The following is a 288,358-nucleotide window of genomic DNA, read 5'->3' as shown; positions in this document are numbered from 1 at the left end:
TGGAGGGGGCAAAGGGGAATGTATCAGACCTGGAAGACTTAGTTAGTAGCCACCTTTCAGTGTGGTTTGGGAGAGACCAAGCAGTTCCCCCAAACTCTTTCCTCACCAAAAGAGTTCTTATCCTGGAGTCTGTGAACTTTTTTTTTAATATCTTGATACTTGAATTTCAATATAATTGGTTTCCTTTGTAATCCAAGGTATACTATTTTATGCATTTTAAACCACTCTTCTGACAAGTGATTTATAGGCTTTATCAGACTGCCAAAGGGGTCCCTGAAAGTAAGAAGGTTAAGAATCCCTGCCCTGTAACCTTTCCCAATACCTAACGTTCTACTTTCTTTCCAATGTATAGTTATAAAGACCTACTTAGAGCAATGAGAGGTTAAGTGACTTGCTCCAGATTCAGTATGTGTCAGAATTGGGTCTTGTACCCCCAGGCCTCCTGGCTCTAAGGACAGCTGCACAGCCACTCTGACCTGCTGCCTGCCTTCTTCCTGCAACCTGAGATCATATGTGACAATCCACTGATTTTATGCTTATTATTTGGAAGAGGAAAAGTAACTAACCAGGATTGAAGCCTTAATATAATGAATTGCAACAGAAATGAATAGGAGAGAAAACCTCTATAGGATCCCCAAATAAGCATGATTTCATTTTTCTTCCTTTCACAATGCTTTAGAACTAAAACTCTTAGCTCTGATGAGGAAGGCACAGACAAAGTCTCCCCAGCCTGATTGTATTCCTGGATTGGCTCCAGGGGTGAAAGCCTCAGTAGTGAGACTCAATTTACAATCTGCTCCCCTGAATCTGTTCCCCATGCCAGGGTTTTTGCTCCCACTTCTTTTCTTTCTTTTTTTTTTCTTTTTAGCAGCTCCCATTCACTCTGTTTCCATCAAGATCTCCGAGCCTGGTTTGCTAAGGGCACTACTTGCTTGAGGCCTCATCTTCTTCCACTGCTTTACATGGGACTCAGAGATAAACAACAAAATCTGCTATTTGCCCTGCCTGCTCTTTGTCAGAAGCCTCTATGGCTTTATGTGGCAAAGGACCTCACGGCAAACTCCATTTCTTCACCATGTCTCTAGCATTATTTCTACATCAATCCCCCACTATACTGTGAGCACACAACTTCATAGGAAATAGACCTCTTGTTCTCTATAGGCCCAGGTATCCTGGGAAACGTGGTCCTTTTCTGCCTCAGTCATGCCTTTTACACTATAACAAAAGTCTAAGGACATGATAACCTTCTCCTCTTGCCTTAGCATGGAATAAACAGTGCTCATCAGTCTTTGCTTAGGAGCCATTCCACTCCTTCCCCAGTTTTAAAATGCTCCAAATCCTGAAAGACTTAATCTTAAATAAGACATTTGTATATTTAGACTTGGATACATCGAATATTTTAGACAGGTAGCCTAACATACAGTAGGAAGAATACTTGACAGTGATCCAGGAAAGCTGGGCTCTGGTCAATATCCTGCTCCTCATTAGATGTTTGACATGGACAGGTCACTCAATCTCCCTGAACTCAGTCTATTCAAATACAAAATGAAAATATCAGAGAAGGGCCTATTATTCAATGACTCTCAAATCTCAAAGTCGCAAACCCTAATTAGGAAATTATATTATAGATCATCTGGTCTAATTACTTCACTTCCAGATGGTTGCAGACTATTGCAATAGCCTGCTGGTTGGCTTTCTCACCTCTTGTCCGTCCCCGCCTCAGCCATCAAATCACAGGTCTAATTCACCTCCCTATTCAACAAACTCCAGTGACTCCCTTTCACTTTGAGGATCACATATAAAATCCTGTTGACATTCCGGTTATGACCCAGCCCTTTCCTATCTTTCCAGTTTCTTTTTATACTCCTTATACCACCATCTCCTCTACATACTCTAAGAGCCAGTGACACTGACCTCCTTGCTGTTCCTTGGACAAGACAAGCCTTCTCCTAACCTGAGGCATTTTCACTGGCTGTCCTCCATGCCTGCAATTCTCTCCCTTCTCAGCTCTGCCTCTTGACTTCCCCTGCTTCCTTCAAGTCTCAGCTAAAATCTCACTTTCCATGGGAAGCCTTTCCTGATTCACTTTAATTATGGTGCTCCCTCTCTGTTGATAATTTCCAGTTTATTCTGTCTATGATTTATTTGTACATAGCCGTCTGCATGTTGTCTCTCCTGTTAGATTGTGAACTCCTTGTGGTCAGGCACTGTCTTTAGTACCTGGTACATAATAATAAGCACTTAATATATGTTTGTGAATTGACCCCCTTGTTTTATTTATGAGAAGACTGAGGCCCAGAAAGAGGAAGTGATTTGTCCAGAGTTGCACAACCAATAAGTAAAAAGAGCCAAGAGATTCAAATCTAAGTCTTCTGGCACCAGGTCTTGTGCTCTTCCCATTCTGCCATGATGCCTCTATGTGAATGGAAACCAATCCATGTTGAGCTATAGGGATGTTTTCTCACAGATAGTGCTCATTGCCCAATCAGGTTAGAACTCCATTCCTGTGCAACCTGAGAAAACTTAGCTTTTTCAAATCCTTTGGCCTGACACTCTTAAAAAATACATTCTCCTTTGCAATCATCATAAAATAAAAGCACTAAGAGGTGTGCAGGGTAAACTGGGAGAAAGCCGTAAGAAATTCGAATCATGTGTTCATTTTATCTTCTCCAAGGTCTCTAGGCAATTTTTATACCAGAAGGAGATTCAAATTGTAATAAATGTTACATAAACATTTACATCAGTCCTGGTTTAATTTTGAAAAGTAGGGCTCAGAGGAGCCTTTTTTTTCCTCAATTGAGGGCTCCTCCATTCTTCTTTTTTCTTCCTTCTTTCCTACCTTTATCTTTCAGTTCCCCTGTCTCTCTCTCTTTCTTTTTGTCTCCCTCTCTTTAATCAATAAACATTTATTACTAAAAGCTTACCATGTTCCAGGCACTGTGTTAAGCATGGTAATCTTTATCTTTTGCTCTCTCTCTCTCTCTCTCTCTCTCTCTCTCTCTCTCTCTCTCTTTGTCTCTCTGTTTCTGTCTCTCTCTGTCTCTCTGTCTCTATCTCTGCCTCTGTCTCTTCTCTTTCTCTTCTCCCTCTCCTCCTGCCCTTCCTATCTCTCTCTGTATTTCCTCTCTTTTCCTGTATCAAGCCAAGTCAACAAGCATTTATAAAATACCTACTATGTGCCAGGCATTATGTTAAGCACTATTTCTGTTCTCTTTCCCTCCATCACCTCTCTCTCCAAGACCTCTCCTTGCTCTGTGTCCCTCCTCACCCTTTTCCACCTCTGCTTTCTCTCCTTCTCTGATCTCTTTCTCAATTGTCTCCTTCTCTTTCCCTGTCTCTTTTCTTTCTAACAACGTATGTAGTTAGCTGGCAAGTTCTTTTTTCCATAGCATCTCCTAACCTGATTATTTCTTTTGCAGGCCATCCCCAAACTCCCTTCCTCAAAAAATGCTAGAAACACACAACATAGAGACAAGAATCACTGAAGGAGACAAACGTCTAAGTGGGAGAAAGACAGATATAAAGACAGACAGCAATATCAGCCCTTCAAGTCTACAGCAAATTACAAGGAATTTATTAGCGATTCCAAACCAGCAGGGTGCCAGCTAAATTTAATACAGATCTATATACAAAGAAAGTGCCTTGGATGCCATGATGAATATTTAATCATGCATGGATCAGGCAATTTTGCAAAAGTAATTAAAAGCAGGCTTTTGTTTATTGCTCAAAAATTATAGTGACCCTGCTGACCGGGAGTTACAGATACAGTGACATACTGAATATGCTACCTACTGGCATTATGTTATAAAAGAGGGATTAGGTACAGTCCCCCCACCTTCAGAAGCTAATAGCTTTATTAACACTATCAAAACAACTACTCAACATACCCATACAGAGGACCTCAGAGTAGAAAATAAAATGGAGATAAAAGGAGAAAGGCTGAGAAAATCTGGCAGAACAAAGCCTCTCTCTCCTCTATTCCACCATCCTAAAATAAGGAAATCATTATGAATCACCCCGGTCAATCCCACACAGACTCTCCTCTCCCTCCTACCTGGGAGTGATTGGGATGGGAACAGCTGCGTCTTACAGTCTAGATTGTTATTGGCAGTATATGACAAGAGTAACAATAATGTCAGCTTATATTTACATAATGTTTTACAGTTTACAAAGTCTGTCAGTCAATAAACAATTATTAGATATCTACCAGGTTGCAGGAGGTGCGCTAAACGCTGAGGATTCCAAAAGACAGTTCCTGACTTCAACGACCTTATCATCTAATGGAGGAGACAGTGAGCAAAGAAACTGCTTTCCTCCCAATTCTGTGAGGTGGGAAAGGCAACCATTGTTCCCATATCATACCTGAGATAACTCCCTAAGGGAAGAGATTGTGTCTCTGTCACTATTTTTTAATTAATTTATTTAACTTTTAACATTCATTTTCACAAAATTTTGGGTTCCAAATTTTCTCCCCAGTTGTCCCCTCCCCCCATCCCAAAACATCGAGCATTCTAATTGCCCCTATCACCAATCTGCCCTCTCTTCTATCATCCCTCCCTTCCCTTGTCCCCATCTTCTCTTTTGTCCTGTAGGGCCAGATAACTTTTGATACCCCTTTACCTGTATTTCTTATTTCCTAGTAGCAAGAACAGTACTCAACAGATGTTCCTAAAACTTTGAGTTCCAACTTCTTTACCTCCCTCCCTCCCCACTCATTCCCTTTGGAAGGCAAACAATTCAACATAGGCCATATCTGTGTAGTTTTGCAAATGACTTCCATAATAGTCGTGTTGTGTAAGACTAACTATATTTCCCTTCATCCTATCCTGCCCCCCATTGTTTCTATTCTCTTTTTTGATCCTGTCCCTCCCCAAGAGTGCTGACTTCAAGTTGCTGCCTCCTCCCATTGCCCTCCATTCCATCATCCCCCCACCCTGCTTATCCCCTTATCCCCCACTTTCCTGTATTGTAAGATAGTTTTTCATACCAAAATGAGTGTGCATTTTATTCCTTCCTTTAGTGGAATGTGATGAGAGTAAACTTCATGTTTTTCTCTCACCTCCCCTCTTTTTCCCTCCACTAAAAAGTCTTTTGCTTGCCTCTTTTATGAGAGATAATTTGCCCCATTCCATTTCTCCCTTTCTCCTCCCAATATATTTCTCTCTCACTGCTTGATTTCATTTTTTTAAGATATGATCCCATCCTATTCAATTCACTCTGTGCTCTCTGTCTCTATGTGTGTGTGCGTGTGTGTGTGCATGTGTGTGTGTGTAATCAGTTCAACTTTAGTAAGTCCCTTATGACTTCTCTTTGCTGTTTACCTTTTCATGCTTCTCTTCATTCTTGTATTTGAAAGTCAAATTTTCTTTTCAGCTCTGGTCTTTTCATCAAGAATGCTTGAAAGTCCTCTATTTCATTAAAAGACCATTTTTTTCCCCTGAAGTATTATAGTCAGTTTTTCTGGGTAGGTGATTCTTGGTTTTAGTCTTAGTTCCTTTGGCTTCTGGAATATCATATTCCACACCCTTCGATCCTTTAATGTAGAAAGCTGCTAGATCTTGTGTTATCCTGATTGTATTTCCACAATACTTGAATTGTTTCTTTCTAGATGCTTGAAAATTTTTCTCCTTGACAGGGAACTCTGGAATTTGGCCACAATGTTCCTAGGAGTTTCTCTTTTTGGATCTCTTTCAGGCAGTGATATGTGGATTCCTTGAATACTTATTTTGTCCTCTGGTTGTAGAATATCAGGGCAGTTTTCCTTGATAATTTCATGAAAGATGATGTCTAGCCTCTTTTTTTGATCATGGCTTTCAGGTAGGCCCATAATTTTTAAATTGCCTCTCCTGGATCTATTTTCCAGGTCAGTTGTTTTTCCAATGAGATATTTCACATTATCTTCCATTTTTTCATTCTTTTGGTTTTGTTTTGTAATTTCTTGGTTTCTCATAAAGTCATTAGCCTCCATCTGTTCCATTCTAATTTTGAAAGAACTGTTTTCTTCAGTAAGCTTTTGAACCTCCTTTTCCATTTGGTTAATTCTGCTTTTGAAAGCATTCTTCTCCTCATTGGCTTTTTGAACCTCTTTTGCCAATTGAGTTAGCCTATTTTTCAAGGTGTTATTTTCTTCAGCATTTTTTTGGGTCTCCTTTGGCAAGGTGTTGACCTGCTTTTCACATTTTTCTTTCATCTCTCTCATTTCTCTTCCCAGTTTTTCCTCCACCTCTCTTACTTGATTTTCAAAATCCTTTTTGAGCTCTTCCATGGCCTGAGCCCATTGAATATTTATTCTGGATGTTTGGGATACAGAAGCCTTGACTTCTGTGTCTTTCTCTGATGGTAAGCATTGTTCTTCCTCATCAGAAAGGAAGGGAGGAAATATCTGTTCACCAAGAAAGTAACCTTCTATAGTTTTATTTTTTTTCCCTTTTCTGGGCATTTTCCCAGCCAGTGACTTGACTTCTGAGTTTTCTTTCCACCCCCACCACCCTCCAGATCCGCCCAGCCAGCGCTTGGGGTCTGAGATTCAAATGCTGCTTCCCAGCCTCAGGGCTTTGGGCAGGGGAGGGGCTGCTATTCAGTGTGAGATTAAGTTCAGGTGCTCAGGTGGGGGCAGGGCCACCACAGGGGACTCAGTTCCCTCAGGGGGTTTATGTGGAGACCTTCAACAATGAATCCAATCTCCTGCCTGCTTGGGGAGCCCCTGTCCGCTGCTGCCTCCACTGCTGCCTCCTGAAGGGGCCCAAGCCATGGAGACACCCCGCTCCCCTCCTGGCGAGCCAAAAAGACTCTCTCACTCACCCTTGGCACCTGTAGGTGGAGGGACTTGTGAGGCCACTGGAGATTCTGTCCCTAAAGCCTGCTGGGATCTGCTCCTCTCGGTGCTGGGCGGCCAAGGCAGAGCTGGGCTCCACTCCGGGTCCGGTGAGTGACGGACCTTTGGTGTTGGTTTTTCAGGTCTCTCTGGAACAGAAATCTCATCAGCTCCATTGTTCTGTGGCTTATGCTGCTCCAGAATTTGTTGGGAGTTCTTCTTTATAGATATTTTATGGGCTGTGTGTTCGGAGGTAGCATATGTGTATTTTTCTACTCCGCCATCTTGGTTCCTCCCCCCTCTGTGTCACTTTTTGTCTCTCTGTCTCTATCTCTATCTCTTTCTGTCTCTCTATCTCTGTATGTCTCTGTCTGTCTGTCTCCCCCTTCTTTCTCCCTTTGACCAGTCTGTCTCTGCTGCTATTTCATTACATCTCTTCTGATAGCTATTATCTTTTTGCTTAGACACCTAGGAAAGAGAAAGATGCCAGCTTCCCTTTGAGATCTCCCAAAAGAAAGAAAACACAAAGAAGACTGGCCCTGCTCTATGCACAGGCTTGCTAAGGAGATCATGAACTCAGTACTGCCCCTGACCCATCCCTCTGAAGAGGTCAAAGAACTGACCAATGGGGAACAGGGGGAGGGGAGATGAAACCGGATAAGTAAGGACTGCCCATTGCCTCTTTAATATATTCCTGGAGTTATAGCTCAGCAGCCATTTAACTACTTTCCATCACCACACAATGCAAACTTCTGACTGACTCTCATCAACCAGTAAGCATTTCTTGAGTACCTACTGTGTGTTAGAAACTGCTTGGCACTAGTAAAATAAGTATAAGGCTCATGGCCAACAAGTAGAAGTCAGAGGATATCTGCTCCAATTTTGACGTGTAAGTGTTGGGAGGAGAGGAGGGAGAGAGAGGGACCTTTTATCATGAATGCTGGGAATCAGGTTCATCCGACGCTTCTATTAGCTTGTTGGAATGCCAACTCAGCATGCTCTAAACTGGGGAGGGGGACTAAGTTCAATCATTTTATGCTTAAGAAGGAAGTATGTCATAGATTTGCTTTCCTACTTCTGTCTAAAATGTTTAAAATAAACCACGTTTTGCCTCCCTGAAGGGGTAAGGTTCCATTACATGGAAAAAAATCACTTACACAGAACACTTCAATCTTTGTGACAATTCCAGATAAATGAGGCATTACTGTATCATGACTTACTAGTATTTTATTTCTCTGCTGACTTCATGGCCAATCTTAAGCAAGGTTTTCCAGTTCCTTTTCAAAGAGCAAAGTCTCACAATCTATGAGAATATAAGCTGTAGGAAATCTTCCCTCCCATCTACTTTCCTAAAAGGACTATCTCAGGGGTGGGCAACCTGCAGCCTGTAGGACCACATGTAGCCTTGAGGACAAAGGTGTCTCTTCCCTGGATCCCTTGAACTAGGCCAACCCAAGGTCTGATTAAAGAGGATGTTGCTTTCTTTATATGTGGTACCAACCATAGCCACCGACAAATTGTGCCACCTGGGGAATTTTCTCTGCTCCATCTAACTTTTAATCTACTTACTTTCCTGAGTTTCTCTAACCATTAGTGAGCCAGAGAGTTTATGAATAGTAATTTGTAACAATCCCAAGAGCCTCTTTCATAAGAAATCAGTTTATTCTCTTGTCAGCAAACCAAGATGGTACAGTCTGTGCATACCCCCAAGAGGCAAGCCTTTCACTCATAAGACTTGCTTAATTGGAAGAAAACCGTATTTCCTCCTAAATTGGTTGGGCATTGCATATCATTATCACTGGCCAAACCAATGGGCTTGCCTTGTGAGTCCACAAGAGAGATAACCAGGCCTCTCTTTCCCAGAAGACATCCTTTCTCTCTCAGAGACAAAGTTGACTAATAATTGACTTATGTAACTTTGTCCTACTTTCCTGTATCCCTCTCCTTTTCTTCCAACTCTAAATTTTTATCCATCCTTTTTTATTTCTAACATTTATTTCTTTTAAATTATCCCTTTAAAGAACTATAACAAAACAATGAGAAACACTCCAGCATAGAGCCTACAGAGAGACTGGAAGACCTTTGCACATTCTGCCTCTTGGATTGGGTGTGATATGGCATAGAGAGGTGAATTGTTATCTAAAAGGCCATAAACAGAGCAGTCCAGTATGTCTCAAGGTACAGAATTTTGAATACATTGTCAGATATGGTTACTGTGTTTGTTCTGCTTTACTTTCTTTGTTAAAATGGAGGTTTTATTAGGTGATGAAGATAGGAGGTATATGTGGAAATGAGCTTGATGCAAAGAAAACAGCATCAATATTTTTAAAAATTAAATTAGTTTGGTCAAGTTGCCCTTGTTGAAGATGCCTGGTCATCTTTCTGACACATACTAACTACTCCATCTTGGACAAAGCCCCCAGATAGTCATCATAAGGTAGGAGGTAAAGACAAACAGAGGCCTGGGGAAAATCTTAATTTAGAAAGGCCAAGGTCATCCCCTGAATCCTGAACTAGTTATCTTGACTTTTTTCTTGTCACTGGACTTCAATAACTCTGGAGGAGAGAGTGAGGCTGATGATTTTGCACAGTTCTGCTCGCTTAAATCCAATTCATCACACAAGTCAAGACATCACCCTCATGATGTCTTTGGTCCTCAAAGATGGAACGTGCCATCCATGATCAGAGAAAGAACTTTGGGGTCTGAATGCAGATCAAAGCATACAGTTTTCTTTTTTTGTTTGTTTTTTATTTTTTCTTACTCATGGTTTTTCCCTTTGGTTCTGATTCTTCTTTCACAAAATGGCTAATGTGTAAATATGAAAAAAACTATAACAAAACAATGAGCGACAGCATAAAATAGAGGAGAAGGAGGGAGAGACAGAGAGGGGAGAGACAGAGAGAGGAGAGACAGAGAGAGGGAAAGAGAGGAAGAGGGAGGGAGGGAGAGAGACAGAGACAGAGAGGGAGAGAGACAGAGAGACAGGGAGACAGAGAGAGAGAGAAACACAGAGAGAGAGATAGAGAGAGAAAGAGAGAGAAAGAGAGAGAGAGAGAGAGACAGAGAGAGAGAGAGAGAGAGATTGGAAGAACTTTGCACATTCTGCCTCTTGGATTGTCCATATGGACAAACGGCACTGAGTATAAATGTCTTGTGCCTACCATGCAGATTCACCCTAGTAGCTGTAGCTGGGACATAAGGCAGCATAGCATGGTGGATGGAGCACTAATTAAGTGATTTAGCTAGTTAGGCAGTCAGTGTGTGTCAGAAGGAGGACTTGAACCAAGAACTTCCTGACTCTAAAGCCAACATACTACATATTATACTGCATTGCATTTCATATGCCCCAGAAAATCCATCTTTTCATCACTTTGGCAATTCTTAAATTTGGGGGATTTGGGTGTTTGAATAGATACTGGAGGGTGATTAGGACTGATTTAGTGTCCAAGGGGAAATCCCAGAAGAACATGATAATATGATTGAAATGAACCACCTCCCTATGGACCCCAAGTGGTGTTTTTTGTTTTTTTTTTTTGTAGGCAAGCTGGGTTAAGTGACTTGCCCAGGACCACATAGCTAGTAAGTGTCTAAAGCTAGATTTTAACTCAGGTCCACTGACTCCTGGGTTGGTGCTCTGTCCACTGAGTCATCTAACTTCCCTGGGACCCCAAGTCTTGAAACACCAAATCAGTCACAACTATCTTGGAAGGAACCAGAGAGGTCACCTCATCTAATCCATACATGAAGGAGAACCCCTTCCCTCAGCACATCTTCAGCGAGTGGTGATCCAGCCTTTGCTTCAAGACCTCTAGTGAGAAGGAACCAGCTATTTCCAGAAATAACCGTTCTACTTTTGGTCAACTCTAATTTTAGTAGATTTTTTCTTATAATGAGCCAAAATCTGCTTCTGCTGCTTCCATCCACTTCTATTGGTTTTGCCCTCTGGGACTAAGTAGAATAAATCTAATTCTTTTTCTACATTAAAGACATTCAAATACTTAAACACAATTACCATGGCTCCTAACCTAAGCTTTCTCTTCTCCAGCCGAAACATCCCAGGCCTTCAAATGATTCTTGGGTGGCATGGTTTTGAGGTCATTTACTATGCTGATAGGGGTAGCTAGGTGGCAAAGTAGATAGATCACAGGGCTTGGAATCAGGAAGACTCATCTTCCTGAGTTCAAATCTGGCCTCAGACACTTACTAGCTATGTGACCCTGGGCAAAACACTTACCCCTATTTGCCTCAGTTTCCTTATTTTTCAAATGAGCTAGGGGAGGAAATGGCAAACCACTCTAGTATCTTTGTCAAGGGAACCCTAAATGGAATCACAAAGCATTGGAAACAGGTCAGCAACACCATGCTTATTGCCGTCCTCTGGACATTCTCCACTTCACTGGTGCCCTTACTAAAATGTAGGATCTGAAATAGAATACTGTACTCTAGATGTGATCTGACCAAGAGTAGAGCAGAACTGACCTTTATTCCTGGACACTATGCCTCTCTGTGCATTCTAAGAACACACCTTGTTAGCATATAGCACACTGCTAAATGACACTGAACTTTAAGTACTAAACCCTCAGATCTTTCTCTTCGACAAAGTGAGGTGAAGTCATTTTTTCTGAACTCAGGTGCTGAATTTTACACTTATGTCTTTACAGTTTCATCTCACTGGAATCATCTCCACATCCGAGACTGTCAAGAGTTCCTTGGACCTTGACTCCCTCATTTGCTAGCAGCTATGTTCCTCCTGAAAATCTGATACTTGTGCATTCCTTCAAGTGACTGATTTTCAAAAATTGTTAAAAAGCACAAGCCAAGGGCATGTCCCTGGGGAAATCCATTAGACACCTCCCTCTAAGTTGACATTGACCTATTAATAACTATTCTTTGACTCTAATGTTTCAACCATTTTCTAATCTGTTCAACTGTACTATTGGCTAGCTCAAAGCTCTCCAGCTTTTCCACAAGAATAGCACAAAAGACTATCAGAATTTTGCTGAAATCTAGTTAAATGACATCCATTTCCCCCTGAGATATACATCTAATGATCATGTTAAAAAAGAAAATTATATTCATCTGTAATGACTTATTACTTATAAAACCATGCTGGTTCTATGTGACCACTTTTTTTCCTTTTCTAAATGTTCATTAACCATTCCTTTAATAATACATTCTAGGATTTTGTCAAGAATTAAAGGCAAACTCCCAGTCTATATAAAACCCTTATGTCATGGGCTTTGTTAACGATAAAAAAAGGTCCAGGTATTCCTTGGGGGGAGCTTCTCATTTCTCTGACTCATTGGCCCACCTGGATGATCCAGGAACTTTACTCTCTCACACCTTCCAAGGAGTGTTACCAATTTCCCTTCAAGCACACAGGCTCACAAGGCTCAAAGTATGAGCAGCTTTATTTCCAAGGAAATGGTGACAGCACTCATACCTGAGGCCATAGAAAGTAATGCTACCCACCAGGAAGCAACTCTGCATACAGCCTCAGTGACCTACAGTGCTAGGTAGATCCATAGATGGTGACAAACAAGTGGACTCAGTGGCCTACAGTACCAGAGAGGGTTCTAGTAGAAGGTGGTCGGGGCTTGTTCTTTTCTACAGGAGTTTGCCTCCACAGCCCTCTGTCCAATGTGCCACATCACTGCCTGGTAATCAGGACCTTTTATTCTTCCCAATGTATTTTTTGGCCCAGTTCTATCCCAATATTCTCTCCCTTCAGTGATATGCTAGCCATTTTCTGAGGTTTGGGCTGTTTACATGGCCAGTCCATTTGCCATTGCACAGCATGAGTCTGCTCTGGTTGTTGTTATTGAAGAATTCTTCTCTTCTGGAGATTTCTTCTGGTATTCTCAGATTTCTACAATAGTCCTTCATGGCATTGGTAACTTTTCGTGGCTTACTCATTTCTCCAGTTTCTGTGAGGATCTATGGAGATCTTTCATTGTGAGCATGTCCTTCCTTTCTGCTCTCTAATTTGTTGTTCTCCTACTTGTCCTGGCCCTCAGCTCACTGTTGTGATGTAATGAGTGGGAGCTGGGCTTGGATACAGCCTCCCACACAGCCATGCTTCCACAAGGTCCCCTTTGGCTGGTATCCTTAAACTTTCTTAGTTCATTTCTAGAGCTCATATCTCATAGATAAGGGTTTTCAGGGGCAATTGGAAACCCTTCCTCTTTAACCCCAAAAGTAGCATTCTCTCTCTGTCTCTGTCTCTCTCCTCTCTCTCTCTCTTTCTCTGTCTCTCTCTCTCTCTGTTTCCCTGTCTCTGTCTCTATCTCCTTATCTCTCTTCCTCTGTCTCTGAGTGTGTCTCTGTCTCTGTCTCCCTGTCTCTCTATTTCTATCTTTCTGTCTCTGTCTACCTCTTTCTCTCTGCATGTCTGTCTCTCTCTGTGTCTCTGTCTCATCTCTGTCATCTCTGTGTCTTTTTCTCTGTCTCTATGTGTCTCTGTCTCTCTCTGTGTCTCTGTCTCTGCATGGCTCTGTCTCTTTGTGTATATCTGCCTCTCTCTGTCATCTCTCTGTCTCTCTCACAGTAGTTTATTCCAGGTGACACCTCCTGTCATCCAGCACATGGTCAGTAAATACCCTGCTCATGTCAGGACTTCAGTTTGAATCTAGGAGCTTGAGGAAATACCTTGTTATCACTCTCATTGTCCTTTCATCCCTACCTTCTCCAATATTACTTTATTTATGGTAAACATTATAATTAAAATAGCATATTTTTATGTTATAATAAAAATAGGAGTTACATTCATGTAATAGAATACTGTAATGTCATTAAGGACAAGTATAAGCTATACAAAGAAATCAGGAAACGCTTTGTAAGGGCTGATAGAGACATAAGAAGTGATAACTGAGAAATCCTTGAGGTACTTTATGCATTTAAATTATGAGTAAATGACCACTGGACAGGTTTAATTGGTTGCACTAGTGTTCCGTGTTAGGACAGGATCTCAGAACTGGAAGGGAGCTCAGAGGTCATGTAGCCCAACTCATACTCAGGTAAATTTCCCTTACATGACCGTCCAGCCTCTCTGTTGAAAGGGATCCAACTATCTCCCCAGGTAACTCATTCCACTTTAGAATTGTTCTAGTTGTTGAAGATTTTTTCCTTTATGCCACACCCAAATCTACCTCTCTGTGACTTCCTTCCTTTCTTCCTTCCTTCTTTCTTTCTTCCATTGTTTTTTCAGTCATGTCTGACTCTTTGTTACCCTATTTGGGATTTTCTTGGCAGAGATACTGGAGTGTTTCCTTCTCCAGCTCATTTTACAGATGAGGAAACTATGGTAAATGGGGTTGAGTGACTTTCCCAGGGTCATGCAGCTAGTAAGTGTCTAAGATCAGTTCATCTTCCTGACTCCAGAACCGGTGCACTATTTACTATGCCACTTAGTTTCCAAGGCTACATCCCAGGATAATTGTCCCTGCTAGATGGGAAGACCTTGTAAATCCAGTGTTGCAAGCGGATGTCATGCTAAAAACTGAAGTGTTTTATGAATTTCCCTCTGAAGACCTCAGTGTGACCCTGAAGTCTCATCTCAGGGTAGGAGTGACCTTAGTTTTTCCAAGGCTATAGCATTCAAGCTATCTGGCAAAACCTATCATACTGAAAAGGCTTTGAGTCTGGACCTAGCAATTAACAGCATGCCTAATGTTCCAGGGCCCACTTAGCTAAATGCAGAGAGGCTCATTGCCAGAAAGCTGGCTGCTCCATGATGAATTTTGCAGCCATGGTAACTAATGACGTGAGAAGGGGTTGGGATCTGTGACAGTGAATGTAGTAATGGTATTGCAGAAATCACAGATCATTCATCTATTAATGAATGCTGGAACCCAGCTGAGCTAGATAGGAAACTGAAACTAAACTGAATGGTGAAGTCAGTCATACAAAGAAAAAAAAAAACAAAAACCTAACTTCATTTAATATAAATAAATGTAAACATAATAAATATAATTTATTAAATTATAATTACATATAAATGTGTTATATAATTATCTAAATTAAATTACATTTAAAATAATAAATAAGATATAAGCAAATTTAATATAACAGCACCACAGCACAGTGGAGGGAGAGAGGTGCTTACATGTAGAGATCTTCACATGCCGTGGTACCAAGAGCATAAGATCAAAGATCCAAAGTTGGAAGGGACATCAGAGATCATTCATTTCACTCCCTCTCCATTTTACGGATGAGGAAATTAAGGCCCAGCATGTTTCAGTGACTTGCCCAGGGTCATTCAGGTATGGTAAGTGCAGAAGGCAGGATTGGAAACCAGATCTTTTTGACTATCGATCCTGACATTTCATCTATCACACCACCTTGTGATAGCCCTGAGATATTTCATTCCAGTGAGATCAAATCTGGAATATTGTGTTCAATTCTATGGGGTATATTTTAGAAATGATATTAACTGGTTAGACCAGGATAGAGAGGAGCCTGGAAGTCATGTTGCTACAAGATAGGGAAGTGTGATAGTTGTCTTTGAGTATTTGAAGGGAAATCACATGTAAGAAAGATTAGGTTGGCTCTGTTTACTTCAGAGGAGACTGCAGAGAGGCATATTTTCATTCAATTTAAGAAAAAACTTCCTGCCCAAAAATAAAATGAGTTGCTTTGGAAGGTAGTAGGTTTCCTTTTACTGGTGATTTTCAAGCACAACCTGAATGATTTCTTATCAGGCATGTTAAACTTCCCTCAACCTCAATTTTCCCATCTGTAAAATGGGGCTAACAGCACTTACCTCACAAGATTGTTGTGAGAATCAATAAGACATGTACATTTCACCTGGCAAGCCTCAGGGCAGCAGGTAAATGGAAGCTATTGCATATTATTATGCTAAAGAGGGGATTGCTAATGATCTATGGTTTGCTTACGTCAAAGATCCCTTGGAACACCAGCATAGATTCTGTAATCTCTGAATCAGGTTATATGGCCTCTTGGGAACATAAGGTAGAGTGGGAAGAGCCATGGCTCTCGAAACAGGGAATTTGGGTTCCATCTAGCCTTTATTAATTACTAACTGTGACCTTGGACAAGTGACTTTCTCTCTCTCTCTCTCTCTCTCTCTCTCTCTCTCTCTCTCTCTCTCTCTCTCTCTCTCTCTCTCTCTCTCTCTTTCTGTACTTCAGGGTCCTCATTTGTAAAAGGAAAGAATCTGGCTAGAGGGCCTCCTAGGTCCCTTAGGCTCTCAATCAATGATCCATTAATATTGGCACACTACTACCTGCTAATTGATCCACCAGGTATCAAGGAGCATTTCAGACACTGATGGTATTTGGGGTCCTAAACTTGTAAGGGACACTTATCTCCTCGCTTACCTTTTTATTTTTTATTTTTTAAAATTATTTTATTCATTTTCAGTGTTCTACAATCACTTCCATATATCTTAGATTTTTCCCTTCCCATTCCCCTTCTTCCCTCCCTCCCTCCCCACTCCCTCCTCGAGACAGTGTGCCATCTTATATAGGTTCTGCACATACTTTCCTATTAAATACATTTTCACCTTAGTTATGTTGAATAGAAGAATTAAAATGAATGGGAGAAACCATAAAACAAAACAAAACATAATACAAAAGTAAATAGTCTGCTTCATTCTGTGATCTAATTCCATAGTTCTTTCTCTGAATGTGGAAGTCTTTTTGCCTCAAAAATCCACTTAGAATTTTTTAGGTCCTTGCTTTGCTATGAAGGACTAAGTCTACCAGAAAAATTCCTCACACACTGTGTTTGTTGCTGTGTATAATGTTCTCCTGGTTCTGCTCCTTTCACTCAGCATCAGTTCATGTAAGTCTTTCCAGGCCTCTCTGAAGTCTTCCTGTTCATAATTTCTTATAGCACAATGGTATGTCATTACATTCCTATACCACAACTTGTTCAGTCATTCCCCAATTGATGGGCATCCCCTTGATTTCCAGTTTTGGGCCACCACAAAGAGCTGCTATAAATATTTTGGTACATGTGGGACCTTTTCCCATTTTTATGATCTCTGGGGGATAAAGTCCTAGAAGAGATATTGTTAGGTCAAAGGGTATGCACATTTTTGTAGCTCTTTAGACATAGTTCCAAATTGTTCTCAATAATGATTGGATCAGCTCACAGCTCCATCAACAATGAATTAGTGTTCCAACTCTCCCACATCTTCTCCAACATTTATCATCTTCCTGTTTTGTCATGTTAGTCAATCTCCCACTTATCTTTTTAAATTAAGAAAACTGGCTCCTTTCGGGGGCAGGTCTGCTGATCAGTCATTTTCAGTGATGTCCTAGTCTTCCTGACCCCATTTGGGGTTTTCTTGGCAAAGATACTGGAGTGGTTTGCCATTTCCTTCTCCAGTTTATTTGACAAGATGAGAAAACTGAGGTAAACAGGGTGCAGTGACCCTATCCAGAATCCCACAGCTAGTAAGTGTCTGAGACTGGATTTGAACTCAGGAGAGGTCTTCCTGACTCTAGACCCAGTGCTCTATCCACTACACCATCTATCTGCCCTGGGGAAAGGCTAGGCTGGATAAATCACTTCTTCTGGTTCTCTTCCAAGAGTTCCCCCAGGACTGTTATCTCTGACCTGGTCAACAAGAAGATCCAGCCAGCTGGAACTGGGGGTCCCAGAACCAAGTTGTTCACACAATCTAACACCCTATGCAGAAGACAGCTTCTCTGCCTCGATAGCGTTAAACAGATGTCAATAATCCCACTAATAGAAAAGGCACTATGGTATGTCATGTAGCTAGGATAAGCCATGCATCTGGAAGTACTTAGGGGATGGAGAAAAGTGACCTTTCTTGAGTTCCGCGTAATACCTGAATTGTGCTACTCAACCAGTCAGTCAATTAACCCCAGCATTACCCGGAAGAAGGAGCTATGGGTTACATTTAGGCAAAGTATCTCATAATATTTCTTTACGCGGAATGAAAAGGGCTTGGTCTCCTGGGTCCCTAGTTTCAACTGAAATGGATATCCACTGAATGTGGCACTATATCTCTGGGCTACTGATTCTTTGAGGTATATCAGGTGTTCAAGAAGGACTAGCATCTCTGGTGTGAGGGTTGTCAAACCCTCTTCAGGGCTGCTCATCTACCTTTGGTGTCTACCTGACACTCAACTCTCACCTGTGGCTCCAAGAAGCTGCAGCATGCACAGTGGCCATTCCTCGGTGAACTGTATTGGCAAATGGGCCAAATCAGGTTGAGGATAACCAAGCGTTCTCAAACCCATTGGTGAGTTAGGGGGTGTCTACCTCAACCATGTGAAGACTTTATCTGGTGGAATGGGAAGATGAGAACAATTTGTTCCAATAGCCATGAAGGCAGATGAAGCAGGCAATGTGGAGCACTTAGAGCTTGGTTAGACCTCAAAGACACCAAGGTCATCCACTGCATCCTGATCCATTGCCAGTCATCTTAACTCTGTCATGCCACTGGGCTATGATGACTCTGAAGGAGAGAGTGAGGCTGACGACTTTGTGCAACTCTGTCTCACTTAAATTCAATTCACACAAGAATCAAAAGACATTACCCATCCTATTTCACTATTATGCCTCCAAGTCCTGTGGCTACAGGCAAGTGATGAAGCAGCAGGTGCAGATACACTGGGAGCTGTAGTCACAACCCTGCACACAGGTAGCCCAGGCCATAGAGTCATTTCTCAATGGAAGCAGCAGGGGGACAAAATTCTTGCTAGAGTCCTCCTTAATAGGCTGATCCTTCACCTGGAAGATGGTCATATACCTGAGAGAACCAGTGTGGCTTCAGAAAGGGCCAAGGAAAAGTTGATATGGTGTTTGCTGCCTGACAACTCCAGGAGAAATGCCAGGAGCAGAACAGAGATCTGTACATAATGTCTGTAGATCTGACCAAGGCCTTTGATACTGTTAGTCATGAGGGTTTATGGAAAATTATGTCAAAATTTAGTTGCCCAGAGAAGTTCATCACTATTGTACGTCAATTTCATGATGGCATGTTTGTCCAGGTTCTGGATAACAGACAAAGCTCTCATGCCTTCCCAGTCACCAATGGAGTGAAACAGGGCTGTGTGCTTGCTCCCATGTTTTTTAGAATGATGTTTTCAGTCATGTTGACAAATGCTTTCAATGAGTATGAACATGGCATCAAGGTCAACTACCATACTGATGGTAAGTTCTTCAGTTTGAAAAGGTTACAAGCCAAGACCAAAGTGGAGGGAATGTTGGTGCATAATTTTCTGTTTGCAGATGATTGTGCACTCAATACAGCCCCTGAAGCTGAGATGCAGCAATGTATGGATCAATTCTCTGCTGCCTGTGCTAATTTTAGCCTAATAATTAATACCAGCACCATGTCAGGAAACTGAATCACTTCCACTTTAACTGTCTTAGGAAGATTCTGAGGATCACCTGGCAGGATAAGGTACCAGACACTAAGGTCTTTGTTCGAGCTGAACTGACAAGTATTCAAACTATGCTTCAGAGAGCCCAACTCCAATGGGCTGGCCACATTGTTTGAATGCAAAATGTACGCTTGCCAAAAAGACTATTTTATGGAGACCTCACAAGGGGCAGGCCAGAAGAAATGACACAAGGACACTCTCAAGGTCTCTCTCAAGAACTTTGATATGACTGTGCAACATGGGAGATACTGACACAGGACCACTCAGCATGGCGTGCCCACATAAGAAAAGGTGCTATGCTCTTTGAGCAAAACAGAATTGAGACAGCATAAAATAAACACAGAATATTCAAATTTGGGATATCCACCCCAAATACTCACATGGACTATCTACTCCCAACCTGTGGTAGAGCATTTCGAGCTCGTATTGGTCTGATCAGCCACAATCGGACACACTGAAATTTCACTTTACAATAGTGATGTTATGTTGGTCCTCTTCGAAGATGAAGGACAACAACCACCCTGGTAAACCATCTTGACACACAGGCTAAACTAGGCTGAGGGAAAGGCCTCAAATCCATCAGTGAATTAGGGAGATGTCTACCCCAAGCACATGAAGATTTCCCCTGGCAGAATGGGCAGATGAGAATAATTTCTTCCAACAGCCATGAAGGGACTGTGGAGTCCTTAGAGCTTGGTCAGACATCAACGTTACCAAGGTCATCCACTGCACCCTGGGCCATCCCCAGTCAACCTGACTTTTCTCCTGTCACTGGGCTTCAATGACTCTAGAAGAAAGAGTGAGACTGATGACTGTGTAATTCTGTCCCACTTAAGAGCAGGGCAAGACATTACCCCCAGGATATCATTGGTCTTCTTCAAAAATGAAGGACAAACAACTGACTGTTTATGGGACAGAACTGAGTTTGTAATGTTTATAGAGGTTCCCAATTCACCATATCTGTGGATAATAGGAGTAATTGTCACAGCCTACCTGATGGCTCCTGTAGACCTATCTCTACTTATGTTCCCAAAGATGGCCCCCATAGCCCTTCATCTAGCAGATAAGCAGGATAAGCGGGGAGGGACTTCTCTGATTACCTTCATTACACTGGCATCTGAAATTCCCAGGGCTCTGTCATTTCAGTCTGGAGAATTAGAAATACAAATACAAGGGCCAAGAAGTAGTAGTAAGGGGGAATGGGAAATCTTCCAGTCTGATAAAGAAATGATCCTTCTCATTAAGGCCAACTTCTCCACTTGGGCACTTAAGATCTGAGGCTCTAGATCTGGAAGGGACCTGATCTAATCCATCTAATCCAACATCTTTATTTTATAGATAAGAAAACTGAGGTCTAAGGACGTACCTGTGGTAGCTGCAAAGGCAGTTAAATGGCTCAATGGAACAAGCACTGGACCTGGAGTCAACATATCCTGAGTTCAAATCTAATCTCTGACACTTCTAGCTCTATGACTCTGGGTAACTCCTTTCACCTCTATCTGCCTCAGTTCTCTCAACTGCAAAAGGGGATAAAAACAGGACCTACTTCAAGGGATTTTTTTTGTGTGTGAAGTTAGAATGAGATAATATTTACAAAGTGTTTGGCACAGTATCCAGCAAATAGTATTGTTATTCAATTGTTTCCAATAATTCATAACCCCATTTGGGGTTTTCTTGGCAAATATATTAGAATGGTTTGCCATTTCCTTCTCCAGGTCATTTTACAGATGAGAAAACTGAGGCAAACAGGGTTAAGTGACTTGCTCAGGGTCACACAGACTACTAAGTGTCTGAATTTGGATTTGAACTCAAGACTTCCTGACTCCAGGCCCAGCATTCTATCCACTGATCCATCTAGCTGCCTCAGGAACTACCCCTGCCAAATATGTCCTGGACTTCAGTTTCCTAATTTGTAAAATATAGGAGTTGGATTAGATGGCCTCTGAGATCCCTTCCTGGCAAACAGTAAGTGCTTTATAAATGCTTCTTCCCTTCCTCCCACCTTTCTCTAGTTGTTCAAAACCACACAGGTAGCAAGCATCAGAGGCGGAATGAGTCAGTGTTCATTCTATAGTAACCACATTGCTGTCTCCTGAAGTTTCAAAGAGTAAACTGAGTTTCCAGAGAACAATTTGCCTTAATAAACAGCTGACTGACTGACTAACTGACAAGTCATTAGCAGCTAGTTATCATCAGAACAGGGACTAGAACTCAGTTCTCCTGATTCCTCATCAGGACAAGTTAAAACACAATGGTGGACTTGAACAAGGCCTACCTCTTCCAAGAAGTCTTCCCTCATTACTCGGGTATGAAGGGCACTCTCTTTACTCTAGAACTCACAGTACTCACTACTGTCTGTATCACTCATTTAGTGGTAAATCAATTGACTTGTTTTGTGGGGTAATCAAGGAAGAGTCAGAGGGGCCCTTAGACTCTATACAATTCATTATGATGCCATGGGGAGAATATTGGATGTGCAGTCAGGAAAAATTAGGCTCAGAGTCAGCCTCAGATGCTTGCTAGCTGTGTGTGACCCAAGATAAGTCATCTGACTACTCTGAGTCTCAGTTTCCCTATGCATGAAATAGGGATAATTGCATCTACCTCACAGAATAGTTGGAAGGATCAAATGAGATAATGTATGTAAAGCGCTTGGCAAACATCAGATTGCTATGCAAATGTGAGCTATTATTTTGGTGCTTCTCATAACATTAGCGTGCTATGTAAATGTGAGCGACTATTTACCTCTCATATATTGCATTATATTGTGGGAAAGCTGGGCAAGGATGAATGTAATCTGAATCTCACAAAGAAAGCCTCTCAACTACCTTTCCCTTATTTTCTGGAATGTTCTCAATGCCCAGCTGGCTAAGAACATGGAGACTGGCTAGAAAGTAGGCTTTCCTGTCTGTTGGGGCAAAAGTGGAGCCTACATGTAATTGGCAATGAAATTGAAATGGAATTGAATTCAACATATAGAAAAATAGACACATATGGTATATATATATACTTATATATTATTCATATATAAGTATATATACTATAATAATCATATATTTATTATATAACAAATGTAATTATATATTATATTATCAAACATTTTATATATGTATATATATATCACTTAGCGCACTGAGCACTGGGAAAGATAGAAATTTAGGTCAAGACATAGTACCTGCTCTTATGAAGTTTATAGTCTAGCTGATAAGTTATACACAAAGATAATAGGAAAAAAATACACAATAAGGGTATGACAGAGTGAACACTAAATTGATGTGTAAGATCTGAGTCCCATCTGGAATGTCAGCAATGGAGCCTACCCACCACTAAATATAGCTGATAGAGCTCCCACAAAAGGACCGAGCCACTTCTCTCTTAGCCTGCTGGGGCAGGGGAAAGGGCACAGAGCAGAGGCCATGGAATAGGCCTAAAATCCAAGAGGCTTTCCCCTAGCAACAGAAATGGCCTTTGTCCTCAGAATACCGAGTCACCTGAGAGACAGAGGCCAAAGAATCTAGAAGGCTGGGAGAATTCTGTGTCCTGATCTCATTCAAAATAACCAGGAGCCTAGGGAGGCATCAGAATGAGGGAAACTAAGCCCGTAGCCCTGGCCAAAAGTCAACATTGTCCAAGGTCTCCATATGGTTGACCTTTTCATTCCCGTCCAGGCTGATCTCTCCACTACCCTGCTGAATGTAAATGGAGGTCTGTGAACAAAGGGAGATGCCAGACGCATTACACCAGAAGAGATTTCGTGGTTTGCAAGTAAAAGGGAGGGGGTTAGGAGAAGAAAAAAAAATTACAACCCCCTTACCGAGACTCAGCCTTAGCACAATTTTCATCATTTATAAAAATATCAAGATAAATGTGGTGTTATAGAAAAAGTATAGAGCTTGAAATCAGAGGGTTTGAAATCCATCCCTGCTACTTAGTATCTGGGGGTTGAACTAGATGACTTTTGAGGCTCATCAGCAAATCAAGACCCTGACTTTATAATGTCCCAGGGTATCTAATCACTTGACAGAGGGGAGTTTTATAGAATGTCTAAACAAAATGTATATAATAACCACTACCCACAGAAGATAGTGTGGGATTCACCCAACCTCCCTACTCTGCTACATTAATGACCCAGTAGTCTCCAAGGTCCCCTTCAGGTCTAAATTCTATTTCCTGTTATGTTTATTATTCCTTTTCAAAACAAAAGGATCGCTAAGATTCCTTTTGTTCTATGATTTTGACTATAATTCTGACCAGCCTTATCTAGGAACCTCAGAGCAGTGAGGCGGCACAGTGGATAGAGCACTGAGCTTGGAATCAAGAAGACTCCTCTTCCTGAATTCAAATCCAGACACTTACCAGCTGTGTGACCCTGGACAAGTCCCTTAACCTTGCTTACCTCAGTTTCCTCATCTGTAAAATGAGCTGGACAAGGAAATGCAAACCACTCCAGTATCTTTGCCAAGAAAACTTCAGATCAGGTCACAAAGAGTCAGACATGATTGAAACGACAATAACAACTTCCTTGACTCCTGGCCCAGCCCTCTATCCACTGTATCATATTAATAACAGATTCCATTCCACCACTACATATTCCACCCATATTCAGGTCCCTTTAACCTCTCAAGAGTTGGGGGGGGGGATTATATTTTAATAAAAAAATCTCTTCCTGTGTTCAGCTCATTTGGTGTGTTATTGAGAAACATTAAAAGGCCTTTTCTAATTGCTGAGCAGCATCGTTTTAACTCAAGAACTGGGCGACTACTTATGCTGGGCTGATGAGTGTAGGAACATCAGGGCATCTGGTATCTTTCCCAAAGGCTTCACACACTAGTGGGACTGTGAAGGCAGCTAGAGCTGCCTTCCTTTCCCACAGCTCATGGCAGTTTCATTTTCTCTCCCCACCCCCTACCCTCATTGTATACCTGGTCATCTCTCTCACCTGAGATGTGGTGCAGGCATCCAACTACAGCTCTGTCCTTTTATTCCTGGAACAGCCTGCTGGGCTTCACCACATGGAGGCATCATTACCTGATCATCAGAATTCCTCAAAAGGCAAACCATGATTGGGGTGAATGGTCTGGCTTGCTCATGACTGCCATTACTTTCCCCCCTTACCAATCTCATCCCATAATTCTTGACACTCCTGCTTGCTGCTTCCTCTGCCAATGGAAGAGTAAGTTCCTTCTTGAGTCACTGAGGTAGGCTAAGGCACAGAGAGACATTCTTTTCATTCTGGCTGTTCCTCTGACCCTTACCCTAAACTGTTCCATACCTAAGGACTTGTGATCTCCAAGTCTGTCATCTAGGTAACTACATCCATACACCAGCTATATCTGTATTAATTCAATGAGTTCTTTCACAAACTTTCCCTGACTACCTGTCATGTATAAGACACTGTCTTGGGCATTGTGAGGGATGTAAAGGAAAATTCAACGTGGTTCATGACCTGGAAATTTGAGTGATGAAACAGGGTATATATATACACACGTATACATACTCACATATATGTACATGCAAACATATATATGTCTGTATATATGTATGTATATACATACCTGCATAAGTACATGTGCATGTGTATGTATATGCACATATACATACACATACATATGTATATGCTTATGAAAAAATAACTCATAATTCAGGGTAGCATCTGGTAAGTGGTCCAGACAATAAGGATTAAAGGGTTAAGAGGAATGAGAGTCCAGTATAGGCTGGAATGGACAGAGAAGGCTCTATTGAGCTATTAAGCACCTAGTACATATAAGGCTCTGTGCCATGCACTGGAGATAGAAAGAAAATGAATGAGTTCCTGCCCTCTAGGAGCTTACAAAGATAAGTGAATATCTTTCTTGGAGAAAAAGAGAATACCAACCACTGGAGAGGTCAGAAAAGACTTCATGTAGAATGTGATCTGAACCTTGAATGAAACTAGTGATTCAGAATGGTTGAAGACAGGAGGGAGCTCACTCCGGGCATGAGGCTCAGCCTTGGCCAAATCCACAGTTACAGGGGATGGAATGCTGAATTTGGATAAGTTAGTAGGCTAGTTGTGTCAAAACACAGAGTATGTGAAGGGAAGTGATATGAAATAAGTCTGGAAAGGGAGGTTGGAGCCAGATTATGGAGGCCTTTCAATGCCAAGCTGAGAAGTTTGCATTTTATCTAAAAAGCAATAGGCAGTCAAGAGAGAGCTGAGAATTTGGATGTCTGCTGAAGCTAATGTCCAACTCTTCATGATCCCATTTGGGGTTTTCTTGGCAAAGATATTGGATATCCCATTTATTTTTTCAGCTAATATTACAGATGAGGAAACTGAGGCAAACAGGACTAAGTGACTTACCCAAAGTCACATAACTGTATATCCAGCACTTTATCCAGTATGTCACCTAGCTGCCATATGTAGCTACAATAAAACAGGTCAGTTGACAGTGGTAGCCAAAGAGCAGGAGCTCTAATTGTCAAGAAGGTAGCTAGGTAACCTAGCGAATAAAGTGCTAGATATACAGTCAGGAAGATCTGCATTTAAATCCTACTTCAGACATGTAGGCAGGACCCTGAAAAAAGTCACTTAACCTCTCTCTACCTCAGTTTCTTCAACTGTAAAATGGAAATGATAATGGAACCTATTTCACAGGATTTTTGTGAGGATCATATGAGACATGGATTTAAATGCTTTGCAAAACTTAAAGTACTATATACTCACTGTTATTATCACTATATTGATCCCAAAACAACAATTTACACCTCCAGTACTTTAACGTTTGCAAAACACTTTCCTAACAACAACTGTATGGTTAGACCCATTTTCTCTAATGTCCCTTTCAGCTCTAAGGCAAAGGTAAGCCATCAGGTGTTATCCTTATTTTATTGCCCTATAACTGACTTTCTGGAGACTTGCATACTTTCCCCTATGGACTATATTTCCCATGAAGCTTTGGAGTAGAGAGCATGTGAGGATCTCTGAGGGACAATTCACAGATGTCACTAAGTACCTGGTCTTTGAAGTTGAAGGTTAGAGAGACTGAGGAGAGGCAGAGCAAGAAGGTCACTGCCATGGACATGATCTTTTCTCTGGTCTCATAGGGATATGCTTTCTTTTACTTATCCTTTCCTTTAAGAAAATTATTTTATCTTCAGCAAGCATTTAGCAGAAAGCCAGGTTTCTTAGCTTGACACTCAAGACTTTCCATGATTTCATTCAAAACTATCCTTTAAGCATTATTTTTCACTGTTTTCCTATAAACACCCCAGGGTCCAAAGAAACTGAACCCTAATGAACACCATGCATGTGACTTTCACTCTCTTTGCCCAGAGTGTCACCGTCCCAAATTCCCACCACCACCACTCTTTAGTCAACGAGAGCATGAGTTGGACCTTCATTGTCCATTGTCACATGCATTCCTGACCAACGAAGCCAATGAGCAAGCAGCATGAAGATCTTGTAGAGGAAATAACTGAGGTCTCTGAAGTCATTTGAGCCATGGAAGGAAATTCCAGCTTCTAGCTACTATGTGCTATCACATGAGCAACTAAAAGCACCCTGTCCCTGCACCCTACAGGAGCTGAGAAGTTTGTGTTAACAAAGAACTTTCTATTCCTTTCATGTTCCTATAGAGGCCAATGAGAGTGAGACTCTGTCCTCGTTGTTCAAAAGACCTGGGTGCTGCTTTTGAGATACATATGTCTGTTATTCAACCTTTACTGCCCTTTTAAGTCAATTGATTTAAATAGCTTACTAGGGTAAAGACCCTTGCACAGATGCTTGGTTGACACATCTTTATGGGGAGGAAATAAAGAGACACAACAAGAGGTTGGGAAGATGGGAGAATTATCTGTGAATTGTTCCAGTCATAAAGAATGTGGGAAGGTGGAGGGGACAGGAAGGGCATGCAGCAGTGCAGGTGGGATGTTAAAATAAATGAGAATTACTGCTATCCATGGTCCTGATTACTTTTATATCAAATCAAACAACCTGCTACCACATTCATACTATTACATTCCAAATGTAGGGACTGGGGGGCACTCATGTTCAATAATTTATGATACAGTGGGAAAATCATTTGAATTGGAATCAGAATATTCACATTCCACCAGTGTTACTACCAGGGTGACCTTAGGACCTTACTGTGCTTTGGCTTTCTCAGATATAACAGGAATGGGCTGAACTTGATGGCTTTTCTAGCCTCTTTTAGTTCTAAATCTATGATCCTATGATCATACAGGTAGTAAGTGACAGAGACAGAATGCCTGTGAATATCCAGTGTTTATCCAGGCTCACTTATATCCATCCTTTTTAGTAATGAGATTTGTTATAATGGGATTCGGCCTGTAGTCAATTAACAAATATTTATTGAGCGCCTACCATGTGCAGAGAACCCTGGGAGGGTTATGAATATGTATGAGACAAAGTTCTTACCTTATAAGAAGTCTATTATCTAATTGGAGGGGGAAGAGATGTGCAATAATAGATAAAGCTATTATCAGGTAAGAACCAAGTGGGAGATTTCCTGCTCACAGAAATACAGAGTTTGAAGAAACCTCAGAGATCATCTAGCCTCACCCTACCTGATGAGGAATCTCCTCAACAACAACCCTGGAGGGAGATATTCAGCCTCCACTGATAAGGAACTCACTAAATCCAGAAGCAGACCCTTCCACTTTGGGACAAATGCAATTGATAGTGTTTTTTTTTCTTATATGGAGCCAAAATCTATACCCTGCACTTATTAACACTTGCTTTTCCAGCTAGGGCCCAGAAGACAGTCAAATCTCTCATCTATGTGCCAACCCTTCAAGCACCTAAAGACATCCATCGTGTTTCAGTTGAATTGGAGCTTAGGTAGGGGTGACTAGGTAGAGACTACTCACATAGAGGAGGGTAACTAGCATAGGGGGAGTTACTTAAGTAGAGATACTCATGAGTTTCTTCCAACTCTGAGATTGGGTGATTCTCGACTCTTTGCTGACTTATCTTTTTACTATGATCTAATAAAGGCTTCTGTTTTTCCTTCATCTTCTCCCTTAAACAATTCTTTTAATCTTCAGTAAGTGTTTAATGGAACACCAGGCTTCTGGTCCAAATTTCTTAGATTGATACTCAAGGTCTTCCATGGTTTCATCCCAAACTATTATCACTACCTTGCCATCACATATCCCATGAACCAAAGAAAATGAACTAGTCAATATCACAATCATGCCTTACACTCAAGTTTTGTGCCTTTGAATATACTGCCCTCTTTGCCTGGAATGCCACCCTCCCAAGTCCTACCTTCTCCTCAAAATCCTACCCTCATTTTAAGGCCAAGTTACCTGCATGACACCCTTTCTTTCCTGCCCTACTCTCAGCTTGAAGTAATCTCTCCTTCTAATTCCCATAGCATTTAGTCACTCTAAGGTATGAATGACTGTTATCATTTTCTTGCGTTCTTGTCATTTTGGCATTTTAACTTAAAACAGAGCAATGAAGCTCTTTTACCCCACACATTTAAAAAATGAGACTGATAGAAAACAGACTTGTTTGTTTTCCTCCACAAGTTTTGTGAAGGTAAGGACTGTTTCTTCTTGTCTATGTATACTCTAATGCACAGTGGAGTATTTTGCATTTATCTCAGTGAGAACTTGTTCTAATTTTTTTAAGTAAAGGAATGACTGAGCAACACTGATTCAGTTCACTGGGAAAAAAATATATAAAGTTCCTACTATGTACAAGTCACTATGCTAGGAGCTGGGGGTGTAAAGATGAAAAAAGGCCCAGACCCTGCCCTCAGAGAGTTTCTATTCTACTGGGAACAGGAAGAGGGGAAGAATACAACATGCCCACAAAGCCATTACCAGTGTCAGAACCGTAACTAGCAAATTTGGTATCCAAGGCAAACAGTGTGAAACACACCCTCAAATCAACTTTTAAAGACAAGTTCAGTAAATTTATATGGAACAGAGGAGAGAAAACTTCAAAACACTATGTGTAGGAAGAGGTGGAGACCACAGGACCTCTGAAGTCACTGCTGTGGAGGCCAATGACCAAAGGAAGGTGGATCAGGATATGACTAACACTGAAAGAAGCTTAGCTACAAAAGCATGCCATCTGGTACCTTTCTATTTTAACTAATTATTCTTACTACCTAGGTGCCAAGACCATTTTTTATGCCTCTAAAGGAGTTCAAGTACTATCAGTGCCCTCCAAATTTCAGTGTGCCCTGGGAGAAAGTTCTAGTCATCATGTTCTTGTTTTAGCTTTCTCCACTAGACATGGATACAACTCCCCTTTTCACTTCCTTTGCCTCTTCTCTTGTACTTTCACTTTTCTGCTCTGTCTTTTCTTTTTCCTCTCCCCACCCTACCCCCATACTCCATGCCTTCAATTTTAATACAACTCTAGGCCAAACCATTACATTGGCTAAGTTTTTCTCCCTTACCCTTCTTTCTCTTTGAGCATCTTTGGCCCCTGGATATCTCTATCCCTCCTCACCCCAAACCTGTTCTCAGCAAAGAACTTGATAAACTCCTTCACAATAAGATATGGCTATAGATAGGGATGTGGAAGAAGGAGAAGGAGAAGAAGAAGGAGAAGGAGAAGGAGAAGGAGGAGAAGAAGAAGAAGAAAAGAAGAAGAAGAAGGAGAAGAAGAAGAAGATGAAGAAGAAAAAGGAGGAAGAAGAGGAGGAGAAGGAGAGGAAGATGATGATGATGATGAAGAAGAAGAAAATATGGATATATGAACATAGCCTTCTTGCATTAGCCCTCCTGAGGGAATACGAATTTTAATAAACAAATCCTTAAGTCAAAAGGATAAATATGGACTAAATTTCAGGCATTGACAAGCTGAGTGTAGTGGGAGAGGAGTTGAAGATGAGGAGTCCCTTCCAGCTTCCCTCAAATCATAAGCAACTGCCTATGGCTGTAGCTAGCTTAGTTTTCCTGAGCCCAGAGGGGCAAAAGTTTTCCAATTTTTAGTCTATTGACTTTCATTTTTTCTCTTTCATCACAGCTCATGAGAGGAGGCACCTCTCTCTCTAGGTGAGCAATGCCTACCCTACTTTTCTTTTATATGGCCCTTCTTCCTTGCTCCTTACTCTTCCCTTCCCCTCCAATTCAAAGTTTTAACTAAAAAGTTCCTATTTTGATTTTCCCATAGCCTTGGGAAAGCTATTCCCATAGCTATGGTTTGGTAAGTAGTTATTCTACTTTTTTTAAGATGGAGGTCATAAAATCAAAAGTTCAAAGAACTAGGGCTATAAGGGACCTCAGAAGTCCTCCAGTCCAACCCCCCTCATTTTATAGAGGAGGAAAATGAGGCCAGCAAGTTTAAATAACTTTCCAAGATCAATCAATCAAGTATTCATTAAGCATCTACTTTGTTCTAGACACTAGGGACTCAAGAACAAAATTAAAATTCCTGTTTTTAAGAAGCTTATGACAGAAATGAGCAGAACCAGGAAAACACTGTACACAGGTTCGGCAACATTGTGTGATGATCGACTATGAATGACTCAGCTCTTCTCAGTAACACAATGATCCAAGACAATTCCAAAGGACTCATGAATGGAAATGCGATCCACATCCAGACAAAGAACTGATGGACTCTGAATGCAGATAGAAGCATGCTTTTTCACTTACTTTATTCCTTGTCGTGTTTTTTTCCCTTTTGATCTGTTTCTTCTTTCACGACTGTGACTAATATGGAAATATGTTTAACATGATAGCACATGTATAACCTATATTAAATTGCCTGCCATTTTAGGAAGAGGAGAGGGAGGGAGAAAAAAATTTGGAACTCAAAATCTTGCTAAAATGAATGCTAAAAATTGTCGTGACATGAAATTGGAAAAAAATAAAATACTATTAAAAAAGAAAAGAAAGAAGCTTATGGCAAGTCCATATGTAAATATATAGACATCATCAGGTGGATTTCTAGTCACATAATTTCAGTCTGCATCCAAGATGAGATCCAAAATGCCACTTGGAAGACATTGCACCTGGGCCATACTGACTGAAATGAGCAAGGTCATACTTAAAAATAAGTCAGACTTGTTTGCTAAAGACAGGGAATCTATACTCCTTCAGTACTCACAGAGGAGGTGACCACTATTATTTGTTATTGTTCGGTTGTTTTCAGTCAAAGATACTGAAGTGGTTTGCCATTTCCTTCTCCAGTTCATTTGACAGATGAGGAAACTGAGGCAAACAGGGGTAAGTGTTTTGCCAAGGGTCACATGACCAGTAAGTGCCTAAGGCCAGATTTGAATGCAGGAAGCTGAATCTTCCTGCTGCCCCATATGGTGCCAGCCATAGCATTGCTTCTTTTTATATATGCTTGTACATACCACTAGCCCAGACAGGTAACCGCATCACATCAATCACCTGGCACAAATCAGCTGCTTTCCCTAGATAGGAAAAAATGAATAAATGAAAAAGCATTTATTAAGCTTCTATTGTGTGCCAGGCTTTGTGCGCGGCACTGGAGATACAAATACAAAAGTGGAACAGTCTGTACTCTTAAAAAGATTACATTCTGATCTTGGAGAAATCACACATATGAGAAAGTGATGACTAGGGAAGGGAATTTTGGTCTAAGAGGCACAGGGATTGTGAGTGAGGCCACAGTGCAGTTGACATACTATCATCTCTGGTACCATTAACACCAGTAGTTCTGATTTGACTATTGTTACCTGAGGCTGACTAGATATAGCATGTTACATCTCACTCCATCACTCACTCACCAATGAGAGTCAGCTCAGTCTCAGGGCAAAGTTCCGAAGTTCATCAGTTGATCTGAAGGGAGGAGCAGGAAGCAGAATAGTCTTTGGAGGTCAGCTCTAGAGAGGTGGCTATTCCAGGTGGGAAGAGGGGAGCAACAGCAGGGCAGATGGCCAGATGTCTGGACAGACTCTGGATGAACTGGAGATCTCATGTGGCCATCTACAGAACAATATACTCTCCTACCACAAGCCAGCTTACCATGCCTCAACTGACCTCAACCATAAGGTTCATCTTCTCTGAAATGGCCACCAGGGCAAATGATGCTCTGTGGGGAATTGTGCAACCTCTGCTCCTGGAGACAAATTGTCAGTATTGTAGCCTGGAAGTCTTGGAATCACTAGATCTAGAGCTAACAGATTAACTACTTGAATCTCTTCACTTTACAGATAAGAAAAAGGAGTCCATTTAAATGATTGTCAAGGTCAAATAAGTAGTAAGTTACAGAGCAGGCTTTGCAAACCAAATCTGAAGACTCCAGATCTTTCTCCCACACCATGCTATCTGTTCTCCTGTGCTCAGTTCTATTTTTCTCTGTCTATTCTATCAGTCCCTTCTGACCAGTCTGGAAATCCTGGTACCACACTGACATCTTATGGACTGCCGACAGTCTGGCTTCTAAAGGACTGAGACACAGACCATAAGTGCCACCATCTCTCTTGGCACAACCCTCATTTTATTACCAGGAGGATGGGTAGGAGGGGCAGAATGATTAGAGGGAACAGTGATTGAGGTCAAGCCCAACATAGGGATCACAGCAAAGCTCTACTCTCCCAGTCCCAGGATCTGATGCTTTCTTCGCTCAGGAAGCCAGATCAATGAATAAATGGGAAGAAAGAATCTTCTAAAAGAGGGGAACATTTTAGGAAGAACATTGACAAACTGGAAAGAGGCCGGAAGAAAGAGACCAAGACACTGAGCAAACTAGAGACCCTACAACATAAGGAACAAGTGAAGGAACTAGGAATGTTTAGCCCAGAAAAAGGACTGAAAAGGTGCATGATAGCTGACTTCAAATTTTCATGTGGAAGAGGAACTGGGCATTTTCTGTTTAGCACCAAGAGACAGAAATAGAAGTGATGGGTAAAAGAAGAAAGGTAAAGTCTCACCTTAGGGGAAGTTGGTGGGTGCAATGGAAGGAGCACTGGACCTGAAGTCAAGAAGACCTACATTCAATTCTGGCCTTGAAACCCCTCTAACTGTGTGATGCTAGGCAAGTCATTTCATCTGTTTGCCTCAGTTTCCTCAACTGTAAAATGGGATAGTAATAACATCCACATTCCAAGATTGTTGTGAGAAATCAGATTTATTTGTAAAGCACTTATCACAGTTCCTGACACATAGGAGAAAGTTTACTAAGTATTTATTTTTTTTCCTTTCTCCCATGTAAGAAAATCTTCCGGGGCAGAGCCAAGATGGCAGAGTAGAAAGACACACATATGCTAGCTCTGAACTCACAGCCCATAAAATATCTGTAAAAAAGAACTCCCAACAAATTCTGGTGCAGCAGAAGCCACAGAACTATGGAGCAGACAAGATTTCTGTTCCAGAGGGACCTGAAAACCTCACGCGAAAAGTCTGTCACACCCCGGACCCAGAGCCGAGCCCAGCCCTGCGTTGGCCGCATGGCACTGAGAGGTGCAGATCCAAGCAGGCTTCAGGGATGGAATCTCCAGCAGCTGCGCAGGTCCTTCCACCCACGGGCCCCAAAGGTTGGTGAGAGGGTCTTCTGGGTTTGCCGAGAGGGGAGTGGGGTGCCCCCATAACTCAGGCCCCCTCAGGAGGCAGCAGCAGAGGCAGCAGCAGACAAGGGCTCCCCAAGCAGGCAGGAGCCCAGATCCATTGTTGAAAGTCTCCGCATAAACCCCCTGAGGGAACTGAGCCCATGAGGCGGCCCTGCCCTGACTTGAGCACCTAAACTTAATCTCACACTGAATAGCAGCCCTGCCCCTGCCCAAAGCCCTGAGGCTGGGAAGCAGCATTTGAATCTCAGACCCCAAGCCTGGCTGGGTGGATCTGGAGGCTGGTGGGTGTGGAAAGAAAACTCAGAAGTCAAGTCACTGGCTGGGAAAATGCCCAGAAAAGGGAAAAAAAATAAGACTATAGAAGGTTACTTTCTTGGTGAACAGGTATTTCCTCCCTTCCTTTCTGATGAGGAAGTACATCAGGGAAAGACAAAGAAGTCAAGGCTTCTGTATCCCAGCCCACTCAATGGGCTCAGGCCATGGAAGAGCTCAAAAAGGATTTTGAAAATCAAGTTAGAGAGGTGGAGGAAAAATTGGGAAGAGAAATGAGAGAGATGAAAGAAAAGCATGAAAAGCAGGTCAACACCTTGCTAAAGGAGACCCAAAAAAATGCTGAAGAAAATAACACCTTGAAAAATAGGCTAACTCAATTGGCAAAAGAGGTTCAAAAAGCCAATGAGGAGAAGAATGCTTTCAAAAGCAAAATTAGCCAAATGGAAAACAAGATTCAAAAGCTCACTGAAGAAAATAGTTCTTTCAAAATTAGAATGGAACAGATGGAGGCTAATGACTTTATGAGAAACCAAGAAATCACAAAACAAAACCAAAAGAATGAAAAAATGGAAGATAATGTGAAATATCTCATTGGAAAAACAACTGACCTGGAAAATAGATCCAGGAGAGGCAATTTAAAAATTATGGGCCTACCTGAAAGCCATGATCAAAAAAAGAGCCTAGACATCATCTTTCATGAAATTATCAAGGAAAACTGCCCTGATATTCTACAACCAGAGGGCAAAATAAATATTGAAAGAATCCACCGATCACCACCTGAAAAAGATCCAAAAAGAGAAACTCCTAGGAATATTGTGGCCAAATTCCAGAATTCCCAGGTCAAAGAGAAAATATTGCAAGCAGCTAGAAAGAAACAATTCAAGTACTGTGGAAATGCAATCAGGATAACACAAGACCTAGCAGCTTCTACATTAAGAGATCAAAGGGCGTAGAATAGGATATTCCAGAAGTCAAAGGAACCAGGACTAAAACCAAGAATCACCTATCCACCAAAACTGAGTATAACACTTCAGGGGAAAAATTGGTCTTTCAATGAAATAGAGGACTTTCAAGCATTCTTGATGAAAAGACCAGAGCTGAAAAGAAAATTTGACTTTCAAACACAAGAATGAAGAGAAGCATGAAAAGTTTGATATACTAGAAAAACAGTAACAAATCAGAAGACCATGAAGGGATCCAGTCCCTCCTATGAAACTTACTAATCACATGACCTGAAACAAGTTATTTTTCTTCTCTAAACTGTAAAACAAAGGTGCTGTACTAGTTAAGTTATAAGAGCTCTTCTAAATGGTCAACTCCCACTAAGATATTACCACCCCTAGTTTACTAAAGGGGAAGCTGAGACAAAAAATCCCCACAACTGCACCCACTAAAATGAAATGTTGGAACAGCTTTGGCTCTTCAAATATAGAAAAAAAAAACACAACAAAGATTGACTTAGAAGGGGGAAAAAGGAGCCAGAGTACCTCTTTACAACTGGCAAAGAACACGATGCTCTTCTTTTTCAGATGGCTCCTCAGGAAGGAATAAAGCACACTGATCTTTTGGTGCAGCTCACAAACGACATAGTTCTGGTCCAAAGTGGCTAGGATAAATATAAAAATCTAGACCTAAAGAACAATCTTTATTCCATTGCAATGGTTCTTTAGCATCTTTAAACAAAATCCTAAAAGAAATAAATCTCTTTGCTCCTCAAAAAAAAAAAAAGAAAAGAAAAGAAAGAAAATCTTCCTTATAGAGACGTCCAACATTGGGAAAGGATTGCCTTAGAAGGTAAAGGGTCTCCTTTCACTGCAGGGCTTCATAAAGAGGCTAGACTACCACTGGATGGAAATATGGTAGAGGGTACTTTTGGTCAGATACGAGATGTACTGGGTAACCTCTGAGAAATGTTCCAGCTCAGTTTCCATGATTTTGTGATCAGAAACTTTCACCTGATTTCCCTGGTATCCACTTTCAGCTTCCTTCATGCGGGCCTTAGTGCTCCAACTCGATTATGGAGATGCATTTGTCCTGTGCCCTGCTCTTCCTCAGACAGCTCACAAAAGTATGGGCACAGACTACAGACACAGTGGTCACCAATGGGGACAGACTTGGAAATTCTCCAGCTGCAGTCCCAACTCATCATCAAACCAGTTATGAACACCTTGCTCCTGTGATTCCCTAGGACCAGATACAGACCCAGTGATCTTTAGTGGGCACAGACTTATGGAGGAGCCCAGAGAACTCCCATCAAAAAGAACTCCTCCTTCAAAAAATATGATGACTGACATTCTAAAAATTAGATTCCTTAGAATTAGCAGGGTTTTTAAAAAAATCTAAACCCCTGCCTTTTCCCCGCTAACCTGTGGCCTGTTGTCTAAAATTCCTTTACTGGAGGAACAGAACCTTTTATCCCTCCATTAGAAAGAAGAGGAGGTTTAAAATGCAAATTCCCCTGGAAAGGGAAACCAAGTGTCTTAAATTCATACAAAAGTATAAAAGACATATCACAGCTTCTCCTGAGACAAAAAATAGAGGATGCCTAAAAGAGACTATTAGAGCAGGTGAGGAGAATCAATCTAAGTACAAAGAGAAACATTGCCCTATTCACAATTTAGCCTAGAACAGGCCCTGCTCCAGTCTCTAGGAGTGAAATCCCCTTCCCACTTCCCTCCTACTTTAACAGGATCAAATGAGATCATGTATATAAAGCACTTTGCTACCCTTAAAGTGCTTATTAACTACTGCTAGTTATAATCACTGGTGTTCTCTGCACAGTTTCTACGCTGGCCAAGCAAGCCTGCTTCCTCCCTCCTCCCCTGACCAAGTCATACCCACAACCTTCCTTCTGATCTTTCACTCAACCCACTCCTGCCTCATCCATAGCTTCCACAGTCACCTGTTCAGCTCCTCTTTGACATTCAGTCCAAAGCCCATCTCTGCCCGGAAGCCTTCCCCAACTAGCCAGAGACGATATTTCATAGCACTCAATCTGGCTGGGGCATACTTTAGAGAGTACGTGTTTAGGATATTTATGATCAATAGACCGGCTGATACTAACAGAGAACCTGTAACCTGTGCAAAGTGTCATCCTTCGCTGAGAAGACTCAGGGACATTGGTCTCTTTTCTGTTCCTCAAACAAGACACTCCATCTCCCTACCGTGGACATTTTCAATCACTGTTCTCCATTCCTGGAATTCTCTTCCTCCATCTCAGCCTCCTTATTTCCCAAGATTCCTTTAAGTCTTAGCTAAAGTCTCACCTTCTGCAAGAAATCTTTCGTACTCTTCCTTAGTCCTCATACCTTCCGAGATTATCTGCAATATATCCCGTATACAGGGCAGCTAGACAGTGCAGTAGATATGGAGCCCAGCCTGGAGTCAAAAAGACTTATCTGTCTGAGTTCAAGTCCAGCCTCCGACACTTACTCATTGTGTGACCCTGGACAAGTCACTTAACTCTGTTTGCCTCAGTTTTCTTATCTGTCAAAAGAGCTGGAGAAGGAAATGGCAAACCACTCTGGTATCTCTGCCAAGAAAACTCCAAATGGGGTCATGAAGAGTCCAATGCAACTGAACAACAAAATCTGATATTATCTCCAATATTTTCTGTGTATATCTTGTTTGTACATAGTTGTTTGCATTTTTCCTTCCCCCCCATTAGATTGTGAGTTCCTTGGAGAGCAGGAACTTTTCTTTTTCTTTGCATTCTTAGCACTTAACATATGTGCAGATCCCTATATGAAATAGCCATGTGTAGTTACTAAAAAAAGGGGGAGGGAGGGCACAGTTATGTGGTACATTGGATACACCAGTGGCCCTGGAGTCAGGAGGACCTGAGATAGCCCAGTGCCTGGTACATAGAAGGTGCTTAATAAATGCTTACAGACATGACTTGAAAGCATGTAAAAATTAGAGAACAATGGGAGATAATGCATAATGTGGTGCTAAATGTGTGCTTGTAAGGATTTTTTCTGGGGCCCAGATGGCCTGGCTGTTAACCAAAGAGTAAGTCAAATTTTACTTCAGGCCCAGACAGAATTTCATCCCATTTATCATCCCAGAAGGACACCAGGGACATCAGCCCTGCTGTCTGCCTCCCATTTACTATCCTACCTCCCATCACCACTATTCACTTTCCACTTCTTGCTCAGGAAATAATAATCAAATCAAAATTACCCCTGCTCCTAGAAAGGTCATGATAACCAACTACTCTACTCAATCCCTATCGAACTCTGCTCTCCCCTTCCACAGAGACTTGTGGAATCCTTGTTCTATTTTTAGGAATCTACCCTTCAAATTAGACCTTTTCCTCTCGTGATTCTGAGAGACACTAGGTGGCACAATGGATAGAGTGCCCAGCCTGGAGTCAGGAAGACTCACCTTCCTGAGTTCAAGTCTGGCCTCAGACACTTACTAGCTATGTGACCCTGTTCAACTCTGTTTGCTTCAATCTCCTCCTCTGTCAAATGAGCTGGAGAAGGAAATGGCAAACACTGCAATATCTTTGGCAAGAAAACTCTAAATGGGGTCATGGAGAGTCAGATATGACTGAAAAAGTCTTGTGTTCCTTATAGCTTCTTGCAGTCACAGAAACCTGGCTCTCCCTTAAAGATCCTCATCTATTTTTCAGCCTTCATTCTTCTAAACCTATTTATAGTCCTTGACACTAATAATCACTCTCTCCTTCAGAATTATGTCTCCTCCCTTTTCATGACCCTGACTCTTCCAGTTTTTTCTCTCTGTAGGATCATCCTTCATCTCCTATCCCCTCTGTCCAGGTACACCCCAGGCTTCTGACCTGAGCCCTGTCCTCTTACCTCTACACACTGTCCCAGTGATTTTATGTGCTCAGTTGGATTCAACAATCATTTCCATGCAAATTATTCTGAAATCTAAATTTCCAGCCCCCATGTTATCTTGGTCAAAAATTCTTTTCCTTCATCTCTCATTGCTTGCTAGACATCTCCAATTGGATGTTCCATAAGTATCTCAAACTCAACATGTCCAAAACAGAACTCATGATCTTTCCCTCTAAACCTCCTGTTTCCTCTTTATATAGAGGTTACCATCCTTTTTCTGGTCACCCAGGCTCACAATCAAAAACTTGTCTTTGGCTCTTCACTCTCAATCATGACACCCCTCACCCTACATCTAACTGAAGTTGCTGACTTATCCAGTCCATCTCCTTGACATCTCTCAATTCTGTTCTCGTCTAGATATTCAAAACGTAACCACCTTAGTCTAGGTCTGGACTCCTGCCAGAATCACCTTCCCGTATCCAGTCCCTCCTCTCTCCAATCCATCCTCCACTCACAGCTGCCAAATTGTTGTCCTTCAAGCATAAGCTTGACCATGTCACTCTGCTGCTGAAGAAGCTTCAGTGACTCCTGACTGTCTTTAAAATAAAATACAAAATTATCCATTTAGCATTTCAGACCCTTCACACTTTGGCTCCAGCCTGTCTTTCCAGGCTAATTGCACATGAATTCCCCTCATGTACTCTACACTCCAGCCAAACTGGCCTATTTCTGTTCCCCTCCAACACATTCCATCTGAGCCTTAGCACAGGCTGCCTGTTCTCCATGCCTGCAATGTTCTCTTCCTCAATACTTTGTATCTGAACTCCAATCTCCCTTCAAGGCTCAACCTCAAACCTCAAAAGACCTTCCTTCATTCCCCTGGCTTCCCTCTCTGATCTCTGGGTATTTTTTATTTGTTTGTTTGCATCTTGTACTTACTTATATGTGTTGTATCCCCTTGGTCTAAGGATACTAAACCCAGGCTCCATGAACTTGTTTTGTTTTTTTTTTTTAATTATGATAACTGCCTTAGCAGTCCTACATATTTTATTTTATGCATTTAAAAGCATTCTCAAAAGGGTTCATAGGCTTCACCTAATGGTCAAAGGAGCCTATGACAGGCACAAAAAATGTTAAGAATACCTGCATAGAAAATCAATTCCTCAAGGCCAAAGATTCTCATTTTTTGTCTGTTTCCCCAGTGCCTAACAGGATGCTCTGTAAATAGTAAGTGCTAAATAAGTGGTTGTTGACTGTTTGATAAACTGATTTAAAACCTACCTCTCCTGGTTCTTATGAGGATATAATTTGATAACAGACACTGTAGTACAGTGCTTTGGAAATTGTAAAGTGCTGCTGAAATTCCTAGGATTATTATTACTATTAGCCCCATCTCCATCTCCTTCCCTAGCTCTGACAAGCTACATCCACAATAATGACTGTTTTGTTGCCTCTCCCCTCCTTTTGACTCATGCCTGCATTCACACTGTGTGGTCAGCCACTGTGTCTCTCCCATTAAGCCATAAATGTTTTGGAACCAAAAGCCAGTTCAGTTCCATGGCAGAGACATCAGAGGGATTCCCAAAACATTTCATCTCAGCGGGAGCCAAAGTGCCTTTCAGATGAGAAAGCAGGGGATGTTCTTTTAACCCTAGGAATGTTTAAAGGCCATGATCCCCGCGGCATCTTAGCTTTCCATTGGTGGCCAACTGCCCCCCCTCACCCCAACACTAAGTCAACAGACAGAGAAGAGTTAAGTGAGGCTGCTGCTCTTGACTGAGAAGCACTGAGGCTGCTCCCAGGCTGGCTGCTTGCTGCTGCTGCTGCTGCTGTTGCAGGATAGCCAGGGGTTGCAGCCACTTTGTTTCCTGCTTGCTTCACAGGTTAGTATGCACCAAACCATGCTTGGGTGGCTGGCTGCCTGTTAGGACAAAAACTCTTGGCAGATATCAGAGCAGCATGTGTGTGTCCTCTGCAGAGTCCAGAGGTGATGACTGCTTCTGGCAGGTTGATTGATTCATTAGCACAACCTGCCCTACCATCATTCTGGTGGCCACCAAACAATCCATCATTCAATGAGTATTCCCTGAATGACTTCTAGCCACTCAGCCCCTTGCTAGGCAATATAAAAGACAGGACAGAAGAAGACATAGTCCCTGCCCTTAGGAAGGTTCTAGTCAAGTCAGGAGAGATTAGAGTAATACATACAGAATGCCAGTGGCAATCGGACACAACAGAAACATCCCTGCACCATGAGGCAAGAGACTTGAGCTCATCAACCCCCTAGGACTCAGTTATCACCTTTATGCAGATGACTTTCAGATACATGTATTTATCCATCCCTAATCTCTCCTCCAGCCTCCAGTCTCACATCTTCAACTGATTTTCAGTTGAAGTCTACGTCCCAGAGACATCTTAAACTCAACACAATACTGTGCTCATTTCCTTCCTCCAGCAACTCAACTCCTTTCCAAACTTCCCTACTGATGTCAAGGGCACCACCATCCTCCCGGTCACCCAGGCTCCAAACCTAGGTCATTCTCAACTCCTTATTATTTGTCACCCCCACATCAATTATGTTGCCAAGGGCTTGTCAGTTTTTTCTGTTTTATCAATATCTCTTCCCCATCTGCCCTTCTCTTCTGTGACCCTGCCACCATTCTGATATAGACCTTTATCACATCATGCCTCCACAGCCTTCTGACTGGTCTTCCTGCCTTATCTCTCCCATTCCAATCCATCCTCAGCTAGCAGAAGTGCTATTCATAAATATCAGTTGTCTCAATACCTCCAGGGGCCCATGTAAAATCCCCTTTGGCTTTTAAAGTCATTCAAAACTTGTCCCCTTCCTACCTTTCCAGTGACCTTTACACTTCACCTCCTAGTTACTCGACAATGCAGTGACACTGACCTCCTTGTGGTTCTTTGGACAAGATGTCTCCCAACTCTGAGCATCTTTATTGGCTATCCTCCAAACCTGGGACTCTCTCCCTCCTCATCTCTCCCTTCTGGCTTCCCTGGCATCCTTCAGATCCCCATTATAATCCCACTTTCTGCAAGAAGACTTTCCCAAATCCTCTTCAGTCTATGACATTGTGTCCAATTTCTCTTGCTTGCATATGGTTGTTTACATTGTTTTCTCAATTAGGCTGAGTTGCTTGAGAACAGAGGGTATTTTTGCCTTTCCTTTTATCGTTGAGGAACCTGAGGTTAAGTGACTTGCCCAGGGTCACACAGCTAGTAAGTGTCTTGATTTGAGACTTGATTTGAACTCAGGTCTTCCTGACTCTATCCACTGTACCAGCTTTCTTATTATTATTATTTTTACAGCATCCATTGCAAAGTTCTTTTGTTGTTGTTCAATTCTTTCACTCATGCCCAACATTTTGTGACTCCATTTGGGGTTTTCTTGGGAAAGGTACTGGGGTGGTTTGCCATTTCCTTCTCCAGTTCATTTGACATATGAGGAAACTGAGGAAAATAGGGTGAAGTGCCTTGCCCAGGGTCAAATGGCTGGTAGGTGCCTGAGGCCAGTTTTGAACTCAGGAAAGTGAGTCTTCCTGACTTCAGGCCTGGTGCTCTGTGCATTATGGTGCCCCCTAGCTGCCCAAAGTTGTTTGGAGGGCACATTTTTATTCTTGCTCTAGGTATATTTCATGCTGCTTGCCTTGGCGGCCAATATCACTAGTTACAGCTCTGTTGAGTAGGCTGCTTGTGGGGGATCATGGGAGACCAGAGCTAAGACTTATACAAGCTGAGAAGCCTTAAATGAGGTCACTGTACCTGTGGCTATGAGAGTCACTGAAGTAGCGAATACATCCTAAAGTACTTGAGGATATGGACTGTATTTTTTACTTCTACATCAGCTCCTAAGGCACCTAGTGGAGATCCAAGCACAAAGTAGGGGTTCAGTGAATAGATTTTGGTTATATAGTCTTTAGAGTTCTGAGAATAGAGAAGGAAGCAGAAATGGTGGTAGGGTGGATAAGTGAGAAATAACAGAAGGGGATATAGACATCAGGAATGAGACCCACAGAGCATTTAGTACACAGTGGATCATTAGAACGTGTCAGTTCCTTTCCCATTCCAGCCTGCAAACAGAGTGGAACCTCACTGAATTTAACAACAACATCTCTTGTTGAAGAAATGTGATTTTATTACATATAACCTATGTACATATAACAAATGGGGAAGCTAGGTGATCCTAGGGAGGTTGTTGCAATGTGGCTTCCGATCTGGGCTGGTGATATGTACAAGCATGTATAAAATGAGCCATGCTATGGCTAGCACCATATGGAGCAGCTAAGTGCAGCAGTGGATACAGTGGATAGATAGGGGCTTGGAATAAGGAAGATTCAACTTCCTGAATCCAAAGCTAGCCTCAGACCCTCACTAACTGTGTGACCCTGGGCAAGTCATTTTACCCTGTTTTCCTCAGTTTCCTCATCTGTCAAATGAGCTGGAGAAGGAAAACTATTCCAGTACCTTTGTCAAGAAAACCCCAAATGGGGTCACAAAGAGTTGGACATGACTGAAACAACTGAACAACAACACATATAACAACTCAAGGCTAATAAAATGTTTGCCTAGTAGAAATCCTTAGGGGACCTACTTAAACGAATAGATAAGAGTGAGCTTTAATTTGGAAAATCAATTATTTTTGCATGTGAATGATACTTCTAAAGTCCTTGATAGTACCTGACTTGTGTGTTCTTTTAAGCTGTGTAAATATTCCCCCAATCATCTTATATTCACACTGTTTATCTGATTAGACTATTCATTCCTTGTAAATGACACAAAAGTTGAGCTTTAGCCCAGGCCCTATTCTAATTATTTTTTTTAAAAATTAGTGAAGTACTGAGCTCTGATTTAATAAGGATTGTATAACCTTTCCAAGGCACTTGGGACATAGTGAAAGAGAAAAGGAAGCAGAAAAGAGAGGAGAGTGGGATAGAGAAGACAGAATAGAAAGAAGACAAAACTTGAGCAAGAGAGAAAGAGAAGAGACAAAGATGGGTCAACTGTCTTCTTTTTATGAATCTGAGTAACCATCCCTCTTCTCTCTTCTTCCTCTCTTCTTGAATTGAGAGACCTTATTCCATGTGAGCAGGAAAAGGTATGAAGTGCTAAGTTCTTCCTGACACCCACCCAGGGATAACAGGAGAAGATTTGTAGAGACAGAGCTATTCACTGTAAGGCATCCTCCTCCTTGCTGAACCAATGCCTTAAGCATTGAATAACTGAACCCTTTTCTTTACTAGATGCAAGGCCATATACACACACACATGCACACACACATGCATACACATGCACACCTACATATACACACACACGTGCACACATACACACATATATATAAAATCAGGCATTCAATTAATACTGGTGGTTGGTGATGAGGAGGAAGATAAAGGAACAGAGGAGGAAGAGGATGGATCTGTTATTTTGATTTTCTTGCTTCATTGCCCATGAAAGAAACATCCTCCACTAACTGAGCCTGACTCAGGCAGATAGTCTAGGCATTAATGAGTTTGCCATGCTTGGACTACAGTGAGAAATTCCTAGCTCAGCATAAACAAACACATTAGAAATATATTCAATAAAAACGGAATTGATGGCAATTATGCTAGAAAAAATGATGCACACCATTTTTCCTAACAAAATGATGGAAATGGATCAACAATCAATGCCTATCCTAGGCCCAGTAGAGCCTACTGTGTGTTATCTAAAAGGAGCAGAAGAGTCAGAGTTCTCTTGGGACCACCAGGAAAACGGCAAGAGGGAGAGAGAAAGAGAGGGAGAGGGAGGGAGGGAGAGACAGAGACAGAGAGAGGGAGGGAGAGAGAGGAAGAGGGAGAGAGAGAGGGAGAGAGAGGAAGAGGGAGGGAGGGAGAGAGACAGAGGGAGGGAGGGAGAGAGACAGAGGGAGGAGAGAGAGAGAGAGAGAGAGAGAGAGAGAGAGAGAGAGAGAGAGAGAGAGAGAGAGAGAGAGAGAGAGAGAGAGAGAATATTGTGTACTACTAGTCTAGCAAAAAAGAGGAAAGCATAGCCAAGAGAAAGACCTCAGAAGACCTGTTTCTAAAAGACCTGCCTACTACTTTTAGTCAGGTCAAATCATATGCTAGGTTGTGGGCATGCTCTTTAGCAAGTCCAGAGAATATGAGACAATACCTTCTCTTCTTCATTTCAAGTTCTACCAGATCTGAAGGTCAGAGGAGGTAGTGTATCATTTTCCAAGGGATAAGTCAGTTTTCAAAAGGGTGTCCTGCCCTATTCATAATAGAAAGCTACCTCCTCATTCCAGGTAACATGACTTGCTAGGCCAAGCAAGCAGGCCCCTAATAAGGCCAAAGTAGGAAAAATAAAATTTCATGTGTAACCATGGTAGCACACCATCCTTCAAGATATGAGCCCTAGGATACAATTTTGGGTCTATATATCAAAAAAATTGCTCTGGCCCTCACCCAGGAAAACCCTGAGGAACTCAGTGCATTTTAGGAATTTATTTTGCTTTCCATAAAAAGAGAAATTTGCCACAAATTTTTCTAATTGTTTTCAGACCTGGCTTATAGACAAGTTGGGAGAAAGGATATGTTCAGTGTTGTACAGCTCCAGTACATGAATAAATACATATAGGATGTGGAAAGATCACTGGATTTTTGGGATCAGAGAATTTGGTTCAAATCCCAACCTTGCTACTTGCTGTTTGTGTTGCCTTGGACAGGCCACTTCATTTGTCAGGGCTTGGGTGAACTAAATGACCTCAAACGTCCTTCTAGCTCTTGGCCAACTTTCTGACCTGTCCCTCTCTCTCTCTTCCTTGGAGTCTGAGTCTGACCATCCTGCATCAAAATGTGAGTCAAGCGAATTGAAGAATCTGAGCTAATATTTGGGGTTTTCCTCAGTGGTATGAAGCCTATATTTGAAAATTCCTTCAAACCATAACAAAACTGAAGACATGTGCTTGGGTTTTCTGGCTGGACAAGATGGCAGTGGATAGAATGGGAGAAAAGAGTCCAGCTGGAGAAGAAGACATCTCTGTCAGGAGCCTGTATCCAAAAAGGATGAGGCAAGAAGTCATTCTTGGCCATTCCCAGTTTCATTACAAGAGATCAGAAACACCCACTATCCAGATAGAAAGACTGAAATAAAAGAGGGGAACAAAAATCAATTTAGACCAGATTCTAGGTTTAACTGTGTTTCCTCCACAGGAAATGAAATAGCCAATCAACAATATCCTTTATGGTATGAACTCTGGAGGATACAATAAGAAGGACTGTTGGACTTAGGATCCGAGGATCTGAGTTCAAATCCTGACTCTGTCACTTACTACCTAGGTGACTGTGGGCAAGTCACTTAGTTTGTCTGGGCCTGGGTTTTCTCATCTATAAAATCTGTAAAATGGGAGCAAATAATGATTTCTAACATGCCTTCTAGAACTGACCACAATCACAGATATAAGCCATAGTCTTTGCCCTCAGGAAGTTTAGAATTCAGTCATATCTGAGAGCTGATTTGGTACTCCTCCCAGAGAATTTGGATTGTAAAAAAGGAACCTGAGAAGGGATGTGCTTAATCCAAAGAAATGAATTATTGATGATGGAATTTTGGACATCAGTTGGAGAAATGTTTTGGGGACTGGAGAAGAAGGTTGGCAGACGAGGCATCCCAAATATCCTTCACGTCATGTCTTCTATCCCACGTAAAGCAGCAAGATGAAGCTTTTTTCTCTTTGGTTTTTTACTCTTTGGTTACTCTTTTTCATGACAAACATTTCTTAATCATGGCTGGATTAAGCTGAACTGGTCAGGGCTGGACAGGCTGCTGTTTTGGGAAGGGAGAGAGAGTCATCAGACCATGGAGAAGGACGTGATTTGTATTATTCTACACACCTTGAAACCCATCCAAGTTAAGCTTCATCTCCAGGCTCCTTGCCTGGCATGTGCCTCCCCCGTCTCTTTTTAGCACCGTAGAGTGTTAGAGATGGAAGAAACCTAAAAGTTCATCCAACGCAAACCCTTCATGCTACAGCTGGGGCCTCAGAAAGGCCCAAGGTCACACAGACAACCAGCCTGGGCCAGGACCAAAAGCCAGGTTGCCTGACTTCCACGGCAACGCCCTTCCTACTTTACCCCTCTGCCTCTGCTTATTCCTACATTTTATTATTTATGTTGAGATACTGACTACAGTTTGCTGGCCTACCTAGGAAAAATTACTTAAAATCAATTTCTTATGGTCTGATAACTGATTTTCCATTTAAATGGCCTCCAAACAGATTTCAGTACCTGGATTGGCTTCTCAGATCTGGTATCAATCAGGAGAGAGTGAGAATGATCTTTCTATACCAAGAGGCCAGATTTCTTGGAATAAGATGTTGGGAGGAGAAGACAGTACACCTAGATAGGGAAATTTGGAGGATGGTAGGGTCATGTGAAGGATAAAACCATGGTGACCTTAGGGATGGAGTAAAAACTAGAAGACAGGAAGAAGAAATCAAATTAATTCTTTCTTAGTACTTCCAGGAACTAGAGAGGATATCCTGCAATAAACCAACATACAGTCAGTGAATTATTTATGTAATAAACCATAAAATCTAGTTCATGCTAACTGGATATGTGACCTTGAACAAGTGAGAGGATTTAGAGCTGCAAGAGATCATGTAGTAAATTTCATTCTCCCCTTTTTTTACAGAAGAGGAAACTGAGGTCAAGAGAGTATGTCAGTCAATCAACAAGCATTTTTTAAGCACCAGATGTTGTGCTAAGCACTAAGGAAACTAAGAAAGACAAAAATCAGTCCTTGAACTAAAGTAGCTCACATTCTAATGGGGAGACAACCTATAATAAATTAGGCACATACAAAATACATAGAGTATATATGGAAGGCAATCCAAGAGAGGAAGGCATTATTAGCTGGGGGAAAGGGAAAGACAAATTATTTCAAGGGAAAAGTGAGATTGGGCCTGGGTCTTAGATGATGGCCACAAAGGAGTGGGATTTAAACTGTAGAAGGTGGAATTGGATCTGAGTCTTGAAGGAAGCCAAGGATTTGCTCCAAGTCACAATGATAATAACAGGACTAGGAACTAAATAACAGAACAAGTTCCCCAGGTACTTCAGCTCTAAATCACTGCTCTTTGGATTATGTTACATTGTCTTCTTGGTTCACACCTCTCTGTACCTCAGTTTCTTCATCTGTAAAATGAAGATAAAACTCATGTCTTCTAAGGAAAGTTTATACAAATGTGTGTGGCCAGAAGTAGAGGCACACATCTGAGAGAGAGGATGATGGATAGCTTGAGCTCAGAATTTCTGAGCTGCGATAGTCTAAGATTGGGTGTCCATAGGAAGACCACCCAGAGCAGGAAGCCATCAGGTTGCCTAAGGAGGAACAATGTGACTTAGGTGAGAAATGGAGTAAGGCAAAGCTCCTTCCCAATCTGTGTTGGAAACAACCACGAATGGTCACTGCACTTTAGCCTAGGCAAGACAGGAAGGTTCAGACTCAAAATAATGATACTAAAGTATGTGTTAACTATTTTATTATTGTTTCCTGTACTTGGAATACCTTACTTACTTATCCACTCCTTTGCAACTGAACAAATGCTACCCATTCTTTAAGGCCAGGCCTCAGTCCCATTTTTCCCTTGAAATAATTTGTCTTAGATGACACAGCTGGTCTGTGGCCTAGCCAGGCCTCAGCTCCCAAGGCTGGGCCATTTTCCACTGCACTTTCTTGTGTCCTCACCTGCCAGTGACAAATTCCCAGCAGAGAGAGAAGCCATCTGGAGACCCAACTCTGGAGCCTACCAAGAGGCCAAAAATAATAATAATTACTCTTATTGCAGTGTGGTCCTAAAGTAAACAGGCAGGAGAAAAGGAGAAAAGGAGAGTATATAAGCAGTTAGGAGGCTGTTTTAGTGCCAGCTGGGGAGAAGCCCCAAGGGACCACGTGGTGTTTGTTTTACCAGCACTTAACGGTTGTCCTGAAGAAGCCGAGAACAAAGTGGAGGTGTTCTAGAGTCAATATTGTTCCAGGAAACAATGTCACTGAGGTTGTTCTCTCCTGATGTTGGAGGTAGAATAGGGCAGCCTCTGGGCTGAAGCTGATATGAGTTCCCCAGAATGCTTTTTTCCAGAGATGTGTGCCAGGGGAGATTAGGATCACAAAGCTCAACATGTTTATTCTTACTGAAGAGATTAGCAGCTTTGGGGGTATTTTTGGTCTCTGAAAAAAGGAAGGCTTGGGGGTTGAATCCAAGTCAGCCATAATGAAGCCAGGCCAGTCTCCGACTGGGCCTAGGGAATGAGGAAGCCAAAGCTGCCAGGAGGAAACCCTCTGGTCAAAACTAAGAATTTCATCATCCAGAGAACCATCCTGGACTTACTTTCTCCCTAGGATTCTCTTTGGAGACCTTCCTAAACCAAAGATTAAATCATAAAGTTAGAGCTAAAAAGGATATAAGAAGCCATCTGGTCCAACAACTGCTTCACCCCATTTTGCAGATGAGGAAATTGAGGCAGACAGTTTCAAAGATCAGATTTGAAACCACGTCCACCCAGAGTGCTTTCCACAATGCCTCATTCAAAGAAAGGGAGTCAAGTACCCAAAGCTTCCTCCAAACTGGCCTTGTTTGGGCCAACACCTCCTCTAGGTCTCTGCTTCTTCACCAAAGACAGAGAGCATCCTCACTTCCAATACGGATTTAAGGTCAACATAGTAAAACCTTAGAGACTGTTGAATGGCGGGCATGCTCTTGCTCTGGCTAACTGGGTTTTCTATCTGGAGCTGGAGGGGACATTAAAGATTATTTTGCTCAATTTCTTCATTTTACACATGAAGAAAATGTGAATAACACTTAAAGAGATGAGTCATTTAAATTCCTCTGGAGCCCAGAATCTTCTGTACAATAGCAAGTTGGCTTAGGTGATCTCTAAAGTCTTTTCAATATTTAAAATGACTTGCTCCAAGCCTCACAGTGACAGAGCAAGTCCTGACTTGAATAGACTCTCTCTGGCCTCTATATCTCCAACTATCTAAAGTAAGAGTAACTTCAACTACCTTTTTTGTTGCAAATTCTCATAAAATACCTTAAGATCATTTTCTTTTTTCAGTCTAAAAAGTCTAGGGGCCATGACTAAATCTTCCTTTGCTTACTGAGGCTCCCACAAAACCTTAGAATCATCTCTGTGAAAAAGGATCCTCATGGTCCAAAATCTGAGTAGATTGGGAGATCCAACCCTTAAGATACTACACAATGGCCCAGGATAAACCGTAAATTAAAGACATAGTCAAAACTAGAACTCTGGCCTCCATTTTCTCATCCAGAGAACCATGTTGCCTTCAACTTAATTTAATAAATATCTATTAAGTGCCTACTATGCACAGTGTATCACGGTAGGGGCCTAGGGATACAAATGTGAAAAATCATGTATTCTTTTCCCTCAAGGAGCTTTCAATCTGACAACAATAACAATTATTAATAAAAAGTATTGATGACAGCACTGAGATAGTGCTTTATGTTCCACAAAGTGCTTTTTTTAACATTATCTCATCTGATTCTCATAATAATCCAAATGTTCTTATTCCTAATTTACATGTGAACCTCATGGACTTACATCAGAGAAGTGAAGGATTTCAGTTTCTTCTCTGAAGCCACCTGATCAATCATGAAAGTGTGACACAGCCTTAAGGCCACTATCCTGACCTATGCTAGTGGGTTAGGACCCAGAGGGTGACTGTTACTTCTCCCATCAGAGTTCCAGCAATAGAAGTTACCCTGATATCATGAGTCAGGAGGCCCTACTGGGTTACTTTCCCGTTGATTATCAGATGACATCAAGTAGCCAAGTCAAACTGCATTAACTTTCGGAAACAGGTATTACTAAAGGTGTAAAGTAAGGCCAGTTGGTACAACCCCCTGCCCCCCCATGCACACACCTTGGTTATGCTCTCCCACAAGCATGTACAAAGTCTGAGGGAAAGTGGGCTCAAGCTCTGAGCAAATGTGGCAAAGAGGTTAACGCAGCTTTTGGAAGTATTTTTTTAAATTTTTTTTGGAAGTCTTTTTGCTGGAAATCCTTTTCTGCCTGTCTTGGGACCCTCATGTTCTTTCTTAGGCACAGAGTAGCTTCCTCCTGGACTCCTTATAGAGACCCCAAACTGCCTTTTCTGTCTGTATTTAATTTGTCCTTGGTTCCTGATTCAGATGCTGCCACTGACCGTTATCATTCAGGGGACACTTCCAGAGTCTGGATAAGAAAGCCAAAACTTCAGAGTTCACAAAGTCTCTGGTTAAGGGGAAAAAGGGTGGAGACAGAGGGTCTTCTTATCTCCTTTTCAGTGATGCCTTGTCATGGTCCTCAGGTGTGACCTTTGGACTGAGTGCAAATTTTACAGAACAAATCCTTTTATGAAGGGGATTTGTACTGTGAAGTTTGGATTCAGTCAAAGGGCCACACTTGAAAACTTAGAGGGCCACATGTGACTTCTAGAGGTCACAGATTCCTCACACCCCTGCTCTAGACTACAGACACTCCAGTGCTCAGGTTCTGAAACAGCTTGCTGGTTTATACAAAACTAATCAACCATATGTCTCTTCAGTCAAGCCCAATACACATCCTGTACTGTTGGTTTCACCTAATAACCTGAAGTGCTCCAATCCTTCCCCACTTGATTAACTGGGTTGCCAGCACCTAATCTAATGACTTTGATGGATTGATCTACTAAACATGTCTAGACTTTGTTCAACCCTATCCCACACTTCTGATTGATTGATTGATTCAACCTCTAAGTTCTGGCCCTCTGTAATTACTTAGAGGTTTGGAATACCTTGCCCCTTACAAAAGCCAGTAAGTAAATATATATTAATGTCACATACTAGGCACTCTGGTAGACTTTGTGACAAAAGTGAAACAATCCTAACCCTCAAGTTGCTGACATTCTTACAAGGAAGACAATATGTGCACATATAGGTATATAGAAAAGATCTAAAACTAAATATGAGATCATTTCAGGGACAGGAACTAACAGCTGGGGAAACCAGGAAAGAATTGAGGTAAAGATGATGTTTGAGCTAAGTAAGTCTTGATGGAAATTCGAGCTTTTATGAGACAGAGTCATGCAACCAAGCATGAGGGACGGTCCAGGCAACGGCGTAGAGGTGAGAGAATGTCATACGTGGGACAGTAAAGAGGTCAGCTTGGCTGGACCGAGAGTATTTCAGTGCTGGGGAAGGTAGGTTGGAGCCAGGCTAGAATGGGCTTTATATGTCAAACAGAGAAGTTTATATTTGATCCTAGAGGAAACAGGGAACCACTGGAGTTAATCAAGTAGGAGAGTGATGTGATCAGATCTGTACTTAAGTTTAACATATAACTGAAAAAGAAACTCTTCTGCAAAATATCACACAGGTATTCATTCAGACCATGCCTGAAGATCGTCAGTGAGGGAAATGCTACTATGAGACTGCTTTATAGCTGATGCTTTCAAGGACCCTTTCCCAACAAGTCAAAAACCTTAAGTGAATTTTTTTTACAATCCTAAGATTTTCTTTCACTCAATCCTTTCTACACAATGAGTCCTTACTATCATCTAATTCTCCAACATTCCCCACACTGATTCAGCTAGAAACACTCAATGGGTGAGGATCACTCAGTGAGTAAAAAGTCTATCCCTTGAGTAATTTGGATTACTCAAGGGGAAAAAATCTAGATATTGGCCTTTACCAAAGGCGAAGAGATCAGTAATGGTTTGACTGCAGCTCTAGGGATGGTTCTGGGTAGCCCTTTGGTCTCAGTCTTACCTCTGGGCCTTTCCCCATTCTCTACTCATTGCCACACTTAGAGAGGGCACCACACAACTTAGCATTGGATCACACATTGTCTTATATGATTCTATTTTGTGCAATGCTGCATGCCTTATTTCCTACATTTGACTATAAATGCTCTCTATGACACAGAGCAAGGACCATTTCCATTTAAAAGATAATTCAACAGACATTTCATTAAGCAACTACTATGTGCTAGCCACTATTCTAGGCACTGAGGATGCAAAGATAAAACAGTCCCTCTCCTCACAGGGCTTTTATTTTACTATCCTCTTCTTCTCCAGCAGAGGATTGTGTATAGAGTTCAATGAACATTTGCTTAATTAAAATGAATCACCACCAGTTGCTCTCTCTTCCCTAAGTCTATCATTCCCATCAGGAGGGCCAGCTAGGACAGCAAGGAGTGACTCCCATCTGAGGTCTTATAACGGGACAAGTTAGAGCCAACCCCTGCACATCTCTGGACACCACACTGAGAGTCTGCCTAGGTAAACTAGGGGCTTGTCAGTAGGGGTGGAACAAGATGGCGTTAAGAGGAAGGGTCTCGCCCTGGTTGACAACGTGGCAGTTCCGGGTATCGCATGAAAAAGCTATCCATATAAGGAAATCAGTTATGTGATAGGCTTGCAATGTATGCTTATGTAACCGAGGCTATGAAAGTGTGTGAGCTAGCTGGAATAAACGGAGTAAATCACTATCCTGTCTCCGTCTCATTCATTACTCACTAGATCAAGGTCTCTTGCTGGACAAGAGCTTTGGGGGACCCCAAAAATGGTCTAGGGTATCCCAACAAGGTCTCATGTTCAGCATTCTCCAAAATTACTGGTTCTATCAGGACTTCTTTTCCCCTGTGTGGTGGATTAACTTTGAACTCGCCCCAGCATCTACCCAAGAGAAACCTCTCTTTGGCTCACTTTGCCCCCTCAGCTTAACCATACTCTGATACTTTGATACTGATTTTTCCCATTCTTAGTTTGGTAAATAGCAAGAGAGTCTTATTTACTGAACTCCTATTGATTCTGTGTTGTAGATAGCAGTGTCAAGATGATAAAAGTTAATTACTTAGTATGTGGAAGGGAATTTGCCCAGAAGCTAGAATTCACTAATTCACTGGACCTTGTTGGTAATGTGTGTTCCTTCAAGCTTGTCAGACATCCAGATCTAACAGTCATGTTATATCGGAAAGAGTTGTGAACAGGGAAGCTGAGCCCTGGGCTTACTGCATCATGGGGGGTAAATCATTTAGCCACTCGAAGACTGTTTCTTCATCTACAAAAGAGAGATAATCATACCTGACCTATCTAACTCGCAGGGTTATTGCAAAAAGGCACCGTGGTGGGGAGGAAAAAGGAAAGGGCCATGTTCTGATTTTAGCAGTCATTTGTAAGATGTGTGACATCAGACAAGTCTCTTTGCCTCTCTGGACTTCAATTCACTAAAATGAGATGAACCTCAAGGTCCCTTCCCAATCTGAAGTTCTATCACTATAGAATTCAATGACAGAGGATCTGGGAAATCTCATGAAGGCTGTGGTCTTCACTGAGTTTGGAGTCAAAGAAACAGATCCCATCTTTGCCACTTAACACTTTTTTGACCTTGGACCATTCACTTAACTTCTCTACAGGCCTCAATTTCCTAATATATAAATTGAGAGAGCTGAAGTAATTGTCCTCTGAAGCCCCTCCCAAACCTCAGTCTGCTTCTATAACTGGAGGGTCGTATGCCGCTGTAAGAAGTCATTGGATTTATTTTTACATTTACATCCTGGACCTGTCGAGATTAGTACCAGTTCTGGAACTTAGAGAGGCTGAGAGACCTACCCAGAATCAAATGCATGTCAAAGGCAATATTCGAACCCAAGATTTCCTGATCCTGAGGCTGATGCTCTATCCATTGTGCTATACTGCCTCTCCTTGGATTATATGGGATGATAGGAAGAGTTTGATTTGTAATCAAACAACCAAGTATAGACTCCTGGCTCTTCTACTTACCCATCTATAAAGACACTGAACATGTCATTTTCACTCTGATCCCAGTAATATTATCTGTCAACTGAGAAGGTTAGACTATATGATCACCAACTTCCCCTCCAGAGGGTCCTATGATTAGTGTCTCAGATTAGCTAGCAGTAACCTAAGAGAGAGCAGAGGTCCCGAGACCATTGGTGTGGTGGAGGAAAGGAAGGCTCAGATGGTATCATTCCACCCAGGGAGGAGAATAACACTCAAATAAGGAATGATGAAAAAAAATCTTACCTATTTCACAACTTTTTCCACGGTAAAGATTCTTAAAAGCTCTCTCTCAGATTCATTCACCTTGACAAAACTAGAGGAAAACCTGAGTTTGAATCCTAGCTCAGACACCTCAACTAAATTCACCTTATTTGCATGACCTCCAGAAAGTCACCTAACCATTCTCTGCTTTATTTTCTTCATCTATAAAATGGGGGCAAACCTTGTAGGTTTAATGTAAGAATCAATTTTAACCTTGGGTAAATCACATAACCTCCCTTGATTTCCTCATCTGTAAAATAGGGATGTTAACAGGACTTGCTTCACTGGGTTGTTGTAAATATCAAAACTGGAAAATGTACATAAAAAGTTTTGGAAAGCTTAAAGCACTATGTAAATGTTAGCTATTATTAGTATCATCATCATCTTCAGAATTCTTAGTGTAACGTTTTGTTCTGTCTCCTTTTATTCTGGAGCTGTCCTGACCTAACTCCCAATTAGACAGCACCACCTGCTGTTCTTACATAGAAGCTGGACCTCATTTCAAATCTCAGGTATCTAACAAAGTTATTTTTTCCCTTTCATTACTGAAGTGGGAAGTTAATTCAAGATACCTGAGATTTCAGGGTTCATTTTTTTTCAATTTCATTTTTTTTAGATGAAGATATTGAAGTGTGCTGATTATAGTTCAAGATGACACAAAACTGGACAGATCCTGCTCAGTCGGGATCTTGGATGTCTGGAAGATGCATTGTAGAGACAAAGGCTCCTGGGTTCAAAGAATCAACCACACATGTATCGGGTGGTTCAACAAACCTTTTTAAAATGTTATTATGTGCCAAGCACTGAACCACAAATATAAAAAGAACAAAAATAAAAAAGAAACCCCGAAAACTACTTAATCATAATTACTAATCTTTGACCCATAGAGGAGAGAAGAAAATGTACCTCCCTCCCTCCTTTGCAAGGGTGAAGGGATCTGAGAGTGGGATAGTGTATTGAATGTCAGACTCAGTTGATGTATGGTTAAGATTTGCTGATTTCCTTTTTCTTCTTCCTTTTTTTTCTTACAAGAATAGCTCACTGTGTAGTGGAAGGAGAGAGATGTATTCAGAAATAAAGGTAGTGGAAAAACAAAATATATCAATAACTTTAAAAAAAAAGAAAGAGATCGATATTTCACAGTAATGTGGCAGAAAGAGTCCAGAACAAGATTGTGAGTTTGTTGTATTCGTCCTTCATTTTTGAAGAAGACCATGACATCAGAGAAATGTTGACATGACTTGCACTTGACTTTGTTTTGAGTGAGGGAGGGCTGTTCAAGGTTACCAGCCTCACTTTCTCCTCCTGAGTCATCTGGATCCAGTGACCAGATATTCATCAGGATGACTGGAGATGGCCCAGGATGTAATGGGAGACCTTGGTCTTTTTAGGCAAGGCCTTATCAGGTCCTCACTTAGAGGGAAGTAATGCCTATTCAGTGAATAGGCCTCTTTAAGAAGTAGTCAGAGAGGAGCCAAGATGGAGGAGGAGAAAGATACACATACTCTAGCTCTTCCCCCACAACTCATAAAATACCTGTAAAGAAAGACTCTCAACAAATTCTAGAGCAGCAGGAGCCATAGAACAACAGAGTGGAGATTTCCAGCCCAGGATGACCTGGAAGGCTGACAGGAAAAGTCTGTCCCACCAGATGTGGAGCAGAGCCCAGCCCAGCCTTCGCTGCATGGTGGGACGAGGACCTGAGCAGGCCTTGGGGGTGGAATCCTGGCCACAGCAGCCAGTTTACAGATCCCTCAACCCACAGGCACCAAAGGCAGCTTCAACGGTCAGTGAAAGGGCTTTTTCACCTCCATGACAAGGGAGCACAGTCCTCTCCTAGACCCGACCCCAAGCGGTGGCTAGGGCAGCAGCAGGGTAGCAGCCCTCAGCAGGCAGCAGCCGGTCTCCATTGTTCCATTGTTGAAGTGCTCAGCTTAAAGCCCCTGGGGGAATTGAGCAGCTGATCTAATCTCAGCCTTGAGTCTGGTCAGGGAATAAACTCTTCTATCTTGATTGTGCCACCTTGGAGGAACTGAGATCTTACAGGTCCCCAGAGTATATCCTACTCTTGACAAAGGACCAAAAAGTCAAGTAACTGGTTGGGAAAATGCCCAAAAAAGGGAAAAAATAAGACTATAGAAGGCTATTTTCTTGGTAAACAGATATTCTCTCCCATTCTTTCAGATGAGGAAGAACAATGTTTACCATCAAAGGAAGACATAATAGTCAAGGATGCTGCATCCAAAACCTCCAAAATAAATATGCAATGGTCCCAGGCCATGGAAGAGCTCAGAAAGGATTTTGAAAATCAAGTAAGAAAGATGGATAAAAAATTGGGAAGAGAAATGAGAGAGATGCAAAAAAATCATGAAAAATGAGTCAACAGCTTGCTAAAGGAGATTCAAAAAAATGCTGAAGAAAATAACACCTTTAAAAATCAGATAACTCAATTGGCAAAAGAGGTCCAAAAAGCCAATGAGGAGAAGAATGCTTTAAAAAGCAGAATTAACTAAATGGAAAAGGAGGTTCAAAAACTCACTGAAGAAAATAGTTCTTTCAAAATTAGAATGGAACAGATGGAGGCTAATGACTTTATGAGAAACCAAGAAATTACAAAAGAATGAAAAAATGGAAGATAATGTCAAATATCTCATTGGAAAAACAACTGACCTGGAAAATAGATCCAGAAGAGATAATTTAAAAATTAAGAAACTACTTGAAAGCCATGATCCAAAAAAGAGTCCAGATATCATCTATCATGAAATTATCAAGGAAAATTGCCCTGATATTCTAGAACCAGAGGGCAAAATAAATATTGAAAGAATCCACCAATCACCTCTTGAAAGAGATCCAAAAAGAGAAACACCTAGGAACATTGTAGCCAAATTCCAGAGTTCCCAGGTCAAGGAGAAAATACAAGCAACCAGAAAGAAACAATTCAAATATTGTGGAAATACAATCAGGATAACACAAGATCTAGCAGCTTCTAAAGGGATTAAAGGGCTTGGAATATGATATTCCAGAAGTCAAAGGAACTAGGATTAAAACCAAGAATCACCTACTCAGCAAAATTGAGTATAATACTTAAGGGGGAAAAATGGTCATTCAATGAAATAGAGGACTTTCAAGCATTCTTGATGAAAAGACCAGAGCTGAAAAGAAAATTTGACTTTCAAACACAAGAATCAAGAAAAGCATGAAAAGGTAAACAGGAAAGAGAAATCACAAGGGACTTACTAAAGTTGAACTATTTATATTCCTACATGGAAAGATAATATTTGTAACTCTTGAAACTTTTCTCAGTATCTGGATAGTTGGAGGGATTATACACACACACACACACACAGAGGGAGAAAGAGAGAGACAGAGACACAGAGAGCACAGGGTGAGTTGAATAGGAAGGGATCATATCTAAAAAAATTAAATTAAGGGGTGAGAGAGGAATATATTGGGAGGAGAAAGGGAGAAATGGAATGGGGTATATTATTTCTCATAAAAGAGGCAAGAAAAAGTTTTCCAATGGTGGGGAAAAGGGGGGAGATGAGAGGGGAAAAGTGAAGCTTACTCTCATCACATTTGGTTCAAGGAAGGAATAATATGCACACTCAATTTGGTATGAAAATCTATCTTACAATAATGGAAAGTAGGGGAGAAGGGGATAAGTAGGGTAGGGGAGGATGATGGAAGGGAGGGCAAATGAGAGAAGGGAGCAATTAGAAATAAACACTGTTGGGGAGAGACAAGGTCAAAAGAGAGAACAGAAGAAATGGGGAGCAGGATAGGATGGAGGGAAATATAATTAGTCTTACACAACATGACTATTTTGCAAGTCATTTGAAAAACTACACATATATAGCTTATATTGAATTGCTTGCCTTCTCAGTGGGGATGGGGAGGGAGGGAGGAAGGAAGAGAGGTTGAAACTCAAAGTTTTAGAAATAAATGTTAAGAATGGTTTTTGCCTACAACTAGGAAATAAGAAATACAGGTAATGGGGTATAGAAATTTACCTTGCCCTACAGGACAAGAAAGAAGATAGGGATAAGGGAGGGGAGGGGTGTTAGAAGGGAGGGTACATTGGTAGAAGGGGCAATCAGAATGCACAGTGTTTTGGGGGGGAGAGGAGAGATGGGGAAAAAATTTGGAACTCAAAATTTTGTGAAAATGAATGTTGAAAACTTAAAATTAATTAATTGATTAAAAATAAATTTTAAAAAAAGTAGTCAATGTCCCTTTTAGTGAGCAAAAGAAAAAATAACTAAATGAAGCTGGGAGGGAAAGAGAAGTGGAGCTTGCGCAGAGACCTATTGTTGTCCAACCTGTGGGCTTCAGAGTGCACCGGGCTTAAGGTTTGGGAAATGACAAAGAAAGAAGGAAAGGACATCTAGCCAGTAAATCCCAAAGGAAGGGGAGAGGGAGGGAGAAGGAAGAGGATAAACTGGGTCCCCACTCAGGCAGAACAAGAGAAATGATAATGAAGCACTCCCTTTAGGCTCACTCTTCAAACCCCCACTCACATTAGCAGGTCAGATCCCCAGAGGACAGATAACGGACTGCTCCTCCCCTCCCAATTCTAAGGGTAAGTCTGAGGGATTCTGGTTTCTAATACAATCGGTTACTAGTCCCATCTGGTTTACTATCCCCAATATCAATTAACCAGTTGACTTTTCTCCAATATCAATCAACTAGTTGATATCAATTATGCAAATCAATTTCACAAGAAAGAATTTACTGAGGCTTAGCAAAGATAAAAGTTTTTTGAAAATCCTCAGACCAATGATGCACTCTCTGCTCTGTACATGCAAAGTCTCTAAAGAGAATGGACTAAAACTTAAAACACAAATGTACATGTGTAAAATGTACACATGAATATACAAAAATACACACATAGAGATGACGTGGGGCCAAGAAATATCTCAAGACTCCTAACCCTAGCAAGTTAGCTTCTGGGTAAGATATTGCCAATGACTGAGTTCATTGTGGGTGACTCCTCAAAAGATATAATGTTTCAGTTGATAGGTCAATCCCTGGCTGGGCTGAGTCAAACTGGTCACTCATCTGGCTTAGCTCCCAATCAGAATCAGCAGCACCATATTCCCATTAGTGTTCTCTGCTTCTGATTGGTTGCTGAAAGAACCCCTGATAGACCTTCTTTGGACCTTTGGAAGCTCACAAGGTCATAACCTGGTCAATTCCATTTCCATATTTTCATCAATGATCAGGAAAGAATAAACAAAGAAGGAGAGGAGCCAGAGATGCTGTGTATTTATAGACATGTAGCAACTTGGTGGGAGATAAGGCAGCCTATCTCTTTCCCATCCAGTAGGTCACACAGTCTTCAATGGAAAGCTGTCAGAGAGTGGGAGGGTATTCCTTTGAACATTTTGCATGCATATCCAGTCCCCGCTCAGACTCTACTGGGTCATTCATCCTTCTAGCTCTTTCATCAACTAGAAGACATTTCATCATCACTTAGGACTAGTTTCTCAGTCACTTATGGTCAGAAACCATTTCTTCAATGTTCCACATGCTAGATCAGCAGAAGGCAGAAAATAGGACCCACACACTCACCAAGAAAAGCAAATCCTCACATATTCTTAAGACTGAGTCTTTCTTAGCCAGTTTCCCATTAGAATGATTGTGTCGCACTCTGCACTGGTCACAATACATCTTGAATATCATGTTCTGTTCTGGGCACTATGTTTTAGGACAGACATTGACAGATTAGAATGTTCCAAGAAGTGGGAGATCTAAGGTGTGAGAGGACTCAAAACAAGGTCCTAGAAGGCTTTACTAGAAGGAATTGTGAATATTGAGCCTCAGAAAGAGAAGACTTTGGGAATAAATGATTGCCCCTTCAAACTGTTGATGGGCACACAAATGAGACTAGGGCAGTGAAGGTGTAGAAAGCTAAGACCAATGGAAAAGAATCACAAGGCAGATGATTTTGGCTTCCACCTAAGGAGGAATTTCTGAGGAAGTGAAGTTTTCCAACAATGGAAAGGGATAGCTCATGACACAGGGGTTCCCCACCCCTGAGTTACTAAGTTCCCTTTCACTAATGGTGTTTAAGCAGAGCCAGAATGACCACTTGCTGGAGTGATTGAAAAGGTACTTATGTATCAGGCAGGGAAGTGGAGTAGGTGACCACCATGAGGTCGTAGAGACAAGACTTCTCTTTCCCTCACATACCCCCCCATACTCCCTTAGCCAAGCAATCCCACAAGAATAGGATTTTAAAGGGGATGGAGCCAAAATGGCAGAGTGAGAGCGACTACTCACCTAAGCTCTAAAACAAACTCCTTCAGATACTTCTAAAAAGAGAATCTGAACAAGTTTTAGAGTGGCAGAATCCAATAGGAGACAGAGTGTGGCAGATTTCCAACCCAGGACAGACTGGAAGGTGGAGGGGAAGGATCTGTTGCATGGGGCTGGAGGAACGCACAACACACAGGATGTAACAGTGCAGACCCTGCCATACCAAAGCCAAGCAGGAAGCCCTAGGCGATCTGAAGCAACAGCAGCACTGTGGAATCTCAAACATATTAGTCCAGATGGGAGTCCAGTGGAACTGAGTGAGAGAGAACTGAAGAACCCCAGGTAACTGCAGCAGCCACTCCTGAGACTATTAGACCGCAGATTAAATGTCTGTGTCACTTACTCGAACTTCCAGGAGCCAAGATGGTGGAGTGATCGGTAAATACTCTACCCCTCTCCTTGTTGACCTTGAAAAATTTAGAGAATATTTCCCCAGGAAAAATCCTGGAACAGTGGGATCAGCTGAAGGGGTAAACAGTCTCTTAACCTGTGAGGCTAGGAAAATCACAAAGGGAGGTCCCTCTTGCAGTGACTGAAAGGGACCAGCAAAATTGAACATAATATTTTAGGCAAGGAAATAGACATTCAATGAAATAAGGGATTTCCCGACCTTCCTGATGAAAAGGCCAGAGCTCAATAGAAAATTTGATCTTTGTATGTGTGGATCCTATATAGAATTGTATGCTGTCTTGGGGAGGGAGGGGGATGATGGGGGACTAGTAGGGGGGGAAAATCTAAGTTTTATGATAGTGATTGTAGAACATTAAAAATAAAAAAAGAAAATTTTGTCTTCAAGCACAAGTCTCAAGAGAGGCATAAAAAGGTAAACAGGGAGAAAAAAACTTGTTATTCCATATGGGCAAACTGTTTATATCCCTATAAGGGAAAATAATACTTGTTAATCTTGAGAACTGTATATTTATTATGATATATAAAAGGGATATACATAGATAGAGGGAGTGGGTATAAAGTAAATGATGTGATGATAAAAATGTGATTTAAGGGTAGAAAGGGATTGTAAAGGGAGATGTGAAAAGGAGGAGGCAGAAAAAGGAAAATTACATTAAGGAAGAGGCACAAAAATGTATTATAGTGAGGGAAAAAGGAGAGGGAGATGAGAATTGTTTGAGATTTACTCTCATCTGATTTGATCCAAGGAGGGAACAACAAACCCAGTTAAGTATAGGAATCTAACTAGCTCTATAGGCAGTAGGAGGGAAAAGGGGAAAGAAAAGGGAAGGAAGAAGTAGTAAGGGAAAAGGGGAGTAAAGGGGAGGGGAGCTGAAAGGAGGGAAGGAAGAGTGAGGGAGGTGGTGGTCAAAAAATTAAAACTCTGTTGTGGAGGGGAAGGGAGAAGGGAGAACTAAAAGCATAAATGGGGGAAAGAGAGTGGAGGGAAAGACACAGATCGTAATCATAACTGTGAATGTGAATGGGATGAACTCTCCCATAAAATGGAGATGAATAGCAGAATGGATTAAAAACCATAATTCAACAATACGTTGTTTACAAGAAACACATTTGAAATGGGGGGATACACATAGGGTAAAGAAAGGTAAAATGTTGGAGCAGAATACATTGGGCTTCAGTTGATGTAAAAATAGCAGGGGTAGCAATCCTAATCTCAGACAAAGGAAAAGCAGAAATAGATCTAATCAAAAGAGATAAGGAAGGAAACTATGTCCTGCTAAAAAGCACCATAGGCAACAAAACAATATTGTTACTAAACATATATGCTTCAAGTGCTATAACATCCAGAGTATTAAAGGAGATGTTGAGGGAGTTATAGGAAGAAATAGATATCAAAACTATACTAGTGAGAGACCTCAACCTCCCCCTCTCTGAACTTGATAAATCTAACCTCAAAATAAACAAGAAAGAAGTTAAGGAGGTGAATAAAACTCTGGATAAGGTAGATATGGTAGATCTCTGGAGAAAATTGAATGGGGATAGAAAGGAATATACCTTTTTCTCAGTGGTACATGGCACATATACAAAAACTGACCATGTACTAGGGCATAAAAACCTCACAATCCAGAGCAGAAAGGCAGAGATAGTCAATGCATCTTTCTCCAATTATAATGCAATAAAAATTATATATAATAAAAGGCCATGGAAAGATAAACCAAAAATTAATTGGAAACTAAACGATCTAATCCTAAAGAATGACTGAGTTAAACAACAAATCATAGAAACAATCAACAACTTCATTCAAGAGAATGATAATAATGAGACAACCTACCAATCTTATGGGATGCTGCAAAAGCAGTTTTTAGGGGAAATTTTATATCTTTGAATGTCTACATGTGTGTGTTCATCCTTCACTGCTGAAGAAGACCATGCCATCAGAGAAATAATGAAATAATGACTTGACTTGCACTTGACTTTGTTTTGAGTAAGGGAGGGCTGTGCAGGTCACCAGCCTCACTTCTCTTCCAGAGCCATCTGAATCCAGTGACCAGATATTCATCAGGATGACTGGAGAGGACCCAGGATGAGGCAACAGGGGTTAAGTGACTTACCCAAGGTCACACAGCTAGTGAATGTCAAGTGTCAGGTGAGCTGAACTCAAGTCCTCCTGACTCCTGAACTGGTGCTCTAGCCACTGCACCACCTAGATTCCCTATGCCTACATGAATAAAATAGAGAAAGAGGGGATCAATGAATTGGACATGCAGCTGAAAAAGCTAGAAAAAGAACAAATTGAAAATCCCCAAGTAAACACCAAAGGAGAGATTAATAAAGTTGAAATTAAGAAAACTATTGAACTAATAAATAAAACTAAGAGGTGGTTTTATGAAAAAACTAATAAAATTAATAAACCTTTGGTCAATTTGATTTAAAAAAAGAAAGAAGAAAACCAAATTACCAATATCAAAAATGTAGTAGGAGGGAAAAGGGGAAAGAAAAGGGAAGGAAGAAGTAGTAAGGGAAAAGGGGAGTAAAGGGGAGGGGAGCTGAAAGGAGGGAAGGAAGAGTGAGGGAGGTGGTGGTCAACAAGGGGGAAATTAAAACAATAATTAGAAATTACTTTGCCCAACTGTATGCCCATAAATTCGACAATCTAAATGAGATGGATGAATATTTTTAAAAATATAAATTGCCCAGATTAACAGAAGAAGAAGCTGAATACTTAAATAGCCCCATCTCAGAAAAAGAAACTGAACAAGCCATCAATGAGCTCCCTAGGAAAAAATCTCCAGGGCCAAGTAGATTTACAAGTGAATTCTATCAAACATTTAAAGAACAGTTAATTCCAATATTATATAGACTATTTGGCAAAATTGGTGAAGAAGAAGTCCTACCAAATTATTTTTATGATACAAAATATGGTTTTGATACCTAAACCAGGAAGAGTCAAAACAGAGAAAGAAAATTATAGATCAATTTCTCTAATGAATATAGATGCAAAACATTTTAAATAAGATATTAGCAAAAAGAATATAACAACTTATCATGAGAATAACACATTATGATCAAGTAGGATATATACCAGGAATGCAGAGCTGTTTCAATATTAGGAAAACTATCAGCATTATTGATCATATCAACAACAAAACTAACAGAAACCACATGATTATCTCAATAGTTGCAGAAAAAGCTTTTGACAAAATACAACACCCATTCCTATTGAAAATACTTGAGTACATAGGAATAAATGGAACTTTCCATAAAATAACAAGCAGTATCTAGCTAAAACCAATTATAAAAATATAATTGCAAGCATTATATGCAATGGGGACAAGCTAGATGCACTATCAGTAAGATCGGAGGTGAAACAAGGATGCCCATTATCACCACTGTTATTCAATATGGTACTAGAAATGTTAGCTGTAGCAATTAGACAAGATAAAGAAATTGAAGGAATAAGAATAAGCAAAGAAGAAACTAAGTTACCACTTTTTGCAAATGATATGATGATACACTTAGAAAATCCCAGAGATTCAAGCAAAAAACTATTTGAAATAATAAACAACTTTGGCAATGTTGCCAAAACAAACCCAGATAAATCATCTGCATTTCTATATATTACTAACAAAGTCCAACAGCAAGAGATAGAAAGAGAAATCCCATTTAAAACTAGGGTAGACACTATAAAATATCTGGGAGTCTACCTGACAAAACAACCCCAGGGACTATATGAACACAATTACAAAACACTTTTCTCACAAATAAAGTCAGATCTAAGTAAATGGAAAAACATCAGTTGTTCATGGGTAGGTTGAGCTAATATAATAAAAATGACAATTCAACCTAAATTAATTTACTTATTCAGTGCCATATCAATCAAACTACCAGATAATTATTTTCTAGAGCTAGAAAAAAATGATATCAAAATTCATCTGGAAAAAGAAAAGGTTCAAAATAGCAAGGGAGCTAATGAAAAGAAATGCTAGGGAAGGTGGCCTAGCCCTACCAGATCTCAAATTGTATTATAAAGCAGCAATCATCAAAACTACTTGGTACTGGCTAAAAAACAGAGGGGTAGATTAGTGGAATATGTTAGATACTCAAGACACAGCACCTATGTCTTGAATATAGAATCTACTGTTTGATAAACCCAGGGACCCCAGCTTCTGGGATAAGAACTCACTGTTAGACAAAAATTGCTGGGAAAACTGGACAGCAGTGTGGCAGAAACTGGGCATAGACCAATGCCTGACACTATACACAAAGATAAAGTCCAAATGGATACATGATCTAGGTATAAAGACTGATACTATAAACAAATTGGGGGAGCAAATAATAGTGTATTTGTCAGATTTATGGAGAATGGACAAATTTTTGACCAAACAAAAGATAGAGAACATTATGAAGTGCAAAATGGATAATTCTGATTACATTAAATTGAAAAGTTCTTGCACAAACAAACCCAATGCAACCAAAATTAGGAGAGAAGCAGATAACTGGGAAAGAATTTTTGCAACTAGTGTCTGTAATAAAGGCCTCATTTCTAAAATACATTGAGTACTAAGTCAAATTTACAAGAATACAAGTCATTCCCCAATTGATAAATGGTCAAAGAATATGAACAGGCAGTTTTCAGAGGAAGAAATTAAAGCTATCTATGGTCATGTGAAAAAATGTTCTAAATCACTATTGATTAGAGAAATGCAAATCAAAACAACTCTGAGGCACCACATTACACCTATCAGATTGACTAACACGACAAAACAGAAAGATGATAAATGTTGGAGAAGATGTGGGAGAGTTGGAACACTAATTCATTGTTGGTGGACCTATGAACTGATCCAACCATTTTGGAGAGCAATTTGGAACTATGTTCAAAGGGCTACAAAAATGTGCATACCCTTTGGCCCAGCAATATCTCTTCTAGGACTGTATCCCCAAGAGATCATAAAAATGGGAAAGGGTCTCACATGTTCAAAAATATTTATAGCAGCTCTCTTTGTGGTGGCCAAAAACTGGAAATCAAGAGGATACCCATCAATTGGGGAATGGCTGAACAAGTTGTGGTATATAAATGTAATGGAATACTATTGTGCTATAAGAAATGATGAACAGGAGGACTTCAGAGAGGCTGGAAGGACTTAAATGAACTGATGCTGAGTGAAAGGAGCAGAACTAGGAGAACTTTGTACATAGTAACAACCACAGTGTACAAGGAATTTTTCTGGTAGACTTAGGCCTTCACAGCAATGCAAGAACATAAAAAATTCCCAATGGACTCTTGAGATAAACCGCCTTCCACATCCAGAGAAAGAACTATGGAATTGGATCTCAGATTGAAGCAGACCATTTTCTCTTGTGTTATGTTTTGTTTTGTTTTATGGTTTCTCCCATTCATTTGAATTCTTCCATGCAACATGACTAAGGTGAAAATGTATTTAATAAGAATATGTGTGTAGAACCTATGTAAGATTGCACACTGTCTCGGGAAGAGAGTGGGGAAGGAGTGGGGAAGGAGGAAGAGGGAAGGAAAATAATCTAAGATATATGGAAGTGACTGTAGAGAACTGAAAACAAATAAAATAATTTAAAAAAGAATAATCATAAAAAAGAATAGGATTTTACTTCTGCTAATAGTAAAATGTAACAGGAAAACAAATTGTTCCCCAGAGAAAGAATCACTTCTTGATCATCATCATTACCTTGCACCATATCCTCATTTTACAAAGAGTAAATAGGTTGTAAGGACATAGGTAGCCTCACTAGCCAACTAAACATAAAAACAAGGAAACCTGAATATCTTGAGTCACCTGGTCAAAGTAAGGTTTGAGGTAGCAACCAAAAGCCCCCTTTCCTTCCAATGGGGAATAGGAATATCAAATTACCTGCAATTTCTCCAGGTATTTCTCCCAGTATGAATCAGCATCAGTCCCAGAATCTATGACTTGCTGCACATCAGTTACAGGTTTCCTAATATATGGTTATTTTTGAGGAATCCAGGTAGTACAGTGTGAGAATTCTGGACCTATAGTCGATAATATCTGAGTTCAAATCTGGCCTTAGACACTTGCTAGTTGTGTGACTAGGCGAGTCATTTATCTGCCTCAGTTTCCTAATCTATAAAATGGTGATAATAATAACTACCTCCCAGGGTCTTGGTGAGGAACAAATGGGGTATTTGTAAAATGCTTTGAAAACCTTAAAGTGGTATATAAATATATTAGCTCTCATTATTATCATTATAAAAACCCTAAAAAAGTTCAAGCCTTGCCAAAATGCTGTATACCCTTCCCTTGGGCATCCCAACGCACCTGACCTCTTTCCCTCCTGACTGCCCCTCACAGTGTGAGCATTTCGCCTCAGGAGAGTTTGCTTGCTTAATTTCCTTCTGCTAGTTCCCTCTGGCACTGTGTTGTGTCTGTCTTGCGGCACTCCCCTCCTTGTACTGTATCCCAGAATGCCTAGTCTTACTTATATTAAAAGAGAGAACCAGGGGAAACACATGGGACATGTAGAACATGGCAGCGGGATTCAAAACAGTTGAACCACTGGAGTATTATAGGAAATTTTTGAAAGAGAACTGCCATCCAGATGGAAGGGAGCTTGGGGAATTCAGGACCACTACTGTCCATATAGGTTCAATTACTACTGCAGACGGTTTTGCTTTAGTGAAGTTGGGAAATACCACGGTAATTTGTGACGCTAAAGCGGAGTTTGCAGCACCCCCCAGTAGATTCACTCAATAAAGATGATATTGTTCCAGATGTGGATCTACCACCTCTGCGTTCATCAAGATTTTGATCTGGACCTCCTGGGGAAGAGGTACAAGTGGCTAGTCAGCTCATTGCAGATGTGACCGAAAATTCAAAAGTAATACAGACAGAAGATTTGTGCATTTCTTATGGAAAGCTTGCAAAGGTTCTATATTGTTATCTCATTTGCCTTGACTATGATGGGAGCATTTTGGATGCCTGCACATTTGCACTGTTAGCAGTTTTAAGAAATTTCTATAAATGAAGAAACTGGCTTAGCTGAAGTTTATTTAAAAAAGAAAAGTCACTTGAATATTAGAACACATCGGATCGCCACATCATTTGCTATATTTGATGACACTTTACGTATAGTTGACCCTAAGGGATAAAAGGAACATTTGGCAACAGGAATCTTAACAGTCGCAATGGACGAGGAAAGCAAACTGTGCTGTCTACACAAACCAGGTGGAAGCGGGTCAACTGGAGCTAAACTTCAGGACTGTATGAGTCAGGCAGTTTCAAAACACAAAGAAGCAAAGAAATTGATGGATGAAGGAATTAAGAGTATGAAACCAAAATAAGCAGCCAGCGCATATTCTTCAAAATGGATTTGTAAAAATTGTATTTGTTACAGCTCTCACAAATCTTTTATACTAAATAAACAAATATCAATGCTCAGACACAGAACCAGAAAGAGATCAGAGATTTAGAGTCAGAAAAGACCCCACAGGCCATCTACTCTAAACCACAATCCCCTTATTTTACAGAGGAGGAAACTGAGGCCCATAGCGTTTAAGCCATTTGTCCAAGGTTACACAAGGAGAGCTGGGGTTCAAATCCTGGTCCTCTCACTTCAAATTCAGCACTTTTTCCATGCTACCATCCTGGCTCTATTCCATTTACTTCAAGATAGATTAGAGAGGGCTCACCAATAGAAAGTTTGGTAAACTCTGTTCCCTAAAGAAGCATTTTTCAGTCAGTGGGGGTGCATGACATCAAGACAGTGGTCTTGATGGCAGTGGGCTCCTTCTGAAGGCAGAGCAGGGTGGAGAAAGGTAGGCCAAGACTTGAGCCAAATAATGACAGAAGATACCCTAGTGAGCACACTGAAGGACTGAAGGACTGGTTAGGTCAAGGACAATACAGCAAGATGCCCTGAGTAGCTTTTCACTCTCCAGCTATTATAGAGAGTCAGAAGCAGGAAGGTTGTGGTTGTGTAACAAGTCAACAAGCCCCCAGAGGACATTAATCATGGTTGACATATATATGACATTTTAAGGATTACAAAGAGCTTTACATACACATTTCACCCTCACAATGGCTTAGCTGAGGTGTATTCGCTTATTATTCTCATTTTATAGATGAGGAAACTAAGGTCCAGGATCCCATGCATACTAAGATTTCAGAGGCAGGAATCAAACACACACCTTACTGGATTCAGATGCAGGACTCTATCCATGATGACACATTGCCTTCCCGACAAGAGCCTCAGCTCTCTGATCCCCAAGCTTTCAGTCAATGGAAAAGTAGAATCCTTATTCCTTTGCCAAAAAAAAAAAACAAACCAAAACAATCCCCAGAAAAGCTCCAAGATTCCACACTGAACAAACTCTGCAAATATGATGCTGTTGTGTTCAGAGGCACGTTTAGATCTTCCAGGAAAGTTAAATTGCAAACACCTGCTTTTTATAACCTCACTGAGACAAAGACACATAATTGAATTTCACGTTAACAATCACACTTTGCATTTAAGAGGGGTTTTAGTGCTAGAAGGGATCTTGGAGGTCCTCCAGTCTAATGTCCTCACTTTACAGATAAAGAAAACTGGGACTCAAGAAGATTAAATGATAAAGGTAGTCAGTGGCACAGATGAGATTTGAAGCCAGGAGTTTTGACTTCAAACCCATTACTCTTTCCACCATGCCATTCTCCTCACTGAATGTCCACATTCTCATTCACTAAGTTTTTACCCTCCCCCCAACTCTTCAAAGAAAGTGAGGCACACAGAGTATAAATTCTTTGAGGACAGAGACTTTGTGGGTTTCATTCAACACAATTCAGTCCCACAAAAGCTTAATTGCAGAGCTTCTGTGGTTTTCATACTTTTCTGAATGATGGCTCACACATGAGAAAAGGGATCAAAGACATCATGAAGAACATTGGATTGTGAGCCCCCCAAAAGCAAGGACTGTCTTTTTCACCTTCCTTTGCATCCCCAGTGCCTAGCACAGTGCATCCTGGCACATAGTAGGTGCTTAATAAATATTGATTGTATGCTCAGAAAAGGACGTGGGCTGGTCACATAAAAGGACTGAGGATAAGCATCCCTATTATTCCACAACTATCTGTGACATACTCACTAATATAGAAGACCTCAAAAGGCATCATGGGTCCCCTATGAAAGGTATATGGGAAAACATAGAAAAGAATGGCATAAAATGAGAAGGCATGGACAGGTTAAGATCTGGACTATTGGAGGTAGTGCTAACATGACTGAGATCACGGATCCATCAATAAACTGATGTACTCCTAGTACGTAAAATATGTAGAATAGTGCTTTGTACATTAATTATTCTTTTGTGAACGCCGTAGTCATATGTGAACGTCATAGTAGATGCTCCTCACACTAACACATATCACATCCCTTCTGTTTGAACCAAAAGTGATGAGCCCCACAACTCATCTGTTGATATGCTTCATCTAGGCTGTTACTTGAACAATATCGTCTATCACTGATTTTGTATTCAAGTTGTTATAGCTTGCAGCAGCTGTCTATGTTCGTCCTTTGTTTTTGAAGACCATGCCATCAGAGAAATGATGACATGACTTGCACTTGACCTTGTTTTGAGTGAGGGAGGACTGTGCAGGTCACCAGCCTCACTTTCTCCTCCTGAATCATCTGGATTTGGTGACCAGATATTCATCAGAGTGACTGGAGAAGACCCAGGATGCAATGGGAGACCTTGACCTATTCAAGTACTCACTTAGATTGAGGTAAGGGCTAGTGGACAGAGTGTTAGATTTGGCACCAGGAAGACCTGAGTTTAAATCCTGCCTCAGGGACTTACAACTGGGTGATCCTCAACAAGTCATTAAATCTACTTCTCAAACTGAGAGCACTCTTTGCCCCCACGGCTTCTCCATCTGATTGGCTGGTTCCACTCAGAACCAAGGAGGAGGCCTAGGCCACCATATCTTTACTCCTCTCCAGGCTGCTCTCCTGAATCTCTACAGGTATTTCTCTACCATGCTCCCACACTCTAGCACAATGCCCGAAGTGTAAATAGTTAATAAATGCCTGTTGACTGACAACCTCTCTGAGCCTCAGTTTTCTCATCTGGAAAATGGGAATAATGATAGCGTCTAACTCACACAGTTATTATGAGGAGTAAATGAGGTAATCTGTGTAAAGACTATACAAACATTAGCTATTATTATTATTTCCAGCTTGTTAGGATCTACCAAAACTCATGCTCCAAGAACCCAGAGTCACTCCCGTACCACAGGAAGTTTCAGAGGACTTTAAAAGTTGGCACATAGCAGACCTAACACATAACAGGTACTTAATAAATGTTTGTTCAAGTTCTACCTCTCATCATCCCTACTTGGCAGGTGGGGAAACTGAGTTCTGGGGAGGCTAAACAGCTTTCTCAAGATCACACAGCAAGTGAGTTGTAGGAGGTAGGGCTAGATCCCAAGTATTTTGTTGCCTAGTCCAAGACTCTTTGCTTTTTAGGAGATCTTAAAATGGGGTCTGTAAATCTGGTGTTTTTTTTAACATCTTGATAACTATTTCATTATTATTGATGACCTTTGTAATTATGTATGTGAGAAGGATTATAATTATAGGAATTTTATTCATTTATTTTCTTTCATTAAAAAATATTTTTCTGAGAAGGGGTCCATAGACATTTCAAGACTGTTAAAGGGGTCCATGACACACAGGAAGTTAAGAATATTTACCCTAGATTAGATCATATTGCCCTACTCACCCCTTCAGAGAAGAGAGGGAAAAGTTCCGGTGACTTCAGTCTGATACCTTGCTCCTGATTTGGGGCCTGACAAAATAGGAATAAAAATTGTAATCTCTTTTGGATTTATGAACTCTGAGGTCCTTCGGGAACGCAACTGGTCAAAACTCAGAACTAGGGGGAGAGGGAGAAGGTGACAGATCCCAGGCCAGATCCCCAGCAAAACAATGAAATTGACTTTCAACACCTCCCCTTTCCCACCCTCACTCTTTGCTCCATAGATCTCATACGGTACAGACAAAAAGAGATTTAGAAGCCTAAGGGAGAGAAAATCTTGAAAGATAAAGTCATAGAAACACAGGATTTAAAACCAGAAAGAGAAAGGTCTCCTCCATTTTTGCCCAATTTGCTCTTTTTCACAGAAGAAGAAACTGAGACCCAGAAGGGGAAATAACTTACCCAAACCACCGAGATAATAAGTAGCAGAGTCAGAATTCCTGTCCAGATCCTCTGATTTCACATCCAGTGTCTTTCCCATTAGGAGCTGGAACTAGGCCCTAAAGGATGGATAAAATTTGGATAGATGAAGGGGGAAACAGAGGGCATTCCAGAGAAGTGGAAGGACATGAGTGAAGGTAGGGAAGTGGAAGGGCAGATGGCATACCCTGGAGGACAGTAATGAAGCCAGCTGGACTGAAAATGTAGGGGTGATTGGAGGACCTCAAAAAAACGGTCAACGACCAGGAAGCATATGTAGGGTATATTTGTTAGTTGTGTGTGTGCATAAACAAAAGCAGAAGATTCGATCCTTTAAAGAGCACAAATGTCCTTTGCACAAGGAGCAATCACTTCTCACCCACTCTGAGCCAGGGTTAACCAGCCCTGTTTGGTTTGTTGACAGAGGGAAGAAAAAAAGTCATCAGTTTTTCATGACCCTCTGCAGGAAACAGAATGCCTCGGGGTGTCAACAGCTTCCAAGCAACGAAGACAAAATAAATATATATAGTCACCTCACACTGAAAGAGATTTCCTTTGTAAACACAGCAGCAGGGGGAAGGGATGAGGTAAGTAGAAGCAAATACCTTATAGTGGGAAAGAGAAAGGCATACGCATTTATTAAGCACCTACCATATACCAGCAGGCTTTGTTTTTTTTAACTTGGAACATTCAGAACAATTTATTGAAGTCCATCTCAAGCAAAATCTGCAATCAGTGGAAGGTCATTAAAAACCTCTCCAAATTAATCCTCACAGAAGCAGAAAAGCATCTAGATTCCCAGGTATTTGTAAAATAAAAACGGCACCATCTCAGCAAATGTAATGTACAAAAATTGTATGTTCTCACCATCACACACATTTAATTCAGTAAGAAGATTAAATATTACAAGCAATTCTGAATCCACTAGTCAACAGTAAGCTATCTATAAGGTTTAACCAAGCTTTACATGTTTCACACTTTGCAATAAAAACATAGGCCAAACAGCAAAATTCTCCAAATATTATATATCTCAAAGTCAATGCAGCCAACATCAAGTCATGTCATAAAACAGTAATGCCCCAGTGGACCATCCCCAGGGAAAGTTAATACTAATCTGTTAGTGTTAAAAGCTTCCATTCAAGTCACAGAAACTCATAAGAGATTAACTTCAGCTACTATTGATGGTTTCCTATTAAAGATTCAAGGGATTTCATTAAAAGTACATTTCACAGAATCTGCCAAGTTTGTCCCAGAGAAAATCTACACCAAACAAACCTACAATAATCATTATTACAAATAAAGATCACGTGGAAATGAAAACAGTCTTCTAGGTATCTGTGTTTATTATGCCACATCATTCAAAATGGGTACAAAAGGGCTTAAATTCTCATACCAATCCCAAAAATGTATAAACCCCTATGGAAAATAAATTTCATTACTGCCAAAAATTTGCAAATATTATCTTATTCTTCTCCTGACAACTCATTATCCCCATCTTACAACTGAGGAAGCTGGGGCAGACAGAAGTCAAGTGACTTGCTTAAGGTCACACAGCTATGAAATATCTGAGGTTAGATTTGAACTCAGGTCTTCCTGATTTCAAGTCCAGCACTCTATTCACAGTGCTACCTCACTGTCTGTGTCTGTGAAATCATTATAAAGGATGTAGGATGTGATAATGGTATAAAAGATTATTTTTTTTTTAGTTTAGTCTCCCCATTTTATTTTTTTTTTTATTTTGTAATGTTTAACAATCACTGCCATACAATTGTGATTTTATCCCCCCCACTTACCCCCCATTCCCCCCCTCCCTCCCCACGACTGCATACAATTCTGTATAGATTCTACATATATTTTCCTATTGAGTATATTTTCACTATGGTCATGCTATGTAGTCAGACTAAGATAAATGAAAGAAATCGTATAACAAATCAGAACATGATACACAAACACATACACATACACAAACATGATCTGCTACAATATGTGAGTGACTTCCATATTTCTCTCTCTGAGTGTGGCAGGCATTTTGCCTTGAGATCCTCCATTGGGATTTTTTTTTTTTTTTTGGTAAGAAGTTCTTGTGTTATTACAAAAATCTAAGTCTACCAGAAAAAACTCTCACACACTGTGGTTGTTGCTGTGCATAAAGTTCTCCTGGTTCTGCTCCTTTCACTCAGCATCAGGTCATATAAGTCCTTCCAGGCCTCTCTGAAGTCTTCTTGTTCATCATTTCTTATGGCACAATAGTACTCCATTACATTCATATACCATAATTTATTCAGCCATTCCCCAATTGATGGACATCCCCTTGACTTCCAGTTTTTGGCAACTACATAGAGTGCTGCTATAAATATTTTTGTACATGTGGGACCCTTTCCCATTTTTATGATCTCTTGGGGATATAGTCCTAGTAGCGATATTGCTGGGTCAAAGGGTATGCACATTTTTGTAGCCCTTTGGGCATAGTTCCAAATTGCTCTCCAGAATGGTTGGATGCACTTGCAGCTCCACCAACAATGAATTAGTGTTCCAACTTTCCCACATCCTCTCCAGCATTTATCATTTTCTTGTTCTGTCATGTTTGCCAATCTTATAGGTGTGATGTGGTACCTCAGAGTTGTTTTGATTTGCATCTCTCTAACCAATAGTGATTTAGAGCATTTTTTCATATGATTATAGATAACCTTAACCTCTTCCTCTGAAAATTGCCTGTTCATATCCTTTGACCATTTATCAATTGGGGAATGACTTGTATGATTATACATTTGGATCAGTTCTCTATATATTCTAGAAATGAGGCCTTTATCCCCGAGCTTAGCTGTAAAAATTCTTTCCCAATTTACTACATCCCTCCGGATTTTGGTTGCATTGGGTTTGGTTGTGCAAAAACTTCTCAGTTTAATGTAATCAAAGTTATCCATTTTGCATTTCATAATGCATTCTATCTCTCCTTTAGTAAAGAATTCTTCCCTTCTCCATAGATCTGATAAATACACTATTCCTTGCTTCTCCAGTTTATTCATGGTATCAATCTTTATACCTAAATCATGTACCCATTTGGACTTTATTCTTGTGTACGGTGTCAGGTATGGGTCTATGCCTAATTTCCGCCACACTGTTATCCAGTTTTCCCAGCAATTTTTGTCAAACAATGAGTTCTTATCCCAGAAGCTGGGGTCCTTGGGTTTATCAAACAGAAGGTTGCTATATTCCTTGCCTACTGCATCTTGAGTGCCAAGTCTATTCCACTTGTCTACCTCTCTGTTTCTTAGCCAATACCAAGTGGTTTTGATAATTGCTGCTTTACAGTACAGTTTGAGGTCTGGTAGCGCTAGGCCACCTTCCCAAGCATTTCTTTTCATTAGTCCCTTTGATATTCTGGACCTTTTGTTTTTCCAAATGAATTTTGATATTATTTTGTCCAGCTCTAGAAAGTAATTGTCTGATAGTTTAATTGGTATGGCACTAAATAAATATATTAATTTGGGTAGAATTGTCATTTTTATTATATTAGCACGGCCTATCCATGAGCAACTAATGTTTTTCCACTTACTTAAATCTGACTTTATTTGTGCAAAAAGTGTCTTGTAATTGTGTTCATATAATCCCTGGGTTTGTTTTGGCAGGTAGACTCCTAAGTATTTTATACTGTCTACCCTAACTTTAAATGGGATTTCTCTTTCTATCTCTTGCTGTTGGACTTTGTTGCTAATATATAGGAAGGCAGAAGATTTGTGTGGGTTTATTTTGTACCCTGCAACTTTGCCAAAGTTGTTTATTAATTCTAGTAATTTTTTACTTGAATCTCTGGGATTCTCTAGGTAAATCATCATATCATCTGCAAAGAGTGATAACTTAGTTTCTTCTTTGGCTATTTTAATTCCTTGGATATCTTTATCTTGTCTAATTGCTACAGCTAACATTTCTAGTACCATATTAAATAATAGTGGTGATAATGGACAACCTTGTTTCACCCCTGATCTTATTGGGAATGCATCTAGCTTATCCCCATTGCATATAATGCTTGCTGAAGGTTTTAGATAGATACTGCTTATTATTTTATGGAAAGTTCCCTTTATTCCTACGTTCTCCAATGTTTTTAGTAGGAATGGATGTTGTATTTTGTCAAAAGCTTTTTCTGCATCTATTGAGATAATCATGTGGTTTTTGTTAGCTTTGTTGTTGATGTGATCGATAATGCTAATAGTTTTCCTAATATTGAACCAGCCCTGTAGTCCTGGTATGAATCCTACCTGATCATAATGTATTAATCTCGTGATAAGATGCTGTATTCGTTTTGCTAGAATCTTATTTAAAATTTTTGCATCTATATTCATTAGGGAAATTCGTCTATAATTTTCTTTCTCTGTTTTGTCTCTTCCTGGTTTGGGTATCAAAACCATATTTGTATCATAGAAAGAATTTGGGAGGACTCCTTCTTCCCCAATTTTCAAGAATAGTGTATGTAGTATTGGAATTAACTGTTCTTTAAATGTTTGATAGAATTCACTTGTGAATCCATCTGGCCCTGGAGATTTTTTCCTAGGGAGTTCATTGATGGCTTGTTCAATTTCTTTTTCTGAGATGGGGTTGTTTAAGTATTCAACTTCCTCTTCTGTTAATCTGGGCAATTTGTATTTTTTAAAATATTCATCCATCTCGTTTAAATTATTGAATTTGTGGGCATAAAGTTGGGCAAAGTAGTTTCTAATTATTGTTTTAATTTCCTCCTCATTGGAGGTGAGTTCACCCCTTTCATTTTTAATATTGGTCATATGGTTTTCTTCTTTCTTTTTTTTAATCAGATTGACCAAAGGTTTATCAATTTTATTAGTTTTTTCATAAAACCAACTATTGGTTTTATTTATTAATTCAATAGTTTTCTTAATTTCAATTTTATTAATCTCTCCTTTGGTTTTCAGTATTTCTAATTTGGTATTTACTTGGGGATTTTCAATTTGTTCTTTTTCTAGCTTTTTCAACTGCAAGCCTAAGTCATTGATCTCCTCTTTCTCTATTTTATTTATGTAAGCATTCAGAGATATAAAATTTCCCCTAATAACTGCTTTTGCAGTATCCCATAAGTTTTGGTATGTTGTCTCACTATTGTCATTCTCTCGAATGAAATTGTTGATTGTTTCTATGATTTCTTCTTTAACCCAACCCTTCTTTAGAATTAGATTATTTAGTTTCCAATTGATTTTTGGTTTCTCTTTCCATGGCCTTTTATTACATGTAATTTTTAATGCATTATGATCTGAAAAGGATGCATTGATTATCTCTACCTTTCTGCACTGGATTGTGAGATTTTTATGTCCTAGTACATGGTCAATTTTTGTAAATGTTCCATGTACCTCTGAGAAAAAAGTATATTCCTTTCTATTCCCATTTAATTTTCTCCAAAGATCTATCATATCTACCTTATCCAGAGTTTTATTTACCTCCTTAACCTCTTTCTTGTTTATTTTGAGGTTGGATTTATCGAGTTCAGAGAGGGGGAGGTTGAGGTCCCCCACTAGTATAGTTTTGCTATCAATTTTTTCCTTCAACTCCCCCAACCTCTCCTCTAAGAATCTGGATGCTATACCACTTGGAGCATACATGTTTAGTAATGATATTGCTTCATTGTCTATGGTGCCTTTTAGCAGGATATAGTTTCCATCCTTATCCCTTTTGATTAGATCTATGTCTGCTTTTGCTTTGTCTGAGATTAGGATTGCTACTCCTGCCTTTCTTACATGAGCTGAAGCACAATATATTCTGCTCCATCCTTTGACCTTTATCCTATGTGTATCCCCCCGTTTCAAATGTGTTTCTTGTAAATAGCATATTGTTGGATTATGGCTTTTAATCCATTCTGCTATCCGTCTCCGTTTTATGGGAGAGTTCATTCCATTCACATTCACAGTTATGATTACAATCTGTGTATTTCCCTCCAACCTCTTTCCCACCATTTGTGCTTTTAGCTCTCCCATCTCCCTTCCCCTCCTCAATAGTATTCACTTTTCTCCCCCTCCTCCTGCAGCCTTCCCCTCCTTCTTTTGACCCCCCTCCCTTTTAGTCCCCTTTACTCTTATTGCTTCTTTCCTCCCTTTTAGCCACCCTCCCCTTTCTTCCCCCTTCCCCTCCTACTACCTATAGAGCTAGTTAGGCTTATCTACTTAAGATTATTGTTCCCTCCTTTGAACAAATCAGATGAGAGTACCTCTCAAACAATGCTCATCTCCCTCCCCTCCTTCCCTCTACTATAGTTTTGTACTTCTTCCTGTGATATAATTTGCCATTTTCTGCTTCCCCCTTTCCACACCTCCTATTACATTCCCTTCTCATACTTAAATCATATTTTTGACATGACATCATTTACTTTATGCCCGTTCCCTCTACATATATCCCTTTTATCATAATAGCTGCACAGTTCTCAAGATTAACAGGTATCATCTTCCCTTATAGGGAGGTAAACAGTTTGCCCTAATTGAGTAGCAAGTTTTTGTTTTTGTTTTTTCCCCTCTGTTTACCTTTTTATGATTCTCTGGAGACCTGCATTTGAAGATCAAATTGTCTATTGAGTTCTGGTGTTTTGGTCAGGAAGCTCTGGAAATCCCTTATTTCGTTGAATGACTTTCTCCTTGCCTGAAATGTTATGCTGAACTTTGCAGGGTAGTTGATCCTTGGTTGAAGTCCCAACTCCTTTGCCTTACGGAATATTGGGTTCCAATTCTTTCGATCTTTTAATGTAGAAGCTGCAAGGTCCTGTGTGATCCTGACTGTGTGTCCTTGATATTTGAATTGTTTCTTTCTGGCTGCTTGTAGTATTTTCTCCTTCACTTGATAGCTCTGGAATTTGGCAACGATATTTCTTGGGGTTTTGAGTTTGGGATCCCTTTCGGGAGGGGAACGGTGGATTCTTTCGATGACTATTTTGCCCTCTGAGTCTAGTACTTCTGGACAGTTTTCCTTGATGATTTCCTGGAAGATATTGTCCAGACTCTTTTCTTCATCATGGGTTTCTGGCAGGCCAATAATTCTTAGATTTTCTCTCCTGGATCTATTTTCCAGGTCAGTTGTTTTTCCAATTAAATATTTTACATTTTCTTCTATCTTTTCATTCTTTAGATTTTGTTTGACTGATTCTTGTTGCCTCATTGAGTCATTAGTTTCTACTTGCCCAATTCTAATCTTCATCGTAGTGTTTTCTTCAGTTAGCTTTTGCATCTCCTTTTCCATCTGACCAATTTTTCCCTTTAAGGAGCTATTTTCTCCATTTAATTTTTGTACTTCTTTTTCCATTCGACCAATTTTCCCAGTTAGGTTTTGGGTTTCCTTTTCCATCTGATCCATTTTCCCAATTAGGTTTTGGGTTTCCTTTTCCATTTGATTAGCTCTTCCTTTTAGGGAATTATTCTCTCCAGTTAATTTTTGAACTTCCTTTTCCATTTCTTCAATTTTCTTTTTCAGGGTGATGTTCTCATCAGTGAATTCTTTTTTTATAGTTTTAAAATCATTGGCCAGTTTTTCTTTTATATCCTTCTTCAGACGTTCCAGGTAATCTAGTTGTGCTTGCGAGAAATTCATAGTCCCATCTGAGGTTTCAGATGGAAGTACAGTCTCAGCTCTAACCTCTTTGGTGTTTGTGTTTTGGTCCTTATCCCCATAGAAAGATTCTATGGTTTTTTCACTTTTTGTCTGCTTTTTCCGATTCATGATGTTGGCTGAGTGTTGTAGCTTTTGGTTCTTTCAGTCAGAAGGTACAGATCTTTAAGTTGAGCTGATGTGTGTCTAGGCTAAAAGCAGGCTTTTGTTTTTTGTTTCCCTGATCAACCCTGGGGTTAGCTTGTTAGGTATGTGGGAGGGGTGGTCTGTCCTCAGGATATCTCCTCAGCTGACTTGAGGCAAAGGCAAGGTCAGGGGGTGATCCCAGCTTCCCTATTGTCTTCCCTTTTCCCCTGGGGGGCTGGGGCACGCCTAGAAGCTAACGCATGTTCCCGCCCCTCCTTGGGCTCGTCTCCCGGCTCTGAGGCTTGCCTGGGTCTCAGTGCCAATTTTCTCTGCCCTGGGTCGTCTGTCCCTCCAGCCGTCTCCGCTACCGTAGGAAGAATTCCCCTTTGCCACTTTTCCAGCCTCTGGTGTTATGAGACCACCCGCCCCCTTCTGCTGTTCCCGCTGATCCAGGATTAATCTGGGGAAGAATTTTATGGTTCCCTCACGGTCATCAGGGGGGAGGAGAGAGCACTTACTGATCACTCTGCCATCCCAGTTCCTGGAAGTTCAAGTAGTGACCCACCGAAGTCCGTCTTCAGGCTGAAGATTTCAAGGGCTGCTGCGCTGATGTCTGGCACTCAGCGGCTCTCACCGGCTCGGCCTGGCTTATCTCCTGCTCCGCTGGTCTCGCCCGCCACTCTCGGGCTCCTCTGGTCCCCTCCGCCCTGCCACGCTGACCGCGCTGCGCTGTGCGCCGGGGTCTTACCCCCGCGGAACAGATCCCTCCCGTGGACCCTCTGGTCCAGCCTGGGCTCCGAATCCGTCAAAGTCCGTCACCCACTGGATTCTACACCTCCAAAGTCTGGTCAGACTCTCCCCCCGGAGATATCCAGAGGAGTTTTTCCAGGAGCTTAGGTGAGTCGTTGCTTTCACTCCGCCATCTTCTAAAGGATTATTATTGAAGTAGAATGGAATACACACTGAACTTAGCATGGGGAGACTTGGATTGAATTTCTAGTTCTATTACTTACCACCTGTATGACTTTGGACAAGTAGCATTTAATCTAACCCAACAATTATCTCTTAAAAATAATAGATCTGAAGCTGGAAAGAATTTTAGAGGCTATCTATTTCAAGTTCTTCATTATACAGATGAGAAAACTGAGGCTTGGTGAATTTAAGTGTCTTGTCCATCATCACATAGCTCGTAAGCGTCAGAGGTAGCTAGATGATGCAGTGCAAAGTGTTGGCTTTAGAGTCAGGAAGACCTGAGTTCAGATTCAGCCTCAGACACTTACTAGCTGCATAACCTTAAGCAAGTCAGTCTGCTTCAGTTTCCCCATCTGTAAAATAAGGACAATATTAGCATTTACCTCCCAGGGTTAAGGTGAGGGTCATATGAGACAATATTTGTAAAGTGTATAGCACAATGCCTGGCACACAGTAGGGGCTCAAAAAATGCTTGTTTTCTTCCTTTAAATGAGGTCATATATGTAAAGTATTTTGCAAACTCTGAAGTACTATATAAAAGCTAGCAATTATACCCAAGGCCTCTAACTCCAGTCAGGGTTCATTCTCTCTGAATCTCAGTTTCCTTATGTATAAAATTATGGAGATAGATAGATGATCTCTAAGCATCATTTTAGCTCTAGGTCCTATGACACGAACTCAGAGCTTCTGACTGCAAGTCCAGTGCCCTTCCTATTCTCCCCTGTGACTAGGCATATGGTAGGTACCTGAACAAAGTCTGCAGCACTGTATCTGACCATCCTGCCTAGCATTGGTGTTGCCAGTCTCCTAAAGGTCATTGGGAGAAGAGAGAGAGACAGAGATAGAGAAAGAGAAGAAGGGGGGAGGGAGGGAGAAGGAAGGAAGGAAGGAAGGAAGGAAGGAAGGAAGGAAGGAAGGAAGGAAGGAAGGAAGGAAGGAAGGAAGGAAGGAAGGAAGGAAGGTAGGAAGGAAGGAAGGAGGGAGAAAGAAAAGAAAAAAAGAAAGAGGCACTGTGTTCCTTTTGGCACATATCTAAGAGGATAAGTTGATAGTAAAGAAGCTCTTTTAAATGAAACACCTACATTTAAAACAAAAATGCCAAGAGAAGTCTAACCAATACTGAGCACAAAGGTTGTTCTCAGGGCACCTTCCCCAGCTAAGAGCTAGCCTGACCCAGCTCAAACCATCTCCTCATGTTTATTTTAACATTTCCCACTGAATGGTGATGAAGAATAAAGAATAAGTCAACCTAGATCTTCACAATAAATGCCAAGCCTTGTTAGCAGAGTAAACCATGTGCTTAGCCCTGTCTTAAAAGAATCTTTGCCAAGTAAACAGAACAGAGGCTGCACTTGAGAGTAAATAGAGAGAAAATTCACTGGGACAGAGACTTCAGCTAGAACGTAGCTCCATTTGGCAGAGAATAAGGAGTTTGTCTTCCTGAAGGTGGAGGAGGAGGAATGATGCCATTTCTAGAATCAGAGAGTGTCACAGATGGAAGGTCTCTTAGAAGTCAATCAGTCTAAACCCCTGATTTTACTGATGAGGTAACCGAGCTGAGAAAGGTTAAGGGAGCTGCTGAAAGTCACATAATAAATCAGTGGAATTAGAACCCAGGTTTCTAAATACCTACTTCAGTTTTCTTTTCCCTGCACTATGGTGCCTCTTCCCTCCTTAAAGGTCATTTATTTTTAAAGGACAGCAAAACCCCTGACTCCTTCCAAAGAAAGAAATGTAGAGATCTCATTTACATGGCGGTGCTAGGAATGGCCTCACTAAAAAATGAGAGGTCAGCTGTCTTTCAAGGTCAACTTTTAACTATTATAGGTCCTGAGAGGGAAAATGGGGCTTACAGGAAAGGAAGGGAAATTGTCCAGTCTTTCCTTGGCACCTATAAGTCCTTTGCAGTTTTTGCACTCTTCCTGTGGGATGAAATAAAGACTGTTCTGTTATATGTATATACACATGCATGTATATACATATAGAAATATTTATATATATTAGGTGAGCCTGTGTGTATATACACATATGTATATGTAGGAAGGTACGTTTTGCTTGAGTATTCAAGTTCACAAGAGTAAGGGTCCTTTCTCATACATCTGTAGAGACACAGACCTAAGTAATATTCTGATGTTCCCAGAGGAACATGGGCAGCTAAGTGGTAGAGTGGGCAGAGTGCCAGGCCTGGAGTCAGTAGGACCTGAGTTCAAATCCGGCCTCAGACTAGCTATATGGCCCTGAATAAATCATTTAATCCTGTTTGCCTCACCTTCCTCATCAGTAAAGTGAGCTGGAATAGGACATAGCAAACCATTTCACTATCTTTGCCAGGAAAATCACAAATGGGTGACAAAGAGTCAGACACAAGTGAGGGAAAAACAGATGCTTCCCAGGAGATCATGGGTGAGGGTATGAACAAAGCAATGATTTGTGCAAAGTCTCAAAATTGAACCTGCTCCCTAAAAACCAAGATCTTGGTGTTTTAGGTTTAATAGATTACATAAGTATTCTCTCTCCTAGGAATATTTGCATTTTTAAAAAACTACAGGACAACAATGATCTTCAATCCAAAGGAATGAATGATGAATAGTAGACTTTTGCGATTCAGCAGGGGAGAGGTCGAAGGTAGGTAGCCTTCCCACCATCCCTCCCATACACTACATAAGCAGCTTCTTACTCTATCTGTATATTCCCTACTTTTCCTATATTTTATATTTAAAAGAATATAAGTTTCTTGAGAGTCAGGATTATCTTCTTTTTGTCTTTGTATGTCTAGTACTCATCCCAGTGAGTGGCACAAAGTAGGTGATTAATTAACTGCTTGATGAATGAATGTCGATGCTAAATCTACATCTAAGACAGCCTTTGTCCAACAGGGTCCTGGGTGCTGTTGGATGACAAAACCAACAAATCAAGCTAGTTTTGCTCTTTTGACAGCTACCACCTCTAAAAATTAATTTCTCCATGACTTTACTAATACTAGTTAGCATTTATATAGCATTTTAAGCTTTGCAAGGCACTTAACATAGGCTATCTCACTTGATCTTCACAACTTTATGAGTGAAGTGCTATTACAATTTCCATTTTACAGATGAAGAAACTGAGGCTAAGATTGGTTATGTGTCTTGCCTAGGGTCATACCCCTTACTCAACTACTAAGTACCTGAGGGTGGATTTGTACCCAGGACTTCTTGACTCCAAGTCAAATACTCTATCCAGTATACCACCTAGCTGCTTCTCATTCAAAAAGGTTATGACCAGTCTCTCTAGAGAAGCTCAATAAGTTTCAACATTTTGGCCAGAAAAACTGTGTATACCAGTGGTGCTAGCCTCTTTATGTGGCAAAGAAATTCAGGTCCACCTTTGTGATTGTAAATAAACTCAGAGTGCTTAAGAAGAAAAAAGATCTTTCATACAGCCTTCTTAAATTTTATTTTAAACATAAAATAGATTTGAGGATCTAAAGAGAAAAAGTTAATTGTGCAAACTGCATTACCTGGGAGATGAGAGCAAGTCAAACTGCTTCTCTTTTCCACTTGACTATGGGAGGAGTGAGTGTACAAACATGTCCTTCTCCTTGGATCTGCTCCTGGGTTACTGAATGGAATGACTATCACCCTTGTCCCAGGGCAGGAAGAGTACCGGTTATTTTGTGGGGAATGTCATCATTTTCTCCATATTTAGCTCAAAGTTGCACCCAGACAGCCTTCATACTAGACAGCTCCGAAGACTGGGACCAACTCCACACTTGCAAGCAAGAGATAGGGGCTGGTGTGTAGCGTATTGGACATGGAATCAAAAGACCTGAGTTCAAATCTACCTACATGAAAATGGTCATATTTAACCACTCTGAATTTCAGTACCTTCATCTGTAATATGGAGATAATAATAGCTGAAGCACTTTCTCTCAGGTTGTTGTGAGATGCAAATGAGATAAGGTTTATAAACCACTTGGCAAACTTGAAAATGCTACATAAACGTAAGCTGTTTTGTTATTATTATTCTCAACATACTTAAATCATTTATTTGGCCACTTCCCGGTCATTTCTAAATGGTGGTTTGTTTGTCGTTCTTCTTTCCACTAAAGCAAAACAATCTTTATTAGTGCCATGCAATGTGTATGAAAGCTGGATCCCACTCAGGTCTCCTGGACCCCCCTTCCTAAGCCACTCTGTATGCCAGCCCCCTTCTCAGTGAAGCATTCATTCTCCTACTGCTTTCTCTTTCATTCCTATTCCTAGGTTAAGCTCCTCCTCAGGGTGGGACATAGGCACAGTCTCCCTGGAGTTGCTGTTACCCTGATCACTGGAGAAGAAGCCCCCAGCAGAAGTGGATACATCTACTTCGATGACTCCATACACCGGAGAGGGCTGAGGGCCGTCCAAACTGGTGATGAACTGCTGTCGACCTGGCAGCATGGGCACAAATGTTTGGTGCAATATCATTGTTTCATTGTGCCCAATTCCTCCAACATGGAGAGCCTTCGGCCTCTGGAGTCCAGAGCTCTTGAGTAGGAAAACTACTTTGGTGAGAGTGGCAAGGAGCAGGTTCCTGAAGATAATCTGCACCTCTATCTCCTGGCCATCCTCCTCATCCTCTTCTCAGAACCTTGAACTCTGAACCTGGGCTCTCATAGGCAAGCTCTCACTTTATCTTGCCAGCAGCCATGTCACTTCCTGGCTATTTCCAAGCCATACCACTGAATATGGACCACCCTCTCTCTCACTTTCTAGCTTTCCTTTCTAGATTTTGTGTGTGTGTGTGTGTGTGTGTGTGTGTGTGTGCGCGCGCAAGTGTGTTGTCTTCCAATTAGAATATAAGTTCCCTGAGAGTAGAAACTGTCTTGCTTATGTTTGTATCCCCAACTCATAGACCAATGCCTGGCACAAAGTAAGCATGTAAAAAAAAATGTATTATCATCAGCACTGATGGCAGTGCAGGCTCTGACAGGACCTACCACGCTAGATAAATTCTCAGATCTAAAGTAGACCTTAAGAAATTGTCTAGTCCAGGGGTGGGAAACCTGTGGCCTCAAGACCACCTGTGGCCTTCTAGATTCTTGGGTGCAGCCTTTTGACTGAGTTCAAATTTTACAGAACACATCCCTTTATTAAGGGGATTTGGTCTATGAAGTTGGATTCAGTCAAAGGACTGCACTTGAAGACCTAGAGGGCCACATGTGGCCTTAAGGTTCCCCATCCCTACTCTAGTCCAACCCCCTTGTTTTACAGATGAGGAAACTGAGGCCCAGGGAGGGTAAGTAATTTGTCTAAGATAACACATAAAATAATTGACAGAGTCAGAATTTGAACTTGGTTTCTTTGACTCCAAATGTGGTGCTCTTTCCATTCTACCACATAACCTCCAGTGTAGGTCCAATGATGCACTGTATACTTATCATCCAAGAAACTGCCTTGCTAAGTTCAGAAAGGAACATCACTGGATGGTGAATTTTTCCAGCCATAGCAACTTTCCAAGACTACATACTAAGGCAAAGAAGAGATATGATCTACACAGGCAGAAGTGCTCCTGAACCCATTTAGAAAGCTCCTAGACCAAATAATGGTCCCAGATGAGTGCCTTTGGAAGGCATGATTTTGGCATGGACAGTCAGGTTCTGTTTCCACATAGATACAGTATGGAAGTCATTGGGCTCCAGAGAATTTTACACATGGAGCCCAAGAGAATCCTAGAATTGGAAAGAACTTCAGAGGTCATCTAGTCTGACCCAACACGAATCCCTGCCAGCAGGTCACCCCCACTCCTGTGTCCAGCCTGCTCTTGAAGACCTCCAGTGAAAGGGAACCCACTGCACCCCAAAGCAGCCCATGCTGTCTTGAGATAGTTCTGATCTCTCTTGAAGCTCTTACTGTTTCTCTTTCAGTACCTACTATTGATCCCATGTCAGCTCTTAAGCAATACTTCATACCTTCTTCCAACTCAGAGATTCATTATCTCTCACATCTATACGAGTGTCTGGGGGACATCCTGCGTTCATCCTGGGCTCACCTGACCCATCTCTCCAGACCCCGTAGACCACTAAGTCTGCCCCAACAGCTGAAGGACGGATCTAGAGACTCACTATTTCAGACTTGCCCCAGAAGGGCAGCCCAAAGCTGGAGTCACCCAGGAGAAAAGGAATTTGATGTAAAACTTCCTCCACCAAAGAGATTCGGGATTCTCAATTCAGCAGAGTGATGGAGCACATCAAAGAGCCCTTCCCGCGATGTTCGCGGAATCTCAGGTTCGGCAAGGGCCCTTGAGATCATGGACTGAAGCAGAACCAGAACGTCGTACACACCAACAGCCACAGCCTGCGAGGACCGACGGATGGACGTAGCCCTTCTCAGCCACGCCAGGACCTAAAACATCTCCGAAGGACCCAAGTCGGCAAAGTGCCATCCACAGCCAGAGACAGAACTGCGGGCTTGGAGCGCAGACCGTGCAGACCCAAGCGGACGGTTCTCTCTTCTGTTCCGTTTTCTTTCTCACGGGTTCTCCCGTTTGTTCTAATTCTTCTGTGCGACATGACTAATGTCAAAGTGTTTAATAGGAATGTGTGTGTCCGGCGGTATTGGACGGCCTGCTGTCTTGGGGGGGGGAGGGGGAATGTTGCAAACTGAAAATAAATCAAATACTTAAAAAATAAATAAAAGCACCTGCCACACGGCAAGCACCTGACTAATAAATGCTTGGTGTTACACCGAGAAAAGGGAAAAGGCCACGTGGTCCAGGGCACACCTGAGCAAGGTCACCTACAGCACCCGGGGACAAAGGACAGGACGGCGGCTCCAGGCAGAGTCCGAAGAGCGGGGTCAGGCCTCGCTTCTGGCACTGACACCTTCAGTCCACAGGGAGGGCACTCTGGCTTCCCCGCAGCTCCAGACAGGTCATCTCTGACCAGTGGACAGGACTTCCGATGAAGGGGGTGCATTCACCCCCAAGGTACGGTGGTCGTCTGGGGACTCTCAGCCGCTCCTGTACCACGGGTAACGCCTACGGGCCCCTTCTCAGACTGATGTTTTTAAATGCATAAAATAGAATACGTAGTTTTATCAAGTTAAAAAACCGTACTAAAATACAATTGTCCACATGCTTACCTAAGCTGATGGGCCCCGCGTTCAGACTCTGCTCTGATGGTTAGAGTGTGCCCCCGTATAACTTCATCCCCCCACTCCCTTCCTCCTCATTCTGTCCCCAGCCACAAGCAGTTTGAACGAATTTCCCAAAATATAAACCGGCCTAGAAATTCCCACCATGCCGTTCTCTTCCTGAATGTTTGAATCTGAAGGAATAACGGCCTCTTCCCCGGTGGGAATTCTGTGCGCTGTCCTAGGCGCTCTGGGGGCTGATCGTGAGGATTCTCTTTCACTTATACTTTAGAAAACCTTCCCGATGATCCCGTAGTTTAAGGGAGCCACGAGGGAGCCGCGTGGCTGGCGTGGGCCACGAAGGTGGGAGCCGAGGCCCGCTCCTGGGGGCGTGAGGGTTTGGGGTCACCTAGAGGGTTTAATCTGAGTTTGACCAGCACCGAGGAAAGGGAGCATGGCCGTGTATGAAGGAGGGGGAGGGGGAGGACGCGTAAGATCGTGAACTTCTGTGACACGCAGAATTCTTCTTAGTGTCTGATGAATTCAGAACGTCACCTTCAGGCCCTCCTGCTTCTGCTTCTCTCCCTAAACGTCCTAAAACAATCGTGCGGTGAACCCTTTCCTCCCAGCTCTTCCCAGGTGACAGGCACAGGGGCGCAGACCGGCTGAGGTAATCAATCTGCAATTAAGCTATATATATATACGTATATACAGTGTATATACATATACGCGGGCCGTGCTGGAAAACGCACGGCTCTTTATCGACAGGCGTACGACATTCTTCAGCCTGTCAGTTTATCCATCAGGTTTCACGAGCCTTTCAGTCACTTCTCCTCACAAAGAGGGGGCATCTTGTAGGCGGTCCTCAGAACGAAGCGTCTTTATTGCCTTTATCTTCACATAGCGGGACGTGGCCTCCAGGGCGCACGGGGCCCTCCGGGGCCTCAAGGGCGGCCCTCGGGCTGAGCCCTTCTGCTCAGGCCCCCCCTTCCCTTCTCGTTCATCCCCCTCGGGCCGGTCCGAGGTCACGGCCACCTCCGGTACCGCCCGTCGTCCCGCAGAGCGCTAACCTCTGACCCAGCCCCCGCCACGCCTCACGGCTCCCCCGCTGCCCACATCCCTGCCCACCCTCGCACACACGCAGGCCGGGCCCCGGCGGTCCAAGCCGCGTGCCCGTATACACTGCGGGGCCTGCGGCGCCCCGCCTCCTCCGCACCGCGTCAGGGGCCTTTCCCAACCCCTCCGGTTCGGACTGACCCTCGGGGCCCGCAGGCATGGCACTGGCCAACCCGGAGAGATGGTGGGAAGAGAGAAGGCACCGGAAGGAGAGCCGGAACTGCAGCGCCGCCGCCCCCACCCCCTCCCACCCCGCCCCGCCCCGGCCCGGCCCGGCCCGCAGGCCCCGCGGGGGCTCCTCCCTCCGGCCTGAGCCGGACGAGTGGTTCCGAGTCCCTCAGGGCTTTCCCCTGAAAAACTCTCCTCATTACGATTTGTGTCAGAAGACAGCAATGAGGAAGTACAGATGGAGAGACGGACGGGCAGGTTTTTTAAGGACCTAGGAAGGTAACCTAAGGCAAGATTAAGACTAAGAACGGCGGGGAACACCGCCTCCTAGCGGCTGCTCATGCGCAGGGCAAGGCGAGGGCCTGCCGCTGAGACAGGCTCTTGGGCCCTCGCGGGTCTCGGACCTTCAGGAGGCATCCGCCCCGCCCTTTCCGCCCGGAGCTGGGCGCTGATTGGCCGCGGGGCGCCGATCGGCCGTGAAGCCCCGCGGCACGCTCCGTCGGCGGTGCTTCTGCGCAGGCGTCGCGCCGCTTCGCCCCGCCCTGCCGTTTGCCTGCAAGGTGCTCGGTCCTTCCCGGGAAGCTAAGGTCGCGTTGGGGTGAGGCTCGGGCTCAGGCTCACTTCAGCCGGCGGCTAGCACCAGGCCGGGCAGCCCCAGACATGGCCTCCGTCTCGGAGCTCGCTTGCATCTACTCGGCCCTCATCCTGCACGACGATGAGGTCACGGTCACGGTGAGCCTCGGGGGTCGGGTCGGGCCCGGGAGCAGAGCGCGGCGCTTGAAATCTGAGGCTCTGGATTCAAGTCCCGACTGACCCCCGCCTGTGACCTGGCGCAGGCCACTCGCCTGGGCCTCAGTTCCCTTCAGTGTACGGGAGGGGTGGGGCTCGGGGTCTCCCTTTCCAAGTGCACGGCCGGGAGCGGCGAGGGCCCCCTCCCACCCGGGTCTCCGGCGCGTCGGGATCGGGCGCGCCCGGTGTTCGCGGGTAGCGCCTAGGGCAGCGTGCGGGCGCATCGCCGCCGTCGTCCCCATTTTACAGATGAGGAAACCGAGGCAGGGCGGAGTCACCGGCCGGGGGTGGCTGAGGCTGCGCTAGCAGGTGCAGCGGGAAGGAGCTCGCACGGCCCCGCCCCCGCACGGCCCCGCCCCCGCCTGGCCCCGCCCCCGCCTCCGCCCTCCCATCTCTCCTCAGTCCGCAGACAAGGGAGGCGGCCGGCCCGCGGAGCCCCGCCTCACGCCGCGCACGTGCTGTCAGCGGGTCGGTCCGGGAGCCCGGGGCCCCGCTGCGGGTCCGCTCGGAGCCGAGCGCCCCTGAATAGCCATGTGTTGCTTTGCTGCAGGAGGATAAGATCAACGCCCTCATTAAAGCGGCGGGCGTGAACGTGGAGCCCTTCTGGCCTGGTCTGTTCGCCAAGGTAAGGCCGCCCCGCGGCTGCCCTGGGTGCCAGGCTGGCCAAGCCCGCGGGAAGGCAGCCCTCCTGCCGGGCTTCCTCGCCCACCTTGGCCTTCCCCGAACCTCTCTGTTTTGTCGCCGCTTGTTGTCGCAGGCCCTGGCCAACATCGACATCGGGAGTCTCATCTGCAACGTGGGAGTGGGCGGAGCCGCCCCGGCCGCTGGCGCTGCCCCTGCGGGGGGCTCTGCCCCTGCTGCCGGCGCTGCCCCTGGTAAGCATCGGAACCGCAGCTTCATCAGTGGGTGGTTTTGTGGAGGGTCAGGGAGAGGCGCATACGGGCCAGGTATCTCCCAGGGTTTGGGACAGAGCTAGGGGACGTTGTGCTTCCGCCCCGGCCCAGGCAGCTGCAGACTGAGACTCGTGCCTGCTGGCTTCCCCTGCGTTGGAGGCGGCATTCAATTCAAATCCTCACACATCATCTTATTCCTTTTCAGCTGAGGAGAAGAAAGAGGAAGTTAAGAAAGAGGAATCCGAGGAATCAGACGACGACATGGGCTTTGGGCTTTTTGACTAATCTTGTAACTGCAAATAAAGAGTTGAAGACTGTGCTGTGGTCGGTCTCTGATAGCTCTTCGGGTGCATCAAGTCACGTTCCAGGCTCGTGGCACTGTAGGACTGGCCTCACAAACCTATTTACTCCTGCATCTCAATACAAATTTAAAGTCAAATCACTCTCTAATCCTAGAATCTGCATTTACCTGTGTGGCAGAAAGATCACAGAATTTGAGTGAGTGATGGGCAGTATAGTTCATAAATCAGTTTAGGAATCCTAATTTCAGTTATTTAGACTCAAGTAATTCAAATTAAATTATGTCAAAGCAAAATATGTGTTCGTCCTGCATTGCCAAAGGAGACCACGCTGTCAGAGAAATGATGACATGACTTGCGCTTGACTTTGTTTTGAGTGAGGGAGGGCTGTGCAAGGTCATCCATCAGCCTCCCTTCTCCAGAGCCATCTGAATCCAATGACCAATTCATCAGGATGACTGGCCCAAGGTCACACAGCTAGTGGGTGTCAAGTGTCTGAGGTGAGATTTGAGCTCAGGTCCTCCTGACTCCTGCACTGGTGCTCTATCCACTGCACCACCTAGCTGCCCCCTTTTTTTTTTTTTTGTCAAATCAAAATTATCTTGCTGGTTGGAAAGAATAAATTTCTCTTTTGTTCAAAAGCCTAATTTTAGCAATCAACTTCTGACTTCCAGTTAGTGACTTTCTCAATAGAGTCCATCTTCAATGTCTGCCCAATTTTTTTTATCCTGACCTGTGATTTCACTGAAAAAAACTTCCATAAATGTCGATACTCTTTTTTGGTTTCCTGGGACAATGAAGTTAAGTGACTTACCTAGGCTCACAGAACTGGTAGGTTAGGGTTAAAATAAAACCACTTGAACCCCAACATACTTAACCAAAGCTAGCAAGTGTGTACCACACTATTACTACAACACAGGTCTAAACTTTTGAATACCAGATTGGTAAGTTTAGACCTGTGTTCTCAGTGGTTCCCTATTACTTTTAGGACTTAAAAAAAAAACAAAAACTAGTGCCTAACATTTTAAATCTTCCACAATCTGGCTCCCTTCTACTTTTCCAGATTTTCATATTGTTTTCCTTGACACTCTAGTTAGTGACCTGCTAGTTATTTTGGGACATCAGCATTCCATGACTGCTTTTGCAACATCCAGTCATGCCTGTTATGCATTCTCTCTACCCCTCAGGATTCCCAGGCTTCCTTCAAAAATCACACCAGGTGTCACCTCCTTTGGATGGGAAGCCTTTCCTTATCCTCCCGAAATTACACTTGTGTGTATCCTTCACCGCTGCCAATGCTCCTTAAGAGGAGGGACTTGAGTTTTGTATTGCAGCATATGGATTCTGAATAATCTCCAAACCACAAATGGGCAATTTTTATTGGGGGGTCAAAGGCAAGTCAAGACAAAAGTAAATATATACTGGGTTACTCTCCTTCCTTCTAGACCATAAATTCGTAAATGTAGGGGACCTCAGAGGTGATGTTTAAGCAAAATTTGAACTCGAGCCACTGTTTTCTCCCTGTACTGGGTCATTTATGCTCCAGTTTTCTCCTAAAAACAAAATTTCAAATACAGGCAGGTTACCTGGTCCACTTTAAAACTAGGCTACAGTTCTGTTGTTGACTAAATTTTCCTCAATTCTTCACTCCCTATTTAAATCCTGAAAGCGAATGTACTGATTTATGCCAGTGGATATCACCCTTTTTACATATGTAGGTTGTAGAAGGGAGCAAAGCACCTATTACATTTGCCAAAGCAGCTGCTGGCCCCTGCAATATCAATTCCCCTGGTTATCAACTGGCTCTCTGACCTGCTGGACTAAGTCCTCTTCACTAATTACAATGTATTCATTTTAAGCTTTTGCTAAGTCCCTTAAAACAGGTAAAATGTCTAAAAGGCTGGTTTTCATAAGTAATCCTGTATTTTCTACCTTTTCCTAATGCTCTACAGCTGCCTAGGGCTTTCTGTCTTTTTAATAGCTCATCAGTAAGAGAAGATTCAGGCCTTGCAGGCCTTGGACCAGAAGAACTGAGATTTGTCCTGCGTTGCTCATGAGCTTTTTCATCTCATTACAAAGAGTAAGAACAAATTCAACAGGTCAGCCAGCTTCAATCACAGCTAAATCCAGGCCTTCTGCCTCCCATGCCCAGTGCTTTTCCATTACATGTTCAACACACATACTGTATTTTATATGACCAGTTCTCTAGCACAAAAATATTACATTTTTATAAATACTTCTAACATTTACAAAGCATTTTCCTCACAAACCTTTAGTATAGCAGCATAGCTGCAGTAGCAGACAGGCTCAAAGCAGTGACCTTCCTATGGTCACAGAGTTGAGTCTATCAAGTCCAGTCTTTTGACTTCATTTCTATTCAGCACCTGTGCACTAATCTTTTATTAATATAACCAATGTGTGGGTGCTTTCCCATCAGGGAGTTCTCAACACCAATGAAATCATAATTTAAAATAATCCAAATAATACAGAACTAGAAGACAGAAAAATTAAAAATGACAGCGTAACCAAGGTACTTAGAATCTTGACCAGCAAATGGTGTTGAGGTAGTGGAGGCCTACAACACGTATAAAATATATTACAAGTGAGCATCTGACCAGGCAAAGAAGTCCTCTAAGAAAACTTAAAGATCACTAAAAGGCTTCATTAGTCATTCAGCTGGGGCTTGAAATAACAATTTCCATCGGTGGAATAAGGAATAAGGAATACAGGAATAAGGAATGGTGCACACAAATGTGAAGATGGGAGAGGTGAGCAAGGAAATTAAATCAGACCTAAGGCACAAGACACTGAAAACACGAGCAGTTAAATTATTACAATAATCCAACAGATGTGATAAGGTTCTGAAAAAGGATAATGGAGTTGAGTAGACAAAACAATCATTCTCACAAGCATCTGAGGTATTAGTGAGTTACTTAGGCAGAAACATCCAGCGCAAAGTTATAGGTTTAAAGGTGAGTTTCCAGTGAAATTATCCTCTTGGGAGTTAGTTCCTCAAAGAATACATTCTTTATATAAATTTAACATCAAATGGGAAAGACATGATAGAGATAACTCAGATGAGATATAGCTACACAAATGAAACACAAAAATCAAGGACACAAAGACAACTGATTACCTTTGCTGAAATTGCATACATGAGAAAATAGAAGGCAAACTTTCTGAATGTCTCAGCAGTCAATACTAAATGGGTGTAGGGAAATCATGTAATCATTAATTAGTCAAAGTCAAGGGAAAACTCAATGGTTAATTTGAATTTTAAGCATTGATTTGCATTTACTAAAAGCACAAAGACAGGTAAGTAAAAACAGGAAAATATAGCCATTTTCTGAATTCAGCTATACTTAAAACTCCTATACATTATAATCTAAGCCCTACTTATCTGGATTTTATAAAATGCACCATGTCCATAACATTCCACGATTACAGATCATTTTTTAGTTGGTCAAATGGTGGTGGGAATCCTGGAGAGCTGCACATTATCAAAGACCCATTCGGGTATAAAATAATCCTATGCACACAGTAAAAGCAGAGAAAACTCTGCTGTAAGTAACTGGGGGCAAATGCTTGCATACTTCGGTACCCTAGTAATAGCTTCATTACCTAAAACCCACTAGCATAACTGAGCAACTGACTTAAGTGATAACTGAAAATGATCACTGTGCACTGTTGTCACTAACTGCAGAAGCAGTTTGAAATTCTGCTCTTCACTTATTTTACTGAAAGTCTTCCAAGCTTAGATAATTCATGACTGCACGATTCAGTTTTCTTTCCCTTTCTAGCTACATAGTCTTTCCAGGATTAGGGAATGAGGAAAAGCTGTACAATTAGCATCTAAGTTTAAACAAGCCAGTCCTTAGAATAGTACACTAAGAAGCAAAGTTAAAACAGCCAGAAGCATCATATGCAGACAGTGAAAACAGCAAATATTTACACAGAGCCTTCTGAGTGTTGAAGAGCACTTTATATTAACTCAATTGATCCTCACACCTATCTGTGAAGTTCAATTACCCTTACTGCAGTGATTCCTCGGGAGGGTCACATAGTAAATATCTGAGGAAAATTTTGAGCACAGGTCTTCCTGACTCCAAGTCTAGCTCTCTCTATAACCACTTAGATGCCACAGGGAAAATCTCCAGCCTGGCCCCATTCCCCAATCACTGTCCTGAGAAACAACCCTTATGAAAACGGGGGGGGGGGGGGGGGGGGGGGGGGGACTGGGTAAGGGCCATCTATCTTTGCTTGCCACCACCAAGACAAACAAGCCATCCTGGGAGAGCCAAAACACTATCATCCCCTCCCTGGATCAAGATCCCTGGTGGAGGCAAAGTCCAGGACACACTGTGCCCACAGCAGAGAACAGCAGCTGCTAAAGGCCCAGAAAAACAAGTTCTTGGCAAAGTCACTGCCAAAGGTTCAAAGTGAAAACTAGATATTATTCTTTTATCAATGGAAATGATAAAAGGTATTTAAATACCTTTCATTTTACCCAGTGCTGTCTACCTCTCCTACCTGACAGCACTTATGTATTCATTGCTGAGACCACCTAAAAATTAGCAAAGTAACTACACTTTAGTTGAGTTAAGCCTTTTATTTAATGTTACAAAAAATATTTAGTCAAACAGACCAAAGCCCATGTCATCATCGGACTCCTCGGATTCTTCTTTTTTTGCTTCCTCTTTCTTCTTCTCCTCAGCTAAAAAGGGACAAGAATCAAAATCATACATTTGAAAACTCAATAAACTTTAAACAGAAAAACAGCCATCAAATTAAATGAATTTCCAAATAACAGAGAATTCTATATTATTGCCTTAGATACAAAAATCATTTGAACTTCCCAAAGCCTAACTTCAAAGAGAAAAAGCCTGCCACAGCGATGTTTATTTACAAAAATAAGATCCATTTTGCTTCAAGGCCTCCACGCTGCAGGCTCCCCACTCCTGAACAAGTCTATCAACTGGCCCCAATAGGACCTAACCCAGCTTTTCAAACAAGCAAGAATACTTACCTGGGGCAGCTGTGCTAGCCGGAGCAGCCCCTCCAGCAGGAGCAGCCCCACCAGCTGCTGGGGCGGGTCCACCAACACCTACATTGCAGATGAGACTCGCAATGTTTACATTGGACAGGGCCTGAAACCAACATCCCATTATCACATACTAAGCCAGTTAAGTTTTCACCCCATAATCAACATCCCACGTTCAAGATGGTAAGTGAACCATCTGGGCAGCTTTTTGGATGATACTTTGCCATAATGAACCCCAGTCTTAATTTCTGACCCATCAGAGGTAGTTTGCTTACAAACTAATATTCCTATCACTTCTTGGAACTGGAAGTTACTTTCGAGGCCATCAGGCATTATGCCTGAGAGATGAAGCTCAGAGACTAAGTAACTCGCCCTATCTAATACTCTTCCATTTGTATAATTTTAGGTGTTCTGATGCGCTCAAGCACCCTAACAAAATCAGCACTGCAGGTCATGTGACCTCTGTTACAGAGAGGACCCAACGACATGCTTGTGATCACATTAACCAGGAGAGATAAAGAGTTCAAACTCAGGTCTTTCAGTATTCCTTCAGAGGCTACTTTGTGTCCACACAACCCACATGCCCAGAGCTGTCTTACCTTTGCAAACAATCCAGGCCAGAATGGCTCAACATTTACACCAGCTGCTTTAATGAGGGCATTTATTTTATCCTCCTGAAACGGAGAGAAAATGCAGCTGAAATTCATATTCTTACCATGACAATACACAAACTTCATACAGACTCCACAGAAGCAGTTGAGTATAAACTAGGTTAAAAAACACTGGAATGCTAATAGGACTAGTTTTATTGATTTTTCAAATATTAACTGCTAACCTTTCAAATTTTCCTTTACTAAGGAAAAGTAAATCTGCAAAAGACCAGAAACTGTAGCTTAGAGATAAAATGATAAAATGTGAAGTGGCCACTACAAATGATGGTGCTAAAATTTTTAAAGAAATTGAGATCTTGCATCCTATATTTGGAATGGATCTGATTCCATCAGAACAGGCACTCCATCCAGATCAAAGTCCCCACCAAATACTCAAGCTAAAACATCGCTGTCTGAAACATTTCACAGGGTTGCCCACACTCTCCCAGATACTCTAATTTGGGTTTCATGCCACTCTTCTCCTCCCTGGTTCATTTCTCACCCATCCGCACTACTTCCCCCACTCCCAGAAGTTCATCAAGGGGAAGACTAACACCCTACAAATCCCACCAACCTTGGTCCTCTACCTATTACCCACCCAGTCCCTCCGACTGAAGGGTGGAGCCAAGAATTTCCAAACCTCCATTTAAGTAACTCAGAGTTGAGAAAAATCTCATTTCTCACCCTAATAAACGCTCCCCGCCGGCCAATCCCAAGGGCACCCTTTCAGTCCCAAGGGCTTAATCATCATCTCGATGAGAGGCCTCCTAGGTCTATTCACAAGCTCAGTTTTAAGCTTCAGTATCTTCGGAAGCACAAATGCTACAAAGTTACCACAATACCATCTGACACTTCAATGATCGCATTCACAGTTCCGCGAGTGCTGAACAACAACCTTAACTTAAGAGGATGCGGCACGCTGTCTACACTGCACACGGGGCGGATCGGTAAATCCTCTGGGCGGCCCCTCAGCACTTCTGGGGGTGCTGTCAGAGCGGTTCTGTTTGCATCAAAAGCGGTTCCCTGAGTGACGTAATCTTTTCAGGTCGCTAAAGTGTTCAGCAACTCCGAAAACCGACTACAGAACAAAGTGTAAGTGAGGCTGCACTTTAACGAAACACACCAGTTACTTTAAAATGTTAGATAACCACTTTTCCCACTTTTCTCTTTTTCGGCAGCTTGCAGCGTTCAAACCTCTTTAGGTCTTAGATTAAACCTGCGCTAAAGGCTTTCGGGAGAGCTACGTGGGCCTTTCCTCGCTCAGGCCCCAGTCTGGGCTTCAGACTGGGTGTCCGAGCGGCGTGTCCAGCTCGGGAAGTCAAACAAAAGCCACCCCACGCCTTACCGCCCTCCCTCCCCACGCGGTCTCCAACCCCGCCTCCGCCTCAGGCCCGCTCCGACACCCACGCAGGGCCAGCAGCTCGTACTCGGCGTTTATCGTTGTGGGTGCGGACCGGCCCTGGAAACGCGGGCCGCGTGGCCCAGTCATCCGGGCAGGGGACAGCCGCGCACCGCGCGGGCGGCAGCCACGTGGACAGGCTCCCCCTCCCCAAGGGAGGGCCTCGCGCTCCAGCCCCGGTCGGTCCGGTCCGTCAGGCCGAGATGGCGGGGAGCCGCCCCTTCAGGCCCGGCCCCGCCACATGCCTCCTTCGAGGTTGCCCCCCGGCCCACGGGCCGCCCCGGCACTCACCGTGACCGTAACCTCGTCGTCGTGAAGGATGAGGGCAGAATAAATGCAGGCCAGCTCGGAGACGGCCATTTCGGCAGACGGACGAGGGGAGGGTTGTCTGTAACGGTGCTAGTCGCCGGCTGAAGCGAGGGGTCACTCCAACGCGGCCTTAGCTTCCGAAGAAGAACCGAGCACCTTACGGACAACCGAAGAGAAAGAACCGACGGCCGCCGCGGCGCCTTATATCCGTACCCTTTTGGCCAATCAGCGCGTGCGCCGAGAGGAAGTAGCTGGGCGGAGCTCTGAACGAGCGCGTACGGAGTCTTCCACTTCCGGTTCGCGCACGGCTCGCGGCTGGCTGGCTGGCTTTTAGAGCTCAGGGTCAGGCGGTTTGAGCTCCTTGTCCGGTGCGCGCGTGGAATACCCGCAGGAGGGGGTCGCTGGCCGGGGCAGTCTCCCGCGTTCCGGTACCAGTTCGACCCTTGGTTCTCCCCGCGGTCCGGGAGCCGCGCGCTCGCCACGCACAGACCCGGGGCTAGAAGGCTCCGTGGGGCCAGCACGCGCGGGTCCTGAGTCTGTGGCTGGTGTACGTGTACACGGGCGCGTGCGGGCGTGTTGCGTGTGTGTGTGTCTGTCTACATATATATATATACGTGTACACACACACGCGCTCACGCAGGCCCCTCTCCCCCAGGGGCAGCTGATTGTCACCGAAGCCTAGTAGAGAAGGAACGCTGGATCGGAGGGTGAGCCGGACCCCGCCCCGAGGCACCAGGCGGTGGCCGGACCCGACACCGGGCAGGGCCGCGCAGCCGCAGCCTCCCCTTCTCCTCTGGAGCCGCAGACGGGCTTTGAAGCTAGTTTTCTCCGGGCTCAGTCTGACCGCTGTAACGTAAGAAACGAGACCCACGACGGCCCGCCCCTTCCGGGAGGGGCGGGGACCCGCAGGGGAGCAGCGGCTGCGGAGGAAGCGGGGCCTCGTCCGAGAGTTCACGAGAGCCGGAGGGATTGGGGAAGCCTGGCCTGCAAACCCCAGGGGGCCCGGGGTGTCCCCCAGCTGGCCAGTTCCGCGCTCAGACGTGGGGGCGGTTTGTCCTTGAGTCATCAGGGAGGGGATGCCGTGACAGGCCCGGAGTCAGGAGGACCTGGGTTCGGATGTGGACTGGACGCCTCCAGCTGGCCTGACTGGCAGTATCTGCTTCTGTTTCCCCATCTAAGATGAAGCGGACAAGGAAACGGGCTAACAGAACCCCAGACACAACTGAAAAAAAAATAACTGAACAGTTGTGACGGAACAGTTGTGGCCTGAGTCAGAAGGACTTGGCTTCTCTGCGTGGTCACTGGCCCTCCTCTCAGCCCGTTTCCTCAGCTGTAAAATGGGGGCATCAGTAGGACCTCCACTAGGTAAAGCCCTTGGCACACCTGAAGATACTGTAGACAGCTGTTATCAAATAGGTTGGCCTAGATGGCATCTTGAGTTCCATTCCAGTTCTCTTGCTACAATCCTATAACCTAAACACATATGCCTATGATAAAACGTATGCTCCTTAAGGGTAGGGCCTATTCCTATATCCCTCCTACCTAGGCACACTGCCCCACACTTTTGGGCAGGAACTGTGATTTCACCCACATAGAGACTGTCCGGTGAAGAAACTCCCTCCATAATGCAGGTCACTCACTTGCCTTGCAGCAGTCATCGGACTGCTATGGACACCAAAAGGCTAAGGGACCTGGCTTCCATCAAGGGTGCTATCCAAGGAAGATAAACGGAAATCCTGCAGCAGCAACTTTCAGTTTGTGAACTATTAAAACGCAAGGCTCAATGAGCAATATCTGGGGAGTACAAAACAGTGCAAAAGTAACTGAGGAAGCTTAACCCTACACCCTAAATTTTGTTTTGCTTCCTTTTGCTGAAGTACTTTCAATAAATGTCTTCATTTTCTTAGAAAGCTAGTTTATTTGATTCAAGAAATTATTACACACACCAAATTATAAGTGCTCAGGTTATCCATGGCAAAACCATTACTAATGCAATAGCCACTTATTTCAGTCACTTCCTGTCTTCTAACAAGTATTAACTTAAAACTTATTTGCATTCTTTCATCATCAGCCTGGAACAAACAAGAAAAAGGGAGAAATAAGACTTTTGGGTTATGAGTACCACAGCTTTTCTCAGAGGCTATCACCGACCCAAGAGTTGGTTCTAATATAATTTTTGTCAGGCACTATCAACTAAAATATCGTCCAAGATTGGGTTACTTCCAGTGCCAGTCACAACTCCAAGTCTCAGTTTCTTCACTGAAAAGATGGGAAAACTTGCACTACTGCTTCAGTATTTCAACTGAAGTACTTACTGACACAAAAAGAAATAATACCCTTCACAAATGAATAATGATGACTTGTTGACTTTCTCACACAAAAACAACATAAAGAATGTTAGTCAGGCCTTTTGTTGCCCTGGACAAGCCTTTTTGCACATATATCACCTAGGAGCCCTTCTCTAGCTTCTTACCTGTAAGAGGAATGCGAGCCTGCTCTGCTTGAGCCTTTGCACAAGACATACACATACCACCCTCATCATAAAATTAAAGACGTATTACTAAATATTGGACTTCTAGTCAGGTTTGGTATCAGTTTAAATTTGCTATAACTGAATAAAGTCAGTCCTTTCTAAGCTTTAAATTCAGCTGTAAAAATGGAAAAGCATCAGCTTCAAAGGAAACTAGAGGCCTCTTCCCAAAATTCACAATTGCATTTGGTAAAAGCCAGGACAATCCAAACTGAAAGAACCATTGTGGTGCAAAGATTACTAATTCCTTTTGGCAATCAGATCAATCAATGGATGTGCTTCAGTGTCACAATGGTAAAATCCTATTGATAATTTTTTTTGCATTTACAAATAAGGAAAATGAGGGCTGCTTCATTGTGGATTACCCAAGGTAATAAAACAGGCAGAAGTGGTGGTACAAGTGTTATCCCCATTTTATAGATGAAGAAACTGAGGCTCAGAGTTAAAGGATTTCTAGTAATTTCTTAAAAGCTAATGATTTAATAATGACGATAACGAGCTAAGTGATTTGTTCAGAATCACAACTAGTAAGCATGAGCTGGTCTCCTGAGCCCAAGGCCTGTGGTCTTTGTTACAATACATACCACCAATGAAAGTTTCTACATAACAAAAACTTATTAAGGCTCAAACAAAATTCCTTTTTTGGAATGAACAGTCCCCTTGGTATTTATCAAAATATGATTTCAGCCTGATAATCTTAAGGTCAATATAATGAAAAATTTCTTCACGTTGATGGCTATCCAAAACTAAAATGGGCTATCTCATAAGGCAGAAAATCCTCCAAGACTCAGTCGTCTAGGAGAGGGGTCAGATGACCAAGAATTGTAGAAGGAATTTCAGTTCAAGTACACAGGATGGATTAGGTAAACTCAGAAGCCCTTCCAATTTTGAGTAGTGTGGGGGAGGAAATAAGCATTTAAATAGCAACTATTAAGTGCAAGGCATTGTGCTGAACGCTTTACAAATATTATCTCATTCCAGGCCAAGAAACTGATTCCTCTGCACTCATGTGTGTTAAAAACCATTTTCAAAAAAAATTCAAATTTATTCAAATAGAGTATATTCTTATTATATAATTTAGAAACACAAAGTGATACAAAATATTTTAAATGTGTTTGCTGATTATATTTTTCAAATTGTTCACAAAGATACATTATATGTATGTATGTATGTTTATTAACTGGTAATTCCACTTAATAAAATACCCTAAAAATTTTTTCTAATTTATAAAATACAGTTGCAATTTAAAACGAAAATGTCTTTTCATATTATACACTTCATATTTTTAGTGCTTTTTATCCTAGGTCATTTGTCATAGTCAGATGCCAGAAAACTGATTATACTGAAATTCAACACAATTCACTTTCCAATATGAATTCTGATATGAAAGTTTGAATTGTCAGCAAAACATGGTCTAAAGTGCATTTTTGTAGCTAAATAGCAGCATGTGTTTTATTTTTAACCTAAAAATGAGATCTAAGTTGGAAAAAGTCACTCTATAAAAGAACACATGAGCCAAATACACCACCCTCTTTCCCCAAGGCAAAGCCTTGCATGATTATCTATAAGAGTATACAAAAAATATACACAAAATAGCATAATCAGAAGTTAATATACAAACAAGGAAAGAGTTTTCTTTCTGAAATTCATAAGTACAGCAGGATGTATGGAGAATATGAATACATGTCTTTGGAGATAAGTGGGAAGTGTTGCTCTCATTGCCAGTGTATAGCATAGCCAACAGCTATGAGGTATGCAATGTTAAATAACGCAAGTTTTTGTTTTTACAAAATAGCACAGCTGTTTGATTCAAAAGAAATCAATAGCATGAAAAAAAATCCTTTATAAGAGAAGCTCAAATCACGGCTTTCTGCGCCTGAAAAATAAGAGTAACATTAGTTTGAATGTAATTATACAATATGATCTACTAAGTTTTTTGTAGAAAAAAACTACTGGCATAATCATACCAATATATTTAGGTAGATAGGTATTCTAATACCTCTTTCTATTATACCAGAACTTTTTACACTTGATAAAGCACACCACATTTATAAATATCCCTATTCTGTACTGCACTAAGGAAGCAGTGCTTCCTCAGTGCTCATTCTCTAGCACTTAAAAGTTTTAAACTGGTCACAATAGACTGTCAGAGGAGGAAGGGGGCTAGAGATGAAACTCTGAAATGCTGTTCAACTACAGTAATGTAATAAGAACAGAAAAAGAAAACCTTGGTACAGGGAGGGTCTCAGATTAGATGTACAGTTGTGTTTGTCCTTGCTATCGAAGAGGACCATGCCATCAGGGAAATGATGACATGACCTGCAGTTGACTTGCAGAGGCCAGATATTTATCAGGACAATAGCCCAAGATGCAATGGGAGACCCTGGTCCCTTAGGCTAAGGCCTTTTCAGTTACTCAGAATGAGGTAACATCCATTCAGTGAATAGGCTTCTTTAAGAAGTGAGTTTAAAGGATGGCTCCTTAAATTAGAAAAAAAGAAAAAAATCAAGCTGGGAGGGGAAGACCCTCAGGGTCTTGTACAGTATCTGAAATTTCATGAGTTAATAAAGGCAAAAGTACCTGAACAGACATGTACTTAGGCTACTCTATATTTGAGGCACCATCATAACTGGCCAAGTCCAACACATTTTAACATGTATTTTAAGTATTGCTATCTCCCATTATATTGATTGAAAAACACTCTAACAAAGTGCTTATCTATGTCAAGAACTAGAAGATAGAAAAAATAAAAAAGTAATTATGACTTTTTTGTCTAATATGTCTTAAATAATATGCTGTTACTGCATTAGCATTTTAGAGAAAAGTTACTATTTCAGGAAAGATTAGATGGGGAGAGAGGAGAGAGGAGATAGAGAGCTCAATGGATATAAATATATATTCTCAACCTAGATATAAATAAAAATATAGCTACATCTCAATCTAGATTGTCTGAGATGCATATAAACACAGTCACATAATCCTCAAATAAAAATACGTTTTAGCATATTATAATGGAAGTCCAAATCTTAGGATTAAAGGCTGTTAGGGTGAAATTTTTAATGTTCCTGTTAATTTATATGGTGGTAGTTTAATGAAGTGGAAAGACCACTGGATTAGGAATGCTAACGAAACCTAACTCCTGATCCAGATTAATAACTACTAACTGACCTTTGCCATGTTACTTCTCTTTGAGTCTGTTTCCTTCAAGATAAAATAGGGATAATGATATCTAACCCCTCCAGATAACAGGTGGTGAAAATTATCTGCCAGATTCAGCACTGTTCATTCCCATCTCATTCTTCCCTCTAGATATACCTTCCTTAACCTTCCTGACACCACACTCATAATTCTCTGCTCACTTCCCTAACTGCTATTACTCAGGCTCTTTTTTGACTTATCTTTTAACTGCCCTCTACACATGGGCATCACTAAAGGGTCTGTCCTTTGTCCCTCCCTCTTTTTTCTGTCTCTTAATGATCAAATTCATCCCAACAACTTCAATTATCACCATTATACCAGAAATCAACATTTCTGGTAATTTTCAGAGTGACCTATGCCCAGAGTTCCAGGCCTAGGACTACAATAGTCTGAAACTCCTAGCACAGTGCTCTTTCCACCAGCCCATAATTATCAGGGTCCTTTAACATAACATTCACAAATTTGCTTCTAAGCTAAAGAACTATGTACCATAAGTATAATAATAGTCTTAACCTTTATTATATTAAACAATATTTAGCTTATTTCACTCACAATCACATACTAGGCAGGGTGTCCCATATAAATGAAAGCACTTTTATTCTTGCATATTTCTATTCTTTCAATAAATCCTGAAATAAAAAATATGTATACATATTATTTATTTCATGTGGTTCCATTTATATAGGATACCCTGTATTTTAACAATTATTAAGTTTCCCCAATTAATACAGTATTGCAGCAATAACATTAACATATTAACAGAATCTCGCTGTAAAATTGTAAAACCTTGCCTCAATATTATTTCAGTTGACTGACCATTAGTAATTTGTTCCTCTTTGTTCAGTCATATCTTACTGGTCATGACCCCCATTTGGGATGTTCTTGGCAAAGATACTAGAGTGATTTGCCATTTCCTTTTCCAGCTCATTTTACAGATGCAGAAAATGAGGCAAACAGATTTAAGTGACTTGCTCAGAGTCACACAGTAAGTGTTTTAGGCCAGATCTGAACTCAGGAAGATGAGTCTTCCTGACTCCAAGCCTGGTACTCTATCCACTGTGCCACCTAACTCGCCTCCTATGGATCTAACCAAGGCCCAAAGCACAATTTTACCTAAAATTTTGCTTTAGAAAAACAATAACAAAGTCACAGAGCTTGTCAATGAAATTGTGAAATAACTTACTTAGGTTGTGCATGATGCTGATATCCTGGTCCAAGTTGAGATCCTGCCCTCATTTCCACAGCTACAGAACACTAATATGAAAAAGAGGAGAAGTTAAAAGTCAAAAGTTTCCACTAGTCACAAATAACTATAAAATATATTTCCATGTAAATACCAGAACAGGGCATTATTACCTCTTGGTCCCTTCCAAGCAACTACGCTTAAAGAGGCAGCCATGGAAGAATTATTTACAATTTACTTTTGATACAGCCACAGAATTTGAGAGTGGGAAAGGACAGTTTTCAAAGATCAGCACTCTCATTTTACTGAAGAAGAAACTGAGACCTAAAGAAGTTAAACAATTTGCCTAAGGCAAATAGTACTAGAACCAAAACAGGGCTCCTCACCAGAGATTCAGCACTTCTACCACATTCTGCCAAAAGCAACTCATTTACATATCCTCTCCCGGTTGGGTTACTTTGGGAAAAGAATAGAATTTCTCTCACATTCTCCTTACTCAGAGACCTCTTTTTATCCCCAGTTCTAGAAGCCCGTCCTAGTGTCCTGTGAGTGGAACAGAAGATCTTGTATAGGTTTGAAGAGATTCAAATCAGAAGAAGGCAACAGAAAATATTCTTTTAAGTTTGAGCATAACATCTACTTTATACAAAGTGCACAAGTGGCATGCTATCACGCTTGAAATTATTTAATTAGAACATAAGTTTGCAGAATTTAAGATGAGAAGCTTCTAATTACACTTGTTCTTTTCTTATCCAATAATTTTTATTGCTATCTTCTGATTTGCAATGCCCAAGGTATTATTAAAGTATTTCAGGATGGGTTATTTCTTGAAGCTTACCCGAGTTTCCACATCTGTCCACTCAGATTCAGTTGGTACAGCAACTTCTTGTGTCTGGGCACATGTGGAAGATCTTCGTTTCCGACTGCAAAGAAAAAAGGCAGAATAAAAATGTACGACGAGAATCACTATAACCTCAAAATAATATATTAGAAAATAAACACCCCTAAAACTCCACAAAATCATTCGACAACATGCTCCCCCTTCTGAACCAGTGCTGAGCACCTCTCCCACGGAGCGTCTCTTGGGACCACGCACTCACCCAGGTGGTGACTCTTGCTTTAAAGTCTCAATATCTGTGAACTGCACAGACTGCCCGCCGCCTCTTGTCTTAAAGACATCGCCCTGAAACAAGGAGAAAAGATGGCGATTATAGACTGAGCAGCGCAGCTGGCAAACTCACGCTTCCTACATTTCCAGTCACCTATTTTCAGCATTGTCTTAATTCATTCAAACTCATACCCACAAGACACAACTGTATCCGGAGTACCCACGAATCCAAAGATTTCAGGCTGTTTGGGTGACTATTTAAGGTACTTCAACCTAAGGTACTGAGCTCACTGCTCACAATTTCCCCCTCAAACCCTATCATACACTGTACTGAGGTTTGCTTAACCTACAATTAATTCAGAAGCTAAGCAGTGCTAAGAAGCAGCAAAAATTTTTAGGGTTTCAGGTCAAAATACCATTTTACTTCATTCTTTAGATGTGATCACCATATTAAATTATGTTACATCTGAGTTTACAGATGTAACTAAATGTGAAACATCACAATAGTTAACCCTATTTTCTTTCTTCATTGATTACCAATATTTCTTCAACAACCAAAGAAAAACTCTTTCAGTATTACAGACATTTTCGACCCAAGATGCTGAAAGGCTCAAAACAGCAACCAAAAGAAATCTCAATATTTTAATGTGCCTTTTAACTTAACTTTGCAGAATAAGTAAATGGAAGTTTTTTTCTGTTGTGGTGGTTTCTCCCCCTGAAAGTAGAAACTAAAATCAAATTACAGCAATTAGAGTGCAAATTAAGACTTAAAGAAACAAGATTCTAAGCCTGACTAAGGACTAGTTGACTAAGTCAACATAGAGGAAAACAACAGGCCTAGTCTTTACTTGCTATCTGCACAGCTAGGTCAGTACTTTCACTTTGATGTGCATCAGCAAAACCAATACAACAGAATAAAATGCTCCCCTTGTGTTGAGATCACATCTTCTTATGTATGTCAAAGCAATAGTCGGAAAAAGTGGGTGGAGGAGGGGGTTGCAAACATTTTTTAAAAATAATTCTCCCCCTGTGTAAATTCATTCTTTACCTTAATTAGTTTAGTTTCAATCTCCCCATCGGAGGCTAGTTCCTGGTGTGTCAGCATGTACTTCTCACACTTAGCTAGTGCCTTTTCATTTGCAACAGCTACTGTGATGGCATGGGGGACATGTGGCTGCATGATTGTTTCAGTTTGCACATTAGAGGCAGGCTTATGATCTACCCATCTGTCCCCTGCTGAGCGTGATCGTCTGTGGCGGAGACGAATTGGTGGTGCGTTCTGATCAGGTTAAAAGAGGAATCAAGAAACAAGCATAACCCAGAATTAATGTTCATTAAGGGTATTATTAGAAGTGCAGCAGGCTAGGTTATAGCAACTGAAAACACAACATCAAAATCAAAGCTCAAAATCATTTGAAAGCCAAAAGTGCTATTCAACTAATTTTAAATGGTTTCTTTGCAGTTAAATAAAATAACTAGACAAATTACTATAAGACATTCTACTAGTGAACTTCAATTTCAGCAAGCAAATAAGAGAAAGAATTTTGGGTTATATTGCTAGGCTTTTCTTCATTTTAAAGGCCTCATTTTCCATTTTGATGTTAGCTTTTACCCTGCATACTAACATACTTCGAGTCTACACACAAGACACTAATTTATAAAAGGTTTTTCTCAAAGCATAAGGGGCAAAGAAACTCTCTATACAAGCCCTAAAATTTCAGAGCAGTAGAAAAAAAAAGCGTAACTAATAAAATTAAACTAATACACTTAAATTGAATGTAACATGTTTAAATGGTTTTGGTCAAAGCTCTAATTTCAAAACAAATAGGATAAAATGTTTTGTCCAGACAGATTAAATGACTTTTCTCTATACAGCAATCCATTTATTCCATAAACTCAATGTAAAAAAAATTACTTCATGGATTCCCAAGAACATGAATAAGAGATGTAAAAGGGCTATATTAACATTATCACCTCTCCCCATCCCCCCCACACGCAGAGTTTGTATACTTTCTATCTTTCTGTGATCTCAGTTCTGGATTCTCAATTCATTTGGATCTAGCAAGGACTAATCCAAGTACGTTCTCTATGGAAAGAACATAATTCATGTTGTAGGAATTTAGATGTTTTCAATACACTTTCACGTTCACCTGTGTCCATTCAGTCAACATTATGGAGATCTTAAAACTCCTAAACAACACATCCTGATGTGATCTGGCTCAATACAATTCACCCTGAGTGGGCAGCTAGGTGGTACAGAGGATAGACTGCCAGGAAGACTCATCTTCCTGAGTTCATATCTGGCCTCAAGACACTTACTAGCCATATGAACCTGGGCAAGTCGCTTAACCCTCTTTGCCTCAGTTTGTTCATCTATAAAATGAGGTGAAGAAATGTCAAACCACTCTAGTATTTTTGTGTGACCCCAAAGGGGTCACAAAGAGTCAAACACAACTGAAACAAGTGAACAACAACAATTCACCCTACCATGGTTCCCAAATTAGAAAAAATAGTCTTGTCTTATTACAGGATTTTACTTTTGTACATTAAAGCTCATTTTTAGCAACAAGAAAATAATGTATCATCTACTAGGTGACAAAAACAAAGCTGGCTACTTCTTGATGAGTCACCAGAAAGATTACCACCGAAAAGAGGTCCATCCTTCTCAAAAACATTAACCATGAGAGTTTTAAAGATTGTCCCTTTATATTTCCAGTTATAATAGAAAGCAAAAATCAAATCCTGAATAAACTATAACAGACAATCTAGAGGTTCTGACGTCACTTTCCCCTTCTCAGAATTTGAGGAAAGTCATATGAAAGAGACAAGCATAGAATATTCAGCTAAAAAAAAAAAAAGCCTATGAAGAAATAACCAAAATACTATAATGGAAGTTATATATAATAATGGAATGAATGTTCAGATTATCTGGGAAAGTAGGAGAAGAAAGTTTCCAGAAAGAAATTCAGTGAATATTCAAAGAATATTCAGTGAATAAAGAAATTCAAATGAATATATGCCTAAACAGTCTTTACAATCTACTTTATATCAGGTAGTTAGAAAACGAATGTGCTCTTTCCTCGCAGCTCAAATATAAATTCATTCAACTTGAAAATGTAAAACATGTCTAAAAAACCAAGATCCACATGACAGCTTTATATTAACTATTCTGCTGCACTTCTAAATCTCTAAGATTCTGGTTTCAGTAATGAAAATATAAATATTCATCATATCCTCTTAAATATCTCCCAGCCAAAAAAGTTTCAATAGACTATAAATTATTTACAAATATTGAGCAGCCATAATCAAAACCTTGTTTTAAATAACTCTAAAATTTAGAATTTTAAGAGTTGATCACAAAGAGACCATACGCCAAGCTTTGCTACAAAAAAAGGATTAAGGCAAAATTTGTAAAAACAAATGTTCTCAATACACCAAGAAATCAAATGTTGTATTAGTAATTTTTTAAAAGAACAAAAAGCTAAAATTTCTAGACTTCATTAACACTGGGGAGTTTAAAACAACTACCAAATAAACTAAGATTTTACTAATTTAAATAAATATTAAATTAGTAAATGCAGAATAAATCCATTTCAATTAAAAAGAAATTTACCTTAATCCTTGTTATGAGCAAAAAGCATGAAAAAACCTCCACCATTGTCACGGACACAATGTATAGTAAATTTTTCAAGACAAACCATACTAAATTAGAATCGACATATTAACATTCAAAATTATAATACCAACCAAAAAGATCCCATAATCTTTTGTAAAATGGTTCCTTTTTTTTGAGGGGGAAAAGGGGTAGGGGGAGAGGGACATCTGGGAAGTCAAACAGAGGATACTGTACGTGAAGAAGAAAACTAAAATGAAAACTCAGTTCTCAACATTCAGAGTCACAAGTTGTGTGATGCTCATGAGCTCACTTTACCATGAGAGTTCAAAAAAGCCTTAGGACACCGATATGAACAACGGTCATAGAGTCAAACTGAGGAAAGCACATCCTTAGGCTTGATGAAGGAGTATCATAATTTTAAGTTAATATGAATGAGTAACATGAAATTAAAAGCAAAGAGATTGACTGTATTTACATGGTTAAAATTCTAGGCTTAAAGAATGATCATCTAAATCAGGGGTTCTTAACCTGGAGTCCATAAACTTGGATGAGAAAAAAAATTACCTCTTTATTCCAAAATATTTCTTTTGTAATCGTATGCATTTTTTTGTGCATTTGTAAACGTTCTTCTGAGACCCTCGTCCACAGGCTTCACAGACTTGCGAAGGGGTCCATGACACAAAAAAAGTTAAGAACCCCTGTTCTAAATTAAGTTAAAAGAAAATAACTACAGCTACAATACTTTAAGATATCGGCACCAACCCTGCAGCACTGCTCCTCTTCTACTGCTATCTCATGTTTATAGGAGGGAACCACCTCCCTGCCTCCAGGCCAGTACAGCCCTCGCCTTCTGTCTGACACGATACAGTGTTTATTTTGTCCTGGCTCCTGTAGCCTACGCCTTTCCAGAGATGTGACACTGAGAGGTGTGTTGTACGGAGGAATTTTCTGCTCCCATTCCGAAATACAGGAAGCTACAGAAATGCTGCTGCAAGAATTAGAGCGCCTATGAAGCTGTGGCTGGCTCATGAGTTGTTGGCCGTTGGAAATCTGAGCAATATAGTTAGCGGAAAGCTAAAAGAATTGAAGAAAAATTAATGAAATTCAATGAGCAATTACTGTAATATCATTCTATACATCTTCTAAATGTACTACTTAATGTTTTAGTGCACTTATTTATTTCTAATTTTTAAAGAAAAACTTGAAAGTCTAACTGGCATAGCCAGCCTTGGAATAAGGCACAACTGCCTTTGACGTATGCTAGCAATGTAACCATGCCTTTCAGTGACCCCATAAGTTAAAGATAAATTGTCAACCTATATCAATGAAGGGATTTTCCACCCTGGAGTTCCCTCAGAGTATGTGGGATCCAAAAGAAAAAAAATATGCATATAATTTGTGGAAGTTAGTGGATTATTGCTTAAGGAAGGGAAGTAGAAAAATAAATAACAAATAACATTCTAATAGAAAATTAAATCAAACAATGGAATTGCAAATTATACTTCTCAGTATTTGTTATTGTAAAACTATCAGTAACCTACAGGTATTGGAGATGGAGAAACTGATCTTTGAGATCTTTGAGAAATCTTTTCTCGATCTCGTTCCCGTGATGGTCTCTCTGGTTTATCATTCTTTGGTTCGGTAACAATAGCCTTGAGTTGCTTCAGTTTCTCATCTTTGACCCAAAGTTTATTCTGCATCTCTAGCTGTTTGGCAGCCACACGACGTTCCTAAAGATTAGCAATATAAATTTATATTCAGATTTAATAATAACAAAAATTAAACCTCTATTCAGTCAATCTCCTAAAAGTGACCTTTTTCCCTGTTCCTTCTGTGCAATTAATACCTAGCTGACATCTTGTCATAATTTGTTAATAACGTTGTGTTTTGTAGTAGTGGGGAGATAAGAAAAAGACTGATTTAGGTGTAAATACTACTGTTACCAGGACCTAACTCTATCCAAATGTAACATAATGTAAAACAGAAAAACTATCTGCAATCTCAACTCATAAAACTCTGAAAATGAAGCCTCCTACGCACACATTCTTTCTCCCACTTCATGGAAGTCTCTGTCACCATGCCTTGCAGCCTGGCCTCCAGTCTGCGTTTGTCAGAAAATTGGCGCTGAAGTTTTTGGCTTTGGTTTTCAAGTTCCTGTTGCAGATTGCGCTTATCTTCCTCATAGATTGTAGTAGTTTTCTCTAAAACCTCAATCTGGAAAGGCAAATTATTATTCTTCAATATAATTGGAATACAAACAATTGTACGTAGCTGAAAAATGAACTCCTCCTCCCCAATTTGCTCTAAGGAAAACTAAAAGTTACTTTTCCTTTAAACATTAATTTGACATGCTTATTGTATCTATCCAGACCTGGAAATGAGAAGACCAATCAAATCCTTCCCTCTCAGTCAAGCTGCCTGCTTTTAGAACAGAATTGCTTCTCCCTCAGCCAAAAGTCTACAGATAACTCTGGACGCTACGCTCAGAATGCCATGGAAATGATTAGTAAGGTAGAGCCCTTCTCCCTGAGGCATGAAGTAGATCTAGGAACATGTATAAGACTGGAGGAAGAAAACACATTTATAAAGCTGGCTCATAAGCAACAGAACTGAGAGAAACAGCTGTTTTACAAGATGAATACAGCAGCTACCAGGTTTTTGTCTTCCTCTGGGAATCCTGTTGTTGACTCAAAATGTTAACTGTATAAAAAATTATAGCAGCTCCCTTATGAAAGGTCTGAGAAGAGTTTTTCTCAAAACCATCTCCTAAGCCAAGTAGCTCAAGTGTTACTACCCTCATGTGACATTTGAGTAAACCAATGCTAGAAGACCCTCACTCATCATCAGACTGCTGAGAACTACAGTCAGGAGCTGGATCCAGGTCTGGAGATTCCCACTCTACCACGATGCCTCTGCTCTCCCTGTAAGTTAATTCAAGTTATTTCTCCATTTTGTTTTCTCTATTTCTCTTCCTCTTCATATGAAGAGACATGAGAAAATAATATCCATAGGATCACAAGATTTAGAGCTAGAAAAGAGTTCCTCAATTAGAAATCAGCTTCATCCAAACACTAACCATTTTCTGTTATGCCTATAATTTTAGTACCTTACAGACCTAGCCCAGGAATCAATAATATCTAGGTTTCAATCCTATGTCTAACACATAAACAATGGCTGTGTACCTGGGGGCAAATCATTTAACCTCTTGACACTCCCAGGAAATTCTCTAAAAACAATAAAAATCACAGAAGAGTTGCTAATCTGAACTGGTTGAAGTTCCTCACTAAAACTCAACAGGCCAATGAAATGAGAGGTCCATAAACTCCCTCACCCACACCCCAGCCCAAACCCCTAATACCACTAAAGTAACCCAACAACAAACCTTATATTCCAAAGTTTTAGTTTTCTTTTCCAGTCGTTCTATTTCAGCTTTCTGCCCTGAGATCACTTTTTCCTTTTCGTTTAGTTTTCCTTGAATATAATTTTCCTTATTTAAAACAGCATTATCAAAGTCTTGCAGCATAGTTCTAAAGGCAATCACTGTCAACAGAAAAGTTATGAGAGTAATTTTAATTCTGAAGCCCAAATACTTCAACTTTGTTCAGTAAAGATTATGAGTACACCTGCTAGTAAACAAATAATACCTCTAAAAATAAGTGATAAATATTATTATGAAAAATTTAGGCCAAAATTCAAGCAGAAGGCTTGAGATTTTAAATTACAATATGCTTCAGAAATGAAGACTTTGAAAGTCATGATACCTAGAACCAACTTTTAATACAAAAATTATCTCTAGATTTAATTTCTCTAAAGTTTACTATAATCACACCTTCCTCACTTTGAGTAATTCAATGACTCCAGAACATCACTCAGAGCCAGATTCAAGATCCATCAGGATTAAGGAAAGAATCAATAATGCAAACAATATGGGCACTACAACTTTTTGTTTCTTTGGGGCCTTCTTTTAAAATGCTAGTGTATCTCTGCAAATGACATGATATATACTTAGTGAACACTAGAGAATCAACATAAAAAACTATTAGAAATAATTAACAACTTTAGCAAAGTTGCAGGATATAAAATACACACATATAAATCATCACCATTTCTTTATATGACCAACAAAGCCCAACAGCAAGAGATAAAAAGAGAAATCCCATTTAAAATGACTGTAAACAATATACAATACTTGGGAGTCTACCCTGCCAAGACAAACCCAGGAACTATATGAACACAACTGCAAAATAGTTTTCACACAAATAAAGTCAGATTTAAACAACAGGAAAAATGTCAGTTGCTCATAGGTAGGCCAAGCCAGTGTAATGGACGTGACAATTCTGGGGTGAGCCAAGATGGCGGAGTACAAAGACACACACACACTAGCTCTTCCCCCACAGCCCATAAAATACCTGTAAAAAAACTACTCTCAACATATTCTAGAGCAGCAGAAGCCACAGAATGACAGAATAAAAAAGATTTCCAGCCAAAGATAACCTGGAAGGCCAACAGGAAAGGTCTATCCCACCAGAAGTTGAGCAGAGCACAGCCCTGGTCCTGCGGCACCATGAAAAACAGGACCTGAACAGGTCTCTGGAGCAGAATCCCCAGCAGGAAGGGTCTCAGATCCCTCAACCCACAAGCGCCAAAGAAAACTTCAAAGGTCAGTAAGAGGGCTTTCCAAACTGGGTGAGAGGGGAGCAGGGTCCTCCCTAGCACTGGCCCCAGGCACACAGCAGCATCCATCTGTGAAGCACTTGGCTTAAAGCCCCTGGGGGAACTGAGCAGTTGATCTGAATGTCAGCCCTGAGCACAGTCCTGGGGTAAGGAGGAGCACTAGGACCCTCCTCTTGACAATGCATACTGGCAGAGGAAGTCAAGGTATCTGCATCTAGGACCTCCAAAATGAATATGCAATGGGCTCAGGCCATGGAAGAGCTTGAAAAGCAAGTCAACAGCTTGCTAAAGGAGACCCCCAAAAAAATACTTAAGAAAATAACACCTTTAAAAATAGGCTAACTCAATTGGAAAAAGAGGTCCAAAAAGTCAATGAGGAGAAGAAGGCTTTAAAAAGCAGAATTAGCCAAATGGAAAAGGAGGTTCAAAAGCTCACTGAAGAAAACTGTTCTTTAAAAATGAGAGTGGAGCTGAGGGAAGCTAATGCCTATATGAGAAGCCAAGAAATTACAAAACAAAACCAAAAGTATTGAAAAAACAGAAGATAATGTGAAATATCTCATTAGAAAAACAACTGACCTTGGAAAATAGAATCCTCTATTCTATCTCCTCTATTTCTATCCTTGGAAAAAAACCTCTCTTGGAAAACAGATCTAGCACAGACAATTTAAAAATTATGGGACTACCTGAAAGCCATGATCAAAAAAAGAGCCTAGACATCATCTTTCATGAAATTATCAAGGAAAACTGCCCTGATATTCTGGAATCAGAGGGCAAAATAAATATTGAAAGAATCCACCGATCACCTCCTGAAAGAAATCTGAAAAGAGAAACTCCTAGGAACATTGTGGCCAAATTTCAGAGTTCCCAGGTGAAGGAGAAAATATTGCAAGCAGCTAGAAAGAAACAATTCGAGTATTGTGGAAATACCATCAGGATAACACAGGATCTGGCAGCTTCTACATTAAGGGATCGAAGGGCTTGGAATGGGGCATTTCAGAAGTCAAAGAACTGGGATTAAAACCAAGAATCACCTACCCAGCAAAACTGAGTATAATACTTTAAGGGAAAAAATGGTCATTCAATGATATAGAGGACTTTCAAACATTCTTGATGAAAAGACCAGAACTGAAGAGAAAATCTGACTTTCAAATACAAGAGTCAAGAGAAGCATGAAAAGACAAACAGGAAAGAGAAATCATAAAGGACTTTCTAAAGCTGACCTATTTATATTCCTACATGGAAAGATAATATTTGTAACTCTTGAGACTTTTCTCAGTATTTGGGTAGGTAGAGGGATTATACATACACATACACACACACACACACACACACAGCACAGGTTAAGTTTAATCAGAAGGGATGATATCTATAAAAAATAAAATTAAGGAGTGAGAGAGGAATATATTGGGAGGAGAAAGGGAAAAATGGAATGGGGCAAATTATCTCTCATAAAAGAGATAAGAAAAATCTTTTTGAATGGAGGAGAAAAGGGAGGAGGTGAGACAGAACAAGTGAAGCTTCCTCTCCTCACATTGGACTTAAGGAGGGAATAACACGCTCACTCAATTTGGTATGAAAATCTATCTTACACTACAGGAAAGGAGGGGAGAAGGGGACAAGTGGGATCAGGGGGATGATAGAAGAGAGGGAAAATGGGAGAAGGGAGTAACTAGAAGTAAACACTTCTGGGAAGGGACAAGGTCAAATGAGAGAATAAAGGAGGGAAATATAGCTACTCTTACACAACATGACTATTATAGGAGTCTTTTGCAAAACAACACATATATAGCCTGTATTGAATTGCTTGCCTTCTCAGTGGGAATGGGTAGGGAGAGAGGGAGGGAGAGAAGTTGGAATTCAAAGTACTAGAAATGAATGTTGAGAACTGTTATTGCATATAACTGTGAAATAAGAAATACAGGTAATGGGGTATAGAAATCTATCTTGCCCCACAAGAAAAGAGAGAAGATGGGGATAAGGGAAGGGCAGGGTGTGATAGAAGGGAGGGCACATTGAGGGAAGGGGTAATCAGAATGCAACGTGTTATGGGGTGGGGAGAGGGGAGAGATAGGGAGAAAAATCCAAACTCAAAATTTAGTGGAAATGAATGTCATAATCTAAAAATAAATAAATTAAAAAAAATAAATATGACAATTCTGCCTAAACTAATTTATTTATACAGTGCCATACCAATCAGACTACCAAAGATTATTTGATAGAGCTAGAAAAAAATAACAATAAAATACATCTGGAAGAACAAGAGGTCAAGAATATCAAAAGGAATTAATTTTAAAAATGAAAAGGAAGATAGCCTGACAATACCAAATCTCAAACTATATTATTAAGCAGTAATCATCAAAACTATCTGGTACCAGCCAAGAAATAGAGTGGTGAAAAAAAAAGAAAGAGAGTGGTGGATCAGTGGAATAGATTAGGTATACAAGACGGTCAATGACCACAGTAACCTATATGCAACAGGAACAGTAACCTAGTGTTTGATAAACCCAAAGACCCCAGCCTTTGACAAAAACTGCCAGGAAAACTGGAAAACTATAGGACACAAACTATGGATGGACCAACTATAGATAAATCTCACACTGTTTACCAAGATGAGGTCAAAATGGATGCATGATTTAGAAATAAAGGGTGACACTATAAGCCAATTAAAAGAGCAAGGAATTGTCTACCTGTCAGATCTACAAGGAAGGGAAGGATTCATGAACAAACAAGACACAGAAAATATTACAAAATGTAAAAGAGGTAATTCTGATTATATTAAAATTAAACGCTTTTGTGCAAAGAAAACCAATACAACCAAGAATATAAGGAAAGCAGAAAGCAGAGAAACAATCTTTATAGCAAGTATCTCTGATAAAGGCCTCATTTCTCAAATATATAGATGTAATGTTAATAGAATAGGACGATCTTCCCCATCCATTAATAGACCCAATTCATGGAGCCTGTGATCACATGAAGCCTGGGTCACATGGAGCTCAGATTGGGAGAAGCTTGCCCAAGAAGGAGAGCGAGAGCGAGAGAGAGAGAGAGTGTGAACAGGGGCAAAGAGTGAGAGCAGGCAGAGCAGAGAGAGAAAGAAGCAAGCTGTGAGCAGGTGAGGGAGGAATTTGTCTAGGGGAACTTGTTTTTGTGAAGAGGCCTGACAGAAAGAAGGTTTAAGATGTCAGCACCCCTGGATTAGCAATAAGTGCCCTGTTAAATCTTACCTCCTAGAATTCTAATGATGTCCCAAATAAATATTTTGGCTTGTGCCTTTGAGGAAGAGAGTTTATGTTTTGGGAATTTACCCTGGAAATATGCATGTATATTCATAGTGTGCTATGAGTATTACACTGGCGTTACAATAGAGAACTGAGTCAAACTGATAAGAATACAAGCCATTCCCCAACTGTTAAATGATCAAAAGATATGAACAGGCAGTTTTAAGATAAAAAAATCAAAGCTATCTATTGGCATATGAAGAAGTGCTCTAAATCACTTTTGATTAGAGAAATGCAAATTAAAACAACTCTGAGATACCACATCACACCTATCAGATTAGCAAATATGACAGAACAGGAAGATGATAAATTTTGGAGAGGATGTGGGAGAGTTGGAACACTAATACACTGTTGGTGGAACTGTGAGCTGATCCAACCATTCTGGAGAGCAATTTGGAACTATGCCCAAAGGGCTCCAAAAATGTGCATAGCCTTTGACCCAGCAATATCGCTTCTAGGACTGCATCCTCAAGAGATCATAGAAATGGGAAAGGGTCCCACATGTACAAAAATATTTATAGCAGCTCTCTTTGTGGTGGCCAAAAACTGGAAATCAAGATGGTGCCCATCAATTGGGGAATGGCTGAATAAAATGTGGTATATGAATGTAATGGAATACTATTGGGTTATAAGAAATGATGAACAGGAAGACTTCAGAAAGGCCTGGCAAGACTTATATGATCTGATGCTGAGTGAAAGGAGCAGAACCAGGAGAACTTTATGCACAGCAATGACAACAGTGTGTGAGTTTTTTCTGGTAGACTTGGAACTTCATTGCAACGCAAGGACTTAAAAAAAATTCCCAATGGTCTTTTAAGGCAAAATGCCTTCCAACACCAAAGAAAAATGGAATTCAATCACAAAATGTAGCAGATCATTTATTTGTGTGTGTGTGTGTGTGTGTGTGTGTGTGTGTGTGTGTATTGCATTTTGGTTTGTTGGATGATTTCTCTCAGTCATTTTAATTCTTTAACACAGCATGACTATAGTGAAAATGTATTTAATAGGAATGTATGTGTAGAACCTATACAAAATTGTATGCTGCCTTGGGAAGGAAGGGGAAAAGGAAGGGGGAGGGAGGGGAAAATAATAACCTAAGTTACATGGTAGTTATTATAGAACACTGAAAATAAATAAAATTAATTAATAAAAAAAGAAATGCAAATTAAAACAATTCTGAGGTACCACCTCACATCTATCATATTGGCTGATATAACAGAAAAGTAAAATGATAAAATGTTGAAGAGGATGTAGGAAAACTTGTACATTAATGCACTGTTGGTGAAGTTGTGAACTGATCTAATCATTTGACAGCAATTTGAAACTACGACCAAAGGGCAACCAAATTGTTCATACCTTTTGATTCAGCAAGTAACAGTAGGTCTATATCCGAAAGAGATAAAAAAGGGAAAGGGACCAACCTGTGCAAAACTATTTATAGCATCCCTTTTCTGGTGGTAAAATATTGGAAATTGAAGAAAAGCCTATCAATTGAGGAATGGCTAAACAAGTTGTGGTATATAAATGTAATGGAATACAATTGTGCAATAAAAAATGATGAACAGGCAGATTTCAGAAAACCCTGGAAAGACTTGTACAAATTTTTATATAGTGAAATAAGCAGAACCAGAAAAATCTTGCACACACTATCAGAAATACTGTGTGATGACCAACTATGAATGACTCAGCTCTTCTCAGCAACACAATGTACAATGACAAGTACAACGAAATCACAAAGGAAAATCCTATCCATCTCCAGATAAATAACTGATAGATTCTAAATACAGACTGAAGTATATTTTCTCACTTATTCTTTTTTGTGGTTTTTTTTGTTTTTAACTGTTTCTTCTTTCCCAACTATAACTAATATGGGAATACCTTTTACACAATAGTATTTGTATAATCTATATCAAATTGCCTACTATTTTCAGAAAAGGAGAGGGGAGAGAGGGAGAAAAATTTGGAACTCAAAATCTTGGAAAAACAAATGCTAAAAAAAAAAAACGGGTCATAGAAATAATAATATACTATCTAATTACAGTTTCCTGAAGTTCCATAGGGTGGCCATAATAAAGTTCTAAGAAACAATCCTTAATACAAATAAATTAATTAAATGCTAGTGTGATTAAATATTGTTTCACACAGAATTTTCTTATTCCTGACAGAACATATTTGTAATATTAATACTAAACGAATGATGAACTACACCTAGGAAAAATGCCATTCCAGCTAAATGTTATATTCTGCTACAAATCTCCCATCAATTACAAAACACATCAATTGAAATTACCTTGTTTATTTAACTCTTCTGTCATCATTTGTCGAACATGATGGCGTTTCTCTAAGACTTCAATCAACCTTGGAAGTGTTTGTTCATCATTGACATCGAGAATTTCACACGATGTTAAAGGTGGAAAACTCTGCAGAAGTATCTCTGTAACTGATTGTTCTGTATGAATGATTTTAAATAAAACAGTCATTAAAAAAGATAGCTACTTATTCAAGCTTCTTTCATTATCACATTTCAAAGCTTTAGAGTACAATCAGCTAATTTCCACAGGAATCATACCTTCTAGAAAATGTAAACTGTAAGAGCTCATAGACAAGCAAAACAACTGAATATAGGTTTTAGGTTCAATTTTTTCCCTAATGATGAAGTAAAATGTTGACTGATATATCTATATCTAATTAGAATTACATATTTTGTTTTAATTTAGGAAAAGGAAATGAATGCTATTACATGGACTTAGTAACTTTTGAAGGTATATTTAATAGGTATAATTACAAATCATACCATCACCAACTGGACCTCCTCGAAGCTCAAGTCGGCGTGTAAGTTCTTCCCTAAAGGCCTGGTTTCTGTAACGTCGGCCTGGAGTTAAACCACATATTGCCTTGTCTACTGGCCTTGCTACTTCAACTTCTTGGGTTACTTCTGCAAACCGCATCACTTGCTAGGATATAAAACAAATAAGAAATACAAATATTTGCTGCCTCAGATATTACTAATAAAGTAGCATTTTACAAGAGATTTTCCTAATCAAATAAGAGTTTTAATTTTATGTTTTCCTGTGGAGATCCAGAAACTTCTTAAGAATATGTCAATTAAAATTACCAAGCTTTCCTCATAATCTTCAGCCTTTGGATTCACACACACGATCATTCGTACTTTGCCTTCCCCATCAAAATAGTTCTTGAATAGATGGGTTAACTTGGAGTCTCTATATGGAACCATCTGTAAATACATTTAATGCCAAACTGATTTATCTACTAAGACAAATAAACCACACAAGTAAACTACACAATTACTTGAAAAAATCTCTTATTCACCTTGTTAGTCCCATACATTTGGTTTTCTCGAAGGACTTCCATGCATGTTCTTAGTGTCATTAGTGACTGATTAATATTGCCTAGGAGAAACACATAAATTTATAGCTCAAACATATTATAATACAAAACCTCTTCCTCATTTAAACAAAAACATTAGTGAAAGTTACAAAGCAGAAGATTTTATTCAATAAAAGGAAGAAATGATGAATAAAAGAGGCATCCAATGGTGGTACAGACCCTTCAATATATTACAAAGATGTAGTATGGCATCTGTAAGAGATGCTACAGAAAAGACTCCTTTCTGAATGGGATGTTGGATTAGATGATTTCTAAGGTCCTTTTTGACTACAAATTCTTTGAGTTTATGAAATAGATTTTCAATTGAGGTGTACATTATTTTTTTAAAGTAACAAAAAATTTATCTATAAAAGTATATGTCCATTTAAAACATCCATTATGATAGATATGAGATTTCCATCTCATTTTTATTATAATCAAAATTTAAACAACTCAGGACGAACAATTTTCAAACCAACAAATTCTACAATAGACATTTATGGTATCCTCCATTATGAAAGGGTAACAAAGTTTACATTATTTTACTGAAACTAATTAATTCTGAAAGAGATCAGTGTCTCTATAGTGGAACTATCAATAAAAAGATATTAAAAGCAAAGAAATAGTGTACTATCAACATTCACTTTTCAATCTCTTGATATGATGTGAACTTGAAAACAATTACAGTTTAACTAAAAACATTTCAACACTTTCTTCTACATAAATGTAAAGACTGGCATTGACAGTAATGTATTAATTAAACTTGGCTTACCAGCTTCACGTAATCTGTTGCCTTCTGCTTTTGTCCTATTGGTTCTTTCACTCCCAGCAAGATCAACTAATGACAACTGGCTTAAAGTGATTTGTTCTTTTTCCTGACAGAAAAAATATGGATTAATATTTATCAAACTATTTTTCATCATTGGTTTATAATGATTCTCTGTTTTAGACAGAGGCAACAGATCAATAAGGAAGCCATGGAACCTAGTGACCAGAACGTAATGCATAACAAGAGGCAGAAGGTTAAATATATATGAAAGTCTATGCTAAAAGCCTATAGTCAATATGGAGAGCATTTCCAAATTTATAATAAGTTGGCATGTGGAAGAGTCATGCTACTTTATTGTGTCATCTGATAACAGCACTGAAATAGTATATACTGACTAGATGATAGGAATATGAGAATCTATCATTTTGAACAGCTAAATACACTCCAAATATCTGAGATGAACATTAACATTTTTCTAATATTAAATGGTACTTAGAAGATCTGTAAAAAAAACAATTTCCAAGTTAAAGTGCTGAAATTTAAAATGAATCAACTCTCAAAAAATATCACCACCTATAAATTCTACAATAAGGCTTATCCTTATAGCTTTAGAATGAAGACACTGGAATCATATAAGAAATGACACCAAACAAGCAGTTTCACCTGCAATACATTATCTCCATCTGCATCCAATGGAGCCTGGGCTAATTTAATGATAAACACACTATGCGACCTACTGGATTCACGATTCAATTGAGTATTGGCTATGCGTCTCTTCTTCTGACCTATAACAGAAAAGTTAATCGTTAATTCTTAAATAGGACCTTTACAAGCTTTCATTTCATACTATTTCTGCTAAGTTAAGCCATATTTGATGTTTAAGTCTTAACAGCACTTTTAGTAGGGCGTGTTATATTAAGTTCTGGAAATGGTTATTACCTCTCCAGAAAACTTCAAAAGCTTCTTCTGTAGATTTTACTTCTACTTCTGTACATCCTGCAACGTACATGTTATGATTCTTATCCTCACGTAGCATTTTAGATTGTGGAGGTCTACAATAAAGAAAGTTATGTGAGACTTTCACTCGTAAGACTTCAAAACTGTCTAATGGTAAAAATTTATCTCATATAGAACATAGATAAGAAAAAAAGAATTTAACCATATTAATTATATTTCAGATGTCATAGAAAAAAAACAATTTGTTCTAACCCATAAGCTACAATTGACATTTAAGTAAACAAACATTACAGCCAAGTCACATGCAAAGGCTTAAACATCGATGTTTAGTACATCTCTAATTTTATAAGCAATAAGCAGTTAGAGATAAGCTTGGAATATCACAGCAACAGCAAGTCAGCATAGGAACCTACACAACCTACGCAATAAGCACCCTTACAAATGTGGTATGCCAACCATATGACTTCTTTTCTGGCATGCCAAAGGTGTGGAGGACCAGAAATACTGAACGTGACAAAGATCAGCATGTTCTTCCACAGTCAAATGGCAAAGGGGGGAGAACAGTAACAATTGGCCTGCATATTTATGAAAACTGGTCCAGGTGCTATCTTTGGCATACATGAAGCAAGTTGCTGATTCCTAAAGTATAAAGTGCACCATCTCCTTATCACGTACATAAAATCTGTGTTCCTCACAGGAGTGTTGCAACTGTTCCACCTACCAAAGGAATAAGGTATACGTTACTGTTTCTGCAGAAGCCATCCCACACCAATATTTTCAGCATTCTAATACGTAAGATGGGATGCTGAGCTCTTTTAAACAGATTTATTACAGCATTTACAAAGACTTTGGGTGCAATTTTTCAGTTTAACAGATCTAAAAAAGTGCAACACATTCACTTCCATTAAAAAAAAGCCTTGAAACAAATACCTCAAACTAGTACTGAGTCACTAATAAGAAACTTTTTTGAATTTCATCTTGAAAAATATAACTCAAAAAAAGAATCAAGTATAATGAAACAAGCAAAGCTGGAAAGGTGATGGAAATTTGGATTTTATAACATTTTAAATCTTTATTTTTCTTTAAAAGCACTTAATAATTCAAAGACAGTTGAAATGCACCTCAGAAATTAATTCATGTCCAAAGATTCTTATGAGAAGCTATGTTTAAAAATTAAATATAGTAGGAGCAAAAGAAAAAGATATCCTCAAAACAGTCATTCCCCAAACCTCAGAAGAATATTTGGGTTTGTCCCATGTAAATTAAAATTTAAAGAGATGAACTAACACATATAAGCTTTGAAGCATAACTAAGTGGCAAATACAGAGTAAGTTGCTTTCATTAAGTTGTTTCTAAGAATGTCACAGTTAAAAGTCTGTAAACCAACTAACGTAAAAAGATAAAATTCTCATTATAGTAGATTTTATTAATACTATTTTCCTAAACCTAATGATTTATCCAACTAGTGACCACTATCCTTATTAAAGGAAGATGTTTTAAGACATCAAAAAGGTACTTGAGACTACCACAATGTAAATGGAAATTAAAAAAAATTAAATACTGAACCTTGGCAGAAGGGGTGAGAAAATTCACCTACTTCCCTTCTTTTTCAAGCTGAGGGATTTAGAGTATGAAACACTGTATACAGTCAGATTCAGATGATATGGTTCTTAATTTTGCTGAAAAGTTTTTTTTCCCATTTTCTTTTTGAGAGGGATATATTGGAAATGAAAATGATTTTTTAAAAAGATAATTTTTTAAAATTGGGAATAAAAGAGTAAATATAAGCACAATTTATATTCTTTAATGTTCTAAGTACTCCTAATGAGGGCAGACATTAATGAAAAGCATAAGTTGAAGTGTCAACATGAGTACAATCAATTGCTAGATATTAGGCTGATATTATAACTGAAGCACACACACAATCAGTGTTATGTATGTATATAACATACACATATACACACATATATACATGCATATGTATTCACACTGGATTAAAAAATCCAACTTATCTTATGGATCTGCAATTAATGTTACTATCTAAAAATAAGTATGGACGAGGACTATAATTGACATCTACTTTCTGGGGGGTGACTTTACCTCTCTGAGTTTTTGTTTCCTCATTTTATAAATGACAATAAACAAGTCCTGCTTATACTACCTACCTCACTAGTTGTGAGGACAAAAAGAAAACACTAAACATAAAGTACTTTGTCAACCAAAAGCACTATATAACTTGGAACTATTATTATTCTGCAGATGCTTGAAACAAGTTTCAACCAAGCTGAACACAAACACAACAGGCTGAAAAACCGGTAACACCAACATCAAGTTCTTCCAAAGTCTAGCCAGAGTTCATGCATACTTTTGTTGAACAATTCGTTTGAGACGGTTTGCTGAGAAATACCCTCGGAATATGGTCTGGAGTGAAATTTGTGTTCTCAAGAGTTAACAGGGATAGGGACCGGAACTATGGTTTCACTGACGTAAGGGATTTCCAAGTGTAAAAACTTGTTCTCTCAAAGCAATTCCTCTGTAACTAGGAAATCTCTGAAGAGTTTCCAGGAGCACAGAGAGTCTTGCCTAGGTCTTCCTGGCTTCAAAGCTTGCTCTCTAAGCCACCACACCATGCTATCTCTTCAAGAGTAATGCTGAAGTTAAACATTGTGGCTATTGTATTTCTTGAACGAAATATCCCACCTGAGTATTGTTTGCGCATTACATTGTGAGATGCAACAATACAATTACACATCTAGGAATAAAACTAAGAAAGTTACTTACTTTGGTTTTACAGGATCAAATGGTACCTCCTCTAATAAATCGTATATATAGTTATTATAAATTTCAATGTAAGATACAAATACACCATAGACACTGTCTTCATCAATTTCTTCTGCTTTGCAAAATTCTTGCACATTTATCATATCTGCAAACTCTGGATCAATCTGTCGTCTGTAAAAAAAAAAAAAAAAGATTAAAAACAATGATTCTAATCCTCTACATCACAAAAAACAGGCTACTGTTTTTTCTGGATCAGAGCCACACAGCGCACATTTGGTCAAATATATAAATAAGAAATTACCTACTTAAATCCCACTACAACCAACATTCATATTAATGTTTGCACGTAGGATGGAATAAACCATGCCAGACCTCTGAGATACCAATTGATCTTCTGATCACAAATTTTATGTAGAAATTTACTTACTTGCTAGGAGTCTTTTGAGTGGGCATGGCCTCTCTTTTCTGCCGTTCTAATAAGGCATCAACTTCACACTGGATATCCATACTATTCCTATCATTGGACTTAAAAACCTGAGAATGACACATTAGAGTAATGACACATTACGCTAAGTACTCTAAGCAGAGTTAAAACTTAAGCTTTTAAAAAATGGTCAAAGAGTTTAGCTTTTATAAATAAATCATCCATTAACTGACCATTAAGGGTCTACTACACACAAAGTGCTCTAGTAGGCTGTGTGTGGATAATGTAGCAACCATTTTATAAAATAAGTCACTATGTTGTAGCCACTGCCTGGATACAATAAAACAATCACTTACATATCGTTTGGCTTGAAACGCTCCTATGCTATTAAATATCATGTCCAAACAACGAGGAAGAAGACCCCCTTCACCAGGAGAACCAGTCATTGTATGGGTTTTTCCACTTCCAGTAACACCATAGGTGAAAAGAAGACCTATAATATGAAAGGTCAAAATTATGGAAAAATTCTAAAAATATAAGATATAGCTTCCCTACTCAGAACTGATTAAGGTTTTGTAAATTCATAGAAAATAATGAAAACTGAGAGGCAGCATGAGTAAAAAAACTGATCTTGAAGTCAGGAGAATCTAGGTTCAAATCCTGCTTCTGACACATACTAACTGCATGATTCTAAGAAAGTCACTCAACCTCTTGGGTCAACAGGTAAACCACTCTGACTAGAAGCAGCAAAGAAGATGCTCCACTTGCACAAGCACATTAAGTTCTACACTGGGAGTTCCCTGTATCAATGAATCCAGAGAGTTAGGGAGAAAAAAAGAAGAAAAAGAAAAATGAGCTCAAAAAAACAACCTAGCTTATTTATATTGCTTTAACAGAATGAAGTTGAAGCTTCAAAGCAAATTTAGCCAGAAAAAATTTCAAATACCATACCATTTTTGCCATGAATGAGATCATCTACCAAAGGGTTAGCAACAACATCAAAGAGTTCCTTCTGAGTGGTAAGAGTGCCAAATACTTGTTTAAAAGAATATTGTGTCTGTGAAGGAAGAAAAAAAATAAGAATTGTACATGCTTAAGAATAACCATGTTACCAGGTTAGAAGACTAACAAATTTCAACAAAGTTGGAAACTTTCTTTGAACTTAACTTCTATAAACAAAGAAAAACTCAAATATTTCTAATAATTTTGAATTCTTTTTGTTAATTCACTTAAAATAAAAAGCAGTGTCATACTATAATGATGCTATAAGGGGCGAATATTTTCATCACTGTAACAAAAACATGAAAAATATTTTAATAATTCTCTATCAGAAATAAGCTCATACATTCATTATAAAATGAGAAAGTATAAAACATTTCATAGAATCAGCTTTTCCTTCTTCCTATTTAGAGTTCAAAAGAATCTATTAAAGATGGTATAGCACAACCCCAATGCTTTGACATTTCAAGGACAGAGATGGATGAATAAATAAAACATTACTAAGTGACTATTATGTGCAAAGGACTGTGATGAGCAAGAGTCTCTACTCTCAGGGGAGCTGACATTCTATATGGGAAACAACACATACAGAAAGTTTCAGCTACAAGACAGAAGGGAAGGTTCCGTGGTTCTTTGGGTGCAGCAATAAAAGATATGGTCACATCTCTTCTTTAAATGTAATTTCCACTGATAAAATCCTATCAGTTTCTGATGTAGAATCATTTGACAGTGCCAAGACTTAAGATAACAAGAACTTTTCTGGATATTCAATAGACGTGCCCTGCCCTTCAATAGCATCTGCAGGAACAGTCACCAGGCTCCATCTCCATAGAGTTTCTTTCCCAAAAGGATAGCTGTGTGTGGGTACTAGGTTGGAAGCACATTCCAAGGGCTCTTGGATTCAGGGTCCTAGGTTGTTTCCATCAAGGTCTAAGAGGAGCTAGTGGTCTCTCCCTCTGGTTGCTTTTATGTAGGCTTGTTTGCCTGCCTTCTGAGCGGCAGTTGATTGGTTAGTGAATATGGCTAACCTCTTCTGCACAGGAATTGTTTCCCTGGATGATGACCATGAGGGTTGACTGGGCTGAAATACCAATGATCTACTCAGAGTTCTTGTGCTTATCCACCTGTTATTGGTAGCAACTTAGTCAGCAGTTGTTGCACATGCTAAAAAGGTGGGTACCTTCTTCATGATAGCTTCTCCCTTCAATGATGGAGGGTCTGAGCTAGAAGCAGGTCTGGTAGTTTGGGGGAACACTTTAATTCCCAACGTATTTGGTTTCAGAATTCAAGGCTGTCTCCATCACGGTCTTTGGTGGTAGTGATTTGACTTGCTCAGCACATGCTGTCTACTGTCTCTCCCTCATGGTGCTCTGTTACTTCAACAAGTTGAAATCCAAATATAATTCATTTATGAGCACTTAAATAAAAATATTTATAAAAATGAAATTATTTTATTAAAGCATAGCTATGCTAATAAATCAAAGATAAATCAATACTTTATTAATATTATAAGCTTATTAATAATCCCTTTCTTTCATAGCTAATGTCTAATAACTATTTCCCCAAGCTTAATTTTGAGAATTAAAGGAATACACAATGGTACTGTAATCTTTTTTTTTTTTTATGAGATACTCCCAGTGTAGGAACTATTTCCATTAAATCAACTACAAGTCCAAGTCTTACACAAATTCTAAGGAGTTTTCTGAGACACATATTCTTCATCTTAATTAAAATTCATTCAAAAGTATAATTCACCTAAATGGTAAAGTTCATATTTATTATAATACTTTATAGTTTACAGACTGTTTGCCTTACCACTATGAGGTAGGTATTATTACCCTTTCACAGATAATGAAACTGAAGCTCTGAGGGAATAAGTAATTAGCCCAAATTCACTTAACATCAGAGGCAGAACTAAGACTAGGTTTCTCCTAGGTCCAGCACTCTTTTCCCCACAACACATTCTCCTAGTATAGAATGCCTAGAATAAAGATTCAAATGTTCAGCTTCAAAATGTAAAGCATAAAACTAACCCAGGAGAATCATAGGATTACAGATTTAGAGTTGGAAGGAACCTCAGAGACTTAGTCCAATCACCTCACTTTACAGAGGAGGAAACTGACAGTGGCAGAGGTGAAGTGATTGAAATGACACGTCCATGTCACACAATTAGTGTTTAGGAAAGCCAGGGTTCAAACCCATTTCCACTGACTTCAAATGCAGTACTTACTCCATTCCACTGCACCACATTGCAACTATATGACTCTATAATGATTTATGTATGTATTTTTATGATAAAAACCTAAAACCTGAATATCTACGATCACATTCATTCTTATATTTTTACACACACACACATACACACACACTTCTATCAGTTTACTACATGGCTAAATGAATTTTAACATCAAGAGTGAAAGGGCTGGTTGCTGACTGTAACCAACAAAAGTGGGGGAAAATCAGAAACAGTTCATGAAATGTTAATGAAAAACCAGCTCCTTCAGGTTTCCTTTCATGAATATAAACTAGTACCTCCTTATAGTCTCCATTTCTGTTTACTCTGTATCCTTCAGGAGTATGAAGCTGAACTGTAGTATCACTGATCACTTCAATGCAGCATTCCTGATTTGGAAAGCTCAGTGGGCGAACCCTGCAGTACACCTGAAATGAAAGAATACCCAAATTACTATTTATTTAAAACTAATCAAAACCACCTTAAGGAATGAAGTGTTAGTTCTTTATGAGGAACTAACTTTTTGCTTAGAGGCTTATCAATTTTTAAAAAGGGAACTTAAAATTATGAGATGGCAATGCAAACAACACATCACTTAGGATGAGAAAAGGTACGTACAAAAATAGAGCTACAACTTAAAACTTTTCAAAATTTTACATGTCTAAAGTTAAATTAAAATAGGTTTTCATAAAAAAAACTTAAAATAACACAATTAATAATCAACAATAGATAGACCTCTGAAGTGTACAGCAATTAAATTTGCAATTTAACAACTAATACAAATAAATTAAGCCTTACTTCTGTAAGGCTTAATATTTATTTTCAAATACTGGTAAAAGTTATTTATTACTTTCAGAGAATCTTTCTTCAACTCATGATTGAGTATAACTTTGAAGTAAACATCCTATATCATAGAAACTTCCATCAGCTGACATACTATGTGCAGAAGCCAACTTTAAACTCACAGGCCTACACTTGAAAGTAGAAAGGGAGCATTTGCAGTTTTAGGTAAGCACTGCTGTGAAAGGAACCATTACATACAAATAAGAACTCTAAGAAGAATTTAAGGATTAAGACTTTTTATCAATCAATAAGCATATATTAAGCATTTCCTACGTGACAGGCACTGCACTAAGTGCTGGGGATACAAAGAAAGATAAAACAAAGTTCCTGACGTCAAGAAGTTTTTATTCTACTGAATACCAGAACATGCAAAAAAAACCAAAACAAAACAACCAACTACGTATATATAAGACATCTACAACAGCAGTGTCAGTTCCGAATACAAATAGAAGCCGCTAAACCAAGACTAAGGATCCCTGCAGACTACATAATGACTTGAGTTTCAAAATGTAACTGTTACAATTTAAAATTAACTACCTCTATTTTACGGCATTTTTATTTATTTTGCTAAATATTTCCCAATTATGTTTTTTGGTGGTGTGCCTAGGGTCACATAACTAGTAAATATCAAGTGCCTGAGGCTGCATTTGAACTCAAGTCCTTGTCACTCGCTGCCCTTCCCAATTACACTTCATTCTGGTTGTGTTCTAAAGCAGCTTGCCATCCCTTTGACACCTCTATCTACACAGTGCAGATAAAAGTAAATCTCAGACGAGTCTGGTGGAACCGTGACTTGGATCTCAGGAAAGAGAACCAAAGGCAATGAGAAGAAGTTGCCAAAAGGCAGATTAAGGCTCCAAACAAGAAAAGCTTCCTAACAATTTGAACTATTCAAAAGCAGAATGGGCTGCTGGGGGACGAACCTCATCATTAGCTTGTTGAGAAGGTGGTAGAAGTAGGTGGTCTCTGAGGTCCCTTCTCACTCAGATTCTATGATTCTGGCATATTTTCTTATAAGCAGGAAGTCAAAACTTTGAAATTAATCATTGTACTGCACTCTTTTGAAATACAAAGAGTTTCCCCTCACTCTGTAATGCTGGCACATTTACGAGCCCAAGACAAAGGAGATCTTTAAAATGAAGCACTATTTTGAACTGAAAAACATAAACCTGCAAACTTTTCAATGAATACAGGCAGTTGGAAATATGGTTAATTAATAATTAGGACTCTGCAGTCAATTCTTATATCCTCTCCCATCCCTTCTTTTTCCTTGACCACAAACAGACTAAGTGAGGTTTCCACCTAATGCCTTTACTTACACGATTGCATTTGATCATGACCACTCAGTGATGCAGGTACTATAGGCAACAGTAATCTCATTTTACAGATAGAGAAATCTGAGAAACAGAGAATAAAACAATGTGCTCACAGTTGCACTTCTACTAAATTACTGAAGAGGATTCAAACCCAGACCTTTCCTGACTCCAAATGTAGTCCCCTTTTCACTATACTACATATGATCACAGCATAGTTAAAACCCTGGGTTCTAAAAGTCCATACCAACAGAACACAAGCACTGGCATGTTCTACAAAAATAAAGGGCTCAGAATACCCAGAGACAAACCGCATCTGCTACCTAAGAGCCAGAGTATCTAAGACTCATTAACAACAGGTTGGCCACAAAATGATGAATTCTTTGGCCACAGAAACCCTACTTCAATTAATTTGTTTGCACATTTTTTTTCTTACTCTTTTAAGTAGTAAAATACAGCATAAAAGAGCAGTTAAAAGAAATTAGATAAGGCGACCTTACCCCAACTGGATCTTTGAGACTTGATTGGGTTCCTTTCTTTAGAATTGGCTTCCTAGGAGTTTTACTTTTCCTGGTCATAAAAGAAATCAAAATCTTAGTGCAAAGTTAGCATACAAAAACAAATTCTTCCCTTTAATTTTCCTATTTTTATACAATCTTCCTTATTATTAATAATGATAATAATAATAAAAGAATATACAGTGATAATAAACTTTCATTCTTCAATCCATACATAATGGAATATTAACAAGGCACTATCACTGTCAAGATCATCAGTAGCTCTGTATGGTTTCAATTCTATGGAATCTCTTGCCTCTCTTGGGATAACCTAATCACCTGAAATCTCACCATCATGTAGACTAATTCAGTTTTTGACACTCAACACCTTCTTAATCCCCTAAGATCCCTTTCCCCTCTGATTGGAGAACTGGAGCTTTGGAGAAGGCTCAGAACTTTCCAGGTGACTCCATTTTTTATCGCTCTGCTAGGTTTCAACTCCACTCTGAGTACTACGTAGTTTTTTCCAACAAAAGTAAACAGTACAAAATGAAAATTTATGATTTTATATTGAATCCTCTCATTATATTGTGCTGTGTACTTAGAAATGTTTTTTCCCCCAAGTTCAAACGGAATAAAACTTTAAAAAAAACTTAATGCCTCCTGGTGCATCTCTTCACCCCTTTCTAGCACACTCACTCATACACACTTCTCAGCTTCCTTCTCTGTGTGGTCTTCTTTCCTTGGATTGTAAGCTCCTTGAGAGTAGGGACTGTCTTTCTTTTTCTTGTTTGTACTCCCAGTGATTAGCACAATGCCTAGCACACAGTAGGTGCTTAATGAATGGAATGTATGTTAACCATTACTACTGACTCTAAAAGAAGTTTTAAAAAACTAGACTCATAAGTTCATATTAAAATTAGCTTTCTTATTTGCTTGTGGTTAACATAAAATTTGCAGAGAATAATCCAAATGAAAATGTACATATAACTAAGAACTGAAGGTGAACGTTGTTTACTCTCATCTGAAAAAAGCCTCAAAGAACAGGAAAACTAAGTCTAATGTTATCAATCCAACAAGTCAATGTCCAGGGAAAAAAAAAACTCCACAGAAAATGGATAATTAATTTTTAACCAAAGAAATGATGTTTCAAGAAAAAAACCTGATTTTTTTCATGACTATGTGTTGAAATCAGAGTCATTCTTCAAAACCCCCTTTGACACCTCTGTCATGAAGCCACTCCTGATCAGTCTCTGTAGTGAAAAATCAAGGTCTCCTTCCTCCAAATCCCACTGATTCTTGTACCTCTCCTACGCATGGATCATATTTTATTGCACAGTTGCCTATATGTATGTTCTACCTCCCCTACATTTTCTTTCCTTGAGAGGAAAAAATTCATCTAATTCATCTTTGTGCCTCCCACAGTAACTAACAAAATACCATACATGCAAAAGGTGCTCACTAAATTTAACATTCAACATATACTTAGGTCCCTCCTATATGCAAATTCCTGTGCTTATCACCAAAATACAAAGTTCATACAAAACAAAGTCTCTGTCCCTCATGAAGCATATAGTCTAGTAGAGATAAAATATCAAAACAAAATTATCATATAGAATGTTACAACTAAGTACATGAGACTTATGAAACAAAGTATTTCCAAAGGAAATAATGTTATTAAAGCAGAAGGGAAGAGCAGTTCTCAAAGATGTTCATGGAGGAAGTGACATCAGAGTTGGTTTTTTAAAAGATGGGAAGAAATCCACAGGTAAGGAGGGGGTAGGTCATTCCTAGAGTAGGGAATAGAATGAACACAGCAGGAGAATGTAGGTGGGTACCCAGGAAAGAGGGAACTGAGCACACAGAAAGAAGCAATATGGGACAACGCTAAAAAAGTAAGGTGGCACTGGACTGTGGCAGCCCTTGAATGCCAAGCAAAGAAAACATCTTTGTTTACTAAGCAATAAGGAACAAGTAAAAAGTTATTGGAAAAGTTATTCTTGGCTATGATTGGGTTGGAGGAAGGAAAGTGCAGGCAGAAAGACTTTTAAGAAGACCACTGCAATAGTCTAGGTGAGTCGTAGGATTTTGTTGTTCAGTTATTTTTCAGTTGTGTGTCTGACTCTTCATGACCTCATATGGGTTTTTTTTTTTTTGGCAAAGATACTGGAGTGCTTTGCCATTCCCTTCTCCAGCTCATTTTATAGATGAGGAAACTGAGACAAACAGGGTTAAGTGACTTGTCCAAGGTTACATGGCTAGTAAGTGTATGAGACCAGATGTGAATTCAGGAAGATGAGTCTCCCTGAATCTAGCCCCTACATGCTACTCACTGCATCATGTAGCTGCCAGGGCAGTAGGATAAGAGTCGGGGCAAAAGGAATAAAGACATGAGAGATGTCAAAGAGGCAGAACTAACGTGATTTAATAGTGGATTAGAAGTAAAAAGTGAGAAAAGTAAAAAACAAGATTCTATATATGGGAAACAAGGTAGACGGCACTATTCTCAATTCCTTACTTTCCTTCCCCCCACATATTCAACAGTTACCCAATTTAGCAATTCCTGCCTCCTTGAGTCTTGGAATCTGACCACTTCTGTCTACTCACAAAGCTCCAAACTTAGTTCAGGCTCTTATCATCTCTTGCCTACATCACTTGGTTTTCCTGCCTTAAATCTCTTCCCATTCCAATCTACCCTGTAAACTGCTGACAAAATTATAACTTTCTTATTCCAACTCCAGGGGCTCCCAATTTCTTCAAGAAAACTGAATCTGAACTGTCTTAGGAAGATTCTGAAGACCACTCTGGCAAAATAAGGTATGGGACACTGAGGTTCTTTCTCAAGCTGAATTGCCAAGCATTCAAACTCTATTGCACAGAATGCAACTCCAATGGGCTGGTCACACTGTTCAAAAATTTAAGTTTGCCTAAAAGACTATTTTTTGGAGAACTTACACAAGGCAAATCCTCACACAGAGGTCAGAAGAAAAGATACAAGGTACTCTCAAGGTCTCTCTGAAGAACAAAGGAATCTATTATGAGACATGGGAGACACTGTACAGGATTGTCAAGCATGGCACGCTCACACCCAAGAAGATGCTGTGCTCATAAAGCACAGCAAAATTACAGCAGCTCAAAAGGAACATGAGATGTGCAATGTTCATGTGGACTATTTGTGCCTGACTGTGGTAGAGCTTCTGAGCTCCTACTGGTCTGATCAGCCACTGTCAGACATACTGCACCCTGACCCAGACATGGTAACGTCATTTTAGTCCTCTTTGAGCATGAAGGACAAGCACAAATCAATTTCTTTTAGGAGCACTCATAAACTTTAAAGCCCCTAGTAGAAACCTGATCCCAATTCATCTTTCCAGTCTCAGTGGACTTTACTTCCTCTCCTGAACTCCAGGACACAACTAAGCAAGCCTTCTCTCTGTTCCTCAAATGACAATTCCTATTCTATCTTTGTCCTTTGTATTCTATCCCTCACTTATGGAGTATCCTCAGTCATCTCTGCCTCACAGAATCTCCCTCCTTTCTTAATCTCATTATATTTATATAATTTATATATTTAACCTTATATTTAACCAATTTGTATATATTCTCCATCTTGATTCTATATATACTTGTTTCACTTTGAGACTATAAGTACCCTGTGAGTAAGAATTGTTTCATTCTTTGTACCAGTATCTCCAATGTATGGGAATAGTAGGTTCTTAATGAATTCTTTTTGATTGAAAGGAGCCAAGGACAGACACTTAAGAATTTCCAAAGCAAAGAGTCAAGGATGGATATGAGAAACCAACAAGAAAGTTACCAATAGAAGCATCTGGTCAACAATCAAAAGCTGCAGAGAGGTCAGTAAGGAAGAATGACTTTTAAAAACACTGAATTTTGCAAATAATTGGACAATGGTGTGCAGTTTCAGTAAAGTGGTAGGAAGAAGTCTGATGGCAATAGGTAAAATAGAGGGAGATTAATGGGTGAATGAATGCTCAGACCAAACACCATTATTTCCTTCCTACAAAAAGTTATGCTTCCTATTCAGATACCTATGCCCTAAACCATAAATTTCTTACTTGTTAACAGGTTTTCTTTTTTACTTCCATGTATTTTCAATGCATTTCACTACGTCTATAGTTTCTATCTCTTGGTCTAGAACTGTGAGTTCATCAATAGCAATCTACTAATTAGGAAAGTGGCCACTCTCCTTCATGAGCAGCTCATATATAAATTATAATTAGTTATAGAGAGTTACACATAGAGCTGCATTTCTATACAGAGATACAGAGATAATATTTGAAATATATTGCAAATAATATTTGCAAAGTGTTTAACACAGTACCTGTCACATTTCCTCCCCTTAAATAATATGGTCACACAGCTCATTCAGTGTCAGAGGTAGGACTTGACGTTTCTATCTTCAAGAATCTGTGATTTTAATGGTGTGGGAGCTAATTCTACAGATGCAGATCACAAACCTTTTACCCCTTAGTAAAGAGTTTACAGAGTTGCTCCAGTTAAAGAATGATAATAATCACCCTACAAATGAGCTTCTCTACTACTCTGATTCCCAGACAATTAAATGACAGTACATCATCTAACAGTACTCAATAATAGCCCATATTTAGCATTTTAAAGGCTTTTCTCAGAGCCAACACTGTGAAGCAGGAGTGGTAGCTGTTACCCTTTTACAGATGGTGAAACCTAAGGTGTACAGAGGCTCTGTCTTGTCCAAGGTCATACAGTATCTGGCAGAGACAGGTCTTAAAATACAGGTCCAGTTCTTCCTTCATTGCACCAGTCTACATCTCTAAGCAATACCAGGGTTATCCTTTTTAAGACCAGAACAAAAAAGACCTACATACAATACCCTCCCTCCAAGGACCTCTAAATTTAAAAAAAAAAAAAAAAAAGGCTGAAGTCTCTTTGCCAGGGGCAGGAGGGGGTTGAGGGAGGGAGAGGGTAAGGGGGTAAAGGAGTGATAGACGGGAACTACCAGTGTGAAATAACACGGTGTCCCCCAAATCGTAGCAGTTTCCCACAGCACTAAGTCTTATCAGAAAAAGTTAATGTATGGGTGGTTTTACTGCTGCTTCCCTCTCCCCCTTTTTAAAAGAGGGGCAGATGACTCACAGGGATGACTTCACTTAAGAAATCCAAGGTGAAGTAAAAACAAAAGATATGAATAAAAATGGGTGGCCTGGCCTCCCCTTCTCACAAGGGCGCGGAACCGGACCGGGAGAGGGGAGGGGGGCAGGGCAGCCGGCCTCCGTTACCTCCTCTGCTAAGTTTGCCTGAAGAAAGTTTGGGGACAGTGGGAAGGGGCGGGGCAAGCATGGGGAAGGCCTTCGGAGTCCAGGAGGACGCCAGGTCAGGTCTGGAGACAAGGGAGCGGAGGAGGGACGCATCCCATTCCTAGCCCCGAGGAAGGAGGGGGGCTGCCCCACGCACCCCAAGGCTTCGCCTTCCCTTCCCCAGGCTGTGCTCCCGGCGGGAGCCCGGGCGATGGCACTCGCGGGGATCGCCGTTCCGGGGCGAAAAGAGGGGGGTCTCGCCCCGGGGCCCGACCCCTGCCCCCGGGAGCCCCCTCCCCTCCCCTCCCCCAGCCCAGCGGCCAAGTCGCGCTATCCCGACGCGGACACTCACGCTGGCTTCATGGCCGCAGCGGGCGCTCTATCGGCGGCAGGCGGCGGAGAGAGCTCGGGGCCAGCTGGCGGGAAGGCTGGGGGGTCTCTGTCGCCGCGCTCGGGTCCCCGAGAGCTCCCTGACGCACAAGCCGAACGGTCGCTCTCTTCACCCTCGCCCAGCGAGGCAAACCGGACCGGGCGGGCGCGCGCCCCCGGCGCATTTCAAACGGACCAATCAGCGTCCACGGCGCCCCCCACGTGCTCCGGGGCGGGGCAAAGAGTGTGGCTTCGGGCGGGAAGCGTCCCCCCTCGAGGACGGAAGTGGGACTCGTTTCCAAGGAAACCAACAGCTGAGGGGCAAACTTCCCTTCCGGAAGGAAAACAGTGACCCGACTTCTGGTACTCGCGCCCCGCAATCCCAAACGCCCTGGGTGGCGGGTCTTGTCTGCCTACGTACTGAGCGGTGTGAGGCTACGCTGCGGCCTTCCTCATCTCCCCTCACGTGTCCGTCCCCTCCGCCATCCTCCCTCCGAGCCAGTGTCCAGCGCTGGACGATTCCCGAGTGCCAGGGAAAGCGAAAGCCAGGAGCTCCCAGGCTGCCGGTGGGCAGCGTGCCATCCGCTGTAGACAGACGTGGTAGAGACAGGACAAGCAGAAGCGGGGCCTTGGGGAGGCTGGGACGTGAGCGTGATAGGCCTGGGGGCAGCCAGAGCCTCGAGAGGGCTGCAGGTAATTCTGTCTGTCTGTCTGCGTCTCTCAGAGGATTTCAGGATGATGAGTTTCTGGAGACCAGGAAAGCAGCCTGGTAGCGTCAGGTTATTCGTTATTGAGAAAGAAAGAGAGAGACTGGGGGGGAGCATATTATGAAGAGCTCCAGATGCCGGGCGATTTTATGTATTTGTCTTCGAAGTGATCTGGAGGTGACACGGTCAGACTTGCGTTTTAAGAAAATCCCTCTGACCGTAGAAGGGAGGATGAACTGGAGTGGGGAGAGCCCACCCGCCGGCTATTACGATAATAGAGGTGTAGAGGGAGGAGTCTTCAGCAAGGTGGTGAAGAAACCTTTGCAACAATCAACATAACCAAGCAAAATCAATTAACTCGGTACGCCAGCAAAATTCTATGTCTCTTTTTGCCACCCTTGTGCTGGTTCATCACCCCTGTCCTGAAGTGGAAAACAAAGTTTCTTCATAGACCCTTTGGAGATGTGGTTGATCTTGGCTTTGATCAGGCTTAAGTCTTTCAACGGTGCTTTTCTTTACAATGTTGTTACTCTGTTGTTACAATGTTGCTCTTTTCTTATTCCCCAGTTATGATAGTGGTTTCATGCCCTTCTTCCTCCTTTTCACATTAGTAATATTCTGCTTTTACTCTTTCTTTCCTTCCAACCCTCAGAGCAAATCCATGTTATGCCCTACCCCCTACCCATATTCATCACCGTTTTACTCCCTCACACTCTTTAAAAAGATTAAGGTTATAAAGGGACACTCGTTTTGTCTTTCCATGTTAATAACATTGTTCAATTCCTTTCAAATAAACTTACATTTCCAGGTTTCTCTAGACTGTTAATATTTCAAAGTTATTAATCTGCTTACTCTGATCTTTTTAATCAGAAATACTTGAAAGTCTTCTGTTCCATTGCAGGTTCACTTTTTTTTTCTTTGTAGGATTATACTCAGATTTACCAAGTAATTTATTCTTGGTTGTAAACCCAGATTATTTGCCTTTTGGAACATTGTATTCCAAGATCCCTCCTATTTGTAGTAAAAGCTACCAGGTCTTATGTGATCCTGACTGTAGTTCATATTTTTTTTCTTTGATCTGGGAGCTTTTGGATTTTGACTGTGACATTCCTGAGACTTTCACTTTTGGGGTTTCTTTCAGAAGATGATTAGTAGGTTCTGTCTTTATTATGTCCCCTAGTTGTAACAGATCTGGGCAATTTTCATTTATAATTCTTTAAAGTATAATGTCCAGAATTGAAGAAATAAGCATAGGCAATGAGGAAACAAAACTGTCATTTTTTGTACATAATATGATGGTTTACCTAGAGAAACCTGGAGTCACCTTAAAAAGTAGTCAAAACAATGAACAATTTCAGCAAAGTTTCAGGATACAAAATAAAACCACACAAATCGTCAGCATTTCTGTGTATTACCAACAAAATCCTGCAGGAAGAGATAGAGAAATTTTATTAAAATAACAACAGACACTATAATATTTGGGAGTCTACCTGCCAAAACATACATAGGAACTATATGAACACAGTTTTGAAACTCTTTTCCGACAAAGACAGATCAGAGAAAAATTAATTGAATAGACTGAGCCAATATAATAAAAATGGCAATATTACTTATTCAATTCCATAATAATCAAAGAATTACTTTATAGAACTAGAAAAAAATAACAAAATTCATATGAAGGAATAAAAGGTTAAGAATATCAAGGGAATCCATGAAAAAAAAAGGTAAGGAAGGGGGACTAAGAGTACCAGATGTCAACTGTATTGCAAAGCTGTAATTGTCAGAAAAGTTGGGTACTCAATAAGAAATAGATTGATCGGTGAAACAGATTAGGTATCTAATATACAAAAGAAAATGAACACAGTAACATTGTGTTTGATAAACCCAGAGATCCCAGTTACAGGGAACAAGAGCTCTATTTGACAAAAACTGCTGGGAGAACAGGAAAGAAATCTAGCAGAAACTAGCATAGACTAACATCTCATACCATATACCATCATAAGCTCAAAGATGAGCTCATGATTTAGAAATAAAAAGTGCTAGCATAAAAAAATTAGTGTATCAGAGGGAAACTTTCCTGTCACATCTATGGATAAGGGAAGGAATACAAGGGTTTTCAGGAGGTAAAATGAATAATTTTGATTATCTAAAATTTAAAAGATTTTGCCCAAACAAAACCAGTGCAGCTAAAATTGTAAGAAGAACAAGAAACTGGAGAAATTATTTGCCATAAGTTTTTCTGACAAAGATCTCATTTCTAAAATGTATAGGGAACTGAGGCAAATGTGCAATAATAGGAACCATTCCCCAACTGATAAATGATCAACAGATATGAATAGGCAGTTTTCAAAGGAAGAAACCAAAGCCATCAATTGCCATATGAAACAATGCTGTAAATCACCAATAGAGATATGCAGATTAAGACAACTCTGAGGTACCATCTCATATGCATCATATTGGCTAAGATGACAAAAAAGAAAATAACATAAGGGAAAAACAAGTATACTAATGCAATTGGTAGAATTGTAAATCAGTCTAACCATTCTGGACAGCAATTGGGAATTGTGCCTAAAAGGCTATTGAACTGCATATCCTTTGCCCCAGCAAAGGTACAACTATTAAGGCTATTCACCTTGTGTTGTATTTGTCCTTCATTGCTGAAGAAAACCATGCCATCAGAGAAATGATGACATGAGTTGTACTTGACTTTGTTTTGAGTGAGGGAGGGCTGTGCAAGGTCACCAGCCACTTATCCTCCAGAGCCATCTGGATCCAGTGACCAGATATTTCTCAGGATGACTGGAGATGACCAAGGATGCACTAGGTGACCTTGGGCCCTTTAGGCCAAGGTCTTTGCAGGCACTCACTTAGGGTGAGGTAACGCCCATTCATTGAATAGTCCTGTTTAAGAAGTAGCCAGGTCATGGCCCCTTTAATAAGGTCAAGAAAAACAAAGACATCAGGGTGGGTGGGAAACAGCAACAATTACTATTGGTAATCACTCTAAAGCTAAGGAGGGTCCAGAAGAGCCCTTGGGCAGGGGCTCATTGTCATCCTAGCTTCAGAGTGTAGTAGATTTAAGGTTTTGGAAACGGAAAAGATGGGAAGGGAAGCTGAGTTACCCAGCTAGCTGGGTCCCTATTCAGCCAGCTGCATCTACTCACAGGATTGTGTTCGTCCTTCAATGCCGAAGAGGACCATACCCTCAGAGGAATGATGACATGACTAGCACTTGACTTTGTTTTGAGTGAGGGAGGGCTGTGCAGCTCACCAGCCTCACTTCTCTTCCAGGCTATCCACCAAAAAGAGCAAAGAAAGAGGAAAAAGATCCATATGTACAAAAATAAATTTTTAGTGGTAGCAAAGAATCTTAAGGTAGCAAAGAAACTTAAGGGATCCCCATTGGGCATGGCTAAACAAGTTATGGTATACGAATGTGACAAATACTATTGTGCTGTAAGACAGGATGAAAGAAATGATTTTAAAACCTTTATGAACTGCTGCAAAATGAAGTAAGCAATGCCAGGAGAACAACGACGTGAGCACCACAGTGACCTACCACAATTCCAAAGGACGCATGCTATTCACCTGCAGAGAGAGCGCTGATGGACTCAGAGTGCATTTTTTTCTTGCTTTTTTAGAGGGGAAGAGGGCATGGCTAATATGCAGTTTTGTCATGCATGACTACGTATATTTGTAATAAGTTTTGTTTTTCATGCTTTCTCATTGGGTGAGGGAGGGGGAAAAAGGAGGGAGAGAATTCAGAACTAAAAAAAATTAAGTCTCTTTACTTAAAAAATAATAAATTATAGTGTATAAGCTTTTATAAAAAAACTGTGGTTTTCATTAAATCCAGTAATTTTAAAATTACCTCCCCTTCATCCAGAGAAAGAACTATAGAGTCTGAATGAAGCATACTATTCTCTCTCTTTTTTTGTTTTTTTCTTTCTTGTGGTTTTTCCCTTTGGTTCTGATTCTTCCTTACAACATGACTAATGTGGAAATATGTTTAATATGATTGTACACTTCTAGCCTATATTAGATTATATGCCATCTTGGGGAGCAGAGAGGGGAGGGGAGGGAGAAAAAATTGAACTCAAAATCTTATTAAAAGTGAATGTTGAAAACTAAAATTAAATTTTTTAAAAAAGAAAAATAAATTATCTCCCCTGGATCTATTTTCCAGGTCAGTAGGCTTTTATTAACAAATATCTTGTATTTTACCTTTTTGATTTGGTTATAATAATTTTTGCCATCTCATGGAGTCACTGGTTTTTTGTTTTTTGGGGTTTTTTTGGTTTATTCTAGTTTCTATTTCTTAGATAAAGTTTACCACATTCTCGTCTAAGTTATTTAATACCTTTTCAATTCTTTCCTGCAGGAGAGATTTTATTTCACTTTTTATGTTTTCCTTCAAAATCCATTTCTTTTCCTTGGTGCCTCTGCTTGCAGCTGTTATAGTTACATGTTTTTTCATTTGGGGGAATCTCTAGATTTACAATAATTTTTGATATTGATTTCTCCTTTCTTTGATTTACTTATTTCTCCAGCTTTAGCTCTTGAATTAGGACAGTGACAGTCTCTAATGTGCTTTTGTGTGCAATGGTTTTGGGCTTATCCTCGGTCATCTGCATTCTACTGGTAACCACTTCTAAGGTTAAGAACTCCTGATCTTTAAGGTTCTGAGCGTTGGATTTTCAGGACCTTCTGTAGCATCTCAGAACAGAGTGTTAGAAGCCTCTGAGCCCCCTGGGCCTGGGGTGTTCTGGTCTCTGTTGTAGTGATGCCTTCTGGTTCCCAGCTTCCTATCCTGAGGCTTTTCTGACCACCCTGAGGCTTTACAGGGGGAGATTCTGCTCATACTGCCTCTAGACAGCATTCCTGGGAAACACTGTCCCAGGTCCATCTCTAGTGGCACTAGCAGATGCTGACTTAGCTGGTGGCCTGTCTTACCTATTGCCCTTGGGCTTCTAGCTGACCTCTTATGCCATTTGAGGTTGAAAGAATTACAGTCATTTCTTGTACTTCCTGACCATTATTTGATCTGAAGTGAACATTAGAGTCTTAATGGAGTAGATATGTCTAAACAAGGTTTACACAAAGGGAAAATATGTTTGATATATAGAAGATGGATGGCCATTTCAGACTGCAACAGTGGCACGTGTGCCTAAATTGAGCTAATAGACAAATTAAGTAGCTAAATAAAGCTTATCCAAATTCACCTCAGACTGACAGAGTAAGGCTGTATTGACATGTTTTTTCTATCTAGGAAAACCTCTGATACTGTATTTCTAAAAGGAAAACCCTCTTAACCAACATGAGTGAACTATCTGTCATCAACCTTCTTAAATAAATGTGTATTTATGAAGTGATAAAAAAAAATGACCAAAATCATGGGGAAAATGAATTGTTATAATAAATAAATTTTATTTTACATGTTTTTAGAAACAAGAAATCTATACAGGGAGCACAATTTGAAAAACATCTCTTATTTAGAAAGGGGGCTCAGTTGACCTTATCTTTTCATCCATAATGGATCTCTGGCAAGAAACCAACATTCAACTAGTTCATGTTTGTGGTCTAATCAGTAGACCAAACGTTATTCATATCAATTTTATAGCCACAGTCATTTAAGGTTCTCCAAATTATCATTATATTGTTATCAGTAAGCATCAGTTCATTTATTCAGAAAAGAGACATTGCATAGCTACTTAAGGAGTTACAGCCTTTTCTCAGGTACTGATTAAAAGTGATCAGTATGATCTGAACATAAATGACTTCTTCCAAACATAATCTACCTTAATTGCAATGTTAGGAAAATTGAGGATAACAAGATATACTCCTATTGGGTGTATCAGTAAACTGCTTGCCATTCCTTCAGCTTTCTAATGGTACTAAGACATAACTGCATATCATTTTATATGATACTGCTTATTATATCTGTATCCCCTCTACCTCTCTCCATAGAGAGAGGGGGATGGGAAAGGAGAGAGGAGAGAGGATGGGGCAGGGCGTTGTGGTAGAGTAAATAAATATAGAGCTGGCCCCCAAAATCAAGAAGTTCTAGGTGATCCAAGACTAGTCACTTAACCTTTCAAAGCTCTAACTGTAGGCAAGTCTGTTGATAAGTTACAGAGAAGGAACTGAACTTTATTTGTAGAAAGTTCCCTCATCTGTAAGTACTATATATATATCACTGAGCCCAAAGGTCCAGTTCTTATCCCTAAGGAAATGTAAGTGATATTTCTTGAACTTGTAAATAATTCTTAGTTTACTTTAGAAGAAAATTTCTAAAATTCATGTCTTATAAGTCATTTTGTATCTTTGACCATAAACTTTATGAAAAAATCTTATGCATTATACCTCTACCAAGATATAATATACCCAAACGTAGAAAGTTTTGAAAAAATTGGTTATTTATTCTGTCGATTTTAACAATTTATTCTGTCACATGCAAGTTGAAAGATAACTCACATCTACCCCATAAAAACCTAATAGTCCTCATTAATCATTTCTGATCCAATTCTTGAGCAAATTGTCATCACTGTGCAACCATACATAATAAAAATAACATTGCAGTCATCACCATGATGTCTTTTGCATAAATAGAAAAAAGCATTTAAAATTTGTATCACTGAACATATTCACCACAGATTTAAGATTACAGTAAGAGTGAGCTAAGCCAATAAAGGTCTAATATCTCTAATGTAAGAATATTCCAATAGCTCATCCTTCAGTGCAGACTACTATAAAGTACCAAAGAGTACGACCTACATAATTTTATTTTGCCAGTCTACTCTATCCACAGGAAGTAAACTGATAATATCATGAAATTATATTTCTTGATTATGCATCTATAATAAATTATTACCTGAATGAGTACACGATTATTCTAGGATCTTGATCAGTTTCATTTCAAATGAAATATTTAGGGTATTCATGAATGAGAAAAAATTATACTCTAATATGATCTGAAAGAGGAGAGTTTATAAGTGGGTCCATTATAAATTTATTGTCTCACAATTTCTATACTTTCTGCAGACACTTAACCCTAGTCCTATGAAAGCATTGTATTGAAACAAATAATGAATACAAAGAGTTTTAATCCTGTTTAGAAGTGGAAACCGTCTGAACCAAGATGGGAAAATCCTTATGAACTGAGATATTGAATACTAAACTGATGAATGCTGAAGATGTTCCCTATGGGCAGATTTTCATGTATTCTTTGGCATATCTTACATTCTCTTTCTTTGGCCTTTAGCATTCTTGGCACACTAACACTAATCCCTGCAGTATATTTAAAACTGAGGCAATATTCAACATAGGAAAGAGGAAGATCCTTTTTTTATTGAAAATAATCCTTCTCCCTTCCTATGATTTTCACATCAAAACTCTTTATCCTTCCCTAGTTGTTGCCCTTCTCCCCTTGGTGACAGCACCTTTGGAGAAACAATAGGCATAATTTCCATCACATTCCCTTAAGGTGCGTCTAAATAAGGCAATTCTGAGGCAAACAGAATTTATTGCTGACTAAGTAACACTGCCCTTCCTCCAATTCCTTGAGCCTCGGTTTTCTTATCTTTCACATGGGGAGAATATCCAGCGAATCCCCAGGAAATTAATAAATTCAAAGGCACTTTGAAAAGTTAAAAGCAATATATAAATGTGAAATGGCAATAGTGTTAACGTCTCCATGGAGCACCCAGTGAGATTTTAAATCTTGGTTCTGTGACAACCAAAAAACTTCCTACACATGTTGAGCTGCTAGGAAGATGTTAACCTACAAGGCCACTGTGGCTTACCTATTCCAGTGTTTGAATCTAAATTCAAGCTTTTTCCTCTAGGTGAGGAAGTACATGCTTGAATATTTGTTTCCTCATGGAGAATTTTGCCCTATCTCTCTAAGCCCTGGTCTTAAAATGAAGTGGCAGTGAAGGGAAGGGGAAAAAAAGAAAAGAGACCAGACAAGAAAACAAAGACTATTTGTGTAACCTGTTAGAGAAATTAAACAGACCTAGGAACAACTGAACTTATGATTTGGGGTTCAATATCAAACACTTTATTTAGATCTCAGTTTCCTCATCTATAAAATGAGAGGTTTAGACTAGATGATTTTTCTAAGGCACCTCCCAACTCTGACTTTCTAAAAGTCTATGGAATATGTACATATGTGTGTGTACATATATACATATATATATGATTATTTGATTCAGTGGAAAAAAACAACAATCACAGTTTAATATTTGGTCACCAAAAGTTCATTATTTTAAATACTGCATATCCATTAAATCTTGTATTCCTGCATCCCATTGGCAATAGGAAAACACTTCATAGGCTACAATAGTAAGCCATTTGTAGAGGATTCTAAGAATATACTTCTAAAATCCAGATCTGCTCACCAAGTATATTAGATAGGACCTGCTACTTTGAATACCAGATGGAATGCAGGGAAAAAGAACACTCTGCATCCATTTCCCTAGCAGAGAGAAGAAAGATAGTTAACCAATGGAGAAGGGAATGGAGTCTTTCAATGTTCTCCAGGTTTCATTCCCCCCTCAATCCCTACAATATCTAGTTCTCTTTTCTTTCTCTTTTTCTGCATCTTCCCAATGGTTTTTTTTTACCTTCATCTCTCTTTTAGAAGGACTGGAAGCATGGAAGTTAATGGAATTGTTGATGGATGATACTCAATGTGAATCTCACTGTAAAGTAAAGCGATTCTTCAAAAACTGTAGTGTAAAGGCAAATTAATGATATGCTTAGCCCTTAACATGTAGTACAAGTTGAAAAGTTGATCAAAATAAATTTAAACTTCATAAAATATTATTTATCTGTTCTTACAGAGACACGTTCTAACTTCTCTCCGTCTTTAACATATTACATAGAAAATCAGTGCAAATTGAGACATTTCCCCCACTTAAATACTCTCCCACACCAGCTTACTCACAAAAGCTGATTCACAAATCCAATATGAATATCATAGCATTTTATGAGAAGTATTGTGCCACTTTTCAGTGGTAACATAGTTAAAACAGAATCAGATTATTCTACATATTTAGAAAAGCTTATAGGCTGGATCATGTTTCCTTTTTTTGTAATTCTGGCTCTGGAGTCTGATACAGAGCAATTGAGAAATAAGCAATGTTAATGAAGCTGAAGATGACACACAGACATATTGCCCCAGCTGTCTGAGCGAAAGAGGGAGGTATTGAAGTAGCTAGAAGCCACTCTTTTCTCAATGTCATGTCCAGAAATATGGCTTCCATCTGTAAGTGTGTTCCCAAGATGACACACACATGAAATAGCTGGTGACTGTGACCTACAATAAAGAAACCAACAGAATTTCAGCAAGCAATGTTAATTTTCTAAAACGTCTTTAGCATCCCTGTTAGGCATTAACTCCATTTTCTAGATGGGGAATCCTGGGTCTTAGAACTTGGCCATAAACTACCTACTGAGAGCCAGGGCCAGATCCCTTGTATTTTGGAGCCAGTGCTTTAGTGCACAATACTTTTCAGCTCCAGAGTCAACCATTTTTTCTACTGGAATCTCATCCAAGGTCTTGGTATTTATTGGCCAGTCATTTCAGCATAATTGAAATGTGTTGAATTAGAAGTCCTTTTCATCTGATGACTTGCTGAATTATAGCTTAACTTACTTTGTTATTTTTAATGCACACCTCAGAAAAAAAGGAATAAAGAAAATGAAGAGATGCAATTGCCAAGGTACAGGTCCTATAACATGGATCATTAATTACATTAGACAAGAATATTTTAGGAATATAGCTTTAGTGTGAGGTTGCCAGTAAACCTTGGTTGGTGAAAGGAGGAAGGAGTATTAGAACAACAAACACAAAGAGAAAGAAGTTGTATGGATCCATTTTTAAAAGGGACAAGTAAACCAACTCTGTCCATTTAGTTCCTTGATAATTTTACTTCCTTTGTAAAGCCTTTCCCAGGTTATTCAGCAGAAGCAGAGACATAAATAGAGCTATGGTGAAAAGAGGAGTTGTGACCACTAACTTAGAAATCTAAGCCTTATTTTCAGTGCACAGAGAGAACTATAATTTCTAGATTAGGAACTACTTCACATCTAGTACTTCTAACCCATACCAGATCTACTAGTTCCTGTACCCAAGCAAGATGCCTGTTGAGAAAAGTTCCCCTGTGTCCCCCTAGTCTGGCCAATAAATGAATGTCCCTTGTTTAATAAGATCTGGGGGTTTTTCCTGAAACAATGGGTAATGATGATCATTGTGCTAGCAGAGCTGAACGGAGAAAGATGGTTTCATTCATCCTGACCATCCACTTGTTGGCTACAGTCCAATGCTATCACAGCTGTCACTAAGCTAGCATGAAAGAGGCAATCAATATTTGACATATCTGAAATATGACTATATTAGGATAAGTAGCTACACCTCTACAGGCCTAATAACAGTGACAATGTCAGCATTAACAATAATATTGTCTGTGTACAGCGAACGGCAACAAGCTGCTAAGTACTCTGGGGAAAGTAGCAGTAGAAAAGGAAATCCCATGTTTTCTAGATACGTTTCTTTACAGTATAAAAAGTTCTCAGATATTTCTTACTTTACATTGTTCAAATGGGAGAGGGAGGCTGTAAGAGGGGCAAAATTCTTTGCCAAGATCTTTTCTCTGTCCTTAGGTGAATTAATATATTGCTAATAAAATGTCCAAGAGTGGGCTTTTATGAGACAATGAGCTGTCTTCTCCTTTGGTCCCTTCCCACTTTCATAGAAAAGATGACTTTTTTACAATGATGGACTTTATCGTATGCTTCATCATTTTTCTTTTAGCAGTCCTTCACCCATTTTGTTCCTTTCTGATCTTTATACCAAAGGAGGAGGTTAACAAAAAAGTGAAGTAAAAGTAGAGGATGCATAGCCCAATGGAAAGTGCTGGATTCAGAGCCAGGAGGGTAGAGGTAAAGTCTTTTCTCTGTCTGTGACCTTGGGCAATTCACTTAGCCTCCGTTAGCCTTAGTTTCTTATTTGTAAAGTGAAGAAACTGGATTCAAAGGACCCTCCTAGCTCTAAATCTGGTATCCTGCATGATCCTGTGAGGGAAATCAGGAATTAGACAAATGGTGCTGATTGATCAAAGCTCTTGAATAAGGGAAAAGGGATGGTTGTTTTGACCAAGGTCATCTTTCTAGATTCACTTAAAACCAATAAAACCTACTATGTGGAAAAGGTATTGCCCACATAGTATTTGCTCACATAATATTTCTGTATTCTGTGTGGAACTTGGATCCTATCATATGGTGACCAAGGATGATCAAGATGTAGCTATAATAATCAGGGAGACAGCCAAGTGAAGCAGTGGATAGAGAGCCAGCCTGGAATTAAGAAGACCTGAGTTAAGTTTGGCCTCAGATACCAGCTGTGCAGTCCTGGACAAGTCACTTAACCCTGTTTTTGCCTCAGTTTCCTCATCTGTAAAATAAGCTGGAGAAGTAAATGACAAATCACTCCAGGGTCACCAAGAGTCGAACATGACTGAAACAACTGACCAAAAACAACAAATAATGAAAATACCTAGAGTCACATAACACTTGAAGAAATCGTTTTGTGACTGCTTTTCATGTTTAAGATTTATAAGGCAGTTTTCATCACAGAAACATCACAAGGTAGACTGTGTGAGTAGTACTAGCATCCCTATTTTCCAGATGAGGAAATTGGTTCAGAGTTTATTTCAACAATCCTTTTATTAAGTTCTTATTCAGTGTCAGGCGATATTTATATATAACTTTGCCTAAGTTGCATAGCTATTGTCACACTGGACTCAGTGCAAGATCTCTGGACTCTTAAAACCATGATTTGCTGCGCTGCCTCAGTGTTATCTAATTGTTTTTTCAGTCAAACCCTTGCTTTGAAAGCCCAGCCACCTCCCACACTATCCCACCTAATCCCTAGCGAGCTCAGTGAAACAACCATATGAGGAAGTAGCTCCCACAGGCTGGCGCTACACACACACACACACACACACACACACACACACACACACACACACACTCAACTTAGATCTATAATCAGTCATAATTTCCACTAATAATAACTAACATTTATGTAGCACTTACTATGTGCTAGGCACTTAAAATTATCTCATTTAATCTTCACAGCAGCTCTGGGAGACGTGTTATCATTATCTTCATTTTGCAGGTGAGGAAACTGAGGTAAACAGAGGTTAAGTGGCTTATCCAGACTCACAAATGTATTAAGTGTCTGAGGCTGGATTTGAACTTGGAGCTCCCTGACTCCAGGCTTAATGCTCTATCCACTGTATTACCTAGCCCCCTAGATTCCAAAGACCACCAAAGAGTACCTCTCCCCACTACCATGTACTCCCTTAGGATAGATGTCCTTCTGTGACTTTCGGGGTTGCCCACTTGTTATTCTTACCTTATATTAAAATATTTTCTGGAGAGAGGCAATGTCGCCTACTTGTGACCCCACCCTCTACACTGAAGACAACCCTGGCTACACACATCTTGTTCTGTGCCAGCTTTCAATATCTCTTAATCTTGTATTGTTGTCCAGAGACCTTAGGGACCAGCAAACTTGAATATCAATGCATGAAAAGTCTTCAGTCCTGAAGTGTTATTTCTCTTCCCTAATCACAACATACTTCTTAATGGACATGTGCATTAGCTTCTGGAATATTTCAGCCCTTCTCACAGAGTGGGGGAAAGTTAAAAATTCTTATTTCCCACTACTTACCAACATAGTCAAAGAGTCCAGGAGCAAGCCTCTCAGGTAAGTGTGCAGCATAGAGGAAACAAGCAAGGATGGCAATGACCGTGTGCTTTTGGTGATAGGGATTTGCTATCTCCCCAGAACTCTCTTCCGGTGATGTGAATAGCTGTAGGTATTTAAAAGAAATGTCATGCCTAGAGATTGTTCATAAAGTAAGATGAATGATTGGAGAACAGGCAGGGAGGGATGGGCCTTCACTTCTACCTGTGCCACAGACAAACAATAATTCTGGAATCTATATACACCAACATGCATACATACGTGTTCTGGACACCAGTATCATCATCTCATTGCATTTGTGACTCAACAATTGAAGCTAAGGAGATGTGTAGACAAACTGCTAAAACTGAGAGGGATTCTTATTCAAAATGAGCCCAAAGCAAAGATGGGTTTTTGTTGTGGTTTTTCTGTGTGGGGCAATCAAGGTTAAGTGACTTGCCCAGGGTCACAAAGCTAGTCAAGTGTCTGAGGTCCTCCTGACTCCAGAGCTGCTACTCTGTACACTGTGCTGCCTAGCTACCCTTTTCAGAATTTCAACAGCAGTTCATTTTTTGTTTCTAGGATAACCTTTCTCTTCAACACTTCTGTCACAACTTCAATTCAGTGTTCACAATGCTTAGTCAGCTTTTTTTCCAAAAGGCATGCAACAACTGCACTGGAAAGTTTGTGGATAGTGTCTTTACCAGTTTGGACTAGTGGTGAAAAACTAGCCAGGAAGCTGTTAACTCCCTCTTCAAGTTCTTGCTGGTGTGTCCTAGACTTCCCTAGGAACTCAGTCACCATCTTCAGTTGAGCATCAGGCAGTAACTATTCGGCATCTGCCAGCCACTGATTGAAGTCATTCAGGTCTCAATGGAAGTGTCTTTATTCTTCCACAGCTCTATCAAAATGACCTTTATGATCACTGTACCTTCTACTCAGACTGTCCTATTTTTCTTTCAACTGGGTCACCTCATTGGCATATTTTAGTGCAGCATGTATATATAAGAATATCTTCATTTAACTATTAAAATCTTGTATATTCTTCTATCCATATTACAAAGTAAAAGTAAATACTAGCTTACCCAGCTTCTGGAAGCAGAAAACTCTATCACTAGGTCTTTGAACACATCTTCATAAAGGTAACTTGTAAATACTTAAAGTGCTACTAAAACCATACTCAATTATGCTCAGTATTGTCCTAGACTAGGACAATAACAAATGTATTTTACTATATTCTAATTCGTTGAAAATTGGCAACATACATAGGGCATGATCTATAAAGCAAAAATATATTTGATTAACCACTGTACTCCTGACCATTCTGAATAAAGTTTACATTTTTCTCATAAATATATGTATAATCTTTATATCACACCTCAATTTTACACAAAATGATGTCCTATTTTGTTGTTGTTGTAATCTTATTTTCAGATAGAGTAGAAGCACTATGAGAACAGGCATTTTTTCATACTACTGCTGTTTCTCTTAGAGCACTGAGCATAATCCTGGGCAAATTGTCAGTTCCCTTTCTGCCCTGCCTATGTTTCCCTCTCTCAACAGCCTATTATACTCACCATATCAACTGCTTTCTATTAAATAAACCATTTATATTCCTGCCTTCAATGCTTTATTCATGTCGTTTCTCTTGCCTAGAATATCCTCCTCTTCTCTGCTTATCTAAAATAGCACTCACCCTTCAAGATCCAGTTCAAGTTCCAGCCATCCTAGTTCATGGGGATCTCTTTCTTCCATGAAATCATGCCCCACTGCCATTTATACTTTACTATATGGCACTCCGTTCATATGCTTGTATTGTTAAGTATCTTCTCAAGCACATCTCTTACCTGTCCAACTTAAAAATACAATGTTTGATACATCTGCTTCCTCTCCAATGCCTCGAACCTGTCAGCATCTCAGTAAATATTTGTTGATTGAATAAATCTTTTTAGGGGGCTTACATGAAAACATAACTGAGTCATCATACCCTGCAAATGATGGGGATGGTGTCCCAGGCATAGGGATATGCAAAGGCCAGGATACGTAATATCTTACAGAGCTGGGGCTTCTGGATTTCAAGGAACCTGGATCAAGTGACAAGAAAGGAAATGGAGAGAAAAGAAACATTTTCACGGAAAATGGCAAAATACATCAGGATCAGAGATATAAAGAAAAGAACTAATGCAGTTTCATATAAATGCTTCTATTTACATGCAAACTTTACCACCATCATTGTCAATGGCTGACAAAAGTGATTCCGTCTTAGTACTGGCATGAGAAAAAAATGTGTTCCAATCACTTGACAAGAAACAAATGAAACAAGACTGGAGGGGAGCCCAGCCAAGTCAGGGAAGGAGCGATGAGAGGGAAAAGACACACAGAGACTGTCATGTCATTCAATTTCCAAAAAGTCTTTTAAAATTCAAATAAGATATAAAGAACAATGACCATATGTTCACTAGCAGAGGGGAGTAGGAGAGGAGGTATGCACACAGCTGAGTGAAACAGGTCAGTTAACATTATTCTTTTGCCTTCCATATGTTTCTATGAAGGTTATGATGTATTGTCATTAATCAGAACCTCATCAGGCTAATACTATTAAGCTCAGTGGCTCAATTAGGCATTTAATTACTTTGGGAGGTTTTTGAAATATTGCATACATCTTTGGCCCAAATCTCAAGGAAATGGAATTAATATGAATCCATCGTTTCTTTCCCCCTCCACCCCCTCTAAATGTTAAGATAGATGGAACATTAAAGTGAATGATGATGATGACTAAAAGGGAAGGCAGACAATAGCATGGCATAGTCAACAATGCACACAGAACAAGCTAGATGACTGAAGCTTAAGTAGATGGCAGAGTGGAGTTTGTTGAGTTGATAGCACAAACTGAATTGACCATAGCAGGACATGGGGGCAGTGATGAGCAAAAATAAAATGGGTTGCTGCAGCAAGGCAAACACTGAAGTCTCTGTTGGTAAGCCTGTCTGCAGAGTTGACGTGCTGATCAGCGCTTATGGCAATCTCACAAATCAAATGAAGCTAATTGATTCAGAATGCGAGAGACAAATGGAAAACCAACACTTGGATATGATATATCTAATGTATCATATCAGTGCACTGTTGCTGCCTACAGAACTGAAAAGGCAACCTATCTGACTGATCGAAACAGGGTAAAACATAGACTCTTGAGATTCATTAAGTGCCTAACTAAAAACAAAGCCCTCTTGGTCCTCTTAACACTAGCCAAATTTTTCTAATTTTGTAGCCAAGATTTTCATCAATATTTAAGGTCCTGTTCCCACCCTCTCATTTTGTCCTTACATCTTACCACTTTTATTTCTCTTTACTGCCTAAAAGCCTCTCTTTTATCAAGTAAATTTGCATACAGTTCCTGGAGAAATGATTTTTACAACTCATGTTTATGTGTCTCTTTTGCAATTCTCAAAGTATTTTCAATGTATTCTTATTTAATCATCCCAACAGCCTTGTATTATTCCCATTTTACAAACCAGAAAAAATAAGAGCAGAGCAATTAATACTTATTCAAGTTTGTGTGTCCAGTAAGTGGCAGAGCTGAGAGTAGAGCCAAGGTTTTCTGACTTAGGCTTTTTACTGCATCAGATTTTGAGCTTGCAAAGACTCTAGAAGGCAGCTAGTCCAATCCCCTAAGAGAATGACTTGCCACAAATATGTACAAATGTTATGCTGCACAACCAGTGAATCTCCATTGTTAAATATGAGGCTTTTGCCAGTACATTATATCTTTATCCTACCAGTTGTGTAATGTTCCCAAAAGTCATCAAGTGCCTTAATGCAAAGTTTGAAAGGGGCTCCCCATCGGACTGGCTATGTTTAGCCAACAGCTCTCAATTGACCACCTAACAAGTTGTGGGTTTCACTGACAGAATTTCCACACTGATGAAGTTATAGGTTATGTAAGTATGGTAACTCATAGAATCACAGTATCCCAGAATTACAAGGGACTTCAAAGGTGATCGAGTCCAATTAATGCCTGAAAAAGAATTCTTGCCTTCTGCAATATACACCACAAATGTCTCACCATTGCTTTGAAAACCTCTGGTCAAGGGAAACTCACTAGCTCTCCAGAGAAGTTCCACTTTGGGATATCTAATTATGGGGAAGTTTTCCCTTATGTCAAACTTAAAACAGACTAATTACCGTTTCTACCTATTGCTCACAGATTCTTCCACCTGGGGCCAAGTGGGAAAAGAAAGAATCTCATCAATGTGATGGCCCTTTAAGTAGACCTTAACTTAAAAAAGCTAAAGTCTCCCACTGCATCCTGGGCCATCTCCAGTTGTCCTGATGGATATATACCAGTTGGCTCTGGAGGAGGAAGTGAGGCTGGTGACCTTGCACAGCCCTCCCTCCCTCAAATCAAAGTCACTTGCAAGTCATATCATCTCACTGATGTCATGGTCCTCTTCATGAACTAAGGACAAACCGGTAATGGGAATCAAAAATCTTCCCCACCCATTGATAGGCCTCAGGTGAGGCTATTAAGGGAGGCTTGATTGGGGGAGGCTTATTTTCTATGGGGCCCACACGTTTTGCTGATTGCTGGTGAGGCAGTGGGTCACAGGGGTCATGCATACATACATATACACTTTGAAGTGAGGTTTTGCTTTGGGGCTTAGTCTTTGGAAGAAAGTTCCTGTGCCAGATGAGACTCTGGGCAGCCATTTTAAGAAGCCCCCCCTGGATTTGAACACCCAGATGTTGGTGCTTCTCTCTCTGGTAATGATGTATGTATTGTCTATGGTCAGACAGTTGGAAGCCCTGTCTGTTGGTCTTTAGTTCTCTGTATTTTTCTCTGAAGCTCAGGGTGCTGACTTTCCCCATGAACTAAGTGAATGATACATGTGCTTGACTAAAGTGATTGTTGACCCCTCAAAAGTGTTTAAAACTTTTAGAAAAAGCAGATGTAAGAACCTGTATAGCAGACCCTCCTTTGTATGCCAGGGTCCTTACTGTTACAAAATCACATGAGAAGACAAATATTCTTTTCTCCAGACAGATGTCAAGTGACCTAGTGGATAGAGTGCTGGGCCTGGAGTCAGGAAGACCTGAGTTCAAATCCAGTCTCAGATACTATCAGTGTGGCCTTAGGCAAGTCATTTGACCTCTGCCTCAGTTTCTTCATCTGTAAAATGGAGATAATAGTAGCACCTACCTCTTAGAGTTGTTTTAAGAATCAAATATTTGTAAAGCATTCAGCACAGTGCCTGGCTTCACTTCCTCCTAAACATAATGTGGGATCATAGAAATCATATATTAGAACTAGATGGGACTTCAAGTGACCATCTAGTCCAATCGTAGCCCCCATACTAGTCTCAGGGTGCCAGGTCTTTCAAGTAAGTCTTGTATGACAGTATCTCAGGTTCCTTTACTGTCCCAGTCACCCTCTGTACAATTTTGCACTTACACCAATGTCTTTGCAAGAATGTGATGACCAGAATTTAACACAATACTCTAGCTGTGTGAGCCTGGCTAGAGCAGCCATGAACATTATGCCTCAATGCAGCCCATGATTGCCTTAGCTTTCTTGGTTACTGTACCACACTGCTGATTCATATTTAGCTCCAGTTTACTAGTGTTGGGGATGGAAGCTCAATTCCATGTGGACAGTCTCGGGCGGGTAAATGTGGGAACTTCTAAATCTTAGAGTTCTCATGAGGCCCCCCATGAAACACCAGGGAATCGAGGAGTGAGACCGAGCTTTCTTGTGTATTTCCGCCTCTTCCCGTGAGAAACGTGATGGGAGGAGCATCCCCGCCCTCGAGACTGTCCCGGATCTGGGCACACCTATTGTTATCTAACAGGCACGGTATTCAGGTGCAAACTACGCGGCCGGAGAGCTTAATTAGGGTCAGGAAAGCCTGAAAGCTCTCTTAGCTCGGGAGGGGCCCTGACAGGACAGAAGGCCCCTCTTCCCTTTTCCTCTCTTCGCTCTCCCCTCCCCCTCTCTCCCCACTTATACTTCTGCTTCCAATCTCTTACCGTAAGATCTTTGCCTCCTTGGGAGATTTCTCTCTCCCTCCTAAGGAAGAGCTCCCCCTGCACATGTAACCAGGACCCTGAATAAAGCCTAACCCTTGTTCAACTCCGAAAAGTCTCTTCTCTCATACGTTTATCCGGTTTGGCCAACCGAAGACCTGTGAGGTAAGGTAAGACTCGGGTAGCCCTCAGGCCTCTAGGCCTGGCATACTAGAACCCCAGATCTTCTTCAGATGTACTGACATATAACATGCTCTGTATATATATATATATATATATATATACACACACACACACACACACACACACACACACACACACATGCTCACACACATATATACACATGTGAATATGAAGTTTATTTTTGGAACCCAAGTTTAAGACTTTACATTGATCCCTATCTAAATTACATCTCTTTTTGATTTAGTCTCAATGTTCTAGGCTATCAAGATCATTTTGAATTCTGATTGCCATAAAATGTCTGCTCTGTGACCCTTCCAAATTTGGATTACTTGGGCATTTGAAAAGCACCTCATCTATCCCTTTATTCAAGTCATTGATCAAAATGTGAAATTGCTCAAGGCCATGCAGAGATCTCGCTGGGAGCATTCCATTAGGGACATCCAAGTTGACATTGAACCATCAATGACTACTCTTTGGGTATAGCCATTCAGTCAGTTTCAAAGCCAGTTTCAAGTTAGGCTGTGCTCTAGCCCACAGTTCTTCATCTTTTCCACACAAAAACTTGGTCAAATGCTTTGGTACGATCTCTAGATAAAATCTTAATATTCAACTCAATCTGTACTCAGTTTCCAAGCTCCCTTAGGACAGATCATCAGTCATCCACACCTGTTTATCCTGTGAAATTCAGCTATATCCTCCAAAAGTTCACCAGAGTATCTCCCAAGGTGCTAGAAGTCTCCCTTGCTAGAGATCTTCTCTTGACATCAGTAGGAGATCAGTGGAACACTGGCTGTCCACTTGTTATCCCTCACCCTTGCCATATGACCAGTCCAGTTCTTTTCCTATCATTCTTAGGTGCTTTTCACTTATTTGTTGATCAATTGACCATACATGTCCCTCGCAACATCCTTTATTCTTTTTCTCCAAAGGTCCCCATTAGTTGCATGTTGCAGGCTGTTCATATCCACTATGTAGCTTTCCATTGTCCTCCATGTAATACTCCTTTTTAATTCTTTTGAGACTTTTATATTTCATGCCTTTTATATTCTACTGCCATACAGCCACACAGATAGATGTTGGCTTTAAAAAAAGATGGGCCTTTTTTTTTAAATATTTTCTGAAGACAATCAAGTTTTATTCTTCCTGTTCAACTTTGAGCCCAACTTATCCATCTGTACTGTTTATTCCATATGTGTGTGTGTGTGTATGTACAAACTGATGGTTTATTTGTTCAAATGTATGTCATAATCTAGGCAACACACAATAAAAGGCAATAAAATCCAAGTGATAAAATTGCTCCACTTGCTCTTTCTTATGTGACCAGGTCTCAACCTTTTGAGAGGCTAAGAATGTCTTTTATAAGGCTCTCCAGTGTTCTTGGGCTTCATGCAACCAGCACATCATGTGCAAACAGGCAAAACTGAAGGACCTCACCATCCACAAAGAATCCCTCTTCAGCTTGGATTCATTGTTGGATCTCCTTGATCCCAGAAGCACATATGTTTGGCAAGCATATATCTCTCTGTTTTAGCCTTGCCTAATGTTTATGATCTGTGGATTGTTGAACAGGATTATTTCTGTTACGTCTTTCAAGTAATCTTGAATGATTTTAATGTTTAACATTTGTTTTTAAGACTGCATTTTTCTCTCCCAAATCAACAAAAAATAGGCAAATGGGATGTGGTATTATCTACAGCTTTCAGTCAATTATGAAATTGTAAAGCTACAGTCCATTGTTGAATATTGCTTGTGAAAGTTTTCTTGTTCTTTACGAATACTCTCCTTTACGAATATTCTCCTTGAGAATACATAAAATTTTGAATAGATAGTAGACTACTAGGCATATATAAGGCAGTAGCTGACATTTTCTTGATCACTTTAAAAATATATATATATACATATATAATCAAGGTGTGATGTTTTTTTCACACACTTCTGGTATCTCCTCCCCCACTTCAGATACTTTGTATGCTGACCCCTCAGCATTCTCACAATTGTGTCTCCTCCAGCACACTGTATAGACTTGGTCCAATACAGCAGTTTTTTACATCTTTATTCTCCTCAGTTATTTGTAACTCTCATAAGAGCATCTGCAACTGTAGTATTAAAGTTCAAGTGTGGTGGCTCTGGTGTCCTTAACAGTGAAAGCAGTTTTTTATAGTAGTCTTTACAAATCTTTTCCATTTTTATCCTATTCATTGCCCTGTTTTCATACTTAAAACACAGAGGATACTGGTAAAGTATAATTAAAGAATTCTCATGAACTAGAAACCTTTTCAGGGGTTACCAGACACTTTTATAGTATCTCTAATTTTGCAAGTGTTTTTTCCCCCAGCAATTGTGTGAAGAAATGTAAATACTGCATGCTGTTGCAACTTTACAGATGAAAAAAGTTGAAGCTCATAAAGGATGATTTTTCTAGGCTCACAGGGATAATAAATATTGGAGCAAGAGGTTAAGTGGCATAGAATCATAAATCTAGAGCTAAAAGGGGCCTCATTTTACAGATGAATAAACTGAGGCCCAGGGAAATTACATGATTTGCCTAAGGTCCTTCTTTACACTGTACAATGCTACCTACAGAACACAGACCTAGGTCTCTTCTATCTCCAAGATCACTGCTTTTTCTACTAATTAATGCCTGTTGTCTCCTGGGCAGCAATACTGCTTCTGTCATCCTGAAAAGGGATGGATGTCCTTCACTACCCCTTCATGTATAAGAAAATTTTAATCAGTTAATGTTTACAAAGTACCACAAGAGTCAGTCATGTGACTCAGAATGTGACTTACAGTGGAGTCCAATTGGATTACATTATTTTGAAATCTGGCTAGCATCAGATTCTGAAAGACTTTCTATTAGATTAGCTAGCCCATGGTAAATACATAAGGCTATATATAGCACAAAGAAGTCATGAATGTCAGAATTTGAGGAGATCTAGTTAATCTAGTTAATTCCACTCATTTTATAGATGAGAAAACTGGATGGCCTACCTTCCATTGTCCTGGTTAATGGGATTAGAACACAAATCTAATTCCTAGTTCAATACTTCTTTTATGATAGAATCTCAGACTTATTAGGGACCATCTAGTTCAATCTGTACCTAATTAGCAATTCCCTCTACAACATTCAGCATTCTTGCCCAGGGTCAGCTATTAAGTGTCTAAGGTTAGATTTGAGCTCATGAATAGGAGTCCTCTGACTCAGGTCTAGTGCTCTTTGCACTCTTTCCACTAGCTGCTCCTAAAATCTATGTCTTTCCACTGGACCCAGATGGCTCAGGAGGAGAGTGAGGCTGGTGACTTTGCACAGCCCTGCTTCACTTAAATCCAATTCACTTGCATTCCAAGACACTACCTTCCTGATATCATTAGTCCTCTTTGAGAACGAAGGACAAACAACAATTTAGACTTCACTTAAAGTGAAGGAAGGACCCCTTACCCAAAGTGGCAGCCTATTTGACTTTTGGACACAAATCTATTTTCCACCCTGTTCCACATGTCAGCCCTCCTGGAAAGGAGAGCTATCATATCTGTCCCCCCAAGCTTCTCTAAGCTAAATATCCACATTTCCTTGAGCTGATCCTGTTAAATTTTTTTTTCCATCATCCTGATCACCTACTGCCTCAGGTGGGACCCACCCATGACACCAGATCACTAAGTAGACTGAATGCAGGAAAATGGGCCATAAGGAGTCCCTGCTCCATAAGGGGACCTTCTACAATGGGAGAAGAATTCAAATGTTGATCATCTGCCCTGTCACACAAATCAATACACATGCTTCATTGCCTTCGGGCATAGTTAAGATCCACTTGAACCAACCTAATAACTAGAAATTTTGCTCTACATTTTCTCCTTGCCTTGCTATAACTCTTATTTCCAAGATGACAAAATCATAGAATCATAGTCAGAAAAAAGCTTTTATGTTATTTTCTGTGGTCCCTGCTCCTTCACTCCAGGGACAGGATGGTGACTTGGCCACTTACACAGAAAGAAAGAACTTTGGTGGCCATTCACAAAACTATGGATTTCCTGGGATTTTAATCAATATTTCACCCGTTGTGGAAGGTGGCCTCGATTAAGTGCTTCTGTAAAGGTGAGTAGAATCATGATCTTCAGCTGCAAAGCTGAACCTAAAAGGAAAGAAAAAGAGGAAAGAGACAGCAATAGAGGGAAGAAGGAGAGGTGGAACCTGGGCAGAGAAAAATACTTAACAACTACATTGCCAATCTCCAAGAGACCACTTCTCTTTCCCTGCTGAGGAGGTGGGGAGAAGTTAGGATGATCAAGGCAGGGCTGGGAGGGAGGTCTCACTTTACAACTTGTTTTGTCATCACAGAACATCAGATCCAAAAGAGACGTTAAGAATCATCTAGTTCTTGTACCTAAAGGACTATAAAACTGTGCATACCCTTTGATTTAGCAATACCACTACCCTATATCCCAAAGAGATCATAAAAATGAGAAAAGGACCCACATGCACAAAAATATTTATAGCAATTCTTTTTATGGTGGCAAAGAATTGGAAATTGAGGGGAAGCCCATCAGCTGCGGAATGGCTAAACTAGTTGTGGTATATGAATGTAATGAAATACTATTTTGCTATAAGAAATGATGAGCAGGCAAATTTCAGAAAAACCTGGAAAGCCTTACATGAATTGATTCTTAATGAAGTGAGCAGAACCAGGAGATCACTGTACACAGTTAAAGCAACATTGTGCGATGATCAACTTTGATAGATTTAGGTCTTCCCAGCAATGCAGTGATCCAAGACAATTCCAAGACTCATGATGAAATATGGTAACCACATCCTGAGAAAGAACTATGGAATCTGAATGCAGATCAAAGCACACTATTTTCTCTTTTTTTTCTCTTTCTTATGGCTTTTCCCTTTTATTCTGATTCTTCTTTCACAACATCACTGAGGTGAGAATATGTTTAACATGATTGTACACGTATAATTATCAAATTGCTTGGAGAGGAGGAACTAGGAGAAGGAGGAAAGAAGGGAGAAAAATTTGGAACTCAAAATTTTACAAAAATGAATGTTGAAAACTATCTTTACATGTCATTGGGGAAAAAATAAATTATTAAGGAAAAAAAAGAATCCCATAGTTCAACCTCCACATTTATAGAAGCAGCTGGGGCCCAAATCCCAGCAAAGTAGCAGGATATCTAAGGGCCATTTTCAGGACAGCAAAACAACTCTCTGCCCTTTAAGAGCCTGGTAATCTAAAAAAACCACAGAATTAAAAAAAAAACAACAACAACAAACAAAAGGATAGAGGAGTTCCAAAGAGTCAGTTTTACCTTTAAGAATCCCATTGTTAAATATGCTACAGGTAAAATTTTATGACAAGAAACACCAGGAGGCTATACACATCCATATCTTATTATAATGTTATTTTAGAATATGAAACCACACTTCCTGAAATATGTGGGCCACTAAATCTTAAAAAAAAAAACAACAACCCAAAACCTTTCTGTCCCATGGAGATCTTTGTTAATTACAGATAATGCTTCATTTTAACTAATACTATTCCAAGAAAGGGGTTCATATTTATTTCATGTTCCAACAGATAGCTCATAGGAAGGATGCTTTGTTGATCTCATTAGCAAGAATATACTACATAAAACAAATTCAGTTTTTTGTTTTTGTTTTAGTATCATCAAGTACCTCTGATTGAATAATGTGATTAAAGAAGATCTTCCCCACCCATCAATGGGCCTGAGAAGATTTGTAGGAAGGTCCACACCTTTTGTTAATGAGCCATTGATTCTCAAGGGTTGTGAGTCCCTTTAGATCTAAAAAGTGTATAAAGACTCTGAGGTTTTATTTTGGGGTTTAGTTTTTGGAAGAAGGTTTCTATGCCTGATGAGACTCTGGGAAGCCACTAAGCAGCTCAATGGCTTTGAAAACCCAGATGTTGGTGCTTCCTTCTCTGGTAACTATGTATATATGGTCAGACAGTTATCTGTTGATCTGTGATGTATGTCAGACACTTGGAAGCCTGTCTGTTGATTTTGATTTCTCTGCATTTTCTCTGAAGTTCAGGGTGCTGACTTTATCTCCTGAATTAAGTGAATGATACATGTGCTTGATTAAAGTGATTGTTGACCCCTCAAAAATTGCCTTTCCTTTTATAAATGTAGATCTAAGAACCTGTGAACACAGGTTCCTCTGTGTATGTTGGGGTGCTTACTGATACAAGTCCATGTAGTATTCATGCTCTAGGATATGCATCATAGTTTTAGAGTTGGAAGAGGCAGTAGAAATAATTTAATCCAATTCATTATATCAAAAGCAAACTAAGTCCTAGAGAAATCAAGAGACTTGCCCAAGGTCACATAGGTAGTAAGTACGTTAGCCAGGCTTCAAAATTAGATCCTCTGACTCCAAACCCAGCACCCTTCCCATCACCTTTCATGTCTTTTGAACTATCAGTGCTCCCTTATCTAAGTGAGAGGGAGAAAAGCTGAGCTTGATTACCAATTTTTATAGATGGATTTTTTTGGGGGGGAGTACATCTTTAAACAGAAATTCTTTGAATCTCTTTGACCCCCTTAAGCCCTAAAAACATCCAAATCACTCATTAAGATGAAATAACAAATACTCACAAGCACAAGATAATAGAGTTTAGTAAAGAAAAATGGTTAAGAGCAATGAATGCATACAGTTCCCCCACCAACTCCAGAGCTCTTCTTTTCAGCTGGTCATTTCCTACCAGAGAGATTAAATATTTGGCTCTGTTTTATTAGAGGAGCATAAATTTAAAATTGTTAAGGATGTCATCCAATTTCCTCAAATTTTGCAGATGAGGAAACTGAGGGCCCAAAGTGGCTCGGTGACTCAGTAGGTATCACATAGTGCTGAATCACAGAGCTAGGATTAGCCCTTAATGATATACACTGTAATAGATGACCTGTGGTTTTTTTTACTTGCTGATAAGTAAACTTTTCATAGTTTAATAATTTTCATTGCTTGCTTAAATTTAAATTTTTTATTCTTAAACGTAACAAATAAAATAATCTACACAGAGTAGAAAAAAAGGACTTCACATAAAATTGTAATTGTATACAATTTGCTTTTCTTTTAAAACATAATAAATTCAGCATGTAATTTTCAAAGCTGTTTGGTTTTAGTCTAATTCTTTCTGGCATTTGGTCTGGTCTCTTCTATATGTATTTTTAATTGCTTCAAATACACTTTTCTTTTTTGTTGGGGCATCAGGGTACCCTATCTCAGACCCTCACCACCGTTAAATTGAAAAGAAAAAAGAAATGGAAAACCTTGTAACATGTATGCATAGCTAAGCCAAAGAAATTCCCATATTAGCTATACCCAAAAATGTATGTCTTATTCTGGACCAGAGGGCCATCACTTCTTTGACAGGAGGTTGTTAGCGTGTTTCATCATTAGCTCTCTGAAATCATAATTGAACATTGAGAACTGATCAGAATTTTTAAGTCTTTCAAAGTTATTTCTCTTTACAAGGTTGTCATCCATCATAGAAGGTATTCTCCTGATGCTTCTCACTTCATTCTATATCAGTTCATACAGGTCTTCCCCAGATTTTCTGAAGGATTTTCATCCTATGATGTAATATTCCATTATCTTTATACTACCTTACTTGATGATCTCATTAGCTCCCATCAATTTAATTACCATCTCTCAGCTGATGATTCTCAAATCTACCCACTCTGCCCCACCTTCTCTGCTGACCTCCAGTCTTGTATCTCCAACTGTTTTTCAGACATCTTAAACTGGATGTCCAATAAATATCTTAAACTAAATATGTCCAAAATGTCTCCTAACTTCCCCCTTATTGTAGAGGACAACACCATCCTCCTACTCCTTCAGTCTTGCAACCTAGGAGTCATTCTCAACTCACGTCTCTCACCATCTGTCCCACATCCAATCTGTTACCAAAGACTGCTGATTTCATCTTTGTGAATCTCTTGAATATGGCCCCTTTTTGTATTCTAACACTGCTACCACTCTGGTGAAGGCCTTCATCCCCTCATCATCTCAGCGTGTTGGTGGGTCTATCTGCCTCAAGTATCTTCCCACTCTAAAACATTGTCCATTCAGCCACCAAAATGATTTTCCTAAAGCACAGGTCCAGTCATGCCACACACACACACACACACACACACACACACACACACACACACACACACACAGACACATGCGCGCGCGCACACACACACACTCTCCTTCAATAAACTCCAGTGGTTCTCTATTGCCTCCAGGATCAAATACAGAATCTTCTGTTTGACATTCAAAGCCCTTTATAACATAGCCCCCTCCTACCTTTGTAAGCTTCTCACACCTTACTTCCTGACGCATTCTTTGGGGCATTGGCTTTCTGATTATTCCATAAGTAAGACACTCCATATCTTGGCTCTAGGAATTTTCTCTAGCTGTCTTCCATGCCTGGCATGTTTTACCTCCTCAGTTCTACCTGTTGCCTTCCCTGACTTCCTGAAGTCTCAACTCCCTTTCTTTACAGGAAGCCTCTCCCAACCCCTCTTAATTCTAACACCTTCTCTCTGTTCATTATTTCCCATTTATCCTCTATATAGCTTGTTTGTATATATATTGTGAGCTCCTTGAGGGCAGGGACTATCTTTTGTCCCTCTTTTGTCCCTAGCACTTAGCACAGTGCCTGGCACATACTAAGTCCTTAATAAATGTTTATTGATTGATAGATTACATTCATTTACCATAATGTGTTCAGCCATTCCCCAACTGATGGGCACCCCTTCGTTTCTAGTTCTTTTCTATAATAAAAAGCTAGTATTTTTTGAGGTAAGTGGTACCACTAGTCAAAGGATAAGCACAGTTGAGTGACTTTGGGGGCATAGCTCCAAATTAATTTCTAGAATGACTGCACTATGTTATTATGCCATTTTCCCATAGCCCTTCCCACAAATGGAATTTTCCTGATATGAGATGGAACCTCAACAGTTGCATTTCTCTGTTAATGATTTAGAACATTTTTTATATTGATTTCTTCATAGCTTGGATTTCTTTCACTGAAAACTGGCAAGTTTTTAATCATTTGAAGGGGAAAAAATAATGGCACTATTTTTTATTCCCTTCAGGGAAGCTGAAGTTGTTTCTCTCAACTTTCTATTGACCATTCTACAAACAGAGAACTGAGAAATTGCAAGAAAGGAAGAGAAAGACCATATGAATAAAAAGTCTTTGACAAACATTAGATTCATAGAATATTAGAGCTAGAAGGCACCTCAGAGTCATCTAAGCCACCTCCCTCATTTTACAGAATAAGCTTTAGTGGGTCACTGGATCTCTCTGGGCCTCAGTTCTCTCATCTGTAAAATGAGGAAGGTGGCTCCATCGGTGCTGAACCTACTGACTCCTAATCCTCCTATTCTTTTCACCAATATACCCTCCAGGGACTTTACCTGATATTCTCTGTCTCAGAAAAAAAAAATGGAATGAAAACGTGAAGAAAGATGGAAAACAAAATATCGAAAGAATAATAGGAGACAGTGATAAACACAGAAAGGGAAGGAAAAGAAATGAAGAAGAAATAGGGACAGTCTAAAACAACAAAAATAAGCTCCTTGCTTGAATTCCAAGAATATTCATATCCTTGAAAGTTCACAAAATCATGGCTTTGCGGGCCTATTCTGCGCTCAGCATTTCCAAGTTCTCCTTTTCTGTCACCTTTGGCACAGTCCACTACTTTTCTGACTCAGTTTGGCCTCTTCTGTTGCTTAAGACAAAAAAGAAATAGAGCAACAAAGGTAAGCTGAGGCTGCTGGGAGCTAACATGGATCTGCCCAGTAAGTTAATAGAAATACACTATTCAATTTGACTTGGGGGTATTTACAGAAAACTCAAGCTCTCAAGAGGATTCCTGGGCTGGACACCAAAGCACCTTTGCCAAGCACTGTTTTTGAAAAGATATTAACATGTCAAACCAATCTCTCCTCAAAAAAAAAAAGTTCTGAAAACTGAAGGCCAGCTGACCCATTCCCAGTCAGAATGAAGGTGGAAATAATATAACCTGGTGGTTTGTTGGTGAATTATAAAAAGTCTACAAAACTTTTCTTATTTTTGGAAAATTAAAAATTCATTGTCATGCAATTTCATAGCATTCAGTCATTAACTTAAATAAATCAAATCTTCCCCCTACCTCTTTCCACCTCCATGAAGCATTCTTTGAATTCTGAGAATGATATAGAATGCTAAAGGGATCACGTAAATAACTTAGTTCAGTCTCTTCTTTTACAGATGAAGACACTGAAATCCAGTTTTATGGTCCAACCTAGGACTAGAAGCCAGCCTCTCAACTCCCAGTCTAGTATTGCTTGGATTACACTACACTGTCTGTGTCACTCATTTGATATTAATCATGCATTGCCTCAGTGACATTTTTTGCTGTTATTATCCTTATTAACTTTTTTTTGTATTTTTATTTCTTCAACTGAGCTGCAAGCTTCTTGAAGGCAGAGTATTTTTAAGAATGGGTTCCCATCTCTTTTAGCTAACCAGGACTTCTTTTTATTTTGTATACTTCTATTTATTTTTACACATCCTTAAGTGAGTACAACCTGTTTTCTCCAACAGAATGATTTGCTCTTCCTTAGGGGCAGTGATTTTATTTTTGGCCTTTTGATTCCCAACATTTAGCATACTCAGTGCCTGACATATGGTGGATTCTTAATAAATGCTTGGTGATTGATTTGACTGAGATCCTTGAGAAGATGGGGGGAGGAGAAAATACCTTAATAGGTTATTTTATTTATAGCCAGGATGGATCATCATTTTTTAACATTCCTTATTTCCTAAAAGACTTTTTTTGTGGGAGCACTGTGCACTCTAGGATGTTAAAGGGGGAAAAAAGAGGCTGACTAGGGATATTTTCAAGAGGACACAGCGACTTGTAAATCTTTACATAGCATCTTTACACAGAGAAATTAAGAGGGGATATTTAAGCCAAAAGATATTGACTTACAGAAGACAGAAACAATATTAGCTCAGGGCAGTAAGGAGGACACATATTGTGACACGAATCTCAAGGCTATCCAAAAATCAGAGTGCTTTTTCCAAAAACCAGTCCATCAAGTATACAAAAGTCACATACCTTCTGCCTAGTCCCAAAAAAGGTTTAACTTATTAATGATTTTATTAACATTAGTACCATTAGCCATTTTTTATCATGGGCCTACCTAGAGTCACAGAGGCATCTGTGCTAGAAACAGAACTTGAACCCAGCTCTTTTGACTCCAAGACCTACTCTTAGTATTATAGATCCTACCACCGATTTCTAGTGCTAAAAAGGTCCTGAAATGTCATCTACTTCAGTCCCATCATTTTATAGTGAAGAAACTGAGACCTAGAAAGGAAAAGTGATTTTTTTTTCCCCTAAGCTCACACAAGTGATAAATGACAGATCTGGGCTTTGAAATCTGATCTGGTGACCTCAAGTTCAGTTCAGGATGTCAAATAAAGCACTATTTCCACTGCATCAGACTTCCTCTTCATGGAAAACAAAATTTGGTGCTGGAATATTAAAAAAAATGTGACAAGAATTCCCCACTCCCTCACAATTTTATGTGGGGTCCTATATAGTAATATAGAGAATGGTACATAAATACTTAAGTGTCTGTGGGGAAATCCCCAAGTTACTCCAAATGGTAACTACACGTTAGAACCAGTCTGTGACTTAGTAAATGATTCCTAAAGAGTTACCTGAAGAATACCAGAGGTTTAGTGACTTGCCCAGGACCACGTATCTAGTAATTGTCAGAGGCAGGATTTGAAGGCAAGTTTTCATGATTCCAAGGCCAGTAAGCTACCTACTGTATGCCCTATACTGTCTGTACATGACATTACAGGCAAAAGGAAGGGTTCTTACATGGAGTTCCAGACTAGGTAGAGAACAGGGCAAGATGGGGCACTGGAAATCAATGGAAGTCTAATTCAACACGGATATCAGCCTGCCACGTTCAAGTTAAGTAGATCTGTTGTTTGACCTCACACCTATACTTCCCATCAAAGACTTAGACCTGGAAAGGTTTTCAGACATTTAACCCCTTTATTTTACAGATAAAGAAACTGAAGCCCAAAGAGGTTAAGTGTCTTCTTACTCAAGGTCATATAGGCAGTAAGTAGTGAAGATGAAATTTGAACTCGGCTCCTCCAACTCCAAATCCAGTGCATTACTCTGCCTTCCCACTGTAAGAGTCTTCCTGTGCCCCCTCCTCCAGGGCTCTAGCACAACAATTTAGGCATTCCACGAGTAAGACCCATTATCTGCTTCTCCTTTTTTGCTCTTCTTTCAAACCAGTTAATAGCTGTACAGCAGCCAATGCCCCCCCTCCCCCCCCCGCAAAGAAAAAGGATACCAACAATACCTGGAGTAGCAGGAAAGTCCGATGCTTAAAATGGTATTCAGCACCGCCAGGGACACAAAGTAGTGATGGAAGGTGGTACGCACCAAAATGGCAGGGAATGTGTATGCAGAATAGGCTATGGCAGAACCTGTTGATGCAAGTGGTAGGTACATAGATGAGTCTAGTGAAGGTTTTTGGAAAGTGAAAAATTCATATTATGCAATTTCATGGGAAAGTAGCACTCACTCATTAACTTAATCAAATCATCCCTCTACTTCTTTCCACTTTCATGAAGCACTGTTTGACTATGCCAGCCTATAGTGGTCTTTCCCTCCTCTGAACTCTGAGAATGATATAGAATGTTAAAGGAACCTTGGAAAAGGAGCCTAAATTCAGTGGGATCTGATTTCCTAGGATGATTGTTGTTCCCATCTCTCCTGCCTTTATACATGTTCTTTTCAAACTCCTAAAGTTCCTTTTCCCCCTCCTTCAAGTCCCAGGTCAAGTCCTATAGCACTCCTTGTCTGTACTATTCCTAAGTTGTTTCCCACACAATACCTTGTATTGCCAATCTTTCCATACACAACTTCTTTCCACCTCTCCTCTCACTCCCATTCTGCTTTACCAAAGATTCCTTGGGGGCAATGCCCTTTTCAAGTGTTTCTTTGAATTCCCCATAACACATGAGCAGCACATTGCCTTGCACACGTGTAATGACAAGTAAAATAGGATCTTTTGCTGTTTTTGTTTTGGTATAATCAAGAAGTAAAATGCCTCTATTTGAATATGACTAAGGAGAATCTTTCCCACTCATTGTCAGGTCTGGGAAGATTTGTAGGAAGGTCCATGCCTTTTGTTACTGGGGCATGGTTCTCAAGGGATGTGATGCCCTCTCACTCTAAAAAGTATATAAAAACTATGAGGGTGAGGTTTTACTTTGGGGCTTACTGACTGGAAGTGTTTGTTTGGCCAGACGAAGACTCTGAGAAGACACTTTAAGGAGCCCCCAGCTTTGAAAACCCAGATGTCATTGCTTCCCTTTCTAGTAACTATGGTCAAGACAGTTGGGAGAGGAAGCCATGTCTGCTGATCTTTAATTTCTCTGTATTTTCTTTGTAGTTCAGGGTACTGATTCCCCTGAGCCAGGTGAATGATATATATTTTTGGTTAAAGGATTGATACATATGCTTGATTAAAGTGATTGCTAACCCCTCGAAAGTTGCCTTTCCTTTTATGAATGCAGATCTAAGAAACTGTGTTGGTTCCTACAGGTACCCCTGTGTATGTTGGGGTCCTTACTGATACAACACAGTAGATAATACATCTAATTTTGATGTGTGTCCCACTTTTTCCCTGAAATTTATATTTCTACTTCAGACCACAGTGATCTCTTCTTCCTCCTGAATTCCCACAGTCCTTCCTTGTCCTCTGTACCATATAAATAGGCTTAGAATATGCTTTATTGTCCTTTATTTAACATATATGTGTCTTCTCTCCCTACCTAGTTTGTAAGTTCTTTCAGAGGATGGTCTCTGTGTTAGTCTATTTCACATTCCCCACAACACCCATAACAATGATAAACATGTAATAGGTGCTCAATACATGTTGATTGACTGTGTTGTTATTGATATGTTTGTTCAGTCATTTCAGTCCTGTCCAACTCTCTGTGTACCCATTAGGGTTTTTTTGGCAAAGATATGGCAATGGTTTGCCATTTCCTTCTCCAGCTCATTTTACAGATGAGGAAAGGCAAAGAGGCTTAAGTGACTTGCCCAGGGTCACACAGCTAGTAAGTGTCTGAGGCCAGATTTGAACTCAAGAAGATGAGTCTTCCTGATTCCAGGCCCAGAGCTCTAACCACTGTGCAACCTAGCTGCTGATTAACTGAAGCACAACATTATAAAGAACCATAAGATGACAGATAAGATCTAGAAAGTAACTTCAAAGTCAACTAGTCCAGAGGTTCTTAACTTGGGGTCCGTGAACCTGTTTTTAAAAATATTTTGAATTGTTGGTGTAGCTATGAACTGATCTAACCCTTCTGGAGAGCAATTTGGAACTCTGCCCAAAGGGCTACAAAAATGTGCATACCCTTTGACCCAGCAATACTGCTTCTAGGATTGTATCCCCAAGAGATCATAAAAATGGGAAAGGGTCCCACATGTACAAAAATGGTTATAGCAACTCTCTTTGTGGTGGCCAAAAACTGGAAATCAAGGGGATGCCCATCAATTGGGGAATGGCTCAATAAATTATGGTATATGAATGTAATGGATATAATGTAATTGTGCTATAAGAAATGATGAACGGGAAGACTTCAGAGAGGCCTGGAAGGACTTATATGAACTGATGCTGAGTGAAAGGAGCAGAACCAGGAGAACTTTGTACACAGCAACAACCACAGTGTGAGAGGTTTTCTGGTAGACTTAGAACTTCATTGCAATGCAGAGACTTAAAAAATTCCCAATGGTCTTTCAAGGCAAAATGCCTTCCACATCCAGAGAAAGAACCATGGAATTCAATCACAGAATATAGCAGATCATTTTTTTTTTATTAATTTTTAACATTTATTTTCACACAATTTTGGGTTACAAATTTTCTCCCCTTTTATCCCCTCCCCCCCCCAAACCCGAGCTTTCTAATTGCCCCTGTGACCTATCTGCTCTCTCCTCTATCCTCCCTCCCTGCCCTTGTCTCCGTCTTCTCTTTTGTCTTGTAGGACCAGATAGCTTTCTTGACCCCTTAACCTGTATTTCTTGTTACCCAGTGGTAAGAACATTACATTTTGTCCTAACACTTTGAGTTCTAACCTCCTTAGCTCCCTCCCTCTCCACCCCTTCCCCTTGAAAGACAGGCAATTCAATATAGGCCATATCTGTTTAGTTTTGCAAATGATTTCCATACTAGTTGTGTTGTATAGGACTAATTATATTTCCCTCCATCCTATCCTGTCCCCCTTTACTTCTATTTTCTTATGGTCCTTTCCCTCCCCATGAGTGTCGACCTCGTATTGCATTCTCCTCCCCATGCCCTCCCCTCCATCCTCCCCCCCACCCTGCTTGTGCCCCTGTCCCCCACTCTCCTGTATAATGAGATAGGTTTTCCTATCAAAATGAGTGTGCATTATATTCTTTCCTTTAGTGGAATGTGATGAGAGTAGACCTCATGTTTTTCTCTTGCCTCCCCTCTTTATCCCACCACTAATAAGTCTTTTGCTTGCCTCTTTTATGAGAGATAATTTGCCCCATATAACTTCTCCCTTTCTCCTCCCAATATTTCTCTCTCACTGCTTGATTTCATTTTTTTTTTAATATATGATCCCATCCTCTTCAATTCACTCTGTGCACTCTGTCTCTATGTATGTGTGCGTGTGTGCATGTGTGTGTGTGTGTACTCCCACCCAGTGCCCAGATACTGAAATGTTTCAAGAGTTATAAATATTGTCTTTCCATGTAGGAATGTAAACAGTTCAACTTTAGTAAGTCCCTTATGATTTCTCTTTGCTGTTCGCCTTTTCATGGTTCTCTTCATTCTTGTGTTAGAAAGTCAAATTTTCTTTCAAGCTCTGGTCTTTTCATCAGGAAAATTTGAAAGTCTTCTATTTCATTGAAAGACCATTTTTTCTCCTGAAGTATTATACTCAGTTTTGCTGGGTAGGTGATTCTTGGCTTCAGTCCTAGTTCTTTTGACTTCTGGAATATCCTATTCCATTCCCTTCTATCCCTCAATGTAGAGGGTGCCAGATCTTGTGCTATCCTGATTGTATTTCCACAATACTTGAATTGTTTCTTTCTAGCTGCTTGCAATATTTTCTCTTTCACCTGTGAATTCTGGAATTTGGCCACAATGCTCCTAGGAGTTTCTCTTTTTGGATCTCTTTCATATGGTGTTCTGCGGATTCCTTGAATATTTATTTTGCCTTCTGGTTCTAGAATCTCAGGGCAGTTTTCCTTGATAATTTCATGGAAGATGATGTCCAGGCTCTTCTTTTGATCATGGTTTTCAGGTAGTCCCAGAATTTTTACATTGTCTCTCCTGATTCTATTTTCTAGGTCAGTTGTTTTTCCAATAACATATTTCACATTATCTTCCATTTTTCGAATCTGCGCGGTATGTTCTGAGATATCTGTCTTTCTCGAAAAGTCCTTAGCGTCCATCCGTACCATTCCAGTTTTGAAAGATCTATTTTCTTCAGTGAGCTTTTGAATCTCCTTTTCCATTTGGTTAATTCTGCTTTTGAAAGCATTCTTCTCCTCATTGGCCCCTTGCACCTCCCTTGCCAGCTGAGTTAGGCTAGTTCTCAAGGTGCCAATTTCTTCAAGATTTTTTTGGTTCTCCTTTAGCAGGGAGCTGATCTGCTTTTCATGCTTCTCCCTCATCCCTCTCATTTCCCTTCCCAGTCTTTCCTCCACCTCTCTAACTTGATTTTCAAAATTCCTCTTGAGTTCTTCCATGGCCCGAGCCCATTGGGTGGGCTGGGACACAGAATCCTCGATTTCTGTGTCTTTGCCTGATGGCAAGCATTGTTCCTCCCCATCAGAAAGGAAGGGAGGAAATGTCTGTTCTCCAAGAAAGTACCCTTCAATAGTTTTATTTCTTTTCCCTTTTCTTGGCATTTTCTCCAACCAGTGGGCTGACCTCTGAATGTTCTCCTCACACCCACCTCGCCTCCTGATCCTTCCAGCCAGCGTTTGGGGACTGAGATTCAAATGCTGCTTCCCGCCTTAGGATTTTTGGCGGGCGCAGGGCTGCTTTTCAGTGTGAGAATTAAGTTCAGGTGGTCAGAGGCAGGGCCGCCTCTCAGGCATAGTTCCCTCTGGGGGTTTATGCACAGACCTTCCACAATGGATCCAGGCTCCTGCCCGTTTGGGGAGACCCAGTCCGCAGCCGCCTCTCAGCCCCCACCTCCCGGGGGGGCCCGAGCCTTGGGGGCACCCCACTCCCCTCTCAACCCGCCAAAGAGACTCTCTCACCCACCCCCGTCAGTCACCTGTTGGTGGGGGGGCCCGTGCTGCCGCTGAAGATCCCGCCTCCAGAGCCCTCTCAGATCTGTGCCTCTCGGAGCCGTGGCCGCCGCAGGTCCAGGCTGGGCTCCGCGTCTGCAGCGCGACGGACCTTTTGTGAGAGGTTTGCAGGTCCCTCTGTGGGTGGGGGGACCCGCGTGGCCGCTGGAGATCCCGTCCCCATAGCCCTCTCGGATCTCCTCCCCTCAGTGACGCGGCCGCGGCAGGGCCGCACTCTGCTCCCCGTCCCGGCGCCCAGTCCGCGGCGCGAAGGACCCCCCGCGAGAGGTCCGCAGGTCTCTCCGGAGCAGAAATCTCCCTCGCTCCAATACTCCGTGGTCTCTGGGTGCAGAATTCGCCCTGGCTTGGTCCCCTCTAGCCGTTCTGTGGTTTGTGTGTTCGGAGCTAGTGTATGTGCGTCTTTCTACTTCGCCATCTTGGCTCCACCCCCAGATCATTTTCTTTTGTATTACATTTTAGTTTGTTTTATGATTTCTCCCATTCATTTTAATTCTTCTATGCAACATGACTATGGTGAAAATGTATTTAATAGGAATGTATGTGTAGAACTTATATAAAATTGTATGCTGTCTCGGGGGGGGGGGGAAGAGAGGGAAAACAATCTAAATTATATGGTAGCGATTGTAGAACACTGAAAATAAATTAATTTAAAAAAAGAAAGAATATATGTGTGGAAACCATATTAGATGGCATGCCACTTCAGGGAGGAAGGAGAGAGGAAGGGGGAGAAAATTCAAGACTTATGGAAAGGATTGTTGAAAACTGAAAACAAATAAATTAAATTTAAAAAAAATAAAAGCATTTAACCAAAGTGTTAAAAATTTAAAAAATTTTTGATAACTGTATTTCAATACAGTTGATTCCTTTGTAATCCTCATAGGATTCATCAGGCTGCCATGGCACAAAAAAGATTAGTAACTCCTGGTCTTTATTTGACTGTTGAGGCAACATAGGCATGAGTGATATATGCCCAAGGTCATGCAGGTGGTAAGTAGCAAAGTAGGATTTGAACCCAGGTTCACTGATACCAAATTCAGCATTCTTTTCAGGGCACCAAAATAGGAAGGTTAGCTTTAGGCAGGTCCCTTAAAAGGAATGCAGAGGTTTTCACATATAGTTGGCAAATAACTTTGTGTAGATTCCTTCAACTGAAGCTTTTATTTCATTTTTACTTTACTTAGTTTTATTTTAGTATTCATTGATTTTATTTAAGACCGTTCTCTTTCTGACATTGTTATATCACATCCTGTTTATGGGAACGTGGGAACATAAACAGTAGGTGATTTTGCCAGGTTTCCTTCTCAGATTTAGGCTTTTAATTTTTTTTTTAAAAAAAGCTTTAGCGGAGGGCGGAGCCAAGATGGCGGAGTAGAAACACACAAATACACTAGCTCCGAACCCACAGCCCATGAAATATCTGTAGTAAAGAGCTGCCAATAAATTCAGGAGCAGGAAAAGCCACATAACAGCGGAGCGGATAAGATTTCTGTTCCAGAGGGACCTACAAACCTCTCGCAAAAGGTCTGTTGAACTGTGGACGTGGAGCCCAGCCCAGCCCTGCCCCAGCCTGGCACCGAGAGGGGCAGATCTGAGCGGACTTCAGGGACGGGATCTCCAGCAGCCGCGCGGGTCCCTCCACCCACAGGTGATGGGGGTCGGTGAGAAGGTCTCCTTGGTGGGTCGAGAGGGGAGTGGGGTGCCCCCATACTCAGGCCCCCTCGGGAGGCAACAGCGGAGGCGGGAGCAGACCGGGGCTCCCCAAGCAGGCAGGAGCCTGGCTCCATTGTTGAAGGTCTCTGCATAAACCCCCTGAGGGAACTGAGCCCGTGAGGCGGCCCTGCCCCCACCTGAGCACCTGAACATAATCTCACACTGAATAGCAGCCCTGCCCCCGCCCAAAGCCCTGAGGCTGGGAAGCAGCATTTGAGCCTCAGACCCCAAGCACTGGCTGGGAGGATCCGGAGGCGAGGTGGGTGTGAGGAGAATATTCAGAGCTCAAGTCACTGGCTGGGAAAATGCCCAGAAAAGGAAAAAAAACCAAGACTATAGAGGGTTACTTTCTTGGTGAGCAGGTTTCTCCTCCCCTCCCTTCTGATGAGGAAGAGCAGTGCTCACCATCAGGGAAAGACACAGAAGTCAGTGCTTCTACATCCCAGCCCACTCAATGGGATCAGTTCTGGGAAAAGGTCATGATGAGCTCAAAAAATTTTCAAAATTATGTTAGAGAGGTGGAGGAAAAACTGGGAAGAGCAATAAAAGACTTGCAAGCAAAGTATGAACAACAGATCAGCACCCTGCTAAAGGAGACCCAAAAAAATGCTGAAGAAAATAACACCCTGAAAAATAGGCTAACTCAATTGGCAAAGGAGGTTCAAGACGCCAATGAGGAGAAGAATGCTTTCAAAAGCAGAATTAGCCAAATGGAAAAGGAGATTCAAAAGCTCACTGAAGAAAATAGTTCTTTCAAAATTAGAATGGAACAGATGGAGGCTAATGACTTTATGAGAAACCAAGAAATCACAAAACAAAACCAAAAGAATGAAAAAATGGAAGATAATGTGAAATATCTCATTGGAAAAACAACTGACCTGGAAAATAGATCCAGGAGAGGCAATTTAAAAATTATGGGCCTACCTGAAAGCCATGATCAAAAAAAGAGCCTAGACATCATCTTTCATGAAATTATCAAGGAAAACTGCCCTGATATTCTAGAACCAGAGGGCAAAATAAATATTGAAAGAATCCACCGATCACCACCTGAAAAAGATCCAAAAAGAGAAACTCCTAGGAATATTGTGGCCAAATTCCAGAATTCCCTGGTCAAGGAGAAAATATTGCAAGCAGCTAGAAAGAAACAATTCAAGTATTGTGGAAATACAATCAGGATAACACAAGATCTAGCAGCTTCTACATTAAGGGATTGAAGGGCATGGAATAGGATATTCCAGAAGTCAAAGGAACCAGGACTAAAACCAAGAATCACCTACCCAGCAAAACTGAGTATAACACTTCAGGGGAAAAATTGGTCTTTCAATGAAATAGAGGACTTTCAAGCATTCTTGATGAAAAGACCAGAGCTGAAAAGAAAATTTGACTTTCAAACACAAGAATGAAGAGAAGCATGAAAAGGTAAACAGCAAAGAGAAATCATAAGGGACTTACTAAAGTTGAACTGTTTACATCCCTACATGGAAAAACAATATTAGTAACTCTTGAAACTATTCAGTATCTGGGTACTTGGTGGGATTACACACACACACATGCACACACGCACACACTCATAGAGACAGAGTGCTCAGAGTGAATTGAATAGGATGGGATCATATCTTAAAAAAAAATGAAATCAAGCAGTGAGAGAGAAATATATGGGAGGAGAAAGGGAGAAATGGAATGGGGCAAATTATCTCTCATAAAAGAGGCAAGCAAAAGATTTTTTTAGTTTGGGGAAAAAGAGGGGAGGTGAGAGAAAAATATGAAGTTTACTCTCATCACATTCCACTAAAGGAAGGAATAAAATGCACAGTCATTTTGGTATGAAAACCTATCTTACAATACAGGAAGGTGGGGGACAAGGGGATAAACAGGGTGGGGGGGACGATGGAAGGGAGGGCATGGGGGGGAGGGTACAATTTGAGGTCGACACTCACAGGGAGTGACAGGATCAAAAGAGAGAATAGAAGTAATTGGAAGCAGGATAGGATGGAGGGAAATGTAGTTAGTCTTATACAGCACAACTATTATGGAAGTCATTTGCAAAACTACACAGATTTGGCCTATATTGAATTGCTTGCCTTCCAAAGGGAGGGAGAGGGGAGGGAGGGAGGAAAAGAAGTTGGAACTCAAAGTTTTAGGAATAACTGTCAAGTACTGTTCTTGCCGCTAGGAAATAAGAAATACAGGTAAAGGGGTATAGAAAGTTATTTGGCCCAACAGGACAGAGGAGAGGATGGAGACAAGGGCAGAGAGGAATGATGGAGGAGAGAGCGGAGTGGTGATGGGGACAATTGGAATGCTCGGTGTTTTGGGGTGGGGGGAGGGGACAAGGGGGGAAAAAATTTGGAGCCCAAAAATTCTGTGAAAATGAATGTTAAAAGTGAAATTAATTAATTAATTAATTTAAAAAAAAAAAAAGCTTTAGCCCAGGTTCTATCCTGTATAGCAATGGGATCAAATCAAATAGAAACAAGGAATAAAAAATCATGTATTCACATCATCTTATGTTCTATTGCATTTTTATTTATTTTGTTAAATATTTTCCAATTACATTTTAATCTAGTTCACGCCATACCTGGGACTGTTAAGGGCAGCATTCTGTTTAACATCTCTGCTGTATAGGACAATTTGATTACTCTGAGCCAGCTGGGCTAAGATTTAAGTTTTTGGGGTTTTTTAGGACTTCAAATTCCTTAAAATCCTATATCCTGGAGTTGAAAGGATAACAGCTTTAGAACTAGAAGGGAATTTAGAGGTCATTTAGCCCAACCTTCTTTTTTTAACAATTGAAGAAACTAAGGCCCAGTGAAGGTAAGTGACCTTCACAAGGTCACATAGGCAATAAGGGACCTCAGGACAGCATCTATTTCATACCCTTGCCTTCAAGCAGCTTAGGCATCCTCACTTGCCAGTGGGGACAATGGAGGGGCTGTGCAAGGTTGACACAATTATAAGTTAGAGCTAGAAAGGCCCTTAGAGATCATCAAGTCTAATCCATCTCATTTACAGAGAAGAAAACTGAGGCCCAGAGAGTGTGACTTGCCCAAGATGACACTACAGTGGTGAGTAGTAAAACCAGGATTTAAAACCCAGGTCTTCTAACTCATCATTACCCCAAGTTGTGGAGTGACCAGAGACCCCCTGCTTCCACACACTCTTTCCAAAACACTCATGAAATTTCATCCTGTAATTCCTCATTCTATGGAAGAACATGAGATTCTCCTCCTATCTGGATGCTATTAGTAAATTTTAAGGGCTACATTCATTCATCACATTTTTTATCAAACACCTGTTATGAGCCATGAATGACATAAAATAGGAACTCAAAATTATTTACTGCTTTAAGCTTCGCAAAATGCTTTTCCTATGAACAACTCTTGCCAGGCAGGTAAAGTATGATCTCCATTTTACAGAGGAGGAAGCTGGGGTTGGGATGTGAAATCCTGAATCTAGACCTTCTGACTCCACCTCAATGCTCTTCTCACAGAATCCTTGTCCTTAAGCAACTCACAGTCTCTAATGGGGACAATAATTATCAGATGTGCTTCGTATTACACAAATAAACATAATGCAAAGTCGAGCACAAGTACATAAGGGAGGTAATAACCAGTAGTTATTCCAGGCTGCACCATAAAAAAAGAAATACAAAGGAGACAAAATAAGGTGTAGTGAACGTGACACTGGACCAAGAATTAAAAGGCTTAAACTCGAAACCTGGCAGTTCAAGGACAGGCAAAATGAAGATGATGACATGTCAGTGCTGGAGATGATGATGATAACTGATGACAAAGATGATCTATTCCTAATCCTAGCTGATATTTATATGCATTTTAAAGTGTGCCAATCACTTTACATATATTACCTCATTGTAATCTCCCAACTCTGGAGACAGAGGCTACAGGTATTAGCTATTTTATAGATGAGAAAACTAAGGCAGCTCTGACCTGTATGCACTCTGCCACCACCCTAGATGTGCAGCCCTTATACCAGTCATTCACCCCTTTGCGAAAACCTACAAGGTTCCTCATATATCAACTGGGAAGGTCTTGTGGTGAGGACCTGACAAGATAATGTACTGAAAAGTACTTTGTAAAGTATAATGGATTTAAAGGCACTTTGCAAAGGATAAATCAAGCATTAATGCAGTTGTAAGGTGTTATTCTCATTTCTGCCAAGACATTGGTGGGGGGCAAGCATTATCATACCCTTATTCTGGGAGAAGGGATTGAGGCTGAGTGAAGTTGAACAACGTGGCCCATCACAGGATAGGGGGGAAGCCACACTTACCCAAACTGAAGAGATTGACTGCACCATAATCCAGGAAGTAACATATGTGTCTGGCATTCTTGGACATGGAGCTGAAAGTATGGGCACAGCTGGAGGCAAAAGGGTAAATGAAGCTGGTAATCAGGTAGACAAGCAGGGGCCAGGAGTAGCTGTCATTCCAGAAATCAACCATGTATAGAGTGGCCATAAACTTCCACATGAAGTACCTGAAACACATGATAACTGTATTTCAATACAGTTGGTTCCCTCCTCCATGTTAAGTCAAAATTATATAAGGCAACCTTTCCAATTCCCTTTCCTTCGATTAGGACAAAAGGTGATATTTTTTTACAATGTGTTTTCCTCTGGTGACTAATCAAAGTACCATACTCTGGACGGAAAAGTGTGGTTGGCAAAGAAGGAGGGAAGGAGTCAGAAAAAAGAAGCAGTTTTTGGAACTTCAGCACCTCTGATACACAAAGTTAATATAAGAGAGATTCACATATACATTTTCACCATGATACTTGGACAAGGCCTTGGAAAACCTGTCTGGTTTTCTTTTTCCTCATCAATAACAGATGGAAGGTTAGAATGGATAATCTCAAAGTCCCTTCCAATTCTAAATCAATAATCATTGGATCCTAGGATCCAATACTGGCAAATAGCTAGGATGATCCAGTTTAACCCTTCTAGGCCTATTTCCTTATCCATGAAATGAAGGATTTAGACTGGATGATTGTTCTAGTTCAAGAATTTTTTTTCTATCCCTCCATTTCTAGAAACCCCCTTAAACTCTTCCTCAGAAGCTGTCTCTCATTTTCTTTAAAATTTCTAGAGAAAAAGATGTGACAGGCTTTTTTTGGTAATGATGTTTTAGAGGGTTTTACAGATCTTTATCTAGGAAATCTTTGTAACTGGCTTGGCTATGAACCCAATACACTACCCTATAGAAATTCATTATGTTTGTATTTACTCACATCTCCATTTTAAATGTGGGTCCCCTCAGTTTGGGGAGGGGAGACAACAGGCACATGTTTACACCCAGCTCTGATAAGTTTATAGGTTAGGGTTAGGTCACTGTGATTCAATTCCACCCCCTTACTCAAAGACAGCTCCTTTAATCACTTAAAACAGAGAAGTAGCATAGTGTGGAAATTATGAATCCAGATCCTGCCATACTAGCTATGTGACCCTGGGAGGTCATTTCCTCATCTGCACAATGGGTATAATAAAAGCACCTACTCCATAGGGTGGTTGTGTGTATACAAAATGAGAAATTAAAGTACTATGCCAACCCTTAAAGTTCCATGCACATGTTAGCTATTAAAGTTAGCCCCTATTATGAAAGGGAAAGAATATCTTTCATTTTACAGATGACAAAACTGAGCCCTAGAAAGCAGAAGTGAATTACTCTACGTCACTCAGGTAGTTAGCGGCACATCCTGCACCATTAACCAAGGTCATCAAGACTTGTCTCATGCTTTTTCTAAGATCGTCTACTGTCTCCACTTAAGGCAAATAAGGGAAGTATTTCTCTTTTCAAAACTCTGGTCCCTGAGTCTGTGAACATTCCCTCCTCTGTATCTTCTCCAACTATTTATACCCCTGCCTTCATCCTGCTCCCTGTAGTCAACATGCAAACTGACACAACTATATAACTATATAGCTTCCCGACAGAGCATGTAGCCCAGTGCCTTACACATAGTAAACATTTGCTGAACTGAACTACTGATCTATTTCACGAGGGTAGACTCATAAGCTTCAGTTAGCTTAGTTCAGGTTTAGAGTATTTAAAATTTCCTTCCAGGTACTTGTTATTGATATCTCCCATTCCATTCTACCAACATGGGGATTAATTTTTTTTTTTTTTTACTAGCAGTTCCCTATTCTCATATCCCCAGGTCTAAGCTGAGCTCTCTCAGCCCTTGTGTCCTTGGAAAAAGCAAAGTCACCAAACTTCCTAGCAGTTCACCAGACTCATAAGATCACAAATCTAGAGTTAGGACTTTAGGGATCATCTAATTCAATCCCCTATTTTACAAATGAGAAAACTGTGGGGTGGGGTAAGAGAGTTGAAATATCTTACCCAGAGATCAACACAAGAAGTAAAGTGGCAGAATCAAGATTTGAACCTAGGTCCTCAGAACTCCAAAGTCAACGTTCTTTCTACTATATAATAACACATAGAAGTAACATTTCAAAGTTTACAAAACACTTTTCTTGCAACATTCCAATGAGGTAAATAGCAAGTTTTATCATTGCCACTTTTTAGATATAGAGACTGAGATTCAGAGGGATGAAAGGAACATATTTTACAAGTTGAGAAAACTAAGTCCCAGAGAAGTGAAGTGTCTAATTTTCCCAAGGTCACACAAATAAACAATAAGGGATAGGCCCTCTGCTTCCAAGTTCAGTTCCCTACTACATCAGGTTGTTTCTCTTTTGGTTCATCCCTTTTGCCTTTAGGTCCAGAGAACTCTCTTGAGTGAGCTAGGCCAGTGTCGGCTCTGGTTCTGCTCATGGGAAGTCTCCGTACGAGATTCTTCTCTGTATATAGAGGTCTTGGCCCTCTTTCCTAGATCCCAGATGTTTCTTAGGTGTTATTCTCACTTGTCCATCCCTGCTCTTTCCTGAATTGCAAACACTTGGCAGGAAAGAGCCCCACGCTGAGAATCAGGATACCTCTCTACCTACCCCAAGTCTGCAACTAATAATTAGTCCATTATATAACAAATAATTAGTCAATTGCATAACAACTAATCAGTCAACTGTATAACCTTAACCAATAAGTACACTTCTCTGAGATTCAGTTTCCTCACCTATATAATGAGGGGATTGGAGCAGGTGGTTCCCTAGGCCTCTATCTAAGTCTAGTTCTATCACTATCTGTTGCCTCAGATCCCCTACCCTTTATAATTGACCCTTGGCAAAAACAAACAAACAGAAACATTCCAACCCTGTAAATTCCAGACTTTTTCTTTGGCACTCGCCTAACTTTCTGATGTGAACTATCCAGAGTTCCATTGCTATAAAGGCTTTGCTTAGAGTTAGTGATTATAATCCTTTCTGAAGTGTTAGTTATTTAATACACAACAGTTCACCAGAAGGTATGGGTATTGTTAAGAGGGAACTTTTTATGCCTAAAAAGCATCCAAGACCAACGAAATGAATATCTCAATGGTCCGGTATTCAAATCCTATATAAACCACTGCCTAAGGCCATTGACTGACACTGCTCCCTACTGGCAAATAAAAAAAATTCTTCTTCTTCCCCCCACCCCCACCCCATTTTCTCAAACTAATTTCTATTTCCAAAGAGCTGAGGATAAGGGTCTGAAAATACCAGGAGGGAAGCAAGTGTGTCCAGATGTTGAGGGTTTCATTGGTCATTTGGAAAAGGCTGAGGACACAGGCAGTGGCTGAACTCTGAGGATGACGATAGCCAAAAATTATCCCCCGTTCATGAAACACCTGCAGGGAGAAGAAAAGAATATTTCATTCTGTTCACTTATGGTTGAAATCTCAAGATGCTTTACACTGAAACCAGGAAATGATTTTCTTCCAAGCTGCGATCTGTGTGCCTATAAAGCCCTCTTCCCAGTCCCTGAGCTGACAAAGACATTGCCCTCTTTCTTCCCTTACTTCCCTCCTTCCCTCCCATCCTTCCCATTCCAAGAAGTATTCCTAGTCTTCTTGGAGATGTGGCAAGTCAAAGGACTTCCTCACATCCACTCACTTTGCAAATCACCTAAATGAACTTACCCTTTGCATGTACATAGCACAAACACTTGGACTTTCTAGCCCAGGTTTGTGTCCTTATTCTGTTATGCAGTCACCCTCGTGGCCCCATTTGTCATCATGAATATACGTATCTTGGTAGATAAGCCTCAGACAGCAGGTACCACGTGAGATTCTATCTAGGTAGTGAGTATTCCAGTTTAGTAATAAACATATCAGGGCACTTCACAAAGGCCTTTTGATGATGGTGGTGATGATGGAGGATGATGGCAGTGGTGGTGGTGATGATGAGCAACTTCAGGACAGGCTCAATCCCAATCACCATCTTCAATTAATTCAGCTTCAACTCTTGCTTTAAAAAAATAAATCAGCTCTCTCAACATAATTGAGAGTCACTTTTCCATTTTCCAAGGGTTGTGAGGAATGATAGAGTGGACATACGTAGTTAAAATTTATCTAAAAGTACTCAAATCATATCTGAACTCAACTTAAGGTCCTAGAAGAATTAGAGCCAGATGAAATGTCTATTTAATTCACCCTTCTGCTTGGAAATTATTTTGATTTTCCATGTAGGAGTTTTAGAAAAAATTAAGAATCTTAGAATCTCCTTATTTAGAAGGACCTCAGAGGTCATTTAATCCAACATCCTTGAGACTTGAATCCCCTCCATCACATTCAAAACAAGTAGTTTAGTGACAGAGAACTGACTCTTGCTTCCAGCCTCTTCTAGCTTTAGAGATCTCCAAGAAGTTTTTCCTTTATCTAGAACTAAAATCTCCCTCTGTGTAAACTAGTTCTCCCCTTTAGAGCCACATAGGGAAAAATGACAGATGACAGATCTGACACATGACAGATATCTAAAAACATATTTTCTATCCCAGGCTAAACATCTCCAATTCTTCCAACAAAGTGTCATGCAATATGGTTCTGGGTGTCTCACCACCCTGGATATATTCCAAGTCATTCATTTTCCTCTTACAATGTGGCTAACACCCTACCATCAGATTAGCAAAGATGACAAAAATGGAAAATGCCAATTATTGGAGGACTAGTTGGAGGATAGGTACACTGTTGGTGGATCTGCGAATTGGTCTGCCCATTGTAGAATATAATTCGGAACTATACCCCCCAAAGTCACTAAACTGTATATATCCCTTGACCCATCAATACTATTATTAAGCATGAATTCCAAAAAGAACAAAGACAAAGGACCCATATGCATAAGAATATTTGTAGTAGGACATTCTTTGTTAGCAAAGAACTGGAAACAAATAAGGCCCTCCCACTGGGATGTAATGGAATGTTATTGTGCTGCAGGAAAAAATGAGTACGATGGATTCAAAGACACATGGAAATACCTGTATGAATGTGTGCCCAGTGAAATAAGCAGAGGTAGAAGAACAACTTACTCAGTAAGATAATGAGAGGGGAAACAACTTTGAAAGACTGTGAGCTTTAATCAAAGAAACAACCAATTATGACATAAAAAAGACATAATGAAATAATACTTTCTAGAGGTGAAGGACTAGAAATAGGGTGGAGAACCAGTGACCAGGAGCTCTGTAGGACTTCAAGTGTGGCCCTTAGACTGAATCCAAATCAGTCCAAGGGCCACACTTGAGGATCTAGAGGGATACATGTGGCCTCAAGGCTGCAGGTTCCTCACCCCTGGTCACTAGAGGTAAAGAATTAGACATGTATTCTGAGATATATCTGATACATTGATTTATTTTGCATGACTATACCTCTCTGCTGCAAGTCTTCTACTTGGGACACTGGAGAAAGGGGGAAGAGAAGGTACATTTAGTAGATAGTTATAGACATGGAAAAAAGTATTAAACATTTTTTTTAAATATCCAGAAGGAAAAAAGTACAGAAGATGACACAAATAGAGCAATTTTGTTATACTTTGTTAAATTTCACATATTACATATTTTAAAAAAAAAGCTACATGTAACAGATCATAGTTTTTTATATAATCCCTTTTCTTGTTTTTTCTTCACATCTTGAGATGCTGATGTTTGTTGGTGATTGCTAAGCTCACAATAAAAAAGAAATTTTTTTTTAACGTGGCACCCTGACCTGAATACGCTACTCCAAATGTAGTCTGCCCAGTGCAGAGACCATCATCTCCCTTGAAAAGATTCACTTCTGGTCAAAATTAGATTAGCAAAGCTGGCAAAAGCAGAAAATTGTCATTGGTACAGGATGTGAGAGGTTAGGCATATTAATGCGCTGTTTGTGGATTTGTGGATTTGTTCAACCACTCTGGAAAACAATTTAGAGCTATAGCTAAAAAGCCATTCAGCTGCATATGCCCTCTGATCCAGAATATTATCAGGCATGTATCCCTAGATGGTCAAGGACAGAAAGGATCATTTGTATGAGATTATTTACAGCACTCGTAAACCAAACTTTCCCTCAAGGAAAGAGTAAGAGTCCTTTACACATTTGCATAGTAATTTCTGTTTCTTGAAGTGCTTTTACATCCATTCTCTCAACTTATCTAGTGATAAACTTATGAAACAGGCAGCACAGAGTTTACCATCCTTATCCGGAAGATCAGTAAACAGGCCCAGAAAAGTCAATAACTCTTCTAAGGGTGACTAACTGGACCGAGATCCCAGGTCTCTAAATTAATCCAGTATCAGGTACTGTGGACACCACTTGGGTTACCAAGACAATAACAACCAAAAGAGAGAGAATGAGAAAGAGAGAGAGAGAGAGACACACAGAGAGAGAGAGACAGAGACAGAGAGAGACACAGAGAGAGAGACAGAGACAGAGAATGAGAGGGGGAGAGAGAGACAGAGAGAGATAGAGACAGAGAGAGATAGAGACAGAGAAAGAATGAGAGGGGAAGAGGGAGAGAGGGGGAGAGAGACAGATAGAGACAGAGAGAGAATAAGAGAGAGAGAGAGAGAGCCAGCCCATCCCTGTTCTCAAAAGACTTCCTTATGTTCTCTTGCCCAGAGATTCGACAAGGAGAAGCACATCTTATATATCTGCTATGTGCCAGGTTCTATGCTGGGTACTGGTGACACAAAGCCAAATGAAAATAGTCCTTGTCCTCCAGTGATTTACATTCTGTAGAGCGCAGATGGGTAAACACAAAATATATATTCCCTGCAATTTGAGGTGGGAAAGCACGAGTCACCTAGGGACCAGACAGTCCCATTGTAGGGAGCAGCAGGTAACATTGTAATTCACATTGTGAAATCCACTGTTAACTTACTAAGTGACTTCATTTCTTTTCCAAATAGCTGCAATCTACTTATTTGCTCTTAAAAGAAACCTGAGCATTCTCTGTTTCTAAACAGTGCCAGGTGCCATCATAACAAAGCAGCTTATGTATGAATAAATGAATAGAAAAAAGAATGAAAAAAGCATTTATTGAGTGCTTACTATATGCATAGTCCCATGCTAACTGCTGGGGATATAATTATAAATGCAGGATAGTCTGTGCTCTGAAGGAACTGGTATTCTCATGGAGGAGACAATACATTTAGGAGGGTTTGGCTGCAGGGCCCTTAGAATGCAGCAGCATGGTAGATTTTCTTTAGCATCATTTCCATTCATAAAGCCATATCCACTGAACCATTTGATGGTGCAAAAGATTTTGGTGTGGAGCCTTTTTTTTCTTGGTTCTTCAGCAGCTGTGCCTGCCCAGGAGTAACAGCACCTGCAGAAGTAGTTGTCAGGTCAGGAGCTTGTAACCCCTGGATGATGACTTCAGGGGACCGGGCTGGAAGGAGAGTCAGTGGTTTGAGGGGTGCTGGTGATCCCAGGGCTCTGGGGCTCAGAGTTCTGGGATGCCTCCACCAGGATCTGAGAGGAGCTAATCACTGGCTTGAACCACTTGGCACATGTGGCTTCACATAAGGTCATCTTTGGTGGCAGTTGGCAAGCAGTTGGTGGTCAGCTGTAATGGGTGGCCCATTCTCCATGAGGTAGCTTTGCTGGATGAGGGCTACAGGTTGGTAGACCTGGGAAAAGCTGATATTCCCAGGGCTCTAGTCTTACCAAGATGAAATTAAATATGGATACAAATCAAACTGAGTGGGTGACATAAAAATGATTTTATGCTTACCCATGTAGCCCTCTTACACATGAAAAGTCCTCTTCCTAATTTGGCTACATTACAACTCATTTAACCTCTTATGGTTATGAACATAGGAACAGTGAAAAGACAAAAGCTTATGTCATTCAGACAGCACTTACTGAAGGGCACTTCTAACTGCTGTCTGAATGACACGCACTTTTGTCTTTTCCACAGCAATTCTCCCCTTGTCTGTGCTCATCATTCTATTACAACCATCCTTCCATCCCACCCAGTAGAAGTCATGGATCCTTCTCACCACCTATTCTCCACTCTTGAAAAGGGGTGGTGGGTCCTTCTTATAGTTCTCTGCTTTGTTTCCTGCTATTCAGCTTCCTTCCAGCAGACAGTGCTAGTTACTCCCTCTTTGGATCCAATCTCTTAAGCATCTGGACTATTCTGGTGATTAGTTTGAAGGTTTATCAGACATTGAGTGCCTTCAGTCTATTGAAAACTGCCAAAAGTGTGCACACAAAGGCATTCTTCAGGTGGCTGTGGTAGTATCACCTCTACTCTGGTAGAATTTTCTACTGTGGATCAGTTACAGTCTCTCCCAGAAGCCACCTACTCCAGTAAGCACCTCCCACTAAGTCCTGTGGAATCCAGGGAGACACTCCTGCATTCCTTCAGTTTGTCTTTCCTTCTCCTGCCTTTTTCCAAGCTAGCTAGGCTATTTTTGGGAGATATCAAAAGGAAAGGGAAAGAATCATAACCAGCACCTGTACTCGGAACAGGAACCTCTGACACACAAAGAGAAAGATGTCTCCATACATTTCAAATACTAGGAGACAGGTACCATGCAACTGATCTTATGACAACTCTTTTTCAAGTGTTCCCAGCATGATGGTCACCCTCTTTGGGACATATTCCAGCTTGCCAATGTCCTCATTCAGTTGTGGTGCCCAGATTTAAGCACAGTGTTATAGTATTTATCCTCTGGCTCTAATGGATACAGATATTGCAAAACCATATCACTGTTTCCATTTGATGTTATTGTCTGCCATCAGCCAGAGAAGCCATTTGCATCTGTAATGTGTAGCCCCACAGTGTAAATTGGAAAATTCAGGATTAGAATTTCCTGTCTATGGTATCCCATGGCCTCTAGTTTGCCCAAAACATATCAGAAGTATACATAAGTTTACAGCTAGGCAACAGCAGGTAACTGCAGCTTTCATAGGAGTTCTGACTCATTTTGTAATTGGCCCGTTGCCTTCAGTGCTTCCTACTCACATACCAACCCTAAAACTAAATTCCTCTCCATATTTTAGGAGTATTTCCAATATCATCTTACCTGGAATCAAATAGCTTGACCAGCTTTTAGGGAGAGAATTTGGCAGTTTGCCTCATCTAATCTGCCATCTTCATGGAGAGTTCATTTAGGAACTCATTTTTCCTAGAGAAAGCCATAAATCACTGGCAATCACTTTAGTAAAATCTCTGCTTGGATCCTTTTATAGTAAAATCAACATGAAAGTCAAGAACACATTCATTGCCCTCCATGAAATAGCCACAGCACTTCCTTATTGAGACCCAGTAGAAAGGGACACAGACACAGGATCTTTGTCACTGAGGGTAAGCACATGGAGTAATGGAAGTGCTTTTGTGTAGACTGGCTTTACGTACACAGCCGAGCAGATGAAAATGTCTCAAAACCAGAAGCCATCCAAGAATCTTTCATGGAGGTGTTTTCAAGCCAAGAAATCCACTAAATCCCTATAAACCTTTAAAAGGATAATTACAATTCATGATCTTAAGCAGAAAAGAGGCACTGCGGTACAGTAGAAATAGTGCCAGCTCTGAAATTGGCAGACCTGGATACAAATCCTGCCTCTGATGCTAACTACCTCTATCACCTTGGGTAAGTCACTTAATTTCCCCAAGCCTCAGTTTCTTCATCTGTAAAATGAGGGGACTGAACTAGATATTCTCTGAGGTTTCCTCAAGCTCTAAATCTATGATCTTTTATAGGCAGTCAAAGGTCTGTTTTATGATCCTTGATGTAAGATAGCCCTAGTGATCTCACTTCATCCTAGGAGTGTCTAAAGAACATAGGCTCATAGGTTTATGCCCTAGAAAGGACCTTAGAGATCATTCAGGTCAATCTTTTCATTTTCTCAACTCAGAGCAGGGGTGAGGAACCTACAGCCTCAAGGTCATATGTGGCCCTCCAGGTCCTCAAGTGCAGCACTTTGATTGAATCCAGAAGTTTGGATCAAAGGGCCACATGTGGCCTCAAGGTCTCAAGTTCCCCACCCCTGACTCAGACCTAGACAGCAATTAGGAAAAGACAGTGACACTACACCCATAGACAGTCCCTCACTTCAGAGGAAGCAAAAGAAAGCTTAATCATCCAAAGAAATCCTTCCCCATCCCGAGGCTGACACCCAGATTCCTCCAGTAGAGTTTCACCTCCTTAGCCTTATGCGTTGAGCCCAGTTACATCTTAAATACCGCCAGGATCTGGGGAAGTCCTACAGTTGTCATCAGTCATTTGCACCTCAGTATGGGGGAAGACCCAGGACAGGTTCCGATGGCAGGAAGAACAGAAGAAAATATGAGGTCACAGGGCAGCTGAAGGGAAAAGATGGGGAGGGAGCCACCAGAGGCAGAGGGAAGAAGAGGAGACAGCAGGAGAAAGCTCCACAGGCAGACTTCACTAGCTGCACAATTGCGCCAAGGGCCAGCCCTCAGCAAATCCGGTGCAGGGCCCCAACCTGACTCCCCCTCAATCTCATAACCCACCTTTCGGAATAAAGCACAGATCACTTACCTGAGGCACTTGGTCTATGCTGAACAACTTGGGCAGCTTCAGGCTCAGCATCCTGGGTTGGTACTAGCCTCTCCTCAGGACCCCCTGGTTAATGTTCTAGCATGATCCAGACCTTTCTTCCTTAGTCCCTTCCTCCAGTTTCTGGTTTCAAAGCCCCTTAATGCCTTCTTGCTAGGGAGAAAAAACAAGGGAAGACTATGAAAACCATCTATTCTTGTCTTTTACCTTTGTTTAAACTCCCATTGGTTTGTCTTGGCACCCAAATAATACAGTGGATAGAGCTCTGAGACTGGAGTCAAGATGAGCTGAGTTCAAATCCAGCCTTAGATACTTAATAGCTGGGTGACCCTGGGCAAGTCATTTAACCTCTGTCTGTCCCAGTTTCTCCAACTGTAAGATGAGGCTAATAATAGCACCTATCTCATAGGATTGTTGTCAGGATCAAAGGAGATAATATTTTAAAACATGTTAAAAATATTATCTTACACACAGCCTAGCACATGTAAATGTTATAATGGAATAAACCAAACAAATAGCTAAGCAGTTAACAAGTGACACATAATATGGTAGGAGGGTTGGGTTTGTTTTTGGTAATCTTTCTTGCTTTCTTTGATGCTGTCGTGACAGCTATTATAAATAATTTCAAGGAATTTTTGCTTTGTTCTGTTGCTTTAATATAATAAAATGAACACAAATGAGGATGCGAATTGAGATGTTCTTTCTTTTCTATAGCATAGTCCCCAACACATAGCAAGTACTTAAATAAATGCCTGTTGATAGATTGATGACATGGTTTCCATGCCTAAACTACTGCTATGCTATCCAAGAGAGGTATCACTAATGAGTTCTTAGTAGTGATTGGAGATAAAGGCCATGTACCATAGACAACTAAGCAACCTCTTCAAGGACAGACCCTAAAATCTCAGAATGGGAATAAGAAATGACATATGGGAGAGGCAGCAGTGACGAGTTGCTGTCCAACAGCCCAACTCTGCTAATTTCGCCATCCCTTTATGAGGCACTAAGGAAAATAAACAACGTTGCCTCACATGGAATTCTGCCACCCATTCCTAAACACAAACCATTGAACTTCCTCACCAATAATCCATTCTAGATCTTTACCTCCTTCCATGTCCCCACCCATAAAACCTTACCTGTCCTGCTATCTCATTCCCCTAAGGCTCTGCTCTTTCCCAGGTGACAAGCAACTAATCTGAAAAAGTAATCACTGATAATTATAAATGGATTCCCTGCCTGTATTAATACAGACCTAGAGATGCAATGCTTCAACCAAAAGGAATTCTAATGTTTGGAATCTTTGGCACTATTACAGACTGGAGGAAAAAATACTGTTTTGGAGTACATTCAGAGTATGGCCCTGCCACGTGAAGGCCCATCTACTCAGCCTCTATGTAGTTCAGACTGCATTCTTCCTCCCAGGAGATCTGAATATGAACACACATGAATCCAGGAATATGAAGACACCACTAGTGTGTACAAAAAGCAGTCAGAAAGGAAGAAATCAAGTCTATAAGAGAAAGATCACAACCTCATCACTCCAAAAGATGGAAGGTACTCTTACTCCTTGGGTCATTGCAACAATAACAATGCCATCTTCCCAGTCTTCTTCCATTTTACTCACTCTCTCTTTGAACCAGTCTTACTAAGCCAACTTCCCATTCTTCACATGCAGTTCTCCCATCTTCCATCCACATGCCTTTGTACTATCTGTCCTCCATGCCTAGAATGCCTTCCTGCCTTATTTCTTCCTCTAAGAATACCTGAATTCCTTCAAGACTCAATTTAATTCCACTTTCTACAGAAGTTCTTTCCTGCCCAACTCCACCCCACCTATTCTATTCCCCTGTAACATTACCTTCTAAAAATATATTTACTTATGTAACTGTTGTCTCTCCCAATAGAATGGAAACTCCTCACCATTACCCAAATAGATAAATGGGGAAAGGAAACAAACAGGCGGTTTTCAAAGGAAGAAATCCAAACTATTAATAGCCATAGGGAGAAAAACGATTCAAATCATTAATAACCAGAGAAATGCAAATGAAAGCAACTGTGAGGATGTACTTCACTCTTATCAGATTGACAAATATGACAAAAATGGAAAATGACAAGTGCTGGAAGGGATTCAGGGAAACAGGCACCACTGGTGATTCATTGGTCTGGTCTTTCTGGAAAGCAATTTAGAACCATACCCCAAAAGGCATTAAACTGTGAATATATGCTTGACCCAGAAATACCACTATTAGACATATGCCTCAAAAAGATCAAAGAAAGAAAGAAAGGACCTACATGTGCAAAATCATTGATAGTAGCTCTTTCTGTTATGGCAAAGAACTGAAACTAAGGGGCTGTCCATCCATTAGGAAATGACTAGACAAATTATGGTATATGAATGCAATATATTATTGTGCCATAAGAAATGATGAAAGAAACTGTTTCAGAGAAACCTGGGGAGATTTATGACACTTACATTAACAACTCTGCAAAGACAAACTACTTTGAAAGAACTTTGATCAATGCAATGATCAACTACATTTCCAGAGGAAATACATGACCTTTCTCTTGATAGAGAAGTGACGGACGTCAGATGTGGATTGAGATACGCAGCTGTGGACATGGTCAATATGGGATTTTGTTTGACTTTGCATGTTTGTTACAAAGGTTTGGTTTTTGCAGTGGAGGGCTTCAGGAAGGTGAAAGTAAAAAATTATTGTAAATGGGAATAAAATAAAAATTGTTTGTTTGTTTTTAAAGAATGTAAGCTCTTTTAGAGAGTGATCTGTTTTGACCGCTTTTTGTATCTCCAACACTTAACACACTGCCTGAGGCATGGTAAGTCTTTAATAAATGCTTTCTGACTGACTGATAAAAATGGACACTTTCAAGTTTGCAAGCACTTTACATACATGATCTCGTTTGAGGCCCTACAAAAACCCTATTAGGTCAACAAAGCAGTTATTTTTATCCCTACTTTACACATGAAGGTATGAGGCTTATTAAGGTGAACTGATTCAGTATCAGGTATCAGGCAGCTAGGAGGTCCAGTGGATAAAGCACTGGGTCTGGAGTCTCAGACATTTACAAGCTAGGTGACCCTGGACAAGTTATTTAACCTTGTTTGCCTCAGTTTACTCATCTTAAAAATGAGCTGGAGAAGGAAATGGCAAACCACTCTAGTATCCTTACCAAGACTATTCCAGATGGGGTCATGAAGAGTTGGAGATGACTGAGTAACAACATCAGAAAAGACGATCTTGGTCTAAATACCACTTCAGACACTCGGCAGCTTCGTGATCTCAGGCCAGTCATTTAACATCTCCAAGCCTCAGTGTCCCCATCTTTAAAGGGGAATAACAGCAACTGCCTCATAGGACTGTTGTGGAGATCAGAGATAGTACAAAGGAAATGCTTTATGACCCTTAAAGTGTCCTATGGGTGAACTATCATCAGAAACAGTGTTGTAGGAAAGCTCTGCTCAGAGCCACTCTTCTGGGAGTACCCTATTCCAATGAAACCAGAGCCCATTTCCTATCCCATGACATTCTCATTCTCCTTGTCTTCCCTCTGGCAGAGCAGGCAGGGCTATCAGGTCTGGTTCTGAGCATTACTTCCGTCTTCTCAGCTGTTTAGTGCTTGGAAGCATTAATTGTCAAGTAGGTAAAACACGGCCCCTCTGAAACTTGTCACACTGGATAGAAGGGCGGGCCCAGAGTCACACCCACAGACGCACACACCTCTTTTGTCCCCTGCAGGGTAGTTTGGGGTGTTCAAAGGCCATTTTTTTTTACAGATCAAAAATCTGAGGCCCAACGAGTTAATTAGGCATGGCTGGGTAGTGTCTGAGCTAGGTTCAGAACCCAAACAGCCCAATGTTCTTTCCAATACACACAAAACACACCTCATATGTAGAAACACACATTGGAGACAGGTCCTAAAGGAAAATGAACGGTACATGACAAAATCCTGAGGCAGCAGCAGGAGCAAAAAAGGCAGTAAAACACAGCAGGTGCAAGACAACTTATGCCTTAGAAGAAATCACTTTCTAGAAATCTGAGAGATTTGAAAGCTCAAGGCCCTGGGGAAAAAACCCTGAGGGTGTTTTATTATCAACTGATTAATCAATGAAGTGTTTATATCAACCTGTTCTTGCCTCCTAGCTTCTCCTCCCTCTTTAAAATGGGCCCAGGTTGCCCCAGAGAAAGGGGACTAGAAACAAGGAATGAGAAGAAAAGGAAGGAAGAGAAGGAGGAAGAGAGGCCCGTTTTTAAGCATGGTTGACTATTTCCTTTTAACACAAATGAAGTCAGTCTTTGTGATCACAGCCCCCAGGTGAACTTCTCTGAAGAATGTGGGTATGTGGGTGCCTTGCTGCCAAATGGGTGCTCAGGCCCCTGTTACCTTGGCAGTTAGAGAGTACAAGGGGACAGTGAGCAAAGGGCTCTCTGATCCTCAGGCCCCCCACCCCCAAGCTGCTAGGGCCTCCTCATTGAAAATGAATTGTATTTGTCTACAAACACACATACACAATAAAACACATATAAATTTTAAGATATGTTTATATATGTGTAAGTGTGCATATATAAAATGAGTATGGTATAGGTCTATATGTATATTGATAATATTTAATATAAATGTTAGACTTTAATAAGGGTCAAAGTTTGAATTAAGAAGAGCCTGGACCTAATAGTCTCCTTTGCTTAGAGGATGCCTTTTGATGGGCAAATGGGACTTCCTTATCAGACCCTTCTTCTAGCATCCTAGTGTGAAGAGAAAAGCACAAATACCTTGGGGTGTGACTTCAGCTTTGTCAAACTTTGTTAAGATAAACAGCTTCAAAGGCCTGTTTAGGAGAGGATATCTGTCATCTGGGTGATGGGACATTTCCTTATCTTAAATCACAGAGACATGCTATGGAAAGAAGATGCCCATAGCTTGGGATCATAAAACCCAACTGACACCACTTTGTTTGCAATGTGTTTATCTAAGAGAACTCCTTCCTCATGGCAAAATGTACTTAAGACAGTCAATTTCTGTACTAAGTCAGCCAGTTCTGATCCTGGCTCCATAGCGCTATGTAACTGTTGTCTTTATGGGGAATTGATTAATTAATTAAATCATAAAATGTATGCATTTAGCCTGTTGCCTTTTCTCTCTAACCAAGTTTTCAGGTCAACAGTTATGGCACCCAAACGTGGATTGGAACTGTGGAACCGAATGGACATTTCCTCATCTCGCCAACGCCAGGACTCCGGCGCCAATAGGAACCGTTTTTCCTAGAGTCCTGGGCCTTGACGGGGTCGGGGTAAGTCCTTCCATTCTCAGCTTCCAAAGGACTCAAAAATTCCCTTTAAAGATAACTGCAGGACAGAGACCACTCTGCGTGAAAACGCCTCTGTATTAATTAGGTCTCCTCTGAAGATGGATCTAGAGAAATCAGCTAGCTATGGGTCAGTCAAAAACTAGAAGTAGAAATCCGGCTGACAAGACCCCAGCTTCTTGTGTGTCAAGCCGTTACCAACCTGATGATCACAGGTATTACTAGCACTAGTGTTAATCAACTAAAGATAGCCCTAAATGATGTTGGCCACCACAGGGCTCTTTTGAACCGGTCTAAGTTACTTTATCTTACAACCAAATTAAGAAAGGCCAACAAAACAACTAGCCAGCAGCGAGAGTGTTTCATCCTGGGCTTGCTGATTTGGCTGAGCGAGAGCAAAAGACAGGTAGCCTCTTCCCTGTAGGGCTGGGAGCTGCTTCAGCACCTAGCTGTGTCCTGGCAAAAATCCTTTCTTCTTCAAGGGCTCCAGTCTGTCCTTCCCTTCACTCCCTCCACCCTATTCCTCACCCCTTTCTTCCCTCCCCTTCCCCTTGAAGGCCTCTGATCTGGGGAAACTGATAGCACTTAGATGCAATCTTTCCCCCTCGCCTTCCCCTACCTTAGACCTGAGGAAGGCAGCCTCTATTCAAGCCTCTGTTGCCTCCCTCCTCCCCATTCCCTCTCCCCGTTTTCCCGTAAGGGCTCTGGTCCTGAAGAGGACAGTTACAATCCACCTAAGAACTAGAGGCCTGAAACTATTCCCATGGGGCCTGTTCTTTTAAGACAGTCAGAAACTTTGGGGCATCAAGGCTCCCCACCCCTCCAACGACCACAGGGGTGCTCTGAGCAAAGGCTGTAGGATTCCCCTTTACTATCAGGTCTTGAATTCTTGCAACCTCATTGTCTCAGAATAATAATAGCCAATTCATGATGAGGATTTCTAGCAAGCTTCTAATTGCCTTCTCTCTCTGGGTTGTTTTTTATGAGCTCAGTTTGTATTTGTCCTGTTGTCAATCTGTCTGTCAGTATATGTCCCTGTCCGTATCGTGTGTGCTTTGAATGTCTATTATCTTGTAAGATTTAAATGCAAGCAGCCAGACTTTAGGGGCTACAGCTAGGGAAATAGACAAAATTTTAACACTTTTCTTTGTTATTCTGGTCTGGCCAACCTGGAATTACAATGGAAAGTTAGATCATCTGAGGTAAAATCATTTTAGCAGATTTGTACGTTGTGAGATTAATCATAAAACATTTCAGGAACCGATCATTTGAAATAAATAGGTAAAACTTGGAAATGCCACCTAGGTCCTAGACATTCCACCCACCCTGTCCCAGCACCTGCATATCACCTTAGGGGCTCAGTAAATTCTGCTGCTGTGGGAGGTTGGGGGAAACGTGGAAGAATCAGGCCTGTAATGAGCATTCTATAAACTCTGCCTACAAAAACCACCACTGGGACATCAGTTTCTCTGCTCTTGGTAAGCTTCACTTCTTTGTTCCAGTTGCAAAAAGTATTTTATCTCTGTTTGACCCATTTTCTGATTTGTAAAAATAATTGTGCTTGTTGTTATGTGATCAAAATGATAAAATGATTGTAAAATGCTTAATGTAATGACTGGTATATGTTACATACAACATTACTATCTTTCTAATGTAATTGTTACCTTTGAAGTGGTTTTAATTGCTAAAAGTAATAAGATCAATAATTTCTGGAAATGCAAATTATGCCATCTGCAGTTATTGTTGTGTTAAAACTGTATTTCTAGGATTGTATTTCTGAATTTCTCTTAGATTGTGAAAACTGAGTGACCACTGTAGTCTAGAAATAGTGTTAGACAAAGCAATTTTTAATTTGAATTTTGTTGAAACTAAAAGATGTTGGGAAAATTGTGTAACACCAGTTATGTTACTTTATTAGTCCTGCTAACTTTGTCTTATAATGTTTTGTAATGGCCATTTAGAAAACCAGGTATTTTCACCTTTTGTCTGTTAAAAAAGTCAAAGCTTAACAATTTGGCTATCTTCTATGAAGTTGTAGGATTATTAACTAAGTTATTTGGGATTATTGTTTTAATGCCAAAACCTAAAATTGTTAAGTGGTTCCTATGTATGGAAAGGAGGGAATGGAGTGAAAACTTTCTTTAGATTCCCTCTGCCCACTCAGAACAGTCCCACAGTGGAGTGAAAACTTTATTTAAATTCCTTCTGTTCATTCAGAGCAGTCCTCCCATTCCTGTGGGTAAGATCATCAGTCCTAGTAAAGGAATTTGGTTGGTTAATGCAAATTCTAAACAATGAATATTACTTGCATAGAAGGTGTAATAATAATTGGCTTTTACATCAGTAAAGTTTTAAATTTGAGAAGGAAAGATGTTAAATGGAATCCCTTAAGTGTGTGTATCCTGGTAAATCTTTATTGTTTATTGTAACTCCAAGAGAGTGGAGATAACTGTTATCTGACTGTAAGTGAGACTTGCTGTTTAAGGTATTTGGGACCATAACTATTTTTGGTTTAGAGTTTGAATCTGGGTATAGTTGTCTGCATTAAATCAGTATCTGAGACAAATGCCAAAAGCTACTCAGAGGGAATGTGATCCTGTACTGTTAACAGGTGAAGTTTGTATCTGGAAAGGAAACACCAAGGGGACAATTCTAGACTCATTCTAGGATGGGATCCCCCTGGCTCAGTTTCCCTATTATGTTCCTTTAAAAAGGAATGTTTCTCACCTGTCTATTCCTGAGTCTGGCTATGAAACAGATACTGCACCATTGGAGAATTTTACTGCCATCTGAATTCAAACAGAGTAAAGGATGCTTTATCTTGTCACATTTGGTATGTCACATGTCCCTGCTTTTTCCTTCTATAGCAAATTTCTGTGGTCAGTAACAAGTGACCAGCAAAACATGTGAGCCTTTTGTGTAATCTTACTAGGAAAGCTAACATTATTTTTATCTGAAATTAGAATATGTGCAGAAATTTTTGTAAACTACTTAAGACTCACCTTAAGATGTTCCCATTGTTAAAAAAAAAAAAGGATTTAAAAAGCAACAGTGTTTTTTTGTGAGTCAGTCTCTTACATCTAGGAATAATGCAATACTTAAGAATTCAGTTTGTTACAATACTTTGGAAATTCATATTACTTAAGAACATTTTTGTAACAATTCAACTTTAATGAATTCCAGTTTTAAGGGTTTATTTTTGCTTAAGAAAAAAAAGAGATATCAAGCATTTTAAAAGTTTCCAACTAGTTTCCTTCATAAATGTTTAGTGAATATCAAAATAAAGTTTCAACTGTTTTTAAGAAAGGGAAATACTTTTAGAAAAAAATGTTTTGAAAAATCATGTGTGATTCTTTGGAGGCCTACTAAAATTTCAAAAATATTATACTGTTAAATTAAACTGTTTTGATCTGAATTTGTAGTCATTCTATGGTCTAAGTCAGAGTTAAAATTTGCATGTGAATTTATTATATGTAAAAGATTTAATTCCTGAAGTATCTCATTCTTCCAGAGTGAGTATAATTAGGGAAGAATAACTTGTGAAACAAAGACATAATTCCATCAAATTATAAGTTTAGTCATTAACCTCTTTGCTTTGTTTAAGCTGGAATAGGATTCCGGTACAGTTATGCTAGTGAAAAATAATAACTTAGGAGCTATCTTGTCTTATGGTTAAAATGCAAAAGCAAATGGAATAATCTGGATAATAGGATTGAGAGACTTGGAAGGATAAATTAAGTTCTGATTGAAACTATGAAAGGTAGATAAGATTTGGGAATAAATATGGGTTATCTAAACCCCTCTTGCTCCTAGATAGTTATTCTGGACACTTTTGTGTCAGTTTCAGATGGTTTAAAGAGTGAGGAAGTATTTTCTCTGAAGGATACCTGCCAATATTGATTTGCTATATAAGACTGGGACTGCAATTTACTATTGTTTGAAGTTCTGATTACAGGAATACTTGTCTAAGTTGTCATAAAGCCAATTGACATGTGCTGCAGGCTAACGGTGGATGCATGGAAAGGTTTTGAAGACGACCTTGGACACGGCCTAGGTAGGATCTTCCTAACTCTATTTCCCAAATGTGCTACTTCCTTTCTGAAAAAGGAAATTCCCCACCTGATTACTTCGAAGCCCTGCTTTCAGCACCTGGTGACCTCACATGTCAGATAACAGCTTATTCCTGGAATCAACCAGAACTAAGGAAATCCTTTCCTTCTGTTAACATTGTCCCTCTCTTTTTCTTTTATAGCAAATCTTTGTAATTAAGAAGTTCTGTAAGTACAACTAAGTCTATCAAATAATAAATGGAAATTGGAGCATCTCTGAGTTACTAAAATGGGATGCAGGAATGAATAGCTTACAATTTTAACCTACATTTCTGGCCAAATAAAAATAAATATAATATAGAGATAATATCGAGGAAATGATTAGACAAAGCAATAAGAGCAAATTTTGAGGAAAAGTAATAGGATCAGACTGATTCCTCTAAGAATTATATACAGGAGTATATGATTGGCTTCTAAAGTTTATCATGCTTTTGATAATAAGATCTCAAATCTGGATTTTTGCACAAGATTGTATAAGATAGTGGTAAATTATTTCTTGTCTGTTAAAGTACCTGCCCAATAATTTAAAGGGCAGATGAGTTCATTTTATGGTTGAACTCTCACATTTTAAAAGATTCTTATTCCAGGTAGAAGATTTAGGTAAAAACAGAAACAGCAAATAAGATAAACTGAAATTTTCTGAAATTTCAAAAATGGAGAACAAATTTTAAGCAATTGTACTAATTTATACTGTCAGAAGTATCTGGGAACTTCTAGATTTGAACTAGAAAGGCAGAATTTTCTTTTTGAACTGTCCCAAGAATAAAACCTATTGTCAAAGAAAAGATATCTAGGTATCAGATAACTACATGAGAAATCTGGGATTCAAAAAGTTTTGTTTAAATGAAAATTAAGAATTGGTTACTGGGATACAAGGAACTTAATGTTAGTTAACATTGGTAGTTGTTTAGTTAGCACTGATTTGTATGGTTCATGTTTAAGTTTTCTTGTTTATATTGGTGATATGTAAATCTCCCTTTCAAAACTAGTCTATTGTGAGCCATCTGTACCTGACAATGTAAAAATGCAATTTTGTGAAGTGGAAAAAAAAAACTTTATTATGTTGTTTGAACCTAGCCCTGCGTGGTTGGGAAACTGAACTATTGCTAAGTGCTTACAGCCATGTTAACTATGTTGTATTGTTTCATCTCAACTATCAATCATATGTTTTGTGGAAGACCCTGTCAGGTTTTCCATGTAGACTCTTGGATCCATCTGTCACCTCCATTGCCCCTGCTCCTGTGTGGACCATGCCTTCCAAGTTTGAAAGGACCTGAAGAAGATGACATCAGACAGAGACAGCTTTCCTAAGACCTACATGAAGATTTAGTTTTTCATATCTTTGTTGGTCTACAGGCGAAGCCTTTGGCTTGCCTTTGACCAAAAGGAGGGAATGATAATATTTAACATAAATGTTAGACTTTAATAAGGGTCAAAGTTTGAATTAAGAAGAGCCTGGACCTAATGGTCTCCTTTGCTTAGAGGATGCCTTTTGATGGGCAAATGGGACTTCCTTATCAGACCCTTCTTCTAGCATCCTAGTGTGAAGAGAAAAACACAAATACCTTGGGGTGTGACTTCAGCTTTGTCAAACTTTGTTAAGATAAACAGCTTCAAAGGCCTGTTTAGGAGAGGATATCTGTCATCTGGGTGATGAGACTTTTCCCTTATCTTAAATCACAGAGACATGCTATGGAAAGAAGATGCCCATAGCTTGGGATCATAAAACCCAACTGACACCACTTTGTTTGCAATGTGTTTATCTAAGAGAACTCCTTCCTCATGGCAAAATGTACTTAAGACAGTCAATTTCTGTACTAAGTCAGCCAGTTCTGATCCTGGCTCCATAGCGCTATGTAACCGTTGTCTTTATGGGGAATTGATTAATTAATTAAATCATAAAATGTATGCATTTAGCCTGTTGCCTTTTCTCTCTCACCAAGTTTTCAGGTCAACAATATATACCCACAAAATAAAACACATACAAAAAATTTTAAATATGTTTGTGTGTATGTATATGTGTGTATGCGTACATATATAAAAGTGTGTACATATATGTGTATACACACGGTAAACATATATACAAAATTTAAATGTTTATATGTGTATAAGCATACATCTATAAAAAGCATATACTTTGTATACCCAGAAAATAAAGCATACATACACAAATTTAAAGTATGTTTCTATGTGTGTGCATTTATAAAGTTTGTACACACGTGTGTACAAGCAAGATAAAACATATGTACAAAAATGTAAATGCATGTGCATATGTGTGTATGTACATATATAGAAATGTATGTGGGGAGAGGAAGGGGAGAGGGAGAGAGGGAGAGAGGGAGAGAGGGAGAGAGAGGGGGAGAGAGAGAGAGAGAGAGGGAGGGAGGGAGGGAGAGAGAGAGAGGGAGAGAGAGAGAGGGGGAGAGAGAGGGGGAGAGAGGGAGAGAATGTAAGCTTCTTGAAGACAGGGTGACTTGCCCAGGGAGTAAACACAATAGGGACAGGATTTGAACCAAGTACTTCAGCTTTAAAATCACCATCTTTTCCACTGACCCAGGCTGACTTGCTTAGAGATGTTAAAAGATGCTCCTTTCCTTTGGTTAGGGTCAGTGGGTGTGGGGATCAGAGCTGGGCAGGGTTGGGTACAAATCACTGCATCACCTCCCCCCTCTACCATCTGGACACAGGTAAAATCAGGCTAAAGTAAACACTTAGGGCAGCCTCCCATAGGAGGAAAAGTCACAAAAAGCAACATTAAGCTTAGGGGTGGAGCTGCCCTGGGCGAGGCCTGCAGCAAGGCAGCCACAACATGCTAATCATCTGCAACTGGGCTTGTCTTCAGCACTAGCAGGTAGAGTCCCCTCCCTCCATTCCCTCTACTCCAGATACTCTTAACATCAGGCCCAAGAACTTGTTTTTAAACAAATTTTGATAACTCTTTCAATATAAGTGATTTCCTTGGATCGCTTGTATTTTTTCTTCATTTAAGAACATTTCCCCAAGAAAGGGTTCACAGGCTTCCCTGGGCTGCCACCGGGGTACAGATACAAAAATGGTGAAGAAATCCTGCTCATTTTATATATCAGGAGACTGAGTATTTGGGATGGTGACAGCTATAAAAATATTGTTCTCCAGTTTTTATGAATTGGTGTAATGTCTAGAAGATTATAAGCCGTGGTTCAGTCTGTGATAATGGTCCAGTTCTAGTACAATTTATCAGTAGACTTTTCTAGGGTATTTTGAGTCTGTATTTGCAGTATGAGAATTTGCCATGGGGCAGTCCATGAAAGACTTAGCTTCTGTTGTATAAGTTGTAACCACCATGTTGTGTAAAATATCTATCTGGTAGGTACTAAACTTTCTAGCTAGAAGGCTCATTCTTCATTTTTCAAAGAGGACTTATGACATTATGGGGTGATATCTTGACTTGCATGTGAACTGGATTTAAATGAGGCAGGTGAACAAAGTCCTCAGCTTCAGTCATTCTTTCAAAGTTATTGAAGTCCAGTGGCAAGACAAAAGTCAGCGACAATTGGTGATGGCCCAGGATACAGTGGATGGCCTTATCATCTTCCATGTCTTACCAAGCTCTAAGTGCTTCACAGCACCTGCTTCAGCTGCCCTAGTGGCCATCGGAAAAAATTGTTCTCATCCACCCATTCTACAAGGGAAGTCTTTACATGCTTGGGGTAGACATTCCCCTGAGTCAGGGATGGGTTTGAGGCCTATTGATTATCCTCAGTCTGATTTAGCTGTCTGCCAAAACGCTGGCACTTGGAGCAACAGATGAGAGTTGGGTGACAGGTGGACACCAAAGGTGGACAAGCAGTCCTGAAAAGGGCTCGACAAGCCTTCACACCAGAGGTTCTAGTGCTCCTGAACACCTGATACAGAGTGCATGAGAAAGAGTAATAAGAAACAAAGCTGGAAAGATAGCTTGGAATGAAATTATGAAGAGGTTTTAATTCTGGGATAAGGAGTATGTATTTTATCCCAAAGGAAATAGGGAGCCACTGAAAAATTTTGAACAGGAAAATGATATGGTCAGAATTGTGCCTTAGAATGATTCTTGTGACAATTATGCAAAGATATGATTGGAGAGGGGAGGTATTGGAATCAGAGAGACAGGTTAAGAGGCAGACAGAGGTGACAAGGTCTGAGCTAGTTTAATTACTGTCTGGTATCTGGTAATGCTCTTGACTCATGCCTCACACAATATTCCTCAGCACTGTTCTTTGAATGAGCTGCCATTTTGTCTCCTGGAGGCTGTGGTGGGAATTGTAGCCTTACAGTTTCTTCAGAAGGATACATCAGTAATTTCCTAAATATGTGTAGGAACTTCCTCCAACTACTCAGATAATCATCCATCTATAGTCATAAGTCTGAGGAAGGAGCCTTGGGCTGAGAGTTTATTTTGTCAATAACTACCCAGCTATAGCTGTATTATTCTGTAGATCTTCATCCAAACGCGTTTGACCTCTGGTTCGTAGGTTTCTTCCCAGGAGGATATGTACCTGCTCATTATACAAGGCTACTCCATCTCAATCCCCTTTCACCTATCTTTTTTTCTTTTTGATCAAGAATATTCTTCTAGAGTCATATTTTCTCTTCCCTTTCAAAGCCAAACTTCTAGAAAAGCTATCTTCACTTATTGCTGTTATTTTCTTGTTTCATGCTGAAATATGGCTTTTGACCCTAATGGTCTGGAACCTGTTTTACCAATTATCTCTGAACTGCTAAATCTTGACAACCCTCATCTTTCTTCAGCTCTTTGTAGCTTTTAACTCCATCCTCTCCTCATGAGTACTCTTTTCCCTTAGCTTCAGGGAAGACATATTTTTCTCCCAGTTCTCCTCCTACCTATCTGACCACTCCTTCTTAGTCTCTTTGGTTGCATCACCATCAATCTATTTCCTGCCCCCAAGAGTAGGTGTCCTCTGAAGCTCTCTTCTGGAGCCTCTTCTATTTTCTCTCTGCCACTTCTCTCTTGGTGATCTTATGAGCTCAAAAGTGATTAATGAACATCTCTACTCAATGACGTCCAAATCAATTTATCTGACTCTGATTTCTGTCCTGAAACCCAGTCCTACGTATCCAACTGCCCAACTATCTCAAGCTTGAGGGGTCTAAAATGGAACCCATTTTCTTTTTCTCTAAACCCACCCCTTCTTCAAACTTCCCTATTATTATTACTAAGAAAAAGAATAATTTTCCAATTGGTAAATCATCAAAAAGAAATCCAAATTTTCAACAGATACATATAAAAATGTTCCAAATTACTAATAATTAGAGAAATGAGAATCAAAGCTACTTTGAGGTTTCTCCTTTAGCAAAATTGGCAAACTAGATTGGCAAAATTACCAAAAAAGGGAATACATGTTGAAAGGGCTGCGGAAAAAAAAGGTACATTAATTCATGTTGGTGGAACTGTGAATTGATCCAACCAGTCTGGAAAATAATTGGAAAGTATGCTTCAAAAATTATTAAACTGTGTATTTCCTTTGACCCATTTGTATAACTACTGGGCCTGTACTTCAAAGACATAAAAAAAGGAAAAAAACATTCTTCATGTACAGAAAATATTAATAGCAACTCTTTTTGTTTTAGCAAAGAACTAGAAGCCAAGGGGGTACCCATTAATAAGGGAATGGTTTAACAAATTATGGTAAAAAAATGTAATGGGATACTATTGTGCTATAAGAAAATGATAAGATTTTCAGAGAAACCTAAGAAGGCATTTATGAAATGATGAAAAGTTAAGCAGGCAGAATCAGGAAAATAATTTATACTATAATGACATTGTAAAAATGAACAATTTTGAAAGGCTTAAGAACTTTTATCAACACAATGATCAACCATAATTACAGAAAACTTATTGGACATTCAATGAGTATAAATTTGGCAAAAAATATCTCCTTTCTCACTCTTTTCTTATTTAATGAAAACAGTTTAACTTAAAGTCAACAAAAATGAGACTAGCAAGGAATATTCACTGCTCTCAGGCTGTGGGTGGATGACTTGTGTGTGGGTTGGAAGGGACAGAGCAGTAATTCTTATTAGCTCCCCCATCCCATAAGTATCTGCTTTCTTCTTACCTTCTAGGCAGAAGCCCCAGTCCCACAGAGAAAGGACTAGGATTTTCCAATAAAGGTGGAATGGGTACTTATGGCAGTAGTATGACCCTATAACCAATCAATCTGACTACCATGCAGCTGTGTGAGAGGATCCATGCTTCCCCTTGTGGATTATGAAGGCCTGGAAATGCTTCCCAGATGTCAGACACCAGGGTACTGCTATTCCAAGAGTTTTTCTTATGTTGATTCTCTGCACTTTGTCCTGGACCTCCCTGTATCCCTCTCCCAGAATGAAGAAGATTCCTGGTATCTACTGCAAAAGCCTGCTAAAGCCCACCATTCTGGGGGACAGTTCTGAGGTGGGGCTGCAACCCAGTGTATTCCTCTTACTCCTGATCCTAGGTACGTAGTATGTGCCAGTCCAGAGAGCTTAAGATTCCCCTTTGCCTTTGGGGAGCACTGTGGAAGTGGAAAACATGGTAGAAGTGGAATCAAAGTTGAAATTCTACTTCAGTCACTTACTGTCTGTATGACTGGGCAAATCCCTCACGCTTTCTAGCCCTCAGTTTCAATTGTAAAATAAAGGAAGTTGGACTAGATGAACAAAGACCTTCCATCTCTAAATCTATGATCCTATGGGCCACCAAAGCAATTATTTATTTTATACAGCATTTTTACTGTATCTTTAAGATTTGTGTACTGTAAAATGGTAATAAATTAATAATTTTATTTGAATATAATGTGATATAAGAAAATTATTTGTGTGGGTTGCTTTATGAAAAGTGAGGGGTACATAATTTTTTTCTGTTGTTAAAAAAAGCGGATATCACTACATAAAGTTTGGAAACTACTATACTAATTGACCTCTCTACTTCCAGAGTCTCCCTTCTCCAAGCCATCCTCAGTACAGCTACCAAAATAATCTTCCTGAAAAGCCCAGCTCAAAACTCTTCAATGACCCCATGTTTGCTTCCAAGAGAAAGGCAAATTCCTTACCTTGACCTTTACAGCTCTCCACAATCTGGCTAAAGCCGAACTTTGCAGACTAATTTCACACTGATCCCTTCCATGTATACTGGATTGGCCTCTGACCCCATCACTTGATTGCACCTGCTGTTCCTAAGTTTACCAAGGCTCTTTAAAATGCTAATCCGTCACCCTTTTCTTGCTGTTTCTGAAACTCAAAATTTCATTTCCTGCCCCGATGGCTTTGCATAGGCTATCCCCGGCCCTGGAATGCATTCTCTCTCTGCCCAAACCTCCATAGAATCCACAGCTTCTCCCAGGGCAAAGCCTTTCCTTATGTCTCATCTTTCCCCCAGCTGTTTGTGCCTACTCTGTCCTCAAATTGTCCCGCATTTACTTATGGGTACACGTTATTGATTCCAACAGAATTCAAAGTCCTTGAATACAGAGTCTGCTTTTTATTTTTGTCTTGGCATGAACAGTATCTAACACAGTGTCTTACACATAGTATACATTTCAATCAACCAAACAAGAAGTATTTTTTAAGTATTTACCACAGGCCTCTTACTATTTGTATCTCTGGATAAAAATAGAAAAATGAAACAATCCCTGTCCTCAAGGAGCTTATATTATATCAGGGAAAACAATCTGCACACATGTAAATACTAATCAATATAAGCTCACATCTTTGGGAGGAGGTGCTAGCAGTTGGGGAGATTAGAAAAAACTTCATGTGAGGAAGGAGATGGCTGAGCTAAGCCTTAAAGGAGACTAGAGATGAGGAGGGAGTACATTCGAGGCAGGAGAGATAGGCTATGCAAATGCACGTAGATGGGGGATAGAATTTCATGTGTGAGGAACAGCAAGGGGAGTGATAAGCCTTAGAAAGCAAGGTGGATGGAACTAGTCTATGAAGGGCTTTCAGTTCTTAACAGGTGGTTTTGTATTTGCTCCTAAAGGTCATAAGGAGTCACTGAATTTATTGAGCCGGGAAATGATGTAGACAGACCTAAGATTTACAAATGTCACTTGGTATGGAAGATGGCTTGGAGACTTGAGTCAGTAAAGTCAGTAAACATTTATGAAGCACCTACCATGTGTCAGGCACTATGCTAAGTGCTGGGGATACAAAAGGAAGCAAAAGACAATCCCTGTCCTCAAGGATTCCACAATCTAATGGGGGGAGACAACATGCAAATACATATTGACAAACAAGATATATCCCATATAAATAGAAAATCACCAAGAGGCACAATCCTATAGAAAATAGATTTCACTTGGGACTTAAAAGAAGTCAGGTAAGATGGTAGGTGGAGATGAGGAGGCAGAACATTCCAGGCAGTGAGAATGATCAGAGAAAATGCTTGGAGCCAAGAGATGGAGAGTCTGGTTTATGGAATAGCTAGATCAGTGTCACTAGGCTGAAGAGTACACAGGAATACCTGTAAGAAGACTGGAGAGATAAGAGGGGGCTAGGTTATAAAGGGCTTTGAAAACCAAATAGAGGATTTGGTATTTGATTCTGAGTCTCTGGCATTTATTGAGTACAGGGAGGTGATGTGGTTGTAGCTGTGCTTTAGGAAAATCACTCTGGTGGCTGAGTAGAAGACAGGGTAGAGAGAGGCAGGAAGAATCAAGAGCAGGCTATTTACTACAGTGGTCCAGACATGAAGCAATGAGGCTCCGAATGGCAACAGTTTCAGAGGAGAGGAGGCATATTTGGGAGACACTACAAAGATGAAATCGATGAGACTTGACATCAGATTGCATATTGGAGTGAGAAAGAATGAGGAGTTGAGGGTGACATCCATGTTGCAAGCCTAAGGGACTGTTGCCTTCTACAGAAATAGGGAGGGTAGGAGAAGGGGAAAACTAATGAGTTCTGTTTTGGACATGTTCCATTTAAGATATCTACTAGGTATCAGTTTGAGATGTCTGAAAGGAAGATGGAGACATGAGAATGGAGGTCAGCAGAAAGGCTGGTCCAGGAGAGGTAGCCACAGACACGAACGGAAGCAGCGAGATGGATCAGCAGCCCAAGGCAAGAGGTGACCAAGAAAGAAGGGGGCCAGTGGCCACATTAGTAGAGAAACAAGGATGATTCTCAGGTTTTCAACCTGATAACTGGAAAGATGATTGTGCCCTTGACAGAAATAGGGAAATTCAGAAGACAGATGGGCTGGGGGAAAAGTTTTCTTTTGACCATGTTGAGTTTGAAACGCCCATGGAACAACCAGTCTTAAGGGTTTAATAGGCGGTTGCTAAAGTGGGACTGAGCTCAGGAGAAAGACTACGATTGGATAGATATGCAGTTAGGTGGTTCAGTGGATTGAGCACTGGGTCTGGAGTCAGAAAGACTCAAATCCTGCTCCAGACATGTACTGTGTGATCCTGGATAAGTCACTTAACCTCTGTTTACCTCCATTTTCTCTAAAACCTGGGATAATGACAATATCTACATCATAGAGTTGTTGTGAGGATCATTGTAAAGTACTTAGCGCAGTGCCTGGCACAGAGTAGGCAGTATATAAATTTTTATCCTCTTCCCCTTTCTTTCCCAAATATACACGTTTGGGAGTCATCTGCATAGAGATAGTAGCTGAACCAAGGAAGTTAATGAGGTCACTGAGAAATAGTTTGGAGCAGAGGTTCTTAGCTTTTCTTGTGTCATACATGTGAGTTGTTTTCCTGGTTCTGATCAGCTCACTCAGCATCAGCTCGTCTAAGTCCAGGTTTTTCTGAAGTCTACCTGCTCATCATTTCTTATAGAACAATAGTATTCCATTCCATTCATATACCATAACTTGTTCAGCCATTCCCCAGTTGATGGGCTGCTATAAATATTTTTGTACATGTGGGTCCCTTTCCCTGTTTTATGATCTCTTTGGGATACAGACCTAGCAGTGGAATTGTTGGGTCAAAGAATATACAGTTTTATAGTCCTTTGGGCATAGTTCTAAATTGCTCTCCAGAATGATGGGATCGGTTCACAACTCCACAAACCATGAATACTACAGAACAATGTTTTTAAAGGCATAGAATACAAAATAGAGGATTACAAAGGAAACCAATCTATTAAAATTTTAAAAAGTAATTTTTTCCAATCCAATTTTATAGATCCCTTGAAATCTATCCTTGGATGCTTTGAATGTCTTCCAATCCCGGGCTAAGATCCTCTGCCTCGGAGAGTTGACTGGGATGCTGAGAGATCAAGCCACTTATCCATGGTCACACAGCTAGTAGGTATTGGATTCAGGACTTGCACCAAGGTCTTTCTGATTCCAAGGTTGGTACTCTAGACACTATGCCCTGCTGCATTTGAATTTACACATAGGAGGTGCTTAATAAGTGCTGGCTGAATCTGAATTTTTCTAAAGGAAGTACTTTTTGATTCAATTTAATGTTTAATTGCCAAATGCCTACTATATGCTTCTCTCCATACTTGATGCTCTAAAAGATATAGAGGTTCCAAACTTATTTGGCCTACCACCCCCTTTTCCAAAAAAATTTACTCAGCATGCCCCCCTCAAGAAATCTACTTTCTTTAACCATTTAATGGTTTTGTTTTTAAATTCCATCATTTCAAAAAAATATGAAATATATTTTTTCAATGATGCATCTTAAATTTAATACTTTATTGTAAATTTGTGGGGGTTTTCCTTTATTGAAATTTTGATGATCCAATATTATCAGGTGACCATATGATATCATGCTGTAAACAAGTCATTCCAAGTACATATTCCTGCCAATATATTCTGGAATTTCCGACAATGCAGACAATGCTCGCCTGTCAACACTTGCTTGTCTACCTCTTGGTGGACTTGACCACATTTTGTGTGCTTATTTGGAAAATAATGTAATCACTACAACTTTAACTCTGTTACACAACATATGAAACATGTACAAACAGTTTTTCAAAATTTTCTTCTTTCCTATTCTTTTACCACCCTGTTACTTTTATTTAATGCCCCCCGATTGCACCCAAGTTACTACTATCCTCCCCACCCCTATCATTCCAGCAGCCCTCAGAGGATAGTATCACCCACTTTGGAAACCTATGAATTGTAGAATAATATTCAATTTTAATTCTTCTCTCAAGTTCATACTTTCAGTAGAGGGACAAAACATATATACATGAAAATTAGTTTCTTTTTTTTGAGAAAAACATGAAATATTATGTGCCCATGATAAGAAATAAAAGAGTTCTGAGATGGAGACATCAATTAGGCCATGAGTGTCAAGCAAAGACTTGGAGGAAGCAAAATGAGTTACGTGCTTGAAAGATTCAGTTCAAGCATTGATTAAGCCTGTATGAACATACAAAGATAGATGTAGCTCCTTATTGCCAAGGAAGCTGATGGGAAATCTAGTTGTGTTTCTTTTTTTTCCCACTTAAAGGAACAATTGAAGGATCATGGGAAGCAGAAGCCTTTAGAGATGGGGGAAACCTGAGAACTTTGGAGCCCTAGACATTGCAGGATGAGCAGAGGCTCACTAGGTATTCAACGGTCAGCCCATTGGAAAGAAAGGGCACTGCTACCCCAAACTTAATATAATCAAGTGCAGCTGAAGCCTTGTCTGAATCTGACCTGCTTAAGGAGTGATCTTCTGGAGCAGAATGTGCTACTGCTCTAGCACCTCATGAATTTATCCCCTCTCCTCTTTCTTCCCTCATCTACTTTGTGTCTGTGTCTCTCTAAAAACCCAAAACAGGGACTTCCTAAGTAAAACAGTTTTTTTTCCCCAAAGGGTTTACAATATAATTAAGGGATGAAACACAGACAAGTAACTATGATACATGATAGATATGATTTCAATAGGTTGGAGGGAGGGAAGATCACATGAAGAAGACTGAGTGACCAAAGGGAGGCTTGGTGTTTATGTGGGGGGAGGGGGGTGAGGTTGTAGGAGTGTGGGAGGCAGGGAAATAATGGAAGGAAGAAGAGGAAGTTGTCCTTGCTCTTGTCCTTACTTTAAAAGAGGAGTGTGATGCAAATTATCAAGTGAAGGTGGTTGGTAATGGGGATGTCAGAGAACTGAGAAGGCTATCCTTTGGAATCCTCTATGGTTCTATTCTAATAGTCAGAAAGGGTAAAGGCAGCTAAGTGGACGAGTAGATGGAGCATGAGACTTGAAGTCAGGAAGACCTGAGTTCAGATCTGACCCCATTCACTTACTAGCTGTGTGACCCTAAGCAAGGCACTTAACCACTGTTTGCCTCAATTTCCCCAACTGTAAAATGGGGATAATAACAGCACCGACATCTCAGGGTTGTTGTGACAATCAAAAGAGATATTTGTAAAGTTTTTACCGCAGTGCCTGGCACATAGTAAGACCTATTTAAATGGATAATTTACTTTCTTTCCCCTCCCCACCCCCCAAGATCCCTTCAAATATACATTTCTACTTACAGTAAACTGGACCACAGCGAGGTTACCTATGCTTGGATCTGCCTGACAATAAAAAGTTAGCTGTAGTGAACTCACTTAAATTCATAAGACCAATCCCTGTTAATCATTTATTCCTCAGACTTAATGTGAATGACAAACAGGGGAAGTGTTAAAGTATAATGTGGGTGGGTAGGCCATTCCACATAATTATTACCAAAACCAGCCCAAAGCACTTGGGAGTAGAGGAAAATGCCCTGGCAGAATTGGATCTTAGGACCTACATGTATCAGTGGGATTAGCCAGAGAGAAAGGGTTAGGATCATGGGGACAGGACAGGAAGAGGAAGCAGTAGCAGAACCCAGAAACACAGTTGAGTCCAAATGCCTTATTTTCCATGTGAAGTAACTCAGGCACAGAGAGGGTGACTTCCCAACATTAGTGACATGTAGCTAGTGACAGAGCAAGGACATGTAGCAGCCCCTATAGCCACTGCTCAGTGGAGATGACTTGTGCTGTAACACCTCTTGTGGCATGCCTGAAACTACTTATACGCATCAGAAAATTTTTTCTCATTCTCCTTCATAAGATAATATTTCCCCTGCTGTCTGAATAGGCATAAGTAACACATTTCAAAATATTTGAACACAGCAGCAGATTAAGAGCCCCATCACTGAAACGTGACATGGGAGTCATATTCTAGTATTACTAATAAGTGGTTAAAAAAAACTGAGTGGAGGCCAAATGCATTATTCAAAAACCTATGAAAAATGGAATCAGTGGTCACTGTAAATCACCTCTATTGAATATACAGTCAGATCCTGATTCTCAATCACAGCTGGGAAGTAGGTAAACAAAAGTCCTTTTACATCTTCACAGTCAGATCAAAATGTTAAAGCTGAAATGGAGCTTTTTAGCTCATCCTACCCAGCTCCCTCATTTTATAGATGAGGAATCTGAGTACTAGATGACTTGGCCAAAGGTGACACAAGTAGTAAGTGGTAGAGTTGGGGCTTAAACCTCCACCCACTGTCTCCAGACCCCAGGTTTTTTCTACTGTCCATAAACATCCATGGAAAGTGTGTCCTGATTTGGGGATGCTCAGGCTTCAGCAGAAAATTCCTCTCACTGGTAATTTACATCTTTGTGCATCCCAACCATGCAAAATTCCTGCACCAGGAACATCTGTTTTATATGCTGCCCCTGCCTAAAAGTCATACCATGAAACTCCAGTAACCAAAGCATTCATTTACCCAATGGTATCCTGGTAAATGTTTAACAACCAGCCCCTCCCTCACTAAAAAAGAAAACTATATTATGACACATTTTTATGTTTAATTTGTAATATTAATATTTTCTCCATTTCTTGTTGTCTAGATAATTAACAAAACAATCAAGCCCTGTTTTATCATCTTGACTGATTTCTGAGGTATAATGGCTCATACTGAAAATTTAACAATCAGTTGTTACCAACTGGTATGAGCTGGCTGTAGTACACTCCTACACTCCCCAAAAAGGTTGGTATTGATGGTGAAGCTTATTGGCAGTAGAGAAAGTAGAGTTATCTCTGTGTATTATGGAGACAGAATAGTATATTAGTATATTAGATTTGTAACTGAAGTCTCACCTCTATTTCTTATTGGCTTTTGTGGCCTTAGTTTCCTCCTCTATAAAATAAGAATTCTGGACTAGATCAGAGCTTCTTAATCTTTTTTTCTTGTCCTGAACCTCTCTGATAATCTACTGAAGCCTACAGACTTCCTTTCTCAGAATGCTATTAAATGCATAATATAAATAACAAAGAATTAGAAAGCAAACTCATTACATTGAAATAGTTATCAAAATGTTAAGAAAAAAAGAAAGTACGTAGACTCTAGGTTAAGAACCCCTGCATAAGATGGTCTGTGGTCTATTTATAGATGTGATCTATTTATAGATGGCATCCTCTCCCCTCTTCCAGAAGCAGGAGACAATCCACCACTGGGAGAAAAGGTTCTATGTCAAGTAGACTTTGAACAACAAAATATACATTGACTACTACAGTTTAATAATAAAAGCAGCAAAGTCCTCCCAAAAATATAGAAAAGAGATCAGGAGAATGTACTGTTATCATAAGATGGTGTCTGGGGTTTCTTTCAGTTCTAAGTCCAGTCTCCTGAGATTCATCTTCCTCAAGCTGTAGGTGCAAGTCAATCACAAACAAATCCCCAAATCACCTTTACCTTTGCTCCTTCCAGAGCAATTCTGGAATAAGTTAATCCACTATGCCCTAGGAAGGAGCAAAATAAGGAGAAGAAAGGACTTTGTGCTTTGTGCAAAAAATGAAAAAGGAAAACAAAAATTCCTGTCATAAGAAATCTTTCCCCAAACACTGTTCCCAAAACCTTGTGTGCTTAAGGTGTAGTTGGAGATTACACTTAACAGAGCGATCTCTGGCCCTTGGACTATTTGAGGCACAATCTCATCTCCTATTCTCTCAACACTCAAGAGATTTCAAGCAGGGCCTGGTTGTGATTTGAAGAGGCAAAATGTGGCGAATATGCCTCCTACTCTGACAACTAATACACCATCATTAAATATTCATTCATTCCTTCAGGTCTCAAAGGTTCTTTGATCTTCACAAGCACTCCATTAAAATGCAATTACCCCTAGGAGTGGGAGAACACCTAGTAGGGAGACCTAGCTGGAGCAAAATGAGGGAGAGTAACTAAGAAAAAGGAAAGATGTGCTGAAAGGAAGTCTGGGAACCCAAAGACAGTCTTTCTTGATTTCAGACTTTTCAGTGAGAATCACAGGATTATAGATTTAGAATCAGAAGGGACATCAGAGGGTCAACTGGTTCAGCTCCTTCATTTCACAGACACTAAACTGAGGCTCACCAGAGAAGCAAATTGACCTGGTCAGGGTCATCCAGGTAGTAACTATCACTACTGGTATTTGTACCGTGACTCAGAATTACTTTTCACTTTCAGTCCATAAACTGCATTTTATGGACTTTAATGAGACTGATTGTATGTGAAGCTCTTTTTATTCTTGAGATGACAAGTTGTAAGAGGAATAAAAGCAGAAGTTATTAAGCTTAAGAACTGTCAGCTTCTTAGACTCTCTACTATTTATAGATGGCATCCTCTCCCCTCATCCAGAAGCAGGAGACAATCCACCACTGGGAGAAAAGGTTCTATGTCAAGTAGACTTTGAACAACGAAATATACATTGACTACTACAGTTTAATAATAAAAGCAGCAAAGTCCTCCCAAAAATATAGAAAAGAGATCAGGAGCGTGTACTGTTATCATCCTGTTAATATATATGTTTATAAACAAAGTATAAATAATTTGGCACATATGATTTCATATGTGCTCATTTGCAATTCAACATTTATTGAGCACTTAGCATATGCAAGATACTGTGCTGACACTTAGAATACAAAGATTAAAGAAAACATTCCATGCCTTCAAGAAACTTGTACTGAAATCAGACTGGAGGGAGTGTACTACATGTACAAAGAAAAATATGATACAAGGTAAGGAGAGATGATGGAGAAGAAAAGATCCATACAAAGATGTTTATGGATATTTAAAGATGGACTTTTATCTGAAAGGAAGTAGGGAGGGAGGATGAGGGGAGGCTACTTGGAGAAGAGACCATCTGAACTGAACCTTGAGGGAAAAAAAAATAGTGAAAGGCCAAGATGACCAAGGAAGCCATATTAGGCATGGTATACAGCAGTGTGGATGGAAAGAATTGGGAAATGCTATGTGTTGAGTTCTTGAGATAGTTAGCAGTCCAGTTGGGCTAGAATATAGTGTTCATGAAGGGAAATAAGAAAGGAAATAACTGTGAAAAGGAGGTTTAGTACAGGATTATGGATGGCTTTAAATGCCAACCTAAAGAGTATATAGTCTATCCTAGAGGTGATAGAGAACCATTGAAAGTTTTTGGGCAGGGAAGGGCAATGGTCAGACATGTCCCTTAAGAAAATTACTTTGGTAGTTGTATAGAAAATAGGTAGGAAAGAGAAGAAATAGACAAGAAGCAAGGAGACCATTTGGATGGCAATCATAATAGTCTAGGTGAGAAGTAATAAAAATAATATCCTGGACTGGGTTGTCACTCACATGAGTAAAGAGAAGGGAGCTGACGTGACATATAATCATGAAGGGAGAATCAGCAGGACATGATAACTGATAGAGAAAGGGAATAAGAGAGAGGGAAGAGTCAAAGATGACTCTGAGGTTACACCCATTTGGGTGACTGGAACAATGATGGTATCCTTAAAAGAAATCAGGAATTTTAAAGGAAAGAAAGCGCTAGGAGGCAAGTTAATGGGCTCCATTTTGGATGCACTGAGTCTGAGGTGCTTCCAGGAAGAGTTCAGCTGGCAGCTGTTGATTCAGGGCTGGTGTTTAGAAAAGAAATTAGGGTGAGATATATAGAGATCAAAGTCAGTTGCTTGGACATGAAGGGGATAAGATCAGCAAGGAAGAGACTATTGGGAAAGAAAAAGGAAGATGGCTTAGAAAATAGTCTTGAAGGGCATCCAAAGCTTGGAGAAAGGAGATGGATGATGACTCAATAGAACCTATGCCCTTTGAAAGCAGGAGGAGTCTCACTTTTACTTTTGCATATGCCCAGTGCCTAGAACAGAGTAGGTATTTAAGAAATGCTTATTGGTTGGTTGACTGATGGATTAATTCAGCAAATTTGACTAAAATGGAGTAGTCATGGGGATAATAATAAGACCTATCTCCCAATAATGAGATAAAATGTGCAAAATGATAAAGTGTATAAAGTGTTCAGGGCACTATGTGCCTAGCACATAGTAGGTATTTAATAAATGCTGGTTCAGTTTAGAAGAGAGGAATGAAATGGAAATCAATAGAAGAGAGTTAATCCAGACAAAGGCTGTGGTCAACAGTGTTAAGAACTCCAGAAAGGACAAAGAACAATGAAACCTGGGAAAGGGTGATTGGATTGAGCAATGGAAGGAGGGAGAATTTTCAGTAGAAAGGTAGAGTTTACAGATAGATTGCTTGTAAAAAGCAGAAGAGTAAGTAGGTAATAAGGAAACAAAAACAAGGATTGTAGGCAATTTTGTCTAGGAGTTTCAGAAAGCACCAATACCTCGATCTAAGACACGGGTTGCTTTTTTGTTTTTGGTTTTTGAAGACAGCCAGTGACTTGAGCATGGCTGTAGGCAGTGTAGAAGGAACCAGTGGGGAGGAATGGATTGCAGAGCAGAGAAGCAGCTTGGCTTGGTGGGGAATGCTGTAGTTGTGATCACAAGACTCCAGTTTGAATTGGTCATTTACTAGCTTTGTGATCCTAGTCAAGTCAGTCAGTCAGTCAGTCAACAAAGATTTAAATGTTTCCCATGTCCCAAGCACTGTGCTATTAGTTGGGACAGAGAAAAAGGCAAAAACAAAGTTTTTGCCCTTAAGGAACTAATATTCCAGCAGAGGAGACAACGTGCAAACAACTATGTACATAATATGTACCTATGTACTATGTGTGTGTATGTATGTATATATGTATATACCATATTCTCAGTACAATGTGCAAGTCATTTCTTCACCTGTAAACTGGTAGCATTTTTCACGTCTGCTTCTCAGGATGGTTATGAAGAAATTTAGACCATTATATAAAGGTGAGATATTATAGTTACTATTACTATGAAAAAGATGAGGCACCTCCCAAAAGGGAGAGGGAAGGCTTGGTTAGCCTTGGCAAGGACTACCTGGTCCTTTGAGACAGAAGGAAAAGAGGAGAAAATGGATAGCAGAGACAATGAGGGAGTTCAGAACTTACAGGCTCAATTTTTTTTTTTCAGAAAAGGAGACAAGGTCATGAGCTGATAAAGGAAGATGGAAGGAAACAAGGATCTATTAAGCACCTACTGTGTGCCAGGCACTGAGCACTTTACAAAACACTTTACAAATATTACCTCATTTGAGCTTCACAACATTTCTGGGAAGCAGGTCTTATTTCCCCCATTTTATAAGCTGAGGAAACTGAGGCAGACAGTATGATTAGCCCTCAACTGTCTGAGGTCAAATTTGAACTTGGGTGTTCCTGACGCCAGTTGCACAGCTCAAGCTGCCCCTACAGCTGTAGGGAACAGTAGAGCTAGAAAGGATAGCCAATACATTGGCTTCTGGGAAAGGGCTGGTCAGTTTCATGAGCGATTGCTTCTTTACGATTTAGTATGACCCATTCATTTGAAGTCCCAGAGAGGTGACTTGACTTGTCTCCCTTAACTATTATTAAATGATTACTGAGGGACTGAGACTTGGATACAGGAAAACTGAGTCCTCATCCTGGATCATGATGGTTCTGGACTGCCTTATCCTTCAATTATTTTTGTCTATCATCTCCCCTATCCGTCTTTAAGCAGAGAAAGGACATGAGTAGATGCTTGACAAATATTTGTTTAATGAATGAAAAGGATGAATGATCAAATATTATACAGGCAGATAGATGGTTATTTTTTTTTTACCATGTTTATAAAGAGTCTGAAATAAGGAATCTCATCTCACTATTACCAGGGGAGAGATTGAAGTTGACAATCAACAAACATTTATTAACAAATTACTGTGCTATGTTCTGGGATACAAAGAGATCTAAAAAACAATCTCTGCTCTCAAGAACTTCACATTCTAATAGAGGAGACAACGTGTAAATAACTAGATATTTACAAGATACTGTATATACAGAGTAGATGGAAAGTAATCTCCATGGGGAAGCCATGGGCAGCTTGTATTTGTGTTTGTCCTTTGCTCTCAAAGAGGACCATGACATCAGGGAGATGATGACATGACTTTTAGTAGACTTTGATTTGAGTCAGGGAGGGCTGTGCAAGGTCACATAAGATTCAGCAACTGATTGAATATGTGAGATGAATGAGAAGTTGAGAATGATGCTAAAGTTGTGACTCCGGATGACTCAGACTATCACAGTAATTGGAAAAAAGGGTATAGGGCAGGGGTTTGAAATCTTTTTTTTTTTTTTTTTGGTATCATGGACTCCCTTTGGCAGTCTAGTAAAGCCTATACTTTCTCCTCCAGAGGCATCTGAATCCAGTGGCCAGATATTCATCAGAATGACTAGAGATGGCCCAGAATGCTATGGGAGACCAGGGGCAACTAGGAAAATAAGAAAATACCTCTTATAGAATGTGAGTTTTGAGCTGAGTCTTAAAGGAATCCAGGAAAACTAAGAGGAAGAAGTGAAGAGGAAGGTTATTCCAGGCAAGGGAGGCAGCCAGTGAAAAGGCACAGAGAGGGTGGTGTTACACAAGTTGGTCATGGTAGCTGGGTCTTTTATTGTGTGGAAGACACTGTACAGAGGAAGACTAGGAAGATAGGAAGGGCTTTTGAAAAGTTTTAAATGTCAATCAGAGGATTTTATATTCGATCCTCAAGGTAATAAGTAGCTGCTAGAGTTTACTGAGCAGGTAGGGGGAATGACCACAAGTTATCGGACTTGTGCTTTAGGAAACCACTCTGGCAGCTGTGTAGAGCATAGAATGGCCTGACAATGAACATCAAGAAAACATAGGTGCTCCATCAGCCACCACCACACCACCCATACATGGAACCATCAGTTACAGCAAATGGAGAAGTTTTGAATGCTGTGGACAAGTTCACCTACCTTAGTAGAGTACTTTCCAGGGATGTACACATTGATAAGGATCAGTGTTTGGGAGACTCCAAAGGAAAGCATGAAAGAAAAGAGGCATTAGACTGACTGCCAAACTGAAAGTCTACAGAGCTGTTATACTGACCTCATTGTTGTATGATGGTGAAACCCAGACAGTATACCAGTGCCATGCCGGGAAACTGAATTACTTCCATTTGAATTGTCTTAGGAAGATTCTGAAAATTAACTGGCAAGATAAGGTATCAGACACTGAGGTCCTTACTCAAACAAAACTGCCAAGCATTCAAACTCTGCTTCAGGGAGTGCAACTCCAATGGGCTGACTACAATGTTTGAATGCAAAAAAAGTATGCTTGCCAAAAAGACTATTTTATGGAGAACTCACACAGTGCAAGCATTCACATGGTGGTCAGAAGAAGTGATACAAGGACACTCTCAAGCTTTCTCTTAAGAACTTTGGAATTGATTGTGTGACGTGGGAGATAATGGCACAGGACCACTCAGCATAATATGCCCTCATCAGAGAAGGTGCTGCACTCTATGAGCAAAACAGAATTGAAACAGCTCAAAGGAAATGCAGGATGTGCAAATTTAGTTCCTATGTTCACGTGGACTGTCTGTACCCAATCTCTGGTAGTGCTTTCTGAGCTTAGATACATCATAACTTGACTCCAACATAGTAATGTCATTTTGGTGCTCTTTGAGGACAAAGGACAACAACCAACCAACCAGATGGGAAAGGAGAGAGATTTGAAACCAAGAGATTAATTTAGAAAACTATTGCATTAGTCCACGTAGGAGATGAGAATGGCTCTATTAGGGTCATATAGGATAGATATTGAGAATGTAGAAATGATAAGATTCAGCAACTTATTGAATATGTGAGGTGAATGAGAAATTGAGAATGATGCTAAAGTTGTGACTCTGGATGACTCAGACTATAACAGTAATTGGAAAAGTGGGAAGTAAAAAGGGTATAGGGCAGGGGTTTGAAAACTTTTTTTTTTTGGTATCATGGACTCCCTTTGGCCATCTAGTAAAGCCTTACAGAAACTTTGTCAGAATAATTGTTTGTTTCCTATATTCAAAACTAAGAGAAATGCTAAATTTCATTAAAGGTTAGTGAAAATGAAGATGTAATGTAATATTTTCCCCATACAAATTCACAGATGCCCCCAACCCCTACCCCTGAAATCTATCCATGGACCCCTCCCCTTGAACTCTAGGTTAAGAACCCTTGATTCATGGGGAAAGATAATGAATTTTGCTTTGGACTTGTTAATCTTGATATGCATATAGAACAAGATGTCTTGATGAGGAACTAGAGCTCGGGAGAGAGACTAGGACTGGATATATCGATCTGGATAAGGATGATAATTGAAGCTACAGGAGGTGACAAGGAGGTATAGAAGAAAAAGAGAAGAGGTGCCCTAGGACATAGTTAATAGTCATGACATGGATAAAGATTTGCAAAGGAGGCTGAGAAGGACTGGTCAGAGAAGTGGAAGGAGAACCAGTGTCAAAGAAGTCTTAACCAACTACTGTGGCAGAGCACATACTGGAACTGATAGAACATTATCAAAAACAATCATTAAGGGTGGGGTGAAGTCTCTTCAAGTTTAGAGTTGATTGAGGTCTTCTTTGATCTAACTCTGTTTCCCTTTTTTTTCCCCATTATGTCAACATGCTTTAAATGGGTTTTCATCACTAAAGCACAAGAAAATGGAAAAATAAAATAAAAGGCAATGATGGTGGGCATTGGAAGGAATATTTAATTTTAATGCTTCAAAGATCTGGGATCTCATCAATAAGGATACTCTTCCTGCCAGTTCTGATTGTGGCCTTGCTACAACTTACTCTTTGAGAGCTAGTGTAGCCAAAACAAATTCACCAGTCTGTTCGTAAGTCTCCATGAAGTTAGCAAGGCCAGTCCTGGGACAACTGATATATACCCCATCACTGGCTAGATGTTTATTCTCAAAGAAGAACATCTTTATGTAGCATGAAAATGGCATTTTAAAGTTAATTTCAAAGAACTGGGCTGATACAGTAAAAGTCCTCACCAAAGTGTGAAAGTGTATCCTGCCCATGTTTCCCTACAGAATCTGCCCCAAACACTATAATTGCTCATTGTGGGGAGTAGGCTAGAGAATCAATCAGAGATGAATAAATGAATTATAAGCAGTAGTGAAGGTCCAGGGGCAGCTAGTGCCAAGCTTGGGAGTTAAGAAGACTCATCTTCCTGAGTTCAAATATGGCCTCAGGCACTTACTAGCTGTGTCACCCTGGGCAAGTCACTTCACTCTGCCTCAGTTTCCTTATCTGTTGAATGAACTGGAAAAGGAAATGGTAAACCACTCCAATATCTTTGCCAAGACAACCCTGATGGGATAATGAAGAGTCAGATGTGACTGAGATGACTGAACACACACATACACACACACACACACACACATACAGTGAAGGTTCAATTGACATTAGATAATAAAAATTTGCTGTGGACACAGTCAGTACAATTTCTTCACTTCCTGCCACCTTGTTCAGTAGCTCAGGAGTAGCCAAAGAGACTACTATTGATGTTGGGTGATGGTGAACCGTGGTTTATGATCAGCAGGGTGTAGACTTCAAAAGAAAAAGGAGCAAAGAATGTCTAAATTGTGCATGCTTATTTGACTCTTTCTTTAATGTTGATGGTTATAACATTTAGATTTTTTTAATAGATTAGGAAAACTGGTTCTATCTTCTTACCACTTCTCTTCTAGTGTTGGAATTGCTATAGGGACAACTGAACAATGCCAGATATTCATCAGAATGACTAGAGATGGCTCTGATCAGAGCAGCTTAGAAAGAAAAGTTCTAGAAGATCATTTCTCCTCTGAAAGTAGAATTTGAAATTAACTTTAAAATGCCATTTTCATGCTACATAAGAAAGTCTGATTGGCAGCACCAGGCCAAACCTCTCTTTCCCTATCTGAGATAGCAGCCCTTCAGAGCTCTACTGGGGAAAATGCTAGACTGGAAGTCAAAAAAATCACAACTAGTGAATTTTATGGGACAGCTAGGTGGTGCAGTAGATAGAGTACCAGACCTGGAGTCAGGAAGACCTGAGTTCAAATCTGGCCTCAGACACCTACCAGCTGTGTGACCCTGAGCAAGTCACTTAACCCTGTCTACCTTAGTTACCCCATTTGTCAAATGAGCCAGAGAAGGAAATGACAAACCATTTCAGTATCTTTGCCAAGAAAACCCCAAGTGGGATCACAAAGGGTCTGAAAGGAATGAATAACAACTATGGCACATTTATAGAATTCTTTAAAGGCTGCTAAGTGCTTTACGTACATTATTCCATTTGACCTTTAAAAAAATCCCATGAGGTCATTACTATATCTCCACTTAAGGGATGAAGGAATTGAGGTTGAGAGTAACTTGCCACAGATGTATAACTGGTCAGTAGGCCAGTGGCAGGAGCTGAACCAAGGTCTCCCTTACTAAGCCAACCAGTTCTCTACCTGCTGCCTCAAATGACTTGACTTCCTGTTCTAGTTTTATCACCACTAGCTAGGTAGTGTTGGGCAAGTCACTTCCTCAGCTGTAAAATGAAGTTAAAAACACAATCATCCTGTCTCATTGGGGCATAGTAAGGAAAGCACTAGGTAAATAAATGGCAAAGTGCTAAAGAATTCACTCCATCTCTCACCTCTTCCAGGGCTTTCATGGACACATAGCGAATGCCCTTGGAGCAGTGAGCAAGGTTCTCACTTATTTACAATTATATGTTACGGATAGACAGCACATTTGTTGAAAATGGTATTCTCTAGGTGTTAGGCTGTCTACCTAATGGCCATCAGTCAGGAGAGGACAACCAGAAAATTGGTCTAAAGAAATGACTTGTTCAAGGTCACATAGAAAAGTCCAAAAGGGCAGGGACTAGAAGTTTGATCTTCTGACTCACAAGGCCTATCATTTTCTCCTAGCTTCCACATCTAGGAACATCCTGTCGTAACCTGGCCTTGGTTGACTTTTGAGAATGCCTTTGGAGGCTGGGTGCCAAGTTTATATTAAACCAAACTAGGCCAAGGCAGGGTGGAAGAAGGGATCAGTGGTAGAGCCAGTAAAATTTAAGCGCCTTAGGAGCAAGGACTAGTTTCTGTTTGGTTGTTCTGTCCTTGTATCCCCAAGCACTTAGCACAAGGCCTACTAAGTAAATACTTAAATGCTTGTTATTGAATAGAGAAAAACTAGCCAAACATTTAGCTTTTGATTAATAAAAAATTCCTGTATTCCTTTTCCTAATTTAATATTTTAGGCAAATTAAAGCAGTGGTAAGGTAGATAAGAACTAGGAATACTGAAAAAATAAGTGTTTGGGATTTGAGTTTGGGGTTTGGTAGGGGAGGTTTGGTACTTAGAAGAAAATCAAAATAAAAAATTAAGTATTTGCGGGTTACCTTTTCCAAACTGTGGGGCATGCTCCCTGATGAGAAGAAGAAGGAAGGCAGGAAAACAGCCAGCTAAACAATGGTCAAAATTATTGGCTATCATTACAACTCCTGCGTAAATACATCAGCTTTTTTTTAAAGTGAAAACCAAGTTAAAGTCAATAAAGGTAAGGCTAGCATAATGAATTCCCTCCAACCCCTTAGGGGAGAGAAGAACTGGGGAAGTACCACTGTCATGCCTGGGTTTTTGTGGAGGGAAGATTCCTCACCTCTCCCACATGGTTAAGCTCTAGCGGTTATGGTAGTGATGCACCATCATGCCAATCTGGGGTCTTCCACCAGCTTACCCAATGATGAGTGATGCTAGAGTCCATTCTATCCCCTCTGGGCTCTCCTGGGAATTTGTGATATGATACTGTCCAGCCATAGGCTCCAGTAATGACAGCTTGTATTCAGTCATAGACACCAAACATCTCATAAAGTGACTGTTGTTGTTGAGAATCTATGTGTCTATGATCCTCAAGCAGTGAATTTATCACAATTAATATTTTATGTTGATTTCTTTGTGTTGTTATAAACTAATAAATTTTACATTTTATTTGAATACAACATAAACTAAGAAAATTATCCACATAGATTATTTGATGGAAAGTGTGTGTGGAGTGCACTGTAATTTTTTGAAAATATAGAAACATGGGAAGGTCACTTTAGAAGACTTAGAAACCACTGGTCAACTTCCAGGGTGGACCAGAGGACCCTGTGCGAGGGGCCGAGGAGACACAAAGATGAATCCTGCAACCTGTCCCTTGTCATTCTGCAGCTTAGGAGGCAATTGGAGGAGACAAGATAAACATTGAAAGTTAAATAAAGATGGAAGAGCTGTGTCCAGGCAGTAAGAGAGCGATTGTCTAGTCGAGGACTTTGAACTAATAACTCAGGGAGCTACAAGTATATTTATTCCCTTGTAATCTTCAGGACTCCAAATAGAGCCAACAATCTATGGTGCTATGAGATTTTATGAGTCCTAACCAAGGTTTCTGGAATGCGTTTTGGTTTCCCAGAATCCCATAGTAAAATTTAGATACTTCTGGGAAAGGTCATGCCTCCATCAACAGCTAAACCTTAGAAGCTCTAGCTTGTAAGCTAAATCATAGAATAGGATGGTAGAGATCGTCGATCAAACCTTAGAATCAAGCTCAAGATCACTGCAGAAAGAAGAGATTTGATTCCACCTATCAAGCCTCTATTGGGTGCCTATAATGCTGGAAATACAAAGTCAAAATGCAAATCCAGCCCTTGCCCTCAAGATAGGTATGTGGGAGAACTGGGAGTGCAATCAAGGTCTTCTGCCTTCAGCTTCAGACCTAATCCAGTCTTCTCAATTCTGCAGTGAACACTTTAGCCAGGAGTCATGGATAGGTCAGATGAGAATAAAACACGGGATGCGGCTACTCTAGATATCTTGACACAGAGGCTTGGAAAGAGAGGAAGAAGGTCATAAAAGACATGTTTCATCTACTAACCCAGTCTATCCTTATTTAGACATTTCACAAGCATGACCTTGATCTCCCCTGACATTGGAGTCACCTCCAAGAGCTGGTAGAGGAGCTGGTAGGTGCTAAAGAGAATAGATCCGTGTCTGCGTTTTTAGGGAGGCAAGTGGTTTAATGGGAAGAGAGCTGAGTCTGAGTGGAAATTTCAGTTCTGCTTTTCAAAGGCTATGTAGTCTTTACCTTCTCTGGGTCTCAGTTTTGTCTATGTAAAAACTGAGAGGGTTGGGCTAGAATAGGTGTTCTTCACCTTTTTGTGTGTCATGGACCCCTTTGATGGTCTAGTTCATAGGCTTATGGACCCCCCCCCCTTTTAGAATGGTGGGTTTTTAAAATTCATAATTGAAATGATCCATTTCAGTTAAAGGTTAGTCAAAATAAAGATGTCAATTTGTTTCCATCCAAGTTTCCAGACCCCCTGGAATCTGTACATAAAGGAGTCCCAGATTAAGATTCTCCCCCCCACCCCTCCAGGACTAGGTAATCTCTTAACGCTTCTTCTAAGTTTCTTTACAGCTCTAGCCTCAGCTTCATCTTCCTCCATATTCTAGGAGTCAAGTCAATGGCATTCAAACCCCCAAGTTACTTTTACCTTTGCCCACTGGAGAGCAACTCTGGCAGAGCTGAATTCCCTTTGCCCCAGGAGGGAGGCAGGTTGGAGGAGGCAGGACTTGGAATTTAATGCAGAACATGAAAAGAAAAATAAAACTACACACACAGAATATTTTAAAAATATCATTTCAAAACACCAGAAGTCAAAATGCCTACCCTACTTTATCTAACTTTTCTGGTGTGTGTGTTCGTTCTTCACCGCCGAAGAAGACCACACCATCAGAGACATCGTGACATGACTTGCCCTTGACTTTGTTTTGAGTGAGGGAGGCCTGTGCAGGTCACCAGCCTCACTTCTCCTCCAGAGCCATCTGAGTCCAGTGACCAGATATTCATCAGGATGACTGGAGATGACCCAGGATGAGGCAACTGGGGTTAAGTAACTTGCCCGAGGTCACACAGCTAGTGAATGTCAAGTGTCTGAGGTGAGATTTGAATTCAGGTCCTCCTGACTCCTGCACTGGTGCTCTATCCCCTGCACCACCTAGCTGCCTCTAACTTGATTGGTATTTCTGTGCTCAATATAAACTCTCTGCACCAGAGTCAGCTAGGTGGCACAGTAGACAGAGCACCGGGTGTGCAGAAGGAAGCTTTGAATTCAAATCTGTACTCCGATACTAGCTGTGTGACCCCAGGCAAGTCATTTAATCTCTGTTGCCTCAGTTTTCTTGACTGTAAAATGGAAATAACAGGAACACCATCTCACAGAGTTGTTGTGAGGATCAAAGGAGATTTGTAAAGAGTTTAGCACATGGTAGGTGCTACAAAAGCATTGCCTCAATTTCCTCAACTGTAAAATGGAGACAACACTCACAGAGTTGCTGCCTGGCACATAGTAGGTCATATACATATACATACATACACATACATATGTGTAGTGTGTGTGTGTGTGTGTGTGTGTGTGTGTGTGTGTGTGTAAACCAGCTACTATGCCCTAACTTTACATTCCCACTTCTATAATGGAACACCTTTCCTTCTGAATGATACAGAAAGAAGACCGCCAGATTTGATATCCAAGAATCTAGGTTTGTACCTGCTACGTACCTGCTCCTGCCTACCTATTAGACCTGTGGTGATTCACTTAAACCTGAGATTCCTCATCCTTAAAAGCCAGGGGTAGGCCCAGGCTATCTCTAAGGTAAGGTCCCTTCTGGCTCTAAAACCCCAAACTTCCCTCACCTCCATCTTTCTGGTCCTACTTCCTCTGTAAGGCCTTCCCTAAGCCCCATACCCCCAGCCTGGCCCCAGTCTGCAGGGATCTTTTCCTACTCTGAACTTCCTAAGTCATGGGAGTGGTCATCCTTGTTCCCCATGGCCATCGTACCCCTATCACCCACCAAATGACTGGTCCTTATTCCTTATTCCTTTCTACATCCTTTGATATTAGCTTCAGGGTTTCTTTATTCCCAGGATATGTTTTGCCCTTCCTTTCACCCCCTTACACTGTCCAACCAGGAAAATGGAGCAATATTCCCAATCTCACCCATACCCATACAGGTTCTATCCCAGACCTCTTATCTCCTTCCCATGGGATCTTAGGTCCTGAGTACTAAGTTCTTCTTTCAGATCACAGGAGCATAGATAAGAGCTGTTAGGGGCCTTAGAGGCCATCAAGTCCAATCCCCAGAAAGAAGAGGAAACTGAGGCTTGGAGATTTCAAATGATCTGCACCAAGGTCACATGGCTCCTGACCCTGAGATCACTGCTCCAAGTGCAGTGCTGTACTTGCTATGACACCTAGCTGCCCACCCTGACCCTCCAACATCACCACTCAGCTGCATTCGTACCATGGACCAGAATCCATAGTAACAATTCTGGTCTCCTCCCTACAATCATAAACTCCGTGAGAGTAGAAACTGTTTCTTTTACTTTTTTCTTCTATAGTACTTTATGCAGGATCCCCCCAAAAATGACTGATTAATTAATCCCAGCATTGGAGGGGGTAGAGGCATGGGAGAAGGGAGAGAGGATTTGCCATCACTAAGCATGTATTACTAACTGAGATGGCTTAATAGACCTGATCTCAGATCCAGGAAGAGTTGGGTTGTAAGTGCTATGTCACACATTTTACTTCTCAGTATTCTAGGCCAGTGGTGTTCAGCTCAGATGGGATCCCTGTAGGTCACCTATTGACTTTAAAAAAAAATGAACATTATCTGTGATGTCCTTTCTGTAAGTCTGACAGTTCTGTTGTAGGCAACTCTCTAAGTCTATAAAATGAAATAAATGAATATGCAAAGGAATGAATAAATAAATAAAAGTGCAGACACACTTGGTAAAGGGAGTCTCCACTGGGAATTTCCTGTACCATTACAATCCAGTCCCTATTCTCTATGGCAGGAATTTTTAACCTGGGATCCAGCACCTTATGTTTAAAAAAAATTGGATAGCTATATCTAAATATAATCGGCTTCTTTTGTAATCATATGTATTCTATTTTATACATTTAAAACATTATTCTGAGAAAGAGTCCATAGGCTTCACCAGATACACTGAAGGTGAAGAACCTTCTTTATGTCATGGTCCATGGAGACCCTCCATTGAAGCCCGAAGTCACAGTCATTCTTCAAAACAGGAAACAGAGAAGCAAGAGTTTGTTTGTTACCCTTGCAAAGCCCTTTCCCTGTCCTGGAAAAATGCAACGTCCTTAGCATGTCTGTCTCTCGCCCAAACAGACATTTCTCCCCTTTGTTTTCCCTCCAAGGTCAGAAGCAGATCTCTGTGGATGAAGTTAATAAACAGCTAACTCTAGAGGAATAAACAAATGGAGGGAGCCCTGAGTCTGTTCAAATATCCAGCCCACCCCTTAACACTCCCCTCTGGAAATAATGTGGCCAAGCAGGGTGATCCAGGTTCTGGCAGGGATGGATACTCCTCTTCGCCCTTCCACTCCAGAGAGGAGGGGAAAAGGTCCTGTTGGCATGGAAGCCATCTAACATGGCTGCTGGATCACCGGGGCTAAGACTAGAGTGTGGGTGGGCGTTGGGTTGGCAATGTGTAGGTATCTAAGGACCTTGCTGTGGGGCAAGGGGAAGGATATGGCCCTGATGGTGTGGTCCTCAGGGAGAACAGTTAGTCCTTGGTACCTGCTAGAACATTGTAGATGCCTTCCTAGCTTCCTTTCCTTCCAGCCCCAGCTCCACACCTGAAGGAAAGATTGCTTATCTTCATCATTTTATAATTGGGCTTTACACACTCAAGCTCTTTGATAACCCTTAGGCAGGTAATGTAAATTTTATTATTATGATGGCCATTTTATAGGTAGGGTAACTGAGATTCAGAGCCCTATCCATGGGCACATGGCTAATTAATTTTGAAGACAGGATTTTAAATGTAAAAGCTGGAAATTTCCTCAAAATAATGTCAATTCCTTAAGGAGTAGGACTCGGATTTTTGTCATAGCATCCATGATATGGAGTCTGTCTGGCACACAGTAAGCACTTAATCGTTGCTTGTTAATTGATGAATTATCTTTCTCATCAAGAAGCTTCATTTAACAGATGACAAAACTGAGGCCCAGAAAGGAAGTGATCTTGCCTAAGATCACACAGAATTGTCAGAGCTGTGATTCAAATTCAGACGCAGAGCTCTTTCCATCAGACCATCCTGCCTTATAGCACTGTCCTTCTGGTCATTCTAACGGAGGCTCCTAGATCACTGACTCATCAAATTTTCACTACTATACTAGATTACTTCCGAATAATGCCCTGGCATCTACTCTCCTTCCCCTATGGTAACAACATCCCAAATCCCAAACCAAGTTACCAGGCACAGCTTCCAGGATTGGCAGGGCCACATTATTTGTGAAATACTGAGTCACCACATGTGGCAATAGGTACTTTTCCATTAACTAATAACAATGAATGCAAGCTGGGAACAGGAATTCTGAGAATTTTATCTCAGATCAGGGTCTATTAATCTGAGGGAGGAAGGGTGCTCCTTTAACCTCCAGGAATTTGGAGGAAGGAAAGACTAACCCAAAACACCGAAAAATAGGTGGTCACCAGTAGGGTGTGATTTGTGAGGTCCCTGGAAGGCCCTGATGCTACAGGGTCTGAAATGTCCACATTTACAGAATAATTCCTTTAAGTACAAACAATCCCTGCCCAAATGCCAACCTCCCCAAGGAGAGGCAAGGAGGGGAGTTTATGAGACAATCCACTAGACTTGGACTGAGAGGACCTGAAACGCTTATCCTTACTGTGTGACTGTATGAATAGTCATTTTGGCTCTTAGCCTCAGTTTCTGCACTTGTAAAATAGGGATAAATAGTACTTGCCTATTTTCCTTTAAAGACATGTTGTAAAGGAAGCACCATGTTAACCACCATGGTATATATAATGAGAGCTAATGTTGTTGTTGTTTCTGAGTTTCCTGTATGACCTTGGGCAAATCCTTCACTTTCTTGGGCCTCGGTTCCTCAACTATAAAATGGGATGATTGGACCAGATGACCCTTAAAATCCCTTCCAGCTCCTATGATCCCATGATGCTCTTTCATCCCTCTCCAGGATGCCCTGCTGACTCATCTCCACAGGACTTTCTCTCCCAAAGCCATAGAAACCTCTGGAATTTTCCATCACTCTCTGGACCACTTTATTTCCCACAATGGAAGGACTCTCCACCTCCAAGGTCTCACCTTCTGATTGGCTGGTTCCTCCCCAAACCTCTAATCTAAGGAGGAGACACAGGTATCTCTCTCCTGCTGACTCGTCTCCAAGTCAGTCAGTCAAAAGACTTTCTGTACACTGCCCTGGACTGAGTACCTTTACGTAAGCTCCTTGAAGGCAAGGACTGTGCTTCTTTCTACTTCTATTTATATTCCCAGTGCTTAGCATAATAACTGGCACATAAGTAAGAATTTAATAAATGCTTGCTGACTGACCTCTGATTGAATGAACCATTTTTTTCTCCTATTTAAAATGAGGAACTTGGCCTCAGTTGTCTCCAAGATTTCTTCCTCTGAGAAGCTCTGTCCTTATGGTCCATGAGAGGGGCACAGGAAGCAGGGACCTTTATGAGAAAAGAATCCTTGATTGTGAAGGAAAAAGCTATAAAATACAGCTCACTGCACCAATAAGGCTCCCTACTTCTCCTGCCCCTCTTGTCGATGGGTTTGGAGAACGGCCTTCTTGCTTATTAGAGTAAGAGATTCTCTTTTAATTTCCAAAGTGTTTTCACATCTTTATTTAATTTTATCCTCAAACGACCTTTTTTTGAAGACTAGGCAAACATAGAAAGGACTGAAGCCAAGACCCCAGAAGTCAGAACTAGGAGCACAATCAAAGTTGCAAAGACGTGGAGCCAGGCTGGATCTAAGGACAAATTTCCCAACGTTGAAAGCTACCTAAAAGTGAGTGGAGAAGACTCCCCACGTGGAGGTCTCCATACAGAAGATGGATACTGGTTCTTATACACGTAGATGCTGGATGAATGACTCCTGAGGTCCCTTCAGATTTTGACATTCTGCAGTTCTCTGGGGGTTCTGCAAGATGACTTGCTTGAGATCACCCAGCTGGTTGGATCTAAAGCCAAGCTTAGACTGGCAGAGAGGTCAAGGGCATCAGGAAAGTTGGTCCTCCCCTACCCACAACACTTGGTTCACCTTCAAGGGCCAGAAAATGTAAAATATAAGGACTTTAAGATTTATATAATTCCTTTCTAAAAACAATCTCGTTAGGTGGGCACTGTAAAAGATTATTGCCCCCATCTTATAGAAGAAAAAAATAAATGAGACTCAAACAGGTTAAGTCATTTGCCCACCATCCCACAGCTATGTCAGAGGCCAGGACATGATTCCTTTAGGTAACTGGGCACATAGGAAACCCCTCTGTCTATTCTCAGGGCAAACAGGTATGCAATGTGCTGTTGGGTTGGTGGTTTTGGTATTTTATTTTAAAATCAGCAGCTAACATAGGGCTGATTCCAAATGAAGGGAAACCGGGTCATGGACTTCTCTCGGAGGTTAAGAACCTGTAGAGCAAGTTTTACTAGAATGATAATATTCCCTAGTGGGAGGGGAGCAGGCCTCCGTGATGGAAAAACGCTGAGATTGCTGTTGCTCTGTGATTTCCTGCCCAGGTTGTGAAAGAGAGAGAGAAAAAAGACATTCAGGATATCTGGATAGTGAATAAATCCTACAGCAGCCCTGGTAGCCCTGGATACCCACCATGTGAGTGTTAGGGGATAGATGGTCTTCAGAAGATTTCTAAAGTCCCTTCCAGCTTTAATACTTTGGGATTGATTTTGGGGAACACACTAGAAAAGATGTACAAACAAAGAAACACAAGAGCCCAGTTTTGGATGAACCTACAAAAACAAACCTGGGAAAGGACTCCTGGTGCCCTTCAGTCATTTCAGTCGTGTCCAACTCTTCATGACCCCATTTGGGGCTTTCCTGGCAAAGATACTAAGAGTGGTTTGCCATGTCCTCCTCATTTTACAGATGAGGAAACTGAAGTAAACAGGATTGAGTGACTTGCCCAAGGTCACACAGCTGGCAAGTGTCTGAGGCTGGATTTGAACTCAGGAAGATGAGTCTTCCTAACTCCAGGCCTGGAGCTCTATCCACTGAGCCACCTCGCTGCACCAGGAAAGGACCGATCGCAACAAAAACTGCAGGGAAAACTGGAAAACACTTTGGTGGAAAACAGCATGCGGGACCAGGGAAACATACGCCACAAATCCAGCAATTAAATGGAAAGAAAAACAACGGCAAAAATGGAAACTGTTGTAAAATTATAATGACCAAGTTTGGTGGTAATAATGATAATAGGTAAATACACCAGGCGCTTTACAATTATTATCTCATCAGATCCTCGCAATGAACCCGGGAGGTAGATATTATTATCATCCCCATATTACAGACGAGGAAAACTGAGCCACAGAGAGGGCAGGTGACTTGTTCATGGTCACACAGCTAGGAAATGTCTGAGGCTGGACTTGAACTCAAGGCTTCCTGATTCCAGGCCTCATGCTCTATCCACAGTTCCACCTACTTGCCCCAAAGGACAGATATGAGAATGTACCTCCCTTTCTTGTTTGCAGAGGTGAGCAACTATGAGGGTATAAAACTACATATCATATCAGTATTAACATAATACCACTACATATGATAGGTTAATTAGTTTTGTTAAATGACTTCCCCCCCCCCCCCCTTTTTATTCTTTGTTGCAAAGAATGGCTCTCTAGAAGGGTGGTATATCAAAAAATAAAGGTGATTTAAAAAAAGAAATCAATTTAAAATTTAAAAAAATGATTAATATGGAGAAGAGAAGCCTGGGAAATTTTATGTGAACTAATAATACATAGTGAAGTCATCAGGGAACTCAGGAAAATAACGTACACAATGAGTACCAAAAAGAGAAAAAGGAAGAACACCATCACCACCAAAACTGAATTGCTATGAAATTATAATCATCCAGTTTGGCCCCAAAGAAGAGACATGAGAATGCAACTCCCAACCTTGTTTGAGGAGGCAGGAGACTGGGTATGGAATGCTTCATATATCATCAGACTTGGTTTTGCTACAGGTTGATTTTATAGAATTGTTTTTTTCTCTTTTGTCATTCTTTTTTGTAAGTGATAGGTCTCTGGTAGGAGGAAGGCTATATTGAGAAATTAAGGTGATCTAGAAACAAAAATAAAAATCAATAAAGATTAAGAAAAAATCAGAGGGTTGAATAAGACCATCCAGGGATGATCCAAAAGCACTTGAAGATCATCTCATCTTAATTTCTCATTTTACAGGCAAGGGAGCTGAGGCCCAGAGAAGTCGTGTGACTTGTTTACTACCAAGCTCACCCAGGGGGCAGGTGACAGAGTATTGAGGTGTCCCAACTCCAGATCTCACATTCTTTCCAGAATAATATGCCATCCTCTATCTCAAAGGTCTCTTTTAGCTTTTGCTATTTTTTTTAAATCACTAAACCTGGCTTTATAACCTGCATTCTCCTCAAGTTAATCAAACCACTTTCTGTATGAAGATGATGCCTCTCCTCTTTTGTCTCATAGGAAAAGGTGGCCCCTCTTCCTGCCAAGGCAAACCACTTGTGTGCTCAATCCCACATATTTCTGTTTCCTCCAAGAGATTTCCTTATCAATCATTTCCTCTTTTTCTCCTACCTTTAAGTCTCCACCAATCCACTGGCTTCTTTCCCAATGGCTACAAACATGCCCAGATCTCCCCCACTCTTAAAAACCATAATCTACCCTTTTCCATAAATTCCTTTGAATCCACTATACCATACTCTCATGCGATCTTCCTTTTCCTGACAAACTCCTCAAATGAAGTTATTTACATTGGCTGCCTCTACTTGCCCAACCCACTCACTGCTCAACTTTTTGCAGTATGATGTCTGGTTCCTCCATTCTACTAAAACTATTTTCTTGAAAGTTACCATTGATCTGTGATTCTATGGTCTAACTCCTAAATATTCCTTTTCTGTTTTGTTGTTGTTCAGTTGTTTTTTTCAGTCTTGTCTAACTCTTCATCAACCCATTTGGGGTTTTCTTGGCAGAGATACTGGAGTGGTTTGCCATTTCCAGATCATTTTACAGATGAGGAAACAGACAAATAGGGTGAAGTGACTTGCCCAGGATGACACAGCTAGTAAGTGTCTGAGGTCAGATTTGAACTCAGGAAGATGACCCTTACCTCATGAGTCCTACCTAGCCTTTTCTCCCTTAACCTCCCTGCAATTTTTGACACATAGGTCTCTTGACTTCTATGACACTACTTTCTGGTCCTGTTTCCTGTTTGATTCCTCTTTTTCATTCTCCATGTCCTATCCCCTAATCCTGAATGTCCCCAAAACTCTGTTCACTGTCTTCTCTTAGTGCCTTCTTATGTTCCTTTGAGTTCAATTATCATTTCTAAGCTAGATGAGGGGTCCATAAACTATGACCCCAGAGCCAAACCCAGCCTGTTTGCTGTTTTTTGTTAGAATGATTTTATATTTTTAAATATAATAAAACATTTTTTAAAATGTAAGAACTAGTCTTATCTTGAGGACCTATATATTTAGCCCATGTATTTAGTTGCCAGTGTATTTAGCCCATGGACAAAGTTTGGTCATAGTCTGCAGACTTTCTGACTTGGATACTTCCTAAATCACATACTCAGTCCTATTCTCTTATATGAACTCCAGTCTCACATCACCAGTTGCCAGCTTATTCATCTCCACTGAGATGTTCTATGTCTAAAACTCAACTTGCTCCCAAACTAACCTAATCATTCCCTGCCTCTGAATTTGACCCTTTTCCTATTGAATCCCCCACTATCTCCTCCATCACCCAGTTTTCGAATGTCAGCCTCAACTCTTCATTCTCCCTAGATTCAATTAATTGCCAAACTGTCTTCATTTTACCTCCACAATATTTCCCATTCCCCTTCTCTCTACTCACATGGTCAATATCCTACTTCAGGCCCTCATCACCTCTGCCTGGATTATAAAAAAAAATCAAACCCTTCTTACTTTTAGTCTCTCCCTTTCTCCAAGTCATTCTCCTTACAGCTGCCAAAATAGTTATTTTAAAAGTACATTCCTAACCATGCCACTCCTTTATTCAGTGACTTCAGTACTTCCCTATTGAATCTAACATAAAATACCAGTCTGGCATTTAGGGCTTGCCAGAATTTGGCTTTGATTTTCCTTTCCAGTTTATTTCGTATGATTCCCCTTCATATATGTGTCATAGTCCATCTGGTCTACTAATTGTCCCATAAACTCAACAGTCTATCATATACCTCTATGTATTTTCCCAGACAGTCCCTCATCACTGAACCACACTCATTCAGTTTTGTCTTTCAAAATCTGGATCTTCCTTCCAGGCTCAGCTCAGGTGCTACCTCTAAAAAGTCTTTCTAAATATTTGACACCTCTCATTCTCTTTCTCCCCCATCCATGGTTAACACTCTCTCTCTCCTCAAATTATCTTGTATTTATCAGTGTACGTAGGTAACAAGCTTCTTATGGTCAGAGACTGGCTCATTTTTGTCATTGTATCCCAATGTCTAATATAATAAATAGGCAGTAAATGACTGTTAAATGACTCAGAATTCCAGATCTGATACTTAGTGTTCAGGTAATTTAATCTCTCTTGACTTCAATTTTTTTCACTGGTAAAATGGGTAGGGGAGGCACTGAAGGAAGGAACATATAGAAATCATGCCGTGGTGGCGAAATGCTACATAAATTTAGCTGTATCACTTACCTGCAAGAAAGGCTTTGCAGGGGGTGTGGTTTGAGTATCTTTCCCTCAGCCCAGGAGCCAAGGGATAACACATCATCCCTAAATTTCTCATTCTCCATCCCAATTCTTTCAGAAGTGGGGGATGCCTGTGAGAATTAAGCACCAAGGTGGAACTAAGTGGCAAAACAGTTTAGGAATGGGCTACAGAAATCAAAGGCAACCTGTTATCTCAATTATCCAAGATGGTAGGGGCTATCATAGAGGAGTGGACCCCAATCTATGGGCCAAGAAACTGGGAATTGGCCCTGGGAAACTTTGGAATTATTGTAAGGAATCCATAAACATATCTATAACAAGAATTGTCATTTTTATTTCTATCAGCTAGACCCTCTATAGACTGAATGAAAATCTCTCACACCTATAATTTTCCAAATGTATTTAGATCCTGTTAGAAAGAATAAAATACAAATTCATTAACAAGCACTGCTGAGCGCTTAGTAGCTTTGTGTCATCGTGTATTTTACTCAGTCAAGTTCTGGCAAGTCTTACCAAGCTGGAGAGGTTTCAAGTGTGGGCCTGATGACAGACTGTGTTTGTCATCCAAAGAAGGACCAGTCTGGTGAGTTTCAGAGAGGCTTATCATCAGTAATACCCATAAGGGATGATGAATTTTGTGGGTTCCTTTTTATAACCTGCTACATTACTGTAGTTACTTTTTCAATTTTTTTTCATTGTACCACTAGAATTCTCTGAGTAGCTGTCATATTTTCTACAAATAGGCATAATCTGCTTCCTTTCAGCCTAGGCTCGGATCATTACCATAAGTAACATTTCTAGAACTACATCAAATCAAATCAGAGGAACCAGACATCCTTGCTTTTTCCTTGATCTTACTGGAAAGGCTTCTAATATTTCTCTGATAAAAATAAAAATAATACTCTTGGTTTTAGGTGCTATTTATGATATTCAGGAAAAGTACATTTATTCTTATGTGTTTTACTATTTTTAAAGGGATTTTTTTTTTATCTATAGAATCTCTATGAGCTTTTCTAAAATCTGGCCTGAGGTGATGAAATCATGTCATGGAAGCATTTAATCAATCAGCGGATACTTCTGGTACAACTACTATCTTGTTGGGTTCTCCTCACATCCGGAGATATTAGGAACTACTGTATGAGAGGATTATTAGCCCACAATTAATATTGAATTCTGTTTTAGTCAATAAACTTCACTTGTTCCATTGGATCTTTGAATTTTTAAAAAGGATTTATTGATATCCTTTGTTTATACATTATCTATATTTCCTAATATAGCACCACCTTCCCCCACAAAACAACTAATACAGTGAAAAAAAAAATTTGACTTTGTATGCAGTGTCCTACTTCCACAGTCTCCCACCTGGCTTTTTATAAAAGATTGTTTCACAGTCCTCTCATCTATGGAGGTAGGAAACTATGCTGAAGAAGCAGAACCCACCTGGCCTGCTCTTCCACCCCTGAGGAGTCAAGAGCTAGCTAAGTTTGATCCAAATCCACCTATTGTGTCAAGGAGGAATGCTGCAGTGTGGGTGAGGAATAAAGAAGAAGAGGAAGGAAGAAGCATTAATGCTAATACACATTTAGATGGCAAAGCTCTTTCCTCACAACCACCTTGCGAGATAGGTCATACAAATGTTATTACCCATATTTTACAGATGAGGAAAATGAGGCTTAGAAAGGTAAAATGGCCTGCCCAGGGTCATAAAACTTAAACTTAAACCTAAGTCTCTCTATTTGGGAGCCCAGTATGTTTCAGAAAGACCATTTGAAGTCCCATCCCTATCATCTAACCTCCTCCTGTGACTTCAAGCTGAGTCAGCAGCTAGAGTCACCAGGCCAGGCCACCAGTGACTAAAACACCTTCTTTCATGCCCTAATGCCCCTAGGTCTCCAAGGTGCCACACCATAGGGGTGCAAACTCTTACCTGGTTAAACTACATTTTTTTCCTCATCTGTTCTCACTCACTTATTCCAAAATCCAGCCCCCACGGTCAGATCTTACCATGCTGAAGTAGGTATTATACAACCACTGTTCATTCCTCTGAGACCCAAGGATGCTTGGTTATCCCACCTTCATAAGATTTAAAGCTGGGTGAGGGAGACAAGAATCAAAATAATCTTCTCATTCAACGTGCTGATATTCTACTGGGATTGGGAAAAAGGATGGCAACATCTATCTAGACAAGAAAATACAAGGTGATGTCAACAAGGAGAGAACATCAACAACCCTGTAATGGAGAGGAAGGAGTGGGGATTGTGTAGAATAAGGAATCAGCCATCATTCTTCAACAAATATTTGGTTAGTTTTCCTAAGACCCCAGTCTGCCTACGCAGTAGCATAGGGTCTCTACAGTCACGAGGATCTGGTTGATTCATGCCCTCTCAGCTGTTGGGACTTTAAGTTAGCAGCACCCTTTCAGGAATAGTAGAGGGAAAATGTAGAAACTCCCAGGGCTCCTACTACATATTTAGTCTAAAAGGAATTTCAGATAGAATTTCAAGCAGACATGCCAGTGTGGGGAAGTAAGTAATCCAGGAATAGGTGAGGTCTGCAGGAAAACCACAGAGGCAGCTATTCTATGAGGATGGATTTATTGTAGATGTTGCAAGATACAAAAATGAATGCTACCTCCTGCTTCCCCCCCAAAATAATAAACTAGCTCTGTTCTAAGGGTTCTTGCACCAAATTAAATCCAACTTTGGCCTTATGTGCCCAATGAGGAGGGTCACTGGCCCACTGCAACAGAGCAGGGACAGCTTTGTCCAGTGTGGGATTCCCCCAAAGGCAACAGGAAACTGCCCCATTGACCTTTTGTGAGTAAAGACTAGAAGGCTAGATAAGACTAGAAGCACAGATAAGAAAAAGCAGTAGAAGTCTGAGTCCCTGGACACTGCTTGGTGTCCAAATTCAATCAGTAAATAATCAGTCACTCAACAAGCATTCTAGAGCAGGCCCCATGCTAAGCAGCGGGTATATTCAGACAAAAAAGACCCAGGCCCTGCCCTCAACAAACATATTCTAATAGGGCATTTCTCCTCCATTAGAATGTGAGCTCCCTAAAAGCAGGAAATGTCTGATTTTCTATTTGCATTTCCAGAGCTGTACATGGTAAGCCCCTCATTCAATTCATCCATAATGAAGCTAAGAGATGCAGCGGACAGGGTGCTGGGCCTGGAGTCAGGGAGACCAGAGCTCAAATTTGCCCTCAGGCATTTACCACCAGCGTGATCCTGGTCAGGTCACTTAACCTCTGTCTGCCTCACTATCATCTGGCAAATGGAAATCACAACAGCACGTACCTCACAAGGTTGTTGTGAGGATCAAATGAGATAATATTCATAAATCTCCTAGCACAGCGCCTGGTACACTGGGGATACTAGATAAACGCTTATTCCCTTTGTATAAATCAATACCACATGTACACAGGTACTTCGGGGAGGCAATGGGTTCTCAGCTATGAGAATCAGGAAAAGGTGACCCCTGAGTTGAGCCTTAAAGAAAATAAAAGATTCCTAGAAGCAGCAGTGACAAGGCAGTGTATTCCAGGCTTGGCGAACAGCAAATTCAAAGGGCAGAAGATGAGAAATGGAGGGCTGGGTTTGTAGGTTGTATGGCTGCATTACTGAGTGCATGGAAGGGCGTAATGGAAGTCTGTGTTATCCAAAGATACGGAGTAAAAGAGGGGGGCAGGGTTTTTCAGGTCTAATTGAATGGCTTACATTGTACTTTATTTAAGTACTCATGTACTTAAAGTACATTGTACTTTACTTAAGGGTGGTGTAATGGAAAGATATTGGACTTGAGAGTCAGAAGGCCGGCAGGAATCTTGGCTCTACCACTTAATGATCCGTTGTGGGGAAGTCACTCATCCTATTTAAATCAGTTTCCTTAGCTGTAAAATGGGGATAATGATCCTTGCTTACCTCACAGCTCAGATGTGAAGAATATATTTTCTAAACAGAAGCACTCTGTCCGTAATAGTGGTTATTACTAAAGGGAGCTTCTTGAATTTGCCAACTATATCCAAGTAAGAGAGAGGTGGCCCCATTTCAGGCTGACACCTTCAATGGCTCCCAGAACTTACCAGAAGAGACCTCACTTTGCACTTCACAGCCCCCTCCATCATCTCTCTCTGCCACTCTCTGATGGCCTGGTTTAGTAAACCTGCCCCCATAGCTTCCCTTGGCATTTTCTAGAGGTCACTTATAAATCCAGATGGAAGAGTCCCTTTCAAGAATTTCATCACTCCTATCTCCCCTGAGGGCAGAGAGCACAGAATATAAAGTCTAGCTTCTCCACCAGTCTAGACAGGTAGGTAATCACCTGGAGGTACAGGTAGACTTGTCAAGAAGCCACAGAGGGCAACTGTCTTATTGTTTTGAAATTACTATAGACGTTGCAGGATACACTTGCAACAACTGGTCCAGCAATTTTTCTTCCCCTAGGGATAATCATTTAGGTCATCAATAAGGATTACGAATCAGGAAATATTAGTGCTGAGCACAGTGCTAGGTGTCACTGTGTATAGAAGAGAAAGATACGGTAAAACATGACAATGGGACACAATGGAAAAGGTCTTCAATTTGGAATGAAAGGATTTAGGTTCTGTCATTCACAGTCTTTGTGCCTTTGGCAAGACACCTCACTTCTCTGCACCTCAGTCTATCCATCTGAAAAAAAAATTGGGCAGATAGGACTACAGGTTGACTTGTAAAGTCCATTCCAGCTCTAACTCTATGATACCCTTCCACTACGTCCTAGGACATTAAATTAGATTGTAGTAAGTGGTAGCAATCATGACCTCAGACAAAGTAAAAGCAAAAATAGACCTAATTAATAGAGATAATCAGGGAAAGTACATTTTGCTAAAAGGTATTGTAGACAACGAAATCACATCAAAAATTTCACAGCAAATTTCTCTGATAAAGAGCTCATTTCTCAAATATGTACAGAGTATAGAACTGAGTCAGATTTATAAAAATACAAGTCATTTCTCAATTAGCAAATTGTCAAAGGATATGAACAAGCAGTTTTCAGACAAACTAATCAAAGCTATCTACAATCACATGAAAAAATGCTCTAAATCACTATTGACTAAAGAAATGCAAATTAAAACAACCCTGGTATCACCTCAAACCTATTAGAAATGACAAATGTGGGAGGAGATGAAGGGAAAATAGGTACACTGGTGAACTACTGGTGGAGTACTGAACTAGCTCAACCATTCTGGAGAAAATTTGGAACTATACTTTAAAGGGCTATAAAACTGTGTAGATCCTTTGACCTAGCAATACCACTGCTAGGTCTGTACCTCAAAGAAATCAAAGAAAAGGAAAAGGACCTACATTTACAAAAAATATTTATAGCAGCTCTTTTTGTGTGGTGGCAGAGAATTGGAAATCAAGGAGATGTTCATCCGTTGGGGAATGGCTGAACAAGTTGTGACATATGACTGATGGAATACTATTATGCTAGAAGAAATAATAAGGGAGGTGCTTTCAGAAAAACATGGCAAGAACTATATGAGCTGATGCAAAGTGAAGCGAGAGCTAGGAGATCATTGTGCACAGTAACAACAGTGTTGTTATGATAATCAACTGAAAGACTTGCCTACTCTAATCTATACAGTGATCCAGGACAATTCCAAATGATTCATGAGGAAAGATTACTATTCACCTCCACACAGAGAACTGATAAACTCAGTGCAAACTGAAGTATAATTTTCTACTTTATTTTTCACACTTTTAAAAAAATACTGAAATACGTTTTGCATGATTTCAGGTCTACATGAGATCAGATTGCTTTGTCTTGTCAGTGGGGGTGGGAGGGTGTGGGAGGGAGGGAGAAAATTTAGAATTCAAAATTTAAAAATAAAAGAATGTTAAAAATAAATAAATAATGCACTGAACCATTAAAACAAATTAGATTGTAAGCTCCTTGAGAATGGGAAGTATGTCTAATTTTGTATCCATGACTCCAGCACCTGGACTCAGAGTAGGTTTGTTGAATCCTATTAACTGCAATGGCTCAAAATAAAAGAATTATACCCTCAAGGGCCAACAGGACATGAATAAGTAGAAAGGCAAAGGGTCCCTAATGCTCTTGCCTTCTCTGGTATCTTCTCAAGGCTAACTCCAGAGCTTACTAACTGATTGGCTTTGAGTGAATTATTTCAGTCCTCTGAAATCCAGTGATGCCTACCTTTGTCTGCCGTCAAAAAATGGTTTGGGGATAAAATGAAATGAGATGTGAAGGAAATGATACTAGTCAGCAGGAAGGCTGCCCCACAAATCCTCCTGCAACTGGGGAAGAACGTTAAGGTGCTCATTGGTGCAGTTAGCTATCCTTTGCCTCTGGATGGTGCAGTGGGTAGAGCCCCGGGGCCAGGAGTCAGGAAGACCTCAGTTCAAATCAGGCACTTGATATCTCTAAAACCCTGAGCAAGGCACATAACTTATCTGACTCTGTTTACTCCCTGGTAAAATGGGGATCTATAATAGCATTTATCTCCCAGGATTATTGTGAGGATCAACTGAGAAAGTAATTATAAAGTACTTATCATAATGTATGGTATATACGTAGGTGTTTAATAAATGCTTCCTCCCTTCCCCTGCACTTCATTAAAAACAGACTTATTTTTCAAGAAAGCCCCTGTTTCCCATTCCCTGCCTGTGAACTTAACATAGAATCATAGGTCTTAGAGTTAGAAAGGAAATAAAAGTCATCTAGTCCAAATACCTAATTTTGCAGGGAAGGAAACTGAGTCCCAGAGAACTGAATTGACTTGCCCAAGGTTACACAGCCATCACATGGTGGAGGTCTTCAGACTCCAGAACAGGTCTTCTGACTCTGAATCCCATGTTCTCTCCACTATACCAAGGAATAAGGAAACCGACTAGAAAAGAATCGTAAGAATTCTAAAGTTCTATTTCTGATAGGAAGACCATGCCCCCACAAAGGTGAGCTAAGATATTCCAGTGAAGCAGAAAGACCCACTACTGTTCGAGTCAAAAGGCTGTAACTGAAGTCCAGTTCTGATACTTACTAGCCTCCTGGAGCCTCAGTTTCCTATTTTTTAAAATGAGGACAATGATACTTGTACTGCCCGCCTCCAGAGTTATAACCAAAGCACTTTCTAAATTTTTGAGGGAGTGTGGATACAGAAACTAGCCTTGGAGTCAGGAGTATCTGGGTTCCAGTCCTGCCTCTGACATATACTGCTTTTATGATTCGGCAAGTCATTTAATCCCTTAGGATCCCCAACAACTTTCCAAGATGGGAAACTGTAGAAAAGTTGCAGAGGGGATTTCCTTACTTGGAGTTCCCTGAAACCATTTACACAGCTCCAGACCATTATTTTTAAAATGTCAGTCAGTAAACATTTATTAAGCACCTATTATGTGCTAAATGCTGGGGAGACGAAGCCAAAAGACAGTTCTTGCTCTAAGGGAACCCTGAAACTTACAATGCAACTACGTACAAACAGCCATAGAGATGATAAATAGGAAATCATCAGCCAAGGGAAGGCAGCAGAATTAAGGCACCTGAAGAAGGTGGCATCTTCATTATGACTTGAAGCTGGGGGAGAGCTGTGGAAGGACACATCTACTCACAAAAGGGAGAAAGCTTCCAACACAAACCAAGTAGATCTGGAACACTTGCATCTAAGACTCAAAAATCTATCCTACAGGCTCCAGCTTCTCTTTCCTTCTCCTTTCTATGGATGGCTTAGAGGCCATTTCTTTAATCAAGTTTTCCCTGTCTCTCCCCAATTTAATCTGAAAGATAGAGGACAGAGGGCAACCTCAAAACCAGAAAGGCCTGGTTTAAGTCCAGACTTCTGCACATACTGGCTATAATACTGGCCAAGTCACTTCTCTCAGCGCTCTAGGAAATGCTCTAAGACGGTAGAAGTTGTGGAGAGGCTGCCATTACTATGGCAGGTTTCCTTCCCTATATCAGGGAAATCACAGAAGAGGTCTCTATCCCTGTCCCCCCAGTCCCAGTCTGGATGGGAAAGCCATTTATTCTATTTAATACAACTTGGTTACTTACTGATTGTATGACCTTGTGCAACAAACTTGACTTTTTTCGGACCCCAATTTCCTTATCTGCAAAATGGTCACAATATTTGCACTGCCCACCTGGCAAAGCTGGTGTTCTGCTCAAGTGAGATAATATAGATAAACATAAACATAGTCAGCTATTACCAATGGAACCTTATCTGATCCCTACAATGTCCCTTTTCTCAAAGAAATCACAAACCCGTGGGTAACCCAATGAAACTTCAGTTTGTCTCTGGACCAAGACCCGAAGGAGCACTGGTATCCCTTGAGACCAAGACACCCCCTCTTCCCTAGTGTTTAGTGACTCTCTCGTCATATTCCTAGGGAAATCTTTATCAGCCTTGCACAATCAGACTTAATGGAGATCCGAACGGAACAAGACAACAAACACAGAACATCGCCTAAGAAATAGCATTTGTCTCAGTTACCTGTCAAGGATACAAGGCTAGGGACAATGGGGGTGGGTGGGGAGAGATCAATCAAACGAATTCAAAGAAAGTCAGTGGCATTTCTTCCTGCCCTTTACCTCCTTCTTCAATGCTGGGGGCTCGAGCGCTCCACCGTAGCGTTTATCATAGGGTTCCGCGGGTAAGGAGAGGGTGTGTAAAGTGTAGAGATGGGGTCCTGGCACAACTTGGCTGGGATAGCTAAGTTTCTTGGCAAGTCTGTGCAGCGAGAATTGGCAGGGTCCAATAGCCGAGCACCCAGAATGGGGCGCAAGGGGAGTTGAGGGCGCAGTGGAGGGGGCGGAGAGGCTAAGGGGGCACAGTTGGTGTGCGGCTAGGAGTCAGGGGTGGGGACACGCGTGGCCAGAGGGAGCGTGTGGCGGGGAGACTGCTACAGCAGGAAAGACAGCGTACACATATCCAACGCCTTATGACAGAGGAGGAAACCAAGGCCCAGGAAGCTATCGAGTGGGGCAAGAGAGGGGGAGTCCGCGGAGGGGGGCGCAGGAAGGAGAGCCTCGGCCCCCGCGAAAGGGGCCGGGAGGAGAGGAGGGCGTCCCTGCGGCTGCTCCCTTACCTGGGCTCGTCCGGGCGTGGGAGCGGGAAGCAGAACGAAGGGTCGGCGGCTGGGGCTGCCTAGGCGTCCACACCCTCCCCGATCCCCAGCGACTCCGGCCACAGCCCGACCTCCCCTCTCCTGGACAGACTGCGCGGCACCTGCCCCGGCCCGGCCGGGCTGCTCCAGCCGGGGCCGTCTCCGCCCCCGCCGGCCGAGGGAGGAGCTGAGCCGGGCGGGTCGGCCAGGGCAGCGGGAAGGTCCAGCTCGCCCTTTTTCCCGAGGCCGCATCGGGATTGGGGATGGGGGAGGCGAAAGGGATTGGCATTGACCTTTGGGGACACTGCCCCTATCCTGGCAAGGTCCCTGCAGGAGGGGATTTCCCTTTTCTTCTTGGCCGCGGGCCACCCTCGCACCCATGCCCCGGCTCCCACCTGTGGAGCCTCTCCAGGACCTCCCGCCAGGCTCCCATCTTATCCAGCTGCTGGCGCCCCTGGGGATGGAGAGAAAAGCACGCTCAGACCGAGGGGTGCTGCCCGACAAGTGTGCGGACCCCGGCTGGAACCAGGGTCCTCGGTTCAAATTCCGTCAGCTCACACAGATCTTCTTAACTTGGTTGTTCAGCTGTGCCCGACTCTGTGCGATCGCCTTTGGGGTTTTCTTGGCAAGGATAACTGGAGAGGTTTTGCAAAAAGTAATCATTTTAAAAGTTGTTTTGTTTGTTTTCAAAATAGCGTTGAATGAGATGGTCTCGAAGGTTTCTTTCAGATTTAGACTGAGGACCCTAGAGGAGGGGTAGAGGGCACAGAATGGTAGTACAGACTGAACTTTGAACTACAGGATATGGCCCGTAGGGTGGGTGCCTATTGCTCCAAATACAGTTCTCCCACACTCTAAAACCAGTGGAAAATACACACATTTTTGTTGTTTAGACATATCCACTTTTAGTGACCCTTTGGACCAGCCGTCCATAGGGTTTTCTTGGCAAACATCCTGGACCGGTTTGCCATTTTCTTCTCCAGCTCATTTTACTGAGGAGGAAACTGAGGCAAAGAGGGTGAAATGACTTGCCCAGGACCACTTAGCTAATAAGTAGCTGAGATCAAATTTGACCTCTGGTCTTTCTGACTCCAGGACTGGCACTATATCCACTGCTGCATTACACCTCATGTAAGTGAGTATTCCTTTCAACAGCACAGTCTGCAACCTATCCCTGCCATCCTGAGTGAGTCTTCTCCAAGTCTGCACATAAATCCTCCATAAAGATGGTCTTCCCAGTGTGATGGGATCGGGGTTTCCTAACTGGGAGTCCCCAAGGTTCGTTGGTTGTCTTTTTTTTAATTCTTCTTAAAATGTGTTGGTAACTGTATTTTAAATATAGTTGATTTCCTTTGTAATTCCATGGTTTTATTTAAAAATATTAATCTGAGAAGAGATCTTTAGGCTTCGTTAGACTGCTGAAGGTTTCCATGAACCCCCACATTGTGGTTAAGAACTTCCTGTTCTAGATCTTACAACATCTTGCAAATATCCATGTAGCTCCTTATTACAAGTCCCCTTCCCCTTCTGAATTCCCTCCCCCTTTTCTAGAAGCCAAGTTGGGGAAATTATGGCCTTTATTCTGAATAAAATGATATTAGATGAGGAAGGGGAGAGCCCAAATACAGTGTAGGAAAAGAGCAACGTCCTGTCCGTGGGGTTCGCTAAGATTGCCTTCTTACCTTCTGTTCTCCAGCTAACATCTTAGCATGGAAAAAAGCTGTAAATAAACCGGATCTGGGGCTGAAGGTGTCCCAGAAGTGTGCCTTAAAAAAAGGCAAGGCAAATGTGTTTTCTTTCATCTTACCCCATTCAGCTATACCATGGATTCCCATTCTGGGACCTTCTGGCATCTGGAACACAGGAGAAGATCCGGATTACCAACATTCAATCTAGTTCACTAGCTCCTTGGAGAGAAGGATCTGGAATTTTGAAAAGCCAAATAAAGTCTCTTCTCTTGAGGACCCGTTGATAGAAATGGGCTTCCTAGCCTCAGGCCCTGGCAGTCTGATGTTCAAAAGGCTGGTTGTCCCAATTTTCTCCCTGGAGAATTCCCAGGACTCTGGAAAGGAAAACTTTAAAGTTTTGTTAAAGGAAGCAATGTCTGGGAATCAGGGGTCACTGTTGGGAGTATGTGGAGAAGCCCCATGGTTATCTACCCTAACTAGCAGAGAGATCTGGGATACTCCTCTGACAGGGAGTCTCCTGGGAGATAAAGGTGGATTGGCTTCAGACCCTTTTCCCTCCCCCTCAGGAACTACTGAAATTAGTGAAAATAAGTTAAAAAAGATTACAAGTCAAAGAAAAACCACCAGAATCTAGCTTCTGTAAAATGATTTTTATCTCATCTCAAGGGATGAAACCTTCTAAACTTGCCTTCTTAATTACTGGGCTGATTGGAAAATAGACACTGGTTTTCTCAATCTCACTTTTCCTCCCAGTTAGTTCTCTGGAGACCCTCTTTACCTACCTCTTTGCCGTGGTATGTGCAGTGGCAACTTCAGTCCCTAGGAAAGTCAGGAGACCTGGGTTTTAGTACTGGTTCTTCTCTTAACCTTGGGTATATCCACTTTTCTGAGCCTCAGTTTCCTTATCTGTAAGGTAGGGGACAGCATAAGATCTTCATGTCTACTTCCATGGCAATTTGCAGATCAAATGAAACTCAGGAACATAAAGTCCTAGATTTATGGACCTTAGAGTCCAACTCCCTCATTTTACAGATGAAAAAAAAAAGAGACCTAGAGAAAAAATGTGACTTGGTCAAGCAACATACTAAGTGCAGAGTTGAAGTTGCTACCTGTGTGACCACAGGACAAGTCACTCACTCTCTGTCTCAGGCCTCAGTTTTATTTGTAAAACAAGGACGGTCGAATAGATGATGTTTAAGGTTTCTTTCATCTCTAAAACCCCTTTATCCTATGAATATTATCTACTGGGGTTGTATTTGTTAGTATTGTCTTGTGCCTTTGTATACCTATATATTTGTTCAGGGCGATGTTAGATCTTAAAGGGCTGGCGACAGTGACTGTGGTGAATTGCCTCATAAAGAATCCTATTTGGACAGTTGTTTAATAAAATGGACTGGAAATCCAAAGACCTGAGTTCTAAAGTCAGCTCTGCCACTAAATCACTGAGTTGCCTTTAGCATGTCACTTCCCTTCTGCCATACCCAAGCTTCTCTTTAGCAGAAATGAGGATAAATAGGAATGGCTGCCTGGCCCATGTCCCTGGGGTATGCTGAAGCTCAGATAAGATAATAGCTTTGAAAGCCTTTTGAAAGAGAAAATGCAATGGTTATCACGATGTATTTTGATGATGATTGTGATGAATGACTTTATATAAGGCATACTGTTCCCACAGAACATTCACCCGGAGATAAATCCAAACACCATTCCATCCTCCCCACCCTGTCTGAGCTACAGCACAGACCCCCACACTCCCAAAAGATCTCAACTCCACTTGGCCAAGATAAACAGGGACTCTTAGTGCCCCACCTGGAAATAGCAACACTTTCCAGCTCCCATCTGCAAGCCTGTTTTTAAGCTCATGGTGAAAATGCTAAGATTACATTAATTTATTCATTCATTCACTTATTTATATTTGGACCTGTGGTTTCTTTAATGTAGAGAATCTCTCTGGAGGATCTGTGTAGAGAATCTCTGCTGTGCCTGAAGCATATATGGACCTTTTTGGCAACTCACAGAGAGTCGGTTGTGACTGGGGCATTGACAGTTAAACGTCTTGCCCATGGTCACTGACAGTGTATGTCAGAGGAGGACTTGAGCTCTTAGTCTTCTCCACTCTTAGGCCTGCTTCCTACACATTTAAAGGAGGCTTAAAATCAGCAGGGCAGCTAGGTGGTGCCATGGTGCAGAGTTCTGGGCCTGGAGTCAGACTCATATTCCTGAGTTCAAATCTGATCTCAGACACTAGCTATGTGATCCTGGGCAAGTCACTTAACCCTTTTTACCTCAGTTTCTTCATCTGTAAAATGAGTTGGAGATGCAAATGGCAAACCAGCATCTTTGCCAAGAAAACCCCAAATGGGATAATGAAGAGTTGGACATGACTGAAAAATGACTTGATTATAGACAGAAGCAAATGTTGGGCCATAAATTGTCAATCAGTCAACCTTCAGTAAGTACCTCCTACATGCCCCACTTTACACTAGGCAGTGTGTGGTACAAAATGATTTATAAAATATGGTCCCTGCTATCAAGAGTTTAGTTAGACTGTAGAGGGGAAAGTGAGACTAAAACACAGGAAATAGAACAATATAGGACAGGATAGAACCAAAGTGCTAAATGTTGTGATTATATTATTGGAATTCAGAAAAGAGAGAGATCAATGAGTGGTTGGGAAAAATTTCCTGTAGGAGGTGGGAACCAAGCTAGGGCTTGAAGAATGGGCAGGATTTGAGTAAGGAAAAAGTCAATCTCAGGCATGGGAAATACCTTAAGCAAAGTCATAGAGAAAATTTAAAAACATCTAATAAGTATCTACTATGTGTAAGACACTGTTTTAGATAGTAATAACACAAAGAAGAAAAAGTTAATAATCCCTTGCTCCCAAGAACCTTAAAATCTAATGGCAGAGAGATATACAAAATATATGTAAATAGGTCCGATATAAGGTAGAACAGGATAAGGGGAAAGATGTTCTCATGTACAAGTGTTATATCTATGTTCCACTTGACAAATTGTTGGTAACTTTAAGGCTGACCCAACTCACAAAAATGATACCAAGTGAGAAGAGCCAAAAATCACCCTAGGACAGAGAGGGTGTGAGATGCCAGGGACTGGTGCAAAATAAACATTGGAGAAGAAGCAAAGGGAAGAAAATATACCGGTGGAGACTGGAGGAATCTCTCTGGTCTGCCCTTGATTTTTCTCCACTATTTCATTAATGATGAACAGATTTCAGTGATTGATCAGAAACTTAAACCACTTAGCAGATGAGCCAGTCATGCTGAGAAACAGTCAGGGGGAAGAATCAGAAGGGTTCTGCTGGTGGTTTGGCTTTTGCCACTGACAGAATTGCAGTTGGGAAAACAGTGGAATCAGGAGCTGATCCCATTTCCTTGTGTTCCCTCATGAACTCTGTAGGAGGACAGGAGTGGAAAAGCAGGTGGGGGATAGGAGGAATAGTTGCTAATGCTAGAACTGGGAACATTGACTAGTTCCTTGTGGGAGCAGCTGTCAGGAAGTAGTTGTCCAGGAACTCCACTGTCCAAAAACTCCTGGTTTGGAGTATGTGTGCCTACAGACTGGTTATGGCTACCTAGGTCTGAGAAGAGCTATAGTTATGTAGCCTGGTTGTTTTAATATACTTTTAATATACTTTATTATTCCTTTTGAGTCCACAAGGCTATGTTGAGCTAAATCAACCTTTTGTTATTGATTTCAATATGCCATGCTCTTATGATTAGGGTCCACCAAATATAAGATAAAAGGAGGAAGGTAGAATTTTCCCAGGGCTGGGGGGCAGCTCAAGTCAAGAGTTAAACCACACCTTTAACCCAACAAGATGAGCATGAACAATTACAAGAGGAAAAATAGAGGTAGCAGCTTCTGAGAACCTCAGAAAGGATGGTATTACCTGAAAGCATCACTAGGGTGTGGAGTCAATCAGTTTATTGTTATTCAGTCATTTCAGTTGTGTCTGACTCTTCATGACCCCTTTTGGGATTTTCTTGGCAAAGGTACTGGAGTGGTTTGCCATTTCCTTCTCCAGCTCATTTTTCAGATGAGGAAACTGAGGGAATGAAGGTGAAGTGACTTGCCCAGGGTGAGGCTGAATTTGAGCTCAGGATGATAAGTCTTCCCGACTCCAGGCCCAGCACTCTATCCACTGAGTCCTGAGTCAATCAATAGGTAATCACTTATTAAGCATCCATCATATGTCAGACTCTAGTAATACAATGATTCCAAAATGAAAAAGTCTTTGCTCCACAGTCTGTCCAATGAAAAACCACATGGGTGAGCATGGACCTTTCTAGTGCCTTTCTGTGTTGGTGAATAGTATCTGATCAGCAGTTTTCCCTGGTAGGTTAAACAAAAGTGCTCTAGAGAATAAGGTCTGATGAGAGAAATCGCTTTTAACTGAGACATCAGGGAAGGCTGCAGAGAGGTATCGGCAGCTGAGCTGGGCTTTGAAGGATAAGGAGAATATCAATATGTATATTCTAAATATGGGATAGCCTGTTGAGAATGCACAGAGGATGGCTGGTACAGTTAGGAGACCTAGGGATCAGCTGGCACAAAGAGCTCTTAATGGGGAATAATATGAAAAAATGGACCAGTCAGGATCAGATTTTGGAGGATAAAAACCCAGAAAAAGCAATTTGTGGTTTATCCTCCACAAAGAAGGGAGCTTCTGAAAGTCTTTAAGCAAAGCGGACAAGGCAGCAAGAACTGGATATTAAGAAGAGTATTTTAGCAGCTGTGGGAAGCATCAGCCAATCATATATTTGTTAAGTGTAACCTACTATGTGCCAGATGCTGGGGCTACAGGTATAAAGAAGGAAACAATCTCCCTTCAAGGAAAGCTTAGATTCTAGTAGGGAGGACAACAAGTATAGAAGGTCTATAAGGTGAAGGACTGGAATATAGGGAACTCCCATGGGAGGAAATTCCCTCTACTAATGCACGTTAAAACTTTCTCCATGACATACAGTCTCAGAGACTTGCCTGGAGAGCTGAGAGGTTCCGTGGCTTGCTCAGAATTGCAGAGTCAGTATGTATCATAGTCCAGACTTAAACCTAGCTCTTTTTCTTTTCTGTGAGGCAATTAAGTGACTTGCCCAGGGTCACACAGCTAAGAAGTGTCTGAGACAGAATTTGAACTCAAGTCCTCTTGCCTCCAGGACTGGTGCTCCATCTACTGTGCCACCTGGCTGCCCCAAACCTAGTTTTTTCAACAGGTCTCTATCCAGTATCTCGTGTGATCTTTTTCTCTTTATACATACAGAATAAGTATAAAGTTATTCAGTACAAGGTAGTTTGGGAGGGAGAGCACTATCAGTTGCAGGAACCAAAATTAGATGCATTCGAGAGGGAAGAGAATGGTTAGGGAGACCAGCTAGGAGATGATCACAGTGGTCCAGGGGAAAAGTCATGAAGGACTAGATACAGGAGTGGGGAACTTGCAGCCTCAGGGCCACATGTGGCCCTCTAGGTCCTCAAGTAAAGCTTTTTGACTGAATCCAAACTGCACAGGACAAATCCACTTAATAAAAAGATTTGTTCTGAAAAACTTGGATTCAGTCAAAAGGCTCCACCCAAGGACCTAGAAGGCTACATGTGGCCTCAAGGCTGCAGGTTTGCTACCCTTGGACTAGGAGACTGGCATTTTTCATGGAAATCAAAGACGCTCATTTGGGAAACAATGAGAAGATAGGATTGGGAGGACTTGGACACTGATTGGACTGAGTAACTGAAGAAGAAGCAAGAGTTAAAGAGCTAGAGGTTTGGAGCCTGAAGAATGGTAGGATAATAAGGAAAAATGGGCAAGTGGGAAGGGGAGCAGGATTAGGGAGTGAGACGATGGATATCCAGGTGGAGATGCTCCAGCGGTTTAGGGATGTGTATAACTGAAGCACGGGGAGAATGCCCAGGCTGCTCATCACCACAATGACCAGGGTTTGTTCTGGGCACAGCAGGAAGAACAGTCTGACCTGAGGAAACAGGTTACGGAGGGGTATCCCCTTCTTCTGAACCCCGCTCTGACTTTCTGTCACATAATAGTAGATATAATTTTATTATGTGAACATTCTTTAGTCATTTTCTTATGTGAGGATGAAATGGGAAGATATTTGTAAAGTGCTTCTCAAAACTTAAATTCTATCTACATTCAGTCATGACTTCCTCTTCATGGTCTTATTTGGGGATTTTCTTGGCAAAGAGACTGGAGTCATTTGCCATTTCCTTCTCTAGTTCATTTTACAGATGAGGAAACTGAGGCAAACAAGGTTAACTGATTTGCCCAGTCACACAGCTAGGAAATGTCTGAAGCTGGATTTGAACTTGGAAGATGAGCTTTCATAACTCCAGACCCCTCACTATAGCCACTGCATCACCAAGCTGTCCTAAAACTCTATGTATATCCTCGCTATTATTATCTAAATTTCTTAAGCACCTTGAAGGGAAAAACAGGATTTCTACCCACCACCTTCCTTTGTTTAATAATCAAAGCTCACATTTCTGCACAACTCACAACTGCTCTGCAAGGCAGAGTGCAAGTGTTATTATTCCCCATTTATAGTTTCAGAAACTGAGACCCAAAGAAGTTACATGATTTGCCTAAGGTCACCCAGTCAGATTCTGTCCCAGGTCCTACATCTCCAAGAGCAGTGACCATTTTATGTCACCATAACCCCTTTCTTTGCATTCCTCTGATGTATCTACAACAAGTTTTCTGCACATGAGGCTAGCTCAGGAAATGCTGCTAACTCCAGAAATAACTTTTAAAAAATTACTGCCACCACTACATAATAAGAAGACCTTAAATATGGATGCACTTTATAGACTTTCAAAGTGTTCTCACACCAGTTATTTCATATGATCCTGACAACACCCTTAAGAAGTAGGAGGGACAAGGGGTTATTATCCCCATTTTACAGATGATCAAATTGAAGGCCAAAGACATAAACTTAGTCATTTTTTACCTTTTTGCGTGTGTGTCATAGACCCCTTTGGCAATCTGATGAAGCATTATGTTTTTAAATAATTGAAAGAAATACTAAATTTCAGTGAGAGGCTTGTGAAAAAAAGATATAATTTCTTCTCATCCAAGCTCACAGACCCTTGACATCTATCCTTGGGCCCCTATTCTAGCCTAACTTGTAACAGAGCAGGAATCTTGGGGTTCTTTCCAGTGTCAGTTCAGATGCCCCACTCTGGTCCTTGTCCTCTCCAGCTCCTGAAGCTTTGCTCACCCCCTCCCACTTCTTGTTGAGTTACCTCCTATGTGTTTTACATATTTGCGTCTGCGTTCTCCCCCAGTGGACCATACTTCTCCAGAGCAAAATGTCTTTCTTTTTTGTCTTTATGTCCTCAGTTCCTAACAATGACTGGCGCATTTGAAACCTGTTCATTTATATAGTACCTTAAAAATTATGACGCATATTCCTTTTTGTTTTGAAGGCAATTGGGGTTAAGTGACTTGCCCAAGATCACATGGCTAATAAGCATCTGAGGCCAGATTTGAACTCAGGTCCTCCTGACTCAAAGGTCCTTGATCCTTGGTCCTTGGAGACACTTAGGTGCCCTCCTTCCTTACAACACTCTGAGAAAGGGAAGTGTAAGTGCTATTATTCTCATTTTACACTTGAGAAAACTGACAGTACAAATCACATGACTACAGGTCTACCATTGTTTCCAATTCATTCACAACAAGAAGTCATCTTGCCTCTACTCCAGCCCTAGAGATGGAGAATTCACAGCCTCCTGAGGTATTTCTTTCCCTTCCCTTCCCTTCCCTTCCCTTCCCTTCCCTTCCCTTCCCTTCCCTTCCCTTCCCTTCCCCTTTGGGACCACTCTCATTCAATCAACCAGTGTGTGTGTTGGGAAGGGGGCTGTCCTTTGTTCTCCAAAAGGACCAAAATGACATCATTATGTTAGAGTCAAGTTACAGTGTGTTCAACTGTGGTGATCCTACCAATACAAACTCAGTTTGCTCTACCACAGGTTGGGTGCAAATAATCCATACGAAAATTTGAGGAGGAGTCTCTAAACTTGTTCATCTCATGTTTCTTGTGAGCTACTACAATTCTGAGTAAAATCATCTTTGCAGAAATTGTGTGTGTGTGTATGTGTGTATTTTAATCTCAGGGTGGGATCTCTACCTGCCATAGTAAACAGGCCAGGGTTGGGTAAGCAGACAATTTTTAGGGTACCTTTTCTAGCCCCTTCCTCACACTAGGAAGTGAGCAGTGAGGTCCTTAAAAGGGGAGCTGCCAAATCTCACTGCTGTTTCCAGTGAAAAGAAGGATGACCCTACTACCTAGGCTGCCTGTGTGCAGGGTTGTGACTATAGAACCCAGTGTATCCACATCTGCTGCTTTGTCACTTTGAGATAGGTAAAAACGGTAAAATGGTATAGGTAATGTCTTTTCATTCATGCATAAATTGGATTTAAGTGAGGCAGAGCTGCACAAAGTCATTGGTCTTACTCTGTCTTCCAGAGTTGTCTCAGTCCAGTGACAAGACAGAGTTAAGATGATGGTGATGACCCAGGATGCAGTGGATGATCCTCGATGCCTGACCAAACTCAAACCTCTCCACAGTACCTATTCCACCAGAGAAAGTCTTCACATTCTTGGTGTAGACATTGCGTTAACTCACGGAAGGGTCTGAGACCCCTCAGTTACCCTCAGCCTGGTAGCCTGTCTGCAGAAATGGTTTACTGAGATGTGGCCCCTGCGCTGGCTATTATAGCTTCTTAGAGTCACAGGTGAGAGTTTGGTGGATCACGTAGACACCAAAGGTGTATGACTAGCCTTGAAAAGGGCTCAATATTGAATACACCAGAGTTTCTAGTCTTCCCTGAATACACCCTACAATTAACTGATAAGAATTAATTACGCTAGGTTCCAGGCACTATGCCAGATGCTGGAAAAAAAAAGACAACAATGAAATGGTCCCTGCCCTTAGAGTTTATATTCCAAAGGGTAAGATTCTCTCTCTCTCTCTCTCTCTCTCTCTCTCTCTCTCTCTATCTATCTATCTATCTATCTATCTATCTATCTACTGGGAAAGAGCTTCTACAAAAGGTAGAATGTGAGATGAGACTTGAAGGAAACCAAGAATTCCCAGAACGGAAGGTGAGGAGCAAGAGTATTCCAGGCATGGGGGAGAGAAAGTGAGCAGACCTGAAGATGGAACATAGTATTTGAATGGCACATAGGCTGGACTGTGGGGTCCATGGAGGAGAGTACTGCAAAGAAGACTAGAAAGGTAGGAAGGGGTTGGGTTATGAAAATCTTTGAATGCCAATCAGAGGAATTTCCATTTTCTCCTGCAGGTAATAGGGGGCCACTGGAGTTTATTGGGTAGGGAAGCAATATGCTCAGATTTGCGCTTTAGGAAAGCCATGTTGGGAGCTATGGGAAGGAGTGATTGGAGTGAAGTGAGGCATGAAGCAAGGAGAACTATAAGGAGACTGTTGTAATATTCTAGGCAGGAGGTAAGGAAGGCCTAGATTAGGGTGGTGGTTGTGTGAGTGGAGAGAAGGAGATATATACAAGAGATATGGAGATAGAATAAGGTTTGGTAAGTGACAGGATATGTGGATGAGTCAGAGGGAGGAATTGAGGATAATGCCTACGTTGTAATCCTGGCACCTAAAAGGATAGTAATGCCCTTGACAGTAATGGTGACTTTTGGAAGAGGGGTGGGTTTTTTTTAATATATAATTTATTTGTTTTTCAGTTCTCAACATTCACTTCCACAAGAATTTGAATTAAAAATTTTCTCCCCATCTCTCCCCACCCCTACCCTAGGACAGCATGTACCCCATCCACCCCTTCCTTCAGTCTGTCCTCCCTTTTATTATCCCCCCTTCTTCCATCTCCTTCTCCTCTATTTTCCTGTAGGGCAAAATAGATTTCTATACCCCACTGCCTCTACATCTTATTTTTCAGTTGCATGCTAAAATAATTTTTAACATTCATTATTAAAGCTTTCAGTTCCATATCCTCTCCCTTCCTCCCTCCCCACCCACCCTCATTGAGAAAACAAACAATTCAATATAGGTCATCCATGTGAAACCATGCAAAACACTTCCATAGCAGTTATGTTGCAAAAGACTAACCACATTTCCCTCTGTCCTATCACGCCCTCCATTTATTCAGTTCTCTCCCTTGATCTGTCTTCCCACAATAATGTTTGCTTCTGACTATCCCTTTCTCCAATTTGCTGTCCCTTCTGTTATCTTCCCTCTCCTATCTCCTTCCCCCTTGCCTTCCTGTAGGGTAAAATAGATTTCCATATCCAACTGAGTGTGTATTATTCCTTCCTTAAGCCAAATCCCATGAGAATAAGGTTCACTTATTTCCTTTCATCTTCCTCCTCTTCCTCTCCATTGTAAAAGTTCTTTCTTGCCTCTTTTATGTGAGATGATTTTCTATGTTGTACCTCTCCCTTTCTCTTACTCCTAGTATATTCCACTCAATGGTAAATTTTATTTTTTAGGTATTGTCCCTTCATATTCAGCTCACTCTGAGCCCTCTGTCTATGTGTGTGCGTGTGTGTGCATGTATACACACACATGTACATATACATACCTACACATATATAATACACACCTACATATGCATATACATATATACATACACACACAAATATATTCCCTCTAATGACCCTAATACTGAAAAAGGTCTCATAAGTTACAAATAACATCTTTCTATGTAGGAATGTAAACAGTTCAACTTTAATGAGTTCCTTGAGGCTTCTTTTTCCTGTTTACCTTTTCATGTTTCTCTTGACTCTGGTATTTGAAAGTCAAGTTTTCTATTCAGCTCTGATCTTTTCAACAAGAATGCTTGGAAGCCCTCTATTTCATTGAAATTCCATTTCCCCTCTGAAGCATTATACTCAGTTTTGCTGGGTAAGTGATTCTTGATTTTAGTCCTAGTTCCTTTGACTTTTGGAATATCATATTCCAAGCCCTTCAATCCTGTAGTGTAGAAGCTGCTAAATCCTGTGCTATCCTGATTGTATTTCCACAGTACTTGAATTGTTTCTTTTTGGCTGCTTGTAATATTTTCTCCTTGACCTGGGAACTCTGGAATTTGGCTACAATATTCCTAGGAGTTTCTCTTTTGGGATCTCTTTCAGGAGGAAAAATTCTTTCCATTTTTGTTTTACCCTCTGGTTCTAGAATATCGGGGCAATTTTCCTTGACAATTTCTTCGAAGATGATGTCTAGGCTCTTTTTTTGATCACAGTTTTCAGGTAGAACAATAATTTTAAAATTATCTCTCCTGGATCTATTTTCCAAATCAGTTGTTTTTCCAGTGAGATATTTCACATTGTCTTCTATTTTTCCATTCTTTTGGTTTTGTTTCTCATAAAGTGAGGGGTGGGTTTTAGGGAAAACGTCATGAGTTCTCTTTCAGATATACTGAGTCTGAGATGTCTATGAGGCATTCAGTTCAAAATGACTACTAGGCAGTCCATGATATGGGACTGGAGCTCAGAAGAGAGGCTAGGGACAGATAGTCATTTACATACAGATGATATTTGAACCCAGGGGAATTAATGATCTCACCAAGTTAGAGTGTAGAGAGAAAACAGAAGAGAGCCCAGGACATCCATAGCATGACACCCTTTGTTGGAGGATAATGAAGAGAATGTCACAGAAATCCAAAGAGGAAAAGGTATACATGGAGAAAAGGTGGTCAATGCTGTCAGATGCTGCAGAAAGGTGAGGAAGGATGGAGGCTGAGAAAATGATTAAGAGATCCTGGTACTTTGGAGAATTCAGTGTCAGTTGAAGTGATGACATCAGAAAAAAGATTGAATAGGGTTTAAATGAGAGTATGAGAAGAGGAAGGAGATAGGTATGGCCTAAGAAAACATTTTCAAAGGGTTTAACTGAGAAAGGGAGGAGAAATTTAGTGTGATAGCAGAGATGGTTGGATCTAGAAAATTGGTGGGGGCTTTTTTAAGGTTGTAAACACTCGTATAAGTCGTAGGTAAGGAACTAACAGATATGGAATGATTAAAGATCAGAGAGATAAAGAGAATGATGATGGAAACAATCTGTTGAGAAAACAGGAAAGGATGAAATCAAAGGTACATGTGGAATTGGTCTTGTCAAGAAGGGTCACTTCTTCATCAGAGACCAGAGTAAAAGAAGAGATGGTGAGCAATACTGTCATAAGGATGGAATATGAGGAGAGAGAGAGAGAAGAGAAGGAGCTTGTGGCTAATGGCTTCAGTTTTCTCAGTAAAATATGAGGCAAGGTAGTCAGCTCAGAGGTACTATGGGAGTCTGAGTAGAGAAGATAAGGTTTAGAACAAAGAGATTATGGTGAATGGAAAAGAGAATCAACAAGAGAAGAACATGATCACCTTTCTACAGTGAGAGCCCACCTGAGATGACATAGAATGAATTTATAGTAAACTTGACTTTCTCTAGAATTTATAATCGGTATAATTTCCTCTATAACTGTTCAGCAGCATGTGAATAGGTGCTGAGAGGGCAGATAATTTGTGTTTGGCAAAGCCTGAAAGAAGACAGGATTAGAGAACAGAGGATTCAAGGCCAGAGTAAAATGGAACTAATTTTTTAAAGAGTGGTGTATCCTGAGCAGGAGTAAAAAAAAAACCCAAAAAACAGTACTGAGGAGTGGAGAGTTGGTAAGGTATAGTAAGGATGAAGAACTGGTTTAGAAGTAGTAAAGTACAAGAAGTAGTGGGATAATAGAGTATTATGATCAGATACAGAAATTTAGAATTCTTAAAGAATTTAGGATTGGGAGATGGATGATTATCTGATAGACTACCAGCTCCCTGTGGTCAGGAACTGGTTCTTTTTTTGTCTTTATTTTCAGGTCCTAACACAGTGCCCAGCACATGATCAGTCATAGAAGCAAAGAATCAGGGCTGAAAAGGTCCTCAGAGGCCATGTGGTCCAACCCCCTCATTTCACAGAAGAAGACAGTGAGACTCATGGATGGGTTGACTAGTGCAGCCTCTCTGCCCTAGCATGGTGAGGAATGGGGGAGGGGTGCAGCATGAGCTCAGGGTAGGTGACAGGTTTTTTTTAACCCTTTTTTCAGTTCCAAAAGAACTTGGAAATTTGGACATTATGCCTTCTTCTGAGTTCCAGGTGTCCTAGATGATGGAGAAACCCAAAGTTGCTTTGTCTTGGAGAGATTTGTTGTGGGATCAGAAAAAATGTCTGCTCTTCCATCTTGTTGATCATATGACCTAGAAGTCTCTTCCAAGTCCTAGATTTTGGCCACAACTTCTAAATGAAAAAAATATTGAAGTTTCAAATCTAGCCATGAATGATAAGTGACTTGGTCAAGGTTATAAAGGTAGTAAGTTTCAGAGGTGGGATTTGAACCCAGGTCCTATGACTCCAGAATTTTTTTCCCTTCACCATATTTCCCTTCTTAATAAATGCTTGTCGAGTTCAATTGAGTTTCTAAAGGTCCTAAAAACCCATGATTTTCTAGGCCAAATATCCACAATTTATAAGATCCCTCATCATTGAATGGCATGGTTTCCAGGTATTGGGGGGGAACAAATATTTCAATTTGGTTGAAGCATGGAGTAGGTGGCAGAGACATTGACAAATGAGAATACATCTGTTGAAGGATGGCTATGTTGATGAAAGGTCCATAAGCCATACTCTATGAAGCTAAAGGGAAAAAGTACAGAAAGGACCTGAGGGAGGACATGATAACTATCTTCAATTAATTGAAGTGCTGTCATATAGAGGAAGGCTTACACTCATTCCATTTGGCTTCTAAAGGAAGAATTAGGAGCAGTGAATGGAAGCAGCTGAAAGGCTAATTTCAGTTCTGTGTGAAGGCAAAATTCCTAAGTGGTACAAAGTATGCTAAGGTGACTTGGGAAGGTAGTGAGCTCCTCATCCTTGGTGTTTTTGAACAGAGACTGGATAATTATTTGCCAAGGATGTGGTAGAAGAGATTCCTATTTAGGTGCTGAACCATTTGACATTTACTTCTCTGTTCATATTTTTGAATAGTTGGTGGTGCCGCACCCAGGCAGGGTATGTATGGCAAGTGCCAGGAATACAAACAATAAGGGAGAATGTTGTTGAGTCATTCAGTCATGTCCAACTCTATGTGATGCCATGGACTTTGTCCATTGGGTTTTCTTGGCAAAGATATTAGAGTGGTTTGCCATTTCCTTCTCTTGTGTGTCCCCATTTTTCAGATAAGAAACTGAGGCAAACAGGGTTAAGTAACTTGACCAGAGTCAAGCAGCTATGAAGTGTCTGAAGCTGAATTTGAACTCAGATCTTTCTGACTCCAGCTCCATTCCTGCACTACTATTCACTCTACTACTTAGTTGCCCACAGGAGAATGAGGTGAAAATAAATCAGAAATAACTCAGTATTTGTTCATGAATATGCTACAGATTCCATATTCACAGGTCTTTGCTTATTTTTCAGCAGTTTTTGACTGAAGAATGACTCCTTCTGCTTTGGTAGTGGACCTACTCATTGAACTGTTTTCACCTCTACAAATGGATTCAGTTATAATCACTCCCCAAAGTCCCCAAACCAACAAAAGCACTTGGAGGGGCCTAAAAAGTATACAAGGAAGGGGCAACCAACCATTTGCCTCTGAAGGGAGAAAGCAGAAGACACAATAATAATGGCCTAAAATTTGGACACAATGCCTCATGGTCAGGCCTCCATAAAATAATAACCATTCACTTTTATGCAATTCTTTCAGGCTTATAAAGCATTTTCTTCACATCATTCACGTGAGATAGAGTGTAAGGTTAGGTGACTTTGGCAAGGTCACACAACTAGGAAGACTGACTTCATGGAGTCCAGGAAAGACCACTAGTTCTGGAGCTGGAGAGTCTGGATTTACAGCCCAGCTCAGCCACTCACTATGTGACAACTTTAGGCAAGTCTCTTACCACCTTTGGGCCTCAGTTTCCTCATCTGTAAAATGAAGGGATGGTACTTGATGACCTGTAAGGTCCCTTTCAGTTCTGAATCTAAGATCTTCCATTACCCAGTGAAGCTGAGAATCAAGGCTAGGTCCAGGGCTCTTTCGATGTTCTATCTTCCCTCTCATTGGGAGGCTCCTAACTTCTCCTTTCCTTCTCATCCCTTTCAGCTGACCAGTGCCCTCTCTGCTCTTTCTCTCTCTCTCTCTCTTCCTGTGCTCCCAGTGCCCTCCTTCTCCTTCACCACTATTTCCTAGGCTCCTTCTGTGATGGCCATGGGGCCGGGTTAGAAACAAGGCTGGTGATCACGTGTGGAGGGGAGTGAGGTTCTTATTCCAGGGACCCTTGAGTTCAGGGTCCCGGGCTGAAGGGAGATGGCGCTGGAGGTAGTGGCACTTGTTTGATGTACCCAGCACTCTCAGACTCTTATTACTTCAACTAGTCTGGTTTTTGCCTTCCCCTTAAGTGCTCAATGAATATTTCTTGATTGAAATCAAACTAGAAAAAAATGACCACAAAATTCAGTAATGGTTCAATAAGATACCTTTTAACTCAGTCCTATTTTTTACACGCACAAAAATCAGTCTTTGAAATGCTTTATCCAAATTAGGACATATTCTATCACCTTTCCTGTTATGTTGACTTAAGGTCAATGTCTAATCAATCAATTAATCAATCACTTCTTCAATAGGTATTTCTTAAATGTCTGCTATGTGCTAAGTGTTCAAGGCACTGCAGATTCAAATCCAATGAATAAAGCAGGGAGACACTTAGGACACTTCTGATTCTCTCCCTACATTTCTAATTGTTTCTTCTCCATTTGCTTTGCCGCTTCATCATCTTTATACTCTCTGTCAAAGGCTTCACCATTCTTCCAGTCTTCCAGATTTTTGACTTTGGTGTTATCCTCAACTCCTCGTTCTCTTTCATCCCCCAGATTGAACTGGCTGCCAAATCTTACCATTTCTGCCTCTACAAGATCTTGTTCATCTGACCTCATCTCTTGACCCACAGAGCTGCCTCCTTAGTTCCAGCTCTCCTCTGTTTTTGTCTGTAGTATTGCAATGGCCTCTTACTTGGTGTCTCTGTCTCAAGTCTTCTATAATTCTTCCTTTATACTAGTGTCAAAATAATTTTCCTTAATTACAAATCTGATTGTGTAATTCCCTGACTCAATAAACTCCAGTAGCAAGCAGCCTTTTGCCTCTAGAATGAAATATAAGCCTTTCTGTTTAGCTTTTAAGGGTTTTCACAACTTTGCCCCAGCCTTTCTCCACTCTTCATACATTACTCCCTCTTCCAAACTCTGAGCCAGCGTGATTGACCTTTTCTCAGTTTCTTCCATAATACTCTGAGCACTCTATCTCTGGGTCTTTGTTCTAGCTTTCACACACACCTAGAATATGCTCTAACATCTACCTCACAGGATTCCTCCCTTCTTTCTAGATTCAGGAAGATAAGCACCTCAGGTGTGAGGTTGCTCATTCACCTTTGGTACCCTCCTGTCACCCAACTCTTACCTGTGCCTCTAAGAATCTGTAGCACTCCCAGCAGCCACACCTGGTAAAACTGTCTTGGCAGACAGTCTAAACCAGGTTTAGGGTAACCAACGGGCCTCAGAATTGTTGGTGAGTTAGGGAGATGTCTACCCCAAGCATGTGAACTCTTCTCTTGGTAGAATGGGCTGTGAGTACTTAGAGCTTGGTCAGACATTGAAGATGCCAAGGTCATCTACTGTATCCCAGGCCATTGCCAGTCCCCTTGACTTTTGCCTTGCTGGACTTCAGTGAGTCTGTAAGAGAGAGGAAGGCTGCCTACTTTGTGCAGCTCTGCCTCACTTAAATCCAATTCATATGCACGTCAATATGTCACCTGTGATGTCACTGGTCCTCTCCAAAAATGGATAAACAACAAGCACCATTTTCTGTATGAAGTTTTTCCTACTCTCTTCCAACTGCTAGTGTATTTTTATTTTAACTACAATGTACTTATTCCTTTTATGTTTATTCTGAATATACTTATATATTTCATCCCTCCCCTACCTCAATTAGGATGCAAATTCCTTGAGACTAGAGATTATGCCAATTGCATGTATATCCTCAGTACCTAACATAGTGTACATAATAGGTACTTAATAGCACATTAGTAGCACATAGTAGGTACTTAATAAATATTTGTTGCTTGATAAAAAGAACAAATACAAGGTAATTTGGGAGGGAGGGTATAGCACCGGATGAGGATATTGAGAGGAAAGGCTTCATGTAGAGGATGGAACTTAGAGATGTGGAATCTTAGAAGGAATTCTGGGTTCTAGTCCCAACTCCTCCAGTGACCTGCTTTGTGACCCTGGTCAAGCACTTCACCTAAGTAACAAATCCTGATTATCGGTCTGCCTAGGCTATTTAATTCTGGTGTCTTGCGATTTTGGTGACAGGAGGAGCAATGGAGAAGGTTCATAGTGGGGAATTCTGGACCACTGGCATCTGGAGAATTAGGAAGAAGGTGGACAAAAAAAGAAGTGAGAGTCTGAAGTCACTTGGGCAAGGCAGGTTGGGTATAGACATAGGGTGAAAGGGATAAAGTGGACTAGTTAGGGGGAAGGTGGAGTGGGAGGTACCTAATAGCTAGCATTTATAAAGCACTTTAGTGTGTTCGAAGTACTTGTGCATATCATGTCATTTGATCCTCACAATGACTTGGTGAGTTAAGTGCTAATATAATCCCTTGATTTACAGATAATGACCCTGAAATTTAGAAAGGTCACGTAATTTGCTCAGAGTCAAATAGCTATCAAGTATCCAAGAAAGGATTTGAACTCCAGGCTTTCCTGACTCCAGATCCAGTCCTCTCTTCAATACCACTTATCTGCCTAATGTCGGAATAAGGAAAACAGGACCTGAGGAAATGGTGGGGATGATTAGGAGAGAAGAAGGGGACACAATACTTTGTGGCATTTATATTAATAGTGTGACTGAGATTTGGCATATACTCAGATCACCTAAGATGAAGGTACCCTCGAGGTTGATGGTAGGAACTTGCTTCTGGGAGAAGTCATTCTTTATTCTCCGACTATAAGGGTCCGATATACTTCAGTCCATTTGCTGCATAGCTGGAATGTGGTGAATCTTTAAAACTAACAGACTGCATGCTGTCCAGTGGTATGGGTCTTGTTCACCCATAGCATGGGCACTATGCATTAAGCTCAGATGGGGGAGGGAAGGTGGAGAGAATTTCCATCTTCCTCTTCTCCTTAAGCCCTGTGGCCCTGAGAAATGGGCTTGAGGTTTTGGTCCATTTCAGTTCTAGGCACAAGTGGTGGAGTCTTGGACCCAGGAGCTAGAGTCAAGGTGACTTTGGCATCATCCAGGACAGGTTTGCCAGCTAAGCAGGGAAGTCTTGGTAGGCCTGATAGGCTGCCTGTATGAAGCTAAGGGAGTTTTGGACTTGCAACTTGATGACTCTGTGCTTGCAAGAACTGAGCTAAATGATGAACCTAAACTTTCTCTCTTCCCCAGAGACATAGGAGGGATAGAGAAAGGAGGATTGTACCCCCAAGATGTTGGTAGTGGAATGTTTGAATGTATGTTCTTGTTATTCTTTTGAAGTTAATATTCCTTAGTAAAACTAATCTGTGAAATAGAACTAGGCACTGGGGATCCCTAAAAGTGGGGAAACACAAAGGCTTCAGCAATGGCAAAGACAGAGACACCCTCTCCCCCAAAACTCTTAAGGGGCTGCTGGAGAATCCTGGGGTAGGGGCTAAATGTAATGCACTGCATTGGGCCTTCAGGTAATGAGGGCCAGGGTAGTCAAAGTTGCAGTAGGAATACCAAAAAAATCAAGGCTGTAGACGGAAGCCAAGGGACAATAAAACACAGCATTATTGTGAGTGATAAATTCTTTATTGTGCCATTAGGAAAAGAAAAACCCACAACATTTTCTGTATTCTAAATTTATAGGCTGGCTCCTGGATCCAAAATTCCTTCTGATCCATGCGCTTCATCAGGCTGCCAAAGGGGTCCATGACACACCAAAAACGTAAGAACCACTGTGCTAGATTAAAGCTGTGTGTCTTTCCAGCTTTCAGACTATGGAATTCTTTGACTGTATCTTATACTGCTGTAGCAAGCATTCAGCCAATGTTTGTTGAATGGCTGAACCCTTTGATCTGTCAAAATCTGTACTAGGCCTGGGAAGACACAAACTCAGTGAAGAATTGACAGTTTCTTTTATTATCGCTCTTTCATTATCAAGACATTCTTCTGTATCTGATTGTCCGAAGGCACTATGCTCACTTTTTGCTATACAGAGAGAACTCCATAAGCTGATTTTGCCCCCAAGGACTTTATAATCTAAGATTTCCAAATTTATCCTTTATGTGACCCTCAATTTTACCTGAGTGTGAAAGGTGGGAATGATTTAAATTCCTAACAGGATCTGGTTTGATATTTCTATCCAGAGTCACCAGAGTTTATTACATGTGGTTTTGTGTGGGAAGGAGGTAACTGGGTGGGACATGGTCAGAACTATGCTTTAAGAAAATCACTTTCCCCAAAAAATCCCCAAAAGCCGAACAACAAAAAAATAAAAGGACAAATCCCTTCCCCCTCTTTTGACTCTCATTAAACACAGTAATATTGTTCATTGATAATGCTAATACTAATATTTATATCAAGAGCAATGAGAGTGAATGTTTTATTATTTTTGAAAATGTTGCTTTAACCCTTTATAGCACAGATATTTGAGAGTACAGTTCTAATTTCTGTTCATTTATTTAGTTTTAACAGTGGTCATAGAGGAAAAAGAGACCTCACAAAGATCCACAAATGCAAATGGAAGGACATCACTGGCTGTGCTTACTAAGTCATGACGCTCATTTTTCAGCTCTATCCACCAATTTTGCAAAGATCTCATTGCAAATACTAGGAAATTTCCATTTTCCCCGAAGACAATCATTTGTTCTTACAGACTAATTGATAGGTATTGAGTTTTTTCATATTCTTAACCAAAAGGTTCAAAATTCACTGAAACTCTTCATTTGGAAGATTTTTAAACAGGTTAGAAAATTTGGTTTCCAAGTTTTTAAAGAGTGTGGATATGCATTTTTAATGGATAACACACATTGTTTTTGGCAACAAGCGCTTAATCTTACAAGTCTTTCTAACGATGATGGCATCACACTATTGCTAACTAAAATCGCAAAGAATAATATACAGATGGGGTGAATAATATCTAGATTGGGCAGCTCCGTGTTGTGGTGAATAGGGTGTTGAGCCTGGAGTCAGAAAGACTCATCTTCCTGAGTTTAAATCCAGTTTCAGACATTTACTAGTTGTGTGACCCCAGGCACACCCTGCCTCAGTTTCCTCATCTATAAAAAATGAGCTGGAGAAGGAAATGGCAAGCCACTCCAGCATCTTTGCCAAGAAAACCCCAAGTGGGCTCAGGAAGAGTCAGGCACAACTGCCCAATAACAGCAGGGTGGGGTTCTTTGTTAATGATAACGCGTTGATATTGATTTCCAATACTCTTCTTAATAACTTTGGATTTATGGGATCGACTTCTTGGCAAACCTGGTTTGATTATTGTCATTGTTGTATTATCATTGTTTTTACCTCCTGTGGCTGACAAAGGGTTCCTACCAGTAGTACTTGTCTTCCAGGAGCTGACAGCTTATGTCTTTGATGTTTTCTTTTGTACTGCATCGTTAGTATAATCTTCAAATGGGCTTCCTTGTAGGAACCTTTTGTAGGAATCATTTTTCCATTTTATGAGGGTTAGTTTAATTAAAACTAGATAATATAATCTATAAATCCACTTAACAGGGTACATGCACACTGCAGTACATTATGCCACAATCTGCCGAAAGCTAAGAATGAGTTGAGGGCATCCCTGTCCACCCCTCTACACTGTGAAACTCCCACTCTGCCCTTAGGACACCTTACCTTCTATATATGACACATGGATCAAGTAATGGTGAAAATGTTGTTCCATATGCTAAATAACAATAAAATTTAGTTTATCATTGTTTGCATAAAAATAAAATACTGCTATTTTCTTCTCATATTCAAATGAATTGTCTTGGGCACCCTCTGAAATTAACACAACCCATCTTGGTGGCCAGTGGAATAAATGACTTAATGATTAAAAGTGATCCTTCACTGGACAGCTAAGTAGTAGCTAGAACGCTGGACCTGGAATTAGGAAGACCTGAGTTTCAATCCAGCTTCAGATCCTTACTAACTGTGAACCTGGGCAAGTCATTTAACCTTCTTCTGCCTCAGTTTCCTCTCCTATAAAATGGGAAGAATAAAAGCACTTACTTTACAAGAATGTTGTGAAAGGCAAATAAAATACGTATAGTGTTTTGTAGAACGTAAAAGACTGCATAAACGTGAATTATCATAATAATCTTGTTTTCTTTCTAATAGGAGACAAAGATTTAAGCCATATTGTAGAGTTTAGTTATCACAGGCCATTGAGAAAAGGGGTGTGTGTGTGTGCTCATGTGTGTGTGTGGGTGTGTGATAAGGAGGGGTCTTGAAACCACTAGACTCATGAAGACATATCACAGAATCTCAAACTTGGAGGAGGACATCAGGAGCCATCTAATCCAAATCATATCTGAACAAAAATACCCTGAACAAAATATCCAACAAGTGACTGTCCAGCCTTGCTCAAAGACTTCAAGGATGCAGGAACCAACCACCTTCAGCAATAGATGCCCATTCCACTTGTGGGTGGCTCTCCTTGTTTGGACGCATTTCATCACATGTAACTGCCACCTGTATAGATACTAGCTGTGCTCTCCTAGACCAAACAAAATAAATCTGATCCTTTTTTTTAACCTCCTGAGTATCGTATACTTGAGGAATACTAACATAACATGCCTAAACCTCCTCTTTTTCAAGCTAAATATTTTGAGTTCCTTTAGCTGATCCTCCTGTGGGCATTTCTTCATCCTGGTTGGGCTACTATCCTCTTTGGGATACTATTCTATGTAACTCATGGATTTATTTCTTCATTCATTCATTCATTTTTGGTTGGGGTAGGGTGGTTCAGGCCTAGGATTTCATTAGTATTTAGAACTCCCAGTATGGAAACTTCCCTCCACTAAAACAGATCAGCCAGTCAGTCTATTAGCATTTATAAAGCACCTACTATGTGCCATACTCTGTGCTAAGGGTTAGGTATACAAAAAAGAGAGGGGGGGTCACAAAAAAAAGGCAGTCCCTGTTCTCAAGGTCAGCAATTTGTCTGTAATTTATGATTTTAGAGAGTTAATGTAATGGTAATTTAATTGGAAAATCTTTTCTATTCATTAATATGCCCATTAAGTCACATGTGTTGGGAGGAGTTTGCTGAAAGGGTGGAGCAGAACAGGGAGGAAGTGAGTGAGCTCAGTTGGGTCAGGGGGGAGAGGATGTGGGCAGACTTGCCTGGCAGGGCTCAGGCTCATGAGTGTTTGCTTTTGAGAAGACTCTGAGGGAGGCAGGGTAGACTTGGAGTAGCTTTGCTCCCTGCTGTGATCATGTTTACTAATTTCTTGGTCACCATGACAGATTTGGCTTTATGGTTCTGGGATTTGACTTTCTGGTGTCTAAATAAATGCTTTTCTTCTGCCATCTATATGGAGAGTCTTTTATATTTTGCAATCGAGAACTATACTGGCATATTCATAGTCACCACCAGCACTGTGAATATTGCCTTGGTGATACAGTTGCCTGGGGCACTGGGAATAGAAATAATTTGCCCATCTATTATGTATCATCACAGGACTTGGATCCAGACCTTCTTGCCCTCAAGGCTTACCCTACATCCACTATGCCAGGTTGCCTCTTACAGTTTATCAATATCTTTTCTAAAATGCCATGATCATAACTGAACCCAATATTGCAGATATGGTCTGACTCAGGCAAAGCAAGCAGGACTGTCACTTGAATAGCTCAGGACGTAATATCTCTTTCAGGGCAGGTCCTTAGTTTGACCAGTGATTTCATACTTTCTACTATGCCAGTACAGATCTCAGGTTTCCATTCCTCATTTTATGTGATTCCTGTCCAAGTCTTTCCATAAATTCTCTATTAAGGATCTATAAAACTCCCTGAGGGCCTTCTCCTGATCCTTTTAATATATTGGGGTTCTCAGAGAGTCACTCAGCCTGTTTACAAGTTGCATATCATCCTTGATCAATGATCTGTACATACTGAGACCCTTTCACAACTGTACAAAATCAAGTCTCTTACCTCTTTCCTTTTTCCTGAGCTGGGGGTGGGGGTGAAAAGAAGGGGATAACACCTATAAGTGGTAAAGTGTCAAGGGCGTGGTTGGTATGGCCCTTAGCTTGGAGTAAATGTGATGATGGGGGACAGTCTTGGGGCTGTAACTTTTAAAACATGGGTTTTAAGAGACAAGTGGTCCAGTGGTTAGAGTGCTGAACTGGGTGTCAGAGAAAATAATGGGTTTAAGTCCAAACTGGATACCTATCAGCTGTGCCAACATGGGCAAGTCATAATCTTTCTGAATCTTTGTTTCTTTAGCTGTAAAATGGGGATAATAATACCTCTAATAATTATCTTACATAATAATTAACCCTTATGAGAGTAGATTCATTTGGAGATATCCAGTTTTTAAATTATAGGTCCCCGATGTATTCTATGTTATTTCTTCCAAGAATTCAGGATGGGGTTAAAGGTGGGGACTTAACTGGTCTATGAAACAGTAAGACAATCTTCCTTTGCTGCACTTCTTTGGCAGCCATGCTCTTTTGTACTCTGGCCTCTGCTTTGTATGTAATTTGTACGTGTAGCTCTTGTCACACGAGGAAGCCACCATTGTAGCAGTTTTAGAGATGACTGGACAGCTTCTTCTCTCTTCCTTTTCCTCAAGAATTGTTCCCCTAATACTGCCCTCATCTGCTCACCCACGCCTTCGCAGCCACAATGCAAAACCAGCCTCATGGTTTTACAATTGCGCCTAGATTTTTCTTGTCATTTTCTTATTCTTCCTTCCTTCCTTTTTCTCTCTCTTTCTCCTTTCTCTTCTTTCTCTTTCTTCCTTCCTCCTTTCCTTCCTTCCTTCCTTCCTCCTTTCCTTCCTTCCTTCCTTCCTTCCTTCCTTCCTTCCTTCCTTCCTTCCTTCCTTCCTTCCTTCCTTCCTTCCTTCCTTCCTTCCTCCTTTCCTTCCTTCCTCCTTTCCTTCCTTCCTTCTTTCCTTCCTTCCTTCCTTCCTTCCTTCCTTCCTTCCTTCCTTCCTTCCTTCCTTCCCTCCTTCCAAAAACATATTCCCTAGCTTGGCCATCAGGGAGGATTTTAGACATTTCTAAAATTCAAATCTACCTTCAGAAGATGAATTCACTTGTAAATTCATCTGGACTAGGGTTATGCCTCCCCCGGCCCCCCACAGTTCAATTATGACTTGCATGAGTTTTCTTCCTAATCAATTAAGACCACTGTTTCTAATTTTTCTAATTGGGGTATTTTACATTTATACTTTCTTTAATTTCTCAGTCATCTCTTTTACTTTTAATTTCATCTATTTCTCTGATTTTCAAAATTTCTTCTTTCATGCTTAGGTTTGTTAATTAGTTGGTTTTTGAGGGTTTTAAACATTGTATGCTCAAATCATTAATCTTCTCCTTAAAATTTTTTTTGTTAATATTTTCAGAGATGTAAATTTTCCTTTGGGGACTTCTTTAGCAGCATCCCATAAATTTTGCTAAGTTATGTCATTTTAATTGCCTGAGAAGTAGACATTTATTGTTTTATGATTTGTTCTTTGACCCACTTGTTATTTGGAATGTGGTCACTTATCTCCATTTAGATCTATCTGGGATAGAAGGAGAGGATTGTCCATGAAACTGTGAATTTCTATTATGTAGATTTGCCTTTTAAGTATATAAAAAATTCAGTATATAATCTGAAATCTCTCCCGTTTGCATTTCATTCTAGCCTACCTTTTGTTCTCTTCTCATTTACCAGGCAGGGGGAATGGTAGAGTCCTATCCCTAGACTTCTTCTCCTTCCTCCTCCTCCTCCTCCTCCTCCTCCTCCTCCTCCTCCTTCTTCTTCTTCTTCTTCTTCTTCTTCTGCTTCTTCTTCTTCTTCTTCTTCTTCTTCTTCTCCTCCTCCTCCTCCTCCTCCTCCTCCTCCTCCTTTTCCTTCTTCTTCTCCCTCCCTTAAATTAAAAAAAAATGAGGGTGGTGGTGGTGGTAGAGAAACCATTGTAACAAATTTTCATAGTTGAGCAAAACAAATTCTTCCACATCCAAAAGTGTATGTCTCATTCTGCATCTCAAGTCTTAGGGTGGGTAACACACTTCAGAAACATTATCTCTTCACTGTCTGTCTTGAAGCTCAATTTCCTTCATTTGTAGAAAGCTCATGTATTCTTCTACTCTCACTATCCTTTGGTTTAATTCAGTTGATTTTATTCTACCTCTGAATATGTGAGCTTTATATTTTTTCATTCTCTTTTCTAGAGAATCTACTTTTTGAAAGGAGTAGTTATCATTTGATCTCATTTCTTTACTCTCTTTTTTTTATCCTTTCAGTTAAATTTTTGAGAGCTCTAATTTCCATCCTGATTTCCAAACTTCTTTTCTTTTATTTCTTCTTTTATTCCTTTTTATAAGTTCTTAAATTGCTCTGACAAACTATTCTTAAGATTTGTTCAATTTTTCCATTATCATTTCAAGGGATTATAGAAGGTTCTTTCAATATTTTCTTTGCAAACTTTGAAGTATTATACAAATGTTAGCTGTTATTACTGCCAATAATCACAATAAGAGGAAATAGATATGAAATTTGGTAAATAGGTCATTGAGGCATGATATAGTAGGGATGAGTGTGAGAGCATATTGAACAAATCTCAGTTTTCAGTCAAATTTCAATAAACAGAGAGGAAGAAGAAACTGTTGAACAGGAACTAAATTATTTTGTCCTGAGAGTTGTAACAACAGGGATTGAAACTGTTTAGAAGTTTTAGCAGTTAAACCTTCTCATTAGTCTTTAAGATTGTCAATCATTCAATCAACAAACATTTATGAAGTTATCAATTATAGTCATGTGTGAATTACCTGGGACAAGCAATAATTTTCATAAGACTTCACTTTATGATGGAAACGTCAGATTTGTTTGCTTCTTTTGACACTAGGCTAGCTCAGAACATCTCACCTTGACCAGATGAAATTGGTTTCTCCACTTTAGATAACACTCTATCAGTTAAATGTTGGATTTCCTATCTTGCAGATATATTTCATTCCAAAAGTTATAGTTCTTAGACAGCACATTTCAATGACTTTTAGAGATAATGTGGTGTCTCTTGGTGTGGGGAAGTCAAGAGTTTCAGGAATTATTCAAGGCCACCATGAAATAGGATCAGTCAAAGTGCAGAGGAAAAGTGTGGTTGAAAAAAACCCACCAAGAACTGACAAATGATTGCTTCAAAACAACTTAATTACTACTCAGAAAATAAGCAAAGATCTTCAGAGGAACTAGAAGCTGGAGAGGTTAGTCTCCATTCTTCTATAATGTTGTATAATCTTCTTAAAGATGGAATAATAGATAATTTATTTGATCTTGTCTGTTTCTTGATTTGTCTTAATGACAGTTTGATCCTTCAAAAGGTAGGGAAACTAATGAAGGAAAATCTATTCTGGATTTGACTCTTACTAGTTGGGAAGACCTGATTGCTGGGGTGGTAATTCTGAGAACCTAATGGGGAATGACAATTCAGTTTAAAAGTTATGAGAGAGAAGGAAAGAGAAGCCAAGTAAACAGCAGTAAAAATATAACTTCTAACAATTGTTATGAAGAAAAGAATTCTTATCAGGAGTGGGACAACATAAAGACTGGAGTACTGGAGACTGCAAAAAGGTGATTTTCTTTTTTCCATTCAAACCTAGAGCAAAACCAGTGTCAGAAACAGACCTGGTAAACCACTAAGATCTGAACATTGTCATTAGATTATAAAACACTGACATCCTACCCCCTGTGCTTTTTTTTTTTCCTATAGTAGGCCTGAAGTATTGTCTAGATCAAGGCAGTAACAAACTCTGATAAATTTATTACTAATATATTGACAAGCAAAATTGTTCTGGAATTATAAAATTTATCAAACGGAGATGGACTACTGCAACAATACTGAACTATGATTTGTTATTTAATCATTTCCTGTCATGTTCATCCCTTTGTGACCCCATTCAGGGTTTTCTTGGCAAAGATGCTAGAGTGGTTTGCCATTTCTTTCTCCAGCTCATTTTACAGTTGAGGAAACTGAGTCAAATAGAATCAAGTGACTTGCCTAGGGTCATACAGATAGCAAGTGTCTGAGTTCATATTTGAACTCAGGTATTCCTTACTCTAGGCCTGGTACTATATTCACTAGTTGCCTAGCTGCCAAACCATGCCACCAATCATAAGAAAATAAGATATTTATCCAGGACCCAGAGAAAAACATTCTTCAATGACCTGGGAACTCACTTTAAGCTCTACTGAAAGCAGGCTCCATTCTACCACAGAAGCAGAACTCATATTTAAAAGAAAAGGGTCAAAAAAAGATGAGCAAAAGCCAAAGGAAAAAAAAAAGAATCTGACTGAAGAAAGTTATCATAGTAACAGGGAAGATTGACACACAAATTCAGAAGATGGTGACAATGTCAAAACACCGATGGGAAAACTACCCCTTCTTCCCCTCAAAAAACTCCCAGGAATGGTCTTAAGCCCACAAAGAACTCATGGAAGCTCAAAAAGGAGCTTAAAATTATACAAGAAAGATAGAAGAAAAATTGGGAAAAGAAATGAGCGTGATGCAAAAGAATTATGAAAAAAGAATCAATAGCTTGGAAAAAGAAAGCAATTGCTTAAAAGGTAGAATTGGCTAAATGGAAAAGGAGATGCAAAATTGCATGAAGAAAACAACTCCTTAAAAAGTAAAATTGTCCAAATACAAAAGAAAGTACAAAAGCTAATTGAGGAAAACAACTCCTTAAAAGTTAGATTTGCAGTAGTGGAAGCTAGTGACTCTTTAAGACATCAAGAATTCATCAAAGAAATTCAAAAGAATGAACAAATAGAAGAAGAAGGATCTCTCATGGGGAAAACAACTGACCTGGAAAATAGATCCAGGAGAGACAATGTGAGAATCATTGGACCACTTGAAAGCCCTAATCAAAAGACTGGACAGCATCTTTCAAGAAACTATCAAGGAAAATTGCCCTGATATCTTGGAACCAGAGAACAAAATAGACTTTGAAAGAATCCACCAATCACCTCAGCAAAGAGATCCTCAAATAAAAACTTCAATGAAAATTATAGCCAAATTTCAGAACTATTGGATCAAGGAAAAACTACTGCAAGTGGCCAGAAAAGAAACAATTCAAATATCAGGAATCCACAATCAGAATTACACAGGACTTAGCAGCTGCAACATTAAAAGATCAGAGGTCATGGAACATGATATTCTAGAAGGCAAAGGAGCTAAGGCTACAACAAAGAACCACTTAGTGAAACTAAGCATAATATGTCAAGGAAAAATATAGTTATTCAATGAAACAGAAAGGTTTCACGTTTTCATAAGGAGAAGATCAAAATTAAACCAAAAATTTGATCTCTAATATCAAGATCCAAGAAAAGCAGAAAAAGGGAAAAAGGGAAAAGAAAGAATGAGGGATTCAATAGGACTATACTGTTTACATCCCTACATGGGAAGATACTTATAATTGTATCACAAACAGTACAGATGGAAGGAATATATATATATATATATATATATATATATATATATATATACATATAGACAGAGTGTATGAATATAAGATGAATTTGAGCAAATGACATAAAAAATTAAGAGATGAGAAAGAGCAGTACACTGGGTGCAGAAGGAAGGGTGAGGTAGCATGGGGTAAATTATTTTACATGAGGCAATTATTACAGTAGAGGGGAAGATGGGAGGATGGGCTATGGCTATTACTTGAACCTTACTTTTATCAGTATTGGCTCAAAGAGGAAATAATATACGCTATCAGTGAACTTGGAAATCTATCTTACCTGATTGGGAAGTAGGAGGAGAGAAGATTAAGTGAAGGGGTGTGAGGAAGACTGACATAAGGGAGGGCAGATCCGGGGAGGTGGTAGACAGAAGCAAAACATTGATGAGGAGGGAAAGGGTAAAAGGAGAGACAAACAGAGGAAAAATAGGATGGAGGGAAATACATAGTAATCATAACTGTGAATATGAATGAGATGAAGCAGATAGTAGAGTGGATCAAAAAACTAGAATCTTATAATATGTTGTTTACAAGAAATATACTTGATGCAGAAAGGTACACAGAGTAAAGGGACTGGAGCTATTATGTTTCAGCTGAAGTAAAAAAAAAATAGCAGGGGTAGTAACCCTGATGTCAGACAAAGTAAAAGCAAAAATAGACTTAAAAGAGATAAGGAATGAAACTACATCTTGCTAAAAGATACCATAGACAATGAAGTAACATCAATACCAAACATATATGCTTCCACTACTGAAAATCTAACTTTTAAGGAGTTGTTTTCCTCAATTAGCTTTTGTACTTTCTTTGTATTTGGACAATTTTACTTTTTAAGGAGTATAGTATTCACATTCTTAAAGGACAAGTTAAGTGAGCTACAGGAAGAAATAGACAACAAAACTATACTAGTGGGGTACCTCAACTGTCCCATCTGAGAACTTGATAAATCCAACCAAAAAATAAATGAGAAAAACTAAGGAAGTAAATAAAATATCAGAAAAATTACACATGACAGATCTTTGGGGAAAACTGAATGGGAACAGAAAGGATATACCTTTTTCTCAGCAGTACATTGCACCTACAAGAAATGACTACATATTAGGGCATCAAAACCTCAAAATCAAATGTAGAAAGCAGAAATATTAAGTGCATTCTTTTTGGACCATAATGCAATAAAAATTACATTCAATAAAGGGCTGTGGATAGATTAAAATTAATTGGAAAAATAAAAACAATTAATTTGAAACTAAATAATTTAATCCTAAAGAATAATTGGGTCAAAGAACAAATCATAGAAACAATCAATAATTTCATTGTTGTTGTTTGTCCTTCATTCTTGAAGAGGACCATGACATAAGAAGGGTCATGTCATGACTTGCAAGTGAATTGGATTTAAATGAGGGAGGGCTGTGCAAATTCACCAGCCTCACTTTCTACTCCAGAGCCTTCTGGGTCCATTGGAAAGATATGGTTCTGGATGATTGGAGATGGACCCCCAGTCATTTATTAGAGGACAAACAGACTGATACCACCCAACAGCCCCAGGTACCAAGCCATATTTACAGGGACCATACATATGAGGTTCTGAATGATGAAGCCATCACTTAATGGTTGAATATGATCAATACACTCACTTTTTTTTTTTAAAGGAAGAGATTTTTAAAAGATTTCTATCAAATGCTAATATAAAATTTAAGATGCAGCACTTAAAAAAGTAATCTTATCTCTTATTTCCGGTTATCTGGAAAGTATACTTAGGGAGATGGCTCTTATTCCTAAAGCAAGTATATAAGTGAACTGTGGTCATAATTAATTGGATTCCCTTTGACCTATAATTATCTTTCTACCCAAGGTAGCAGATGAACAATAGACTTGGCTGCTAGGTGGTTTAGTGGATAGAACATCAGGCCTGGAGTGAGAAAAACCAGAGTTCAAATCCAATCTCAGACACCTGTTAGTTTTGTGACTCTAGGCAAGTCACTTCACCTGTTTGCCTCAGTTTCCTTATTTGTAAAATGGGGATAATAATGGTACCTACCTCCCAGAGTTGTTGTGAAGATCAAATGAGATAATAATTATAAAGTGGCACAGTGTCTGGCATGCCAGGCTTCATAAATGTTATCATCATCATCAAAGGATTTATTAATATTAAGGGACCTGATTTACAACTGAGAAAACTGAGGCCTAGGGAAATCCAAGTTCCAAAAAGAGAATGACAACAATGAGACATCATCCCCAAATTTATGGGATGAAGTCACAGTGGTACCTAAGGGAAATTTCATTTCTATAAATTCTTACATCAACAAAACAGAAAAGATCAATGAATTGGGCACGAAACTAAAAAAAAGTTAGAAATAAAACAAATTTAAAATTCCCAACTCAGCTCCAGATTGGAAGTCCTGAAAATCAAAGGTGAGATTAATAAGACTGAAAGTTAAAAAACTATATTGAGGTAATAAATACTGAGCCTAGAAGAGTGCCAATACTTGTGGGTGCAGGGGAGCAGGGGCCTCCTGAGCACAGACCAGGACAGCAGTGACCATAGCACTCCCCAGATCACATCACCTTGGAAACACTGAAAGGTTGCAGACCCCCAGATCTAGTTCTGAAAACAGCAGCATGAAAAGCCTGAATCTTGGGACAATTCCTCCCCACCTCCCAGTGAGCAGGGCCCAATTTTAACATAAAGTTTGAAGTCAAGAAATAGTCTGGGAAAATGAGCAAACAACAAAAAAAAAGAGCTTAAGCATGAAAAGTTACTAGAGTGGCATGGAGGACCAAGACGCAAACTCAGAAGAAAAGCAAAATGTGAAAACAAATAGAAGCAAAGCCTCAAAAATTTTAATTGAACAAAAGCCCAACAAGAATTCCTGGAAAAGCTTAAAAAAAAGAAATGGCTGGTAGAAGGGAAATTGGGAAAAGAAATGAGAGTAATACAAGAAAATTATGAAAATAGAATGAACATCTTGATAAAAAATGCTAAAAGAGACTCACAAAAATAAAGAAAATAATTCCTTAAAAAACAGAAATTAGTCTAATGGTAAAAGAGACAAACCAATTCACTGAAGAAAAGAACTCCTTAAAAAGCAGAATAGATCAAGTGGAAAAAAGAAGTACAAAAGTACACTAAACAACATAATTTCTTAAAAATTATAATTTGGCAAATGGAAGCTAATGACTCCATGAGGCATCAAAAAGCACTAAAACAAAGTTAAACGAATGAAAAAATAGAAGAAACTGTGAAATATCTCATCAGAAAAACAACTGACCTGGAAAATAGATCAAAGAGAGAAAATTTAAGGATTATTAGACTTCTTACAAAAGCCATGATCAAAAAAAAAGTCTACACATCATATTTCAAGAAATTACAAAGGAAAATTGCCCTGATATCTTAGATCCAGATGGTAAAATAGAACTTTCTGAAAGAAATCTCCAAATAAAAACTTCCAAGAATATTATAGCCAAATTTCAGAGCTCCCAGGTAAAGAAGAAAATATTGTAAATGGCTAGAAAGAAGCAGTTCAAATAATGTGAAGTCACAGTTAGGATCACACTAGATTTAGCAGCTTTCACATTAAAGGACTAGAGGGACTGAAATACAATATTCTGGAAGGCAAGGGAGTGAGGATTACAACCAAGAATAACCTACTCAACAAAATCGAGTATAATGGGAAAAATAGGCATTTAATGAAATAGAAGACTTTCAAGCATTCCTGATGAATAAAAAACAGCTGAATAGAAAATTTGACATTCAAACACAAGACTCAAGAGATACATAAAAAGGTAAACATGAAAGAGAAATAAAAAAAGATTCAATAAAGTTGAACTGTTTATATTCCTATATGGAAAGGTGATATATGTAATTCCTAAGAATTTTATCATTGTTAAAGCAGTTAGGAGAGTCTACGTAAACAAAAGGCATGGGTGTGAGACAACTATGTTGAGATGATGCTCCCCAAAATGAAGGAGTAAGGAAAAGGGATACATTAGGAGAAAGGGCAAGGGAGAGGTTGGATAGGAAAAATTATGTCTCATAAAAGAAGCACACAGGGAAGATCTTTTACAGTGGAGGGGAAAAATGGGGGAGGGTGGCAGACAACGTTTGAATCTCACTGTCATCATAGTTGGTTCAAAGAAGGAAGAATGTGTGTGTGTATGTGTGTGTGTGTGTGTGTGTGTGTGTGTGTGTGTGTGTGTGTGTGTACACACACTCAATTGGGGACAGAAATCTTATCTTACCCAACATGGAAATAGGAAGGAAGGAGGATAAAAGATAGGGTAGGGGGATGATAAAAGGGAGAAAAGGAAGGGTAGATTAAGGGAGACAGTGGTCAAAAGTGGTGAATATGAAAATATGTTTTGCACGATTTCACATACATAATTGATATCATATCGCTTGCCTGTTTGGTGGGTGGGAGAGGAGTTAAAGGGAGGAAAAGAATTTGGAACTTAAAATTTTAAAAATGTTAAAAATAAATAATGTTTCTTTGAAAGAGTACTGAGAAGACAAAAATAGAAGATGTAATGTTAAAACCAATGACAGCTAGGGAGGACGACTGGAAAGAAGAATTAATAGTTTAGAACAGAGAGCAGTAAAATTTTCTCAAGAACTAAACACTGAAAATTAGACTGGGTCAAAGAAAAAGCAATGACTCCAAGAGGCAATAAAAGGTAATAAAACGAAATCAAAAGACTCTTTTCAAAAAGAGGAAAATGTAAAGCATATCCTACAAAAAATAATTGACTTAAAGCATATAAACAAATAGTTCTCAAAAGAATTTCAAACTATTAACAACCATATGAAAGGATGCTCTAAATCAATCATAAAAACAGAAACGTGAATCCAAACAGCCTTGGGCATGTCAGTACATGCCCAACAAACTGGCAAAAATGACAAAAATTAGGAATAGTCCATGTGCGAGGGATTCTGACCACACTAGTGCATTGTTTCTGGGGTTGTGAACTGGCACAACCACTTTGGAAATCAGTTTGAAACTGCGTAAATGAAATGGCTAAAATATCTATACCCTTTGACTTGGAGATTCTACTGCTAGAAATGTCTCCCAAAGAGGACATTGATTCAAAGAAAGAAAGAAAGGCTTAATACACACCAAAGTGTTTATGTGTGTGTGTGTGTGTGTGTGTGTGTGTGTATGGTAGCAAAGGAATGGAAATAAAGCGGATGCTTATCTATTGGGGGATAACTAAATAAATTGTGGCACATGAATGTAACAGTACGTTACACTGTAACAAGAATGTACTGTGCTATAAAAATGTGATGAATAGAGAAAAGCTGATAAAAAGTGAAGAAAGCATGGTCAAGGAAATACACAATGACGCAACAAGATAAATAGAAAAAAATGACCAAAAAAACTAATTGCAAATGAATATTGGGAAATGACAAAGGAGATTACTTCAAAAACAAATGAGAGGAACAAGGAAGAAATTACCTTTTGAATCTATTGGTAGCAGAAGAGATCATGATCAAACAAGTAGTAGTGAGATTTTGATTATATAAATTTAAAAGCTTTAGCACAAACAAATCTAATTTAATAAAAATTAAAAGGAAAATTAGTCATTGGAAGAGAAATCTTTGCTACAAGTTTTCCAGAGAAATAAAAGCTACCAACAGCTCTAGTGTTCCCTCTTTCTCTGTCTCTGTCCTATATATATATATATATATGCATATATACATACACATACATACATACATACATATGTGTATACATACATACACACATATTCAACATCTTTCAAGGGTGTTCTGCTTTTGTGCCATAAGAAATGTTGAAATGGACAATTTCAGAGGTCACTGGGAAGATCTCTCTATGAACAAATGCAGAATGAAGTGGGAAGAGCTAAGAGAATGATTTATGGAATGATGATATGATGAGGAAGAACCACTATGAAAGAACTCTGATCAATGCAGTGATAAGCCATAAGTCCAAAAGAATGAAGAGAAACATCGTTCACCTCATGACAAAAAACTGATGAACTCAAAATGCAGAAAGAAACATATAATTTTGGATGTGGAAATTTATTTTGCTGCACTATGCAGCAATGCATTGAATGAAGGCTTTGTTTTCCAGGTTTCTTATTTTTAGTTGCTAAATTGAGGTGGGATAGGAGGAGGGGCAGATAAAATATAATTAAAAAAAAAAGAAATTACAAATGAGCTTGACCCCCAAGAACAGATAGGAGAAAGCATTTCCCCCCAATTCTTTTCAGAGCTGTGTGTGTGTGTGTGTGTGTGTGTGTGTGTGTGTGTATATGGAGGAGGGTCCACAAATATGAAACATTGTGTATGTATCATTAGATTTTTTTCTGATGTATTGATCATTTTTGCTGAATCGCCCCCCCCGCAACTTTTCTTTAAAAAAAAAAACTTTGTTATATGAGGTGGCAGCTTTCTAGTAGGGGGAGGGGGCAGGTGAAATACAAAGGAATTTTGGGTTATATATAAAATTAAAAGTTCAATAATTTTTTCTTAAAAAAATGAAAAAATATCAAATGGAAAAATAAGCCTTCTTCTCAAGACCAAGTGAAGAAGAGCTAAGCTACAAATCCTCAGACCACCTGAAAATCATGACCAATACAAAAGCCTGAGCACCACATTTCAAAAAATCATAAACAAAAACTGCCCAGATCTGTTAAAACTAGAAGGCAAAGTCAAAATAGAAAGAATACGCTGGTCAATCATTTCCTGAAAAAAATTCGATAGTGAAAATTCTCAGGAATATCAAAGCCCAAATCCAGAGCTTCCAAATCAAAGAAAAAATATTATGAAAAAGTTTCTTTTCAAGTATATAATAAATTCGGAAAAAAATATTATGAAAAGCTTGCTTTTCTTAAGCATATAATAAATTCAACATATTATTTTTAAAGTTCTATTTTTTGTTTCCTGCTAACCATTGTTGTCCTCTCTTCTCTGCTTGTTACAAATGCTTCATTGATTTTTTTTTCTTACTTTTCTTCTTCATTTTAGTAAGCCCAAAGCTGGTCTATTCCCCTTGTCAATTGCGAGAAAGAAAAACAAAATTCATGTGTCTGCCATGTATAGCCAAGTAAAACATCCCTTGCCTTCCCACCTCAGCACATTGGACGTAGCTGAAAATGTATGCCCCATTGCTATAACCTAAATTCAACACCTGTCTGGAGGGGAAATACAAATTGTTAAGACTCACTTGAAAATAAGTTTAGCTTCAAAGAGATTAAAAATCAAACAACATTAAAGCACTACTACACACCCATCAAATAGGCGAAGACCCTTAAAGACAACCAAATTCAACACCAGTGGAGTTGTGGAGGTGTAAGTGTTCGTTGCCGATGGAACTTAGAAACTCGCAGACTCTTTTTGGAGAGCAATCTGGCATTACATAGTGAAACTTACAAAAATAATCATGCATTTAGATGAATGATGTCCTTGTTAGGGACATTTTGCTGAAAGTGTTAACAAAAACTTTAAAAAGAGCCAAGATTTTCGTAGCAGCAATATATGTAATTGCCAAAAAAAAAAAAAAATGAAACAAAACAACCCTGTAAGCTCTCTAAATTGCCATCAATGGTTAAATAAACACAGTGTATTAATATAATGGGATACTATAGTATAATTAAGAATAACCAATATGAGAAACATAAAGAAATCTTGAAAGACTTTTATGAAATAGTGTACAACAAGAAAAAAAATCAGAGATATACAAATGGACCACATCATAACTATGGCCATACAAGGAAAAGTAGATGAGAATGAATGGACAAGGAATTCTGATGGGGCTTTAGAGGGAGTGGCTAAAATCATATTACGATATTTCTTGCACCAAAATTAATTAAAAAATAAATAGCCAATAAACAGATTTTGTTGTATATATTCATGTCCAATGTTACATTTATAATAAGATACTTAATAATACCAGAAAGAAATTGTATGTAGCAGTTACCATATAAATGATATATAAGGAGTATTAGAATAATGTAAGGGGCTTTAGTTGGGAGAAGCAGGGCAAACAAGGGTACATTAGGACTCCTGGATGCTGGCTGAAAAGTTCCCTTGGAGATCCTCTAATAGCACACATGGTGTTTGATAGTTTGCTTTCCTCACAACAATCCTGTGAGGTAGAAAGAGTGTGTATTATTCATCACATTTCACAGATGAAGTAATTGAGGCTCAGTGAGGTAAATGACCTGCCCAAGACATGGCTCAGAAGTAGCACTTACATCAGGCTTTCTGATAACAAACACAGGGCTCTTTCCACGGTACCACTGCGCAATGTTGGCGAGTGGTAAAAAATAACAGTAAATTATAACACATAGAGAGAGGTCTACACTGATTTAGATGAGGCAGACAGAAGAAGAACTGGGTTCTAGTCCCAGCGTCTCCACATTCTAACTGTGTGCCTGTGTCAGGTAACCTCTCTGAGCCTTACCTGTTAAATGGGTTTGAAATACCTGTAGTAGCTTCCCCTATGGAGTTATCTCAAGGATCAAAGGAGATGATGTGTTTAAAGGGCTTTGTAAGCCCTAAAGTGCCCAAAGCAAATGTCACTTTGTATTACCTGGGAAAGACAGTCCTTTTAAAATGGTAAAGTGCCATTCAAGAATCTAATATTTGCAAATCCAGAAATACATGAAAGATTAATTAGGGAATGATCTTTCAAGTTATATTGGGAAGCATAATAGAATTGCTTCAAATAGTGGCTCCCCCAGTGCACTTAAAATAGAATTCAATTTTCAAAAGTTTAATGTAATCACTACTTTGCTAGGAACACATCTAATGTATAAAGCTCAATGCATGCCAAGTTTGGGTTAAAATTAAACTCTATAGCATTAATAAATTTCACATTTGATAGCTAACCTTGATTACAATTGTTTTTCCTGGATCATGTTTATCAGCGATATAAGGACTCATTATTTCATCATGATAACGGCTGGCATTCATAGATACAAATACATCTATATGTATGAATGTTTGTGTGTATATATACACGCATCAGTCTATCATCTATCTAATGTATGTACATACATATACACACATATATGTATCATGTTACAATCTACCTAAGCCCCTTGATCACAAAACCCTTTGAAAGTAGGTATTCTTGGCAGGTGAATGTTGTTACATGACAAATCTTTTGTATGATCTTCTAGTTATAAGGTTCATCATTGATGTCAGAGACTAACAATTCTAGCCCAATTCTTTCACTTTAAGGATGAGGAAATTGAGAACTGAGGAGGAGAAAGGACATGCTCAAGGTCACAGGGATAATAACTTACAGAGTGAGGAATCAAACTGAGATCCTCTGAATTTGTGCTCCTCCCTGGAGGTTTACGAGCAGAGATAGGACAATCACTTAGGATATCGTAGCAAGGATTCTTGTTCGTGTATAAGTTGGACTTAATGGTCTCTAAGGTATCTTCCCAACTCTCAGAGTCTATGCCTCTTTACGAGACCCTAGAGACCATATAGTCCAACTCCCTTATTTTATAGAAATCTGACTTGACTTTTTTTTACAAAGGAAACAGGACTTGAATATTGGTTGAAAAAAAAACCCTCAAACAAACTACTTTCATGCCTTTCTCTACAAATCAAATAACTTCCTGAGCTATAAATTGGGTCTGGAAATATTTCCCAAAGCCCCTGATAAATATTTTAGCCTCATAAGGGAGTTACTAAGGAGCAGGGAAAGGAATGAGAGCTATGTAAATGTTTAATTGAGCCCTGAGCCAACAACCTTAATTGTGTACATTAAAGGGTTGCCCTTTATACCATATTATTCCAGAGTCTGTCTACTGATAAACAACTCTACAGCGTGCAGAACAGCTCTTGGTTCAAGAAGCTTTAGTCTAGTTGAATATTCTTTCTACTGCTTTGTACTTCTGTTCATCATGTTCCCTTAACCTGAAACCCATCAGGATGGCTGATGGACAATAGCGTGCCCATTGGTGTCTACAGAATGCTAAAACACCTAGAGAAAGGCCCTCAGAATGATGGGTAGACCCTCTGGGATTTATGGGAGGATGTGAGCAAGTGTGGCACAGAATGGGCAAGGATGGATGGATGGATTGTTATCCATTACAATGTCTAGGAAGACATTTCTTCTTCCAGA

At 40.4% G+C, this 288,358-nt stretch overlaps 4 protein-coding genes and 1 pseudogene across 16 annotated transcripts; 2 read left to right on the top strand and 3 right to left on the bottom strand.

Moving 5' to 3' along the window:
* Positions 1–68,125: 68,125 nt before the first annotated feature.
* On the top strand, positions 68,126–68,940 carry LOC140507199 (exosome complex component RRP43 pseudogene; annotated as a pseudogene).
* Positions 68,941–89,964: 21,024 nt separating this feature from the next.
* LOC140507255 (large ribosomal subunit protein P1) lies at positions 89,965–91,872 on the top strand. The gene is made up of 4 exons (XM_072615349.1): positions 89,965–90,605; positions 91,213–91,287; positions 91,420–91,537; positions 91,761–91,872. The coding sequence occupies exons 1-4, from the start codon at positions 90,534–90,536 to the stop codon at positions 91,838–91,840; spliced, it is 345 nt and encodes a 114-aa protein (XP_072471450.1). The 5' UTR covers positions 89,965–90,533; the 3' UTR covers positions 91,841–91,872.
* A 4,576-nt stretch (positions 91,873–96,448) lies between these two features.
* LOC140507249 (large ribosomal subunit protein P1-like) lies at positions 96,449–103,619 on the bottom strand. Its single transcript, XM_072615340.1, has 4 exons — positions 99,236–103,619; positions 97,495–97,569; positions 96,881–97,001; positions 96,449–96,568 (listed from the first exon to the last, which is right to left on the bottom strand). Exons 1-4 carry the CDS (start codon positions 99,302–99,304, stop codon positions 96,486–96,488), a joined length of 348 nt encoding a protein of 115 aa, XP_072471441.1. The 5' UTR covers positions 99,305–103,619; the 3' UTR covers positions 96,449–96,485.
* On the bottom strand, positions 99,230–138,820 carry KIF23 (kinesin family member 23). 10 transcript variants are annotated; one of them, XR_011968247.1, is made up of 25 exons: positions 138,696–138,820; positions 133,050–133,119; positions 130,693–130,821; positions 128,113–128,218; positions 127,518–127,654; positions 127,165–127,271; positions 126,738–126,908; positions 124,632–124,673; positions 123,939–124,051; positions 123,663–123,784; positions 123,003–123,105; positions 122,174–122,253; positions 121,959–122,078; positions 121,638–121,797; positions 121,134–121,292; positions 114,271–114,428; positions 112,929–113,102; positions 112,430–112,618; positions 111,651–111,962; positions 108,321–108,551; positions 107,265–107,347; positions 107,003–107,087; positions 106,165–106,235; positions 105,534–105,610; positions 99,230–103,659 (listed from the first exon to the last, which is right to left on the bottom strand). XR_011968247.1 is itself a non-coding variant. In XM_072615223.1 (24 exons), exons 1-24 carry the CDS (start codon positions 138,704–138,706, stop codon positions 103,644–103,646), a joined length of 2,949 nt encoding a protein of 982 aa, XP_072471324.1. In that variant the 5' UTR covers positions 138,707–138,820; the 3' UTR covers positions 99,230–103,643. The 10 variants fall into 10 exon arrangements, 8 of the variants coding, with proteins under 8 accessions (XP_072471324.1, XP_072471351.1, XP_072471370.1 ...); XR_011968253.1 differs by lacking the exon at positions 111,651–111,962; XM_072615223.1 differs by lacking the exon at positions 105,534–105,610.
* Positions 138,695–247,946, bottom strand: PAQR5 (progestin and adipoQ receptor family member 5). Of its 4 annotated transcripts, none has more exons than XM_072615302.1 (8): positions 247,809–247,946; positions 192,356–192,526; positions 185,092–185,219; positions 181,771–181,976; positions 170,768–170,894; positions 154,161–154,257; positions 152,159–152,300; positions 138,695–148,738 (listed from the first exon to the last, which is right to left on the bottom strand). In XM_072615302.1, exons 2-8 carry the CDS (start codon positions 192,404–192,406, stop codon positions 148,497–148,499), a joined length of 993 nt encoding a protein of 330 aa, XP_072471403.1. In that variant the 5' UTR covers positions 192,407–192,526; positions 247,809–247,946; the 3' UTR covers positions 138,695–148,496. The 4 variants fall into 4 exon arrangements, with proteins under 4 accessions (XP_072471403.1, XP_072471421.1, XP_072471412.1 ...); XM_072615320.1 differs by lacking the exon at positions 247,809–247,946 and adding an exon at positions 247,312–247,427; XM_072615311.1 differs by lacking the exon at positions 247,809–247,946 and adding an exon at positions 214,254–214,329.
* Between the last annotated feature and the right edge of the window lie 40,412 nt (positions 247,947–288,358).

Source organism: Notamacropus eugenii, chromosome 1 (genome assembly GCF_028372415.1).
Source record: "Notamacropus eugenii isolate mMacEug1 chromosome 1, mMacEug1.pri_v2, whole genome shotgun sequence".
Classification (NCBI taxonomy): domain Eukaryota; kingdom Metazoa; phylum Chordata; class Mammalia; order Diprotodontia; family Macropodidae; genus Notamacropus; species Notamacropus eugenii.
Note: the sequence above shows the minus strand (reverse complement) of the source record. Positions and strands in the feature narration are given on the sequence as shown.

Bases quoted from the DNA above. Each gene is read 5' to 3' on its own strand.
- LOC140507255 (XM_072615349.1), top strand. From the start codon at position 90,534: ATGGCCTCCGTCTCGGAGCTCGCTTGCATCTACTCGGCCCTCATCCTG. The intron at 90,606-91,212 runs GTGAGCCTCGGG...GCTTTGCTGCAG, and splicing joins ACGATGAGGTCACGGTCACG to GAGGATAAGATCAACGCCCT. The intron at 91,288-91,419 runs GTAAGGCCGCCC...TTGTTGTCGCAG, and splicing joins GGCCTGGTCTGTTCGCCAAG to GCCCTGGCCAACATCGACAT.
- LOC140507249 (XM_072615340.1), bottom strand. From the start codon at position 99,304: ATGGCCGTCTCCGAGCTGGCCTGCATTTATTCTGCCCTCATCCTTCAC. The intron at 97,002-97,494 runs GTAAGACAGCTC...TGTTGGTTTCAG, and splicing joins GGCCTGGATTGTTTGCAAAG to GCCCTGTCCAATGTAAACAT. The intron at 96,569-96,880 runs GTAAGTATTCTT...GTCCCTTTTTAG, and splicing joins GGCTAGCACAGCTGCCCCAG to CTGAGGAGAAGAAGAAAGAG.
- KIF23 (XM_072615223.1), bottom strand. The intron at 126,909-127,164 runs GTAAGTAAATTT...TTTTTTTTACAG, and splicing joins ACTCAAAAGACTCCTAGCAA to ACGACAGATTGATCCAGAGT. The intron at 112,619-112,928 runs GTGCGTAGGAGG...GCTAATCTTTAG, and splicing joins TGAAGTGGGAGAAAGAATGT to GAACGTCGTGTGGCTGCCAA.
- PAQR5 (XM_072615302.1), bottom strand. From the start codon at position 192,406: ATGCTGAGCCTGAAGCTGCCCAAGTTGTTCAGCATAGACCAAGTGCCT. The intron at 185,220-192,355 runs GTAAGTGATCTG...TTCTCCCTGCAG, and splicing joins GCATAGACCAAGTGCCTCAG to GTGTTTCATGAACGGGGGAT. The intron at 152,301-154,160 runs GTATGATGACTC...AAATACCTACAG, and splicing joins CCATCCCCATCATTTGCAGG to CTATTCACATCACCGGAAGA.